Source organism: Vanellus vanellus, assembly GCF_965231255.1.
Source record: "Vanellus vanellus genome assembly, chromosome: 7".
NCBI classification, from domain to species: domain Eukaryota; kingdom Metazoa; phylum Chordata; class Aves; order Charadriiformes; family Charadriidae; genus Vanellus; species Vanellus vanellus.
Genome location: NC_138912.1, coordinates 5,706,782 through 5,915,607, shown reverse-complemented (window position 1 = coordinate 5,915,607; position 208,826 = coordinate 5,706,782). Strand labels below are relative to the sequence as shown.

Below are 208,826 nucleotides of genomic sequence, written 5' to 3'. Positions count from 1 at the left end.
TGTATAGACTATTCACTAAGCAGGGATCTGCGCTGTGGCAAATAAAGTAACAAATGTATAGTTTGAAGTGGAGTAGACTCCTAAATTAGTTAATTATGATGGGTGGCGTTGTTTATACAAAAGACAACAAAGTTAAAGCTGAGTTAAATGTAAGAATATGTATTAATAATTTACCAGGAAGAAATGTACCTTCAGTATTTTTAAATTATCCACAACCAAGCATTACAAGTCTGGAAAATTTAGCAACATTCAAATTGTCACTTCATTATGAGAATTTTATATTACAGGCTAAAAAAAAATCCTTTATTAGATAGTTTCTCCTCTCTTTCCGTTCCTCTCCCAGTGCCAGTATCATTGGAGCTGAGTTTAGTGTAATGGAGGATCTGGCTTCTAATCTTGAGCAGTGGGCCAAGTAATGTCCCTCATTGCTCTTATTTTCTTGTAGATCATCGCAAGTAGTACAGCTGTTCTATAAATATCAGTAGTTTAGGAAGTGTGCTGAATTTCTGACATCCTGATGATCCTACTTTAAGAGTTCCTTAAAGTAGACTTTTGCTCTGTTAACACACCAGTCAGATAAAACAATAATTATCAATCTCAGTTGTGAGTATAGAGTTTGCACAAGATTCTGGTGAAAAGAGAATTAAAAGAATATGTAATAATATTAAGTTGCTATAATAGCATTTTAAATAGCTGTGTATGCTAAAGGTATAATTCCCGCTTTCCTGGTTACAGCATGTAACACCCCTTAATTATGTACTTCATAATGTTACAGTAATGCAGATGCTCTCTGCTTCAGTGCACTATGTAGCGTTCAAACATAGTGACCGGATTGCCTAGAATTTTTTACGATTTCAGTAAATTGTGAAATGGGAGGCAAGAGACCAGCATCTTCACACTTTCACAGCGACTTCTTGAGGACTTCAGTAAGCTGAAAATTGTCTGGTAAAGCAGCTGGAGAGACAAAAAGAAGTCTCTTCATCATCGTTTGGATAATTTAAGCCTGATTTTGTATTGGTTCTAAAGCAAGTTCTCTTACACAGGATTCATAATAGCAAGACTACATCTTCCAGCTGATTCTTCTTTCACTGTTCATTTATATTCATATAACCAGTTAGAAAAAGAAGGCATTCTGGGTATAGTGAACACTAGCATTATAGGAGATTTTAAAATTTGGGAGTCTTTCATGTTATTGATACAGGATGAAATACACTTTTTATTAACTGAAAAGGCACTGGGATAAAGAATTCTGTAATGTTAACAGAAAATCAAAGTCATTTTATTAAGAAGGCAGATCATTAACAACAAAAACTTACTGTTACTTACATTGATGAATCCCAGATTTTTTAAAGGAGCACATACAATAGCAGGGATTTTCATCCCCCTGGAATCCCAAAACACAATCTTCATAGTGCATGTCAGTCAACTCCATGTTTTCTTATACATTCATAATTCAGTTGAGCATTAAACTAGAGGTGTGTTCGGTTCTCCTGAAAACATACTTGTGAAACTTCAGGCAAAATCTAAATACACAACTTACTGTGGGTTGGTACCATTAATACAAAACTTTTTATAAGTTTGCACAAGCTCTGATCCATGCAAAGATACTGCCCATCAAAATTAATTCCTTGTGTGAATCCATTGACTCCAACAAAAATATCCTAAAGGATGATTTTAACCAAATACATTGTCTCAAAGACAACAGATGCCACTTAATATAATTCCATATTATCAATATAAAGGTTTTATTATAATACATGATTAGAATAACTATATAGTAATTTAAAAGTTGATTGCTAGGAACTTTCCTACTGACTTTCTAAAAATCGTACCTTTTCATTGCAAAAAACCTAGGAATTTATTTTTAACTTTCTCTGCTTAATTTGCAAAATTAAAATAATCCTCCAAAATATAAATGCATAACACTTAGTACTTCATTATGTGATTAACACTATTGTGTTGTTCTAATTATTGTGGTAGTTTATTAGAGTATTTTTAGCAGGCATTCTAAAACATCTTCATAGATCAGACTGAATATATTGTCATGGATCTTCCTTGTCTTCCCCAAATCAATACTTCTGCTGGACTACAGACTGCAGCTATGCATAAACTATCTTTCAAAATATGTTTAAAATAGTTCATTTTTTTCAGTACAAAATGATTGAATTATAGTTTGGACTCTTGAACAATTTTCCGTTCTTATATTTTGTGTGACTCGTAGAGTGCTGTCAAATTTGCGTTGCAAATTCATTATGAGTAATATGCTTTTGGACCCTAACACAGAAAATCTCAAGAGAGGATCCAAACAAGACTGGGGCCCATTGTGCAATGCAGTACACAAACACATAGTAAGAAATACTCCCTATTCCAAAAACTTTGTAATGCAGTGCAAAATGCAAAATGCTGAGCTGAGTGGGAGGCAAAGCAGTAAAAGGTTCAATATGAGGTGAAAGGTTCAGTACCTTGCTGAGGAAATTGTGTTGTATCCAGACTCAAACACTAATCTTGCCTTTCTGAAGATGATGCTTGCTTTCTTGAAATCTGTGTTTGACCTTTCGTGGTGCTTAGACAAGTGGGGCCTTTTACTCGTTGAGTACAAGAGCAAAATATCCCACAGACCGCTCTTTGTCTCAAATATACAATATAGTGGCAAAAAGTGTTCTTAAAGAGGCAAGCTACATTAACCAAAAATTAAATGCTAAAAAGCACAACAGTACAACAAATATAAATTAACTTATTATTAAATTAACTTTTAACAACAATGTAGTGCACTATAAAAGGGTTTCAACAATTACTGTCACATTCCTACAGTACCTTGTATTTATATGGGAAAGACCACTCCACATAGATTAGTGGAGCTTAATCTGTATTCAGTTTTCAGTTTCATCACAAAACCTCTTTCACTGAAGCTACACGCATCACTTGGAAGTGGTAGGAATGAGATGAAAATCCCACATCTGCTCTTCGCGTGGCCCAGTGTGTCACAGCACATACCATGCAGCTATGGGTGAGACAGAAGGGGGATGCTCTCAGGACTCCTAATTCCTATTCCATCTTCTTGTTGCAGAGAGCAGACTGGCAGTTTCAGACAAGCATAACCAAGTATCACATCATCTTGGGTCGTCAGGAGAAACTGAACCTGGGAGCGTCGAGGGCAAAGGTATAACTGCATCTTTTTGCAGGGGGACAGAATTTTAGGGGTGGAAGTGGCAGCTAGCACAACCCTCAGTGTGCTGTCTCATGACTGGAGGGGGACACAGAGCCATTGTGCCCACACTGATTATCCTGCACGTAGATAGGCACATACATTCTGCAGGCCTGCCTTAGATCTACAGAGATGTATAGATTCTTGACTCCTGTTCATTTCAGTGGGAAGAAGTGCCTAAATTGTGCAGTAACTAGATCCTGTATTTCCAGTTCTTGCTATAACAGTTGTGCATTTCAGGCTATAGGAAAGGTTGTGAGGAACTCTTACCAGTCTCAGCTCTAGCAAGGCCATATTGTGCATTATGCATGAGAATTCACAGCAGTGTTCCCCTCCCACTCACAGTGATATGGCATCCCACTGACAATTATTTTCTTAGGAAAACATGAGCAGACCGATTTTCAAACATAGTTTAACAGCTGGAAGCCAGAAGCGGCACCATGCAACCGGCAGATTCTGCCTCCTATGCCACTAACTCTGTTTAAGAATTACATTATTTATCTGAAAATTAATTTACAACTCGTGCAATATCACCTCTTATGTCCCAGACTTCCCCTTCCAAAATAATGCCATTGTCTTCTGTAAGCTGACTCACAACACATGGCTTCAGAAACAGGGGAAATATAGGGGGATATTAAGAAACTACCATATATGCCCTTAATGTATGTGGACTTTCTCCTCCCAGTGAGTCCAGATGTCAGGATGCAAATATAGGCTTAACAAATGTGAGTATATGTGAGTTACAATTTTTTAATATCACCTGATTGTGCTTAATATGAACTAAACATCTTGAAATATTGCCAGACAGTCACCTGCATTTTTATTTTGAGAGGTCTGCTTGTCCAGATGGCCAGATCTCTACTTTCCTGACTATTCTTGTGCATTTATGCCAATTGTTGTCATCAACAGTGAAAACGGTAACTTAAGTAAATGGTCCATATCCAGCTGATTGTGAGATTTTGAAATTGTTTTTACTCACCAAGACTACTTTTTAATCTGATGTTCATTCAGTTCTCATAACTGCATTTATGAAAAACCTTATTCTCATTGAAATTAGAAGACTCACATAGAGGAATATTAAAATAAATATTTCAAATTTATTAGCAGAGATTCACCATGTGCGGACTTCACCAGTCTCCCTTTTTCCTCCTCTCAAAGTGCAGAAATACACATAAAGTCTCTGGCATTTAGCAGAGACTCTCCAACTGAATTCTAATTCTTAATGCTGCATACTTTGTATATACCACGATACGCAGCAGTTCAAATTGATGCTGTATTTCAGCAAGCAATAGGCAGTCTCTATTGTCAACTAATAAGAGAAATAATGGGGATTTTTTACGGTGCAGAGAAATTAATTACCAGTGGTGTTGACTGCGTATCTCGGATAGCTCAGGAGCTGCCCAGCCTGCAGGTACTCTCATCTAGAGCCAATAAACTGTGGATCTACCACCATTCGATTTAGTATCAAATCTATCATTTGTCCAGTTCTAGAAGACTGCTCTCCTGGTGTGAAGATCCCCAGTCTGCTAGCAGATGTTCCTAGGCCTTAATGGAAAAAGACATGTTTTTAAATGAGACAGTTTAGTCACTGCCCAGGCATGTTGCATATGATTTTAAAGCATAAACTTTTTGCATTTCCCTTGAATACACCAAAAAAAAAAATGCTACTGTTTGGGATGAATGGATAAAGCAAGAAATTAATTGTCTAAGAACATTGCAAGACAGGACTTGTTGCCCAGCGATGGCTGTTCTTGCCATGAAGATAATCCTGGTAATCTGAAATGGGGCCTAGACTAATTGAAAACACCAGAAACAAAAAGTCTGAGATACTCACCATTCAGCTGCCAGCTCTGCAAGCAAACACAGATGAGGGGAATTCCTTTTAATGAGTGTGGCTAACTTTAAAAAATTGTTTTAGCAATGTAGAAGTGTAAGTTCATATACTTGGTTCTTGCAGAAGCTTTTATTTTCACATTTACAGATAATCCCGTGGGAGGTAAAAATCTGGCACCAGATATTTTTTCAGCAAAGTGGATTAGGTTACAGCCCATCAAATCACAGTATACATTGTACCAGTCTAAGAAGGTATTTTCAGAGGAACATGAAAGAACAATTATTAATAGAACTCTGAAAAAAACTGGGGCCCAATCTGGTGGAATGTGTAGGGAAAAAACCCTGGCAAGATCAAACCCTTATTGGCACCAGGAACTCTTTCTTTTTAATGACTTGGAAGGTTTCATTAAGTGACACAAGGTTGCTACGACAACATGTGGAAATTGTGCTGGCGAGGACTAAAATGCTCAAAACCTTCCACTGTTTCCCTACAATCAAACAGCAATTTAGTTTAGGAAAATTAAAAAAAAAAAAAAAAACTTTGCAAGAAACAGAAGGAAATATATACATACATCAATGATGTCTCAGAGTGGAGAAGAGCCAGACAGCTGCTGCCTTGGTGGTCCATGCAGTACATTTCTAATGGAGGAACAAAGGAGTTAAAAGCAAATGCAGAACAATGTCAGATTTTTGCAAAAGAAAAAGGCAATTAGTGCTCTGTAGAGTTGTGCCCGTATTTTGCATAACCACATGGCAGTTTTTTGGACGTTGAAATTTTAGTATACCAATGATTTCTGTACTCTCAGAAAATTCATAGGAATTCACTTTTCTTTATAGCAATCTCTAGAAGTTATTGCCTATTAGACATTGCCAACACCATCCAAACAATTGACTTAAACCTAAGCACTTCTGTGACAGGTTTAATCCTATCACAGCAATCATTTCTTCATATCTTGTGCTGATGTGAATATATGTTTATTACATGTGTTTAAAGACCTGTAACTCACAACCTATTATGAAATAAATAGTTTTTTCTTTTCTGAAATAATGTATTCCAAGGGAGGATTTTCCAAAAGTACCATGTAACTGAAAACATGCTCTACTTAAAAGTCATTTCTATGATTGGTGTGGGTTTCCTGTTCCAGTGACACATGCTTTGGTGGTTTATAGTTAAGACAACGCTGTACTGAAGTGGCATGTTTTTTTTCCTGAAAGGCTCACAGATGTAACGCCCTAACTTCAACCACTACATTCAAACAAGTGGGCTGAAAGATCTATCTTACCATCATGAGAAGAGACGAGCTGCTTCCCCTCTTCTCTGACGGTGTGGGAAAGAAAAGACTGAACACAAGCAAAGGGATGAAGAATGGAACGGAGGCAGGAGACTTCTGCTTTTTCCTTCTCTCCCTCCTGCCAGGTAATCTACTAACATTCCCAGACTTTGAATGTTTATTCTGAACTCCAGCAAACCATTGCTCATGAAATATGTGGAGCAGTGCTAACTTGCAATGGTTTTCTTAAGGCAACTATCACTTTTAGCCGTGCTGTGGTTATATCTGTTTGTCACATGCTAAACTGATTCATTTTCCCAAACTTAGCTTACCAAGTTAGTCAGGTGAGAGGGACAGCCTGATACTTAGTAGTTACAGTCCTGGAGTGAAAAGCCAGAGGGTAAAATGCCAGTTACATTGGTGTATCATGGAACTTGTCTCACTGCCTTAAGCAAACAGTATACTAACAACAATGACAGCAGCCTGCACCCAGCGTACAGGACCTATCTTATGTTATTCTCATCCAGCAACTGAGAATTCCTGTGAAGAACTGATGTGTCATAGCCCGACAGCTCCCTGGGTCAGATTCCTTACACTTCATAGCTATCCAGCATAGTGTTCTCAAACAGAAGCCAATTCACATTAATAGAACACTTTCATGTGATCCAGGGAGAAAGGGGATCCATACACCAGCTAGGAGTGAAGGAGTGCAGAAGGTTATAAAAATCAGGGACAGAGTGGTACATTTTCATTTTTAGTCTAGAGGAAAATTGGGTAAGTAATTTTTTTATTAGTTCTTTAAATTTAGAAATGTCTAGACTCAAACCAGTTTGCTAATTATGTTTTAGACATTACAAAAAGGCAAAGGGAGTATCTTACAAGTAAAAGAAACTTTTCTCCTTACCAGAAAAAAACAGTGGCTCCTTTGAGGTTCTGTAGTTTCATGGTCTCTTGTATAACTTGTTTTACAATCCACATAACCTATAAAGTAGTCTACAGGATGATGTCTATTTAGTCACTATCTTTCTAAGACCAAAAGACTGATCATTAAGTGTGCATGTCCTAAAATAGCTGTTTTAAAAACATGTTACAACATTACAGACTGTAATAGCTATTTGCAAATGCTGAAGTTTTTAAATATGGCTCTCTTCCACCCTTGTTCTTTTTCAGAAGGAATTCTAAGGATTTGTTTCAGAAAGGATTGCTTGTTGATTTTAAGGTGCCATGTAACAAGAAGAATGTGTGTTTCTCATGCAGAATTTCAGAGATAAAATTAGCTGGCTTGTCACTAGAAAGATTATGCAGACATTTGACGATGTTCTTAAGTGAGAACTGACTACAGTGTTTTGTCCTTTCATGCATAATGACGTTTGCTTCAGGCTGTAAAACACAACACTGAACATCTGTAGGTAGAATATTGCCTCTGATGACCCAAACCTTTTATAGATCTTCAGGTAGTTGAAGTCACTTCTAGCCTTTCCCACTTGGAGAACTAATCAGATTAAAATAATACTTCACTAGTTTGAGATTAACAAGAATTTGATTATGTTATTATTTTGAACATTGATGACATTCTGTTGAAATACGTTGTCAACATGCAAGACCATGGCCACTCCAATTATTTTTGGATTTTTTTTAATAACAGGGTTTATATTACCACAACATTTTGGTATGTTTTGTATGCTTTGGAAACTATTTTTCAAGTAACTGCCTTTAAAAAGATAGGTTTATCTTCAGGCAGAAACTGACAGTGATATTGACAGACATGGGATGACAATGGCAGACAGACAGGCTTCTACCTGTATTATAAAGTTGGTATTTCATACAAAATCTGATCTTATCCAAAAATAGAGTGCTTATAGCTTGATTTTTTTTCTCGTGATTTAACTATTCAGGATCAAGCTGCTAATTACCTACCTAGGAGTAGACCTTTTCCACTTTACGCAGCCCAAGAGATGGGTTAGAAACCTGCTGTACATGTATGAAATAAAACAAATGCCCCCAGTTCCAACCTTATCCTTCACAGTCACAGGTATGCCAGCAGACCATTTCCCCCTTATACAAAAAATAATTTACATTGTAAATTGCTTACATGTTATTTTGTGGGGCTCAACACAAAGCAAGTATGATACAAACAGAAATAGAAGCAATAGTTTGGAGAGCTTCCATAGTAGGCAGCAGAGGGTGGGCGAGGGGGAGACATCTCTGTGAAGGTTCAGGTTGTGAAACCTCCTGCAGGCTGTGGTAGGGCCTCTGTCTTCATTGGCGACTTCCATTGAGCTGGATGGGAGGAAGTTATTTTTGAAGAATATTGCAGATATTCCTTTCTTATCACTTGAAGCTTTCTTTAAAATTCTCTTATATCTATCATCTTTCATGGCAGTATTAGAGAATGGCAGTATTTTATGATTTTATGGCAGTACTACAGAATGATTGACCTGTAACACTGGGCAGCTTTTAATCAGTGCTGTGGTTCTTCTCTCAGTGAGGGAAGTCAAACCAAGCTTTCATACCGACCACGGACCTTCTTTCTGGAAAGATGGGCCTTCATTCTGGGGGAGGTGGGAGCCACCACGCAGGCTGCAGAAAACTTTCAGATCAGCTTTGGTGTTTTCTGGAACAACGTGGAACAATGTTTATAGAAACCCCTTAAGTCCATAACAAGTCCGAAAAGAGTAAAATTCTACCCTACATCTATGATCTAGGCTTAAAGCTAAATGAATAGCTTAAATTCAGTTAATTGATTCTACATTCAGTTGCAGAAACGAATGATTTGAAAAATTGCCCTGCTGACAGTATAAGAGTACAGCCATCACAGATTATAGTTTTTATTTTTCTTGACATAATCCTCTTTAAGTACTGGCTTCCAAAAATTGCATGGTGAAACAAAGTTTGATTTAATTTTTGTATGTTTGCATTAGAAGCTCTTGAATGCAGGATACTATGAAAATATATCAGTTGGTCAAGACATATACAGAATGTACAAGCCTCAGCAAGTTTGACAAAATACTGAACTGTATATTCTTGCCAAATTAAATTTGTCATAAAAGTCTAGTTAGGACTTGACAGACTCATTTACTTCTCTGGTTTCACAGCAAGCATATGATCCAGCTAGCACTCTTGGTTCTTGGTCAAACCCAAGACTCAGCCAGCTCTGAATCCTTGCAAATGGATTAGGATAAGTTTGTTTGCTTCATGTGTAAGCAGTAGTGTGCTGCAGGGAAAATTATAGGACTGTAATAGGACTGTACATAAAAAAAGGTAAGAATTATTTATTTTGTTACCCAGATGAAATCTACTTTTCTGGGTGTAAGTAATCAGAAAAGATTAAATGGTTCATGGCAACTTGATTGGGTGTTTTCTTGCTAACAAAACATAATGTGATAGATATCGTGCTAATTTTTTTTAATTTGAACGGTTGCCATATTTGCAACAGAAATATTTTTGAAGGAAACAGGACTAGTATAATTGTAAGAAAGCAGGACCACAAGATAACCTCGCTAGAGACAATGAAAGAAAACGGGAAACTTTATTAGTGAACCAACACTTATAGCAGTTTCTGCAGAATAGATCTGACTGAGGAATTGAGCAAATTAGGCCAAATGGCATATATTTTCAAAGGAATTCTTTGGGATATATGATTTCAGAACATTTTGTCCCATTCCCAAAATGTGCTTCCTCCAGCAGACCTGTAAAAATATAACTATTTTGGGGAGATATAGACTAAAATAGAGGAGGGATATGACCCTCAGCCCTATTTTCTATGATTCTGTGAAATGTTAGCCAAACAGCACCATTTCCTTGCACTTGAGGTTCAATGTCAGGTTTTCACTTGTCCTCCAAAAGAGGCAAAGAGGATGTGTCTAGATCTTCTGGTGCAAAACCAATTTTTGATGTTAACACAATCTAACATGGTGAGCAACTCCCAGTTGAAGCCAAAAGCACAAAGATTGCTGCAGTAAGGGAAGGGAAAAAAGTACAAAAAAAGCAGTTCATGAGTATCAAATCCTAGATTTTAATGTGCTCCATTTTGTTTTTAGCATGGTATAGACTGTGAGTCATCCAATGCTTCAGAGGGATATGTGTGTGATGTATTATACATAGCTGTCTTTCACTTTTCTTACTATTATCCTAGTACGATGTGCGCTGTTGACCTATTTTTCATCCTTAGAAAAAAAGCTTTTCATTCGACTATAGAGATTTTGGTTTTATGTTTCTGTTTGTGTCTATATATTATATATACAGTCCATTGATACAATTGAATCTGTAGTAATTACTATTCACTGTTGGAATAAGTTGCATGCCTACTTGTTACATTGTCTATTACTCACAGTTTCCATACTACATCCAACTGTAAACTAAAAATTATACTTAACCACCTTCTTTATGAGAAAGAGCTGATTTTACCCACAAATTTGGAGCATTGCACAGTTTTATTAAACCCATATGAAAATTTCTGCATGATGCAAAGGGGCAGGAGGTTTAAATTCATGGTCTACATAAAGTGTTGGGGTTTTTTCTGTTTCTCTAGTAGACTCTTAACTCATTGCACTGTTCACATGAAAAGGTGATATGTGTTAGGAGCATTGAGCATGGAGATATTCTTGCATTCTAATAAACTAGCCTTAGCATTTCTTAATTGTCATATATGCAATATTTAGTCCCTGCATGAAGACTTGCAAGCCCAAAACCAATGTTCAAACCACGACACTATTAAACCATTTCTATGGGTAAAAAGATTTCAAAAGTTTTGGAAACTGTGCTTAAGCCTTTTGCTTTAATATATCCTACAGTCTCATCATATCTTTCTATGGCAAGTTCTATTCTTACATCTGAAGTTTAAAGAAGTTTGATTCAACTTATAGGCTGTCATACTTTTCAGAGAAGAATATTATTAATTTCTAGATGTACAGGACTTCACCAAGTAACCCTTAAGAGTTTGCTCATACGACAACAAAAGAATCGCATCTGGATACAAGAAGATACCAATCTTGATTCACTTTAGCCCATTTATTATGGAAGGTGGTACTGTATATACTCCAATCATACACGAACTTTAAACTGAACAAACAATTGAAAGCCTTATTTTGTACTCATTCAATTGACTTGAAAGATGGTTAGTAAGCACTTTTTCAGTACTAGTGGCTAATACTCAGTTCCCTACACTCTGTCACGGTTTCATGTTAAAAGTAGTTTTATGTTTTTCTGTTTACTAATATCTCAGAGTGCTTTGTGATTAGTTAAAAACGATGTAACTGGGTGACAAAATTGCCATCTGTGAACCTGCATATAGCATCAGCCTAGGCAGTCTTTTAAATATTAGCTCCTGCTCCAACAGGCAAAGGTGGTTTTTTGCCAGCAAGTCAAGGCACTTGAATCTTTAATATCCAAAAGAGAGAGTCATAAGGCTTGCATAAACATGTAATGTTTCTATCTGAAAGATGAAATCTCAAGAAAGATCTGTCAAGCTAAAAACTCGAGTGCTACTTTTCCCATTGCACTGTTTTTTTGCCATCATCTAAGATATCGATGCCGACTCTTGGGATTTTGCACCCCAGTGAATTACCATTTTTACTTTTGAGTCTATATGGATTAATTCAGTCACTGGATTGCGCTGGTAGTACTGTGTGCTAAGGTTATTGACATCATAGATGCTGCTGGAGGAGAACTAGAGCAATGTTGCTTATTTCCATTCACTTTATTACCTTTTGTTATTTTCTTAGGGATGAAAAGAACAGCTCAATGACAGTAGACAAATAGCTAAATAGCAGATAAATAGAAACCAACTGCAAAATCAAATTTCATCTGTTCATCTGTCAAGTTCCATCTGTTGTAATGACCAAAACCAAAATAACTATAGCCAATGATCAAAAAATATAATTATATTTTGATGTTAAAAATCTTACTGAGATGAAAGGGGAAATTCACATCTTTAAGAACCATTTTCATGTGATTTCTGAAGATTTTCTTCCCAAATTTTCATTCACTATTACAATCCCTGCTTAAAAATGTAAATATAGTGCCTAATTTTGTATAACAACAACTATTTTGTGATCTTGGTCTCCAGGGAACATTCCCCAAATCAAAACTGAGATTGAGTTAAAGTACTGCAAAGCCTGTGTCTAACATATTCACTAATGATGAAGAAATGCAAATGGAAAAATATACCTGTAAATTAAGAGTGAACTTCTGAAACCGGATATTGTTTATATTAGTGGAAAATGATAACATGAATATAAATAGTGTAGACCCAGCTGGACAGGGCAATATGTTATATGAGTTTAAATCTGTCGTTAGGAGAAGCTGATTAGGTTTACCCCTGTCAAAAGGATGAAGACTTGTGCCACCTGTAACAACAGTGAGCAGCTTAGTAACTTTATCTCCACCAACCACCACGGATCACTAGGACCACTTCCCACCAACATGACATTAGATCATCTTTTTAAAAAGCCACTACCACAAAAGCAAACATCCAGAGCTCCAATTTAGAGTAGGATAATGCAGTTTAGGCACGATTCATCGTCACCAGATCGTCCCAAAAACCTTAAGGACTGTCTTTAACGGATTTCTCAATCTTGTTTTGCATGCCTGCTTAATTGAATCAAAGGAGTCTATGGGAAAATAGGTTTATAATGTATGAGAATCTTAAACATTGATTCATTACATTCATTTTAAACATTATAACAGTGATGAAACAATGTTAATGTCAGTAAGGAAGCATTCACATTATTATGCAATTATTATCCTTTGGAAAAAAAGCACATAAAAATTATTTTAACCTTACTGTTTTCCTTTCCTTCTTTATGTATGATATCCTTAATGATACCTCTGTGATGTTACTGTGCGCAAAAATGTTCCTGGCTGGCCCTTACAAATAAGCCTAAGGAAGTATTTTGGTCCTGATTAGCCTTGACATGTGATGGGGTCTCTTTGTGGAGGGCTAAATCAGTGTAACATCCTTGAGAAAAGTGCCTCATTCAGTACATATCCCATGTAAAACATAACTTATTCTTTTTGAACAGCAATCCCAAATCAAATAAGTAATAATTTTCATTCTGTACTGATATTCTGGGGGCTGAACACTGGTCCTAGTTTCCTGCTTAGTCCAGGATTACAGAATATATTAATGGCCTAATCACTCAAACCCTCTGTGCCTCAGTTTCTTCTTTTGTAAAATGTCAGCAGTGTTATCCTGCTTTGTGAATCAGTGAAGAACTTATATACCTAAATATTTACAGTACATGAATGTAAGTGTTGTGCTTACTTAATATAACTATTTTCAAGGTGCAGAAGATTGAAGAAACAACCAGTTTAATTTCAAAGTAAGTATTTTTTCAGCCAGCTTCAGCATCTTTGTAAACAGTGATCCATGGCCTTATGAACACTATCTTGACTACAAAATTATTTCAGTGGTCAGTGACTCAGTCCCCAGAGTTAGTCCTGCAAAGATCTCGTATAATTGTTTGGACTAGAGTCTGAAACGTAACCTTGGTCTGGCTGTTATCAAGTTGTCTTGAGGTGCAAGTGTCCTGAGAGACTTGTTTTCATAGCCTGCCCTCACTACTGATAAAACACAGCACACCTGGAGTGACAATATTGCTCACTGCTAAATGTTCAGTAGATGAGTTTATAACCTAATTTATTCTCATCCAGTGATCAAACAACTGTCATGAGATTATGAAAAACAGCTCCAGGCTAAATGGTCTCTAACTGAGGATGAAGGATATAACTTGTATAGGACATATGCATTTATATATACATAGTATCTAATATATACATGTGTGTATATGTATGTGAGTGTGCGTATACGTGATTATGTACCTGTGTTGGGCCAGTACAAAAAATCAATAAGCATCCACCCCTCATCCCAAAGAAAGTCTCAGTTGGAGGCTTTATAGAAGCCGAAGAACGAGTCCTTCTCTCCTGCGATGTTTGTTTGTGTGGGCACGAGGGGTGTGTTAGCACGAAGCCCAGAAAGCAGCTGCAACCTGCCAACTCTGACATGTCAACACACACCTCAGGCCAAGAAAGCAGGAGATGAAATACTGCTGCCATCCGCAATTAGGGAGATACAGTTGCTGACAGCTGGTTCACACTCCACAGCTACAGGAGAACAAGAAGGAAGGACTCTTACCTCCTGAGCAGCTTTACGCCCTGCCTCTTCTCTGCCATTCTCCTCAGCTCTCAGAAAACCAGACCTTACGGCAACTTTTCACTCTCCCTTGTATGTCCACTGAGTATCTTGGCCAAAGGGAGGAGAAAAAAGGGAATGCATGGACAGAAGAAACTGGTAAACACTACAGAGGGGACAGCAAGGAAAACAGTTTCAAGGAGAAAGAACCTGAAAAGAGGCAAGAAATAATTCACCTTGTGATACATTCTTTCCATGCTTTTTTATATGTTAAACCAACTGGTCCCCACCTTGCTTGTCTCCTTTTCTACCTCAACATAATATGGATTTTTGTCTCTCTGAGTTGTGTCCCACCACCCCCATAGCTGTGACTGGACACCTGCTCTGTCAGACCAGCTCTGGGAGCAGAGAGCCAGCAGGTTCTGAAAATCCACCCTTCACCCCAAACCTCCCACCACTTCTTCCAAAACTTTGCTGCAAGTCAGAGTAATATTATTCCTGCCTCATCTTTGAGCTTTAGGAGCAGGGATCCTTCATTTCAAGTGGGTGAGTGTGCATTTAGAGTGTGAAAACACACATGCGCTCTGCCAAGATGGCTATGGACCTGAATTATACAGTCATGTATGTCTCATAATACACGTATGGGTGAGATATTTTTCATAAATCATAATCAACTGTTTAGAAATGGCAGGCAATAATAATAAGGAAATAATTTGCAGTCCTGCACAATGATAGGCACAGATTGACCAGGTGAGCTATGTAGGTCAGCCTCCCCTATAGGTCCCAAGCCCTGTTAGCTGGTTGTGGCGTTAGGAACTTAAATACGAAGCCTTTATCCAGCTCTCCATAACCACATACTGCATGTGGACAGAGAGAGTCAATGCCACTGCACAGGGCTGCGTGTTTCCTCTGCATCAACAGCCTTCCCACTGACTTAAGTGCTGCATATGGAATCTGGTGGAAAACGGCTGGTATAAATGTGGTTTGGAAGGAGAAATCCTCCAATACTTGGATGTGATTTTTTGGATCATTTTCATTTTATGAAATACTTTTGGCATCACTTTTAAAAGCTAGGTCCTCTGTATTACATTGACATCTGCAGTCAATGCAAAGAAAAGGGAATATACATGTGCTCAAAACATTTAATGCTCAGTGCACAAGAGAAAGATTATTCAGATCGACAGATGTAGGCATTGAGCAACATTTTAGACACCCTGAGGTGGCTGTGACATCCTCGTGGGACTGGCAGATAAAACAAAAAACTTATCTGAGACCCATGTTTTCCAGAGAGGCAGTTAAAGGACAAGCAGCATACCCTAAGGTGTCCAGTGTGACACTAGATGTATCTTTTAGGCAACAGAATCACACCTAAGATTTCCAGAATCACTTTTACTAATTATTGCATTAAACTGTATAGTATTATGAAAATTCTGTTAAAAGCTGAAATGACAGACTTCTTTTTTTCAGCTGGGAAAATATTCCTAGATAGAATGTAAAATAAAATCAGTTAGCACCCCGTGTTGCTTTAGGAAGGGCACCTCCTGATGGAGGTTTGAACAACATTAACTCAAATTCCAGCATCATCTGGCAGCTAGAGCATGCTGAGGAAGCCAGTGTGGACATCCTAGTTCTGCCACGTGGTGGGGTTTTTTTACCTTGGGCAAATCAATTAATATCCAAAGAAATATGTGTCTTTTTCTACACCTTTTGTGCCATGCATGTTTAGACCACAAGATCTGAAGGAGGGAGAAGGGGCTACGTACAGAGACTAAAATGAAAGGTAAACTGTTGCAGGTACTTGATGTCTCCCACTACTTTCTAAAATCACTTCTGATGGTACTATGTATAAATAAGGCCTTCACATTTTCTTTAATTGTTACCACTGCCGTAACTAAGTACTTCATTACTGTGAGAGCAAATAGGACTTTTCCAAATACCTTAGCTATAGGAAGACGTTGAACCCCATCAGAAGCCAAAACACTTTTGGATGACTAAGTTTTTTTCCAGGTTACACACTGTAGCAAAATAATTCCCTTTCCCTTCTTCCCTGATCATTGTGATTTTGCAGCCTGACCACCTCTGGTGCCCCAGTTGGACCTCCACGGTGCGCTGGCATCTGTGGCACAGCAGTGCCCCAAAGTGCTGCGCTGGCGTCATTAGAAGCAATGGGAGCATGCCATAGATCAGATTTTTCCAGGCCAGGTTGTTATACTGATTGAAAATTAGCCAGAAATGGGAAGAATAATTTTTAACTTTCTTAATCTGTTTTGTAAAGAAAAATCTTTTTTCTCAGTAGCAGATACTTAGCAGATACCCAGCCAAGGATGGGCTGCATCAAAGAGCTGTCTCATTCACCGTCCTTTAAATCCTCGGTCCTACCCTATATCAGTGGTGTGGTCCCAGTAGGCAATTTCTGGTTATCTTGGGGGAAGGGCAGCAAAATACCATTTCTCAACTTGCACAAAAGGCCAGCTCAGCTTTTTGTTGCCAAGCAACATCATGATTTTACAGCAGATCCAGCTGCTGATGTTGCTAAGCAACATTTTTCCCATCAAGTTGTGCACTTTTAAGTTGTTACGTGTTTACTAATTCTCATTATAGGATTATGTTTTCCCTCCCAGAACTTGATATTTGCTGTGTTAGGACTTGTGAGAAAATAAGGGCTGAAGAACTATCATAGGTTGTTCTTGCAGATCTCTACGATATTGTTCATATTAATGCAGAAACTAAGAATGATTTTGCATTAGTTACATCAAGATCAGAGAAGAGCGAAATTCTGAACACCTCCCCTTTCTTCTCTTACCTACAAGAATAGCTGGTGCATAATGGTATGCTCAGTGCTTCAGCAGAGCTTTGCAATGCTTTATGTGTAGTATCAATCATGTGAAAGTAAGGAACTTAAAGCCATTTTGTCATATTTTGGTAGTATTTATATCATAAAGTAAAATGAGCTCAAACTAAATTGTCTTATACAAATACCTAAGGTAGCATGTATGCTGTATACAAGAAGCTAACGCATCTGAGTAGAGTGTGGTTGGTAAGTTTACCAAATACTGTATATACTAGGATTAAATTTGATCACTCATGACAAATTACTTGGACCTTAATGAAATGCCTAACTCATTAACCCACTGCATAGCTTACCTTTAAGTCTGAGCTGTGTTTTCCCCTAGTGTGAGTCGTCCAGTCCTCCTGGGTTAGATCCTCTTTTGATCAAGAAAAGGCAGTCTCCCTGGATGAGCATGAAGCGTGGATGAGGAACCACAGGGGAATTCCAGCAAATAACAGTAAAGCAGCCCATGTGAGTACATCTTCTCCCACCAGTTCTATCATAAAATCAAAGAGAATAAATCGAGACATCAGAGGATGAGGAATGCTCTCACAGTTAGTGGCTTACGCAAACTGATTTGACTTCATACTGGAACGGAACAGAAGAGCAGCATGTGCATAGGTGGGAACAACTTGCAGTGAATAAGTGTTGCTTGGGATAGCTGGGAGAGGACCTGAGTATATCCAAATTTAGACATGAGAGCAGGTCAGAAAACTGACCCAAAGATAGAATGTCAGTGTTGTCAGAGTTGTTCTAGGTCCAGAGATCAGAGATCGTGGTTGCTGTCTGTTAGCACGTATGTCTCTCCCCTCATTTCACATGACTCATGGTTCTGGCAGTAGTGAAGTTGTCTGCGTGGCTTTGCAAACTTTACACAAGGTTGGCCAAACAGAGGGATTCTCCTTTGCATATGTGTTGATAAAAGTATACAATCAGGAATCATGTTCAACTATCAGCAGATTGTTTTCCCTAAAGTTTGTGCCAGATGATTTTTTTGCAAGGCAGCATCTTCACTTTCGCTTTGTGGCATTTTCTGGCCTTAGCTTTAGAAATGGAATAGCACCAAATATGAGTTCAGTTTCTGTTTATGATGAAATAATGCAGCTAGCAGAAGTGAGGATATACTACCAGGCTTGTATTTTCCTGAGCTCCCACAGGATCCCTGTTCTTAAATTCATGGCAGAGAGCCTAAACAAAAGCATTGCATAATTTGTTGTCTATAGGCAATGAATTTGTAAAATTCAATTATTCATTGTAAATGGCCCTATTTTGTTTTCTAAGGAAGAGCACACTAAAACTTCGGTTTGATTAATTTCAGCTTTTCTGGATTCTGAAGTAGGCTGGGGAGACCAGTGACAACCACTTTCACATCTTTTATTTTTTAAGCTTTACTATGGATCTTTTCCATCTTGAACTCTTAGAGTTAGCACAGATTTATTTGACATATTGTATTACCCACATGCCACCGAACCCACTCATATGTACTTTATAACCTGAAAAAGCTCAGAGAATACTGGTAATTTATTTCTGATCTGTGGAATTCCTCTTTGATCAGTAACAGCGGCTTAAGGTGGTATAATAATGCTGGAGGCTTGGATTGCTGGATCAACAACTTCATAAAAAAAAAGAAAGTTTAAAAAGGCAGGGCTACTCATACAGTCCTTGATCTTGCAACTGTTCATTCCAGCTCTTCACACGCCCGATGTTTTCAAGCAGATGTTTGTAGATCGAGTGCCTCTGTGGAACAGGGAACAACCCCAGGAAGCCAGCAGCCAGCATGTAGCTACTCTCTGAAACCCTGCCTCTTCTCAGGTAGGAATTTTCCATGCTAGAGTCAGAAAGGCTGCCTAGCAGCTCTTCAAGGTGCAGTAAACAGTTGACAATTCCTTTGTGTGGCACTAAGAAGCACCACCGGTGTTTACAGAAACTTGTTAATCACTTGGAGTTGCCACTAATGAAAAATACACTGTGTTTTGTTATCAGCTGTCTTTCTGAGCACCCCTTTGTGGAATCATTGCTGGAACGGACAATGAGCATTCATAATAACAATTAGCTCACCCATAAACCAGAACTTCTTGCAACATCACATTTCAAAGGGTTTTTGTCATGTCTCCACCCTTCAGGATGATTAAATGGGAAATGATTTTAGCCTAACCTGAATAGGAACATCAACATTTGTTAGCAGGTATTTCTGAGAGCTTTTAAGAATAATATGAGAAAATGAAAGACAAACTTAAACACATAAACAAACTTGAAAGCAAAATGCTGAATAGATATTCCCCCCAAACTATTTTTTCCTTGAACACACCTGCGTGACTTCAGTGTATTTCTGATACTGTTTCACTGAACAATTTTTGTGGTGCTAGAAGCACTGCTTGCACCATAAGCCAAGAAACACTGGAAGTGAAGTATGTTTTAACCAAAATCCATTTTCTCTGGGGTCGCTTTTCTGAAAAACATTAGTACTTAAATTTACAACACGCAGAGCCATAGCTGTCTCCCAGGAGCAGGGGGAGGCCCGGGTGGAGGAAGTATAACTTGTTTTCTTTTTCGCCTGGGGTGGAGGCAAGTTGGTTGTTCAGCAGGTTATGAAGGTGGGTCCCCGAAAGAAAGCCTACATTTCATGTCAGTCTGAGGAGAGGTAGGAGGAAAATAAGGTGAAAACTTGTGAGGTGAAGATGGAAGGAATGGTTTGAAGATATGCTCTAAAAGGGTCGGTGAATCCAAACCTGCCAGATTAATCCTGGAATGTAAGTGTAACGTTAAACATTCTCTTGCTTGTTCGCTTTCAGGAAAGCCATTGTTTTACTGTACATGTACAAAAGTTTCTAAAAGCTGATCAGACCAATTTGGTACCAGTGAACAATTTTTGAGATATGTAGCGTTAAAATAATTGTAATAATGACATGTAAATTGCAAAAGATAGTACAGAAAGACAAGATTATCTTTTGGTTAACCTATGTTTATTTAATGAATGGATTTTTTAGCATGTTTTTAATGTTCATTTGAAATTCTATACATATGATAAAGCGCTTGTAGTTTGCAACCTAAGTAATGCTTGTGCATTGAGAAAATGTTTTAGAAATAATGTATGTAAAAAGGATTACAATAACATTGTAATCTGAAAAATTATCTTAGTTACTCTGCAATGTAATTCACGCATTATTATTATCACTTGTCTCATTATTAGAGACTCTAAAATTACTTTATTCCCTATTTATGACATTTATCTTCATTATTAAGCAGATGGTAATGTGACAATTGTGTGACAATTGCGAAATTTCATAGTCTAGGGAAAGAAAAGAGTAAGTAGACAGCACGATATGATATGTTAGTAGAGATGTGTGATAGCTAGCGCTTTTGCTGTGCTTTTGTAATTTTCTATTTTGATTCCTGTACATTTGAATAAAAAGCTGTAAATAAAGTATTTTTTCTTTCAACTGAATATTACAAATTTGTCCTCTATTAGCAATTGCTGTTCTTAACAGTATTGCTGAGCTGGTGCAGAAGCATTGAGGGTATATTATGCACTGGAGTGAATTTACTCTAAAATAGAGCAACATTATATCATATACTAGCTAATCTATTAAGAATTCGATGAGCAAAATTTGCATTTTCCACAACTGATATACAAGACCCCACACCAATAAACCAAACAACTCCATGGGGACTCGGAGAGTTTCATTCATTCCCCATGTATGTTATTAGTGGAAGTGCTCGTGAGGGGACAGTTTTGAGAGCTTTAAATTTCCTGGTGTTTGTGGAAACAGAAAAAGCGCTGGGAAGATAAAAGCTCGTTAGGTCAGTGGCACAGAAATGCCAATATATTCAGTCCTAGGAAATGTGCTGGCTGTTGAGGGAAGCATATTGCTATAGCAGAATTATTATTTCTCTCCTGTCCATTGAAACCTTAGTTAGCTGCTGTAACAGTGTGACAATGTTTTCTTATATCAATACATACTTAGAATACTATTATCTTAACTTGTCTTGGAACATTTCACTGAGCCGGGCTTGAAAAAATTAGGTTGTGCACACTAGTTTATGATGGAGTACTTCATATTGGGGAACAGTGATTTTGAAACTATTACCTACAGTCTTTAATTTAGTTCAGTGCTATTTTAAAACAGTATAGGATTTGGCAGTAATCTCAGCAGATGATAAAACATAGTGTTGCTAATTAATCACTAAAAGTGCAGTCCTGGTCCCCGGGATTTCAACAGGAGCAAGTTCAAGCACCAATATATCCCCTGAAGACACTCAGGTTTAAACAGAGCATAGCTTAAAAGCATAATACTGAACTTCTCTCTCTCTCCAAGCCTCCTGTGAGGAAAAATAATCTTTCAAGTTTAAAAAAGTGTACTGCAGTAATAAGTAATAACATTCCTTAAGAGCTTATATGGTTTCCTTGGCTAACAAACTGTAATCTTTCTTTTACAGCTTGACTTTAATGGAGCTTTTCTTGACATATACCACAGACCAATCTCACGTTCTTTGGAAAAAAAAAAATTGAAGAGGGTGTGTAATTATCACCTATCCAATAATACAGTAAATACAGTGAATTTAAATTCTTGTGCTCCAAAATAAAATCTCTAGAGCAAGACGTAAATATCTATAAGTGAATCTCTACTGTGTACATTTACTATTGAGTATCCTTTTCAAAAAAATACAGAAATGAATGATGCCTGGAGAGACACTAATTCCAGAGCTGCCGGTTAGAGTTCTAATGCTCAGGATTTTTTTGAAATTAAATTATTGCAGTTGAACTTGTATAAAAACAATAGTAATTAAGGCAGGCAGATCCTGTTAAGTGTAAAGAAGATGTGGTTAGATCATAAAATTGTAAGCAGAATAATGCCTAAGAAAAGCAGGGTATGACTCCGGTGATAAGGATAAGAAATCCACTTACTCTTTATTAAAGCTGAATGCATATATGGAAAATTGTTTCTGTGACGGTAATGGTCAGGTTTAACATTGTGGTTCCGACAGCGTGAGCGTGCAGATCAGTCCAGGATCTCCAAGACATACATGTGTTTTGAATACAGTTAAAACAATAAGGCTTTCGAATGGGCTGTCCATCCAACGTAACTTTGGCAAGGAAAATGCCCTTCTGCTCAGATGACATGGAATAATCCAGAAACAGAGTAATAAAGCTGAGTTTCAAGGAGCGTCTTTCAGCGTTAAGTGGAGCCAGTGGAGGCAAGACAGCAGAGAGACATTATGAAATAAAAGCATTAGAGGTTCTTGTCCCCTGATTTATGACTTAAAATCATTTTAAATCTTTTTTAAAAAGACTGAATATCAGGTGGTGCAGCTGATAGGGTGCCTGAGGTGACGTTCCTCCAAAATTTCCTTTTTACTTATTTTTTTTAATGGAAGGCTTAGAGCTTTTTCTTTTCTTCCAGTGATCTGTCTTTAATTGCTGTGTGATACTGGACGTCAGCATCAAAATGGGCAATGAGAACAGTAGTGCAGAAAATCAGGTGAGTCTGACAGCGTGATTGCATTTCCCTTCCCTACTAGCCTGGAGCAAACCTTACAGAAATTGTTTTCACGGGCTGTTTACCCCACATTTATCTTCTGCTCCCAGTTACACTCATATTTAAGTGTCATTAATAGTAATTGAAGGCACCTTTGTGTTTGTTTAGTTTTTTCTTTGCTACATAGCATGAGGTCACTGAGTGGGTGATTGCTCCCTGGGGGACGGGAGCTGCAGAGGATCCCCACGGGGTGAGCAGGTCTGGCTCATCCCACCTCCCCAGCCAGGGACCAGGGCAGCCAGGGGGCAACCAGGGACAGCCCCAGCCCCGGGCATCAGGCACGTCCCTGAGGAGAGGGACGGGCGACGACAGGTCCAGCATGTCAGTCCGTGGGTCAGGCCAGCTCAGCATGGCAGATGGCTGTGGTGGAGCAGGAGACCAACATCCTATGGCATCGCTGGAGATGAGGTTCCTGGGGGAACTGAAACGGGGTCCCGGGCCACGGGAGAGGCACTGGGAGCCAGGCAATGCCTATGGTGCCCTCAGAGCCCTGACACACGGTAGCTCCTCCTTGTTCAGAAATGCCCTTGCAACATGTGTGTGCTGATCCAGAAATTTACACCCATTTTAGAAGGGTGCTGTGCTAATGCATGTTCGTGTTTGGTGATTTATTTTTAAGTTCTTGGAAGTGAAGAAAACCCATATGGTATGGCTAGTTGCGTACAATTACATTAGAAGTTAGTATGTTGATATTAGTTTGAATAAAAGTTGTAACTTATTAATTTCAACATTTAAAATACCAGGACATGTTTCATCCTCTCTTCTTCCTTGTGTTATGGCAGATGATAAAATGCATTAGGGTTCATTTTCCTTCCACCTCAGGTGGTATTGGGTATTTACTTTACTATTACCCAGTACAGTAAATACCCAATAGAGATCTGCTCTATCTTGTGCATTGCAAAGTGGCCACTCTCAAGGGAATCACTATCACAAGTTAGCCAGATGTTTTCATAAAGATTTTTTTAGAAGAAAAATCTTCTATAATTCTTGGTTGTTCAGGACAGGTTGTATTGTTAGCCCCAGAATTGGTCACAACTCTTCATGGGTTGGGAAGAGGGGAACGTATTAATTCCTACAACTAAGTAATGAGAATTTCTTAGCCGATGTGTACAACTTTGACTTAGGAAGTTTTTGAAAGTCAAATACATTTCTTCAGGAGTCCTCCTGAGGCTGAGAAGACTTTACTTAAAAGTTATTGAATTTGTTAAGAAATGCAAAAAGCTCTTATTTTCTAATAAGGAAAGTGAGCTTCTGGTCTCCTTTTCAGACTGTACAAAACCAAACCAAACCAAACCACCCTTCAACCCCCCCAAAAAAACCCAAAGCAAAACAAAATAAATGCTAGAAAACCAAATTCCTTTAAAAGTCACTTTTAACAGAGAAATAACAAGAAGTAGTAATAAAAATTTAAAAGCCGCTTTATCTGCTGAACAGCTATTGAAAAAGCATTGCTTAATGAATCCTGAAAATTCATATAGCCACTGAAACATTTAAATATGTTCATTTTTAGTCAGAAGTTCCCAATGCAAATAAAGTCATCCTTATACCACCAAGCCAAGGAACACAGCAGGTAGTGGATGATGAAACTGGTTTGCATGGTTTGCATTTCAAAATGTTAGCATCAAGCTTGGCTGCTCTTTTTCTTACACATCTGCTTCTGGCTTTTGTTTTTTTGACACTGACTGCAAATTCACAAGGCAGCTACATTTAAGTTTTCAGCAAGTCGTAAAAAAAAATCTGTTTTTTTTTAACTTTTTTCTTTGGTAGCAATCTCTGCTTTAGAGAAACGGCCTGTATTTGACCCTCTTTGCGTGCTGCCTTTCCTTCCAACTCTAACACAATTAAAATAGCTCAGTGGGTGTTGTTCTTATACTCGGTACCAATTGACATGAGTTGTTGTTTTTGTTTATGTATTTATCAGAGAACACCATTGCCCAGTTCTATCTCTCAGCTGAGTCATCTGGATCCTGTACGCATGGTTTGCATTAAACATAGGAGAGCCTGTGCTAAGTTTAGAACTCATTTAATAAAAGGGAAGATCTGTGGAATAAATGTGCTACTATGCGCTTAGAGAAAAAGTAAATACCCAATACGTCTTGTAAAGACCTCTGAGGAAAATATGATCGAAATTTAGTAGAAATGAGTGAAGATAATAATTAAATAAAATGAGGCTTGGGCCAGCAGTATATTTAACCATGTGATTTTATATATACTAACCACATTCTGTCTTGCTCTAACAGTGCACAAAGTCCAAACTGCTGAGAAATTTTAGGTTTGTGCCCTGCCCTAGTAGAATGGCAAAGCTTGCTTCAAACAAGGGTCTCTGTCAGTGGCACAGCTTGTTGGGCTTATGCTGAATTAAATAGAAGCTATTTTTAAGATGCATTTTCCTTGAAAAGCAAAACTCCACATGAAGCAAAATGTGTTTAAATTGAAAAAGAAACAATCTAGAAGAACAGATATTTTGACCCACTTTGGCCCTTGAGATCCAGCCTTTAGCAGGGAAAATACAGGGGAAGTCAAGGAGTATTCTTTAATGGGAAGCTATGAAAAGTACTACCATTTATGGAACTCTAGAAGGCCTCAGCCATCGTGCTGCCCTAATAGACACATCTTTCTTCATCCATCCAAACGCACTGGGTAGTATAGAGGAATGGCAAGGACTGCCCTTAGGCTTTTCCCTGACTTTTCTGGACAGCCAAATGTTTAATCATCATCTACATGGCTGCAATAAAAAGTAAATCATATAGAATCATAGAATGGTTTGGGTTGGAAGGGACCTTAAAGACCATCTAGTTCCACCCCCCCTGCCCTGGGCAGGGACACCTCCCACCAGACATGGTTGCTCCAAGCCCCGTCCAACCTGGCCTTCAACACTTCCAGGGATGGTGCAGCCACAGCTTCTCTGTTGTGTGAGACCTGTTCCAGTGTTTCACCACCCTCAGAGTCAAGAATTTCTTCCAAATATCTAATCTAAATCTCCCCTCTTTCAGTTTAAAACTGTTTCCCCTCGTCTTATTGCTCCAGTCCCTGATCAAGAGTCCCTCCCCAGCTCTCCTGTAGCCCCTTTAGGTACTGGAAGGGGCTCTAAGGTCTCCTCGGAGCCTTCTCTTCTCCAGGCTGAACACCCCCAACTCCCTCAGCCTGTCCTCATAGGAGAGGTGCTCCAGCCCTCTGATCATTTTTGTGGCCCTCCTCTGGACCTGCTCCAACAGGTCCATGTCTTTCCTATGTTGGTGGCCACAGAGCTGGACACAGTACTCCAGGTGGGGTCTCACGAGAGCAGAGCAGAGGGGCAGAATCCCCTTGCCCTGCTGGCCACGCTGCTTTTGATGCGGCCCAGACTCATAGTTTCATAGAGACTGAGGTATCTGTGTGCTTCCTCAGCCCTTGATAGGGCTGATAGTCTGGGCTGAGATGTCAGCTTATAAAGCCCCACTTATAAAGGGAACCAAGCTGACCAGGACCAACAAAGCTATCTGCTATCTCAAACATTTGGCAGCGTGAGGCAGGCAGTCGGTGTGAAGGGGTGTGAGCGCACCCAGCGTTCCAGCTCTGCAGCCCAGCCTCGTCCATGCTGCTCTGGGGGTTTGTACGGTTAACTGGGAGACCAGCTCCCAAAGTGACTTTACATTACAAGATTATTATTAACTGTCATGACTGTTTTTTATCACGGTCTTCCATCTACTAGAATTATGCTACTTACCAGGACATATTTGCTTTCTTTTTTTTTCATTAAAGGGGTGGGTGGAGGAAGTGAAAAAAGGAGTTTTCTATGATAGGAAACACGAGCACAACATTTTCTAAAGCTAGAATAGGCTGCATTTTCTAATATGTAATGATTTTAACTTGGGGTTTTAATTCTCTGAAGTTCTGAAGGGGAGAGCTGTCATCTTTCACAGCCTTTCTCATGATTACAGAAAAGTCAAAGTTACCAAGTAATTGTAAAGCTCTTTGAAGGTGAAAGCTGCTGCTGAATTGAAATTCTAGCAGTGTGTGTTTTGCCCCACAGTTGAAGAGGGAATTTCAAAGTCAGTTACCGCCTAAGTTGTTTCTATATATTTTGCTTTATCCTTTCTTCTTCTTTGTTATCTGAATAAGTAAGTAGCCAAACAAAGCTGGTTATTCCACATCTATATTACTGTCTGTTTCTCTTTAAACATAAATCTAATGTGTGATTATCTTTTTTGTTCTTATTTCTTTTCCACCGTGAAATGTGTAAGATAGGCAGTGCACGCATACTTGCCAGAGGGGCCGTAACTTCTGAGGAGCCTGTTTGTCTGAAGCGTCATGCTACATTCCTGCTAGGGTTTCTCCATTTCATTGTTATGAGCGAATCTGACTGCTGCACATTCTGCAGTTAATATTCTGCATTATTACTTTCCCCATATTTCACCTTCCGTATGCCTATGCGAAATGATGGATCTAGCTAATTGGCATGGTTCTTCTTTCAGATCCCAGTGTTATGGGGATTAGCAGAGAACGCACTGGGCACATGAGCAGCTTCCCAGCCTTCAGTCTCCATTCCCATAGCTGATAACTGGGCAGATTCCTTTGAGCTCTGGTGCTCATACTGTGTGTTTACATACTTTTTGAATAATGCAATAACAGCTGTATACATTTCGTTGTTTATATTCAATTAGGGACAAAAATACATTCCCAATTTTCTGCATAATAATTGTGCCTATGGCGTTTTAATGAGGTACACTGTTACCCTACATGGGCTATTCTTTGAGTTTGTTTTGTCCACGTGATTCACCACTTCTACTCTCCAAATTATTATTCTCTTTCATTTTTTCCTTCCATTTCATCCATTGCACATCAGCAGTGCACAGGGCAGCAGAACGGTTCCGCATCCTTTCAGTCAACATCTGCCCACAACAGGGTGTCGATGGCAGCTGGCTACAGGCCAGCATGCCCATTACCGATGCTTACAGGTTCTAGCGTACCTCCAGTCACCGTATTCGTTAATGCTTACTTCCAATTATAATTACCACCAGTCCAATATTCTGTGGTGAGTAATGCCAAGTATTTGTTCGAGTTTATACAAAAAGAACATTGTCTGTTTGCAGAGAATTATACGTCCATTTATGCAAATGCAGCAAATTCTGGGACACTTCTCACTGCAATGAATAATTATTATACTTGTTTTTATCTTCCCTGTGAATGAAGGAAGGGGGATGAAAGAAGAATAAAGATTCAAAGTTGTGACAGGGTTTTTAATTTGAAGGAATTGTGAAAATGAAGTTGGAAGACTATTCCTTCGCTTCTGAATTAATGGTTAAAGCTTCCTTCACATCTGTAAAGCCACCACCATTTTTAATGGGAAATGTACATTTTATGGAGACAGATGAAAAGGAAAAATATTTTATATTTATAAAGAACCTCTATAATTATTTACTACATTTCTTCATTTAGAAATAGTGTGAAAATGTTGTACCTACATTTTCCACAGGTACGGGTAGTTAGAAATTGCTAGGCAAACAAACACTGTCAGCTGGGGAGTACAGCAGAGTTTAGAACTCAGCTTGGAGACGATTTTCCCAATAGTACTTCATATGAATCTAGCTAAAATGATACTGGCTGGAAATTGCAAGTTATGCGATAAAGGGTTTTTTTCCCAACATCATTGACTTTATTCTCTCTCCTGTATCTCATACACCCGCCATCCTTAAGAAAATAATCCGGGTACTTATCAGGCCTTCATCCAACTGTCAGGAAAGGGACAAAGGAAAATTAGAAGCTGCAGCAGGACTAGTGGAGTTGCAAGGATAACTATGACTTTTCCTTTGCCTACTGAACACGGATCACATAAACAGATGGAAAGATTAGGTTAAGAAGAGCTGTGAAGCCAGTTCTGTATCTATGCTTCATTTAGCCCAGCGCAGACTCATGCTACGTACGTTTGAAGAGACTAAGGCTTAAACAGAGCAGCAAGTTGTTGAGAAGACACTTATGTTGACGTTACAAGGATCTGAAGATAAACAGTTTAATGCCCTCGGTGGATCGGAAGGGCTATAAACAGGAACAATGAAGCCCGAAGGTTTGAATTGCTCTCGCTGTAGCCAAGAGGAAGTTGTGTACTCTGTGAAGCATGCTAAACTAAGGATAAGATGGTGACTATATATAAATATATATGCACACACACCAGTGTTTATTGTTACGGTCGCAGCCAGAGTCATTTCAGTAGGTATTTCTCAGGAGAGAAAGCAACCCTTTATCTCTAAGAAAAGGTCGTAGGTACTTACAATAGAATGTTGTAACCAGAATTTTTCAAATACCTTTGTTACTGTATCACACTTTGCTTTGCTTCTTGTATTTGTAAGAAGCAGATAAAATGAGACTTCCACCAAATGCCAATTTCTGCATTCCTATCCCTTTGAGGATTTTAATTAGAAAAGGCATGAACTTAAAATTCTACTCCTGCAAGAGACAAACAACCCAAGCCAGAAGCAACAGCAAATTACACCATTACTGATTAAAAAAAAAAAAAAAAATCTACTGTAATTGCAAAATTCTATATGCAATCTCCCATAAGGAAAGAGACAGCTTTTCGCCTCTGATCATGTCATAATTACATCCAGCTAATTAAATAGTCGTGATGTTTGGGCAAAAAACTGAGAAGAGGCCGTGACAGTCATTCCCCTCTCTAAACCGCTGTACTCCAGCCACTCTCAGCAAGGGGTGGGTGCTGCATAATGCAAATTGCTGCACAAGGTGTTTATTAAAATCGGAATTTAGCTCTCTTGTGATGGGACAGAACTAAGTTTTAGTATAATTCTTGAGATCCTAACTGTTACATGGTGTTCAAGCTTGGCCCAATATGTTGGGTACCAATTTGTTACTGTCCCGTGATCAGTAGTTTTGCTGACCAATGTTTGCTGATTTGATTGAAAAGTTCCAGTTCTTAAAGCAATACCCACTCGTTATCTAATTTTTATCTATTTTGGTACCGTTTCTCCAAACAATGGAGAAATAATGGTTCTCCAAGGATATAAAGATTGAAAAATCTAATTTACTACTTAGTTACTGTACCTGCAGAACAGCAGGGAAAAAAAAAGACAGAAGAGCAAAAAGGCAGCTCCTAAAACCAGCTCTGTCTTAAAAAAGTACAACAGCCATTTCAAAAATATGATTTTCCAACCATGTGACCTGTGCGATTCTGGTACTAGAAAAAATGTAGCCTTGAAAACTTTTCTTCTGTCCCTTTTCTGACATAGACTGGGTCATTCCTATTCCATTGGTAGTGATTTCTAGTAGGTATCAGGCAGACTCATTCAGGAACTGTTGAGTTAACTTCACAGAATCACAGAATCAGTCTTCAGAGTTGGAAGGGACCTCTAGAGATCATCTAGTCCCACTCCCCTGCTAAAGCAGGATTGCCCAGAGCACATTACTCAGGACTGCATCCAGGCGGGTCTTGAAAATCTCCAGAGAAGGGGACTCCACCCCCTCCCTGGGCAGCCTGTGCCAGTGCTCTGTCACCCTCACCGTAAAGAACTGTTTCCGTGTATTTGAACGGAACTTCCTGTGTTCTAACTTGTGCCCATTGCCCCTCGTCCTGTCACTGGGAACCATTGAAAAGAGCCTGGCTCCATCCTCCTTCAGCCCACCCTTTAGATACTTGTACGCCATAATAAGGTCTCCCCTCAGCCTTCTCTTCTCCAGGCTAAAGAGTCCCAGCGCTCTCAGCCTTTCCTCATAAGGGAGATGCTCCAAGCCCTTAATCATCTGAGTTGCTCTTCGCTGGACTCGCTCCAGCAGTTCCCTGTCCCTCTTGAACTGGGGAGCCCAGAACTGGACACAGTATTCCAGTTGTGGCCTCACCAGTGCAGAGTAGAGTGGGAGAATGACCTCCCTCGACCTACTGGCCACACTCTTCCCTATGCAGCCCAGGATTCCATTGGCCTTTTTGGCAACAAGGGCACATTGCTGGGCCATGGATAATTTACTGTCTACCACGACCCCCAGATCCTTCTCCTCAGAGCTACTTCCCAGCAGGTCCGCCCCTAACCTATACTGGTGCCTAGCATTCTTCCTCCCCAGGTGCAGGACCTTGCACTTGCTTTTGTTGAACCTCATTAGGTTCTTCTCTGCCCAGCTCTCCAGCCTGTCCAGGTCACGCTGGATGGCAGCACGGCCCTCTGGGGTGTCAGCCACCCCACCCTTGATTGTTTTAAGAATGTCAGCAAGCCATTTTCTTGCGTCTCAGTTGCGTTTTCAAGGAATGGATTTAAAGGTGAATTGCAATAAAAATAACGAGGAGCGGCCTATTGATTAAGGCTGTGGATGAACAACTTTTCACTCCCTTTCTCTGCAGCCAAATGAGCAATTGCTGCAGCCTGCGGCAGTGAAACCTTTCCCAAGAGCGCCATGCGCACGCTTTTCACTTGATGCTAGCCTGCGCTGCCACACACGCGTCAGCCCTTTGGCTGAGGAGGTGAGTGGCCCTAACGGGGACTGCGTATCCGTCCTCCCGATGCAGTCAGCTTGGCGGGTTGATCCTGAAAGCAGAGCCTGGGCGCTGCGGGGCCGACCTTTGCTCTGTGTCGCGGTGTTCACCTGCGCCGCCGTTGCCCGCTCCCGTCCCCGTGGAGGAGGTGGTGGCTGGGAGCGAACAACCACCACTTCCAGCAGGCAGATTTAAAAAAAAACAAACAACTATTAAAAAAAAAAAAAACCAAAACCAACTTGTAATGGAATACATGGAGAAAAATAGAAGGTAAGTTCTGGTTTATTGATTGAGACTTGTAAAGGCTTGTTTCAGCTCCCCCCCCCCCCCCCAATAACCAGAGGGAGTTAGTGGGAATGGAAACTTAATGTAACTCTTCAAAGATTACTTTCAGCTAGTCAGAGCTATGGCATGTTCCAGCAACTGCTATAAAAGGATGTGTGTATAATGGAGGAATGTTGCAGAGGGCAGATGTAAGAGGAAGCAACTTTTATTGACAGAAAGGGGAATTAAGGGAAGTTCACTTATTTGGAGGGGTTTGAGTGTGAACGCTCGGTTTTAAAACCGGACCTGTTTTGTGCTCTGTGAGCAGGAGGCTGGTGGCTTGTTGAGAAACAGGAGGCTTCTTGAACGGCTGTAGCACAAGGCTGTGCGGTGCCGAATGCTGTTGCTGCGGCTCTGAACTGGGAGGGGAGAGTTTTGGGAGCAGAGCTGTGAACAGGCTCCCATCTAGCATTAAAGGAATTTCTTTCTGGTATGATAACTTTAGCCAGAGTACAGCAGCGCACATAATCCTTTTGGCTACAGTGTTAATGGAATTCTCTCTTTTTTTTTTTTTTTTCTTTTTTAACTCCTGTTCAAAGTCATCAGGAAAATAAAGTGATCCTGTAGATTTACTTTGTGTTCTTGCAGACTCCAATGCTTGTGGAAAGGTTTAATGCAAATTACATTGCATATTTCAGGAGAATCAGTTTTAGTCAATTAATAGTATGCTGGTTTAAAGGAAAATAATATAGGCTGTTTACTTTTCCTTCTGTTGTTTGTATACTCTCTGTGACAAAATTGGTTTGTTTGTTCTTGGGTCTTTTTAATTATTGTAGACTTAAAGAAAAAAACTGCTTAGAACCTCTGTATTCTGATTTTTAATATAATTATTTCTTTAAGTCTTTCAATTAAGTAACTTTTTATAATAACTCCTCTTCAAAAATGTATGCTACATTTGAAACGAACATAGAGCAAATTTAGCTGCAAGCTTCTGTAGTAAATCACTTCAGAGGCTGTATGTGTTGAAACCTCAAAAGTAATTTATTTAACAGCAGCTTTCTGATGATACTTTTGAACAAAACGTGGTCTTTCTAATTGTTTTCACAGATGTTAATTCAAAATAAAAAAGCATGCTCTGCAAAGCTAGTTCAGCACCTGATTTGCATAACTAGCTTAAATTTGAAAAACTTGAGAAATTGAATTATGTTTTTCTGCTGGCTGGCATAGATTCACAGAGCCTGTTCTTTTGTGATGATTAAATTAATACATTAAATGTAGAAGACCAATATATAAAGCTTTCCTATATCGTGAAATATTAGTAGTCCCTTTTATATTTAAATATCTACATTAAGATTTATTTTAGATCATTGCAAAAATCCTCCTTTGAGCTTCTTTTGAAAATATACTTTCCTGGCCATGTGTGCTCCTGCCCTACTAGGTAAAAGGGCAACTTTGCTTTTTGATCATTCAAACACCTGACAACCTGGAAAGAAAGAAAGAAAGAAAAAAAGAAAGAAAGAAAGAAAGAAAGAAAGAAAGAAAGAAAGAAAGAAAGAAGAGTGCCAAAAAGTCAAACTCCTCTGCTCCAACAGGAGCTATGTTGCAAAGATTGTTTTAATATATGTTAAGTTTGGTCATGTTTGGAACAGAAGAACAAGAGTCAGATTTTTTCTGGCCAATAACAGTTGCTTAGGGGATAGCTAGGGGATGAACTATAACTTCTTAAACATTAGATCCCCGAAAGCCCAAAACTATTTAAAAATAAAGAAGTCAACTAACCAAACAGAAAAAAACACCAGCCTCCCCCCCCTCAACAACAACCTATGGAAAACATTAAAAGGAGTCTTCAAAATAGTGCGCGTAACTAACCTGTTTTGTTGTGATAGTTCTCCTCGCCTTCTCAGTCTGCCCCTCCCAGCCTGTTTTTGCTTAGAAATTAAGATGTGGTGTAACAGCTGATAAAATCACCGGGACGTGGGCCCTTCTCTGTGTCTAATATGGAAACGTCCTAGTTGTGATGAGATGAGGTGTTCGGGTATAGCAGCCGCACAACTGTCTATATTGTGTAGTTAACTTGTGAATTATGGAGATGAATAGTAAAAGTAGAATCCAGCAAACTTCTACCAAAATGATTCTGGTCCCAAAGTGTTCTGTGAAGTGTCAAGACTCAGGGAGTCAATGACAAATTAGCCTGACTCCATGTTACGGTTTCAAACTGCCATGAAATAATTGCACTGCTGGCTCGTACCTGGCAGATGTAACCGCTCAGTTAGGTCTCCTTGTACTTGTTACTGCTATTGGAGCTTTGGTAGCCATGTGCTATTGGGTTTGTTATCTGACAGGCTGATGAGCACTGTTTCTAATGCTGTAACTGAGCCCGTGTTGCTGATTGACTGTCGGGTATTGTGTGGCTCGTGGGATTCGTGGCTCTGGAGGGCAATCCAAAGGACGCTGGCTCTCTGCACAGAAAGGAGTTTTACTTTAGAGATTTGTGTGCAAGAGGCATCCCTGTTACACTGCGGCTCCAAAAGTGGGATGACTGCAGGTCAGTAAAACAGAGGACCGTAACCTAAAGGAGCCCTTTGAGTTAAATGGCTGACCTTGTGAAAGAGAGATTAATTAGAAGCAACATGTGGGTACTAAGAGTGCAATAGGTTAATGACCTAATTTTTCATTGTATTCCTTTCTGCCATGGAAGATGCAGAGGCTTTAGAAGAAGGAGACAAAACATGCACCTCTTCATCTTCTGAAGAGATCTGTGAGGTATTACTCCTGCCTAGCACCCAAATCAGCTGGAGAAGATTTGAGACGGTGGTAGAAGAAATGAGGAAAAATAAAGAATTAGGTCTCAGTGCTCTTGCCAACTGCTGGAGGCCTCTGGACAAATTTGTAAATTGGCCTAATTTCTTGGGGTTCTTCTTGTGGTTCTCCCTACCCTCCCTGCCCTGCTGGGAAAAGAAAGCAGATCATTTTTGTCTGCATGTGGCCTGAAAATTAGTCTTCATTTGGCTGCTACTGCGAGGCATTTGTTTGTGGCCCACCTCCCAGACTGACCCAACTGCAGCTCTCGCAGTAAGACGTGATACATTGACTAAGTAAGAGCGTGGCACCATGGCCGCCTCACGTGGTTGGTGTGAGTCTACCATCCCGCTGCCTTCTTCTTGTCCTCCCTCCATGGTAGGTCAAGGCCAGTGCACGCTGTGAAGACTGACTCTCTGTGGGTTTGGGCCCATCTAGTTGAAGGAGTTCCTCTTCTGCCGAGATATAAATACCCTCACCTTTGGCTTGCCGCGTTTTCTAAACGCTCACTGGCAAGTGGGGCAGGCTCTGGGGTGTGGTGGTCTGTGAGTGGCGGCTGGGCCATGGACGTGCTCCAGCATAATCACATATGGCCCCAGAAGTCACTGTTTTGGTTGGTTGGGATTTTTTTCTTGATAATTAATTTAATAACGCATTTTTTCATAGTTCTTTCTCTCTGCACGCATGTATGCATGCTGAATTAAATTCTCCACGCAAACCTTCTCATGCAAACAAAAGCAAGGCTGCTCAAAACATAGCACCAAAAGCAAAACAGAGCCCTGTAAGTTAACTCAGCTCTATTTTTATAATTTTTTTCTGGCTGGAAGAAACAAATTTCCTTGTATAAATCCTGATGTTCTAGGTTGGGTTTTTTTTCTACACACTGTGGTTTTGGGGCCAACATATATATTTAGATAAATATTCCAAATGCCAGATGTCAGCACATGCTGGGTAAGTGCTTAATAATCATGAAACCAAGAGCCCTTGGTCTATCCCAGCGGAAAGCGGTGTGATAAAGGAGACTTCTACAAACAAAGCGGTAGTGAAGGCGTTCCTCCAGGGAAAGGGAGAGGATATGAGAGTTAATCAAATTTGCCTTAAGTCGAAAGGAAGTCTTTTTATATTTTCAGTACGCCCTGACCTTTTCAATTGCTCATTACATGGGCTTTTCTTGTCCACTGGGTGTCTCTCATTCCTGGCTCTGATCACAAGCTGCCTTTGGTTGTGTGAGAGCACACCGTGTTCACACAGAGAAGTGTAATTTTGTAAACAATAGCTTTCTTCTCAATTTATTGGCTATTTCTAGAAAAAAATAAACCTAAAAATTGAGAGTAAAAAAACCCCAGAGTTTGTTTGGAATTGTGTACTGTGCTTTTCCTCTATGACATTATTCTGAAGTGGTTCTCCTGTTGTCAGTCTATATCCTTATGTGTCTCTGTGTTAATTGTGTCTTAGTCTTTTTACAGTTACAGTTAGAATTAAAACGGCAGTGACTGTACGTTGAGGGTCATCCGGTGACGCAGTTTTCCTTCTCTTTCACTATTGCTTGACGTGCCAGAGGATTTGAAATAGAGCATATTCATTCAGATGTCATTTTGCTTTACACTTAATTGTTTCCCTCCAGTTCTTTTGTTGTACTTGAAGAACATCGTCAGCCACTGTTCAAAGCAGCTCTTACCAGCTCTTTGCCTTCTAAAGATACTTCTGCCCCCCCCAAAAAATCAGCAGGAAGGTGTCACTGCCTGTTGCAAGCAGCCCCATAGGGGTGTTGTAGAACCCCAGGGATTTGCAGGCACACCACGGGTCACAGCCCTGGAGCTTCCACAGGACTCTTTTCCTCCCTGGAGCACAAACAATAGTTTGCAATAGAAACAAAACAAACCCAGAAAACCCACACATGTAAAGCCATGTCTCCATGGACTAAGATCCCAGGTAAATATTTACTTTTGCGAAGAGGTGATGCAGCATTACCACAGTTGTGTAATAGCATTTTTGTAGTTATTACTATAGAAACTGCAGCATTGTTATAGAAAGGCAGCACGGTGAAGAATCAGGCCCTCCATTTCAGCTCGGAGGCATTCTGAACTTTGTTGAAATGGGAGGGAAAGAATCTGGACTTGGATTCAAGTGCTGGGTCTTGATTGACGTTGGCTTTATCTCTAGCTTGACTCCAAAGATACTGCTAATATTCTGAGTGTCAAAGTTTATAGCTTGTTTCCATCCTTTCTCATTTTAAACTTGCTTAAGCAAGGAAGCATTTGCCAGGCTTGGAAAAAGAGAAGATGATACCCTCCTTGGGTCAGTAAAGGCCCTGGCTGCTTCAGAACAATTGTTGCATTCTTCTCTCCCTGTTCTTTTCCTAGTATTTATTTTTGGCTCAACCACTTCCTTCTGGTTTTCTGTCGTTAAGAAAAAAATGGCTTGGCTTTGGAACCTGCAAGTTCCATCAAAGTAGTGAACGACAGAAGTTGTCCGTCAGTGGGCAGAACAAAACTCCTTAAGCTTATGTATTATCCAAAATAGCAGTAGCTCCCTAAATTGTTCTTTTTTCATTTTAGAGCTCTCTACAAGATTCAGAATTAGGCCAACCTCCTGGTAACAGGCACGGTTTAAAAAGGAGCCAACATGAAAACAGCATAGAAAGTTCTGGAGGTCAGGACGTCTCCGATCTTCTTCCTGCTGCTGTGCAACTGGCTGAGAACATATCCCCATCAATTCCAGGACCTACAAGGTAAGAAGTGAAGTTTCTTCCTGTGGGTAGAATTGAAGCCCTGCTGCTGCTGATGGTTGGGGGCTGTTTGTTAAGTTTGTCTTCTTGTGTTTTTCAAAATCTATCTTGTGTGATTTTCAAAATCTATCATCCTGATGGATGATGATGATGATGATGCAGTCTTCAAAATAGCCTGACAAAACAAGAGTACTTACTGTTTACCAAACTGACTTTCTCGCCTTACTGCATAACTATAAACAAGACTCCAGCTGTTGTAGTAACCTTTGACCTAAACTTCCTATGCTTTCTGCTCATACTAATAAACTTTCTGCTGAGACAGAGAAACACTGAAGAGTCTTTTGTAGGCATATATGATTGTGAAGTAAGATGTAATTGTAAACAATTGCAAAACGCCATGCTCAGCTCTATAACAATCCTACTAAAGAGTACCCAGCTAATATTTATTAGCATTGCACTCTTCTAAAGATCTTAAAATTCACCTGATAAAATAAATAGGGCCACTTTCAGAGTTAAGGTATTCTTCAGTGCTATTAAGGATGGCAGAAGGTAATGTAATCTGGATTTTATTAAATATCCCAAAGGCAATATTTTGTCTGAAGCATTAATATTTTTTTTAATACTTGAATTTTCCCATGCTACTAGGGTTTTCTGCTGCCGCAATGAAGAAATTATCTAATACCAGCATGATTTTAACATAGGGCTGAATACTTTCCAGATCATCAACTCTACCTGGGATAGAATGATAATACAACTTAGAAGGAGTAGCAGTAACTTGCTGAGAAATGTGTAGGATTTTTAGGCTGTGGGCACCTTTTTAAGTGTTTTCAAGAATTTTCTTTAAGATGGGAGAATTCACAGCAGAAACATCTGCCGCGTGCTTTTCAAGTGGAGTATGTGTGATTTGGGGCTTTTTCTGTTTCCACCAACCCTGGCTACCATTTGTGATTGCCACAGTCTTTGAAAGATTTAAACTTGAGAGATGAAAAACAAGAACAAACAGTAATCAAGTAAAATATTTCAAAAGCTGTTAAATTGATGCTATCCCAGGCAATAAACTCTTCTTTTCCCTTTTTTTTTATAAGAAATTATGAAGATTAAGCATTTCTTTACAGAGAGGGTGGTCAAACACTGGAACAGGCTTCCTAGAGAGGTGGTCGATGCCCCAAGCCTGTCAGTGTTTGAGAGGCATTTGGACAATGCCCTTAATAACATGCTTAACTTTTGGTCAGTCCTGAAGTGGTCAGGCTAGATGATCATGGTAGGTCTCTTCCAATGTTCTGTTCTGTTCTGTTCTAGTTTATCCTGCTCTAAAATTATTGATATCATGCAACAGTTTGTGGCAGTTGAAGTCCAAATGCAGGTAGTAAGTAAGATCATAATAGACCACATCAGGGAAATTTCAAGGAAACTTAAAGACGTGACATAATCTAAAAAGACTTACCAAGGAAAAGCAGCTTACTTTCTGGAAGGGAGAGCTTGGCTGTGCTATGGAGCCCTTACAGTCCAGTAGGTTGTCATACTTAAGTACACACACAGTAAGATATTTACAATTAATTCCATTTCTTCTGATTGCTACTAGCACGTCTTAATTATCTACTGGAAATAAGTCTGGGCAAGACTATGACTGCAAAGTCAATTTACAGTGATAAAGGTATTTAGGCTTGGAAGTTTAAAGTGATGAAAGGTTGCACTTCTGTCCCAGAGATTACAACTATTTCTTCTCTAATGTAGCATCACTTTACCATGTAACACCAGGTCTACACTGAAACAGCTCTTCCTTGGATGAGTTCCTCATGTCTGTGAGAGGGTCTCTCTGTTTTCATGTCAAATGAGGAAAGCTACAGGTGTCACTCATACTAGTTAGAAAAAATTGAGTTTGGAGTTGTGATGTAAACTTGGTCAGGGTGAGAATTTTAGCTGCATATTTTGTTCATTTGTTATTTCAGTTAACAAATACTACATGTATCCTCTAGCTTCTAGTTTCTCTTGACAGTATTGTGCGTAATCACTATATAGTATGTGTGTGTAATGGTGAGTAACCATGCTGCCCTAGCTGAAGAAAATACAAATTTCTTGTAAGCTACTTAAAATGTGATGTGTTCTGATTTGTGACAGTAAAATAGTCATTTTCTGCAATTCTTATCAGTATGCTGGTTATATTATGGGAAGGGGGGAAAAATTGGAGAGGAAATTATGAGTATTACTAACTGCCGAATTTTGTGTAGGCCTATCGTGACTAACATTCCTGCAAATTAGAGTTGTCTGTGAAACTGCAGAATGACAGGTATTAGACTGTGTACTTAGAACTGCAACACCCGTACACCCTCTGACTGGCAGCATTTGTATCAGCATCCACCACATACAACTGCTAAGACCTGCCTCATGCACTGCCTCTATCCTGTGAATGAAGCAGTGGCAGAACTCACCTCAGAGGGCTTAAGTGGTGTCTTTTCTTCTTGTTTCTCAGAAGGCATCTCCATACAATTACTTTCTTGTCCACATTTTAAGGAAGATGTATACACAGACTCTCTAACTAGCTACCAGGAAACTGGTAGGGACAGTACCACTGTGAAACACTCAAGATGGAAAATGTGCTTTCAGCTCCCCGCCCGAACACTAACTCCCACGAGTGAACCTTAGCAAAGCAACAAATCTCTCTGAATTTAATTTTCTGCACCAGCAAAATGGGTACTGAATATGGACGGGGCTGTACATTAAAGAGTAAGAGGCTCTCAGATGTTGCCAGAAAGCAGCAAAAAGTATGCAGAGAAACTTTCTTGACATTCTTGCTCCATTCATTTGTGGCAACGTAAGGAACTCGGTTACATGAAATCAGCAAGGTCCCACCTAAGAACTCTGAGGAAACAGCTCTCCATCACTTTTGTGTTGTTTGGTTCATTTTTAAAGTTCAAAATATATAAAATTGAGGAGGAGACTTTGGGAGAGGACAATTTGTTTTACTCTGGTCAGCAATATCTTCCTCTACTTCTGTCTCCAAGAAAAAAATAGTGGGTGGCAAAATTATATCAAGCAGCCAGGAATGAAGCTGTATTCATCCATGCAGCAGGATTTTGTCACTCTCACCCAGTGATCTGGTGAAGACCGTTCTTGATTAAACACGTGTGCAGGCACAGCTAGGAAAGAAAAAGGGTGGAAATTTTGGGGGGGGGTTGTTAGCATGAAGAAGAAAGTGTCAGCTTCAGGTTTCTCTAGTCACTCTGATGTGGGAGACCATTGAATATGGCCCACAGACAGATCTGCATCATTGTTGGTACTGGAAGGACATGGTAGACCTCTCTGAGCCTCGTCACCTGAATATTTGACCTGAGACTTGTAGAATTTCTTATCGGTCTTGTGTCTTCATATGGGTGGACCTTTCTCTCTTCATTCTGTGGGCAAGGTCGGGCAGTCCCGCCATCCAAAATGGCCTCTGTGGGAAACAAAGCTACAAGGCCTTGGCTGAAGACCTCACCATGGCTTTTAATGCAACAACGAATTACCTGTTTTACTGATGGACTCTCCTTTGAGAATGCAGGCATCTACTAAACGTGTTGCAAAACTTATAAGCAAGTTCCCTTCTTTTGTTTGTTTGGTGACTTTGGTGTCACAGAATTTAACCCTCAAGTTACTGTATCCATGCTATTCTTTTTCAAAACCTGCTGTTCTTCGTGCTGATGCTTTAGCATACTGTAGGACTCAGAACAGCAGCTTTTTACAATATTTATTTTTTTAGTCTCAAAGTAGCAAGTATCTCTCTTCTTCCCATGGCAGTGATGGTAGAGATAACTGGTTAAGAGAGTCTAATCTGAAGCCAGAAGTTGTCCGACAACGAAGTGGGCCGGATGATTTTCTCTCTATGGGTCTGGATTTTAGTGGAGGCACAATTTCAGGCTGCAGCTATAAGCAGGTATAGGACCATTAAGCATGAATGGAAAAATAACAAACGCTGGCGCTGAGGTGTGGTGTGTGACGGTTTACATTAGCGTCAGCAATTCTTGCATGGGGCCTTTTGGAAGACTGTGTTAGCTGAAGAAGCAAGTAGTTAGTTACACACTGGTGTGGTTTGAAACAATGGACTGAGTACAGCTAATTAACACAAGGCTACGCTGTCACCCACCCAACACGTTAAGCTGTCCAAACTGCTGTTAGAATGGGCCAGCGCTAGTAACGGAGACTGCGGGGTAGGGTCTCTTATCTTGGGGTTTGAATATTTGTGGTTTGGCTGCAGCAAGTGCAGTCTTGCGCTTTTTTTTTTTTTTTTAATATTAGCATAGGCATCATATACTGTTGGGTGACCGATTTGCATTTTTTAAAATGCATTGCTCAAAAATGTCATAGCTGCAGTTCTTCAGGGGTTCCTTTTTAAAATGCGAATACCGAGAACAGGGATTTATATTCTAAGCTAAAAGAGCTTTACATTTCAGCATGCAAAATTATGACTCTGGTGCAATGAATGTTACATGGATGAGTCAGCTTGAAGGGATTCATAAGATTATTGTTTCAGGAAACATATTAGATGGGCGGGAGCTCAGGCAATTACTTTTTATTTAGCCTTACTCCTGAAACTGCTGGCACATGCCTGTTTTGGGTGGCTTCTAAGTTATATCCTGCCAAAATAGAAACAAAGACAATAAACGGAAAATCTTTGAAGTTTCAGATTCCAGCCTGTTTATTTTTAACTCACTCCCGTATGCTGCTTTGAACGCATCTTTTCCAGCCTGAAGTGAACTCTTACAATCTTAAGAGCATATGACCTTCCATCTTCAGATGGAGTATCTGTGTGGAAAACTACCACATTTGCTTTTTTCTGGTCTATGGGTGGCTTTCTTCCATCCTCCACAAATACTCAGAAATTGTTTCAGTTACTTTTAAATTCTTAAGCTTTGGAATTCAAAACGTTTGTGACTCTTATTTTAAAATACTCTGTTTCAGTCCAATTTTTTTTTTTTACCTGTTTCTCACTAGTCCTGTATGCTGAAACGTAACACTGTCAGCAATTAATCTGTAAACTTTCTGTGTGAAATAAAAATGCTGAAGAACCAGGAGAGTTAGCAAGCCTCGGGCTTTGCCTGGGTGCCTGCGCAAGATGTAACCATGCCTTTCGCCTGGGGCACACACCGAGGAAAACGCCTGGGGAATCCTTAGCTGGACAACTCTACCCCAGAGAGGCATTTTTTCCAGAAGGTTTAGGAAGAAGCAGATACAACAATAGAAAAGGTACACACCCAGAAGTAGTTCAGGGGAATAAGCACTAGATGAACTTGGCCACTCTCCCAGCTGGAGCGCTGCGCACAGATGCAGTGGGACCCACAGAGCCACCCCAGAGTGACAAGCTGAAGCTGCCACACATCCTGCGGGACCGTCCGTTCGGTGCCATGCTTCCTGCTGACTCTCCGGACAGCTCGGATGGAGACCAGGAGCTGGTTGTGGAACTGGAACTCAAAATCTGGCCACGTTTGCTTGCTGCAGCGGTAGTACAGCTTACTTTTTTAATGTTAGAATAATTCAGTTTGGTCATACTTAAAATATTGCAGGCCCTGCATTTTATTCTGCGTATGAAACGAGGAGGTGAAAAGTGATTGGGGGTGTGGGGAGAAAAGGAAGACAGTTCCCAGGAGGATCATATAGATCATTATTCCTGCTTCACTTTTTCCTGAAAGCTTAGATGTACAGGGAGGGTGGGGGAAGCTGGCTGCTGTTAGCAGCCCTTTAGCGATGATGGATTTCTCATGTGTTTGTTTACACTGAAAAGTTCAAATAGTGACTTGCTCTGCCTCTAAAAGTCTGACTTTTTTTTTTTTTTAAGGGGATGTGGAAATTATTTCCCTGTTCCTAATTAACTTTCAGTACCTCTTAGAGACAGATTAAAGTGCAGGATTCTTTAAGTTAAGTCAAGTCCTCCAGTACAGTGTGTCCAAATGTGTAAACTCAAAATGTAGACGCTGATCTCTCGCGTGTCAGGGGAAACAGAACAGAAACATTTGAGAAGCAGCTATACGTGTGCCATGGTTGCAGAGCTGGCTGTGCATCTGTCCCCTTCAGTGCTTTCTAAATTCATCCTCAGATTTCAGTCTCTTATACGCCTGGGAATGTAATCACTCGGGCTCAGAGTTACATCACTATGGATGGCAACCGTATGTGACCTCTGCATTTCGTAGGCTTCAGCATTTGGTGTTTTTCCCTCACAAGTGTGACTGGGTTGGAAAGGCTGCCTGTCCTTTCAACAACTACTGCATGTTTTAGAAGGAAAGCAAAGGAATAAGAAAAGGAAGTTTTAAATTATCTATGAATTTCTGTTGTTGGATCATCATTTTTTGTTGCATCGAGTAGGCTTAACACCTTTGGGCATCTCTACCCGCCAGGCCTCCACACACACCCCCTCAGATAGTAAACCCCACAGAGCTTTTGTCTGGTTTTATCTTCTGTCCCCCTGCATTTGCTGTGGATGGCAAAACAGAGTAATGGAAGTTGCGACTTCAAGTGTTAATGGCTGGTAGATTGGGTATGGCTCTTAATCCAGAAGTATTTATGGGAGATGCACCATAAGTCATTGATTTCTTAAGATCCTTTATAGCTTCACACCCTAAACACAAACCGGGCAGTGCTGTCCTAATAAACATCTTAGTAACTGAGCAGTACTCTTAAATTGTTTCAGGATAATTCAGACTTGCCACAATATATTCTGAAGGTGGAAGAGGTTAACTACAGGTATTAAAAATTAATTGGTAAATTTGCAATGTGCTTCCAAACAAGCAAACTCCCAGTAATTATTTATACAAAACAAACACTTCAGACATATAAAGATTTAACTGATTGTTATTTGATGATGTAACTGGAAGGGGAGCTTTCATACGGTCAGCATGTTAAGGCCCTGAACTTGCGAATCCTTAATTGTGTGCTTAACTTCTAAGACAAAGGAAAAGTTCCCTTTGATAACTCTTGAGTTCGGTGGGACACTTTCAGAATCATAGAATCACAGAATGGTTTAGGTTGGAAAGGACCTTGAAGATCACCGAGTTCCAACCCCACTGCCATAGGCAGGGACACCTCCCACCAGCCCAGGTTGCCCAAGGCCACGTCCAGCCTGGCCTTGAACACCTCCAGGGATGGGGCCTGAACAGCCTCTCTGGGCAACCTGTGCCAGTGCCTCACCACCCTCAAAGTGAAAAGCTTCTTCCTAATGTTCAATCTGAACCTGCCCTCTTCCAGTTTAAAGCCATTTCCCCTCACCCTATCGCTACATGCCCCAGTAAAAAGCCCTTCCCCAGCTCTCCTGTAGGCCCCCTTTAGGGACTGGAAGGCCGCAATAAGATCTCCCCGGAGCCTTCTCTTCTCCAGGCTGAACAGCCCCAACTCTTTCAGCCTTGCATATTTCGTTACGTGTGCACCTAGGTCTTTGTGTGGCTGCATTTTCTTTTTTTTTTAACATATCATCAGTTACATGCAGCAGTTTTCCTAGCAAAATGACTCTTTCTGCCCTAAGTGCTACACGAACTACAAGGAACTTGAATGTTCTTTCATGCCTTGTCATTTGCATGTTTTGTTTTAAATGCTACCCCACAGTATGAATTTTTTCCTTAATAATATCAAACTAGTTCAGATTACAAACAAAAGAGATGAAGTAATCACAAAAGAGAACACATTTTATTTTCCTGTATTTAAAAAAACCCCAACTTTTAGGGACATAGCTTTATGTTGATCATATTGAATGGGTTGTCTGAAAATACATGCTCCCTGCAGGTAATTATTGATTGCTAATAGATTTTCATGTAGATTGGGTTTTACTCAGGGGAATTACCTTCAGCATGTGGTGTCATTTCCCTGTAGTGCTATTGCCTTTAAAAAGAGTGGAAGATAATGGGACTAGGTGTGACCTTAAGAGGTCATCTAGTCCATCCTCCTGCCCTAAAGCAGGATCAGCTGTGCTTAAGTCATTCCCAACAGATGTTTGTTTAACCTCAGCAGTGTCTTGCAGACAGAAAAGCAAGATTACAAAAAATGAAAAGGAAGATGCAGGATACGGTCCCTATATAGTTTTCCTTGTTACCTACAGCAGAAGGAGAAACATAGATTGAGATATCCAAACAAGTCAGTCTGGACGTATCTTATTGTGATTGTGAACTCGAACCCCTCAGTTCTCTGTTATGTCCTGAATAAAACATTGAAGCAAGCTGAAGCAGCACGGATGATGAATGTGTACTACTTCATTCCAGAAGTGATGGTTTAAGTTGCTGTCACAGCACGTGCCAGCACTATCATTTTAATTCTGTTCAGCATGCATTAATTACAAAGTTGTCCCTATTCCTTCATCTACTCCTGAGTAAAATGAACAAGTTTCAGCATTGTTGAACACCAGAAAAATTGTTCTAGTTGATTCATAATGCTGAATAGCCTGGCTGGTGGGATTGGCATCTGCCCCTGAGCCTGCTTAGTCACAGGTTTACTACTGTGACTCTTCACAAAGTTGCTACCAGCGTGGCAGTAGATAGTTCATGATTTTAGTGATTGTATTCAAAAAAACTTAACCACTTCAGACATGTTTGGGACTGTTTCATATTTAATAGCTGCAAATAGAAGTCTAATGTAACAAAGAAGTCATATCTGTAAGGATCTTGGAGAAATTTCAGTCAGCTGAAATCTGTAAAATGCAAATACGTATTGATGTCTGTATGATGAATATTACCAATGCTTCAATCCCTGATTGAAAAACATTGCTTTTCCTAACTCAGTTGACAAATGGAATTAACGAGGAGTAAAGAATCAGAGGTTAAAGATAAGCGATAAGGAGAAACTGTAATTGTAGGTGGTGTTTTCTACTTTTTCCAACACTCAGTTTCACAAAGGTTAGAGGACTTCACACACACACCCACCTTTGTTTCTCCCCTGAACACCATATCTCTGACAGGAGCATGCTTCCAGGTTGAAGACCCTGAGCATGCAGCCGCTAATGAGCAATTTAATCAGTAAGAAGATAAACCTGCAACAGGAACAAAAAGCTGGAATGGCAATTGACTCCTACTTTTCCATCACCAATTCAACATTGTGGTTTCTGCCCCTCCTTTTCCAATTAAGAGTCCCTGAATACAAAATTAATGTCAAATGATAGTCTATCCCTTCCTTAGGGAAAGCCTCCTGGCCTCTCCTGGCTGTTTGTTCATGTCCCATCCTGCCCCATGTTGTCAGCGATCCAACAAATACCCGATATTGCATTGCCACCTGTGTTGTTCCCAGTGGCACTAAGTTTTATATGGATAGGTGTTTTCCATGTGTTTGGAAAAGAAGAACCTGGGGGCAAAAGAATTTGTAAAAGTTTAAATAAAATGTATTGGTGTTATAAATTAAATGTACAAACTGATGCCAAGCATTGCTGAAACTTTGTTAAACTATAAATTAATTGTATGGTATAGATATTTTACCTTAGATTTGAGGCTTACCCTAAATATAGGCAAATTTCAATAGCTCTTCAAAGATCAGTTCATTTTCCATTGTAATGACTCTGAAGAAGGATTTTAGGGTCTAAGACAGACTCACATTCAGTTTACATGCAGCCTTCTCATAAAGAAACTGTCGCATTGGGCAGTCCTCAGTATAAGGAGGGGTTTTGACCCCACCGGGAAGTGCATTTTCTGTACTGTAGCACAGCCCAAGAGCACAGGGCTTCAGTGCTGCTTCACGGATTGCTGAAGGGGAAGTGTTTGTATAAACACAGACCTAAACTGCAGGGACCTGAGAGCTGGTCACTGACTCACTTTTCGGTCAAGTATTTTGCGTGGGCAGAGAAAGGGAGAGAGGCTTCTCAGATTTCTGGAGATTACTTAAAATCCAATCTATGCTCGGCCTTACAGAAGGTGGTTTAAGCATCTTTTATAACTCCAGTTTGCAGGGCACTTTGAATTTCTGACCTGTAGGCTGTTACTGCTAAGCTGTGGCAAAGTTCCAGTGATGGGCTCACCATGAGGTACCTCTCTCTGTGCAGCTGTGGAACTAGAGTGCACTGCTGTCACACTGACCTCCGAGCATTTGACAGCGTGTTGTCTGTATATCTTGCTTCGGATGGGGGTGGGAGGAGAGATTTATTATTTCAGGTTAAGTAAATGATGCCCCTTGCTCCTAGGTACAATTCCATGTTCAGTTTTGAACTGGTATTTCACTCCATGTTCCCTAGGGCAATGAAAATATGCCCGCGCTTCCCAGGGCAGGTGAGGGAGACAAAAAGGTTAACCTCTTCCATCACCTACAAACCTCAGTACAGAAACAGAGGTCCACACAGTCTGGGTGAAAAACATTGAAAATAACTTCTCTGCATTTAGTGCACCCACATCATCTCTGTTTCCATTTTTTTCGATCTTATCTTTAATGGGTGGGGAGAGAGATCATACAAACAGTTATGGCGTATATGGACTGAAATCAAACACTGCAATAAAGTGACCTAATAGGGCGTGTATTATGGTATGGCAGGGTGAGACCTTTGACCTTTTGGTGAGACTCAACTGTGCTGATTAGTTGGAGAAAACATTCAGCAGATGGGCCCTTCTTAATCTGCTACATAATAAAAGTATAGCCAGGTAACAGCAGTTACTGGGGATTGCGCAGCCCTCAAGTTTGTGCAAAGTAGTCTCATAGAAGCAGAAATGAAAAACCTTTCTTTGAGGTACTGGTGGGTTTTCCAGTTTTTTTGTCACTTTTTCCCATGTTGCTGCCTTAGTCTGTTAGATGTGTGTCCCCTCTCCCCACACTAAACCAAGACAGATTGGGGAATGGTTAAAATGCATGCCATGAGCATGGTGCCAGTCAGGTAAGACCAGGGACATATTTTCCAGAGTAATGAGCATTTGAATCACTGGGATGTGTGGCTGATGGTTTTGTCTGATGGTCTGAAAGCAGATTATCAGCTTCTCAGTGCATGTACTGCATGGCTTTGCAACATCAGTGGCACAAATTGTTTTTCTTCTTTGCTTCATATTCTTTGCTTCTTTACTGACATGAAACAAATAAACGTTTCCATTGTTGGCAGCATCGGTAATGAAGGCATCAGTAGCTACAGTGCTGAAGATTTATCCAATCCAAATCCAAGCATGGTGTCTTCAGAGGTGACAGGACAGAACATTCTCTTGCAAGAGCAAGGAGGACAAACAGACTCTAATTTTTTAAAGCAGGCTGCAGAAGCAAAAGAGAGAAGTCTGCCTATCTCAGTGCCTTTTGCAGACTATGCCAAAGAACATGCCACAGCAGATCTTACAAGCAGCAATGACAAGTTACCAGCCTCAAATCCCAATGATGCGGTGCCATCACCAGGTCCAGTGAATGACACAGAAGAGGGAATAGCACATGCGGAATCTGTGGACAGAGGCCCACAATGTGACAATACTGCCGCCGCTTCTATGAAAAACAGTGAGGATGACCCCATAGCCCCAAGCCTGGAGCCCAGCGCTCCTGCAGCAATCGCAGAAATGCAAGGAGTCACACAAATGAGTCTGAGTGAATTAGGATGGCTCTGGCAGAGGGAACAGCTGGGTGGCATGAGGGAACCACATGTCAGCATGTTTCCCCAGGGTAAAGATGCAGGAGATAATTTTACTGCTCAGGAGGCCAAGCAGGAGCGAGGAGTTTTGGAAGTAGGTCAGCCGCAGACTGTAATGCAGCAAGGTAGACAGAACACAGATGGTGGAGAGGGTCTGCTAATGAAAAAGGAAACCTTAATCCTAAATTATCCAGCAACAGGAGGCTCAGACAGTGAAAAATTTGGAGCAATTGTGAATGCTCAGGGCTTCACTCAGATGAGTGAAGTCTGTAATCTACAGACGGGGGCTGTAACAACAGCTAAAGGGGATGATGCAAATCTATCTGGATGCAAAGGGGAGCGATCAGGAGCCTGTACTTTAATGTCAGAGTTACCTTCTAACTCTCCAAATCTCTTCCTGGTACCAAAACCTGAAGAGCCTTCGAGGGAATACGTGCCTGGAAATGACTCTCAAGATACAGTGAGGAGTGAAGCGGTGAAAACAGCCTCTGAAAAAAACCAACCAATTTTTCAAAGAGAGCTTCAAAAGGAGAATGAGCTTGTTAGTGTCGAGCATTTCACTGTGCCTTTATCACTTAAGCAAGAGGAAGAACAAAAATCAGCTGTCACAACTGAAAGCCCAAAAGATGAAGCCAGTAGCAATGAAATCATAAAAGCTGATGATGTGTCTAAAGAAAGCACCACACTTTCTGAGACTGAAAGTATTATCAATCCCACCAAGGAAAATTCCCTGGTAGAGAAAAGATTATTACTGGAAGAATATGCATTAACTACTTCTCTGAGCAGATCCACAGAGCTGAATCAAAAAGAAACCGAGGTGAGTCTAACGGGAGAAAAAAACGAAATCAGAACAGAGGAGGCACAAGTGACAGAAATCAGTGAGTTACCTGAGGGGTCAAGTGGGGCAGAAAGACAACTATTGAACTCTGTTAGTAGCCACCACCTGGACACAGAAGAAACCCACTTGGCACACACTCCCAAAGAATTCAATCTTTGTGAAAAGACTTCAACAGGTGACCTGAGGGAAGAAGCTGGGGGAAAGCCTCTGAATTTAGATAGGAACTTTAAATTGCCTGGAGACAATTCACAGTCTTTTGGTTGTAAACCTGAACAACAAACGAGTAAAGAGAAAACAGCTGCCACAAATGACCTGCTGAATAAGCTGGTGGCTTCCCCACAGTTTCCAAGGGAAGCGTGCCCACAGAGTTTTGATTGCTTTAACACTGAGGCAGAAGACAAAACTCCGGGCCAGCCAGGCTGTAACGGGACTGAAAAGGTTTGTTTAGCCGGTGCACACAGTTCACCGCTCCTCCACTCTGAGAACAATAATATTAAGCAGAGTAAGCAGGATGAATCCTGGGAAAAGGCTTTTGCTAGAGAAACTGTGGTAGAATCTGAATGCAAAACTGAGAGTCAAGAAAAGCCTGAGAGCTCTAGCAAGCCAGAAGAAAGTGCAAAAATGTCCAAATCAAAACTCGAGCTCCAGGGCTTAAACGAGTTGGTGGGGACCGTACAAACTGAGGAGGCCTCACGGGTTTTGGAAACTGAAGAACAGATCGGTCACATCGCTGACGAGCCTTGCAGCGATCCAGAGCAAGGACCTGCAGCTGCACAAAGCAGAGCTGTGGATGGTGAGGAAAATGAGGGTATTCGACAGGAGAAGCACCATACTGGCGTGAAATGTTTCGTGGGGGACACAGATTTAGCACTGAAAAGTGAATGCGTATCGGATGTGCTGGTGCAAGCTCAGGAGCAAGTGGCTGCAGAAAGTCACAGAAATATGCAGATGGCTTGTTCAGAAACCTCCCAAGCTGTACTCAGTACTTCAGGACTCCCTCCTCAGCAAGTTCACATGGAGGAAGGGGGTGACAGCCCCTTCAGTGAAAACAGCTGCCCCTCTGAGAGTGACACGTGCTGCTCTTTGGAGGCCCGGGAGTGCGGTATCAGAGAATTGCAGGAAAATGCAGATGTTCCAGCTACTCTTCCCCAAGCAGAGAAAGTGGAGGGGTCAGTGTCTGTTGCTGGTGACGGTGACTGGATTTCAAATACAGGACTCGAACAACAGGAGCAGCAAAGCAGTCTGACAACTGTCACAAGAGCAGATGATCAGGAACACAAAGAAAGGGCTCTCAAACCTGAGCAGCCATTGGACCTAAATAATCACAGCAACATACCAGAAATACCTCTAAACATTTCAAACAACCTTAATAAAGAATTTTCGGTGCTAGGTCCAGCACCGATCCAAGGCGACTCTGACACAGCAAAAGAAAAGAATGAGGATAAAAGCAGTGCTGCGGTGTCAGAGGATATGTACAGCAGCAAACACGGGCAAAATATTTCTGGTGTGACCATGCTTAATTTGCAAGATTGCAACGAGCAAAACAAAACTGATCTCAAGGCAGACGAAGAAAACTGCTGCAGTCAGCAAAACTCAAACAAGCCCGAGCAGGATAATAATTCTTTGATCTCAGCTAGTCAGCATGCAGCAGCATGTCATACCGATACATTTTCTAAAGAATCTGACAAGAATGAACAGCCAGGCAGCGTATGCAGGATAAAGGGTAATGCTGGTGAAAGCCGCGCTGCTGCTATAAACCCTCTTCCAGGGACACAGAATTCAGCAAGTGCCACTAACATATCACAGGCTTTGCCAAGTGATACAGAAATAGCGCATACTTCTGATAATTCTGAGAAAAACGATCCTCAAATATCTCATCCAGAAACTCAAGGGGAAAGGCCATTAATGGCAAAAAACTCGGAAAAGATTGAAGGTCTGACTGCTAATGGGGAAATCATCCGGAAAGATGGAAACATGGAGATAAGTTGTGAGGACAGCACTTCTGCCACAGAAACAAGCAATATGAAAAGTGATAAAAGTCCAGGGGCACAAGGATCCCCTTCACCATTACGGGCACACGGGGATGTATTTCCCACTGATAAATCATATAAACCCAGCTGCATTCAAAAGACTCCAGAGGAGCCTGGTTATTGTCGAGCAGATTTTACAGCCCTCTCTACACAGACCTCCGCACTCAGCCATCCCAGCCAGCAACCTGGAAACAATACGAACAACGGTACTGGGGGGGAACTACTAAATAATGAGCTGGAAGTTGTAGCATGCCAAAATGCCTTAGATGGTAACTCTGATTCGCAGATCGCTGCAGGTTCTCAGGTGTCTGTGCACTCAGGTCCTTCACCCGGGGTAAGCACAGGTAAACCAGCAAATTCAGAACACAGCTCTGCGGGAAGTATGTGTGTGAATGAAAAAGATGCTCCGGACCAAAGTTTTCAGGGTGATGGAGACAGAAGTTTAGCCCTGCCAGAGACTCTAAATGTGGGGCAAAGTACTGGAAACTTATCACGGTTCAATTCTGAGAAGCTGAAGGAAGAGATACCTGCAATTAAATCCAAAGAAACAAAAAGTGAGGCAAACTTCAAAGAACAGCAAAGTGACAGTTCAGCAGAGTGTGTTTTAGCTCTCCCTACTCTAGAAGGGAAGCTGCTGAGCCTTTCATCTGTTGGTAAACAAGAAGGCTGTAATGAGAAAATTGCAACCAATATCTGCGTAGATGACAAGCACGGTAAGATCTTAGAGAAACCTGGGAATTCAGAAAAAATGGAAGAGCTTTCAAAAGAGAATAGTAACGTAACCAGGGCAGAGATCCGTATTTCCGAACAGTCTGCAGAGAACTCTGGAAGGGAGCATGAGGCTCTGACTTGCAGCTCTCTGGACATTGGCTCCAGCCTCCCAGACTTTAGGGAGCATATCAGCCAGATATTTAAAAAAAACGTCCACAGCACACTGAGTGCTGAATTACCCCAACTTTTGTCTGAAAACCATGCAGCCTTCAAGCAGAGTCCAGTGGGCAAGGGTACAGCAGAACCGTGTGGTGCTGAGAACTTTTCAGAGTCAAACCAGGTGGGCAAAGGAGCTCCTGGGGGCACCTCAGAAGCAGAGGGGCAAGAGTTGTCTTTAGCTACTGAGACTTCCTGCAAAGCTGCCGAAGGCGAATCTCTGCAACAAGAAAACATAGCGGCAGAGCTGCCACCAGCAAGTCTCCAGGACGCTGAGAAAAACAGGCAGCCCGGTAGCTGTTTAGAAGTGGTCCCTAGGTTGGATGGTGCTACGCCTGCTGAATGCGCTCGGGAAAATCTGCAAAAACCAGAAAAAAACACTGAGCATCCAGAGAGCAGTGAGATGGAAAGAAAGGAAGGCATGTGTGCGAGTGGCGTTGATCCTGAATCGCTAATAAGCTTAGAGATAAAGAAGCAAGGACCGGCTTCGTTTGATGGGGCGGCAGCTGAGAACTTCCCTGCATATTCCGCCAGCAAGCAGCAACCCACTGTAGCTGTTATAGGCGATGTACAGAAGACCGGCTTAGAAGATGCTGCTACCACAGAGGGAAATAACTTAATTACAGAGTGTAATGCAGAACCGGTTTCATCTGAAGAGGATGTAAGTCTTCCTACTGAACAGTGCCGGGATCCTAAGCCAAATGAACAGGAGAAAAGTGAATGCAGTGATCCAGACGCTGCCAAGAGCTTCTCTGACATGGCAGCTTCAACATTTGTCCTGGGAGGATCTTACAATCATGAAAAATCGCCAGAAAATTTTAACGTGTCACCTGGGGAAAATCAGGAGACGCACATTTGCAGCAATTTTATGTATGACATTAAGTCTCAGAGTGACATGCAGAGGATGCAGGATGATCCAGTAACTAGGAAATGCTCGGAAACATTGGAAAATTCACAAGATGCGCAGCAAGAAAAGAAAGTGACCATGCATGGGTTAATAGATTATTTAAAAAATGAAGTAAGCCAGGATGATTGCTTGCAAACTGACTCTAAACTAGAATCTAGCAATATGACTGAGGGAGATGTAGAAGAGAACAGTGACACAGTGTCAAGCACAGCAAAAACAGGTAATGAAAAAACTGGAGACAACCCTGAAACAGGTACTGCAAGGATGTTAGTCACTGGTGAAGGTGATTTAGCTGTAAACACGAGCACTGAAGAGCAGGAGATGGACCTGTACAAAAATCACTCTCCGAGCATTCCTGTGATGGAGCGGGGCGAGCATTCTGCGTGTACAGATCTCCCTGTTGCTGAAAATCAGCCGAGCAAGATGAATACAGAACATGGAAGCTCACTTCAGGATGCCAAAGGAAAGCTATCACCACTTGCATTAACTGAGCCTGAGAACCTTGACCTCAATGAACTCCAAGACGGGGTTGTGGCAGGATTACCTACTGAAAGGTATTTACTTTAAATTACTCTGAAATGGTTGTCAGGACCCTGGGGCTTGATGGGGATACAGTTTTCAAGGCGGAGACCCATTGTCTGGGCAGTTTGGGAGGGCATGGCGCTTACTCTGCTCTTAAATGTCTATTAAATTTCTGTTGCTTCTAAATGTGGAGTATGTGGAAGAAAATGGAAAGAATTTGTAAGGGCTGAGGGGTCCTAAAAGCTGAGGAGCACAATTCTTACCTGTTCCGTCTGCTGGTCCAGATTCCTGCCTTTAACTCTGCGTGGATTTGCTTATGCTTCCCAGTGTTCACATATCATAGCCTAAAGTTAGGCAAACAAATAGCACTTCCTAGCCTTAAGTTAGCAGGCTTTTGCCTAAGTTTTGGTGACCCAGTTAAATGAGACCTGCAGCATTCACTTGGTGGATTGCAGTATTTAAAAACAAGCCTAGAGTATAACCCAATTACTCACAGTTAGTTGTCTCGGCCTCCCTCTTATCCTCCCGTATAATGTAATTGTATTGACAGTGCCTTTGATCACTGTGTTATTCAGTGTTTCTAATGACATGGAGTTGTTTCAGATGTGAATTCTTCTTAGCTGGGATTTGTGGAGCCTAAGTGTTGGGTTTTTTATTTTCCAAACATAGCAGCAACTGCTTTAATAAAGTTAAGACTTTTTTTGTGAGTTTCTACTTTGCTGTCTGAATTCTCAGTTTGATGTGCAGTTAATTCAACAGAATTACGATCCCAGGACAGGTGCTTTCCCTTTATCTAGTCATGTCACTGCTTCCTCTGTAACCTCAACAACTTTCTTGCACACTGTCCCTCTCCTTTTCGGACCGGAGGAGGCAGCTAGAGCTGTACCCGCTAAGGCAAGAGATGACAGCAGAGCAGAAGGGTACATTGAAGAGCTGAAGTATTTCAGACAACATCAACGTATAGTCTGCATAGATGGAATCTTTCTAAGTATTACCAAAAAATTAGATGATACTAACTGAATAAGGAAGGAAAATATTTCAGTGCCACATTCCTTAAAGGTTAAAATGATAAATCCATACCGTAAGTGAAAATAGCTGAAGTGTTTCTGTTGAGAAAACGTGGGGGAGTTCTTCCTGTCGTATGTCAGTCTGGGACGGAGACTCTGATCTAATTGTGTAAGCCACACGCACATTAGAAGAATATTACAAGTGTTGGAAGCCTGAACAGCTATATGACTTTCTCTTTAAGGATCTGTCTATAAAATGACAAGGAAATTAGACCCTGTTATTTCTCTCTAGTTCCTTTCCTTCCTTTTTGTTTCCCTTTATATGATGGGAAGCTTCACAGTGGGTCGCTTTGAAATTACCAAACAAATTGCTGGCGTGGCCGGGTCCAGAAGCCTTAAGGGACTACGGGGCAGTACACGCATGTGTTTACGCATGTGTTTTATATCAGGGCGGGTATCATACTTTAAATAAATACCTGTGGCAAGCAGGGCAGGGTTCTTGAAACAGCTGCTGGCAATTCATGGAGTAGTTGCTTAATACTTGCATATGCTTTAAGAATTCATTATCACCTGTTTTTCCAGCGTGAGGGTTTGTATCACCAGGCAGCTGCTACTTTTGGACTGCAGCTGTACGTGGTGTTACACATACCAAGTGTGCACATGCACGCGGGAGATACTGCGTGCAGAGCCGTGCACGGTTGCGGCGTTGTAGACTCAAACGGTGGGGACTCTCAGAGGTAGAGAGGAGTCTCTGCTTTTGATCAGGATTGTTTCTTAGAGGAATATGCACTTATAATACAAAGGGAAATATAAGCCATTAGTTGAGCTGGCTCGTCTGTCTTCAGACAGTCCAACACACTGACCAGCCCAGTTTTCCAGCTTAAAACTGGTTTTGTATAGTTGAATTTCAAGCTGTATTCTATGCCCTGTGTATTCCGGTCACAACACTTGTTGCTGCAGAGTGGTTTCCAGTTGTTTATTGCCCTCTTATCATTACAGAGGATAAACTATTATAGCCGTGCAAAAAAAGGTGCACATTTCTAAGAGGTGGCTGTGGGGATCTGGGCCTGATGGAAAGAACTCCAGGGAGAAAGAATCCCCCCATGTCTCAAAATAAATAGTAGTAAGAAGTATATTTTATTTAGGAGAAGGAAATGGCATGTTCTGAATTATTTCAGCATTGTTTTCTCCCCCCTCCACTGCTTCTCCACTCCTCCATCTCTTACAACATCTCTTATGTTGAAACCCCACTGAACTGTGGGTGAGGGGGGAAAGTTGCGTGATCTGACTCTTAAATCCTTGTTAGGATTTCTCTCTGCAGAGGAAATAGAGGAATTTCTTTCCTTCGTGGCTGTGGCACTGGGAGGAGGATGGTCTTGTGATGAACAGCAGATCCAAGAACTGTCTGCAGCCACTCCTGCCCCCACCTCCTTTAGGAGTGGGACAGTGGTCAACTAATAAGAAGAGCCTTTGTGTCTGAAGGCAATAGTACAACACCAATAACTTCCCTTCAGATATTCAGCAAAAAGGACAATTATTTTTGGAACAGAGCTTGTGGGTGAAACATTAGCCCCACTTTCTTGTGGAAATACAGCTGTGCTATTAGCAGAAGTAGGGAAGGGTTGAATTTTGGCAAACCTGTCTGTCAGCACTGAAAAGGACTAAAAAATAACCCTTTCTTTGATGTTTTTGACATTTCTATCTCTCTACCAAATCTGTGACTGAAAACCTGTGTTCATGATAGCTGCATCTGGGCATCAAAATGCCCTCCTTCCCACGTACTGCTGGGCATCCAGCCGCTCCATTTCACTGTCTGTCTGGGTTTTACTTGGAAAGGAAGATCAGGACTCGAGGTTTTTTTTTCCCCTCCTTTTGTAATGTCTATACCTATATATCTTTATTCTTTTATGGAGAGAGAGAGGAGGTTCACGTATGTACAGGGAGTCCTTATACCTTATGCCACTGAAATGCTCCTGTTTGCATCATGGGCTGTGACAGATGTTGAGCAGAGCAGAGAACAAAATTGTAAGTGATGGCAAAATTTTAGGGAAGTTTAGAGGTGGCGTGGAGTTTTTTGATAACTTCCTGTAATTCAACTGGCTGGTACGTGCAAACTGCCATTGCCTCTCGGAAAAAGTGCCAAGGGAGCTTTTTGAAGTGAAGACTGTGAAGTCATTCCCAGATGTGCATCTGTAAGGTACGGAGAACAGATTGCATCATTCGCCGATTTGTTGGTTTGGCAAAACGCTCAGCTTGTTAACAGGCCTTTGGGTGTTCCAGGGTTGCGGAGATGCTCACATACTCAGCTTGGGGCTGGGTGTGCTGGTGAGGGAAGAGGACAAGGAGCTGTAAGCATGCTGCAAGCAATGACACTTGTTTTGCACTAAGGTGAGGTTCTGCTCTGCCCCGCTCAGCAGAACCGGTTTGCTGCGCAGAGCAGGATGGGCTGTGCTCCCACAGCGCCCAGCAATACGCCCGGTGCCTTCACCTGCCTCCAATGCAGGAGGACACTGTGCGGGCTTGGGGCTCACAGAGCTTCTGGTGCTACTGCAGATTGAGTTGACTTCTTCTGGAGCGTATGCTGCAGAAGCGATCCTTATTCCAGCCTGTCTATGCAAATCAATAGACAAGATGCAGCGCTTCCATAGCTGTAGTCATGCAGGTGCTCGTTCATCCCTTTTGGTGCCTGAACCTTCCTTGCTGGCTGTACTTCAACCTGCTCCTCCCTCTGAGCGGCACAAAAAGCTAGCCGTAAGGGGCGAGGAGGCTGGGGCACAGTGCCGCTTTGGGGACAAGGGTTTCCTAACAGTTCTGACCCTGCAAGAAACTCTGCCGGGAGGGCTCTTACCCCGCTATGGCACCATATTGTAGGCACTCTCTTATTGCTGCCGTTGGTTTTTAGAGAATAGAGAGTTCTGTTGCATTGACTCGCATCACTTATAAATCTAAACAATATTCTTATATGGGAGGTACGTTGCAGCAGTTGGCATCAGCAGAAATACTTGAAAAACATTCTTTATGTCCGAGGCATGGGTCAGAGAAGACCTCTAAAGCTGGTCCAGACATACTTTTGGATTTGCTTCATGCTTTGTTCTTGCCATCAAAAATTGGCAGGTTCAATAAGTCAGAAAAGAATGTTCACTCCTTAGTAAATACTGACTTGGTCTTTTTTGTCTGCATAACAAATACAGTATTAAATATTTTAACAGTGTTGCTGGATGAGGTATGGAATGTAGAACTGCTTTTTAGATCAGTCAAGTGGGTTTTGAGCACTAAGGCTATGTGTTGTTAGCATCTGAAGAATTTGGAGTTAAGAGGAAACTTATCAAAACAGTGATTATGCAGCTTGCTTTGTTTCCCTATTTTTTTAACTTCAAAATTAACTCAGGTGTGCAGCATCTCAGGATCACAAAGCAAAGGGAAAAACAGCTGAACGTGATTTGCACATAAATGAAATGTACAAAATTAATCAGGCTATTTGTCTCCCCTGGCCTTCTCCCTTTGCACCTGAATTCTTTCTCTTTATTTCCCTGCCATCTTACTGTCACTGTTATCCTCTGTAGGTGTAACTTTCAGTACAGTTGTGCTTTTGGAGATGCAAACACTCAGTCTGCCGTCCTTAACTAAATTAACCGGATGGGGAGTTCTGTGGGAATTTTGTCTGTGTGAAGTCTGTGATACTTAATTTTGGTATTTTTCTATTCATGGAAGAGTAAAATTAAGGTAACTTCACTCTTACCCAACAGACGTCTTGTATGCTTTCTAAGAAGTGAAAGGGAGTTTTGCCATCTACTCTAATGGATGCCATTGACCGAACTGACTGTGGTTTTAGGCAAAGTATTTATGCAATGCCGATTTGATAGTATGCCCTGTTGTACTCAAAGCACATACCAACAGAAAACTAGGTATGTGATAGCATGCTGGTTGGTTTTTTTATTTTATTTTCATATGCCTCTGCTATGCAATAGTACAGAAGTAAATAATCTCTAGTCCTGCCAAATTGCTGGTACTTCTTGCTGTATTCAAAACATGCTGTAACACTCTTGAGAACCTTAGCCACGTATTCGGAAGGTAGGTATTCACAGAGATGGAATTTTTTCACACAGCCTTCTATGTTTTTCAAGAAATTACATTTATACAATCAAATATAGGCATTTGCTAAAGAAATTCAGCAAGGACACTTTGATACTTAGTCCAGCGTCTGGGCAGGCAGTTTAACATCAATTTTTGTCTTATTTTCTTATGAAGTTCAAAATTACTTTCACATTACTTTTTTTTTCTGATTCGCTTTCCCCAGATGTATTTTTCAACCTTGCTTCTTCCAAGTAAGCTGCCTATTTTCCCAAAATTGTTTTTGCATATCCTACAGATCCCCATAATTTTTCTGTTCCAACTCTGTGTCTCCTGGCTTCCTGCAAAATTAGATACTATGGAGCTAGTTCCACTGTCCCTGTTTCTAATAGAATATGCAAAGCAGGATTAGCCCCAGCTTTGAACCCTGCCGAGGGCAGCTCTAAGAGCAGCAATTACAGACGCAGGCATATTCTCCATGACTTGGATGTGGCTTCTTTCCAGTTTTTCTGTGTTTTGGCATGCTTGCGTTGCACTAGTGCTTCTAAACAGAGATTCCTCTGGAGAGATGTCTGAAGAACCAAAACTCCATGGTACTGGCCTTGTTCTTCGCTTTTTGTTTTTCTCCCTGTTAACTTTTACGTTGATGTCCTTGGAGCCTGTATTATCAATATTGTTCCAGGTATATGGAAGCTCAGATGTGTATCGCTGATAGCAGGTCGGGCTTAATTAAATATTGCTATTCCTTGACATTTGGGTACTCTGGAAAAGTCAGAAATTGTTACATGGATCTGTTTGAGCTCCGTTCATCGACACTCCCCTTGACCAGTATCTGATAGGTTAAGTCTGATAGAAGAGTCTCTTTGGCCTGTGAGAATCTCTGCATCTCAAATCGTAGTAAGTGTAGAAATGTTAATTGCTGCAATCAAAGGCTTAATTGTTCTGGATTCTAAGGTCCCTGTGAAATGCGGAGTGCCACCATTCTGTGCTGTTGTCAAGAACCAGCCTTAGTATGTTATGGTAATCTTGTTCTCCTTGCTGAAATGCGCTTGGGATCTCCTCCCAGACTAAGCATTTCCTGATGAACTCTCCTTTGTTCACCCGGGCTTAATCCTTCCTCTTCCCTGCTCTCCCTGCGCGGTACCTGCCCCATTCATCCACGGTCCTCAGTAAAATAACCAGCAGCCCGAAAGGGCCCCAAAACTCTGCAAGGTTGTTTAAATTCACTAATTTACTTTCTTTACCTCTTGGTACATTCCTTTCAAGGCAGCTGCGTGAGAAAAGGCTATGGCTGCAGCCTACTCTTAAAGTCAGTAGATGTTGGGCCAAAATCTCTGCTTCGGTGGAGCGGTATCAGCAGAGAATTTGGCCCCGAGCCTCAAATGGATCAGCCATGGAGAATGCGGCACCATCCTGTGATCCTTTTCCACCCAGACCATCCACCCAAGCGCTATACTCCCAGTTATCCTGCTTTGCTTTAATAAGGGGGGTGTCTAGTTGTTTCAACTGATTAAAAAAAATCAAATTAGGAAAATAGGCGGTATGTAGACAAGTAGGATTTAAATGATTCGTTGGCCTGAACTACCTGGTGTTTTCCAACCTCAGACCTGTAAAGCTTGGCTTCTCTTTCTAAATGGTGCTCTGAAAAACACAGAAGAGCACTTGCTTCGTGAAACTGAAACTCATCAAACTGCTTTTTTATCCTTTGTCAGCCTGTTTTTCCTAGCTCCTTTGGCTAACTAAACACAAACAATGTAATCAATAAAGCCTTTTCTTTCTTTTTTTTTAAGGCACTCAAGAGCTTATGTAAAATCTTTGGAATTTGTTAGCATGATAACATTGTTATGCTCTCCTAGCTGATAGAAATATCAAAGCCAGCTAAGAATAACTCTGCAGCAGACAGAGATTGGATTTGTTTCCTGGAATGAAAGCAAAAAGCCTGTATGCATTGCTCCGTTTCTAATAACTAAGGAAAAAAACTTAGATGTCATGAAAATAAATGGACACTTAAAACTTCCAGCTCCCCTTCTTAACAGTGCCATTAAATAAGTCAAAATATAGTTAGTTTGTGCTGAATATTTGAAAAACTCCAAGATTTTCCACATCTTCCCCCTTTTTTTGGGGGGGGCTGTGTACTGTGATGGTACATGAAACGTTTATTTCATGCAGCATTCTTCAAACCTTATTCTTCTGGTAGAATGCCCAAATAAAATTGGTTTGCTAGAGAAGTTATCACTGGAATTTGTGAGGCTTTGAGTCTAGCCTACGGTTTTCTAAAGATTGATCTTATTTATTTGGAAATTTGCAAAATGGCAGTTTCCCATCACTTTGATCCGCTGAAATGTAATGGGTTTAACATTAAACTTTCCTTTATTTCAAAGCAGAAGGTTAAGGTAAAAGCCTGGGAACTTAAAGACATGCCCATCCCAAAGCCTCACCAATAAAAATTGCTAGGAATTGCACAACCTAATTTTCAGCCACCACAAACAATGGTTGTGGGCAATTTCTATGTGGAAAATAGTGGAAATGCAAAGTTCAGGTGTTTGTTACCAAAGCAGGTTGGATATCTCAGCCAAGCTGCTCTGCAGCTCATTGGGTCTGTGGTTTTGCAGTGTATGGCCATGAACCTCTGATTATGCAAAAGAGAAACGCCTCTTTAATTTTAAACAAAATGAAGTCTATTTATATGGTTTTCTTTGTTGCAAATGGCCTTAGAAAGGGCACTAAGTTTTCAGAAAGAACAATTGGAAATCACACACGCACCTTTTCTTAAAGATTTAGTTGTGGAGGTCCCTGTTCAAGGCCAGGTTGGACAGGGCTGGGAGCAACCTGGGCTGGGGGGAGGTGTCCCTGCCCAGGGCAGGGGGGTTGGAACGCGATGGTCTTTAAGGTCCCTTCCAACCCAAACCATTCTATGATTAGTCGCATGGTGCAGCCTTATTGTTCAGAACAAACATAGGCATTGCTGTTTTGCTGTTTTTTTTGCAAGTTTATCACAAATATGGTAGTATTTGTATTTGCTTATAGACTAGTGATAATCTTAATGTCAATTTAGAGCTGGAGAAGAGCGAGCCTTGTTTTCGTGCTTACAGGGACAAACTTGACAATCTGAACTGTGTTCATCCTGTATTCTCCAAAACCAGAATGCAAATTGAAAGGAAAACTGGAGGGGGAGGTGGTTTTTTTTTTTTTTACATTTATTTAATGTAACATTCTTTGCAAGCCAATTTCATGGGTTGAGGACTGGCTTACAGCCCCCACCCCACTCCCCCCAAGTTGTTTGGTTTGGCAAAAGTGACATAGTTTATAGGAAAAACCCTCCAATCAAATTCACAGGAACCGGGCAGAGTGGGTCAGCACTAGCTGTATGGTGTCCAACGGAGGCTTTCACCAGGTGTCCACCCGCAGTCTAAGAGCACCCTGGCCATGGAGCATGGCTGGAGTAATGGGGTCTCTGATGACATTTCTCAAGTCATAGTCCAGACCTGAAAATACAACCTAAACTGGTGCCCTGGAATCCAACACTTCTGAAGGTACTGAACTTGAGCACCTTTAATTTTTCTGTAATTCGATTTCCCATCTTCCTGAGTGTAGGGTAAAAAGCTTGTATGCCTGAGGAGAATATTCATGGATTGGTCCCACAGTTAGGAGTGGTGTGCGACACGGAAGCTGGGATGAAGTGTGTATGTGTATATATATATGCGCTGCACCTTCCAGCATCATGTTACCTGACATTACATAGACACTATAGTGTCACCACAGGAACATTGATGTACCGGTGTTGTGAACTACTTAGCATTGCCAAACTAAAAAGATTATTATTTCTTTTGGGGCTTCCTCCACCCCTAAGATTGCAACCTAACATCTCACACATAGCTTAGTTATTATTATCTTCTTGGGTACATGTGGAAAAGGAAAAAGTGGGGATCTAGCAGAGATAAAATCCTTCACCCAAATGCAAAATACTAGTGTTCTTGAAAAATGTTTGGGATCTACATTTAAAAAACCAAACAGGATTCCCCCCCTGCCCTCCAGTATAAGCTATCCCGATGCTTTCTGGCCTTTCCTTGAGGCTAACTCTTCCCTGGGAGCTAGGGAAGGGCCCAGATGCCAGCGGGGCCATGCTGCGGGATGTCTCCTGCCACTGAGTCCCTCTCATCAGCACGTTCACTGCTCCTATCCAGCTTTGGCCCTCCGGAGAAATCTTTTGCAACACTTTCTTTTGCGGCTCTTTGATCTGCGGGCTCCCAGCCCCAGCCAGACAGGCTGTCACTGCCGGCTGCAGCCTGAGAGTCAGCCCCTGTCCTGTCATTGTCTCCCCAGCCTTGCTGGGAGGTTGCGTGTCTCTTGTTTTCCTGTTGCTCTTCAGCTTGTTTCCTCTCTCCTCCCCCAAGCCTTCTATTAATGCAGATCAATTAATTCCTGCAGGAAAATCAGATAATCAAGCACACCTTAGCACCACGTTCCTGGAGTTCCTGCCTATCAGTTTTCGTATGTTTAAGTAGCAGAGGGCACTAGGAGGAAAGTGGAAATGTTTTTGTAACAAAGGTGGGATGAGGTCGCTTAACAGTAGGTGAAAGGGGTTTGGTACAGCAAAAGGCTAATGAATAAACAGGGAGAGGCATGTTATTTGAGCAAAACTACAATTCCATTCCAAAAATGCTGAATTTGGGTCTGTTAGCAGGAACATAGTTAGTCTGTGTCTACGGCTTTGTGCCAGACTGAAGTGCTGCTTGCAAAGAAAATCACAATTTATTTTAATGAATCTTATTCTCTCCGGGGTCTCCCTCCTCCTCAGGGCTGTTATACCTGCAGAAGCTATTTGTGAAATGGCTTCCAGATGACAAAAGAGTTTAATTCCCTCCCTCGCCCCCAAATGAGAGGGTGGCTGAATGCTTGTACCTGTATCAGAAATCACGGTAACTTTTTCCATGCCTGGTTTCCTACTGCTTGGGAGGCAGGATATGAGAGAGCTGCTCTCCCCAGAAACTTTAACTCTCTGCCTGATCTTAGTCCTTGCTGTCAGAGTGGATGCTACCGACTGCCGGTCCTGCAGCTAAGTGAACTCTCCACAGCGTATGGTACTGTACGTGGTGTTTACCCCTCGGTGAGCCATACCTTGCAGCCCAGGTGATGTTGGCAGTCAACATGTTTTTCAGCATTTTCACCCATTACAGTATCTGATTTGGTGTCCAGGGGTCTTTTGGTAGATTCTTCTATTTCCTGTACAGGTAACTGGATTGTTAGAAGCAGCAATAAGCACATCTAGGGGAAACCCCTGTCATCTGCTTTCGGACTAGCTGTGAAAGTTTTTCTGTAACACAATATTTACCTGGGCAAAAATATGTTCCCTCCTTTTGCTCATGAAAATCAAACAAATGCTAGAAGGAGAAACAGTTCAAGAGTCAAAAAAAAAATAAATTAATACCTTTTTCCACCTGAGGTTCAGTTCTGAATTGATGCTTTGAGAGGTCCAACTGGTGTCATTACTGTACCCTAACATGAAAAGGAGATGCACAGTCCTGCTAAGAGCTGGACTGAGGTCTGAAGATGATGAAAAGTTAGTTTTGTCACCCAAGCAGGCATAGCTGGCACCACAAGTTGAATGTCCCGAGTCTGGGCAGACTGCACATGGAGTCATCTGGGAAACTCCGACTCTGCTAAGCTAAGTCTCTGTAGCTCCAGTATTTTATCTGAAATATCTCGATTGGATGTTTGGTAAGCAATGAATCTACCTTGGTGTGGTATAGATATTGTAGACATTTAGTCTATAGTTATTGTATGACATGTTATAAACATGATAAAGATCTCCCTGGGTAGAGAGTCACTTAATTCCTTTGGTGCTGGCAGCTTGTATATGCAATTTGGTGTACCTCAATGCAAAGCCTTAATTACCTGTGAAGCCATTCTTTTGTGTTGTAATAAACCCATAGGAAACCTAAGGGGCATGCAAGTAATTAAGGCTGCTCCATTTTCTTATGGATAATAAAACCTGTAAGAAAACCCATGTGACTTTAGGAGCCGGAATCACAGAATCATGGAATGGTTTGCGTTGGAAGGGACCTTAAAGATCATCTCATTCCAAACCCCTGCCATGGGCAGGGACATGTCCCACCAGCCCAGGTTGCTCCAAGACCCGTCCAGCTTGGCCTTGAACACCTCCAGGGATGGGGCAGCCACAGCTTCTCAGGGGCGACCTGCGCCAGGGGCTCACCACCCTCACAGGAAAGAATTTCTTCCTGATATCTAATCTAAATCTCCCCTCTTCCAATTTAAAACCATTCCCCCTTATCCTATTGCTCCACTCCCTGATCAGGAGTCCCTCCCCAGCTTTCCTGTAGCCCCTTTAAGGGCTGGAAGGGGCTATAAGGTCTCCCCAGAGCCTTCTCTTCTCCAGGCTGAACAGCCCCAACTCTCTCAGCCTGTCCTCACAGGTGAGGTGCTCCAACCCTCTGATCACCTTCCTGACTCTCCTTAACTTGATACAAAAATTAGAGCACGAATAAAAAGGTTTGGTTCAGATTTACATCTCCAAACAAACCCGAAGTTTCAGAGGAAGCGGTGAAAAACTTTTTTTTTCCCCTGCATCTCGAAACTTTGGAAAAAGTTGCCAAACACCGTCAATTAGGCAAGGCTCAGCTGAAATGGGGTTTCATATATTAGGAGGTATTTGTGTCCGGGTCCTGTGTGTGTGTCCCACCCTCCATCTCTGCGCTTACCGCAAGCGCTCCGGGATGCGCCCCGCGTCCTCCCCCGCCGCGGTCGGGTCCCTCCGGGGCGGCTGTGCCGCCCCGGAGGGACCCGACCGCGGCGGGGGAGGACGCGGGGCGAGGCAGGCTTGATCGTTGTGGCCTTTCCTCGGGGAAACTCATGGGAGGAGCCTCCGAGAAGCAGCTCCAAAAGCTCCTACTCCTTTTGTACGCTCCAGCGTTCGCCCGAAGCTGCGGCGGTCGGGGCCGGGCTTGGCGTGCGGGGGGGGGTGTGTGTGGGGGGGAAGCTCTCTGCTCCCGACCCCCGGGAATGGGGGAAGCGGCGGGAATTCGTGTTAAAGGAAGTCTACCCAGTTGCGGGCTGTTGTGTTGGAAGCGAGGATGACCGAGAAGAGCGAAGCTGGTGATTATTTCCTGGCTTTGGTAAGTAGACACTTGCGAGGGGGAAGTTAGCCAAGGGAATAACAAAAGCAATGTGCAGTTACGGGCTGTATCAGAAATTAAAAGTTAGCTGTTGTTTACCACTCCTTTTCTCTCTTTCTCAAAAGATTATTGCATCTTTTTCCCTCCCTCCTTTTTCTTTCTTTTTTCTTTTTCCTTCTTTGAACAACCTTTTGTAAAGTAACACTTCTACCGAGTAAGACGCCCTCCTGCTCGCACAGCGCTGCCTCCGGCTCCGGGAGAGGATTAACTCTCCTTAACTCCAAGAAAGAGCCTGGATGGTTTTGTGGCTCCTGCCATGGCTTGTGGTTGGGGTTTCTGCTCGGCCGGAGTGGCAGCGGGTGAGCAGACTTTTTTTGGGGGGGCGGGGGGTGTTGTTTTGATCGCACTGAGAAACTTCTGGTTCAGGTTTACTAGCTGGAATTTGGAAACTTTTAAATTCTGCAGCAATGACATCAGGACGTGACTGAGAGCCCTTCAGAGGCTCTAAAAGCTGCACGGTGGTGACGTTATGGGCTTTTTATAATGGTTGACAGTTATTACGGCAGATATGCTTATTCATCCTGTGCAGGCGTGATTTATACTTCTAACGCTTTTATGTGGCTTTCTGTTGTCCCTCTTTTAGCTTGCGAAGGAAGTAATCCTGTAACGCGTGTTTCAGTCCCCTTAAGTCTTTTAATCTTAAGTAGCTGTATTTGTTTATTTAATGTAATAACTCACTGTAACTTTTAGGGTTTGACGTGACCACAGTAATATAGAATACTCAGGAAAAAAAAATTTCTTTTTCTTTTTTTATGGTTGTGACTAATCACATCAACGATCAATGTGCATCCACATTACAAAAATTAAGGGACTTCTAAGCAAGAAGGGTTGGGTGAGAGGGGAAGTCCAGGCCCTCAGGTAACGTGTGACTAAACACCGTCCCCTGCCAAGATAATTTCTCTATCTTGTCAGGATTTCCACCAGCACTGCCAGAAAAGTGTCGCTTCTGAGAATGACTCTCCATCGTCACGTGCGCGGATTGCCTGACAGCGATAGCACCGTCGTCCCGCTCGGCCTCGCCGTTTGGCGTTCCCAGGATTGCCGGCTGCTGTGCATCTGGCTTTCTGGGGTTGCTTTTCATAGGTGGGGTATTGCCTTCAGGAAGTCTTTGAAAAGATACTTTCCTTTCTCCAGAATGCAGTTTCTGCGTTTGTTTTCCTTTCTTGCTTTCGCAGTAGGGAAATTTGCAGTCAGAGGAGGGACTCCCTCGTTGCTGGAAGCACAGCCTTCTCTCCGGAGCTGGGCAGTCGCGTGTTCCCGCATGGACTGCGGGCAGCCCCGCAGCCTTTGGGAGATGCAGCGGGTTCCTGCTGCTCAGCAGTGCCCTTCCTTGCGTCACACATGTGACTCGGGTGCTGCCCAAGCCGCGGTGGGCTGGGCTGGCTCTCCCTGCGCGCCCTGAGCAGGGTCACCCCACATCCAGACCTGTTCTGCTGATTGCTCCAGTTCGGCTCAGAGGAAGAGCGTGTAAATCTCAGACACTGGAATAATTCCCTCAGGAGGCAGTTCTGGTATCTTGGTGGCAATGTCTTTCTTCCGTAAATGTAGAAACGCTGCCATGCACAGTACTGTATATCAATCTTATGTGTCTTCTGCATGACAGTGATTTTATTTGTTTAATTAACGCATGCCAGTTCATCTCTTGGATACCTTTATTACTGTGTTTGTTCAGCACCCAGCTTAGCAGGACTCAGCCTGGCTGAGGCATGCAGACGGTCCTGCAGTGTAAATACAAAGTGCTGATGTGAGGCACTTAAGGCATAGTTTCTCCTTCCGACTACAGAAGGAATTTGAGATATTTTTCCAAAATGACATATTTAAATGCGTAAGTCTTTGTTGGGTTTACAAAAGGCAGCGTATTTCCTGAAACTTGAACTTTTGACTGTGAGTGTGTGTTCGGCTGGTGAAAGTAAAGCCTTGGTGATATCTGTGCAGTGAAAGTAAAGCCTTGGTGATATCTATACGTAGTGACCAGCAAAAGTAACCATCGACCCCCAGTCATTGCTGTGTCTGAGCTTTTAAAGGTATTGCTGGTGTATGGACTTGCCCTGGGGGAACATAATTTGGTTGTATGGATGTCCCCTTGATTCATTGGGTAATAAAGCCAGACTTTCCATTTCAGTCTTAGCATCTCATATTTTTCTGAAGATTCTATTAATATTTAAATGAATCTTAAATTACCTCACAAGAAGTAGTATGGGGTGGGGGGGAGTGGGGGGGGAAAGAGAGGTTTGTTTTTAGTCCTGAGCTGTTTCCTGAACAAGATTAGTTTTAGCTTCTGATATCAGTAATGTTGATTTCTAATCTGAGAAGTAGCTTCTTACCTCCTACTTTGCTAAATTATATTGACAGGAGTCCCAATAATCGTGAAAACACTTTTAAAGAACAGAAATACCAAAGGTGCATAGAGTTACCATAGCAGGTTATTGTTGGATTTTCTACACGTGAAGTTTATTTCAATGAATGTGGCTGATGTATGAGACAAGCTACAAAATCAAGTGTGAGAAGGTACAAATTAATATTATGAAGGAATTAATTAAATGGATGAAATTTGGTGAGGTACAATGTGTTTGAATGAATGAATTTGAACTGATGTAGATGCTGCTAGATCTCTCTCTTGCAAAGAATTGCAGCGTAAGAACTTATCAGAAATGGCAAATCCTCTCAATGTTTTCCTGTGATTAATTAACATTTTTTCTTATGCGTGTGTAAACTGAGGCTCAAAAAGTTGACTCTTTGGCCAGAGTTGTTACAAAGCCAAGTATGAAATCTAGAGGATTTTGGCCATCAGCCTTGCTGTACCCAGTGAGCAACATCTCGTTTCTTGAAGAAAACTAACTGGCGGGTGATGGGGGTGCTGAGAACCAGTCCTGCCTTGCGGTCGTTGGTGCTGTTTTCCAGAGATTTCTGGAGTAAGAGCAGGATCTATAAATCTTACCGTTATCTCATTAAAAGCAACCAAATGTTTGGGACTAGGAGATAGCAGGGCTTGAAATGCTTATTGGTTCCCCCTGGAGTAAACTTGGAGCTGTTGTTGACTGTTCAAAGGGAGCCACATCCAGAGCTCCTGATTGGAAAAACATGGACAAGGAGAAAATGCCAAGACCCGTAGCTGCCTTCTGTCTCCAGCACCAGTGTCAAAACATTTTAAAACTTGAATATGAAATTGGGGCTTTAAGGTTTGCGTCTCGCTGCTGTCAATAGGAGAGCAACAAATGGACTCACCAGAGCACGTAGAGAGCTGGTGCTGAGGAGCTGACCCCGCTCGCCTCTGTGTCCATGTGTGTAAAGCTGTGCTTTTTTACATATTTTAAGTACATCTCCTGCCTTGGTTCAAAAGCTTCTTACACAAACAGTGCTCAGACCTCCTATGTTTAAACAGAAGAAGTTACATAGGTTTGTGCAGTTACTTCTCATCCATTCATGGATATTTAATGACAAGTATGGGTCAGGCTTTGTCTGAAACTTGCTATTTGTGTACCTGCCTTCTAACAGTGACTTGGAAAATCTCTTTTCAAGGACACGTAGAGGCTTTAAAAGTGAAGTTAGGAAACTGAAAAGCCTAAGGATGCTTGATGGGCAACCTCTTTCGCTTGTGACGCACTTAATAGCAGAGTGAAGCCCTCGGTCTTTGGGCTGAATTTAGTGTGCGCGCCACAGCTGTTAGTAAGCAACTGCTTGTTAAACTGTGAGGTATTTTCCTTTGAAAAGTATTTCAGTCATGCTTGTCATAAGTAGAATTTGGAAGTCACTTTAAGTAGATCCTCTTCCAGACTTCACCCAGAACTTGGGCAGTGGAATGGGAAAAGCTCACGGCCTTTTTACAGAGCTTGATTCTTGGAACAAATTGGCCTAAAAGGCCAGTTCTGGAGAGGACTTACAGCAGGGACCCGGTGGCAGGCGCCTGCGAGGCGAAGGCAGTTGCGATGCCCAGGAATGTCAGTTGTGGAACTAGTTTGAGCAGCTTTTGGGTAGCTTCATTGTTTGTGCCGCACGGAGCCGGGTGGCTTGGCAATGAGCAGCTCTGCCATCGCCTCCCCAAGCCCGAGTTTCAAGTTACCTTGTCCATAGCTGGTATGAAAAGCGCTGTCTGGGAGATGTGAGTGGCAGCAGGCAAGCGCTTCGCTTCTCACCGGCTTGGGGCGCACCAGTACAACAGCTTCAATTGCAATTTTGGCTGTACGTTCTATATGTTCACAGGAAAGACCCTTGGTGCTCTGTCGGTAGCCAGAACAGGACCTGCCCATCTGCCTTTCGCTCCTTATGTGTATCAGAAAGAAGTGGCAAAGTCCTGTTGTCAAGGCTTACTTTCTGAATGCTCATTTTAAGGCAAAGCAGAGGGGGCACCCCAGTTTGAGCTGTAAGTATATGCACCTCTTAGCGATGAGTGAAAAACGGTCCTTTTATACTGATAAGCTAGGGGACTTCAGAACTTGTAAACATGTTAGCTCAATGCTTCCTGCAACAGGCTGAGCCCTCAGGTGTGGTTAAACCAGAGAACATGCGGACAGTTAATTGTTTAGTATTGTAATTAGGTAAAAAGTAATATTGTAAACTTAAACAGTCACATGTTCGAGGCCATCATCTGAGAACTGCAGTCGGTCCAGTGGCTTAACCCTACTCTTGTTAGTGTTGGTGTAACGGAGGGGAGAATGCCACTTGGCTTGGCAGGGATGCCACGGGCAAATGAACTGGACCGAGTGCAGAATGATGCTGTGAAAATACTGGAAATGAAAAGCAGAAGCGCTGGCTTACATAGGATCACAGGTGTAAGAAATTAAAAATAAAGTAAAAATATTAGAAATCAAGCTTGACAAATCATTTTTCTCATAGAAACGTGTTACTTTACAGAATCCTTTAGATAAAAGATGTGAAATGTGAGTATATTCAGATAGTAGCCGTCAGTCATTACTGGAATGACACTGACATTGTTACAGTGCAGTTTAACTCCTTGTTATGTTCTTTGAACCAAAATTAAACTACAGTAGAGAATCATACTAAACTGCTGGATTTGCAGTTAGGTAAGGAAGTAATCATCTGGTGTTAAAGCTGAGTTCCATGATTTGGGGATTTTTATTTTTAAGCTGAAATTCCAAATGCTGAGTGACAGTTTTAAGTTTATACACTTCTGCTCAAATCCATCTGTGTACGGTACCATCTGTCTGCGTACAGGGTTGTATTCACTTGGTGGTATGGGAAACAACATGGAGAAAAGGGTATTCAAGGAAGGCGGCACTCAGAACTGAGCCAGTTGGGTGAGTCCACAGATGTGAAACTGGAACCCCAATTAAAGGTCACATTTTATGTTTTACAAAAACCTGAGGATTTTGCTGAGTTTTCGGGAAAACTGACACTTCCACGACCCTTGTCTCTGGGTGGCCACATAGGAAAGTCAGGTAGAAGCAGGCAACAACAGCATTATTTTCAGGGGGTGTCTGTTAAAAACAAACCAACCCCCTTCTTCAGCAAGGCTCCTTTCCCTACTGATTCGAGGGTGTGTTTCCAAATTGTTTTCTTTTAGCCAGGTGGTGCTGGTGCTGGGCTGCACCCTGCTTTCCCGGGTGTGTGGGACAATGCTGGGTGTCTCCCGGCGTGTGCTCCCTGCAACACCCGCTGCATCTTCGTCTGGCTCGGGGCTCCCATGGATGAGCCCCCCCGCAGCTCCGTGGCAGGTGAAAGCCCCACTCGAGCTCCTTGTGTGTTACGGGGTTTCTGGGCAAGGAAGTCTTGCCGTTTCTCTTATTCAAGCAGTAACTGGTTTTCTCATTGGCTTTTTAAAATCAGAATCAAAATGGGGCTCGTTTGCTGTCGGATTGTACCGTCTCATTGCTCCTGCAGTTGTAACACATAAATCCAGCGACTTCAGGCTGGTGGGAACAGTAGAGCTGTGCACAAAAGCAACTTATATTAAAAACACCAAGTTTCCCCTGCGTTCCCAAACACACAAATTGGCATACGCCCAGAGAGGTGGTGGATTCACCATCCCTGGAGGTGTTTAAGAAAAGGGTAGATGAGGTGCTTAGGGACATGGTTTAGAAGTGGTGGTGTTTTTATCAGGGTAGGTTAACGGTTGGACTTGATGATCTTAAAGGTCCCTTCCAACCTCACTGATTCTATGATTCTATGTTAAACAGTGGGGGCTTCAGACAGCCACGTGACAACAGTTCCGCAATAATTCAGACCTCTAAGGCTGCCTTTTTCCATGTCTTTTCTCTCCGCAGCCCTCCTGGGCCAGGTGATGATATACGGTTGGCTTCTCCCCTTGATCCTCCCGAGCAACCCTTAGCTGTTTCTGCGACGTGTGGAAATGTTGACCCCGTGGATGCTGCGGAGCTGACCTCAGCAAGGTATTGTGCAGAGGCGTTGCAGCTGGAGCGATATGGGCGGGTGGAGGACCACAGAGGTCAGTTCTAGCTAAAAAATTGCTGTCGCTCGTCTTGGATGGATACATGCCCGGTATTGCTAGTTGCTGATGGGTTTGCTGAGTCTGTCTGTAGTCAGTGGAAATCTTTACCAGCATTTAAATTTCCTTCTACCAAAACCTTCAAAGGAAGATGCCATTTACCTCTCATTTGGATTGAATCACTTTGGCATATAGGAGGTTCATGCCATGTGAAGGTACAATATATGCCTTATATTTTTTAGGTGCTTAAACTTTTTTTTTTTTATTAGTAGAAGGTAACTGATCCTTTGGCATTTTGTTTAATTTTGAGAAGTTGCTTAACAGTATAATGTTGATTATAAAGCATTCGGGTATTTCATCTCTGTTGGACACAGGAGTTTTTGTCTGCTTTTACCTGCATTCAGAAGGGAAACAGTTGCTTTATTTGTGCTGGTGGCAGTTGGGTTGTCAAGGTCTTAGGGGGTATAAGCTTGTCTTAACTGCCAACAGTAGAGGAAGCCTTGTAGGCTGTGTTTACCCGTCAATCATTGTGAATTCAGTGGAGTGTAACCATACACAATATATTTAAGCTAGCATTAAATTGGATAGCTAAAGTAGCAATAATATGCTATCAAAGGCAGAAAGGAGCTTGTGTTTGCTCAATCCACCTTAAAAGCTGGGTGACTTTGCTGTTTAGCCTGTACTGGTCCTCGCTCAGTCCCCAAGCTGGTTAGTCGCTAATGCTGGCTGAGTGAATCTGTGAGAAACAAACTTTTTCCTACAATCCGGGTAAGATGATCTAGAGAAGCTTACAGTGGGAAGCGAATGATGTGGATTTCTTCCAGTTCTTGTAAGTTTGTACTCAAAAGTGTTGTGTTCCTTTGTTTTTAACAAATGTAATTGGGTTACTGATTGGGTTTTTGTGAATTTTGTTTTTTCTTGCTAATGGATTGTTGGCCATAGTAGCAAGGCAGTTAGAAAAGAATGAGCAGCAATTGAGGTGGAGCTATGAGCTACTTTCTGAACGTGAAGGAGTGAAAAAAGGCTAACACCAAAAGTGCCGGAGTGAAAAAAGGCTAACACCAAAAGTGCCGGGAAGATTTATATATGGTCTCTGGACTACAGTCCAGAGTAGAAGACTGTGTTGCCCTTGGGGTGATGGTTTGCTGTTTGTAGGGAAAAAGGCACGCAAGCTGCCTATGATTAAACATCACCTTAGGAAACATTTAGGAAGAGCAGTCTTAAGAGTGTTTTAATGTATTGCTTCTTGTAAACCTCATGAATTCACACTGTTCAGATTATCATCTGGATCTGGAATTTTGAGTTAATTATATTATACCTTTTCTTTTGATCTACTTGATAACTTCTGTCTTTAAAACATTTTCATTGTTAATGTCCGAAAGTTTGTCTCGGGGTTCCTTGCTTCATCCCAGTTGCGCAGGCTGTGGGTGCTGGTGCTGAGCTGTAGTTAGCCCGTACAGGGTGGCTGAGCCCAGTAGGGGTGAGGGCACACAGACGGTGCAGCAGCCGAAAGATCTGGCTCTTGTTTCCATATCCTGACCTTAAAGAAGGTGCAAGGATTTTTTGCAAGGGTTCAGTGTTAAAAAGTTGCAAACCAGGAGTATTCAGCGTGGAAGTAGGTAGTTTTTGAGCTCCTGGAACAGAGGAAAGTGAGAGAGAAATACCGTGTGGTCAGCTGGGGTGAATCTGGCTGCAGGCAGTTCGCCTATGTTTGTTGGTTTAAAATTTTGTTGTTTATTTTTTAAAAAAGCTGCGCAAGTTAACACTTGTCAGTATTGTTTGTTTTTTCTTTCTCCTTTATTTTGCATCCTTGTTCAGTCAGCTTTAGACAGAAAAGCCCGCCTGTTCTTGCACCTGCCTTTCCTGTGCAGGCTGTTGTTGGTTGCCGGCTTCTCTGTGAGCCGTGCAGAGGTGTTCCCTGGTGTCCCGGCAGGAGAAATGCCGTAGCTCCCGTATCTGCCCACCTGCAGATGCAGCTGATCAGCAGAAGGGGGGTTAATATCAGCACAGCTGGACTCCTGCTTTGGCTCCTGTCTGAAACGAGCATGGCACAACTCTCTTCCAGCAGTAACGCTGCTGGTCAGACCTAAACTGATAACAGCATAAAGTTAATAGGAAATGAAAGTAGTACTTCTAAAATGATTGGGATTATGCTCACAGTGAGGATCAGTAATAGCAGGACTGGGCTTTTCTTATCCAAGGGAAGATTTTTTGCGATTGTTGTTTCATGTCGTTGCCTTATCCCTCATCTTCACCTGTGACATGGAGCAGGTTCTTGCCTGTGTAAGCAAGTTGATCATATTAAAGCTACCACTTTTTTTTGGCATTTTGTATAGAAATATTGCGCCACTGCTTTTCTATGTCTGGAAAAAAATTCTCTAGTGCACACATGTGTCATGTCTCTGTGTCGATGCTTTCTGGTTATACCTGTGCAGTGTACTTTTGAAATGTTACCAGGGTTATTAGATGGCATGATGCTATTCCAGTCTGTAGCATGGATGCTATTCCAGTAAATTGCAATTATGAAGTGTTTTTCCCCAAATATATTTAGTTATTTACTAATAAGTTCCTTTTGTTTCCGTGTATTTCCCCATCAAGGGTGTCATATAATGCAGATGGTGTGCACTTTGATGGGAAAAATAATGGTGCATATAAGGCAGGGGTCAGTTTGTGCTCAATGTCTTCCAGATGGCAGTGCATAATAAGAGATCAGGTTGTCTCCCCATCTGTCCAGTCAAGAAACTGTATCTTTGTTTTGCTTCTTGAGGGTGACTGCCTCTCTCTTCCCCTGCTGGTAACATATTGATCAGGGAGAACGTGGTATCATCTGCTCAATAAGTAGGTTTTATTTACTATATCTACAGAGGACTGCCCTGAAAAGAATTGGGTAAAAAGTTTGCTGGCTGTTCTGCCAGGCATTTTTGTTCAGCAGCGAAGCTGAGCAAGGCCAAGTTCACTCTGATTTGCCAGTACACATTGCACTGGGAGAAATTTTGGCTAGACACATCTTTCTCGTTATGCTGCAGGTGCAGAGCTCTGCAACAGGACTTGTGTTTTATGAGAGAAACGTTTGGATTGGAAAGGCAGAGAAGTGCCCCGGCTGTATCAGACCACAGCTTAGCTTGGCTCCGTGGTTAGAGGTGTTAAACATTTCTGAGCCATCTCTACCTGTTCCTTTGCAACTTGCTGCCCGTCCTGTGGGCAGAAAACCAGCAGGTGCCTGGGAAAAAGTGGCAGCTTGGAAAGCACTTGCTGCACGCGCTGTCTTTAAGGTCAGGCCATGGATAACAAGCAGGGCAACCCAATCTGGTCCCTTCCACGTGCTGAGGAAAGCTTCTGCTCTTGCATTTAATCTCCAGCTGAGGTTGCAGAGCTGTAGCGTGACGTTTAGTCCGGACCAGAGCTGGCACAGCTCTATCGTGGATACTGGGGAATGAAAGGTGTTCAGAACCTGAGTTGGCATTGGAAAATGTTGTGTTCCCCTGCGTCAGCCGCTCTCCCGGCTGCTGCCATGCAGAGGGTGCATTAGGCTGCCGTGAGGGAATTTGTGAGCGGTGATGTCAGATGCACTAAAAGCTGTGTTGCTTTATCTGCAGATGGAGCTTTCCCGGTGGCACAGTTCACAGCCTGGGGAACTGCGGTGCTCAGGGTGTGCTCCCCGGTGTCAGCAGGACACAGGCAGGAATACCCAGGGGCCTCTGTTTGAACAGAGGGTCGGAACGTGACTTTGGAGAATTACTTAAAAATTATTGCTAATTGAAAAATAAGTTTAACGGCAAATACTGTTTTAGTAAGAGCTGTGAAGAAGAGGTTTTAATGTAGCCACTTCACGTCTGAGCTGATACAAGTAACATGAGTTGATAGAGGTACCAGAGTTGATGTAGACTTGGGCTGGATTGTTTAAAGTGGACAGAAAGTCTGTATTTTGGACAGAGATGCTGTGCTGCGCTACCCTGCCTCAGTTTGTGCAGTCTGTACCATCTGCGAGCTGCTCTGCTTCTGCCTTGTCCCTTGTGAGCTTATTATGCCACCAGTGGGCAGCACCCATCTGCAGGCAATGCCCATCTGGTGATGAGCAATAACCAGTAGCGCTCCGCTGTTGCGATTCTACCTGCAAACCACGCTGACCAGTGCCAAAATCCTTACGTGGCGATATTAGCCCTTGTCAGAGTGACAGCAGTGGGGGAAAAGGAGTGAAGGCAGCCCATGGTACCCTGTCCTGCAGTCCCGGCACGCGGGGGGATGCCTGCAGGTACTCCTCTTGGTGCAAGATGTCAGAGAAGATGCCCGTACCGACTGCATCTCCGCCGTGTTCCTTTACAAGCCCACTTGCACAAGGAAGGCGGCTGATGTTTGGCAAACGTGGTCTTTATGGGAATCCAGTATTTATGGGTTTAGATGAAGCTTGGAAAGCTTAGGGGAAATTATTTGTGAGTTTTAACGTATACAGATACTGTAGCTCATTAAAAGTAAGCCCTGTGCTTTGTGAAGGCCAGGGAGCAGAGCTCTTCTAAAAACGCTGTTTGGATAGCTAGTTTTGCTTTGCAGAGAGCATTAGAAGTTATACTAGTCAAAGTATATCACTGAAAAAGGTTTCCTTTTATGTGGAAAGACTTAAAGGGGGGGGCTGAAGGGCTGGAGATGGGCAGTGGTGCCTGCGCGCAGGGTGCGGGTGAGCGGGGAGCAGGTGCTACTGTAGGCGATTGAGGGGAAGGGTTTACGTGTGCATAACGTAAGGTCCATAATTTTGTGTGCGTTTGGTATTCTTGCTTGGCTGGGCCCTCTTGTGAATTGTTTGGGTTTTGCAATCCTTTTGTTTACTCTCCAAACAGATGTTCAGCATTCACTTATTTTTAGCCGTTTACTTTTTGCTTTAAAATCTTACTTTCTCTAATCTCCGTGTGACCCTATATAGTCACATCGCCTTTGTATATATTTGATGCTATTGCTATATTAGGACAAAGACATTTTTAGCAAAGGGAAAAGTCCTTTGCATGAAAAAGGAAACAGCTTGGGGGTTTTTTATTTATTTATTTTAACTTGATGCGACTGAAAATTTAGGAAGTCTATGTCAGTGTCAGACCAGTCTGGACAAACTGAGGAAAGGGAAGAAGGAAGGACAGAGGGAAGGAAGGAAGGAAAGCATAAAGCAGAGAAAATTTCTTAGAGATAACCGAGTAGTTATCCTGTATGGCACAAAGCAACTTCATGGGTGAGAGCTAATCAAGGTAAACCGCTCTCAGAAAGAGCTTTCGGGATCTTTTTAAGTGGATAAACACTTTGGGGAATAACTGTTATTCTGCTCCTATGTATTGTAACGAAAGTTAGGGTTGTGATTTGCGTTTGTCCTCTGTTTGTATACACGTTTCTAAAGTGAGGAACAATCTGTCCCTGAACTTTACCAACTCTTATTCAGTAACACGACTTAATCTACCTTCTACGATTACAGTGTAATTACTGGGGGGAGGGGAGAGGAAATTTTAAAAAGAATGTCTAAGATAACTGGTTATATTTAGTTCAGGAAACCTAAAAGAAACTTCTCAGTCAAAGCCTGGTTCCACCAATGTTTCCTTAAACGTTTGTGTCTGGATCTCTGGAAGCAGGAGCTGGCACGAGGCGGTGTGGCTGCTACCCCAGGACATCTGTGTCCCTCCACTATGTCGGAGGTGCCCTGGAGAGGACAACATGGTGTGACAAGACCCTACGCTGCTCCTGCTTTTGAGACATCAAGTCGTTGGTTATTTAGTTCCTTCCATTAGTTTAATGAGTGTGGCTGAGAGCAGGAGGAGTAGTATGGTTACCAGTGTGCTTAAAGTGAGGGGGGATGCAAGTGGGCTTCTTGTGGGCTGATCTTTTGTATACACAGGTGATCTATCCTCTTAAAGAGCAGTAGGCACTCAGAAGTGTTTTATTTGTGGTGGTGTTGAGGTTTTTTTCTAATTTGGGTTTTGCTTAAGAAAACAGAAAGGTAATGGAGCTGTCATTGTGCGTTCTGCTCCGGTCTGCCTTGAGGAGAGGGAAGGGCCCGACTACCCTCCCCTGCGTGCCGGGGACTGGGGCTGATGGCCGTTCCCTCCTGTATGGTGTCTGTGTGCGAGAGCTCCTTTTCTGCGGGGAGCAGGAGCGGGCACAGCACCCCACAGTGCCTTCCCTCGCTGTGAAGAAACTCGCTCTTTCCAATCTGTGTTTACGTGCTCTGGAAATCTTTCCATGGCTGTCGTGCTTCTGAGCTCGGGTCTTGTGGGGCTTTGCTGAGCAGAGGGACTTGCAGGAATTAGCAAATACAGCAGTATTACAGTCCTGTAATCTTAACATTCATGTCATGAGTTCAGGGATTATTGGGCTTTCAGGTTTATGGTACAGGGAGAGCTTTTAAAGTAAGGGAATTTTTTAGTCCTGGGTTTTAGTTTTTTTCTAAAAGACAAGTCACTCAAGTCACTTAATTGAATGTTTGCATTGTAGGCTGCGGAGAAAGGGCTCTATGAGAACTGCAAAGTAGGCATTAGGGATTTATTTTATTATTTTCATATACAGTTAAATTCCTCTGGCAGTTAATGTTTTGGTGTGTAAGAGCTGTTAAAACTTTGCGATATTACTGGTTATGTGGTCATCCGAGAGATTAAGTGAAATAGGGTTTGTAGGAAGAAGTAATTTGTGGGAGGTGGGAGAGAGACAGCGTTGGGGAGGGGATGTGCTCCTTAGAGCTCCTTGGTGCTCCTTAGTTTAGATCCAGCCAAAGTTTGCCTTTTAAGAAGACTTCAGTAAAGCTTCATGGGCACTTCTGAAATTTGTCAGTTTATTATATTTAATAATTGTTTTGCAGCACTTCCAAGCCCGATAGCTGCAAGGAAGCTGATAACCTCATTCCTGGAGATGTACCCTTGGCTGTGGCCCCTGGTGATGGTGTAGAACTGCCCGCTCAAGAAACGGAAAGTTTCACAAGGGAAAAAAAGAGGTATTGTGCAATATTATTCCACACATTACAATAAATTCCCAAGTCTGTACATCCTTTGCTTAAGAAAACATAACTACTGTGAAAGAGGCTGAATAACTTTTAACAAATGTTTTGTCTAAGTTATATGAACACTTTGTTGCTAGATTTTGAAAACAAATGCTAGACTGTCAAGACCTGCTTACTCATGTATATTTACTGCAAAAGACCAGAAGAGGGAGCTTGGACTACACTGGTTATTACCATGCTGATCTTCCCTACTATTTTTATAGTAATACATTTTTAGTTTTTTTTCCCCCCAAGTATTTTCCTTGCCTGAAGTTCAAGAAAAATTCCTGGGGCTGAAACTGTGCAAGATCAGGTCATACTCCAGAGGACTGTTCTACTCATTCTCCTTCAGATGCTGTCAGCATCTTCCCCACCCCACAGTAGTGATTTGCGTTGTAGTTGTCAGTTCTGAAGGAAGAAGTTCTTGGTTTTGTTCTTGCTGAAGAAATGTTAAATTATCTTCAACACCTGTTTCAAAGTTGCTATTTCCCTCCTTCAGATTTGCATTGATTGGTGCCATAGTGTTTGATAGATGGCCTAGGTAACTTTTGCTTGGAAAACCCCCACGCTGAATCCTCCCATCTCGAATATAGTCAAAACGAGACACGTGCTTGGATATTCGTGTCAGAGCTTCAGATGACGCCTGTCTTGCGGGTGATTAACTGGTATGCTGTTGTGGCTCGGCAATAAAGGCATGTCCTTATTGTGACATCTATTAATGGAAAAGGTCACAGCACAGCTGAGAATATTAAATGGGCACTCCCTGGAGAATAGTGTTCTCCACCCCACAAATACAGGCCAGCGGCTTGTGACAAGTGCGATACAAGACAAGAGACACCATGGGAAATACAGCTATTCCACTGATCTCTGTTCAGAAATGTCAAAAGATGCCGCTGTCAGCGGGAGGATACTCTGAATCACAAATGAAAACGTACTCAGTAGACTGTTCTGCTGTGGAACAGTGAATAAATAGCTATCAGCAAATGCTATTAAAAAAACCATCCACAGTATAATGTCTAGTCTAGGCTGACTATTTGTTCTAAAGTTCTGATTATTTTGATCAGATAATGCCTTCTGCTCTAGTGTACGTGCTTTCTGTAACACAGCTAAGCCAAGTCTTCTGCGTAATGTTCCTCCATGATACTGTACTGGATCCACACTTTTTAACCTGTGTCTAGTTGGTGAGGAACTGAAGTGCTTGAAGGTTTGTTTTGCACCAGTATGCAAGTTTTGTAATCTGGAGAAATTTTCTGAATGAAAGGTAGATACCATGGTCATTCTCTAAAAATGGTGAGAAACGGTCAGGTGAGGTTGTGAGTTAGGAAATATTCACCCCAAGATGTTGAATCTTTCCAGAGAATTACCCAAAATTGTTTGAACTCTATAGATACCTTGGACTGAATTTCACATTCTGTGAGTGCTTTACTGTAGTCGCAGATGCCTATCGTTTACAAATCCAAGTTGAAACCACCAAAACACATGGTGGATTTTTTTTCTCCTTTTCACCAGAATTCAGCATCAAAGAGAGGAGAAATAATTTTAGAACTCTGCAGACAAGCAGAGCCGCTGTGCTCGCATATTTAGATTGGCTGATGCCCCTGACGTTTCTGTTTGGTTTTGATAATGATGTAGTGTGTTTAGTAATGTAAACACCTATGTGTGCATAAGAGTCTCTTGGATGAGGTAAACAACAGTGTAATTAAGTAATATTAGTAGAACTGCTTAATGCAAAATTAAAATCCAGCCTAGAAGGTCAGTAACCAAAATGTACACTGTACATCTTCGTTATGCCTCGAGAATAGCAGTCATATCACAGTCGTCTTTCTCTAAAGCTGAACCTGCTTGTTTGTTCTTTTTGTAACATGAACACCAACTTTCACAGATCTTAATGGAAATTAAGATGCGTACAGAAGTGAGAATTAGAGATACCTGTGGGACGAAAGATAATTCTTGAATCCTCTTGAAAAGCAAATATATTACCGGCCAAATAGCTCTTTGCTGTTATAATCAGCCCCTTATGTAAATAATTCTTGGACTATCTTGCATTTTCATGTGATTCATGTGTATCAAGTCAAATCAGCCATGGAAAATAATAGCATGCAAATTGGGTTATGTGTCACTTTGTCACATTTATGGCAACCTCCTGGACGGCAAGGTGCTAAACTTCTGCAGATGCTGTGCCACTGCACAATTTTCTGCAAAATGGATCCTTGGGGCATTTCAGTCTCCTCTGTGATTATGATGGTCACATTATGAACTGTGTCACAGACACTTCATAATTTGGGAGAAGTGCTGAAATACTGCCAGTGAGTGTAACTTGCCCTTTATGGAAGCCGTGCGGATAGAGCTGGAAAGGCTCTGGAGAGCTGATCCATCCCCCTGGTTGTCCTGTGAGGAAGAGAGATGGATATAATCCATTCTGTAGAGCAAAAAGCAGATGCCGTCTTTGTGCATGTCCTCACCTGTAGCCTCACTACCTGCACCTGTGATGTTAAATGTGACAGGTGGGATTGGAGAGGTGGGTCCTCCGTGTTGTCAGATACAGGCTCAGTTTTCTTTCAAAAGCTAAACCAGACTGGAGTTGGATCATTTTGGGAGGCTGGATGGATAGCAAACTTCCGCCGATCTCTGAAATTAAATACATGTCTCTCTTACCCAATTTTCCTGAAATGAGCCTGAAACCAATTGGAAGCACAGCAACCAATCTTTCTATCTGAAAGCAAAAAGTCACAGCAGACTTTACAGAAAGCCCTGCTTTCTGCGTTGTTGGTTTCCAAAAGGTGGTTTCACAATACTTCCCTGGGAGGAAGCAAAGCTGAATTATTGGTGTCGCACAGAAAAAGCTTTATGACTTCTGGGTTTTATTTGCGTGATCACGTGTTGAAAACAAATGTTCTCCTTTTGCCCACCTTTGGAGAGGCTTGGTGTAAAACTAAGTAAATAACAATTATTGTATTGCCTTCATTTATGACCAATACTGAAAGTCCTAGACTGAGGAATGATGTAATGAAAACCAAGAAGGGATTAAATGGGATTCAAAAACACAAGAACTTTTTCCTTGAGTGAATTTAACCCTTTTGAAAGGGATGAGTCATTCCACTAAGTTTACAAGTGCATTGAGCAAGGAAGAGATGGGAAATACAAGTGAGAGATACAAATGCAATCTCAAGATCCTCTTGTTTCCAAAGTGTGGGATTTTGAGTATTTTTATTTTTGGGAGGAGTGGCGGGGGGTGGGTTTTTTACATGTATTATCTGAACTGGATGGTACCTCTAACGTGTCTGGACTGTTTGGTACGCAAATGAACTGATGTTTTTACTATAATAGCCCCAGAACGAAGGCATTGAAATGAAGTTACTTAGGTCTTGGAAACTAAATCCCAAGGGTTTTTCTTGAGGCTTTGTGGCCGGTATCCCGAAAAGTGTTCACCATCTTCTGAAACACAAGATAAAACATAGATCCATTGCACATAATCGGCCAGTCTGTAACAAATGGACAGGAATGAGCCACAGTCATGCTCTTCATTCATTTCCTCCATTCCAGGTTTTTAAAAGAGATTGTGTCTCCTGAGTGATGTGTTCAGAATTGCTCAGCTCCAGGCAGGAGGATGCTTTGTGTTGCTCAGTGGAGATCTCTTCAGCCCATTACTGAGTAATAGCATCAAATCCTGGGATATCTGAGATATTTAAAGCCCCAAATGTTGTGGACTAAGTGCGGTTTTTTGTAGCTGATTATGGGACTGCTATGGTGGGGTCCCCAGATGAGGGACTGGGTCCTGCAGGCTTCTTTGGGTGAACCCATGGCTGGTGGGGGGAGAATGGTCCCGTGTGTGATGGGCAGTGTGCCTGGGGACCCTGATGTTGTGTGGTGGCAGAGGACAGCTTCCATAAAACAGCAGCAATGCAACAAATAGCTTCCAGTAACTGCATTTTTAAAAGGCAAAGCATTAATGGATGCTTGACAGAAGTGGGAAATTTCACTGGTTTTCTAACCATATCTTTGTTCCGAGTCTGGGCTCTCTGGGGTCCGTTCTGCCTGCACGTTTGTGCTCAAAGAGAGCAATTATTTGTGTGTGTTGTAAAGCTTCTCTCTGTATGTGGCAGTGGACAGAAGGGCGATGGTGGCCCTCTGTTTGCTTGTTATTCCTGTGTATTTTACAGGTTCCCTCAGGCGCTGTATGGTAATTTTCTTGCTGCCAGAACAGGTTCAGCAGCATGAAAATGAATATGTCATTACGCTAATTAATCCATCCACAAGGAGTTTTCGAATGGCGTTAATCATCTCGCATCAGCCCTGCAAAGCTGGCAGTACAGATTCAAAGCGGCGATTGTACACCTGGACTGGGTGTCTGTTCCCTGGCGCTGTGGGACATGCGGCGACAGCTCCGAGGGCACCAGAGGAGCCTGGCACTGCCACGAGGGTGGAGGACTTGCAGGGACTCACCTCTTGTCCTAGAGCAGGTAGTGCATGGGTTAAAACAGTCGAGTCAGGTGTATTTTGTATTTCTCAATAATAAATGTCATGCTTAAACATGGCCTGTGCTTTTAGGGCACCTTATGCCTAACGCTAAATCTTTTAAAAACAAAAGCAAAAAGACAGCCCTGAAAACCACCGGAAATACTTCAAACCAATTTTCTGTTAACTCTTTTGAAATCGAATTGAAGCTGTAAGCTAAATTCTTTAAGAAGTTACCCAGTCGTCATTTGACCGCTCATCCTCAGCAGTCACAGCAAAGACGTGCACCAGGCGGGAATACTCTTCGTTTCTGATTTCTTCATCCTGCGTTTTCATAATCTAATTCTGCACGTAGGCCCTGAGGGCAAGAGACCTTTGGATTCTGCCTCCTCAAATCTCCCGCAACAAGGTGCCCCTGGAGAGTGTTATCTGCGCTGATCTCGTCGGCTGAGGGCAGGTGCGTGACAGCCCTTAAAAATGTCAGTCGCCTCCCGGCGTTACACAGCTCCTTTCCTAACAGGCCCGGCTCCACATGTCTGAGGGATCCAACGCCTCGGGATGTTTCGAGGCTTAGAAAGAAGCATGGAAGCAAGAAAAGACCCCATGGTCTGTGATGGCGATTTTGCAACTCCAGTGCGTGGAAGCATCAGCATTTGGGCATTTAGCTCATGGACATGGTCTGCAGAGGCATATTCAGCAGTAAAACAAACTCCCTCCTTTGGTGTGGTTCTGCTTGTGATCCCAGTCTGATGGCGGGGCCAGAAATTTGGAAAACAGGGGTTTAAAGTTTTGTTTGTGAGCCAGTGAATTTGGGCCTGGTTCCTACAGGAGTAGCATGGTACAAATGGTGTCCAAAATTGAAGTGTCTGTGTCTCAGCAGGAGGGGAAAGCAGAGGAGCAAAGGACAGGCCAAAGGCCGTGTGGAACAGTGATGGAAAATCAGCTTTCCACAGGGGTTTGGCTGCCCCGGAGCCTTACCTTGGGCCTCCTCTGTCTGTCCACGTGACAGACAGACCCCCTGGTTCCTGCGGTGGAGTCCCTGCATGGCCACCGTGGAGGCTTCCACACTTAAGGGAGCGCTCAGCTCTGGGAACCTCATCTCCCCATTTGTATGGCTTCTTAATTTCATAAAGTGCTCTTGTACGTGGAATCTTCTGGTGTGTTTAGTTCTCACGTTACTGACCGTAATTCACTGCTGACCTCGGAGGGGCTGTAGCCCCCCTGGCATCCTGAATAGCGCCGTGCAGAGGCCCCTTTTGTTATCTTTGCAGTGGGTTTCCCATGCAGGAAATTTCAATAACTAAGCAGGCATCTTGGTTATTCATAACTCTTAATGCCATTAATCTCACTTGCAATTTAGATTAAGCAGTGACCTTAGCAACCAAGCAGTGATCAATGGGGGTGAGGGGCACAGTTTGGTTTTGTTGTTTTGTTTTTTCTTTTTTTCTTTTTTTCTTTAGAACCCATTCCAGTGTTTGTTTCCTCTGAGTTGCAGTGTCCATCCTGAGTGCATCATCACTGGTTACTCCACCTTTCTGTGACTTGTCAGATGGAAATATTCTGTCAGTGTGCTCAGGTTTAAAATTCTGAGGCAGTGGGTGTTTTTCATGAACTATCAATGCAAATAAAGCACTCGCACTGTGTTAATCTGGATAAGTGGTGAAGCAGACTGTGTTTATCAAAGTATTTATAAGAGTAAGTTAAATCTCTGCTGCTTTACACCTAGTATCTCCTGGTGTTATTTTGTGGTAGATTATTTTATATCATGGTAACACAGACAGGGTGGTGTTATGTGCCAGGTATTGTACAGAGGCAATTGCCTGAATTGCTTTTATTTTTCTTGAAGAGAATATTGACAAATATCCCACTGATTTAACACTCTAATTTTTTTACTGCTCAGATTTCATTTACACTCTCTGGTTATGGATTAGTACCTCCCTCTAAGCCCATTTGAAACAAACAAACAAAAAAACCCCACCCCAAACACAAACCCCCCAAAAACAGCTGCAAAAAAAACCAAAACCCAACAAGATTGTGGTTTCAGCCTGAAGGTCTGTCATTCTTACTTTAGGTCTGAATTTCTGATTTGTCTGTACTGGAGTGGGATTAAATTAGGGATAACTGGATCTTTGAAGGATGGTGATGAATGTGCCTTTAAATTGCTAATTATAGACTATAATCATATCTTAATTATACTGTGAACATGAACTGCACTAAATGCCTATGTATTAGGTACTACTAAAGCATAGGTGTTATAATTTATGTTAACAATTTACTGGTTTTTGCCAGTAAACCAAAATGGGATGAATTTGTTGCATATTTGAGGTAACTTTTCATACTTACTCTTTCATTTGGAGCACAAAGTTGCCCCATAAACTTAAGGGACAGAAAGGAAAAAATCTGCTTTTCTTCCACTGCTCTTTGCTACCTGATAACAAGAGGTCATTCCTCTGTTTGACAATTTGCGCGGCTCTCCAGGAGGTGGCGTTTGCTTAGGTTCTCTTTTGGGGATATCATCTTTCAATATAAAAAACATATGGTGGTCTATTCACATGCAATACTGTGGTTATTCCTGAAAGTTAAAAAAAAAAAAAAAAAAAAAAAAAAAATAGAATTTCACCTCTGGGGGGAGAGAGAGATTGGAGGGGTTAGGGTTGTTTTCTGTGCTTAGGTGTGACTTTCTGAAGGATTTGATGACAGTGCGAGCGTTAAATATTGCCACTGTCCCTGTCCCACGCGAGTGCAGGCAGCGAGAAGGATTGCAGAATGACCTGGCTGGAAAAACAAATGGAAAATCAACGTGGTCTCGCAAAGACTCCTGCTGGCACCTCTCTGGGCGTGACGTAAAAGTAGAGTTAACTGGATAAAGCGAAGAACCGAAGTGAAGGGTAGCAAATGCCTTGTAGCATTCAACCCTCCGCAGCTCCTGGCTTGCAGAGGTCTTTTAAGTGACTCTCCTCAAGGCAAGTGGAAATTATAAGGTAGATCCTCTCTTGGTCACTTTAGACAGGGAAGTAAGAGCGAAAATCTGTCTGCAGGAGTAAGAGAGATCAATTTGGAGAATAAACAACAACAACAAAAAGAAATCCTAAGTGTCCGAGCACTGAAAAAATGCATGGTGTGCAAATTAGCACAAGAATATGAGTATCGTGTCTAGAGCCACGTATTTTTGCACAGCCTATAGTGAAGAATGCTTGAATTCTTTAAAAGCCTGTAAAACTGCTCACTGTATAACCTTCAGAAAGATGAACTCCAAATCTCGAGTGCCCACGTGGTTGAAAACAGGCTGCTTGACCTTCTCTGTAACACAAGGATCAACACTGGTCCTGGGAGACTTGTATTTCTGGGAAGGACTTAGCAGATGGAGCCTGTGCTTAGATGGAGTATCAGCAAAGGCCAAGGAGGGCTGGTGCTCCTGGAAGGCTTTTAGAGTACAGGAGTCTCCAGCCTTGGGTGTCCTAAAAAGGCTGTCACCCCTGCACTTCAAAAGATGTCAAAGCTTTTATGTGCTAATGTGTTCTCAAAAGTACAGCCAGCCTCCCAGAGGCACTGGTTTGCCTTGCAACTGTGTCTATACAGAATAGTGTTGATATTTTTTTGAGCGGTTTGGTCTTTTTAGTCCTTTAGGAAAGACGTTGTTGTTTCTTAGTCGTCTGATGTTGTGGATGCCCGAGCCATGAGCCCTTTGATACCTGGCAGCCTAATAATAAGGGGGTCCTTGGGGTGAAAACTTCTTCTCAGGCTGCACTCAAGGCTTTGGGATCTGAGAGCAATATCATCTAAATAATAAAAAAAAAAAATATTGGGGGGAGAGGGCGAGGATTCTATTTAAACAATAATCTAGCCTTTGTTAACATTTCCTTTTTTTTTTTTATTATTTTGTAGACAGTACTGTTCCTCAGAGCTTTGGCAGCAACCTTCAGGATACCAGAGAAACCCCTTTTTTGTTACTGGGATGTTGGCTTTTGCTCTGTCCTATGCAGTTTGCTTTATATGGTGCTCATTTCTGCGCGGGACCTCAATAATGCATTGTAGCTAGGAGGTATAGCTTAACATTCACCCACCCCTTCCCAAGGGGGGTAGATGTGTGAGGGAGGGTTCTCTTCAGAATGCTCTTTGATGTTTCCATGTGTGTATGTGAGGTCATGTTTATAAGTAGCATAAATGCCTGGAACCACGGGCAGGGAAGCCGAAAGCAAAGAAACAGAACATAAATTTCAGTGTATCATAAACCTTACGACGGTCCTGTCCAGCACTGTTTTTTGATGGAAGTCAAAAATTTCAAATTGGGTGCAAGTGACTGAAGTCTGAATTTATATATAAACATGAAATGTAATAAGACCAAATATTTAGGGGCCTGTACAGCATTTTAAATGACTTACCAATAGACATCAGGTTTCAATAAAACATTAATTTACTATAGGCCAAAATACGGCTCTTGCTTAAATGGATGAAACAGGCAGGAAGAGAAAACGATAAATTTTAAAGGATGGTACCGAATACTTAAATAGTCTTTTTCAGCAGTGGGCTCACAATAAGTTGTTCTGTGGCTGTTCATCCCAAGGCTGAAATGCCTGGGGCATCTTTAAGTCCTTTGAAGCCACAGTGGGATTTTTTTTTTTTTTTTTTTGGCTACATCTGTATGGTTTTTTAGGTTCTTGATCAGTTCTCACAAAATGTACTTATCATGTCAACACAGTTCATATATTTTTAAAAGCCAGTACTAAATTTAGTACTAAATTGATGCTTCTTGGCGGGCCCAGAGGATGGACTGGGGCCAGGCAGGAGAGAGAGAGCTCCCCTCTCATCTGAGGTCTTCCTTACCAACCAGGACAGGCTGCGGGGAAAACCTTCCGGCGCTGCTGATCGCACCACGGCTGTGTTCAGGCTTGAGGTCTCTCAGGCTCTGGGCTTCTGCCCCACAGAGAAATCAAAGGCCAGCGCCAGCTTTGCAAGCCTACTGCTGGAGTTGCATGATGCTTAATTACACGTCCCCTCTCTCTGGAGCACAAGTGATACGAGTGACATGATCCTCTGAGCACGTAGAGTAGTTTAAAGAATACGTGGGTTTAGGTGAATGTAGACACAAGCAAAATGACAGACCCTCTCCGAACCTCAGCCTGGGGTTGGTCCACAGACGGCTCTGCAGTGGAACAGATTTTATGGCCAGATCAGAAGGAAACCTACAGTCTGGCTTCTTGCACAGCGTTGGCCAGAGACTGCAGTCTATTATTTGTTACACTTGCATCCCTTAGTCAGCAAACACTTTCAAGTCCAAGGCTCAGTTACAGCACGTCTTTTTATTTTGAAAGACCATCGGACTCTGGAGTTTGGGAATTATTAAATGTGTTCCCTCCCTAGGAGGTAACTGTACTCTTTATTAGGAGTTTGCACGTGAAGGTTGATTTGATTTTGTTTTCCTAATTTTAGTTTCTCTCATTGGATCTTGTTGATGTAGTACTTGGTCAGGGCCACTGCTGCTTTCGGGCAGGTAACTTTTTGTGCAGGTGCTGTTGGGTGTAATGGACTGAGCTCCTTCATGGTCTGAAACGTTTCCCTAAGGCTCCAAGCAGCTCTCTTCTGGCCAGTCAATGAAGTATCGACGCTAAACTGACAGAAGCACATCCATCAAGGTCTCACTAGTGTTGCAGCCCACGTTCTTGTTTTACTGGTGCTCCAGTTCACACTGCTGGAATTGAGCAGTGGATGGTTATTTCTCAAAGCGAGGAGTTAAATCCTCTATAAGCAGAGCGGCATAGAGGCGGTGAGCTGTCCTGGTGAATCCCTGAGCCATGCCGTGAGCTGTGCACACAAACTGGGGTGAGAGGGAGGGCAGGAGGAGGCAGTTCCTTGTCTGTGACACCCTCACGGTAGACCAGAGCCCCCTGCTAACCTGGACACTACATGCAAAGGGGCCAGGGGCGTAGCTGGGCTCAAATGCTGAAGCCCTCGATCCCACAGAGTGTCAGCGAAGGTGTTAGCCGAGACCTGCGATTTCTAGTGGAACTCGAATGTCTGATGCACAGAAGTGTGTGGGAGCGGGATCAAACTTTCCTCCACTGTACAGCTCCTGAAAGGATCATGCTGCCTCAGGACAGGATTCAATCCAAGCCTTTGTTTATTGGGCCTTTGTTTATTTAATAGATGTAACCATGAAACTTGAGGGAGTTGACACAGGCTTTCTAAGTGTATTCTTTACACTTGTGAGGAAGATGCCACAATATTCCTGTTTTTCCCACTAGCAGGACAAATAGCGCCTGTGTTATCCCTGTTGGCTTCCAGGGACCTGCGAGGGCTTTACTTTCTCAGTATGGTGTTTGCCTTTCTAAGGAAATTTTTTTCCTCAATGCCTTCCCTTTCTCTGTAACAAATGAAATGCAGTAGGGAGCTCTTACGATATTCAAAAGACCGGTCCTCTGTAGTTCCATAGAGCTGCCACATGCAAAACTGGAGATAAGCTGTAACCTCAACCTAATAGGGGCTCTGAATACAGCTGTGTAATTTTAGTCTGCTGGCTGGTGCCATTGGTTTCCCATATTGGATGGAAATACTGGAGTTATTAACCATTTCAAATCTACTGCCAGAGTATACATGGGGCTTTCCATACAATTCCTTCAAATTCTGCGTTTTACTTACTTAGGAATGCCCCTGACAAGTGTATACCTGTGTAGCAAAATTTTGCACACTGAGTTGTGTTTGTGTTTGGCTCTGCTGATTTGCTGTCATTAACAAAATTCTCCAGTTCATGGCATTTTATGCTTATCCTAGTAAACGTCTGGTGAAATAAATATTGCTGTAAAAGAGCGTAAGAGCGGCCTGTATCCTCTAGCACAGAAGAGGTGCAAACCTGTCAAGTGACGCTGTCCTGTGTTTTCAACGCTTACCCTGAGAGTTGTGGGGTTGTGAGGGCACCTGGGACAAGACCGGTTCCTCCTCATCTCTTGCGATGACTGGAAGTGGCTGTTCGGGCAGGTGGGGCTGCCCAAGCGGTGAGACCTTTCCCCGGGGAGTCCGCAAGCACAGAAGGCGCAGGGAGCTGCCACCACCTCCCCAAGGGAGCGTCGGAGCCGGCTCTGCTGCAGAGCCTGGGGGTAACGGTGGCTCAGGCACCCAGCCGGGCACCGGGAATTCTGAAGCTCCGTCCCCAAGTGAGGCGGTACAGCTGCTTCTGTGGGGGACTCCGGGTGAGTGTTGTGCAATGGGACACTAGAAATGAGGGTTTGGCTTTCACCAGAACTGAAACAACCCCAGAATTGTAGCTTGCTTGGAAGTTTGTGGCTAAACAAAGTGCTGACTCGTTAGCTTTTCCTCTTAGCTTTAAAAAAGAAAAAGAGTGACAATAGGCATATTTATTTTGATGCTGGTCACAAAACAGAATTTAATTTTAGGCAGTCTCTGGAAATGAAATGTGCTTTGTGTTCACTAAGCATCTTTGTTTCCTCTTATCCCAAGAACAATTTATTGTGAGTGCACTCAGAGAGGCAGAACCTTGCACGTGTATACAGCGGTCCTTGTTTCTGTAAAGTAAGCAAACCCGACTGGATTTCCCTTTTTTGCAGTTTAAGGTGTGAGCCTAGTGAGGCCTGCAACATGAAAGCCGTGCTGTGGTAGGTGCTTGAAAGTTAGTATGTTTTAATATTTCTGTTAAATTTATCTGATCCTTTCGACCTCTCTGCCCTATCACGTATCCAGAATTGTTACATAGCTTCGAGCCATTTGTGTCTCTAGAGTTTAATTCCTAGTATAGACAGTAGCACAACCGATTTTTTTTTTTTTTTTTTCCCCTCCTTTCATGATGCAAAACATAAAATACACGGAGCATCTGTTATTTGCTGAAGGCAGTGATGTGGAGAGTGATGGTGCCCAGCCCTTTCAGCTTGTTATACACATGAATTCCTAATACCCTGGTACCTCCGCAGTGGCAAAAGGATGAGCTTCTTCGTAGGGTTTGGACTGCTGTTTGCTTGGGCTTACAGATACTTTCTGGGCTTACAGATCCTCACCAGGAATCACCGCCGTGTTATATGATGAGCGTCCCCGTGGTTCTCCACCTCGTGGTGGTCCAGCAAGGGGGTCTGTGGAGGCAGAAGCACAGCAGTTAAGTGCACCGATCTGTGGGATGGAGCTGCGCAGGGCATGGTCTGCTCCCACATTGGCTTGTTTACCTTGGCTGCTCGTGATATTCTCCCTACGTTCCTCATGGAAGATTCCATTTTTTGCAAGAGGGATGAGCTCATTTGTTTAACTGCAAAAAAAAAAAAAAAAAAAAAGCCGCCGTTCTGCTTATTAATCCTCTGTGCAATCATCCCGATGTGCACAACTTGCCTGTTATTAGAGGGAAATGTATGCGTGGCATCCAGCGCACACACGTGCATTTGCATTTCAAATCAGCTGAGTCAACACAATATAATGGTCCTGCCTGTAGGTCCTTAGGGAGCCACAGTAGCTGACAATGTGTGCTTAAAGGGAGGGTCTGCTTTTCTTCTTTCTTTTTTTTTTTTTTTTTTTTTTTAAAGCCAGTTTCAATAGCCAATAGTCCTGTGTTAGAGGCGCTTGCATCGTCGCTGCTTGGACCACTGATGTTTAGCAGATGATTAGCCCATCACAGTGGCTGGGATTTGATTTGATTTTATAAATAGTGTTCATCTGGACAAAAAAAAAAAAAAAAAAAAAAAAAAGAAAGAAAACCCCCAAAAACTGGCAACAGTTCAGAGAAGAGAAGCTGCCGCTGAAGTGTTTCTGCTTGTGCTGCCACTGATGCAAGCAGCTGTTTCCATCTGCACTGCAGTATTGCAGCCTCTCCACAGTCAGAGCTCGCAGGGCTCCTTGCTGGTGGGATTACGGAGGAAGCTGGCCTTGCTCGCCTCTAGCTGCAACCCAAGGGCGCGCTGAGGATGGGAGGGTCGCAGTCTCTGCAGCAGGCACAGACAGGTAGCCTGAACCGGGAACCGTCAGAGGCCATGTAAGTGTGGATTCCCTTTGCTCTCCTCTTCTTTTTTTTTTTTCCCTCTGTACTGCTGGGCCCGCAGCCTTTCCGCACTTAACCTGTGCGGCGCGTTAAGGAGCTGACTTTTGTGTCTGAGGCCTTTGTTTAATGCTAATTGCATTCGGCTGGAGACGTAGTTAAGGTTTTGCTGAATATTGTGAGTTATATTTTATAATGCTTCCCTAGCATGGAGGCACCTCGCTTGGACTGACCACCTCGATTCATTTGTGTCGAGCAATAGCTGTGTACCATATGTTTTGTCTTTTTATGTTTTGGATGCATAATCAATCAAACACAATGACCATTTCCAGAGAACAAAAAACCAACCCCTTCCCCCCTCCCAAATCCACCACCTCTCTGTTTTCTCTTCAAAATGCACAGCATGGAGCTGCATTTCACTGGTTTTTTTCAGAGCTTCTTTTTGCTTTTCTGTATAGAATACTGTTTTTCAGGTCACATCACCCTTGTCAGCATCCGTCCCTGTCACGTTATTATATCCTCTGATGAATCATAAGCAAGGTGTCCTTAGATCTCTTGTCGCTGAAGACCAGCTCTGAAAGATTCATTGAGGGGAGGAAGGAAAAAGCAAACAATTATTCCTTATTCAGAACAAGTTATCACTTTTGCAGATGGCTAAATCATACACGAAGGTGCACCAATATGTGCGTGCATGCAGAAATAGCAGAGTCATTTCCCATTTGTAAATAGGATTTTGTCATTTATTGGTTGAGGATTTATTGGTTTACTTAGCCAACAGTCTTTTCTCCCTAACCCTCCACCCCAAACTACTAAGCTGGCATGCTAGAGCATGGACCTTCCCTCTGAATGGATTTTAGAAGAATTGCCTTGTCTGCTATTGTCATTTCAGTTACATAAATCACATTTATCTAACACGTCTGAACACCGAGGTCATTTCTGATCAGATATTTTGGTAAGTTCTGGGCGTGTATCCACCAGGGCTAGTCTATAAACTAGCCTCCTGTAGGTCTCTTACATTTTCTTTTTTAATGTAACGTCTGCTTATTAAGGTAGATCTGATTAGAGTTGAGACATCATTTGTATGTTTGAGACAAGTGCTTCCGAGTCATTGGGGAATGATAGAGCAGTAGTGGATAGTTTTGCCTCTATAATAGGCCATACGAGTAGGTATATGCTCCCTATTGTCATATCCCAGTATATCGGCAGCTAGCTTTGCCTGATGCTGTCTTGTTATACTTGTAAGATGCAGGCCCAGCAGCGTTTCTGCATCCTTTGTTCCTTTGATGTATAGCTTCACCAATTGAGATTTTTTTCTGTATAGTTCCATTTTACACAGTGCTGACATTCCTATACACAGTGTCTATTTTAGTGATATGGTGGAAAAAAATGATGCTTCACTGTCCTTAAAGTAGTGTGAATTACATTTTCATCTGCACAAACTGGTGTTGATTTTTAGCAGTGATCCAAGGACTGGGCAATAAAAGAGATGTAGCTAAAGCAGGGTTTCAGTGCTCTTTATCTACAGTTTTCACAGCCTTTTAAGAATGCATTCTGCTGAAGAACATATTGGTCAGGGTATATATGTGCGTATATTTTAGGGGCACACTAGTAAAGAGATGACGATATCATTTCAGTGACTCCTTTTATGTAGAAATTTCCTCATCTTTTGCAGTTAGTCATTCCTGTGGGGTTTCAATATGATCTTTTAAGGCCTGACATAATCAACAAAAACACTTTTAGCACAGGCGTCATTCAATAACTGTCGGTGTCCTTGGGAAGAGTTTGTGAAAGATATTACTCATCTTGTATTAAATAAGCCACTAAGAGTGTGCCATTTTCTTCATTCCAACTGCACAGCCTTTAAAATAAGGTAAGTGTGGAGACATTTCTTTATCCTTGAGAAAATAAGGGCCTGTTTTCCCAAAACAAGAACCTCCTCATAGTATGTCATGGTAATCAGTTCTGGTCTGAGGTTTTGACTTTGTACCCTAATAACTAAAACTTTTACCAACGCTTTTGAAATGAGGTTGCGTTTAACTTACTTTGCACACACAAGCAAATTCCTTAGTGGCAGTGATAGTTCAGAAGCAAAACCATCTGGCTGTGTCCCAGGCACGTTGGGTAACTGCCCATACAGTTACAGCATCCCTGAAGTCATCACTGTAGCCATCAGCAGAGGCTGGCTGCTTAATGGAGACAGATTCTCAACAAAGGCAAAACCGCGTTGGATTTGGCTGCCCTGAGTTCATTAGATTAGAGCGGTGTAAATCAGAAATCGTTACTGGAATAGATTTATGTTAGCATTAAAAAAGTACAGAGAAAAACAAATTCCTTAAGTAGCTGCTGGTTTAGGAGTTCCTCCAAAGTGTCCTATGATGGACTTCTTCGCCAAACACTAGTGAAAGTCATAGAAAGAAATTGATGATAGAATCAATGCTGAAAAGGGGTCTAGGTTAAGATTTTAGAGTGTATCCATGATTAAATATGCTCTTTTTGCATGTGTATGCCAATTTCCCAATTTTAATGTAAATTTCTTTCAGCCAAGATAAAAGTATTTGTAATAAATCCACTATTGATCCTGACAGCCTAGAGTATTCAGTTGTTCGTTGTCGATTGTTAGTGACTCAGTCACTGGCAGTAGACAATTGTCCTTTTATTTAAAGAAAAAAAAAAAAGTCAATTTTGGATGGTGAAAAAGGGAAAGCCCAAGGGAAGCCTGTGACAATAAAAGTTAACTGCAGATAAAAGTGGTGTGGTTCAGACCCCGCTATTGACATGAGAAGCGCTGTCATGTGCTTTGCAAATTGCAGCAGGCACCCTGGTGGTCACAGATTTAGCTAAATCGAGGGCATGTTTCAATCAGATAATAGGAATGGACTCGGTTGAAATAAAAGCAAGTGGCAGTATGATGATGTTTAGTGTGCGTGAATTTATTCAGGCGTGCGCACCATCTAGCGCACTTGTGGCGGTACCCTCGTGTGCGCTGTTTGTGCTACGCTGAGACACCCGTTCCGTCCCGCTCAGGATGCGAATAGTATCCAGCTTGCCAAGTGCTATCACCTGTATATCAGGGGGGTTCTTTTTAATACCAATACGTTTCTATCTCTCGGTAATACTTCTGGAGTATCAGAAAACAGGAAACGTTGGTAGGCTTTGAAATGTTGGTAGCCCTTAGCCGGTCGTCACCTCTGAATAATTTTTTTTTTCTCCGACAGAAAGAATTCCTTTCTCCTGAGCACGAACCACACCTTCCTTTTGTGGGGCATTATGGTGGTTGTCCTTGCAGCAACTGGACAGGTTTTACATTCAGTGCCCATTTCTTGACCAGCCAAAGGGCTGATGATGTGTTATTTCCTCCCATCAGGAGCTCTCCATGCTGCGTCTCTAACATTTCCATCCCTTGCCAATCCGAGAGGAAAATGAGGGAAGGCTGAGCCAGCTCCCACTGAAGTTGATGGTGAAATGCCCACTGACTTCAGTGGGAGCTGGATCAGGCTCCAAGAAAGAAATTGAATGTTACTGATCATTGGTAGCAGGCCAAGATGTTGGTGCCCTTGTGGGTTCGTTTTCAATATTTCTTCTGCTGCCTGGTCTTTTAATTTGTTTGTTGGTTGCTGGAAAGACTCAGAAAAATTTAAACTGGATTGACTCAGCTTTGTGCATAAGAGACGGGAGCAGCGGTTCTCTGTGTACATGTGTATACACACATGTATATATAAAAGTTATCTGTGCATACGTAGAAAAATGCAGCCACATTTTTTATTTTCTGTCTCCCAAACTTAAAAGAGTCTACTGTATGCTTCTTAAAAGTTTGAAGGAAACTAGTCTGGTAAAATATTTGCAGTTTTATATGCTCATACATAGGAAAACCATCTTAATGAATATATACATGGAAGAGTGGGACCTCTGTAAATATTAGAGGTATTGGAAAGAATTTGGCTCTTGGGGGGAGGGGAGGCTTCTGTTACTGAATTAGTATTTAGCCTGAGTTAGTCCCTTGACAGATAGTTCTGCCTATTGTCAGCATTCTCTGTAAATTAGTTTTCTTCTTCCTGTTAGTGACAGTCATCAGTAAGCATCCCCGTCAATAAGTAGAGCATACTCTACTAGATTTGCCTGCTAAATAGGGTGAATTGCTGGAAGACATGGGGGTGTCTTACCGGAGAGAAAATGGACCAGAAGTAACAAGCAGATTCTTCTGTCAAGCTTCCCTGTGTTTTATTCCAGCCTCCCTTATTTGAGTCCAAAGGATCTCATCTCTGAAGTCAATGACAGCGCTTCCTTTGATATGAGAGGTTATTACATCAACTGCTACATCTGTCACTAGAAGTAGGCAGGTCACGTTTAGAGTTGAAAACAAAATAAAAAGACCCCAGAATCACTCGCCCTTCTATTAGCAAGGCATGCCACACATCTGGCAAATCCCGGTATACTATAAAGCTCTCGATACTGAATGGTGTGCCCTGTGCCATGCATAATGGAGCCGCTGTCATCTATTATGTATTATGACATACGGGCAAATTGGAAAATACAAACTGATGTGAGGTAGTAAAACCATGAATGAAAAGGCATTCCTGCACGTGCGTTGTGGCTGTCACTTGCAGGCAGAACTGTTTCCCTCTCTGCTTCTGCTTTTTGCTTTGCTTGACCCAGCAGTCAAAGTAACTGCTTGTTAAATTTAAATCAAAGGTGCTCTTCAGTCCTGTGTGTTTCAAGAGGTGCTTTTAATGTTTCTCTAACGTGATTATAGTACATAGAAAAGCGGCTCTGTCTATTATAAACGCATTTCCTTTGTTTTAAGACCTTACACCTATTGAGAGTTTTTGTATTTGCTAATGTCTTAGATACCATTTCCTCACCCATCTCTGATGCCTCGAAAGGATTTAGCTATGTAACAAACGTATTTAGTCCAGGTAAGCCGGCTTTTCAGTGGCAAAAGGCTGAGTTTTAATTGTAGGTAGAATTTCAACGCAGTTTGCATTTTCTTTGAGAAAGTGGGCGTGTTTGCTGTAAGAAACAAACAAACAAACAAATATATTTTTTGCTATGGAAAAACTTCTAAGGAAAAAAAGGTGTCATTTCCCTTCAGATCCTGAAGTGCTCTGAAGCAGCAACTGTGTGAATATAGTAGCTGGCTGTGGACATCACGTTTTGTACTCCCATTAGCACCAGAGAGGCAGCTTAATGGGAAAAAAAAAAATTGAGTTCGTTTCCTTTTCCCACCACAGTCTGAGGTTTTGAAGATTTCTTTTAAGGCACGTTTTGGCCTGAGAGCCGTCGTGGCTGGTGATACTAGGCAAGATAGTAAGATCCCTCCTTAGCTCTAGAAACCAAAGTGCAGCTTGCAATGTAGACTGTCTAAACCTATAGCGTGTGAACTGAGTTTTGGTTTAAGCAACCGTAGATATCTCTGAGACAGACCTCAGGGTGACTGTAGAGCTCTGTTCATTGTGTTTGTTGCTCTCCCGCAGTACGGTTTGCTACGGCTCCTCGGCCTCTGCTGCGAGGACCGATCAAGGAGATGACTGGGTGCTTGGGAAGCTTCTTGCTTTCCAGAGGAAGGACTGAGCCTGTTGGTTCCTTTGGGATGAAAAGTAAACTTTGGGAAAATCTGGGCCTTTCCATTTCAAGTTTATTTGATTTTGATTAAACAGAATCTTTAGAATTATGTTCAAATTTACAAAATGGGGTTTTCCTAAACAAAAGAAGCTTGTTTCCAGGGCTAAATATAGACCAGATTGTACCTGTAACCTAGTAGTAGTTAGAATCACGTAAACTCCTGCTTTTGAGTTTTGATTTCCGTCAGCACAGGAACCTGCATTTATCGGTCTTGTTAGTAACAGCTCATTGCTCTCATTAGAAATGGGTCCAGTGCAGTGCTGGGAAAAGGGGTTGGTTCCTAAAGGAGGGGGAGGATGAGCAAGGAATTTGAATCCCTTTGTTCAACTTCCCAAGTGGAGGATTGTCCCCTTCCGAAGCTGGAGCCTGGGAAGAGAAGGTTTGGGGCCGTTGCTCCTCGCCTAGCGCAGCGGTGGGCAGGACAGCTGGGTGCCAGCTGGTGAGGTGCCACCGCAAAGCGGGGGTCGCTTTCTTCCAGCGTGCTGTTGGTTGTGCTGGGTCGGCGCTATCCCCGCGCTGGGCATTCACAGCACCTGCCGAAAGGGACGGTTTCGTTCTGTTGAGAGCTGGAGCAGCACAAGCGCGCCCGTGGGAGGGCTAAAGCTGCGGCTCTGCTGAAGCCAACGAGAAATCTCCCAGAGCCGCACCGGGCTGGAGCGGCAGCAGAAGGATCACACCCACCCCTCAGTCATCAGAACATGAAATGATTATAGCCCCGTGGGAGATTTTTCTGTTGTTGTAAGAGGTTGAGATGGTTTTTTTGTTCTTTGCTCCTATTGCTTCCTGGCGGTGTTTCTGTCCATGCAGCTGCTTCACGTGGTGAAGTAGAGGAGTAAGTGTCAGCGAGGATCTGTGCGAAGCCCCACGCAGCTTTATGGGGGCTGAGCAGGGGTAAAATAGGTGGAAAATGGAGCAGGTTGGGGGCAGAGGGACTCTTTTCTCCCCTCCTTCCCTTTTAGCAAAGGGACTCCCCACCTCCCTTCTTCTCCACCCTCCGTGTAGTCCTTATCTCCTTTCTGAAAGGAAGGACTGTGAGCATTGCAGGAACGCAGTCTTGTTTCCGCATCTCGCTGTTTTCACGAATCTCCATGCCTTTCACGATAAACTGGTCCCCTGGGGATTACGGGTGTCATATATATATATATATATATATATGAATGACATATATATACCTTGCTCTTCACAGTTGCTCTTTTGTCCCCAGGTCCCGCTTTTGAGCGGGGTGGCAGAGCGGAGATGTGGCTCTGGAAAGCGTTGTTGCATTTAAAAGGTAGTTCCAATAAGGAAAGCAATTTCAGACCTATGGCTCTGGCTCCCAATGAATTATTGATTATTCTCCCCTGAAATGATGCTGTATAGCAGTGAGCACAGGGCTCGTGGATGCTTTCCGAGGAGACGGTTAACAGGATGTCATTTCCTGCATTAAAACTTTAGAGCTTGTTGCCAAAGGCAGAGGAAAGATACTTGCCATGGGTATGAAATACTTAACCATCAACTACGGATTGAAACACCAATCCCATACCTGGTAGGGTAAACACAGCGCAGCACTGACTGAGATTAGTATGTATTGACTGATTATAGCTGTATATGTGGTATTTTCTACCTTGGATATGGCGTATCCTGCATCTTTCCTGTTTCTTCTCGTCTCTTAAGAGATCTATGTGTTTGGATATTTAGCAGCCTCTGGTGATTTAGGGACATACGAGTATATTTGCTGTTGTGATGTCTGAAGATGAGTGCCTTTAATTAAACGGTATTTTCCTGTTGCTCCTCTGAGAATGAAGCATCTGCCTGAAAAGAGCATAGGGATTAAAAAATTCTTCGATCCCGAGTCCTGTTTCTGTAACGTAGATGTTTTCATTATTCAGACCGAAGCCAGTAAAAGGGAAAGCAGACTGGCCAGAAAGGATGGGGATTCGTTTCATTATTCATTTATATCGGTAGTGTTGAAAAACATACCCTGTTAGATCTCAGGAAAAGCAATAAAAAGGAAAAAATTAACATGATTTAAGGCAATATGGGGAACTTCTCGCTAATCGGTTAGAAAAATGATTTAAGTAGTTTGAACTGCTGTTGTAAGTATGCCATGTTGTACGTCTCAGTCTTTTTTCCTTCAGATGTGGCTTCCCACAGCTTGAGACGTTTTTTTTCTGGTTGCTGTGTGAAAGCAGGAAATGGCTTTTGTTGGGGGAGTGTGAATTTGGCTTCTGCACAAAATGCTCTCAAAATCGCTGAATAAACAAGCAGAAAAAGCAGGGAAAAATAATTCCTTCTTCCCATATTAGTTATGGTAGGAAGATTACCTATTATACAATAGGTTAAAAAACAAAAATCAACATTATTTTAAAGGTGATTATGCCCTCTTAATTCTCCTTCACTGCAGTTCTAATCCTGTTCTCTAAATATAAGCATACTGTGAGGAAAAATTGGCCCTTTTATAGTACATGATTAATGTTTAAGGGTTGCATAAGTTTCTTTTTGTGATCTATTCTAGATAACGCTTTTCTCAACTGACCCGTGTGGTTTGGGTAGCACGCAAGGTATTATTTTCCATTGCTGAAGTCCCACATAATGATCTGAAAAAGGGAGCCAGAGCATTTTATTTCTGTTATCTCACCTAAAAGAAAACCCGGAGTCTCGTATCTCAGCTCAGACACTAAGTTGTCTGAGGGCTTGACGTTGGGAGGTTGAATGTTACTGGAAGAGCAGCGAAGCCGCTCAGTAGTTTTACATCAGTAGCAGTACATATCTGTGCCATATTTACCCTTTCACACCAAATTTACAGTGGTGTAAATCACGAACGCTTCGGCTGAACTGCCTGAGGTGCGCTGGGGCAGCAGAGGACGTGACACCCCTGGGCTTGCGGCGTGGAGGAGAAGCAGAAAGCTGCCCAAAGCAGGGGAACCGCTCTGGCTGCTTCTGCGCACGATGCGGAGTCATCTTCCTCCCCCGTGTCCCTGAACTGAACCTTGTGCCTGTCGTGACACATCACTTGTGGGCCGGGGAGTATCACCTTCGATGTAATAGCAATTATTTTTCTGGGGAGCATTGTTGTCCCTGGGTCTTGTAGGAATATTTATGCTGAAATAATATTAAAATCCTTCTCTGCAGAGGAGCGAGTGCCTGCCCTGCTTTCTGCACACATCTGTGTTGATATGAGTTCTTGTGTAATGGTGTTGCACTAAAGTAGGTCTTTGTCATTTCAGTGGAATGGGATTTATTCGATAAAAGCTTTATTCTCAAGTGAGAACTGCAAAGGATGCTTCTCTGCCGCGTCGTAGCTCAGGCCAGAAAATGAACACGTGACATTTATCCTGCTCTTATGTTGGGCAAAATACCTCTGCTGAGAGAGGTGATTTTGTGGAATATGACTTTTGCTGCAGAAACACATGAATGCAAAACGTAATTCCTATTTAAACCTCCCAACTTTGATTGCAATACGTTCTTCCAAAAAACCTTTAAAAAAAAAGGCTCTCTGTTTTTCTGTCACACAGTATTGTACTTTTTAGGCTTTTAACGCATCAGAAAGATAGCAGGATAAAGAATGAAGATACCTAGGAAATTACCTTCATCCCAGTTTGGGGATTTCTTCTATAAATTTATATTAAGTTACCATGATTAAAGAAGCTGGACTTGTACCTGTTTTTTACTCAGCCATACCCAGTTTCAAAGTAAAAATAAAGAGAGATCTATAGGCCAGCAATGGTGGGTGTTATGAAGTAAGATTAAAATTATTCTCCAGCATTATAGTCTAAGATGAAATATCCTGTGATGAAATGGTTGTTTTGTTTTGATGATCAGACTTTGCAAGTCAGAAACTATAACATATGGCGCCAGTGTTGCGATGCAGGTGAGTAGCACGAGGTGTAAGTGCCTTTTCTGGTATGCATATGATACGTATTCTGTACATATGCCATACATGTCAGATAGCAGACAACAGGATTCCCCCGTAAGGCGATGTACTTGCTTAGTACAGGCTCAGCGCTAGAAAGCCATGAATTCCCACTGACTTCTGGTGTAGTCTGGGGCATTTTTTGTCCCAGAGTCCAATACATGCTGGTTTTCCTGTGGCTACCTTAAGGCTACCAAACTTTATTTTATTTTATTTTATTTTATTTTATTTTATTTTATTTTATTTTATTTTATTTTATTTTATTTTATTTTATTTTATTTTATTTTATTTTATTTTATTTTATTTTATTTTATTTTATTTTCAAGGCTTGATTCACACCTTGCGTGTGCAAATCAGTAGTAACGTTCCAGCGGGACAATGGTATGATGCCAGTAGGAGCAGGAGGTGAGCTGAAGACAAGGTTGGCGATCTGACTGTTTCCATCTCAGCATCCTCTTCTTGTGACCCGTTTTGCAGTTTGTCTCCTCACAGTATAGGTTTGTTGTGGATTTATTTAATCATAGGATGGATGATCTTGTCCCTGAATACCCTTACAACAGCGTAAGAGAAGTCCATTAATAGTTAATGGTCAGAAACGTGTCCGTCCCTAAAGGAACTGTCTTGTAAATGGAGTCTGGTGACATGTAAGTGACATGTTTGTACCTCCCCTGGCTCCTGACTCAATATGAGCGTCAGACCCAGCACTGAGAACATTCCCCGGGGGGGAGAAGGCAGCAAGGCAGATGGCTTTCAGTGGGCCCTCCGAAGTCAGCAGCCCTTCGGCTTGGCGAGGCCGGGCTAAGGCTGCTGGGCTTGCTCCGGGCAACGTGTTTTCAGAGCTGTCTGCGCTGTTCAATCCTTTTGAGAAGTCCTATCGTTTTAATGGTATATTATATGTGAGAGAAGGGAAACGTTGTTTGTGAGGTTCACGTCTATCACCATTTGCGTTGTTTTTCAATACATTGCGTTTAACGGATCCTTGGATGCTAGGGTTGACAGGCAGACTCATTCCAATAGCAAATATTAGTATCTAATACCTAAAATAACCAGATGAATATGCCATTATATGTGTGTTTTCTATATGTTGCCAATGCATACAAATTGAATATTAAAATTTAAAATCTGTAATGATGTTTCATATTCAAAACATGTAGGTGAACAATGACATAGCTAACAATTACCATGTTAAAAGAAGCTAATTAATGCGGAATGTCATGTTAGCTGGAAGTCACTGGGTACACAAATACTGTACAAAAATGATGGCATACAAAGCTGACATGTCTTTGATATTATCCTAACCTAGTGCTGGGATGAAAAAATGACCTTTTGTTGTAACTATAGCATATTCTTGGTCTTTGTGAGTAGGCCCTTAGGTCAGCTAATGGCTGCTGGCCTAAATTGGTAACTTGATCTCCAGGAAAGGAATTACCATTTGGGCTCTCTTGGTGATTTTGGATTATGATCCGGGGTTGCATTTGTAAGAGTCTGAAGAAAAAAAAAAAAAAGAAAAGGAAAAAGGAAAAAAAAATTATATGTATCTCTGCATTGCAGAGTTGTGTAACTGCAATATGAGTGATACCATCAGATGAATTGTAAGCGATTGTCTGTTACTGAATTTTATTTAAACAGAAAAAAAACCTCCTCAAATGTAATGTGTACTGAGTGATTTTTCTTCCCCTCTGGACTGTGTATGCACCCACAGCAAGGTGTTCGTGCCGGGAAGAGAGCCCAGCCTGAGTGGGTAAGGCAGATTTGGGGTGGATGCAGGAGTGAACTGGTCAAGACCGTGTACGTGCAGCAGTTCAGTGGCAGAGTTGACAATAGAATTGACCTTCCATCTGGGGACATCTGTTGCTGAAACATCCTGCCTCAGTGTTCTTCTCTTTGTTTGTTTGGTCAGTTCAGTGGTTTTAGTTGGTTTGTTTGTTGTTTTTTTGTTTGTTTGTTTGGTTTGTTTTTTTTTTTTTTTTTTTAAGACCTGTACTGAACAATCAGTTAAACCAAGAAATTTGGAAAGGTTTTTATCAGGCTGTTTACAGTGGAAGAGCTTTGACTGAAATGACTGTGCATCCCTGAACTCCTTGCCTCTGTGGCTTTAGAGACTTCAAGTTACCGAGTGTCTTCTCAAATCTGTCAGCCTGTGTGGCTCTTGCCGGTGCAGTGTATGTGCCCGCTTAAGTAACCTGCAAGACAGATTGACCTCAGAAGGATACAGCCAGACCTGCGTCCTTGGTTCTGATCTCATCAGTAAACCAGACCTGAATTATTCATGCAGGGTTTATGAGGATCATCACTGAAAATGATCGATGGAGGTGAGACTGTGGGGCTCACTCCTCATTTTTATTTCCAGCTCATCTCCCAGTGGGACTTAGAGCAATGAAAACCAAAATTCATTTTCAGTACTAAATTGAACATTGTAAGAAGTTGCCTTTTTTTTTTTTTTTTTTCCCCCTGATTTAGATTCTTCTCACGGTTCATAAATAGTTCAGTAAATACTCCTGTGCAATTTATACCTTTGCTTTATGATATAACAGTTACTGATGCTTTGGAGGGCCAGGTCTGATGGAGTCTGTGCGTTGCCTTTAGGTGTTGCCACAGGGAGTGTTATGTACCAGCGCTGCAGCGTTTGCTTGTTTGGGTCCTTCCATCCCTGTTCGTCTCAGCCCTGCTGGTACCTCTGGTGCACAGAAATCTCAGTACGGGAACTGAGCGTTGCGCGATGTCCTTCTGGTAACAGATGCACGTGCCTTCTGTGCTCCTATTTGTCATTTGATTCTTAAGGCCCAGGGAAACAGATCTGCAGACAACTCAACTGTCATTTTATGTGGCCCGGAGGTGATGGGCAGCCATTTTCCCCTTGAACTGCAGCTCTGGCCAGTTGTAAAGAACATGCGGATCTAAAGGTGAGATGGAAGAAAAGGCAAAATATCCCTTTCTGTCTCCTTCCCCTCAGGGAGTACAGCTGTATCTCATGGCAAGACTACAGAAGCTATTGCCAGTTAAAATTGATCAGCTGGGAATTGCTCATCGTCTGAGATAGTCCTCAATTTCTCTATATGTTTCCAAATGTCCCCCACACTACAATTAGAGGGTGACGTTTAAACCACAGCTCCCCAGTAAACCCTTGGAGTCCTTGCTTTTGTTTCATTACCCTCCAAGCTCTCGGATGGCACTGGAGCACAGTTTGATGGTGGTGTTACGTGCGTGTTGTAAGATTACCTGACTTTTTCCCGCTGATATGTCGTATTTCCAAATAGACCATGAGAATGAAATTGTCGCCTCTGGCCTGACATTGATAAAACAAAGGTACATAGAGACAAACAATTACTGGATAGAGGGGTTTTTGTCAGTACCAACAAGATGGATCAGTTTTTGGAGTGCTAGCTGGGCATCAGTGATATCGCTGATGGGTATGAGAGACCTCAATTAATGTGGGACGTGTTCCACTAATAAACAAATTTAACGTACTTTTTCCTAAATGCCAAGTTTGGAAGAAAATACACCAATTTAAATGCAGGTGAACAAAAGCTGTTCACTTTAGCTCTGATGGAGTAGATAGCCCTGAAGCCGGTCTTGATGTTGTTGGTTGTGATTTCACAACCTCAGCTGGTGGAGAGCAGCTCCTTTGGCTCCGACCTCCTCTCCCCGCTCCCAGCACCGGCAGTGCCTCTCGATGATGCAACTCCAGCCTCTGGCTTCAAAACTTCAAAATATCACCTACCCATTGCTCTCCAGACTGTCCATATTGCACACCAGTAGATCAGTGCTCCAGAAAGTAGGTAGGCATGGTTGGCTTTTTATTTCTCAAGCGGGCTACACTCTAAATAAAAAGTCTATATAGACTTGACTTGAAGTGAAGTAACTACAAACCCCCCGGAGCTCCCTTGGCACATACCGGGTCCAGATTTGCTGTGCCCCTCTGTAGGAAGTGATGCTGCTGACCTCAGTCCTTGTGTCAGAGCCCTGATTTAAGTTTCTTTTATATATCAGACATCCCTTTCGTTGCTGTGGAATAAAACCACAGCGCAGACTTGCATTGGTTATACTGCTGTAGCGTAAATATTAGAAGAACCCGAGGCAGATGGCAGGGTTCCCCACGCAGCTGAAGGTCACGGCTCTGTTGCAAACTACTTTTGAATGAATTGAGTTTCCAAGTGACGACTGGGATGACCTGACTTCAGTGGTTGTCGTGCCTGAAGAGGGCAAACAGTGAGGAAAGGCAGTGGAACGAAGAAATCTCATTCTTGCTTACCGAGAGCTTTCCAGCTACGGTGACAAAAAGGCATTTTTTCATTCTGAAATGGGGGAGGATTTAAAATTTTAAGCATCCGTGGTTTACAAAAAAAGGTAATGTAGCTTATGAGGCTGGATTTCTGCAAGGCCAAAGGTGAAGAAGAGAAGTCAACCCTAGTGACTCCCTTCGGTATTTCCTCCGGGGATCTGTGTAGCAGGCTGGGCAAGACCTCAGAGTTTCCCAAGGAGGGCGGGAGTGCTCCTGCTCCACAGGCTGATGCAGTGTTGCCGGAGTTGTATTGGTCTAGTATCGTTCTTGGATTTCTCAGTTCTCCCCTGCTTTGTGACCCCATCTGTATGTGTCACATTTACTGTTTAGTGGCAATCTTTCAAGAAGGGAGATGAAAGAGATGACCTGAAAGAATATTTCTAGTCATTTTGTACTCTATTACCTCACCTAGTCATTTTGTAGCTACAATCTATACCTTTTTTGCCTGTTATATACAAAACCTAAGGGATATGATGGAAAGATAGGAAATACACTACCAAGGCAAGGTCCCGCTAATTTCTTAAGCTGCCTAAAAGGACACGTGAACGTATGCTCCTTCCTGGAGCCTTTACTTGCCCGCTGCCCCACAAACTAGTCCTGCAGGCTCAGACTCCGCACTTGCGTGCCCCATCTCCGCAGCGTTATGAGCTGGGGCCAGCAAATGAGTTCTCCAGCTCCAAGAGCCACGCGTCCCATCTCACCTTGCTTCTTCCTTGGCTGGAGCTTGAGAATAATACTCCAGATGATGCAAGGGCTCTTCCTTTCGTGAGAGCCTGCCTGCAGCTGGATCCGTGGTGGCTGCTCCTTGCGCAGCTTTGAACTGGTGCCGATTCTCACGGCATATCACAATTTGGCAATCTGTTTTACACCATGAACTTCACGGCAGCATTATTTTCTTTCTGTGTGTTCCATGTATTTCTCGGAGAAAAGGCATTATGAATAGAACTGGCTGAAATATGTAATTTCCTTTTCACAGGAAATCCTGTTGTTCTGGGAAAATCTTTTCTTACAGTTTGAAAGTAGGACTGCAGTCTTAAAAATATTGTGTGCAAGAGAGACCATCCGTATTTTCACTGAGAAAAACTGAGCACAGGATCTAATTTTTCCAGGTTATAAGTAATGTAGACCTTGGATCGTTGTCCTGGTATGCGCTTCCAGGCTTTATGCTCTCTCCCGGATCCCAGGCTATGGCAAAGAACGTTATTCTGGTATTCAGCTTCGTATTTCATTGTTAAATACTGTATTTTGCCAGCATGATTGCTTCTCATAACAAACTCGGTAGCATTTGGATTACAGTTAAGACAGTTCTTACTTGATTACACTGCTGCTTATGGAGGGGTGCAGCTGAAAATTAGGAGTATTGCATGAGAATCTTTGGGGGATTATTAAATATTAGCAAAACAAAGCCTTGTCCTGGAACTTGGGCACCACAACTCTGTCCACAGGCTCGGGAGGTTCTCCGATGTGAAAGCTCATATACGGAACAAAAAAAGAGCAGTCATTTAAAGAAGGAGAAGACAGAGGTGCTCCATCAAGCCAGTTTTTACAGAGCAGTTACAAATATAAATAGGACATGAACACAGAGATCTTTAGCAATTTCAGTTTTATTAGGTATGTCTATTTATTTACTGCATATGTAACGTGCAATACAGACAGTTGGGAAAAAAGGGGTCTAAACATGTGTAACCATTATTGTTTCAGTATTACAGAGCAACACTTTGGGTTCAAAATGAAGAGCGTAAAGCATTAATAAAGTACAGCGCAGTGTATAAGTATGTGAAAGCCTGAGAGATATGAATTACCTTCCATTTTGTTGGTTTAGATGATAACTTTCTAGGTTTATTTTTATGACACAAGAAACATTTCTCTGCTGGGAAAATATCATGCTTCCCTGTTTCTCTTTGATTCTTCAACTTAAAAGGTTCCTGAACCAACTCTGTGAAAGGAAGAGAAAGCATTATTTTGTTTAGTACCTATTGTGCAGCTTTATTTACAGAAGCTCTTTGTTTGGAGGTGTTCTTAGGCTTAAAATATTTTGAACTTAAAACATGGCGCATCTTTGAAGGGCTATAATTTAAAATGCTGTAGCCTACCTTTTCCGGTGTGACTGGTCTGTGGCCTGATGAGTGAGTATGGTTTAAGGAATGACACAAAGAAGGTATTTTGAGGAGCCGCAGCAATGGATATAATCGAAAGCCAGGCACGCTGGTTTTGAGCGGTTCCCCAGGCAGTGACATAAGTTTGGGGAGGAAAAAAAGAAAAAAATCTCAAAAAATCCCCGAGTAAGGCAAACATCCAAAGCTATTAGTAGAACCCCTCTTTCTTTGCCCTGGAGTAGAGGTGATGAGACGGGAGAGACAGGGCTGCGAGGAGGTGGGAGCTCTCATTGGGATTCTGCAGGGACAGCCGGGGAGAATCGGGTCCGCTATGCTCCTCAGACTGTCAGGGGTGACATCGAGGTCTTTTCTTCCCCAGCTTGCCAAAGGCTTCATGCTGTGATGGATTTAGGCAAATGTAATCGAATGCAAATCCCGTACTTGTACTTCTCCTGACATCGAGCTGCTTAGAATAATCACGAGCTTTGAGAGTCCAAACCGAATCTGGCAGTTCACAGTTATCTTTTAACTTGAACAAAATGAGAAGAGCGCTCTATTCAGGACGGCTTGCAGAGCGCTTCTGGGGGATGAAATGGCTTTTCATTTCATGGCAAATTTTGTCCCTGTTGCACTGGGGTGTGTGCAGCCACGAGGGGCAGTGGAGACTCCGGCCGTGCAAGGAGTCGCTGGAAATAAGAACGTCAGCCCTGTCCTTTAGGAAGGGGTCGTATTCAATGCACTTTATTACAGACCAGCAGTAAAAATCTGCATCTGAGCAACAGAAATGCTTATTGAGTGTATACTGAACATATGATCGGTGCATATTGAATATGATACCATTGTTACTGCATTCCTTGCTCCCAAAAAAGACTTCAAGAAGAAATTTTTTAAAGCTAAAATTTAGTCTCAGTTTGGCTTAAGGACAAGTAAGATCTGTAGTTTTCAGATCCGGAAGGACACTATCCTAAGCCTGTACTGCTGTAAGAGCAAATGGTGTGTCCCTGTGTGGTTTAGGTCTTCGCTTAATGTTTAGGCTACCCATCATTTTGTCCAGTTGCTGCCTTTCAAGCTTGCATTTCATTTGGCTGGCTCCATTTTGGGTGCCGCTGTTCCTTTGCTGGGCCGGCACCGGCCCGTTATGGACCTTACAGTTTTTGTGTCTGTGTGAGCACACGGTGCTAGAAAAGCATTATTGACAATACCAGGACTCTGGTGCATTTTACAGGCCCTCTTACCCTGTGTAACAAACCCCTACACTTACCGTTCAAAAAGGGCTGTGGTAAAATTCTGCTAAAAGCAGAACGCAGTATTTCTGCGGGAGCAGGATGCACAGGGACTTGCTGTACCTCAGGTGTCTCCGTGTCTGCTCTCTCACCTGTAGGAGCACACACAGAAATTCCATGCTATTTTAGGTGGGGTTTTCGATGAAGCCGTGAAATTCTCTTGAGAAGATCCTTTTTATTTGTTTTTTAGTTGATCTAACTACACTTGTGCCAAGTGCAGTTTCTGAGACTGATACAGATGTCGGTGGTGGCGCCTGGGTGGTTGAGCCACCTTCACACTGGAAAGCCGGATCTGCAGGACAGATTTATTTCCAAGTGTGTGTTTGCTTTTGTAACACAAAGAAGTCTTAAGTGACATAAAGACTTACAAATGGAGAAGACCACAGCCGTCATCTTCTGCTCTGGAAACCATACCGCAATGTAAAATGTCCTTTGGGAAATGCAGAGGTAGCCTGGTCGCTGAGGTCGATGCCATCAGCTGAGAAAGCCCTGCATTTCCAAGCAGACCTGCAAACATGAATCTTTGCTCACTACTCTCTCTCGTTTTATTTTCCCCAGGAGCTCTGACTCTGAAGAAGCATTTGAGACCCCAGAGTCCACCACACCGGTAAAGGCACCACCTTCACCTCCGCAGCCACCCCCTGAAGCGGCGGCAGCAGTTGTAGCAGACATAGCAGAACAAGAAATAAAACCGCAGCTGCCCTTGGAAGACACAGGTAACAAGCACGTAATGAGTAGGACAGGTTACTGGGGAAGGTAAAGCTGCAGGGAGGTGTTTGTGTAAGCACAGGCAAGGAATTGATGCTAATAAAACGTCTTCTGGAAGATTAGTTAGTGTATGCTGGGCATTGTCCATGCTGGGAGGAAAAACCCTGTCGCCTCCTGGAATAAGGTGTTGGAGAATCTGTCCATAACATCTGATAAATAATATAGAAAAGAGGAGTTTTCTGCAAAAAAGATTCTTCCTTTTGAATCAAACTTCATTCCCTCTTCTCAGAATTGTAGAATCTTTACAGTCAGATGAGTAGAGAAAGGCGGTATGAGATACGGGTGCAGGTACCTGGGTGACCACCCTTAACTGTGACAATTAACAAAATGTTATTTTCAAATGTATTATCGCCTGAAACAGAAGGTGAACAAAAACCCCATTTAAACAATAGAAATATTTCTATTAGCTGTATAGGAGGAACATGGGAGTATGCATGAACGTATGTATGATATACATACATAAAAATTGGTACATACTAGGAAAATAATCTTTAAAAAGGGCATAGTGGTGTTTAAAAAACCAAGAAATCCTTTCCCCCCAAAACCTGTTCTTTGTTCTCCAAATTGAGTAATGGAATATGAGGGAGTAGAAAGCACTCTATTAGCCCAAAATAGCTTTGTTTGGGCTGTCAGCTGACAGCTCAACAGTTTAAGATTGAATTCCCCATTATGCTGTCTTTTTTCCCATCTGAAAGTCAAGGTGTCTTGATCGCCTGGCTAAACTGTATAAAGGTAATTTTACTCGAAGCAGACTGAAGTTCACTTGTTCATTCAGAAGGACGTATGGCATTGCCAGGCAGTGTTTTAAAGCTTCCGTTTCCACCGTAGAAGGGGGTGTGTTTAGCAGCGGGCACAGGCAAAGTCCATGGCTGACGTGTGTATGATAAAGGCTGTCGAGCTTTGATTTAAACCTTTGGGAAGGTGACAAATAAGTCTTGCAAATATCTCGAGCCACCTAACACAGTTCTGGGACAACTTATGCATTAAGGAATGCTCTTCAAGACCATGATTTATGATACGAGTTTGTAAGAATCTAGAAAGATGTTCAATAAACTAATTCCAGAAAATAAAAATGAAATACTGAGACATCCTGACACTTACCTTTCTGCTGTTACAGTTCTGTCTTCATCGTAGCAAAGAACGTTACTCATTCTCCATCTTCTTTCCTTCGTCTAATCTTTTGCAATCTAACGATTACAAAATAAGTGCTGAGAGAACAAAAGAGCGCATATGCTAAACAGGATCGGAGTGTGGTTTTAATTACTGCAGTAGATTATCTTCAAACCCTTGATTACACATGTGCTTCCCTAGCACACGTGACTCTTGTCTCCCTACATCCCGCATCTCCCCCTCCTTCCTTTCAGATATTTCTGAAGAAAGGTGGGGAACTGAATGTACCTATTCATAGCCACTGTGAACTATGTGGAAGGCCATTGGATGGCAGAGATGAAAACGTTTCATTTGCAAATAAGATTTGTCCATGGGAGGCGAGTGACCACAAACTACCCGAGCTCTGTTCAGCATTCCAAAATTATGCAAAATGCAGTTATACAACCGGGTAATTTATGTGAGGGAAGGAAGATGTGTAATGCAGAAGAAATGCAACTGTAGGAGGGCAACACAAAGCATTCATTTGTTTTGGAAATCTTTAGAAGAGATTAATAATACTAAGGCTATAGCTTAGGTGTTTGCATGCTTCTTCAGAAATGCGAACAGTTAAATGTTTTGTGCTTTACAAACCTCTTGAGTAACAGTTATCTTGTAGTTTACTTACCTCATAGGTTCTGCGTGTGGCTGCACACAAAGAGAACGCATCCCTTCCTGGGGGGTTATGGGCAGCTGAAGCAGAGTTCCTCCTTGGTACCGTACAGCTAAATAAATAGGTTTCAGTAAAAGAGGAGCAAGGGCTACGGGCAGGCGCGCACACGGGGAGAGGCAGCGACGTCCAGCTGGGTCTCTGGTTCACCAGCTGCAGGGCTTTGTCTTCTGCATGAGGTTGGTGACGGAGCGCGTGCTTGGGTGGAAGGAGGAAGCGTAGTAAGTTTTTTCAAGGATTATTTCATCTATATCTGACAATAATTACTTACGCAGACGGTTGCAGTTATGCTGCATGATATCATTAGCGCAACAGCTGGACCCCACTGCTGGAAAGCCAAGAGGAGAGTTTTTAATTAGGTTGACTTCAACGCTCGCTTAATAAATATGATGAAAGTGAAATATAGCTAGACTCATCCTGGGTTTGGGCCAGCTCCTGGTGGGCTAAAACCTGCTGCATGGCTCCAGTCCATCAGCAGCAGAGCAGAAGAGGGGGGTCAGTCTGCGGGCGAGTCTGGAGGGGAAGAGGTGTAACAGAGCATGTATGGGAACTGCCTCTGAGCCCCAGAAAGGGTCACTAATGAGCCCTTCCATTCCTCCATAAATGCTTCATGTGTTGTGGGGGAACACGGGTTATACTCTTGAGGCAAATGACTTTGAGGGTGCTTTTTATTTATTTATTTATTTATTTATTATTACTTTGGTAGTATTTTAAATGACTGCTGCCTGTCTCATCAGCTTCTCGCAGCAGTGTCCTATCGTCCCTCGTTCCAGCCGTCTGCACATCAGAAAGTACCCCAAACCCTTTCTCCCAAATACCCCCCGTTTCTGGCCAGGAATTCTTGCTTAGGCAGGGACATTTCTTCTGCGCCCTGCCGCCTTCCCCAGTTAATTAATGAATTCATATTTTATACACAGGGGAGATGCGAGAGCTGGAGTCCCCTCTGTGCATCGCAGCCTCTGCCGATCAGGATATGGGAGACCTATATTGAGGTCCTTCTTGTGCCAGGGAAATTGAGGTCAGGCTTTTCGGTAGAGAGATGATGACCCAGACAAAAACAAACGGATTTTTTGGGGGATGGAAAACATTCTTCAGCGTTTTTCCTCTTGAAGCCTGCCACAGGAAAATTGAAAATAAACTTCATATCCAAAGTTTTCTGAGAATAAATGGCAAAACTATTTTAATAGTAATTTTAAAAATAGCATTACTAATTGATTTCATAATTTCAAAGGCTTCTTGTAACAAGCAGGAACTTGAAACAAACTGTGTTTTAATACTTCTAGTATTAGGTAATTCCAATTCCTATATGCTCTAGGTGAAGTGTACTTGTCTCCTCAGTTATTCCATTATAATGGAGAACACGAGTGTATGCTGTATGCATTTTCCAAAGGTTTCTCTTTGTTTTGCTCTAGAAAACAGAATTAGAATTTCTTTTTTTCCATATTTTATTTATTAGATCTGGTTAAATTTTGTTTCTAAGCCTTTCAAAATGGTGTATCATTTTGTTTCCAGCTCAGCAGTGTTAAGGCTTTCTATTTTCAGCCTGTTGGATTTCCCCCTATTTTAGAGATACTTCAACAAAGAAGAAAATGCTCAACTGTCCTAGCCCACAGTGCAGCTCCACTGCTAGGAGAATTGAATGTCATTTAAAGGGAAAAAATTATTTTAAAATAGCTAGAAGTACTTCATATGTTTTAACCCCTTAATATTTTTTCATTATTCATAAAGAAATAGTTCCTATTTAGATTCAATAAGCTCATAGCCGGTGCAGATATTTCTTTTTCTTCTTTACAATATCTTTAAAACAAATTTAAAGTTGCCTGCAAAGTTTTTGGAAACGCGTCTTTTTGCGAACGCGTCCCGGGAGAGCACACCACCTGCGCTGCGGTACGGGATGCTCCGGGGTGCCGCATCCTGTCCCGCTGGGACCACAGTGCTCCGGGCGGGGAAGGCACAGAGAGCTCCGCAGGTGAGGGAGAAATCTGGGATACCGCACCAAAATGAAACAAGTCTGCCCTTGCTTTGGCTCCTTCTCTAGCTCCTTGTGCAACTGCTGCCACCGAGTTTCGGCTTTTCTTTGCTACGGCTGTAAAAAGAGGCTGGCTGATGTAAATCCTAATACCAGTCCTGCTCTAAACCTACGAGTTCCTCCTGCCCTCTCGTATTCAGTATAAAGCGGTGGTAGCAACGTAGCGAAAATTCTGCATCCTCATCAGTGGACTGTTCGGAGCCCATGTGTGGGATTTGGTACTGTTCAGATCACTTACGGGTCTTTATTTAAAGAAGGCTGAGTTAGGTGAGGTACGTGGCTGCCTCGCTGCTCTTGTGGGGCACTGAAGCTTTACTGGCATCTGAAGTGCTATCAAAATCTACTTATTTTATAACGCGCAAGAAACAGATTTCTGTAGTTGACGAGAAAAGGTTTTTTTATTATTTTTTTGGTTCCTTTTTGTTGATAGTAACAACAGAAATTTGTTTTGGTTATTAATGCAAACGGTCTTGTAATATCTTCCTAGCAACTTTTGCTTCTGCCATAATAGGTGACAGGTGACAATGCCAAGCGTTAAACGTGTTGTGCAGCTCTCACTGAGAGGTCTCATCACCTGCATCCAAGAAGTCTGGGCTCTTTTGTTGATGTTTTTGGTTTGGGATTGTTCCTGTTTTTCATACCAGATCCAGGTGAAAATTCTCTGAAATCAGAGAAATTTCCTTGTGGAAGGAGCAGAACTCGGACCTTCTGTTTTAATGAATGAAATGGGAGTTTTTTTCAAGGATTGCCTGTTTTTTATGGCAATGTAAGTTTTTATGGCAATGCTGTATAAAAATATCTCCTTGTGGGCAGCTCCTAGCAGTATAAATTGTGGGTGACTGGTCAGTGCCAATAAAAGGCGTAAACCTTATTTAAAACCTTGTGCCAGCCTCTCTCGAGGGCAAGTCCTGCCTTAATTTTCATAGCTCCTGTTGTAGTATGTTCCTTTGTGATCAAATGACATTTTAATAAAATACTGTAATTAGTAATACTGAGTTGCTTAATTCTGTGGTGTAAAAGGCCAAATGGCACTGCTCTCTGAATAGGCTGTTAACGTCAGGAGAGAATGGTCTTCAGATCTCTTTGTAGTAGTAAAGTAGTGGTAAAGCCGTGTTGGTTTGTACCGTTCATATCTTCCTCTCCAGCATTTCTGCTCTTACTCAGCCGATTCTGTTGCAACGTTGGAAGAGTCTGACAGCAGCAGTTCAGTTCTACCAAAAGCCATGTTTTCTGAGGCAGTTTCACATCTTGTTTCGCGAAGAAACAAATGAACATGACACAGCAGCGAGTCGAGCGACGTTCTGCAGAAATCTATGCTCTTAAGTAAAGGATTTGATGAGCAGGAAGTTGAGGAATGAGCAATTAAGGAAGATTAAAGCTCTGCACTATGTGGAGCACACCAAATTTGAATGCTGTTTTGCTTGGAGCAGCTGGAAGGCCTCGTACTCCCTCTTTGCTGCTGTGATGCGTCCCGAACCTCAGCTCTACCACGCCTCTTGTTTACACTCCAAGTCCTGCAGGGCATTGGGGTTTGGGGTTGTTTTTTGGTTTTGATTTTTTTTTTTTTATATGTATTTTTTTTAAATGCATGTTTGTACTGACTTTGAACAAGGGGCCTCAATCCTGTTGAGGCCTTTGGCGCACGCTGGAATGAAAACAACACATAATTGCAGACCCTTTCTTGTTCAGATCTCCCTTTTATTTCATTCTGACCTACATTTGTACTCTGCTGACATACTCGAGCCCCGCCAGTGTTTGCTGTAACGTATTCCTGATGAGCATCTGCCCTTCCTGGTTCAGTGTAAAATGCACAGATCATCTGATGCTGGAGGTTTATGGCACTCTCTGAGGCCCCTTAACAGAAGTCCCGGTGAAGTGAGCACCAGCTCAGCTGGCAAATCAAGTCTAATTAATGACCACTCCGCTAGGCTGAAACCAAGCCCAACCCGGTGGAGATTAAGGAGAAAAATAAACTGTCCTGAAGTACTGCTGTGTTATTAGCATTCGTTTAGCAGAAGAACACAGAAAAATATTATTTTAATTGATGTAACTTAGTAAACTTCCACAGTCATAAAAAAGAAACTGTGTAGCTGTCGTTCCTTTGACCACCCCTGGAAATAGGTGGTGCCAGTCTAAGGTACTGCTTTGGGAAATGTGTCCAATTTCCTTACATCCTTTCTGTCCTCTACATCCATAAATAATTATTCTTTTAATCTCTGTGCAGACATATGATTTCCTTTGAAACAACGGAAAAATGTGGGTTTTTTTCTGTTCTTAATCCGTTCATAGCTTCTGACTAAAAGTAATTATTGATTGTCTGTACTGCTCTTATGAACAACAGTAATGAACGTAGCTGGGCAAAATGGGAGTTACTTTGCAAAACATGTCAAGATAGGAATGAAAAAGATGTGTAGAAAATTCTCTGAAGTCATTTAAGGATGACAAAAGCATTAATTTCAGTTTGACTGGTTTTCTTTATAATTGCATAATTAAAAAAAAATAAATTGACAACATGAATAATGCTGCGTTGCTTCAATAGGAACCGCTGGGGCGTTTTGCTGCCGTACGTATCAGGGGGAGCTCCGAGCAGCTGGCTTACCCCAGCCTGAGCTGTGAGCCGGAGAGAGATTTCCCAGGTCTCCGGTACCCTGACTGGGACACGCACACATAGGCAGAGGTGACTATGTTACATTTAGGTAGGGAGCAGTACAATGACAGCAGGAGCAAACCATATTCAGAATTTGTAAAACATTCTAGGAATGAACTTCTATGAACTGGAAGGCATCATCTTAATCCTTTCCTGCCTATATATATAATTTTTTTTTTTTTTTATATGCACTGTGTATTTTTCTACTTTGTCCAATATAGTTGTTATATTCCAAGTGAAGAGACTTCTAGAAATCTTTTTAGGATTCCATTCAATAAGCAAATGTTTAGTTACACTGAAAAGCTGCTCGGTTTAACAGTTTTAGCATATAATTCTCTGTAAATTTTCTGTACATCGACGAGTTAGAACTACACTTTGAGAAATCTCATTTAAGTAATTTGTAGGGAGCTTCTAGTGGTCTTTTTTTTAAGGAAGATTTTCAACTAAGTGTATTTGCACAGTACTCTGACTAATTTTCTTACCTTTACCATAATTTATTTCATATGAAATTCTCAGTGATTCATGTCTCATTATAAACTTGGAATTATGAGGTCAAAGTGGAGTGTATTGACTGCTTGGGGCAGAGAGTGGAGCAGCATTGATGGGTTGGGGAGAGGAAGCCATGTTCCTCTGGGAAATTGGTAAAAATAGCTCATGGGAAGCAAAACTTAAGATTAACGTGTAATTGCTGAAGCACCAGTCAATTTACAGGGAATTTACTGCAATAAGAGCTCTGACACAATTCTGTGAACTCTTTATAATAGTAGAAAACGGGAGTAATAAAGTGCTCAATGCTGAGTTTTTCTGGTATTTGGCATAGTTAGCATGTTATGGTAATATCTGTTTTTTTAACTAAGTGATAATTAGTTTGGAAGATATGCTCCAGAGGCTTGCAAATACGTATTTTGTGTTTTCATGAAACTTGCCTTGAATCCTTTTCTGGGGAGAACAGAACTACTTTTTGCCCCTAATCTAGTTCATGTATTGGAAATGTCACTTTGGTTTGTATGTCCTTTAATCATTGCTTAGTCCATTTGTATGATTTTAACCCTTTTTTTTTTACTTGTAGTAATATTAGATTGTAGTAAAATTTATTAAGTTCCAGTTTTAAAAATGTTTTTAAAATTCACAGAGTTTTCTGTTTGTTCCCACAGGATTATGTTCAGAAACTGTACCTGTAACTGATGTGTCACAGAGTGAACCAGTTGAAGAAAGCCCTTTCCGTCCCCCTTCGCATTCTTTTTCCACCGTCTTTGATGAGGACAAGCCAATAGCCAGCAGTGGAACGTACAACTTGGACTTCGATAACATTGAGTTGGTTGATTCTCTCCATGCCTTAGGACCGAGCTCTCCAGAGTCGAAGAATCGTGACCCCAAAGCGAATGTTCGAAGAAAATCTACCGATTCAGTCCCAGTTTCTAAATCTACATTGTCTCGATCTCTTAGCTTGCAAGCAAGTGATTTTGATGGAGCATCTTATCTTGGGAATAGTGAGACATTAGCACCGGCAGCAGATGTGTACGGTACTGGTTCAAGTAGTGCTTCTAGTACCCTTAAGAGAACAAAGAAATCCAGACCAGCTTCCTTAAAAAAGAAGCAGTCAGCAAAAAAACCTCTGGATGCTCCACCAGTGAAGGAAACACCACAAGAACCATCTGACCTTGGCCAAGCACCTTGTGCCCCAGGTGAGGATAAACCAGTATCTGAGGCAAAGGCTGACTCAGTAAAGCCCGAATGTACTGAACCTTCTAAAATCTCTGCTGAGAAACAGGAGGCCCCGCCTGTGCCTGAAGGATCCTGCCCTTTGGATCCAGACAGTTTGGAAGGGATTAGTGCATTTAGCACAGGAGGCAGCAAAGTACAAAGCTCTCCCCCTGCCAATAAGAAAACACTACCTCTTACGACGGCACCAGAGGCTGTGGAGGTGACTCCACCTGACACTGGAGGACAAGAAGACCCTCCGGTCAAAGGCATTGCAGTGAGGCTGGAGTTTGATTATTCTGAAGAAAAGGGGGTGAGTGAAGACCAGCAGGAGAGTACTCCTCCTCCCAAAAAAGCAGGTAAAAAGCCTGGTGCTAAAATGCCACTACGGAGGCCAAAGACTAAAAAGTCAGTGGAAAAGCTTGACAATGCTCCAACCACACCAACCAAGTCACCCGCTGATCCAAACGAAATCCCTATCACAAAAGGCTCTTACACTTTTGATATTGACAAGTGGGATGATCCCAATTTTAACCCCTTCTCATCTAGTACAAAAATGCAAGAATCGCCCAAACTGCCTCAACAAACATATAGTTTTGAGCCAGACGTGTGTGAGGACTCTATTGACCCATTCAAGTCTTCTTCTAAGATAGCCAGCTCACCCTCGAAATCTCCAGCTTCCTTTGAGATACCAGCCAGTGCCAATGAAACAAACGGAACTGAAGGAGACAGCTTGAATAAACCTGCAAAAAAGAAGAAGACGCCACTAAAAACGTAAGTTAAAGGGCACAGACGTTTCTAGATTAGAAGCAGCGCATTCCTACCCCTTAGCGCAGTTACACCCGGTTTATATTTGAGTAGAGAAAGGAAGATGCCGTTGAGTGTTGGTAGCCGCACAGCTGGACTCATGCCGGGTGTTTGTACATGCTCTCCCTCAACCTGTTTCCTCAACAGCTGGAGGAAACTCCCCTCCAGACTGAAGGAAAGAACCAGGGCTAAATCGAGCCAGATTAGGCCACTGGACTGGCAACAGGATTTTTGAAGTTTTGGGGCTCAGTGTAGCTTTAAATCTGATTAAGTCCAAATTTTATCAAGTTTGTGCCAAATTTTCTGTGACCTCATCCTGGGAATTTGATGCTGTTCAAGCTGATTGAAGTACTCACATCAGTAAAGAGTACTTTGTGAATCATCGGTTTTGAGAGTGGGACGTGAAATAGTAAGGCTGCGACAAATCTCCTATTGCACACAGCAGGAAGATGGTTTTATCTAGTGACTCACAGTATTTAAAAGAAAATAACCTGAAACAGAAGAGTGCGGTATTGAAATATATATTTTTACATACAAGACTAAAAAATGCGAAAAGTTTCCTTCCTGTGAAAGAGCTTCCAGTTCTGCAGAAGGGTTGAAATCTCCTAGCCTGCCGCGTGTTAAGGGCATACCCAGCTTTTAGACACAGCTGAGAAATTGGAGGATAAATTTTCTAGCTTGTTGGGTTTAGATATTTGATTAATGATTTCGATGGCTAGTTGCATTGATTCCGTGGTTAACTTGCTGGTGTGCATGTTCTCTTGCCTGTTCAGACAGGGTTATTTTCAGGTGGTAATCAGTAAGTTTATATCCCGTTTATCTGAAATGGATATGCTGTGTGTATCTATCAGAAAACATCGCACTGCTTGTCCCTTTATGATTTAAATGTTTCAGCTAACTAACGAAACCGTGGCTTAAAATTACAAAAGCCCGACAATTTGAAGATAACATGGTTAATGTAAAGCAGTACAAAAAAATGACCTCCTTTATGGAGTGAGGTGGAGATTGTTCAGTTTTTTCTGAGCAGCCTGCTACCCTCTAGACATCTAATTCATGTCCCTGGCCAGATTTTAGGAAGCTTGTGCCATTTTTTCTTTTCAGGGGCATTTCTGACTTAGGAAAATTATAGACCACTGTATAGTTGAGTTTGAGTTGTTCTGATGTTGCTTCTTTTTGAGGTATGCCTGAAATTTTGGGAAAATTGAGGTGGGAGATAAGATGCCTGCTAAGCTGACACATTTTCCGAGCCTCCAGTCCAAACTGGATTTGTCCAAAACAGGAAGACTTAAAAGTCTGACTGCAGGAGAGGAATAATTTGAATCTTTCTGGGGAAGTGCAGAGAGAAAGAGGGGAAATTTATTATTACCAAATTCTTAAGTCTGACGTTTGCAGCCAGCCGGAGTCTCCTTGAGTGTTCCAGTAGCTGCAGTGGAGTTGACAGACCCCCACTATAAACCTCTTGGGTCTGCCCATCTGCTGCGAATGTTAGAATCAATTTCAAAGTTGTTCATTTAGGGGCAACGCGATTTACAAAGAGTTTGCCATACCCCATGAATCCTTGGGAAAATCCATCACGGGAAGGCCCCGTCCTACAATCACAAAGTTCACTGCTGCTCTTTGTGGTGGTGGAAGAGGTGAAACTACCCTAGAGCGGGGCTTCAGGTTCTTAGCTCAGGAGGTTTGCAGGAATTCCCAGCCCTCGCCTGGGACTGCTTTCACTTCGTTCTGTTATGCGTCTGCTCGCTGCAGCCCCATAACCTACTTTAGCAAGTGGTTTCTAACAAAGCAGAGAATCTGCAGCCCGGAGCCATAATGCTTTCTAGGAGAAAATTAGCCTAAGGCTTGTTGGGGGGTGGCAGGGGAGCAGTGGCCTGGCTCTCGTCTCTCTTCTCCATGAAATGGGCCCTCGGCATGGCTCCTCCATGGGGTCCGGTGCAGGAGAACCCCTGGCCGGGCAAGGAGGTGGGGTGTAGGACCCTCCTTGGCAATGTTCCCATGGTGGGACAGGAGAGAGAAGCCACTGCAAAGTGCTTCAGCTCCAAGGGGCAGAAAGGAGGGTGTTTGAATTAGGAAATGACACTGTAACGACCAGGGCTTCCAATTAACGGACAATTGTGCAAAGCCAGGAGTTTTTATTAGCGCTATTGAGGGGTGCAGAAATACATCTGTGCGGACCAGTTTGAAAATGTGTTCCTCATATGGAAAGAGAGTGATTTCTAGATGAGACCTATGGGAGGTGGAGAAGCCAGGCATGAGTTTAAGCCATTGCTAAGTTTGTACTGCTTTGAATCTGTGCCATGTGCTAGGTCTTACCTGTGCTAAATCAATAAAAATAATCAGTTTTTATTCGGGAATGAAACTTGCAGCAGTCTGAGCGCTGACCTCCTTGTGGAAAGATGAGATTTTTAGAAGAGTTGTCAGCTCGACACAAATTACTCTCTGGTCATACACCTAAGCGCTGAGCTGATTTGAGGTACATCATCTTGCTCAGATGATACTGACCAAAGAGCAGCCGATGCCTCCCGAGTGCGTGCCTATAGTGATGAATAAAAATAGGTGGCTTATACAGACGTTGCTCTCCAAACGGTTGGATGATTGGAGGCAGTGTTTCGAAACGCGCGGTGCCAGCTCCCCAGAGCATCGCAGGTGAGAAGAGCTGAGCAGAAGCCGCCAAGCTTATAAGTAAATGAAAACTTTTCCTAGCCTTCGTTGTTTGGCAAGGTTTCCTCCTGGTTTTGAGGCAATCGGTTTGTTCTGTCAAAACACAAAGATAGGTTTCAGCGAGAGCTGAAATAGAGGAGGTTTAAAGAAATGTCATTTTCTTTCTTGACTTAGGTAAATGATTTGAAATGGTCAAGTCGCTTTTGCTGTACTGTCGTAACAAATCGGCAGACGTGAAAACTCCTTGCATAACTGTGCTCCTTCCTTAAGCTTAGCTGCCATTCAAGAACAGTTTTACATCCCATATAATCACAAATACGGTGTTTTGAAAAGAAAGCAGGTGGCTACTGTCAGGGAAGGCGAGGATGCTTAGTCTGTTGATAGGAACTTAACTCGGAGGCCTCAGCTTTGAAAAATATGTTTTGTAAAATGGAAGTGTGTCAAAAATATAATATTGAATTTGAAAACATTAAAGGACGATGAATGTTTTTTTTCCTCCCCTTGTATTTCACAATAAAAAGTAGGTGTTAAGATTATACAGGTAGAAAATATGCATGATCAGATTGCCTTAACACATTAACATTAACAGAGTATTTGCAGGTTTATCTTTTTTGTCAGTTCCTTCTGTCTGTCTCTCTTTTCTTTGTCTTATTTGTCTTAGGATGGTAGAAGATGTGATGTCTGTATGTTCTCTGTTGTAAGTAATTCTAAGCTAACAATTCGAATTTCTTCTTTGATTTATGGGCTTTTTAATTTTACTCATTTATTTTGCAGCATGATCAGTTATTATTCGGCATGAAGCTTTTGTCTTAACTGTTTCACTTCACTGGTACATATGAAAGCTATTTTAAGTCAGATGCCTTGCTCTGAATGGGTTTGAGGAAACTATTGCCTCGTTATCTGTTTCCCTATCAAAAACTATATAGATTTTGTATCCTGGAGCTAAAATACAAATGTTTTATTTCTACCATTGTACAACAATACTTGTACAATCAGTTTTTCATAAATACTGCATAAAGTGTGTCTCCTTCTTAAAGGAATAAGTTACCCTAATTACTTCTAGCATCAGAACTAGATAATTAGTAGCATCGAACACACCAATATTCAGCTGTCCAATTTATTTTCCCCTCTAGATGTGGTATTGATTTACCCTCTACCGACTGAAACCCACCATTATAATTTCTCCTGCTGATCGTGCCATTCATTGATCAGGGATGAGCTGGTGGGCACTAATTTTTGCTACCCCATCTCAGTTCAAACACTAAGTCTTTATCAGCGAGTTTGGCATGAATTTTTTCTCCCTCTTCTAGTTAGTAGCACAAATGTGTTTGAATAACTCTGGCAATACGCATCAAGAGAACAGGTGGATAATCGGTTTATTTCCTCCTTAGAAAATATTTTTAACCAATTGGGAATAAACGTAAAGGCAACATTCATAATTATACACCAAGACATAATGTTTATTCTTTGTTTCCTTCTTAGAAAATATTTTTAACCTATTATGAATAAACATAAAGGCAACATTCATAATTATACCCCAAGACATAATGTTTATTCTTCATTCCTTTTGCCTGATTGAAACCTATGGGATTTGGAAGGGCTACAGTGTCCGTGCTCCCAGTCTGCACTGTGAGCTGTCAGGGGAACTGGAAGCAGAATTGCCATATTTGCTGTTATATTTGTTTTAACGAGGGAGGGAGTGTGTTGCGCACATTTGCAACGATAGAGCTTTGTTCTGGCGTCTTGGGAACAGCATCTGCCTCTGCTGTTTTTATGTAGTTCAGCCAAAGCATACCATTTTTTTGGTGATGATTTCTGGGGTCATGGGAGCTTACTGCCCAAGATTAGCACCGTTTTAATTCTCATTTAAAGATATGGTTTAGACTTAATTTTCAGGCGGGAAACTGAAGCAGACAGAAGCTAAAATAATTTGCTGAAGGCCACTGAGGATGTCTGTGGTGGAGCAGGGATTTGCATTGCAGTCGAGCAGCAGCTCCGTTCTGTACATGTGTCAGTAGTTGGCGCGAAAAATATGGCAGTCCTGCTTTTCTCAGCTTTTGGGGAATTGAGGCCTGTTCCAAGTGCATGACAAGAATATGTACCGATGGCATGTTTCTCTGTGGTGCTGCTGCCTAATGGATGGGATTTTCAAGCAGAAGGGCTTACAGAGGTTGCATTGTCTGTGGCTGTCTCTTGCTAAGTGTGAAATGACCCGATTCTTGCTGGTATTACCATATTAACTGCTTTAACTTTGTTTTCAGTGATACATTTAGGGTGAAAAAATCACCAAAAAGATCCCCGCTATCTGATCCTCCTTCTCAGGTAAAGTACTGCCTTATTTTGATGCATTTAATTAGTGTTCTTGTAGGAGCAAAAAAAAAAGGAAATTTGATTTATTTAATTGTAGACTTGTACATGTAATAATAGAAGAGGTTTTTGTAAAGATTATAAGCATATTGGTGTTCAAGTATAGCACACTGGGCGATAGTCATAAGGTATTAAACTTTTGGTCTCTTGAAGCACGTGTACAACTTATATTAGATCTTGTATTTGCTCTGGGAATTCCAGTCAGACTATTAGTGCGTGTACTTTGGAAAGTCCTATGTTACAATGGACAGACAGCATCAATAAATATCTTCAGTTAGTTGTCTGAAAAATTAGATGTAACTGTCCCCCCTGGAATTTTTAGATTAGAAAGTAAGAAGCTGAATGCATCAAGCTGGTGGGCTGGAAGGGAAATAGAAATCAACCAAGTGGGCTGACCTACCAGGAGCATGTGCTTGGATGGTTTTATTTCTTCTTGTAAACTGCTGGCAGGTGGTTTTCTTGGAAGAGAAGTTAACAAAGGCTGTTCTGCCTACGAAGGCCGAAGTGCTTTGATGTGGCACAGCTCCTTCCACGCTGCTGTTCGTCTTCCTGTTATCCATCCTACCCTTTTATTTATGCTGCACGACTGCCTAGAAGTGAAGAAAGGGTTCGTGACCTCGCAGACCTACGAAGGCTTGCTCCCATGAGGGAAGCCTAAAAAGTCAGTTTTGGTAGTCAAAGGCTTCAGTCATGGGTGATGTGTGCCGCTTATGTCAAGCGCCTAACAGATTTAAACGGCTCTGGAATTCCTTTCTTCCTTGTTATCAGGGCAGCTTTGCAATGTGAGTGTTTATCATCAAAGAGTTTAGTTATACCGAGAAAACTTGCTGCTAGTAAAGTTCTAAATGAATTACTCTCATATTTTTCATTAAGTATTTTATACAGAGCTGCGGTAAAGAGTACGGAATTAAAAGGATGACTGTGGTCATGGAGAGGAATTTGGGGAGTTGACTATTCAACGTCATAATGAAAGATAATAGAATTAATTGGCACTTGTTTTCTGCAGGATCCCACTCCACTGCCTACTCCAGAAACACCACCCGTCATATCCACGGTGGTTCATGCGACAGATGAGGAGAAACTGGCGTCTTCGGTGACCAGTCAGAAATGGACCTGCATGACTGTGGACCTGAACACAGATAAACAGGATTACCCGGAACCATCTGATCTGTCTACATTTGTTAATGAGACTAAATTCAGCTCTCCTACAGAAGGTATGGTTTGTAATGGACTGTCTGCATCCAGCTAATGTTCTGTTTCTTGAGAGAGGTGTTTTGGTTCGTTCGAGAATATTGGCGTATACTTTGCTGAATGCACACTGTACTATTTGGGAACCCTAAAAAATGATGCTCTTTGGACCAGTGTGGGGAAGTGGCAATTATGGGAAGTTCAATGTATGACCCCCATAGTCCCACCTTGAGTTTTCAAGAAAGAGAGAGGAAGCTTAAAGGAAAACGGAAGGGAAAAAGGAAAAAAAGCCTTCAGAGAAAGGCTTTTGCTTCCTTTGTATGGTAAATTGTAGACAAGCTCTGGTCTTCTGTGCGTGCTGCCTGTTCTCTCTGTGCCTTCACGGGAGACTGGGGTCTCATGCCGCTCTCAGTTAGTGCTCTTGGATCCACAGTCACTGAACTACTCATTTTGCCCGAGCCTGTTCCTCTAACCGGAATGGGAGAAGGTCCCACCTTAAAATTCTGCTCAAAGTTCGTGTATTGCATCGAGACCCATAACGTGCCATCTCTCCTTGGGGTTCCGAGGATCCAGGTATCTTTATGCATAAAAATGTCCAGGATATTCCCTGTGTAAGGTAGTTGCCATTCACATACCAGATAAAATTGCCTTCTAGATAAGCTTCTTAAGATTTTTCCTGTCGTACCTTCCTATAAGCCGTTGTGAGCTAAAGCTGGAAGGTTCTGTCAAGAGAACTGTCGTTCCAGATCTGTGAAATGTGGAACAGACAGAATTTAGAAAATTTGTGTGTGGCCTTCCTTGGGGTTACCAGAGGGGATACTGCTTTGCAACATCTGCTCCAAGGGCCGATCTTCAGCTTTGTGGGTGGGAAGAACGTATGAGTTTAACTTGGCTTAAACTTTTTCTTCTTGATCAGAATTTATTTTTTTTTCCCTAACCTTTCAACCCATGTCCCGATCTACCATTAAAGCTACTTTATGCCCTTTTAGACTGGGTCTGAGGAGTTTTTGCCTATTTAAGAACTGCTAAGCTTTTAGGTCAAATGTGTTTGACATTGAAAGGCATGAATAATCAGAGTGGTTTTAATGGGACTGCACATGTTCATATGCACGTGTTTGTATGTTTGCGTGGCCTGGGCTTTTCGGAAATCTGTAGAGTCTTTTGTACAGATAAGTATTTCAGTCTGGGTAAATCCATTTGGCTTTAATGTCAAATTATAAATTTTAGACATGGGCTTCACTTAATTTGTATTAAAAAAGTAATTTAAAGAAATATTTTTTAGAAAATAAGCCCCCCAAATCCGGGAAAATGGAAATTATACGGAAGGAAATGAACAAAAGAATAGTGAGAGATACTCTAAGGCAATCATTTTAGCTATCAAAGTGGAGAGCAGAAAGTGAGCAAAGCGTCTAATTAAATGCTAATTGTCTTGTCTCATGTATGCTGCATCGTATAGTCGGGGTTTCAGATTACATGCTAATTGTAATCAACAATGCTTCCGCTTTTCAGATCTCTTAAAAATAATAATTTTTTTCCCTTGACAGTCTTGCTCCTGTGGCACTGAGAAACTCACGAGTAATTCCAGGGCTACTTCTCAGTGCGAATGTTTTTACCCCTCCCAGACACGGGTATGAGTGTTATCCTGTAACCTAACACGGCTTTTGTACAGATACAGCCCAACTACTGAGTCAGCCGATACATCCAGCTCTCATCTGTTGCACGCGCTGCTTCTAACTGCTGCCATTTTCGTGTTGCACAGACCAGAAATAAGCAGTAATTATTAGCAGAAAATTCTGATGTAATCTCGCAGCTATTTGTGGGAGGAGTTGGAGGACATCACTTAGTAAGTCTGTTGTATGTATTTATAAAAGGTAATTATCTTACTTCATGGGATATCCCGGACATTGGTAATTTTGACTGTCTAGAGGTAACCGGAGCCTAAGATTTTGGAGGGGAGATGGTGCCTTAGGGGAGGTACCTAGGAGAGGAGACAGTGTCTGATAGTGCTGGAAACTTCTGAGAGCAATGAGACGGAACAAACTGCGTTTAGCGAGCCATGTTATTCCTTTTGCTTCTAGTTGAAGTGTTTCCATCTGTGTTCTGCCTTTTCTAAATCGGTAAAGTTAAATACGTGTTGTCCCAAACGTCAGTTTGGATTGCCAGTGCAAGCCGCTACCAGCCCCGCAGGCAGATGGAGGATGACCGCCGGCTGTGCCAGCAGAGGACAGCGCCGGTGCGTCTCCTGCCCGCGCTTGTACGCTCCCTCACCCATTGCTCTCTGGGGTCCTTAGTCACTGGGGATGCGCCTCGCTGGGCTACCTGTAGGTAAATGAAACGCAGAAAGGCAGCGACTAAACGCTGGGCGCTGTTATCTGGTATTTCGTGCTTTCTCCGGCAGCGCTGCGTCTAGGAGGTGGTTTGAGTCTCGTCGTTTCAGTTTTGATTCCGCTTTCACTAGGTGGAAGCTTGTGTCCGATACCAGGAGGTTGTCCATCTTGCCTGGCTCCCTGTTACCATTAAAACACATGCTGCTAGGCATTTAAATGCGCGGAGCCTGCTCGTGCAGCAGTCTCGTCACTTAGATGTTTTACTGTTAATATCTCCCACATGTCAGGTACTGAGAGTTTGTGGCTGTTCCTCTGCAGTGGTTGTTTGACAAAATACAGACTTGTGGCATTGCAGCGTTTGTCCTCTGCGGTGCTTTTTATTATAAAAACGTTTTGAGCATTGTAAACGCACACTGCACCCTTTGAAACCTTTTTTTTTTTTTTTTTTTTTTTTTAACAAAGCAGTAAGATGTTATCTTTAAGGGTGGTTTGTTTTTAAAGAACAAACCTTTTAACGAGGGTTACCATCTTCCTGATACAAGCCCTACTTTTCGGAAGCTGCCCGAAGCTAGAAGAATTTTAGCACATACTTTTATCTTAATGTAAATGCTAATGTGCCATTCGTTAGAATTTATCTGTACTAGAAATGAAATTATACAAGTGGTTTATTGAATTAACTGATGGAAACAGAGTAAAATACAGCATTAGGACAACTTAATGATGTTTTTAATTTTTAAATTAAGGTGTCATTGAACAAAGTCTCGTTTTTTATTGGGATGCTGGAAGATATGCTCTCTTTTTTCCATTTCGCTGTATTTCATCTGTCTGCCTCTATATCAGCCCACTACTGGCTGACCACGGATTGGAAGGAAATGCTGGTTATTCCTTCCAGTGTAATTAGGAGATTAGAAGTAGAGAAGCAGTGAAGATTTGCATTTTTATTAGGGTTTAGATTTAGGGGTCTTTGTAAATCTTCCCGCCTTAGGCTTTTCCTCTGTAAGTAAAATGTGAAAACAGCCCAGTGAGCTGGGTTGTTGGGTCACCCCTCGTTCAGTAAGCGTACGGGTATTTTACGTGTCTTTTTATCTTAAGTAATAACATAGTAGTCCTTTTTAATTAAGAACTGTGTGATAAACATCAAGAAATAGAAATTGCTTCATTTCTCAACAGCTTTTAAAATCTTTTTGCGTACATTAAAGGAAACTGGTATCAGCATTACCAATTATTGAAAAATGTGTTTTCTATGATAACGTGATAGAGGAAAGTTATCTGTGGGCTGAAAGTGCCCTGAAACTTTGTTAACGTTCTGGCCCCTGGGGCAGAATTTTCAGCAAATTGATAAAGCTGAAATGTTTCAGGCAAATGAATTTGCCTGAAATGTGTCATAGTTCATTTTTGAAAATCAGTGCACCTTCTGCTTTCTCTCTGTATATTCTATTTTTAATACCTCATAGAAAAGTATTGAGCAGAATGGGAGTGGCCCTTGTAAATGAGAAGAGATCTCATTTACTTCTGCAAAAATCATTTCATGGCAGGTATTTAATGGCTCTTTTTTGTTTCTATTGCAGAACTGGAATATGGCAACTCATATGAAATAGAATATATGGAGAAAATAGGCTCCTCTGTGCCTGTAAGTTCTCACTTCCATTCCCATTCATTTGCATTCCCTTGTCGTAATATACTATCCTGCTAATGCCGTCAGCCTCACTACCCCTTAAATTAATTATAATGTGCCTGCAGCAGATTTGCAAAACCAGTTCCTTTAAATTGGCATAACTGGGATAAATTGCATGTGCTTTGTTGTCCTATATCCTGTAGAGCTTGTTCCATTTTATTATTTTATTTGTAAGCTAGCATCATAGTAGTCCTTTCTGGAGATTAAAAGCAAATCAGTATTTCCAGCAGTGCAGAGGACAGAGCTGTCTACACCAGCTATTGAACTATTTTAAGAAACTGAGAGTAAAACTTCTAAGAAGGTGGAGGGAATCAGGAAATAATACATAGAATGATTGTGAAATACGGAATGCGATATTATACGTTATCAGTTCTTTTACCTTGCTTCTCTTTAGTTCATGGATTTGATAGCTTGACTAGATCCAATGGGGGTATATCCATAGGGAAAGTTAGCAAAATCAAGCATGTGTGTCAGGTGTTTAAACTGATGAGAATTTTCAATGAATATTTCAGTAGAACTTTCAGTCAAGGGATGCCTCCTGCCTGACAGGACCAGAAATCTGATTAACCCCAGAGTGGGAGAAGAAGAGCCATTGCAAATACTGAACTGTTTGGGTTTTGTTCTTTAATGATTTCTTCCTTAAAGGGATCCTCTCAGTATCAGTTAGCACAGACTATATTACAGTCCTATATTATTAGTTCTCTGTCAAGTCATTTGGTCACTTAAGGCTTCAGTGACCCGAATTAGCTTTAATGGAGAACGGTTGAGTTGCTTAATGAGTCTGTCTTTTCCTGTTGCCAGCAGGATGATAGCACCCCGAAGAAACAATCTTTATACCTAATGTTTGATGCACAGCAGGAGAGCCCAGTCAAATCACCTCCCATCAGACTGTCTGATTCCACCACACCGTGCTCAGGGTATGTCACTGCATGCAAATTCAGCAGTGGAAAAGGATGTCAGGGAACTGGGTTACCGTCATAGCACGTACACAGGCAATTCTTCCCCCCACTGCCTCCGTGTTGCCAAGTTGTTTGTTTAAAAATAGATTCCCATCTGTGTACACATACGATAGAGAATAGAGGGCAAAGATACAGAAGTTTTATAATGGGAAGGAAGAAGGACATATTTCTCTTTCGTATTCTTACTAAATAGAATCACAGTCGCAACTGTTTCACTAGACAATGGTTTCGTACTTACAGTTTTTTTCTCAGATGCTGAGGTCATTTTCATATCAATCTAGAAATCTCCTAATTGCCACTTTTCACTTGGCCTTTCCTAGATATATTTTCAGAACAAGGAGTCTAGTTCGTAAGAACAGGATGTGGGGGTTGTATTTACTTCCAAAAATTTTGCTTGTTGAGAACATCTGATCTTGTTAGCAAAAGTTGTTTGTTGGAAGAGATGTAGGTCATAATGAGAAAGGGGTAAAAAGGCAAGTGAGAAATATTTAAGGAATGTGCATAACAATTCTGATGGAACTGGCTTTATTTAGATTACTTCGGTGCATTGCTTTGAAAAGATACTGCAAAGTGTTATGAGATATAACGATATAAAGTTGAGTAGAAACAATGTGAGGATATAAAAATATATACACATGAAAGTAACGAAGAGGACTTGCTTAGTTGTTACCAGAAGCATAATTGTGTGGACCTTGCGCTCTACCCTGAAAGCACGTACACAATCTTTTTCCAGGTCAAGTTTTGAAGACCCTGAAGCCCAGCAATCCTCTGGAATGAAAGTACAACATCCAGCTTCCCGAGTCCTAGCTGCCAGCCAAGAGGCGCTTTTACAGTCACCTGACAAGTCAAAGCAGAAAGACCTGGAGCCCATGACCCTAGGAACAACTCCAGAGGCTATTGAAATAGTAAGTAATTTATGATAAGAGTTTGTTGTATGATAAGATGTTTCCCTGCAAAAATTTTTCATGTCATATAAGAGGTAGCAAAGGTGGATCTCTCAAGTAGAGTGAAACTCAGGCTGATAGTTAAAGGTCTTGGTAGCAGCGTGTGGTAGGACACAAATGAGGGAGGGAGGTAGATGGAACTGACGGAATTCAGAAGAATTTTCTGAATTCTTACTGTGGCTTAACATGTTTTTGTGCTAACTTATTCCAAGTTGATACTTTGAAGTGCATTTTTCTCACACAGGCCTTTTTTACACTGTGTTATAACCCAATATTTAAAGAAATATTATATATATAAAATAAGGGGGTTTATATTAACATAGGAACATACTTTGTTCTGTTGCATGTGCTGTGAAATTCCGAAATTTTGGTGGTGCCCTTTCACATTTTTGCAAAAATTGTTGACTGTATTGTTGTCATCTGATACTGGTAATGTAAAATTCACTTTTTTGATCATTAGAACTCATTCCAGCTTCCAGTTAAATCACTGTTTTCAGTGGTTTCTCCAGGTTGGATTTGAATTAGTGGTGAGCCCCTCCTTGCTTCCGACCTGCGCTGCATAGACTTTAGAGCATTGGTTCTCAAATTCATGATGGTTCCCTCAAGGCCTCCACTTTTCCAGGCAAACTTGTTTCACAAATGCCTACAGCTCTAGGCATGTTAAGCTATATGACAGTATATTTACTGAGGAGTCAAAATAAGAAGCAACTCACTTTATTACTATGCTTAATTTATATTAACGATGCTGTTGATACCATCTCACAAAATATTTTTCACGAGCTTCAATACTTTTCTCACTGTAGGGAGTCTTGCGTACTCAAATCCCAGAGGTCTTGTTTTTGTTGTTCTAATTCTGTCCACCCCCATATTATGCTGTTATAATTGTGAACATAACTCAGTTTATTCCCAGTCAGCGGCAAAAGACTTTGCAAAGGCAGCAAAGAATCTTGCTGAGGTTCCCCCCAGTTTTGATGGTCTTCAAAGCTTTTGGACTGCCTTAGAAATGCCTGAACTGAATATAAGCTACTGTATGAACAAAACCTATGGTGATGGTTTGAAAACTGTCATAGGAGAATTGAGAGCGGGCTGTGGTCCGTTGTTTGAGAGCCATTGCTTTAGAGGTCCTAGTATTACTTACTTCATGTTAGTCTTGGCAAGTTGACTCAGCTTTTAAATTAGGAAGAATTGTTCTTGATGTTTGTCCGTTACACCTGTGGATCATGTATTCAAAAGTAATCTTCAGGGGGGCAAGAAATTACTAGGAATCAAAGATCTGCAGACACGTGTGTTGCTTTTGGCCTGAACTACTTTGACAAAATCTCTATTGCTTACTCTATGTCCTCCTTACCCTTCAGACATCTCCTGAAGACTCCTTTGTCTCTGCCGATGCTCTTCTCAATAGGATATCTAAGAAAACCTCAATATGTGATCAGCCTGAATATCTGGATCCTGACTTAGCAGAAAAGAACCCCCCAGTATTTGCTCAGAAACTTCAGGTTTGTAGCAGAAATATAAATGTCACTTTTCTGTATGTTTGTCTATACACAGGTAGAGGAATGCTTTGCCTCATCTGAAAGGGGTGGGGAGAGGATTGGTGGGCAGATGGGAAAGAAGCAAAATAATGATTTGATTGTTTCCAAAGTATCTTTGGCCTTTCGGGAACTTAAGGAACAGAGATATTTTAATTTAATTCATATAATACATAAATTTAAATTTCATCAACGCTTGCAGCTATCGTGTACCACCGATGCATATATTTTGCAGAAGTCTTTATAAAACAAATCTTTTAAGCTTGAACACAGGACTTGGTGTGTTCACCAAGAGTTGTCTTGACACCTGGCCTTAGTAGGTCTGTATGCACAGATTCATTTTCAGAGATTTAGGCCCTAATTCAGCATGGCTTCTTCTAGGAAAAGCGAGTAGATCTGCAGACCAGTTCTGTAGGTCAGGATGTATCTTCTAGAATATTTGTAGGGAAACTTTAAAACAGCAAAGTTTGAGTTGAGAATGGCAGCTGGCATAAATTCACATAAAATGAAAACAAAAGGAGAGGAGCATTGTTCATACTGACCTCCTAATAAAAATTATTTGTCTATACAGCTACCTCAAAACTAACCATAACCTGGAGTTTTGTATCAATGTTTTAGTCGTGAGAGGAATACGGGATGTGTTTGTCACCCAGGAATTGTCAGAATTATACGTTAAAATATAACATTCCATTTTTGAATGTGTTAAACATTTTTGCTGTGATCTTAATACATTTTTTTTTCTGTGGATTGCTCACAACCGAACACTTGACAGGAGGAGTTAGAGTTTGCTGCAATGAGGATAGAAGCGCTGAAGTTAGCCAGGCAGATTACCCTGTCTTCTTTCCGCTGCGAGGTATCTGTTTTGTGCCTGCCACGTGTGTGTGAGTGTGCACAGACTAAGAAACCGAGTGCTGCTTTTTCTTTAACAAGGTAACTAAGGCTCTCGGGGTGCAGTGCCAAGCTGCGCGCGCCTCAGTGTGACACCAAAGAGCATGCCGAAAGCAGTACTGCACACGGAAATGCTCTCACCTGCTCCGCTTACAGAGTTCTGCTACATCCAAATTAACAAAAGGCAGATTTGAAGGCAAGAAGCAGGCAGGCACAGACCTTTCGCAGGAGACAGATCCTGCAATCAGGCAGCCATTTGCCTTCTGTCTGCAGCAGGATTCGTCCTAAAATGTTTGATGGCAAAACAATACCAAACCTACTTCTTATCGAGACGCTATAGATTTTGACTGTAGGGGCATTTTGCCTTTTGTTGGCATTTTCAGCTTGAAATCAGACACTTTGACCCTCAAAGTTCAGAAGTGAGAAGTTCAATCAACCCTGCCTTCAGGCTGCTGAAGAAAGGGACTACAGCAGGCTTGGAAGGGCTGTAGAGCTCCCAAGGAAAAAAGGCCTCCCGACACAATGTGTCTTTATTCACGAAGATCTAAAGCTTTTTTTATTTTAGTGTTACTTCTCTGTGGTGCTGGTTAGTGCCTTCTCAGAGTGATGCTCTGCGTGGCTCGAGGGATGCACGGGGTCCTCGCTGTGTTTGGAACAGGACAGAAAAGCTCACTCTGGTGCACTGGGTTGGGTGGTTAGCCGGTTGTGCGGTCAGTTTATGATGCCCTTCATGCTGCTTTTAATAAAAAACTCCAGCCAGAAATGTTAGTGGCTTTCTTGGGAGGTGGTATCAGATGAATGGGACGCGGATGGGATGGCAGTGTCCTGCTGCAGCGGGACATTTTATTCCAAATGATGAGAATGTGCTTCTGATGTGTTCTTCTCCGTGATCTTTCTCTTCTTATACTGGCCATTAATAACTCAGTGGGGAGTCTTTTGCCCGGTTCTATATCATCTCAAGTTCGTTACAACATAACAACATTTGGGCTGGTTATAGGGTAGAATTGCTTGGTGCTCTAAAGATCAGTAATAAAGTAGCTAGTTCATAAAAGTAAAGATTTTTTTTTTTTCAGCTTAACTGTACTTTTATGAGAAAATAATGATCTTATTTGATTTATTTTGCGTACCTTAAATAGCCGACGAGCCAGCTGTTTCCATGGTGCACGTGTACTTACCGAAGTAAACTCATTCCGTGCAGATTTATGGGTCTTTTAAAGTATGTGGCTATAATCTTTTATTTAATCAAGAAAAATGTGCCATTGTCTTCATTAGTAACCAAGATTAACCTTCTCCTTAAAGGAGTGAAAAAATAAATACCATTTTCCTGTTGGAGTGCCAGCCTGTGTGTGACTGCCTCCCCTTGCTCCGTTGCCCCGAGTGGCGGGTGTCAGGAGAGGGTGAGGTGGGACCCTCTCTAGATCCTCTCTACCTCCTTATTCTCTCTCCACCTCCTCGTCCTCCCAGCGCTTTGCTGCAACACGCAGCTTTCAGGCTCTCCATCACCAGGAAACACTCAAGATCAAACACATAATAATACCTAGATCCTCTTCACAAGTTATACAAAAGAATTCTGTTAGACCTCTGCGTTTTTCCTGCTGCAATTCAGAAACTCACAAATTGTACTATTTTAGACTGAAGAGAATAGGTTCGTGCGTTTGTGAATTCTTTTGTGTTACCCAGGCAAGATTCTGAGCTGCAAAAATGTTATAGGATGTATTTGATTATGTGGAGTGTTATTTTAAAGGTGCCTTTTAACATCATTACAGCATTCTCTTTTATATAGAACAAGTTTATGAAGTCCTTGGAACTTGGAAACGGGGAATGGATTTCATGTGAATTTTACAAAATGCCATTAATCTGTAAGATAAAGATAGCAAAACCGATGAGATGAGGAGAGAAAAATAAGCAAAAGTCTGCCCTCGGACAGAGAATCGGCAGCAATTTGGCGTTCGCAAAGCCCCATGATGGTCCAGTCACAGGAATGCTTCTGGCTGGATCCTGTGGGTGTCGTGTTAGGCTGGGAAGGACTTGTGTCCTTACGTAACTTCACTGTTTCAGTGGGAGGTTGCTAATGTAAAATTAGCCTGTGATGACAGCCCTCGTGACCTACAGTGACTGACGGCCTGGATTAAGGATAATAGGATCCACCAGACGACCTGCAGTGACTTAAATTCGGATGCTAACTGGCACAACTCCTTTCTGGTTGGCTGGCCTCCGTTGTTTCCTTAGTGTTGTATAATTACATTTACCATTTGCTAAACCATTACAGGATGGGGCAACAAGACCAGGATGCTAAATAAAGACACAAGCACTTGTTATGGCAAGTTACCTAAAATAAAGATTAAATACAAGCATTTTCTGCTAGCGCTAGGGCCGAGAATAAGGACGTGCAGTTTGTTGTTCTCAGACAGAGGGAAGTTATTTGGCCGCTCCCAAACTTCTTGTCAGACACTTCAACAACAGCAGGACTAGTCGTCTGGTTTTGCATTGCCAAAGATTTTTATCTCCCAGCGTTGAGATGAATTAACGCTTCTCTGTGAAACAGTCTCCATTAGGATGTCCTGTGGCCACTTTTTTCCAGGTGCAACTTGAACGGAAAGACGATAGGGTTTGTGTCCACCACCCCACAGATGCTGAGGAGATGTAGAGTTGGGTGTTGAAGTAAGATCCAAGGAAAGGAGAGAAACTGAAGGGAAAGGCTTGGGAACAAACGGGATTAGTGCGTCACGGCTTTGGGGGGCTCTCATGGTAGTGAAGGAGGAATATTGCCTTCAAACGCGGATACCGTTTTTTCTAGTAAAACTTTACAAGCAGGGAACTTGTGCTTGGATTTTAATTTTCAATGTATTTGCACGCATAAATAGGTCTTGTTTTGCCTCCGTTGACCTATCTGCGTGCACCTCAATTAGCTAAAAGAGTAGATTGTTTGATGCGCACCCAAGCAGTATCTGAGCGCTTGTAAAGCCAAGCTGGTTTTCAGCAGGGCTCGATACATATTCCTCTAAACAGTAGGATAAAAACTAGTTTTCATTTTCATTGCAGCGCCTTTCTCTATTTTCTTTCGCTTTGACCTTCTCGAAGTGAGGTGACTGCAGCTGGATAATCCATGTGCGTTTATTGCCTTTCTGTCAGACCTCTGGTTTCTGTGAAGGATGACGGGAAGAGAAGAGGGAGGTGCATCAGGCTCTCAAATATTTACACTAAGATTGCGGTGACCTACATTTAGTAGTAATTCCCCTGCAGACTGCAATCTTTCTGTGCGAGGTTCAGTGACTTACAAATCCCTACGCTTATTATTACCCCAATTAACTGCTTACCTTCTCCAGCAATTAGGTGTGGAACTTGTAGCGCTGGCGGACTTACTTTGGGTAATACCGTCATCCTGTTGGTCAGGTTATATTATTGTCTCAAAATAGGAATGTTTGGAGGCAGGAAATAGCAGTTACTGCTTGTGCATCAGTTTGGAGCTCTGTAAAATTGACTTTTGAAGTAAAAGCACGAGGACTTTCACTGGTTGGTCCTGCCAAAGAGCCCGGCTGTGGCTCGTGTGGAGTGTTTCCAGAGTTAGGACGATATTGGTCAGACCACTACCGCAAGTTCACTGGTTAAATTCCAAGTATTTTTACAGTCATCTTTGGAAATTTTAAGCTGTTTTTACTATTTACTATTTTTTACTATTTACTATTTAAGCTGTTATTACTATTCTTTTGTACAATTTACTCAAATGTGAGAGAGAACTAGAGAAAGAATAACTATATTAGTGAGGTGTTATGGCTATATAAAAATATGCATAAGAATGTATTAAATGCTTTAAATGTTCTTTTTTCTTTAAGAGCTTTTATCATCCTGGCAGTTACTTTGACACGTTTTTATATGAGCTTGAAGAAATTTGTGTTTCTTTTGCCGCAATTAATATTTTCCAGCAATCTCTTTATGAGATCCAGCAAATTAAGCTGCAGGAGGCTTTTGAAATACGATACACACAGTTCAACAGATTGATCTTCAGGATGGCCTTTCTTTTGAGGGCAGCTTTGATGATCTAATGGCTCTTTTTTATCTCTCGTTTTTTCTTGCCTTGTCTTTGAGGAGGAACTAAAGTACATTTTTCTGAAGTTAGGGTACCGAGTTGAGCCAGCAGTAGTCTTATTTATCGGCTCTTTTACCTTTACTCAGATCTGTGGACAGCACCATGTGGTTTGTGTTTATGCACTTAGAGAGATGTCTGAGCTTGTGGCCCAGATGTATTTTTTCCTGCGTAGTTGTTGTATATTGGGACATACCTTCAAGCATACGGGTTATGTAGTTTTGATACATCTTGTGATGCTTTTTGCTCAGGTAGGAGAATCCACTGGATTTGAGGCTGCACGTCCTAATTATGTTGGAATTGATCATTATTTTGTGTGTTTGTGGTTAAATGTGGCAAAAAAGAGAAGGAATGGCTTGCTCCATAAATACTACAAGTAATAGTCAATTGACTCCCATGTTTGAAAATGAACAAAAAATACAGAGCAAATTAGCGAGAGTCTCTTCTATAAATAAAGATGCAGCATGGTGTTTTCTAAGTGCTGTTTAGCTTATTCTTGCTCTAATTAAATTTTCTTGCCTAGACTTTTATTGTTGCTGGTTTCTTCGTGTTGTCTACAGATGTGATATCAGGAGCGTCTAGTCCTGTGTTTATCTCGAGTGAGCATTGTATGATGTAATTTTTAACACAGCTTCTTCAATAAGGTGTGATGTGAGAACTCAGAAGGGATTGCAACAAAATTCACAGTGGGTTTGGATCCTTTCTATTATTCTAGGCTATGCGAGAAGAACTGTGAGCGAGTGGATGACTTGTGGAATAGTGTCTGACAAAATTTCTTTTAACTGTGTCGGAACAGCAGCATGTGGTGTTGAAATTAATGAGGTCTATTTGTGTGCACATTGTGGAGAGGAGGACTGAACCTCGGTTCAGACATTATCTACTCACTTTCACATTCCTGTGCTGTAAGAAGTAGATTATGGCTCTGCTATTTTATTTAAAAAAAAAAAACAACAACAAAAAAACAACAAACCAACAAAACCAACCAAACAAGAAAACCCAACTAAAAAACCCCAACCCTCTTTTAAAATAAAAGAAAACCTTTTTCTCTCTTTTACGTAAAAAAAATCTTTAAAAACATCTTGATTACTACTCTTAATTATTGCAGGTAAAACCTAAAGACTAAGGTACTTCATTAGTGAACTTGAAGGAATAGAATATGTTGCTTTATGCACAAAGGTAACAGGTAAACTGGAAAAATATGTTATCCCATTTCAGCAGCAAGCAGGTGCTGTACCAGAAAAGCCGTATGTGAATATCCATTTCCATCAGTGGATGGAAAAAGGCGTCGATCGACCTGACTTCCCTCCCCACCTGCACAAACTGGGGGCCACGGTCCGGCCCTCTCCGTGGCTACACGCAGCATTGTCATAGAGACAATTCTAATTGTCAGAGAGCCCCAAAATTCTGCTACTGAATCTACAGGTTAAATTGAAAAAATAATAACAAAATTACTCCATATTTTAAAATGCAGTTTTGACACTGGCTTAGCAAGTGACGTGTGCATACGTACACAGTGAGAGAGGGATTTCTGTGTGTCCTTCCTGCTGGAGAACGTGAGTTGGAATGTTCTGTAGCACGTGAAGTATCTTCTTAGGTCACAGAAAATCAAGGGATTTCAGCCATACTCAGATACAAGATCTTTCCTATGACATGTCTTTTGGTGGAAGGATTTCATATAAAAAGAAAGAGAAAGGAAAATCCTTAACAAGTGCAAGAGCACGTCCCTGGCCAGGGCTAAGCCCACCTTCTCCCCTGGGGCTGCCCTGGGACTGCTCTGGGCAATGCGGGGACCAGAGCGGGTCCTCAGCCCGGGAAGCGGAGGTGCTCTGGCTCTGTTTCGCAGAATTATCCCGGAGATGATGTAGCCTGTGCCTGTGCGGTGTAGTTGTGGGGGTCCCAGCACTGCACGGGCGGAGGGGGTCCCCCTTCCCTGCTCTGGAGCCTGGAAACACAACACAGCTCATAGAGATGCCTCTTGCCATTAACTCGCTGCCCCGTTTGGTTTCTGTGAGGGTTTCCTCTTTTAAAAAAAAAAAAAAAAAGTTAATTTTTCTTTTTTGTGCCATTTTGATTCTCCAGCTTGTTTTAGTGCAGTGTTGTAAGGAAGCCAAGTTTTGGGGATTGCCATGGCGTCTGTACTGTCTTCCCCGTCCCCAGTAACCCTGATTCCTTCAGCCAGTTTCTGGCATATTTAACAGAGGAGTGAAACGTTAAACACCAGCAATAGGGATATGGTCACATCCGCTCCCAAAATAATTTTGTGACTCGCCAGCAGCTGAGAGAAAGAACATTTTGTTTCCCAGACGGCCAGAGGCAATACGCAGCCGGACAGTCAGCGCGGGCACGTTAGCTGGTTGATGGCGAGATGCAAAGCATAGGTAGGGGACACAGGGACGTATAGCTGTGGCGGTGCGTCTGCTGCAGGGGGGGGGTCTGCTCTCAGGGGGCTGCTGCGGGGGAAGAAGTGCGGGGGAGAGGTGCTATGGTATAGTGGAATGAGTGTGGTGTTGCTCGAGCATAGAAATCCAGACCGTAGATCTGCTATGGGTGGTGTCTAAAAATGTGTGTGTGGGGGAGGTTGTTTAGCATCTTCCTTGCTGCCTTTTGTAATCCTCTTGGGTTTACTGCGCTGTAACTTGGATTGTTGGTACCCAGAGTGTCGTTTGCAAGACACTGCATCTCAGTGTCCCGTACCTCTGTTTTGCTCTCTTCCTCATTTCACCCGCTGCTCTCCTCCCAAGTTAGTGTGGGCCGCTGACATGAGCAAAATTGGCAGCTGCAAATTAAACCTCATTTAACTTACTAATTGCATGCTAAATACCAGTGGGGCAGCAACGTCACCTGTGTATTCTATGATGCCATGAGTCTATATGATATTCACGCTTTTTATGGAATACTCTTGATGATAGATACAGTGTGTCGGTAGATCAGACCTAAGAAAGCGAGCTGTCCTCTTGCTTCTGGTTTCTTAATCTATTTTTATGGAAGCAGAATTCCCCTTAACAAGCTCTGTGCCTCCGATTCTAGTTTCCTCTGCTGAGGTGCATTTCTTGTGGATGTTTTGATGAAATTTCTGCATCAGAAAGCAGTACATTTTCTAATATAGGACCTTAAAATATTGGTGGCAAAGTGCTGTCTTTATTTTCTCTATATAAGGGTAATATGGCTCTCTTGGTGCTTACTGTGGATCTTAAATGTATATTTTAAGATTGCTAAATTAAAAAGTTCCTTGTTAGTGTTATCGCTGTTATAATTTAGTAGCGCACAGGATTCTAGTCCTAGCTCAGGACCCTGGTGCCTAGCACTACACCCAGAAAACACATTAGCTAAACACATATTTAATGGTTCGTTTCTTTGTATTTAAAAAAAAAACAAACACACAGAGAGAACCTGCTATCCCAGCAGATGTTTCCATCTCTAAAAGTGCACTGTACTCCCGGATCGGCACCTCGGATGCAGAAAGCACCGCGGGTCTTCTCTACCCCCAGCAAGACTTAGACTCTGCGCTACGACTCGCCAGAGCAGAGGTAATTTTCTTCAGAATTTGGAAAAGGAAATACGTGACCCTTGTGGTTTATTTCTTTCCTGTTTTCTTCCAAATGATTCATATTGTGAACTCTTGTTCTATTCTTGGAACTATCCTCAGCCGTGCTAAAACCACCACCAAAGCAAAAGGCGCTATGGTGTAAGTTTTACTTTTTTTGACATAAGTGAAAAGCAGACATTACATGAAAATAATTTTTTTTGGTTTTAGCCTTGACGGTACTAAGTGCATCTTGACATTGCTATATAATTCTATAAAAATTGTAAGATGCTAGAAATAGGAATAAAATTATGTATTTTACAAAGCTACAGATAAGATTAGTCTGGCTAAAAATAATAAAACATGGGTACCATCTAGTGTTAGAGTATTCCAAACTTTATGGTGGATTGTGTGAACGAAAGGAGCACAAAAGGAACCCAGTCCTTTGGGTATGAAATTTCATGGACAGTCGACCCTAATATTCATGCCAAAGCAGTAGAACCCCCTTAGAGGACAAATCATGGGACCATGTACAGAAGTATTTCAGATTTGGCACCAGGTCAAATCAAAGTGTAGTGTAACATAGTATTTCCTGAAAAGTGTCCTTGTTATAATCAGAAATGAAATATGAAACAAGAACATTGCGTGTACTCTCCTAAATTAGTTTTTTTAAAAACTTGAGTACGATTTCACATCCGAACTTTTTTAATTGCACCTTACAGTCTGAAAAAGAAAAAAAATAATCACTGGGGATGCTTGTATTTGAAACCATTGTGCATTTGGAAACTATACCCCTGTTAATTAGGATTTGATATTAAAGCAAATATTGTACACTTATTTAATTTCCTCTTTAATGGATCACTTGGTTGAACTTTTTTTTTCCCCCTTTTCTTTCTTCATTTCAGATTGTGGCCAAGGAAAGAGAAGTATCTGAGTGGAAAGAGAAATATGAAGAAAGCAGAAGGGAAGTGATGGAAATGAGGTGTGCTATTAACTTGTCACTAATCACACTGACAGAGAGTCTCATTTCAGCTGTGGATGGTATGCAGAGTTACGGTGATTGCACAACTGGTTTGGTTAGCGGAATTTGTTTAGTTATTTTTAACTGCAGGCTTTGGATTGATCCAAAAGGGATACTTTGTCTTTGCTCTGCACGGTGGACACCCCTGTTCAGGGTAATCATTGAAAACTTCTATGTTGCTAACCTCATTTACATCCACAAAATACTGAGCTAAGAGGGCTCTTAATGTAGGTTAGTGTAAGGGAAGAATTTCCTCCAGTTTGTGCTGTGAATTCACACACGGAATGTGCAGTTTCTGTTGCCTGAGTGAATGAGTCTGCCCGCAGAGCTGGCAGAGGGGTGCATGTGCTAATTTAAAATTCACTCTCCCCAAAGACTTTTGCCAACAGAAAAAAGAATGCGAAGGTTTGCAGATAGGTATGAGCAGTACAGGCTTTCTCCAGGAGATTGTTGTAAAAAGCTTCTTTAACAATAGAATACAAAACCCCATCTGCCCGTAGGAAAACATTTCTTGCAAAGGAACTGCTCTGGCCTCTGAGTGTTGACTTTCAAAGAGATTCTACACCCTTTTCTTTAAACTGAACTAATTTTTTAAATTATTACACACACTAAGCTTGATTTCAGTTAAGCAATTTGGATTTTGAGAGCTGATAGAAGGACCCTGACCTTTTCGGTTTCTTCTAGTTGTATCTGTTGTTCTAATATATTCTGTTTCTCCTTGCAAACCTGCCTCTATTCCATTAAATATCTGTATACTGGGACATAACCGGTTTGACCTTTCTTCCCAGTCCAGGTCCTACCACTTGCAAGGGTGACAACAAAATCACTGTAGTGGATGAGTTGAGGGGTGTTGCTCAAAGAATCACTATTGCTTTCCATTCAGTGAGTTGAAAGTTTCAGCCTTTTTTTTGCACAGTGGTAGTACCATAAGAACCACTTACCGGTGAGCTTGACCTGCTTCATGATCGGAGTCTGAGAAAGTCATCAGTTGCAAAAGAGATTGTATAAAAATATTTCGTGGAGTCTTTAAAACCTATTATTTTCTACCTTCAAACAGACAGAAAAAACATCTCCCTTAACGCATAAATAAAAGGAAACTGTCTGATTATTTTAGCATCCTTCTTTTAAGTAATAGTTTCTGCTATTGCTTCTGAGACTGAATTTTCTTCAAAATCACTTCTGTTCTAGCGCCCACTTCATCCCAGAATTAAACGTCTCGGTGGTTTAAAGCTAAAGCCAATGAGCTGTGTCACATGGTGACCTGTGTATGCGATACCTGCTTACATCCTGGAAAACCGTACTTAGGGAGTAAGGGCGAAAGGGAACTTCAGTGCAGAAGTCGGCAAACGCTGGCACGGGTGCCAGGAGTCCCACATGGCAGATCGGAATAGCGGCAGCACGGGGCTTTGAGCCAAAGCATCTTCAGAGAGGCGTCTGCAAAAGGCAAGGGCGGCCGCTTCATGCCTTTCACAAAGCCATCTCCCAGTGCCCAGCTGAGTTCTCTCACCTCTTGTGCTCTGCTCGGGAAAGGAAACAAAACCCTGGCATAGCCCTCAAATGCATAATGAGCCAAAACAGAAAGGAGCTGCTGCAAGCGGTCAAACCTGGGAAGCAAACCAAGGGATGAACAGAATGAGGAATTGTGTAAGGAACGTCTCAGCCTCCGGCACATGCTCCAGTGCGGCACTTGGTCTGTTCTCCAGGAGCTGCCTGGGTGCACGCGCCTGCCGGCTGCAAACGGGCACGGACGGAGGTTGCTTATTCCTTAATGAGAAGAGAGCAGGGAGTGACACAGAGCAGCTGGCACACTGTAGATCTCTACCTTCGTCTTCCTCGCAGTAATTTGCTTGTGGGTCTACACCCTCAGTAAAACGTGATTTGAAAAAAGCACATCATCTGAGCCAAATTTCCCACAGGCACATCCCCCGAACACATGGGTGAAAAAAAAATAAAATCTGATTGATATTGTCACAAAATGATAAAATATGCATGTGTGCACAAAGAAAGACTTCTCTTGGAAGATTAAATGTTCAAACAGTCCATGTGTGGTAAATTAGAGATGCAGCAATTAGATATGACATAACGATAAGCAAGGAGTTGAAGGGATTCTCTAGAGTTGCAAGCACAAAAGCATCACTGTCCATAGAAGGAGAAGCAATGATCCTTTACCCAAGTCCTGCATAGTCTACTTGGAATATCCTGAGTTCAGCAGAGTTGCCCGAAAAATGTCAAAGTGGAGGAAATTCCACTCCAGAGAACAGTAGCCAAGATAAGAAGTTGTAATAATGTAATAACTATCGAAGAGCTAAACCGGGGTGAGCTATACCATTAATCCAATGGTACAACCAGCGGCAGGCAAGAAATATTTAAATATGGCTATTTGCTGGTCTAATTGATTATTCCTGTGTAAAGGAAGTCAAGCAGATGACCTCTGAGGTCCTTTGTAGCCCTGGATTTTGGTGTTTTTATGACTTACGAAATAATTGGAGGAAGTCGATAAATAGACTGAATGTCTAATACACCAAAAGTTAAGCCTCCACAGCGTGCCAAGCTGGGGTTGAGATGTGCCATCACAGAGAGGAATGATGTGGCCAGCGTCCTTTGGTTCCCCAGCCATAATGACCCCTGTTTAGGCTGCTTGACGGAAGGAGGCCTTTGACATGAATCTGGAACAAGACTTCACTTGCCTGCCTTGCTTTCCAAATCGAATATTATTAAAATCAATGTGCCATTGCAGTATCCACTTCTATTGAACAGCCGCCACATGATTCATAGGGCTGGATACTGCAGAGAAAGCGGTACCTACTCGAACTAGTCTAAGATGGTAAAAATAAGAAATGGATGAAGTTATTTCACTTCTCTGCCGACTTCAGTGGTGCAGCCTCGGCTGGGAAGTGCTGTAGTGTTGTAGCAGTGTTTAATGTCGTGTTTGTTGCCCTGAGCCCTTGGCTTCATTTTCTAGGATGATAAAACTTCCTAAAGGTGTCTGGTGTTACAAGGATATGACATGGCTTTAAAATCCTTATTGCTTACAGCAGGCTTTTGCGGTAATCTTCTTTGGACATGAAACCAATCCCTTCCCTTTAGGGGAAAATCCTTGCGGCTATCTTTGCTCTCAAAAGTGTCATTTATGGTTAAAAAAAAAAAAAGAAAAAGAAAAAAGCCAGTTAAAACAACAGGACTGTCAGCAGGGAAAGCAGCATCCGAGCAGATCCCAGTGGCGGCGGCGGCTGGGGGCACGGCGAGCCGTGCAGGGACGGGCTCTCGCCCCAGTACCAAAAACCGTTGCCTGAAGCCTGAGCGAGGTCAGCAGGGAGCCCGGGCTCTGCCGAGCGCTCTGCAGGAGCAGGGCACGTGAGATGCTACTGACCTTTGGGGCAAGCGGCCTTCTCGGGGGTTTCTGGGCTCTGTTTGTGATTCAGATTTGAGACAAGTGGTCCTGGAGTTACTCCACTGGGGTTTTTGGGGAGCTCCACAAGTTTCTCCTGTCCTTACTGACTTTTGCCTCAGGATTTTCCCCATCCTTTCTGTAACCTTACCAACTGCAGCAGACTTCTCTAAAAAGGAGCAAGTGAAAGCGAGCTAACACTTCAAAAGAGACGCATTCAAATACCACTGAGCTATCTTGAATATCCACTTCAGATGAAGTGTGGGGTAATTTTGTTTTCCATAGACAGTCCTACGTGGCTCACGAATCAAAGCACAGATCAGGCTAGTCTCGTTTCATTAGCTTTATTTGGCTCTGGGAAGGGACGGATCATCTTTCTAAATCACATTTAATCTGCTTATTTTGGCTAACCTCTTTTCAAGAAGGAAATTCAAAGCCTACCGTGAGTATATGAAATGAAATAGTCTTAAAAGTAACATTTTGCCACCTCTGTTTCAAAAATAGATTTGGGAAATAGGACGCAATGGATTTTGTGCTACATAATTGAATAGTTTGGTCTTGTTCTCTTAAGTGCTAATGGATCATTTAGTCACCTTTGGAGAGTGGAAGATTAAATATATTTTGGATGAGGGCCAGCTATGCTCCTGTTAAGTTTATTTGCTACCAGTTATAACTTTACATAACTTTTACATTAAAAATAAGCAAACACAAACATGGAGAAGAGGGGAGAAAGTAATGGAAAAATAAGACTCTCTAACTCTTAGACCAGTGTGATTACATTTATATTTAAATAATGATTGGTAATGTACTTTGGGCATGTTTCAAGTAACAGAATTTGTTCAAAGCAATCCCTTTTCCCTCCCCCCACCTATACCGATTTACGTGGAGAATTAAAAATCAAGTGCAATGTTTAAACTGCCAGTTTTATTTGTTACTCATGTAATATGCAGCATATAAAAGTGCAAAGGGGTTCTGTATCTCTGTGTAAATACCATAGTTCAGTTATTGAGTAGCATTATTTGCTAAGTAAGCATTAGCAATTACGATGTTTGCCAAAAGCTTTTCTTTTTTTTTTTTTTTTTCCCCTCTTATAGGAAAATAGTTTCAGAATACGAGAAGACGATTGCTCAGATGATAGGTAGGTGTTTCTACTCTGACAGATGCTATCCTCTGATTTTCTGAAGAGAGCCTGGAAACGTAGTTGAAGTCTCTGGGCTTCATTTTGATGCTAGCTACGGCTGCTGGTGCTGCTGGGAATTGTGAATGCACCTGAGGACACCAGTGTGTGCTGCCAGGTTGTGATGAAAAGCCAGAAAGTAGCTCCCGAGGCAGTCCAGGTAATACGGAAAGGTCAGGGCTTTTTCTTCTGCATCAAAGCAAACTGTCCCATAGGAAACGTGTTTAAATGCTTTGCCCACAATTCGTGGGTATCTCCAGGAGAGACTTTCAAGGACCTAAACCCTCTTTAGTCATCTGCTCCCAACTGTTAAATGGGAGATACCAAACTTAGCTCTTTACACCAACAGGGATTATCCGTGCTAAGTGCATTGGTCGGACCAAAACCTAGATTAACTCCAATCCCAGCTGAGAGATTATGAGTGGCCCAGTCCACCTCCCCAGTTATTTACTGACACAGGAGTCTCCTTTAAAGTCTAAATTATGGCATGTTTTGCCTCACAATGATTAGAAAACGCCTTTGTTAACAGCACACCCCACAAATGAAAAATGCCCTGTGCAGTAGTATTTCGAATCGGATGTTGCGGGATTCATGCGCTTCCTTGGCATGGGGGGTCTGGCCCCTGGGATGTGATTGTAAAGCCTCCTCGTAAGATTTCCAAAGCTCTTTTTCTTAGTCTGGCTGTAGAAAGCGGCAGTGCCTTGTGCTGCCCTGTACTGCTTTGGCTCGAGCTGTCTCCCAGAAGGGCGAACGGCTGAGCGGGGTCGTGGGTTCTCCATGGCCAGAATTGCTGGGAAGAGCAGGAAAAGAAGCAGTGAAAAAGCAGGACCGAGCTCATCTGGCCAAGCTCAAGTAAAGCAGCAGAGAACTGTGAAATACCGTTAAAAGCCATTAGGAGTGGCCTCGGAGTTCAATCTGGGCTGCGAGACGCAGGAGAAAGGCTAGCCTGGCCAGTGGTGTCTGCGAGCGGGGAGCGGTGTGAATCCAGCCTGTTTGCGCTGGGTTTATTGAAAAATAAAAAGAAAGAAATTATTCCGCTTACTTCCCTTGAGAGAACTGTCACAGAGAGTGTGCTGTGTGCCAGGAATACCACCGGCATACCAGCGTCTGTCTAACCGGTTTGCAACAGAGAAGGATTTTTTTACAGCTATTATATAGTATATATATATTATATTTTATATATATATATATATATATAGTTTTGTCCCTTTTAAAATGAGCAGTCCCCTCATATACGGTCAATATCGTGTGATCCCCAAAATTTTGGTTTCTTTTAAATTTTTTTTTTTTTTTTAAATTAATGCTTGAGTTATGTTTACATACATTTGCAGTGAATTTGCTTATTTTTGCCCAAAGAGGGTAGGGGAAAGTAGTTCAACGTCTGGTGCTTTTGCTGCCTTCCTGCATTTCTCAGCCACTGGGAGACAGCCCAGCCTCCTTTCAAGCGAAGGGGAAAATGAACCTATAAATAAACAAACAAATGTTACTATAAAAAAACCCCAAATATATATAATAAAATATAGACTAACGAACAATATATGATAATAATATGCCTGGCTTCATTCTCTATGGTGTTATGCCTCTGTTGCCTTTTGTATGTACAACTGAGCAAATTTGCCTGTCTCCTGACATTACGTCTGTCATTCTCATCATGCAAGTGTTAAAATAGGAGTGAGCAGAGTATGCAAAGAACTTAATTCATTTTGGTTTACACGAAACGTACTGTGGTATGGCTTCATCCCTGAACCTGGCCATTCATATGTGCAAACACAGGACCTGTCCTTTTTTCCCCAAACATGTGCATATAGTTAGCAACAGAAGTTTCCTTTTGATGACAAATCCAAATCCTTTTTTTGAGAAACAGATTTAAAAAAAAATAAAAATAATCAAATTGTGAGACCGCAGTGCAACAGGAAGGTATAGAATAAGGGTCCCAAGGCAAAGGCACAGCCATAGCGTACATAGTAAATTCTACAATTGCCATTTCCTCTTGTTGCAAAGAAATCAAGGATAATTAAAGCATCAGGCCATTGACCACCCAGGAAATAGAAAGATCTTTAAACTTCAAATTCAGAGTATCAGGCAGAGTCTTTCAAATGAGCAAGTTTTTAAGAGCTATGGTATAGATAATGTAATTTGCTGTCCATTTGCAAAGGAACTGAACCAACAACAATGACACAGAAAGCATGTGCTAATTAGAGCAATATGCAAATTCTATGGTAATGCGTTAAATGCGAGGCTGCTTCTCCCTGCATTTAATGTAAATTTTTGACCTAATTGTCCCACTTTCTCCTGTCATTTGTTGTAAATTACTGTCCCTTCTGATAAAGGAATTCACTCATCCAAATGCTGTGTTGTGGAGGAAAGTGACTGTCTGTGTGCTATTTGCATATACTTCACTGAACTATTATCACAATAATGTCTTACTGCTTAAGCAAAACATGCATTGTAACCAAAGAAGTGCCTGTGCTGTTTCTATTTATGATTTAACCCTTCTGAGCTATTTATACAGCCCTGTTAGAAGGGCATTACAAGTGGACCCATTTCACAAATCCCTTTAACGAATATTCACTGTGGTTGATGGGTCCTGCTCAGCTTTTTATAGGTTGTCATGTGTATATATATATATAATGAATATTGAAAGTATTCCATTTTAACAATATATGATCGTATATGTTTGCCTGTAAAGGCACTGAAAACATGCATTGCAAGCAGTAATTGCCTTTGATTTCAAGGAGAGGTCTAGTATTTCCTGTCATATACGTATGGAACCCAATATTACCCAACTTAGCTTATGCAATTAGTTTCATGCCATACTCCGTACAGCCAGAGCTTGCAAGCTGTCAGTGCATACATCCCTCTTAGGGTCTCTTTGCATATCTTTTTTTTACCGGTGCTTTTAACTCTTTTTCCTTTTTTTCTTACACTTGCCTCAGCCCCTAACACATTCTCGTTCGTATTGAGGAAGGGGGCAGAAAAAAGAACAGGCTTTTCCAGGCTCGCCTGCTGCTTGCGCGCTGTGGCTTTGCTGCCCAGGTTGTGCAGCTCAGGGCTGCGTGGCACCCACAGCCCTGCGGGACGGAGCCGGCGTAACCCCGATGCTCACTGCACCCCCCACCCCGCACGCACCTCGCTCACGGCCATCCACAGTTCCCTTCCAAAATCCCTGTCGTGGATTCCCTTTTTTATTGATGGATTTGTAATGTTGGGGTTTTTTCCTGTTAAAAATGTATCCTTATACTTGGACGTTTAAATACGTAATTAAATTCTCATTATGAAGAACAAACAGATGTTATGCTTTGTGCATTACAGGTTGTTGCATTACTTACTTTCTGCTTTCCTAACAATTCCTGATTTTCTGTTTTGCTTCCGTTTTTGTTGCTTCTTGCTATTTGCTTGCAAAAACAAAACAGGCAAGCCTGGTAAGTAAAGCTTTTCACCAACTTTCACACCAGCATTTTGCATTTTTAGTTTCTTTTGCTTTTGTTCTCCGTTTGCTGCATTCCCATTAAGTAATGTAATACTGAGCTGAGCCTGAAAGCGGATCTGCTGTGGTGGTGCTCTGATTCTGTCAATTTGGATAGCGTTAGTCCTGGGCGTACTGTTGTTATTGTTGGTGAGCTGTGGACAGTGTGTGTTGCAGACATGCGAGCCATTTAATTAAAATATTTTAGTAACATAACCTCATAAATATCTTTAGAAATAAGTGTCTGTAACTGCTCAACTAAGACTCGACTGGCAGGCTATGATCAGCACAGTTGCACTAAGCAGCTTCTTCATTAAAGTTAAATCATAGTTTTCAAAAATATCACATAGATCTTCCGGTCCCCCTCCAGCCATATGCCAGTTTCTGTTTTCTGTAGTATTTAACCACTTTGGTTTTAACGGTATCTCAGCTGTTAGCAGAGATCATCAGATGCCCCTTTCCTAAAGCTCACATAAGCCTTTCCCTCTTTTCAATTTATATGTCACTCCCCCAATATAAATTCCCGTTTTCCCCTTGGAGCCTAATGAAGGCCCCATCTCGCTCCCTGGTCCACGGACACCTCTAGCGTGTCATGGACAGGAGAGGAGAAAGGGAGTATCAGCCATCACTTGCCCCTAATTCCCGTGTGCCGGTTGCAGTGGGGCTGGCGATGTGCGGAGCTGGTCCAGCTGAGGGCGGGGGGGGAACGGGGAGAGCTCGGTAGCTGGGAGGGAGGGAGGCAGGAATTACTAACTTTCTGGATTGCCCTAGAAACAAATAAGAAGGAAGTTGCTAAAATACAGCAGGCAGCAGCCTCAGAAAAAGTAAAGTGGTGACATTAAATACATTTAAGTACATTATGTGATCATGCAAACGGATCCCTTCCCCTGTGTGGAGTTATGACAACAGAGGTTTTGCCAAAGAATGGGATCCTGCCAGTAAGGGGTTGGGATTGAGCTAGAGAGTGTGTAATCTCCAGTGTGATTAAACAAGTCTTGCGCTGGAACACAAGGTGACAACTTCTAAAATTTAGAAAAATAAACAAAGGATGACAAATGGTTTTCTCATTTTACATGAGAATACATTCCTTTTGACATTACGGATTATCACAGAGTGTCTTTAGGAAGGCAAAAGGGAAAAGAATGTTTATTTTTTATGAAATGTTAAATGTGATCAGACTGATGTGTCATTACAGGGCTCTGGGTTTCTCCCTTCTGCCATATCAAAGGTGTTTGTTCAGCGGTAAAATAAGGTGTTATAACTTCCAGTGCTGCAAGATCAGTGCAGGTCCTGAGAGCTTCTCTGGCTCTTTTGGTCTTCTCCATCACATAGAGCAAAATAACCTCAGGTCAGGCTCTGCCCCAGCAAGACGCTGTCAGGGGGTGGGCAGAGGAGCACAGAACACCGCCGGGGTGAGCTGACGCACCGCGTGGCATCGTCCCTGCTCTGGGTTTGCTTAGGCTAGCAAAAAAGCGCATAAAAGGATTGAATATGCAAAAGGAGGAGATTAGTCTCAGTTTGGGAATGGACAGTATCAACTTTGACATTTCAGAGCTGACCAGCACTATGAAATACGTAGTTCAGATGAAGGATTCTATTCAAATAAAAAAAAATAAATAAATAAACCCTTGTTTACTTCTTTATATTTCAAAATATAGAGGCCCGAATGCACAGGTGTAGATTCTGAAACGCCTTGTGCTTTTTACATGGGAGACCTTACCTTAGTTTAGTTTCTATCGTAGACAGAGGAGAATGGTAATATAAAACTGCTAATTTTTGCGGGTTGGTTTTCATTTCAGTATCATTCAAAGTAGCCCTTAAAACATGAACACGCAACCATATTTTAGGATACGAAACAAACAATGAAGCGTTTTGGAAGACAATGCCAGACCTCTTCTCGCAGTGTTGTATGGGTATTCCTAGTTATTAGTAGGTCAGTTCCTTTGAAAAGGCCTCTTCCATATGGATTTGGATTCTGATTGTGTTCTTCCCACCATTCCTGCCTCAAATTTAACTATACCCAGAAATTTGGAAGATATTTTCTGCAGACCAGAACTTAGAAAGTCGATCTGATGTTAAATTTCTTTTCTGGCACTTGCTACAATAATCCTAAGAATGAGAGTTTGCAAAACACTTTTTCCAAGGGAAGAATTTGACTTGAATTCCATTAAACAAAGTCCCTCGTTTGTACAGGGTTAGAAGAGAGGCCAGGGGATGACAAGCATATATCAGCAATGGCAAATAATTTATTGCCTGTGCTGGTGATATGCATAAATGTCCTTTCCTTCAGCTAGTGCATCTTCAGGCAAAGAAGGGAAATCCAGCACCTGCCTTTTTCATGGGAACAGCTGAGTTGAAAGTGAAATAAATCATCAGTACAGATATATTCACATTTTTTCCCCAACATAAAAGTATTTAAATATCCCTGTATTTAGCAACCTTTTTCCAAAGCAGGATTGTGTCTTTATATAAAAAGGACTTTTGTGGATCCTGCAAACTTACTAATACACAATGCAGAGCACAGTATAGCAGAAACTATAGATTATAGTAAAATCAGTGTTCTTACTACAACGACCCTTCTGAAAATTGCTTTTTTTCCCTCCCCCTCTCTTCTTTCTAACAGAGGATGAACAGAGAGAGAAATCTGTCTCCCATCACACCGTTCAGCAGCTGATAGTGGAGAAGGAACAAGCTTTGGCAGATCTGAACTCAGTGGAGAAGTCACTGGCAGATCTTTTCAGGAGATACGAAAAAATGAAAGAAGTATTAGAGGGGTTTCGGAAGGTGAGTCATGTTAAAGTCCCTTTCTTGGAAGAGCAAAGCTGAGCAGGCTCTCGTGTACCAGTGCCGCTTAACAGAGCGCGCAACTGGTTCCAGTTGAATCTGATGTACTACATTGGAGGGCAGTGTGCTGTGGGGAGGGAGAACACGAATGCTCATTTCTGCTTTCTTTTTGGCTCAAAAAGATGAAGATTTTGCACAAGAGTAACTTGCTCCCATGTGGGACACTGCGATTTCAATAGATGTCACGTAACTGTGGGAGTTGAGCACACGTCAGGGCTGGCTTCTGGACTGAGCGTTCTGTTCAAACCTTGGAGGTGAATTCCTCGGGTCAGAGGCGATGTCTAAAGTGCGTGATGTAACGTAATCCTCAGATGAAGGAGTGCAGCCACGCATCAAACGCAAACAGAAGAATTGTAAAGCTCTTTGCATTGTGTAATACTGCTTCAGATGGCCTCTGGGGGGGGCTGTCTGTGTTAGGCTGCAGCCCTTAAAATATCTGAATGTGACTCCCGCAAATAGGTGCCCATCCTCCCAGGTTGGACGGGGCTTGGAGCAACCTGGGCTGGTGGGAGGTGTCCCTGCCCATGGCAGGGGGGTTGGAACTGGATGAGCTTTAAGGTCCCTTCCAACCCAAACCGTTCTGTGATTCCACATTTCAGCCTCTTTGATTAACTTTAGTGTAATCTTCTCATTTAAGAATGAAGAAGTGTTAAAGAAATGTGCGCAGGAATATTTGTCACGAGTAAAGAAGGAAGAGCAGAGGTATCAAGCACTCAAAATTCACGCTGAGGAAAAACTGGACAGGTAATGGATTGTGCACGTCTCTTAACGGGAGTTCATGCTGTGGGAGGGTTCCTGGGGCTGGACCTTGCACCCCAAACCTGCTCCTTCCATACGCAGAGCCCAGGCTGCTCTGCGCTGGAGGGTGGAATGAAATGCCCTGATGAGAACTTCTGTAATGAGCTGGTGTTTCTTCCAGCTCCTGTCACATAGAACACCTCAAATTCTATCTTTATCAAATATCTTCATGTTTCTTTAACGTATTTTCCAGGAAAGATCAAGCGAGAAGCCATTAGCTAGGTTTATGCAGCTGTGGAGGGCTGTGCTCAGATATTTGCGCCCACATCCACTCTTTCTGCCCCCAGAGGTTTGCTCTTGCCCCTGGGCTGGATCACTGCCCCTGCCTCAGTCAGCAGAACAGAACATGCGGGTGCCGCTCAGCTGTTTCAGTGCAGAATCAGCGAGGCCGCCTCTCCCTAGTAACGCCGGTTATCTGCGCTGGAGCAGCCCAACTTGTGCCGGGGGCGACGAGGAACAGTGGCACAAAAGACCGTGCCAGATGTGCAGGGATAGTAACTCCTTAAGCCACCGTTAAGGAGCGAACATCTGATTGTGGCTTAAGACAGGCAGCTCCGGTTGATTTTCTTTTAATTTTTTTTTGCCTTGCTTCCATGAAACAACCAAGTAAGCATTTCTAGGGATTACCTTCAGGACTCGTATTACAGTCCCCTAGACCCAAGAGATGTCTCTAAAACGTCGCTAGGATTGATCAGTGCCTAAAACCAAGTGAGACTTGGATTTGCTTTCCAGCTGTTGGCCCAGCTGCGAGTCTAGTCTGTAGGAACTGGAGATCAGATTTGGAAGCTTCCATAAAACACCACCGCCTAAGTGATATTTATGAGCCCAGCACAGATGTCTGAGAGAATCAGGGAGGGAATGACACGGACGTTAAGAAGAGACTTTGCAGCCTCTGCTGAGCAAGACAGGGAGTCATGAAAAGTCTCCAGGGACAAGTCTCAGAATACTTTGTAAGATGCGCAGAAAGTAGCCCTGCCCTCACCACCCATCTGTTAAGATGCAGTCCATCCTTCGGTACCCGCTGTCCTTTCCTGTAGAGAACCTGACATCTGTGTTTTTCTAGAGCCAATGCTGAAATTGCACAAGTGAGAGGCAAGGCTCAGCAAGAGCAAGCAGCGTACCAGGCCAGCCTTCGTAAAGAGCAGCTGAAAGTGGACGCGTTGGAAAGAACACTGGAACAAAAGGTAAATAGCGATCCAGCTTTTTTAACGCAGAAGTCAACGGGATGACCAAAGTTAGGTGAAACTTCCCCAGGGTGGCTGCGTCCAGCTCTCCCCTGGAGCTCAGACCATGGCCAGGGTCTGCCCGAGGACCTCTCCAGCTCCTCAGGTCCGGCTGGCCCGGCAGCTCCCCGGCCCCAGGGAGAGCAGCGCTGCCCAACCCTTGTAACCAGATCAGCCGCCTGCACGGGGCGGTTCGGGCGGGTGGACCCATGTGCCAGGCTGGGAGCTCAGCCACCGGCCGGGCCCTGGGGCGGACTCAGGCTCGGCCAAAGCTCCCCGCGCACCGGTGTGCCAGGCAGGGCCCCTGGTTTGCTTTGGCTCTCGGGTTTAAGATCTTCTTGGTTTAGTTCTTCCTTCGGTTTCTGTTTCCGTTTTTTGTTTTAGCTGTACGCGAGCGTATGTGCCTCTGCCGGTGTCGGAGACAAAATGATCAGATACAGATCTGTGCGGCTTAGGGCAAAAGCGACTGTAGGAAATCCCTATTTATATCTCGTGTTCTGTGGCTCAGCAAAGGAGTTGCCTTTCGGTGTAATCCAACTCGTCCTTGCTTAGAGCCCCCGGAAGAAGAGGGTGAAAATAATGCTGTAGAGGTGCAGCCTAGAAACAAGTTTAAACTATGTGTTATTGTCGTGTGCTCGGAATGACTGCTGTAAAGCTCTCTGCTTTAGTGCTAAATTGTACTGATGGAAGTCAGAGGAGCTGTATGTGGAAATAAGTAAGCAGATTGAATGCACTACACGTAGCTCTACTATGTGTGCATATATGTACCTATATATCTCTCTCTATATAGAGATGTTACGTTCTCAGTATTGGAGAAAACTTAGTTGTGCCACACTTCTCCTAAATGCTCGATAATTAAAAAAAAAACCCTCACCTTAATGCAACAGTATTTTTCATAATACTTAATATTGCCTTTTATTTTCCAGAATAAAGAGATAGAAGAATTAACAAAGATTTGTGATGAACTGATTGCCAAAATGGGGAAAAGCTAACTTTTAACCAAATTTCTGGACTTCGATATTGAGTGCAATATGACCATTGGCACACTGATGTCCATACATTTATGTGGACAGGTTATATTTTCACTTTTTCGTATGCACTACTGTATTTTCTTTCTAAATAAAGTTGATTTAATTGTATGCAGTACTAAGATGACTATCAGAATTTCTTGCTATTGTTTGCATTTTCATAGTATAATTCATAGCAAGTTGATCTCAAAGTTCCTGTATCAGGGAGATTGTCAAGTTCTCTAAGAAATTACAAATTGCTGATCCTAGCCTTCCCTTTGTACATGAGTTCCCATGTTGGATGTCTTTTGGATTTAATATAAACATGTATTACTTGCATGGGGACTCTTGCCTTAAGGAGTGTAAACTTTATCTGCATTTGCTGATTTGTAAAATAAAATTAAAAATGGAAAAAAAAAAAAAACAAAACGAAAATGCATGTGACTTAAATGAAATTCTATTGTAAATAAATTTTTTCGTTGAAAGTTGAAGATAAGTATGGCTCTATTTTATGTACTTGCTTTCTTCATGTGCAGCGCCAGACAGAGCATTATTGAATTAATTCACAGAAAGCGCTTTGTGGGTCACTGCTTGGAGCTCTCCGTGGGTCACAAGAATATGTGCACAGTGCACATGTGCACTATGTCTATGTCTTGCGCTCTCTATAAATATATATATGCACTAGATTTGGACCAGTCAGGTCTCAAGCATGGGCTTAGCCCTCCAAAACGTTTAATACGCTGACCCTGATCCAGCAAATCCCATAGGCAAATGGAACGAGACTGTTTGCGCGAGTTGGTGGCTGTGGCATGCGATGATGGGGTGGTGGTTTTTAAGCATATCTGTCACTGAGAGGGGAATGCATTTTCTTTTTCCTGCTGCTAGAAGAATTTGTATGCAGGGTTTGTGGAGATGAAGTGCCTGTGATTAGAAGTACAACCAGAATAAGCTAGATAAGTAGCATTCTCGCACACCTCTTTATCCCATAAGTTATCCTCTGCAGGGGATTAGGTATGGAAGATAAGCGTTAAGGCTTTAACAGCAAACAAACTGCTTTCTTTGGCTAATGGTACATCTCTTGTATCTCCGTGATGTGGACAGTCTTCAGCCTCGTTCTTGTCAGCTCCCTTTTTGTACTCAAAAGTAAGTCGACTCTCTTTTCTTTCCTTTTTAATTTCTTTTTCCTTTCCTCCGTCAGGCGTGGCTGAGGCTCTCTGCTGTTCTGGGCTTCTCTCCTGGCTTGGGTTGGTTTCAGATGATTTTCTGTATGTGGTCAGCGGCGCAGAATTTCACCTCCGCTAAGTAATGTAAACACGAATAGCACGCTGACAAATTTAAATGCAGCTGTCCCTTTGGACTGCAAGTGTGCCTTCTGCTCTGCAAGTTTGGAGTATGGTATTTTAAATATATTTCAAATTGATGCTTGCCTTTGAAAAGTAGTGTGCACCAAGGAAAAGAAAGAGGATCGAGTTATGGTTGTAATGTTTAAACAAAAGTAAAACTCTATAAAATATGCTGCTGTGCCTTCCGGCTGAATTGATACTTTGGGAGAAGATTAAGTATGGATCATAGTAAGATTTTATGTGTTTACAATGTATTTTTTCATGGTACTGTTGACCAAAGACCATGCTGGAGGGGGAAAATTAAATGGTACTCCAAATTGTTACAGTGGACCCTGCTCTGAAAATGTTAGAGGAACATGTGGATGCAATTACAGAACATCAGATATTCTTGGATTATCTTAAGGGCAAATTGTAACATAAATGGCCTTTAAAAATATCTTTAAAATCAGTATCTGGACCACTTCTAAAAAAGAAAAATTGATGAGATTTGCAGAGCCTGTAGATATTTTTTAAACCTTTTTGCAAGTTTTGCGTGCGCTTCAAACAAAATGAGGAGGAGTGCGTAGCTGATATTTTTAAATGTTTTTTGTGAACTCTGAACACTACTGCTACATATTATTTTTCCCTTAATGCCAGGCGAAGCACTGCAGTGTTACACCTGCGTAGGTTCTAGTGATGAAGACTGTAACAGACAAGGAACTCAGCAATGTCCAGGGCATTCAGATGCGTGCGCGGTCATTAGAGGACAAGCGAGTAAGTAGTCACAACCAGTTCAGACTTGGCAGTGTGCCGTGATGATCAGCCGCGTCCCCACTATCTGAAAGCTGTAAAAAAAAAAGCATTTTTCGGTATTGCCACTTCTTACTTATATCTGTCATTTTTAAGTTAAATGTCTTACGTGGAAATTAAGAAGGAAAAGAAGCTAACGAGGCACTGCACTTGAGCACTTTCAGAGGTATTTAAGCAGCGTTGGCTCCATCTAAGATAAATTACAGTTATTTAACTTAAGTGGCAGCTTGTTAGTGTGCTGTAATCTGGTGCGACTGTATTCATTTACTTGTACGGAACAGCCAAGCCTAACGCTGTTGTTCAGCGTTGGATGGTCATGTTCCTGCTGAGGGGGCGCAGGCAGGACCGGGTGACCGTGGACATTTTGGCTTCAATGTGGCTCTGTTCTAGGTGGCATTATGAAGTCCTGTTCGTTCAGGTCCTTCTGCGAGCGGGCAAGGAGGGATGGATCCAGAGCGCCCGGAGTGAGCGTTCACTGCTGCTACTCGAACAACTGCAATGCGAAGAGCCTGGCTTCCCGAGTCGCCACCTCCGCCGGCTACTTCTCTCTCCTCCTCTTTACCTTGCTGTGGCACCCGCTGTTGAAGCTGACATGAGGTGGGGGGAGAAAAAAAAAGAGTCTCCTGAAGCAACAAGTCTGCCTTCTTAGCAAGGGATGGTTATATTTCCTAATCGTATTGCTCCATGTACCATATTCCTCGGTAGGCAAAAAGCGGTAGGCAGACGTGACATGTTCAGCTAAAAGTTGTTCCATCTGCTAAATGTCTTGACCTACGTGTAAGAAACGCTGCCCTCTTCTTGTTTATCGCAAGGGGTTGGTTGTGCGAATATGTAACGTTTTCCTACAGTTTAGGTAGTCTGTATAAAGAGACGGAGAAATCTTAGCTGCAAGTAGCCTTGTAGTAGGGTAAAGGACCGGTATCTTCCAAATGCTGGCAGCCATTCCAAAGCAAGCTCAAATCTACAAGCACAAAGCAACTGAAAATTCTAGCAAGCAAATTAGTCTTTTAGAGAACATTTGCAAACTGGACAAAGCCAGAAAACTTGAAATAAAGATGGTTTTGTATTAACACAAACTGGCAAGAGAAGGGCATTCAGAGAACATGCCTGGAGATATGTTATATTATGTATATTTACTGGAAAAATATCCCCTTCCAGTCTTCTCTTTACTGATCCTTTGAGAATCTCACCACAACATTGGAAGAAGAAGAAAAAAAGAAAAAAGAAAAAAAGAGCTTGGAAGTTTGGAAGTTGTTTTGAATTGGTAAACTCCTTCCAAAGATCAGCTTGTTCTATCTCTCCCGGTGGTTTTGAGAACAAGTGGTTAATCCCTGTCTTGTAGGCAAATTATAACTTGAGTAATAATATATTTCTTTATCCAAATTCTTCTTGCGGTTTGAACTAGGTAGTTAATTCTTCACTTCCAAACTTCATTCTTTGAGAGTAAGAGTGTGTATCTCCCCCTTCAATGATGTGATTGAGTTGATCTGTGGTGGATGATGTATTCTTTTTGTTTTGCAAAGTGAATGAAATTACTTGGACATCTTTAGACATGTGAGGAACTAAATCAGTATTTTTAATAATCCCATTCATTGCAGTCTTACCAAGGAAATGATGCAGAATGGGCCGCGTCACAGCAGGCACTGTGCATCACTCGGGAGTAGGCAGACGGTCCTTTGAAGTGGTTGTGTTGAAACTAGGCAAGACGAGAAGTGGCGCAACGCCCGAAGCGATAGCACTAAGCAGCCTCTTGGGTCTAGGATATTGGAAAGCAGGGTGGTACCTCCTTTGATTCAAAACTCGGACGAGCAGATGAGTGATATTTGTAGATTTTAACGCCCAACTGTGATGAACTGGTCTAATCTCTGGCACACAACATGCATGGCTTAAAGTCCAGCCGGTGTCATTGAAGTAGAGGTGGTCTTTCGAGTTCTAGTTTTAGTTGCCCCATTTAGAAAAAGATTTGGTGGTGGTTTATGGAACTCACAAAATATGTGGCAAAGTAGCTTTTCCACTAGCTTTGTGTTGTGACCTTTTTGTTCAGTATTATTCTTTGAAAAATCAATTTCCGGCAGTGCGTCATAGAATTCTGCACTTTCACAAAAATTTTATTAAGGTTGCAAACTCTAGAGAGCTTCTTCAAGGGAAATTATCACCGAAACCTCCACGTAGAGTATAACCCTAACCTGCCGTATATAGTATAGCTGTTACCTGTCAGGTGGACCAAACTGTCTCCTTGTTTCATTGTACTCTTTTCCTCTGCCGGGGTCCTTTCATCGTCTCGTGTAGATTGTGGCTTCAGACTGGGACTATTCTTCTGGGGTTTTGTTGGAATGGGCTCTCGGACAAGGCGGTTCTGCTCTATGCTTATTGCTAGGCACAAATCTGGTAACGCTGTTGAATATAAAGATTGCAACAATGCAGTGGATCTTGGCTGAGAATGTTAATTTAGACTTAAATATCTCATCTGTCTAAAAATCACTTAAGTTGGTTTAAGTATTTTTCATTTCATTCTCAGCGTGAATCAGTTCCTTCAATCTGTTCTGCTGCAGGGAATATGTATTGATTGTATCTTTATTTTCTGATTGCTCTGTAATGATAAATCTGTATGGAATGTAATCTCTGTATATGCCCGGTGCATTTCCTTAATGAGAAAATAAAACGCATGCAATGGCTTACAATGGCTCTTGATAAACAAAACCACATCTTTTAATTGGGATTTCCAGCTGCATCCGGCAGTGTGTTTTCCAGCAGGAATTCTGCCTTTTTTTTCTGTAGGGTATATTTCTTAAATCCGTTAGAGAAAATAGTGAATGTTGATAGTTTTCTCCACTGTGATATTTCCACGATAAAATAAGAAGGTGAGGCTCTATCCTCTTGACAAACACCATCTGTCGTTCCTGACTGCAGCCAGGACTCCCATCTTCAGGCAGCTCACAGCCTCCCACCCCCTCCGTTTGATTCTGCCACCCAGCACGGAACGGAACGGGCTGCGTTTGGCTTTTTACGGGTCTGACATTTTGCCTGCCTAATTACGAACCTGAAGCATGCACGCGTGTGTATCTCTAGAAATTATACCCCGTATTTATGGACTGATGCTACCAGGAGGGGGTTCACAATGGTTCTTGGCATAAACATGAACAGGAAGACGAGCACAGAAAGAATGGAACGAATTAGAAGGAATCTTTTTTTAAACTCCATTAAAAATACAGAAAATATTTTGAAGTTTCCATTGCTGCGACTGTGCAGAGCTATTCCCAGTCTTATGTTAAATAGAAAGTGATTGTCTTTAGTTTGGTTGTTCTGAAGTCGAATCGTTCCCGGCGCGGTGGCGTACTCTCTCTTCCTTAATGTTGACAGACAGTTGGGACAAAAGGAGCAGAAAGTGATAATGAAATGCATTCTGCTGCAACTAAAAATGATAGGACTCCTTTTCCTCTGTGGTGTTATTTGGATCTCGGTAGTGGATCAGCTGGGTAAGTACTGGGCTTGTGTTTAACGCCAGCTCTCGCCTTCTAGAAAGGGTCTCCAAAGAGATTCGTAATTTCTGATTTATAAGCGAGAGAAACTCTCAATTACAACTACAGCTTCTAGGACTTACAGACAGCCCTAAATCAGAATTACCATTCTTTCTTTATATCCCCTTGGTTTTGGCAGTACAGACAGCGTTTCCTTATTTTCCCAGTCTTCTGGCAGACAGCGGGAGCCTCTGGGGGCGTACCGGGGGGGGCACATCTGAGCAAAGTGCCCCTGCGCTGCCCAAAGGGCACGCGAGCAAATGGACGACTTAATTTGTGTCAATACTCATCCGCACTTGAGTTTTCCCGCAGTGAGAGCAAGGTTCCAAGCTGCCGTTGTTCTTGGTAGGGAAGAAGCAATTCTGGAAGCTTGTGAGCTCTAAAACCTGAATCAGAGAAGAGTGCCTCAATAGCGGCTGTGCTATTTAATGAAAGAAGTTTTTAGTACATCTTGGTGTCACAGAGCACAGTTTCTTTTTTAACCTTTTTTTTCATGCGAAATGGTAGTCCTGTGGGATTAAAATGCAGAGACTCAGTTTTAATTCAGTTTTTTTAATCCCGTTCAGTAGGGGTTAAAACGAAGAACACCCTTGTACCTTGTGCTATCAGGTCTTTGCGTGCAACGAAAGCCCAACTGACAGATTTCGCTGTGAGCATCACTCCAAAGGGTCTCAACCTTTCCAGACCCTATAGATGTTTAGGACATCGGTGACGGCCCTCGGGGAGGAGTTTTATGCTTTTGAAATCAGAAGTCCTGACTGCAATTCATGGAGCTCGAGGTTATTATCACTCTGCAAACACATCCACTCCCTCTTATCATCCAAAGCCAGCAGCACGCGGGGTATTTTTAATTGGTAAATTTATGACGTGCTTAGATGTAGCACATTTGCTCCCGACCGAGTGGGAGAAAATGTTATCAGTGTAAGTCCAAGTATGTATAAAGAGTGTAGCTAGAAGTTCCTCATGCTGGTGTAGGTACGAGTGAACTTTGCCGGCAGCTGAACCGAACGAGGGAAGAGCCAACGTGGGATTCAGTTCAGAAAGAGCCGCAGAGGCAGCACGTGATGCTCGGCAGCGTGGCTTTACAAAAAGTAGGTCTTGTCAAAAACATCTCGTTTGAGGTTACAGATTTTTGCTGATAAAGGCAAATACATACATGTTTTGCAACGCATTTCAGATAAAATTGCAGTCGTGAGAGTTCAAGAGCTGGAAGAGTGAAAGACTGCAAAGAAACGAGTTCTCAGTAGAAAATCATCCAAATGGTGTCTTGGACACAGGCGATCTGACATCACCTTCCTGACAATCTCAGGATGTTACCAGAAGAAGTGTCGCGAAAAGGACGGGCTGCCAAAGCGCTAGCGCGTCTGCATCGAGATAGTCCTCTGTGTTGCCATAGGGACATGTTTCCATGGGAGAGAGGTAACAGTCTTTTCCTGAACAAAACAAAGCAGAGGATCGAGAGCGGGAGGAGATGCTGAGCTCCAACCCTCCTCTGCCCCGCGCTTCGCACCAGCGAGCTGTGAAGGAGTACACGATTACTGGAGTTGTTACACCCGTTCTAGCGACCCGACCCAGCCCCGCAGGCAGTAGTCCTTTCAAGAACGACCCTTCCAGCTGCCAGCTCAAAAGACTTGTAAGTATGAGATAACATTTGAAAGGCGAAGGAGAATTAATTTCTCACTTGAAGTCGTTTCCCTTTTCTAAAGGCTCCCTGCCCTTCATCCGCACCACGATGTTTTTCCTTTTTTGCTTTAAACTCTCGAGGGGGGAGATGTTTGACCACCGGGCAGAGACTGAGCCAAAAAAACTAAGGCTGGCGTTCACGTGCGGTCACCGATTCCTGCCACTTTAATTCGAGACATCTGGAATCTTGTTTTAAGCAACGCCAGTCACCCTCAGTTTCTGATTTTCAGTGCAAAAAGGTCAGCAGAAGGGGCCCTGAGCCCAGACGGCCCGGCCGGCCTCTCTTCAGCCAGGTCAGAGCCCGGTTTTGCTCAAAGACCAATTTTGGGGTTTGCTCCTGTACTCTCCCAACCTCCACAGAGCTTTTGAGGTGCGTTCATCAGACCCTGAGGATGTTCATCTCCCTTTAGCAACTTGTTCTTTACCCCTTCTGCAGCTTTTGGAGGACTTTCATCAAATGAAAAGAAAATATCCCCGAAGTGTCTATTTATTAATGTCAAGTTCTTATATAGGTGTGTCATTGGAATGACATTTCTAATAGCATCTTTGTCTATAAACTGCATCTCCCAACTCTGTGGCGATCACTGCTTTCAGCCTTTATCAGCGTGATAGGTTTTGCTGTATTTTATTTTGCGCTGAGCGTACGCAGACTCAACGGCCCGGGCGTATATAACCCAGCTCCGGGGAAAAAGCTCCCGCCCCACTGGCAGGCACGCCAGAAACCCGGGAGCCGCGTTTAAAGCAGGATCCAGTTAAATGACGGTCAGTCGTGAGCGCTGAGCCCTGCTGGGGCTGCGGGGCCGGGGGTTAAGACACGCTTTTAAAGCAATCCACTGCCGTGGAAGAGAAATAAGCACCTTTGCAGCATCGGTGCTTTTTTCGGTCTCCCCTCTGTGAAAGCTGCCACCACCAGCTGTCCCTGGGCAGGAAAGCGCAGCTAGTGACAAGCCCTGTCTCCATCCCTCCCCTCGTTTAGTCCTTCTAAGGGTTAAGCTTTACTTTTGGGAGCTGCCTTTTTGGACGTTTCTCTTGCACTGTACCGTTAACAGCGCTTATGAGTATTTGGCAGCCCCCGTCGCTTCAGTTTCCACATTCTCCCGGCCAGCTATGACTCCTCGTATTGGATAAACACGTCTGGTTTCGTTAAATATTCTGTTTCAGTCAATATGACTCTGGAAAGAGCAAATCGGTCACCGGGGTGAAGCAAATCCGTCAGCAGGGCAGCGAGCTTGAGCCAGGAAAAATGTTCGTCGGGCATTCGTCCGGGCAGGGCTGCGCCCGTGGGGCACTGGCAGCGGCTTTAGTGGCGTTCCTCTCATTGAGTGGAGGAGGAGCTGCTGGAGAGGAGAGGTCTCCCAGGCCGCTTTGCAGTCGGCGACGGTTGTGCAGCAGATGATGAAAACGAGTGGTTTGTGCCCGGGTTGGGTTGGATAACGCTCCCCACGGTTTAGGACAGGGAGGAGCTGCTGCTACAGCATCTTCCCCGCGCAGCGCTGCTCCGATGATTTTTTTTTTCGGGATTTAGTAGATTTTCTTTCCGAATCCCAGCGCAGCCACGGGGTCAAAAGGCCGTCCCCGAGGTGGAGGTGTGCGTGAAAAAAAACAACCTGTGTGCGTGCGGCGCTGTGGGAACCGGGATGGTTTGGCGGTCAAGAGGGTTTCACCAATTGCTGGCGATTTCAGCTGCGGTGTTTTAAGCCAAGGCGGCTTTCAGAGCTGGCCCCGAGGAGACTCTGCTGAGGACGGTGACAGGTAGCGGGGGAAAAAAGAGAAAAATTCGATTTGACACCTCCTGTTAACGTTAGAGAGAAGCGGTCCCTGAAAAAGCCATCAAAAAGCAGGATCCCCGGTGGAGACTGAAAATAATACTTTGCTCATAAATGATCGGCACTGTGGTGATCTCATCCGACCTTTGCTTTAACGTGGCTTATCCAAAGCTTTTTACGCTTATCCAAACTTTGGCTCCAGGCTGCACTGCGAACCCGAGCTATTTGGGGCAAATCCTGGTGACCTCCCTCTCAGCCTGCTCTCATCAGGAGGATGAAGAGAAGATTATTAGCCCACGGCCGGCGTGTCCGGAGCCAGCGAATGAAACAGTCCTCCCCGTCTTGGAGCTGATTTCTAAGTCATGGTGTGCTTGAGCATCTTTCTGTGCCCATTCTCAGAGACCAGTTCTCCAGGAGACAGATGGCCTGCGGGCTGCTTTGGTCTCGAGAAATACAGAGTCAACCACAGCACTTAAAATAGTTATTAAAATAGTTTTTTCCTTTTTTTTTCTTTTTTTTTCTTTTTTTTTAACCAATTTTGCTCTAGATTTTCCCAGCAACTACAGAAGTGTTTTCATTCATGTCGCTTTCATAACTGGGAAACTGAGGTCAAGGTGGCCACCAGCCCCAGTCAGGCAGAAGAAATGGGATTGGAGCCGGTGGCTGAAATTAGGACAAGGTTTAGCGATGCTGCTGCCGTTGGAAGTTTGCCCTGGTCGAGGCGAGGCGCCTGCAGACTGACAGCCACCCTCAGGCATCTCAGCCCTGTCCCAGCTCCAGGTCCCCCTCCCAGAGCTGGCCGTCGGGATGTCAGCTTTGTCCCTCTTTCCTGCCAGTTGCTGCTGGGAGTTTGGATGCATTTTAAATCGGATTAGGCTCTTCCAGTTCTGCGTGAAAAGTCTAAAGAGGCTGCGGTGCCCAAACGGGGGCTCACTGACGGAGTTTTTGCTGAGTGTCGGTGTGCTCATCCTTAACCGCTTGTTCTGCAGTAAAATCCCCTTCGTTGCTTTGCTGCAGAATTTACAAGAGAAACTCCTCGGGGTGTCGCCTAATCAATGTAATTCCACTCAGCCCACAGAAAACCTGTCTTCAGCCCCTCGGCTGAGGCACTCCGGTGTCTCCGGGCGGCACCACAGGTCCGGCGTCTGAGCTGGGACATACAGGATGAGCCCCTCAGATGTACGTGGCCTCCAAAAAAAGGGTGTGAGGCCGGATGGGTAGCGCAAACATGTCTAATGGTGTTGCTATTTGTGTCAAAATAGAAAAGTTACATAGAAATAATAGAAATTTACAATTAAAAAAAATGGTACAAGTATGTTTAGTTTTGGATCGTGCTCTTGCAGCGGTGACAGACTGAAGGCAGAGGTGAGGGAAGGTTTGGGGGGAGGTGGGAGTCATTACTGAGGTCAGCTAAGAAAATTGGAAAGAGGAACAGGCACATAAGTCCTTCTGCAGATCTGAAAAGTCTTAATATTTGAGTTTTCCTCCTCTTATTTTTTTCTCTAAGATGACATTACCCAGAAACCCCATCCAAAGGAACTCTTTTGCCCACATGCAGAAGATTGCAGAAGATTACAGAAGATACTCATCCAAGTCAGAAACAGTGACCTGAGAGAAGCCGTTCCTTGGAAATTGCACTTTATTTTCCCTGATCTGAGTAGCAGGACTTTAGGGCGAGTTTTTCCTTTTTCTTTATAAGTGGTCTTGAAGTGTTGGGCTTCCTGTGGGATCTATTTATTTAAATCCAGAAACTGCCTAAGCTTGTAGCATCGCTTGTAGATGTGCTCCTGAAAGCTTGATGTCAGTCTCAGCTTGTTAGGGCAGTGACAGGAGTGGATGGGGACCGTGGGACACTGCAGACCAAGGGACCCAACGGCTGGCCGCTGCCAACCTCCCTCTGCCACCACCAGCTGCTGCTCTACTTCTGCTCTTCTACAGTGGGACAATAACACGTCAGAAGACCAACTCCTGCAAAGTGGAAAAAAAATCCAGCAGCTTAATTTCCTGAAGCAGTTCAAGGGGGACTAAAGCAGGTCTGGGACAAGAGAGAGAGAAGGACCAGCCATAAAAGCCATACCTCCACAGGCTTGCCTGAACTATTTTATTTGCCCTATGACCACAGGTGTCCATACGAAGGAATCGTCATGTGTTTTGTCTAACAAAGCTCATCGTGGTCTGGGAAGGCCCATTCAAGCGTGGTTTTGGTGGAGGTTCAGCTGCGGTGGGTCGTGAGGTGCCTTATCCTGGAACGTTGGCTGCAAGTCCTGGCCAAGACCTGCCGTTGCCCACCGTACTGCGTTATCTTCAGGTGAGATGGGAGCAGCCCTGCTTCTCACGCCTACGGAAGGACAAGGGTACATTAAAAAAAAAAAAAAAGGCGATCTTAGCTGCACGTTTGATTTGCTAATCCTCAACACTGGGCTGTGATAAACCCCAGGAGAAATAGGGCTGGGAAGGAGCGGGAGTGGTACGGAAGCCACAGCCCTTACAGATCATGGTCTGGGCTTCAAGGCAGGACAAGATGAAAACAGCTTTCGGCCCCGCGGGCTCTGGTGGACGGAGGTAGTTCTCGGGAAGAGCTATTTGCTTTGTAGTATTTTTTAACCGTAAAATACAGTTCAAATACGCTTACTTGAACTGGAATTGCGTATCTCAGTGGCACCAAAAACGCTACAGTTAGCTGAAGGTAACCACCTCGATCAGTAGAGACGCACGGGAGCCGCTCTGCGATATCGCTTAGCTTTTTAATTGCTTTTAAAAATAGCAGTATGCACAAAGCAATGTGTTAACCCACGAAAAGCCAAATGATCTCGCTGATGGCAAGGGAATGGCACACACACAAGAAATGCCACGGAGGGACTTCTATGGCAGCAATAACCGGTTTCCACTTACCCATGACGGCAACGGGGCTGGCAGGCGGCAGGGGCTGTGCTAGGTACTCATTTGCTGCTCAGCATCCGTGAAACACTTTTTGGCTGGACCCGTTCCCCAGCAACAGCTCCAATCCCGCAGCCGAGCTGTTCTCTCAGGTTAGCTGAAGTGTATCATTTTATGCATGCGATGATATAGCGTAGCTCCATTACGTTGGTAAAGCTCTCCCAAGAACGAAAGCGGTCTGCCAAACTGCATCCCGGGCAGGAAAAGTAATCCCTGACACAGTGTGTGCTCCTCTCAGCATCCCATGCCCTGAACAGCAGGGAGCATAGAATCACAGGATGGTTTAGGTTGGAAGGGACCTTGAAGACCATCTGGTTCCAACCCCCCTGCCCTGGGCAGGGACACCTCCCACCAGCCCAGGTTTCTCCCAGCCCCGTCCAACCTGGCCTTGAACACCTCCAGGGATGGGGCACCCACAGCTTCTCTGGGCACCCTGCGCCAGGGGCTCACCACCCTCAGAGTGAAAAATTTCTTCCTCATATCTAATCTAAATCTCCCCTCTTCCAGTTTAAAACCATTCCCCCTCATCCTATCGCTCCCCTCCCTGATCAAGAGTCCCTCCCCAGCTTTCCTGTAGGCCTCCTGCAATTTCTTTCTTCTGAAAGCTTCTGAAAAGGATCTTTTGACTTAAAAATAAATAAATAATCAGCAGCAGAAGGAAAATCTGCATGTTGCCAAACTCTCTCGATCTACAGTAATTGTCTCACTACAAGGAAGGGGATGAGCTGATCTATAGTGTGAAGGGATCAGTGGAAACACTCCTGTGTACTCTGAATCCACTGATCAGATTCAGGTAAAGCTTCAAACTTTCATCTTATCGTAATGTTTGAATTATTCTGAGAACGAGCCTGGTTTTGCATAGCTTGATATTAGAGTGTCCACGAAATTTCTTGCTGGGACGACGAAGAGTTAGGCCGTTCCACAGCGCTGCTGTCGAGGAAGGAGGTGTCTATCGCACGTGGGTGGGCATCCTTCTGCCAGGGAGCACCCTTCCACAAACCCACGCTGCATCCCGGTGAGTATGAACATCGTTTATATAGTATTGGAGTCGACACGGCTCTTCCAACTGAAATGCAGCCAGGAGGCTGCAAATTTGGTCGCCGTCACTCACGTGGTACTTTTTAGACGTTGCTATCCCAAAGATGCACGTTAGGCTGCTGCTACACCAACTGTGCTACCACCAGGTTACTGCTGTTTACTCCCAGTGGTAACCTTGATGACCCGATGGCGTTCTGACCCACTGCCTAAATTTTACTTTACTTCCCTTTTCAGGGTGTTATTTTCTGTGTCTTTCGGTGGGAGTCTGTGTCTCTCACCCACAGCATCTCCAGAGTGAGAGAACGGCAAGAAATTATTGTCTGTCACCTTGCTGCAGCACATGAAAGCACATATTGATCACAGGCATGAAACGAACCCTCTTGGGTTTGTATTTAAACTGGAAATAATGCATAAATATTTAAAATTTTAGTATTTTTCTTGAATTATCAGAGTACAAAAGCCTCCTGGCAAGCAGCAACCAGATAAACTTCTTTTACAGACAGCAACTATTACTGTCTCTCTCTTTCACACATACCTGTATTTGCCTTATTTGATTTATTCAGCTCTCTGGTTTGGAAACCTCATTTTTGCACATCCAAAATAATGACATCGATGACAACAATTGACAGGAATTTTGAAAATTAAGAATTAAAGCCACTGCAATTTCATCTGCGGTCCCATTCTATTAATATTTAAGTGTCCTTAAATCACACTTAATTTGCACATTCACGATTTGTTCCTTCGATGGAGCGAGATATCAAACAGCTGTAGAGAACTGACTGATTAGGATCATCGGTAATCACTTCTTTTCAATTCATTAAATTACTTCACAGCTGCCTGATGTTCTCCAAACCAGAGGAATATCAGAGGAGCTTTCATGCTCAAGTCAAGTAAAAAGAAATCAGTCCTTCTGGAGGAATTTATCTAAATGCAAGGAATATATGTACAAATATAGGTACCCACTGACACCACCCAACAGGCTGAAGAAACGGAGAACATGTGTTACCTTGTCATACTGATGAAAATTAAATTGAGGAAATAAATCCTGATGATATCAAAATCAGACAGACTTTTTACAAGGGGACATCCCTCTGGTCCTGGGAGCGTAATATTATTTTTAAGAAACAAGGTTTTACACCACTTAAAGCACCTTTCATCTCAGGATTTGGAAACCCTTCAAACAACCACCCAGCTCAGACCTTCTCAAACCCCGTCTCTTCCCTCTTTCTCTCTTTTCCCTAAATTATGGAGAGTTTTAGCAGCCGTCTCGCTCTGGAGTGCTGCATCTCAGCACCTCTCTTCTCACTCTGGTCTCTTCAGAATCACCAAAATGTTTTTTCCCCTTTTCTGTTTCCTCCGTATACTAAACCAACGGAGCCATCACTCATTCATTCTCCTCTCACCCCAACTCATCTTCAGATCCCTTCCGAAAACTCCCCTTTTCTCAGGAATTCCTTCTTTCTTCCAATTGGCACCAGTGCTTGGTCACTTCTCCACTGCTCCTCAGCTGCGGGTGCTGGCCTGCCCTCCGGCTCCCACGCAGGGTGTCACGCTTCCCAGGCTTTGCTTACAATGATAGGAAACTTAACACCCATTCTGGAGACGGTTAATGTGAAAAAGATCTTTTGAGGTTTCCGCAAAGAAAATGCCAGAGAATGTTTTATGGGCAAACAGCTGTTAGTAGCAGAGTCCTCACCCCATTCCAATTTAACTATTAAAATTACCTTTTTAACTCACATCTCTTGACTTCTGAATACAAACCAGAAACATTTCTTTTTACAGGCTTTAAAAAGACTTTTTTTCCTCTGTATCGCAGGCGTCAGTCCATCACGAAGTGTGGAGTTTGCTCAGCTACGTGTGCGCTGCTGGCCAGGTGAGGCAGAGACGGCGCTGAGGTCTGGGAACACTCCCTGGGGTGAGAGGTCTCAAGGTGACAAAACGGGGGACCGGCTCGGGAACCTTCAAACTGCTGTTAAGACACCTCGAAGCTCTTGGGGAAATCCTTTCGCGTGCATTGGCATGAGTATAACACCACTGCGCGCATCTTTGTATTGTGCTACTTGACAAAAATCGGGCTTGAAATCTGCTTAACTGTGGCATCCACCCAAATTTAAGATGCTGAATAATTCGCCCATCCGTTTATGTTTGTCTGGGGTGAGGTCTTTTCAGTCGCTGAATCTCTTTTCGGTGGAGTTCGAATTTTACGAGCATGAACAATATGTGATGAAATCAACTTGACAATAACGTCATACTCATTAAGCTTCTCCTTCCCGGCCGGCGGGAGGAGGTTTGGGGCCGCAGACTGGCAGGAGGCAGAGCATCCCCGGCGGCTCTCCCCGCGCCCACCACCAGATGGTACCCGGGATTCACAAATACGTGTCCTCCCAAGGGCTCGGGCTCTCCGCTAGTTATTTAACCAGCAAACAAACACAGCAGACCTCCAAAGACAGCTCGAAGTCACCCTTATTCCTCAGCTGCCCTGCCAGACCCAACCACGGAAACCGCCCCAATATTTAGCACCTCGCGTGCTCCATGCCCCAGCTCAGACCGGCTTGTGGGTCCCCCTTCTTTCGGTGTGACGTTATTTTACTGTCCTCAAAAGTAACGCTTCCTGCTAAGTACACGGGGCGTGGGCCGATCCTACTGCACCCCACAAACGCAGTCGTTTGCTGAACGCACATCTCGCGTCGCGATGCCGCGTTGAGCCCAGCCAGGCGCAGCCGCGCCTCCGCGTGCTCGGCGCTGTACAAATGCAAAGGGTGGGGCTGAGTCTCCACCACGAACCCGGGCTGAGCTCGGGAGCTAGCTCCCCACGTCAGTTGCATTTCTACACAAAAATCCCCAAATACATTTGTAGGTGTCGACGCTTTTTTAGGAGGATGATAACAATGCGCTATACCACACATTGACCCATTTCTTTCGGTCCTTGGGTGACCTTGCAAGCACTCTTGCAAAAGTTAAATCAGAAGAAGACCTGTTTCCTAAACAGGTCTCTTGCAGGATCTCCCTGTGCTCAAATACTAGATCTGCTCTAGACGTTCATTCCCCCTTCAGCTCCCCATCCCAGGACAGAGAGGATGGCGTTTCCCTGGGGCTGCAGTTGGGCACGCCAACGTACGCCTGACTGTCCCCCCGGGGTGGGCTCGGGCTTGTGGGCTTTGTTCTGCTCCTTTTCAGAAATTTTGCTTTCTGCACAGACGCCAGGCTGGTGTCTGGACCAGTTCCGCTCTAGTTTTTCACTTACACAGAACGGCTCGGTCTTTATGCCAGTGCGATAAAGTAGAATCAGGCAAATACACAGTTGATTGGCCAAAAAAAAAAAAAATAATCAATCTGTAAGACAGGTGTAATGGCTTGGGCTCGTAGCAAGAACTCTTACATGGCACTGATTGTAATATCTTACCTAAAAAAATGTTAGAAACCTCTTTCTGTTCAGCTATTTTATCCACATCTGTTTCAAACTCCTGCAACTATTCTATGTGATATTGGCATCGTTAAGAGTTTACTTGTTGTGAAGGCTCTGAAGTTCATGGTCATGTCTTCCAGCTACAGGAGCAACCATAAAAAAACAGTTGCAGGTCTAATCCGTAAACATGCCCACAGTGACCCAGAGCAGAGGGAAGGCTGATGGGATGAGGCTCTGAACTGAACATCAGTCTTTTACACCCAGATACATAAATAGCCTATTTTTAAAAGATAGCTAAATGTTTCCCCACAGATTTATAAACATTCTTCCATGTCTGGAAACACTGTGTTGTAACATAGCATACCATGGCCACTACTGGAGTGGAGCATTTTAAAACAAACAAACAGCAAAGAAATGACGATGGGCATGAAAACATGAAAGCAAATTTTCTGGAAGATTTGTTGTTGCTGCCCTTTTAAAATGAAACAGTCTGTAGATTTGTGAGAAGGTTCAAAATATTGACAGTCTAACCTCACCACCTTTTGTTTCTACGGTCTTCCACCTTCAACTGCGCTGCAATTTTTTTGGTATTAAGTGTAGTTTCTCTCTAACAAAACTCCATCTGGTTAGTTCTGTTCTAAGAAGAAACAAACTCAAATTTAATGCAAGTTAGCAACGATTACAGTGCCGCAACCTACCCCTCGCAAACCCTGACTTAGAATAAATGTGATGAAGGGCTTTCTTCCTCCAGATTCCTGGTTTTAATATCTAATGAGGATCTGAAAGTCAGTAAAATGAGAGTAGTCTCGATAGATAAACATAGTCGACACTCTGGTAAACAGGAGCCACCCCTTATTCCATGTGAAATTCTCATTAACGTTAATTATCTTGAAATGAAAGAGTAGGCTGTAAAACTTCATAAAAAATGTAATACCGCGTCCTCATTGATCTCTCAGCGATACCCAAGTGAAGACTGATGCTAAGGCAAAGTTAGCTCCTTTACTCATTCCCATTCGTCATTCACCATTTACGTTCCTTCGCTGTAATTAGGGGTCTCCTGCAGTCCCGCGCTCCACCGGAGGCAACAACCCTAAGTTCTATAATCGCGGGCAAACACAGTACAGATGTTTAATTCAGAAGAACCTGACATCGGTACTGCTACCTATAACTCGCTGTGCAGCACCCGATCCTTCCTTTGCAGAGGTTACCATTTCTTTGGGACTTTTAAGGTGTCAGTTACCAGTTATACTAATTGTCTTTTCCTTCCCAAACCAAATTTTCCAATTTCAATGTCAAGCGTTAAGCAAAAACAGAAATACATGGCTGTTCCTGTCAGGCTCCTCCACTACAAAGCGTGCTTTTCCGACTTCTGATGTAACTCATCCTGACGTCGTCTTTTCCACTGGAAAATCAGTACTTTTTCCTTGACACCAGCTGTCACCACAAACACTGGTGGCCACTGGATTCCTCCACACATGCACTCACCTTTCGAGCGGTCTCCTTGACACGTACGTTTTCTCTGGCGCGGCTTGGTTTCCTTACGCCCAGCCAGGGAGACTTTCTGTCTTCTTCTGGCTTGAAACTCCTCACTCAGAAAATCTGCTCGCGAAGGCTCAGATGAGTTCCCCAGTTTCTGCCTCTCGAGTTAGTGCCAGATATGGACCACAGGGCTCCTAGGATTTCCCCTCCTGCAGCCTGAGCTTGTTTCAGGACCCCTCTTCTGCTGTTCCCTGTATCCCTCTGGTGCCAAAATGCATCACCGGTAGTCTCCACTCTTCCTCCAGGCTGTCAGTGCTCTCCGGCTGATCTAAAGTCCTCACGCCCTATGGCAAGTCATGGTGTAGTTCTCACTTAATTTATTTTCCTTTGTCTTCTAACGTGTAAATCATCTACCACTCTTCTCCCTATTAAACACGCGGCCACTATCTAAATAGAAACTGTTTCTTATGTTGAAGGAAAACACAATTTAATAATCTAGGAAAGCCAGTACGTCTCTAGTACTTACAAAGTTACAGTAAAAATCTATTGTATTTATAATTTTGATACAGACATTTGACGAAATAGGCTCCTGGACTCAAGACTCAAGTATTTTTAGAATTTTTTAAAAGGGAAAAAAGGAAGGCTGTTTAACACCTTTATTGGAGACATGGGCAGCGGGACTGAGTGCACCCTCAGCAAGTTTGCCAACAATACCAAGCTGTGTGGCGCGGTTGACACACTGGAGGGGAGGGATGCCATCCAGAGGGACCTGGACAGGCTGGAGGGGTGGGCCTGGGCAAACCTCATGAAGTTCAACAAAGCCAAGCGCAAGGTCCTGCACGTGGGTCGGAGCAATCCCAATCCCAAATGCAGGCTGGGCAGAGAATGGATGGAGAACAGCCCTGAGGAGAAGGACTTGGAGTTGTTGGTGGATGAGAAGCTCAAGATGAGCCGGCAATGTGCACTCACAGCCCAGAAAGCCACCCGCATCCCGGGCTGCATCCCCAGCAGCGTGGCCAGCAGGGCGAGGGGGGGGATTCTGCCCCTCTGCTCTGCTCTCGTGAGAGCCCACCTGCAGTGCTGTCTTCAGCTCTGGGGCCCTCAGCACAGGAAAGACATGGACCTGTTGGAGCGAGTCCAGAGGAGGGTCACAAAGATGATCAGGGGGCTGGAGCACCTCTGCTGTGAGGACAGGCTGAGAGAGTTGGGGGTGTTCAGTCTGGAGAAAAGAAGGCACTGGGGAGAACTTATAGCCCCTTCCAGTACCTAAAGAGGCTACAGGAAAGCTGGGGAGGGACTCTTGATCAGGGACTGGAGTAATAGGATGAGGGGTAACAGTTTTAAACTGGAAGAGGGGAGATTTAGATGGTTGCCCAGAGAAGCTGTGGCTGCCCCATCCCTGGAGGTGTTCAAGGCCAGGTTGGACAGGGCTTGGAACAGGATGATCTTTAAGGTCCCTTCCAACTCTAACCATTCTACGATTCTATGATTCTATTTTACCCCCCTATAAGCTGTAATTCGGGAGAGCAGTCAGTGAGTTGCCAGTGCTGCCATGGGCACCAAGGGGGTGGTAGGAGTGACACTGCTGCAGTGCTTTCTGAAGTGACAGGTTCCTTCTTGCTCTTTCAGTGTCTTCTAGAAGGTAATTCTCACCCCTGAAGCCAAGTGAAAAGAAGACAACCCAAAACTTGGCTCTCCCCTGTGGTCTGCAAGAAGCTCCTTGGGGCTAGAGAGCTTTGAATTTTCAATGGTTTAGCCCGTACCTTGGAACCTTCACCAGCAGACATGCGGTGAGAGATCAGTCCTCTGATCTGTATTACATCTTTCCGGGCAAGAGTCACTCTGGATACGCAATCTTACAATTTCCCAAATACTTGTAGAAGTCCAGTCTGTGACTCCCCTTCTAGTGTTTCCGAATGGATCATGGTTGGAAACGGTGGCTTAGGGCTGATCTCTCCCTGGCATGGTAATATGGAATAAATAATTTATGGCAATCTGTTATTAACCAATCTTTTCTTCCTGCAGGTTATTAACACTCCATGAAGCTCACCTACTGGAAACGGCTCTCTGGTGGATCTTCCTAGGGTTAAATCCAACTGTCCAGAAAATTCCAGCTCATGAAACAGTTCTACTATATTTTAGCAGGTAAGGAAGTGAATTTGAGTGGAAAGAAATTAAATCAACTCCAAGTCAAGCTTTTTTTGAAATGCAAATTTTAATTTTGTAATGTATTTTCCGATATCATCAGGAATAAACTCTTAAATAAGAAACTCTTCCAAAGTGCACATTTTTGTTTCATCTTTCAAGTGTTCATGGAGAACTGGAGCAATCTGTTTTATTTATTATAGCAATCATAGTATAAAAACGTCGTGATCGTTTGCTGTAGCATCCCTGTGAAGGGATCTGCTGAACAGGAGATTACCCCGAGGCCCCAAGTTATATCTTGCTGGAACCTGTATTGCGTTTTTTTGAAAGCTCCTAAAATGCGTGGGCGACAGTAATGATCTGTACTGAGATAATACAAATAATTTTCTTAGTCTTCACAGACTGAAATTAATTGGTCCTGAGCACAGCCTTAAATGTGTGACATTAAAGAAGCACGTAGTTACCCTACAGGAATAAGCCACCCTACAACATTTTAATGTTGCAACCTTGTCTAGTTTTGTATTCCTGGCCACGTGATATTGACGCTGGAACAGGAGGCAAGATGTTTTAATTACTCATAAATAATAATGTAAATGCACATAGCAATGTTTGTTGACATTAATCATCCATTAGCACTCTGGGGGAAAAAAAAAGAAAAGAAATGGAAATCAGATGAGATATTGCTGCTGAAAGCTGAGTTGAAATTCTGATTCATGAAATATTCCTGATGAATATCGATTTGTCCCGCTGAATAAATCTGCCTGAGGGAGGAGACACTTTCCAGAGAGGGCAGGTAGTATTTGTGATCATTAAAGGCCCATCAAGAGATCTCAAAGCAGGTTGTGGAGGAGGGTAAGCTGTTTTTATTCGCATTTGTGAATAAGGAAAGAGCAATGCAAAAGAGACAATTAAGTAAAGTCACTAATAAGGTACTGGACATTAAAAAAAACAACCAAGAATAGGGGCTATCTGCTGACTGTGTACCCACTGTACCTCCCCCCCCGGATCACTGCCGCGTCACGTGCAGGGTCAGCTCACGGGACAGGGGACGTGGAGGCTTCATTCACTCCGGGGGCAACCTATGGGCACGCGTTGAGAAGGGAACATCTACTCCCAGCGCCTTGTAAGACGGCGTGAAATTCATTCGTAATTCTGATTTTGGCTTCTTTATCCAGTCGATGGGCTCAGGCTGGCCCTTGAGCTGCCCCACGGGGCCACTCAGCTTTCCCTCTGGGTGCTGCCCCCTCTGATACCCCCTCTGCCGCAGCAGTTGCCTATGGGACCTCCCGGGGAAGAGCCACAGCATTTCAGGGGCAGAGGATCTGGAGGACATAGTGAAGACCACAGGAGACACGCAAAAAAGCCTGAGGGCCTTTTCTGACCTTTTGACCCTTACTTGATGGCCTGTTTCTTTAAAGCGGATTTACTTACGGTTTGGTTTTGGTTTTTTTTTTTTTTTAGTTAGTTTTTTCTCCTGCTATCCCCATGAGGCATTCTTTCCTATGAGTCATACACACCATAAAGAAATTACTGTTTGGCTCAAAGTTCTGCTCCCATGCCTGGAATCAACATTTTTTCAGTGAGAGATAGGAAATGAGCTGAATTTGTGGGTGATTCATTATTTACTATTTTGACCTGAGATGTGTTTTTACCGCTAGCTTTAAAAGAAAAGAAAATCATACAATAAAATCCCTAAAACACAAGGCCAAAGCTACATGTGACTCGACACTAAACATGCTCTTTAATGGTTTCTTTACATCATATATAGCAATAATCCCATGTATCTTTTGATGTTGATTTTACATTGTATCAGGATTATTAATGTGATTAACTTTATTCCAGAATGGTGTCTTAATTACTTAAAATACTCTTCAGGAGTATATTTTCTCATATGGCTCAGAACCGTGGTGTTGTTTATACATTTATAGTCTTTTATGTGTGTATGATACAACGTAATAAGACACTTTTTAAACACCTATACAGCCCGGATGTAAAAATCATATAGATACATATAAAGAGAGCAGTCCTGGGCACTAATACCCATCTAAGCTCAGAAACCCCAATTTGGAATAACACTGAATTCCAGGCGACAAAAGAGCAAATCAGACCAAAACCTGGCAACCAAAAGCTGACGCACTAGCCAGAAGCAGAGCCCCAGAAGCTGCTTCCATCGGGGGCAGTTGGAAAGAATCGTGGAAAAAACGCAGGGCTCCAGCAAAAAGGTAAAGAATTGGAGGAACATGTGGAGGACTTCACGTTTTTAAGGGTATTTTAGTATTAACTCCAGGTGGATTATAACCGTTTCCAGTTGCCAGAGAATTCCAGCAGGGCTATTTGCCTGAGCTCCAGCCAAACAGGCAGACCCCAGAGGTGCCCAAGCCACCAAAATCCTCTTGGAAGGCAAGAAGGTGAAAGCTAACCGCTGCTGCCTGTAGTGGGGATATTTGCAATGCACCTGGAAAGGTGGGTCCTGGGATCAAAGGCAATCACAGACTGCCCAGAGACGGGATTTCCTGAACCATCCAACTGCCGAAGGTTTGCTAAAGACCAAGGTTTGCCCATTTTTCTCCAACGCTGCCAGGTGGGACACTGACACATATTCTCTCTTCCTACAGGTTTGCCTCCCGGTATGTCAAACCGTTTGTGGCTTTGAGGGGTTGAACCTCCTCCATCTCCATCGCAAAGAGCGCTGATGGGCTGCTCTGAACACGTAGGGGTCTTGCCCCATGCACGATGGCGTGTGGGCCACAGCTCTGCTCGGCTTAGGACCCCACCACGGGTCCGTCAAACAACAGCGACCGCATAAACACCATGAATCAGCTCTTCGCTTAAAGGAGTGAAAATAAAATCTGGACCAAGCTCTGAAAGCCTTGCTTGAACCCTTTCTAAAATTAGATTTAGACATTTAGGTCATTATAAAGCAGATGCTGCCACCAAATGTGTTTGGATGTAACTCACTGCGGCACTTTTGCCAGTAGAAACAAATTAGAAAACGCTGGCTAGCTCGTCGAATCCTACTGATTTATTCATTTCGAACTAAAGCAGTTGCAGAAAGTTCTTAAGTAGTGCATCTCCATCCTTGGCAGATACTTATGAAAGAGGCAATGATTTTAATTTTTACTGCAGGAAATGGAAAACATCTGGGATCAAGAAGTCCCTTTTATGGTGGCCATCACTTCAGGTGGGAGGGGAAGAAGAGGAAGAGGAGACGAGGAAATTAGTTTCCCAGAAAAGGCCACAATATATTTAAAAAACCCCAAAACATATAAAATAAAATGTTGTTCAGAATGATTTCTCTTGGTTGAAGTGAACATTATCCGTTTTGTTCTCCCAGGACAGCTTCTGGATTTGAAGATGGGTTTTTACAGTGCAGCTGGCGTTTCTGATTTGACTAATATTCTTGCAACCACGCAGTGATAAGATTGCATGGCACTGAGATTGCCTTTCTAGGCTCCATGCAAGCAGACGGAGAAAAGCAGAAGCTATCGATGATCTCTTCTCCCAGAAAAGCCACCCAATATATGCACAGTGTTGCCAACTTGCCATTTTTTTCACAAGATTTTTATTTGGTGGGAAGAATGGGTTTAAAAGCCCCACGCCCTGGAAACAGCTAAATCAGCATGTATCACCCTAAAATATCTTGAATTGCAGAAAGCCAGAGTTAAACAAGCAGAGGCCCCAAACTACAATTTACAAACGACAACGTTTTAAGCCATCCCACAATTTTTGGAGTCTGATTAATGAGTCTGAATGGCGGCGTGTACAACCAGCACACAAACAGCTTCTAACATTTTCCTATTTCTGCTTGGCTGCAACTACTTTAAACAATTACTTCAGAAGGGTTTGACGTCCAACTGGGCATATGCTGTGCTGCTGGTGGCGAGGAGACCAGCGGCCTGTTGACCAGCATTGGACACGTCAGGGACAATCTCTTAATTACCAGACACGCTGAGGGTGTTCTAGCTGCAGGGATGTCCTGAGGTTTCTCTCCCGCTCTTCATCAGGAGTAGAGATGAAGGGATCTCTGCTCCCCCTTCAAAGGGACTGGCCTTAGCTCGATCTGGTCGAGCTGTTAGGGTCCTCCAAATTAAAAGCAGGCCCATTTTGGGGCTTTTTCATCTCGAATGAGTGATTTTGGGAAGATGTAGCAGATCTTGCAAACCATGACACTACTCAAAACCCAATGTAGGACTGCAGCGACTGAAGCTCTCGCAAGGGCCTGCACAGGAAACGAGATCTCAATGGCATTTCTGTCTCATTTCTGAAGGAGCCCAGCCCCGTTCCTCTTCCTTTTCAGACCACAAACAATGTGTAAAACGGTCTATACATTGCTGCTGCGAGCTGGGGTTTTGTTCATTGTTAATGCAGTGAAAAATACAGACTTTTCACACAGTTCTCTTTGTAAAGCCAACGGTTGGCTACAAGCAAACGCTCTGTAAGGACAGGATGCACATTACAGGGAAGAATGCTACTGGACTGGTGGTCAGGTCCACAAAAACAATGAAATGACATGATTAAAACTTCCTATGCAATCTTAATTCAGGGCCCTTTTGCATAAACCTTATAATAGAGCCTTGTAATAAATAAAGAGCCAATTTTGTCATCGCATCCCTGTTTCAGAGTGGAAAAGCATTCCAAAAATGAGGTGTCTGCATGTTCTGTCTTCTTGATGCGTACTGCATCTTGCAATACGCTGGTCAAACATTTTTTTGAAATCATGATACTTCATGTCACCATCAGCTTTCTGATGGTTCTCATCTCAGCCTTGGCCAGTGAACATCACAGATGGTGATTAATAATGTACTTTCATACCAATCTGAGGTGTGAAGATTCAGCTCCTCTAAATTCCTTCCTTGGGGAACAAGGGCAGAGATAGATGAACATCAGAGGTGTCCACCTGCTCTGCTCAGCTGCTGCCACGGACTTGGGGTTCTTTCCGAGGACTTAGTGGTATGCAGCATTCCGTTTATTTGACATGCAGCTTTAGCTGACCCCAGTTACGAGTTGTTGACAGCTCTGGATCAGAGGTCTCCAGAAAATAAACTATGAATAACTGGTGACTATGTGGGGAATTGATAAAGGCACCAGGTATTACAGGCAACCCAGCCTCTTTTCCTAAACAAGCCTGATTCATGCCCAGAACAGGTCCGTCCTCTGCAGGGAAACGCTCAGGTGTCCCGCAGGGAAAAGAAAAAGTAGTATCATGGGACTGCTGTTCATTGGGCTGATTCACGTGAGGCTGATCTCTGGCTGAACGAGTGCTCTTTTGGGGTATTCTTAACTCATTTTAATGTTTTAATGTGCCTTTGTGTATAACTTCCCTCACGTCTAGTCGTGATAACCACAGGAGGAGAGGCGATGCTACCCAGAGGGACTGGGTCGTCCGTACCACGTGTGCCATTACCCACTGTCAGAGGTACGAGAGTGCACGTTCTGGGTTGAAAAGAGTAAATATGGGAAAGACTCGTCAAAAGCACAGCTGTTCTATAGAATTTCATGCTGAGGAGACAGAACGGATTTGTGTTTGGGTATGAGCCCTGGAGTGAAATTTAGCAGTACGGTTTGGAGGGGCTGGTTCAGAACAAAAGAGAAAGAGGATCTGGGGCTTTTCCAGCGACACCCTTGCTGTTGCAATATTTTAAAAAGTCATAGTGCAAAATCCATTTGCTGGACACTCGTCTGGGTTTCCACCACGACTCACTGGATGAGCGAGCCCACATAATGTAATTAATTTGTGCCTTGGAATTCACGTCTGCTCGGGAGACTGGATTTCAGAGCCCTTCAGTGCATTTCTTACTTGTTTTTCTTCGGCTGAGATTTTCCAGCGTGGCTGCATCTTTCAGGTGTGGCACATTATTTGTGTTAGACCTGAGGTGGGATTCAATAAAAACCAGCCAAGCCAGGGACACGGCGCGCCTCAAAGAGAAAAGGTGCTGCGAAGCATTAATGCTTATTTACCCTGGAAAGAAGCAATTCAAACAACATGTTTTCTTCCAGACTTAAGATGAACTTGTTGTTTAACTCCTTTATTACCAAAGGCTGCTGAATTCCCAGGCAACAGCATGGCTGAGACAAGTCACCATTTCCTTTTCAGAAAATGGAAGTGGTGCACAATTGTTCTTTTTTCTTCCTTTTTTTTTTTTTTTTTTTTTTTTTGGTGGGAAAAACAACTGCGGAGTTCCTTTACCACTTTCTGAGCTGAGCTACAATGGGGCCAACCGTGACCTTTCACAAGGTGGGGGAGGAGGTACCAGGGAGTTGCAGCTCGTTTCTCATTTGGAGTGATCCCTTTGCAAAATAGTACCTGTGTTTCCAGGACCCGCGAATCCACAGGTACTCAGAGAAGCAAACGATTAATCTTTCTCTTTCATTTCCTTCAGAAGCTGCGGCAGTGGCAGTGTCCAGCCGACCAGTAAATATAGAGAGAGATATATATTCTTTGCAATACGAGCATTTACGTAGCCTTAAAACGCATCAGCAAAGGGCAGCATATGGAAAAGTGTGATTGAAAACATATGGGAAGTTGCATCAGAAACAGAGACTTTTTTCTCTTGCCTTCTGCGGATGTTGATTTGCTCCACTCACGACTATTTGGGGAAATAGCAGGGAAAATACATTTCCTTTTTTGCTGAGCGCCGTCTAAGCCCCGTGGATTGATAACTTCACTGTTACTGTGATCTCTACCACGTTCTGGCAGCCGAGAGACTTCTTTATCTCGAATCGCGTGTTTCCTATTAATAATTACTCGACAAAAGTTTAGTTATGTATTATACATAGCTCTTTTTTTTTTGAAGTCGTTGACACCACCTGCACTTAACTCTGAAAACCAGTCCTGAATCAGCTTTCACAGATCTCCGCCAGATTTGGGTGTCACCAGATGAAAAATATAACTATTACAGTAAAACAATCTTTTACTTTTTTTTTTCCTTCCTAGAGCTAATTGTTTTAATTACTTACCGCTTCATTTCCTACTAGTAACCAGCTGCTTCTTGCCCTGCCTGTAATTGCTTTTATTTGTTAATGCCAGAGATGATAGAATGAGAAGGTACCACTGTAAGAGTGAAAACAATCTTAAATCACCTTCAGCCCTGGCACAGCCCCAGTCGTCTAAGAGAGGCTATAGGGGTTTGGAAATGAGGCAGGGCCCTGCGTTTTCACACCACACCACCACAAAAATCAAAGTGAATCAACTATGGACTTAGGAAAGAGTGTTAATGATTACAGAAGGCTAAATTGCCGGCGTTACGTGTAGCGCAGCTTGCTTTTCATTTACATCCCGGGCTGCTACAACTCATCGGGGGTTGGACTAGATGATCTCCAGAGGTCCCTTCCATCCCTGACCGTTCTGTGATCCTGTGATTCGCATGAATAGCAGAATCTTGAATGTACCTTTCAGTTCATAAAGAAAATAAAGGTCTGGTTTAACAAGGGTGATTTATGCCATTTAATGTTAGTTTGGTTTTGGTGGGTTTTTTTCTGCCCCAAACCAAGAAAAACCCCAAGAAAAAAAGACCGATCTGGCCAGAGCAGGACGCCCGGTATCGCGGCGCCTGTGCCGGGGGCTGCTCCCTCCAGCACGACAGAAAAAGGCGGCTGCAGCCTGCACCGCTGGGTTTATAAGCGCACAAAGCTTTTTATTTCATTTCAAGCGTTCAAATGCTGGTTTGTAAGAAAATCGGGACCTTGGAGGCTGGGCTGGGAAGCCAAGCAGCCGCAGAAGCTGCCGGCGCGGCAGGGCTGAGCGCGGGCAGGGGGCTGCGGCAGAGGGGGGCTGAGGGTCTCGGGGGGGGGACGATGACGACGGACGTGGTGCAGTAACGGCTCCTGAAATGACCTTTTCTGGCCAGTCTGCCCATGCGTCTGTCACTCCCTTTCAATCATTTTACTTGCACGGGATGGCAGACCCCGTCTCACAGGGTTTGTTCTCCCTAACGGTAACTTCAAGCAGTACGTTAATAAAGGTGTAGTTTTTCACATGTTCGAATTGCTTAGATTTTTAACAAAATCGCTGGCTTGAAAATTGTTTCTTTTCTTCACTTCCTCTTCTTCCTCCAGTATCACTGGACTGAGGTGAGCAGCAGACAGTACTTAGTCATAGGTTCGGTGATAGATTGGTAAACTGATATCTCCTTACCCTGGAAAGACTCACACCACGAAGACGGTGTGATTCTCAGTTAGGTATGAGAAGCAGCACTTTGTTGTGGTCTCCAACTTCCCCAAATCCTTACATCCAGAAGAACTGCTTGCTCTCAATTTTAGAGAGCTTCTAAATGTACTTGTTACTCTTTTGTGCTCCTTCCAGAATTTATACACCTTGAGCTGACAGCAGTACAAATAATTGCTGGCATTAAAATTAAAGGTTTAAGAAAGGCAGAGACAGACGGAATGAATAAAGTTTTAAAAACTTTCCAAACCATTTGTCAGCTCGTTTTTTTCTGTAGCAGGAGGCTGGCAGCAGTGACCTGTGCTGGGAAATGCTTAGTGCACCAGCGTGGCCTCGGTATTTGTAGGCCAATTTTTGTTTTGAGTATAACTCTTGACTCATGGAAAAATAATCTAAGTGTTTTGGGCTGGTCCCTGACTTGATCTTCCTTGAATTAATGACTGTCTGTTTCAAAATAAGCGTGGAGAAGCTTTTATGATAATGTTTTTATCCTCTTGCTCGCTCCCTCGCCCGCTCTTTGAGAGGCAGAAGTCGCTGGAAGTCTGTTCCCAGCAGCTGTTCGCGATGTGGGTGGTTGGGCTTTTCCAGCGAGCAAAATCCAGCCATCAGCTCTACCAGACTCCGGCTGCCACTCCGGCACTGCCGTCTCCCCACATAAAGTGACGTTTCCCGTTAAAAATTAATGGTAAGATGCGAAATTAAATCAGCCAGTTTTAACCAGAGCGCTACAACAGTCGCTTTAGGCAAATGGCAAACAAACCTCTGAAAGTCAGTGCGTTGGGAGGCACATACACCTAAAAAAATCTAAACAGCTAAATTTAGTCTGGATAGGAAATTAGCTGGAGGTTAAGTAAAGTTTTCTGCTACTTTGTTTTGTTTTTAGATTACCCAAGAGATGTTCCTTCCTGGAAAGGGAAATAGGACAGAGATACATAGCTGTTTTTCAATCCCCTCGTTTACATGGACTCAGTTCAAGTCTGTTTTATCGTGTGTTTGTGATTTAAACCTTGCCGGCTCCTATTTTCAGAATGAAAGATTTGAAGTGCCAGTACCGGGTCTGCGTGCAGCCCAGCTCCTATCGGTACCTCTGGCCTGGGCAGGGGGGCACCTTCCTTCCAAACTCTTACCTACGCCCAACACAGGAGGACAATGTAAAAGTTTATTTGAAAAAAAAAAAAAAAAATCCTTCACACCTACTAGTTAGAATTGGTAGTTATTGCAAAACCACATTCCAGAAGAGATAAAAAATTACGAGCTCTGCTGTGTAACGTCTAAGCCAGAGGAGACAGAGCTCCTCAATCCAGCAACTCCAGCCAAAGCTCAGTAAAATCTAACCCACAGACTTTCTGGATTCATATTTTATCGTCTACCCTAACATTTTTGCTTGGACATCATTTTGCTTAGAGAAACGCCTCGGAACCTAAATCCCGGCGCTAAGCAGCCATAACTGGGTGTGTGTCTGCACACAGCAAACCGGATATAAAACTTCGGATATTTTTCATTAAAGGTATGAGGTGAGATGCTATAGCTTTCTTTTTATATATACACATGAAAATTTTTCCTATTTGTTTTGTTTTATATTGCAATAATCAGGGTAGAAGTAGCCATAGGAAAGCATACAGTTACAGGTTTATTTACCGATCCAGGATATAAATCTAGTTGCTTAAGCAAACACAAACTGTTTAAACAGGTATTTAAGCAAACATGAGAGATGAGGTACACTGGAAAGGATTCTACAAATGCTCTGAAAGTTGGGGGCTTGGTGGTTTTGGTTTTTTTTTTTTTTGTTTAACAAGGCTATACCATCCCTTCTTATAACTGCTGTGGAGGCGATGGGAAAGGAAGAGGACCCTCAGCACCTGTTTAATGAGGTTTTTTTGCTGGTGAGCCTGCTACCTGCACTGCTGGGGAGCCCTCCCAGGGAACTTGGACTCCTAAAGCCTCCTGCACACCCGGGGGGGGGCACAAAAAAGTGTGTACAGGGGGAAACTAGCCCTGGCTGGGGCTCCCCCGGTTCCCCTTGACTGGAAGCACAGCAGGGTGGGGATCCGTAGGGAAAACTGGCGAGAAACTGCATTGGTGGCACTGAGTCCTCGGGGACTTCCAGAGCTGCGGCCAGCCAGGTTAAACAGCAACGCAGTGGAATCTCCCTTTGAAGGCTTCTATTTACTTATGCCAAAGTTATTCTTTCAGAGGAAGCGATCGGAATGTAGAGTTTCAGAGCAGGAAATACCACTCGCATAATAACGCCGTGCATAGGAACCCGGGGCCTCGGCGCGGCATCGAGCTGGAACGGCGGCTGCTGAGGCCAAACTCTCCCCATGGCACTCGTGCAGCGGGAGAGGGTGCGGGAGATCGACTCCTTCCCAGTGCCTCGGCTGGGGGGACCCTGGCCAAGCATCGCCGCGCACCCAGGGAACTGCTGGAGAGGGTCCAGCAAAGGGCTACGAAGATGATGAGGGGAGTGGAGCATCTTTCTTACGAGGACAGACTGAGGGACGTGGGGCTTTTTAGTCTGGGGAAAAGAAGAGTGAGGGGGGATCTTATCAATACTTATAAATCCTTAAAGGGAGGATGGGAACAGGCTTTTTTCAGTGGTGCCCAGTGACAGGACAAGAGGGAACGGGCACAAACTTGAACATAGGAAGTTCCAATGAAACATGAGGAGGAACTTCTCTCCTGTGCGGGCGGCAGAGCACTGGCACAGCTGCCCAGAGAGGGGGGGGAGTCTCCCACTCTGGAGCCATTCCAAATCCGCCTGGACGTGTCCTGTGCCACTGCTGGAGGTGCCCCTGCTCTGGCGGAGGGGTTGGACTGGATGATCTCCGGAGGTCCCTTCCAACCCTGACCACTCTGTGATTCTGTGATTATGTGAGATGGAAAAATCCTTTATGGAACAGGAATAGAAAATGGTGGAGGTTATTCCTTGAAACTCAGGGTACTGCTTTTTGTATCACATCCTTACAAAGTGCCTTGAGGTCCTGGTCAGGTTTGGGCCAGAAGAAGGCGTGTCAGAAACAACCTCTGAACTGCAAAGCTTTTACTTCCCTGTTGCATGTATAAAATAGCTTTGGTGGTACACCTTGGGGTATCAGGTGCCCTGCAAATGATGCTAAAAAGTAGATGAGGACAGAAAGACAGACATTTTTAGCTTAGTGGATAGACTACTGTTATCCTTACATGCACTTCATAAATAATTTTTTGACTTTCTGGAGGTTTCTGAAGAGTGCATTATTCAAAACATCCAGCTAGTCCTTCTGAGACTGAGTGTGTTCGCTGGCATCTTATGAAACGCTCAATGTATTTAATTATTAATCTTTTTTCAAGTATCTATGAGGTTTTTTCCACTCTGTACAACATGTGCAAGTTCACCTCTCAAAATTGTAAGAAGGAGGATGCAGCTGAGGGTCATCGTGGCCATGACACCTTTCCATTGCCTTTCTTGCCCACCTCCCTCAGGATCTTTGTCATGACAGTCTGGTTTCATCACAGCATTTTACCCCGTGGCTCCCGATGAGGTGAGCTGAGGATGCTGCTTTTAAAAAGGAAACATTAAAAAAAAAAATAAAACAGAAAGTGATTACTGAAATTAACCACTGAACCAAAATTGCATTATGAATTTCTTTTGCATGTTCTGGCTTAGCTAAAAGGTCTCTCCTACAGCTCCTGAGACTCCATCTCCTTTGATGTTCCACAGTCCCCTGTGCTGCTGGAAAATGCCATTAAAAATGGCACCATTTTGAATCATTTACTTCATAAGGTGCAGCCGCTTTCCTTGCGGCTGGAATTCCCTTTTCAGGGAATGGCGATGGCGAGAGAGACCACGGAGATTTTCCCTTGCGAGCTGTGAGATTTGATGTGGTGTTTGAACAGGTACGTAAAGCAGAGAAACAGAATCGATATGGTACAAGTTTCAAGTTTTAGCGTGTTTTTCAGAAGGTGCCAATATGCTACATGTGTAATGTGCATATTTCTGGAAAATTATGAATCACATACTTTTTTCCTGTAAAAATTACAGCTGTTTTCTAGGATGTCAAATCTGTACCTCCTTCCAAATAGCAAAACAAATTAAGTAAGACTAGCTAAACTGGTAGGGAGAATATTTTGAAGAATGGGAAGTAGAGCAGATTGCGTCCCATTTTGCAGCACATCTGTGACGGGGAAGGGAAGAGGGGGCGGCTCCGCGCCAGCGCCGTGCGGATAACATGGCCCGTGCACGGGACTGATGCATGGTAACATAAATGGTTTATCTTATCATGCACCGGTTCGTTCCGGTGGTGACTGAAAGGGGATTTTACTAAGTCTGCGGGCTGCTTTAATGCACAATACAGTTAATACATCTTCCTGTTAACTTTCCTCCTGTATGCGTTGGATTAAGGCTGCAATAGATCGAGCGTCTACAGCAAACCAGGTGAGACACCAGCTCCAAGTTGGCAGCTCCTTCCAGCAAACACTGGCCGTCTCCTTGAGCATGAAAGGAGCCAAACGCCAACAGTCCCAAAGAGCACGTGTTGTACAGACAGGAATAAACTCGTATATACTTGAAAATGCCTTCATGGCTTTTGCAGCACTACAAAAACGTGTTACGTGTAGTGTCTTTGTGATATTTGTCCTTATTATTGAGATTATCTGGTACCAGTGTTTTCCTTCTTTGACCGTCTTTTAGGAGCCAAATCACCACAAAGGGATAATTCCCATTCGTGAACTCTTCTTTGAGGTAGAAGCAGTTATACATGAAGCTTCATCATGCAGATTTTACGCTGGAGCAAGAATTCTCATAGCAAAAATGGTGTTTCTGCCTGTTTGTGAAATTACCTTCACTTAAAGTAGTAATTTGATGTTGAGAAGAAAGGCAAGCAATTACAGCAATCGCTCTCTGCGGCACAAGTACATTCATGCTTTTTCTGCCTTCTGACTGCAAAGACAATATTTACATATGCATACAAATCCTATCACCTATTGAACCAGTGCTAGAACTGCAAATATTAAAACTGCAATGATATTTTGTTGATATTTTAAACATTTGATGAGCAGAAAATGCCAAAGCACCGCTAAGACAGCTGGTTGTCCGGCGTTTTGCAAGGCCGATCGTCAGGAAGTCGCTTTTTGAGCATCTGCAGACATGAAGTGTCAGGAAATTTGTTTCCTCGGCCCTTTCTAACGAAGCCCCGTATCACTCAGAAGAGACCCATCCTGGTACTCAATGTATTTTCTAACTCTCTTCTTCCTGAGGAGCAGGTAATGCTCCGGGAACGTAAAGAGCAGCATGAAAAGTCCCCCTGCCTTCGGTAGCAAGTTGCATGTTGAGATGCCGGTGGAGAAGATAATCACAGTGCACATGTTGTTGCAGTTTAATTATTCCCTTTCCTGTAAAGAGCCTGGCTTTAATTAAATGGCAAAACAAAGTGAGAACTTTTCTCCAAGCCATTTTAAAGCGCTCACTTCCTCCTCTGTGTTCTGCGGTTTATTAGATTTGAATGAGTAATGGGGTGGTTTCATTTGTTTAGTAAAATTAAAGTGGTCAGTAACAATTTCCTGTCTGAGCAAACCGTGGGCCGATTAATAATATTGGTGATGGTGGTAAATAGGGGTGGGTTTTTGGGTTGTTTTTTTTTTTTTTTTTTGCAGCGTGCAGGTTGTGCAGCCAGGCTGCTGCTGCTCGGGGCTTTCCAGAGCTGCCGGTACTTACCAGGCTCAGTCTCAACCCTCGCCCAGACAAACGTTGTGCTTGCAGGGCTGGGCTGGCACAGGAGGAGTTCGAAAGGTGCCTTCAGAACTGAGCACCAAAGCAGTGTCGAAGAGATAACGTTTTGAACTAAATCGATCTTTCTTTCTACCCAAACATTTAGTAATTCGCATTTGCAGGTCTAAGTCTGGGTGCGGTACGAGCACTGGAAGCACCGGCGGGGTGTCCAGGTTTGGAACATGCATCAGTCATTCGGGATGGCAGAGAAAGAGTTTGCCTGGTCCTCTCCGCCGTGTTTCCCAGTGTTGCTGGCAGGGACGGCCATCCCTACCAGGGAATCCCTTTACCTTGCACAGATAAACACTCTTCCTTGACTGGCACGTAGCAATTTTGCAGAACCCCATGATCCTGGGTCAAAACTGTACAGCATCCCATGAATTTGAACTCACAGCAAAACCAGTAGGGAAATCAAGCGCATTGTGCAAGCCTTGGCATGGGATTCAGTGTTTTCACTCCCACTGAAAACGCCTTGGAGAACTTTATCTCTATTTGTACCTGAAAAAAGGTGCATGTAACCAGGGGCTACAGTCTCCCAACCTAAATTGCAATCACCAGTTGACACAAACTATATTTAGCAGTCAGTTTTCCCCTACACATTACAGATTTTTGCCTGAGTTTTATTTATTGCCTCTTCGGAGAGTCAGACACACAGACCGGTACTGATCAGCTCATCCGAAGTATGGAGTGACGCAGTGCTCTTGCAAAAGGCATTTGGAAAAGGATGAACCCTACCGCAGTTAATCTCCCTATGTCTAAACACTGATGTAGTATTTGTGGCAAGTAAATGCTTACTGCATGTAAAAGAGCTTGGACTCCGATATGATGTATAATAAACAATTTAAAAAAAGGCATAGTCCATGAATTTTAAAATGTGGTGGCAGACACAGAGTATGAGACAAACATCAGGCTTGTTGCAACACCTACGGAGTCAATGACAAAAATGTTGTCTCCAGTTATTGCTGTTCAGTTGATGATAAATACGATGCCTTTGCCATTAGTAGGCAAATACAAGGGCCTGCCAGCGCGTAAGACTTCAAAACCCGACATTACATCCAGCAGTTTGCTTAAAGAGCCGATTCAACAGGCTGCCGGCGTGGTTTTTTTGCTGGACTTACTTCTTCAGCCTTTGCCCATTGATCCTCACATCTACACGTGACCATTAACTAACTTGGTGCTCTCCAGAAGCTGCAGAGCGTTTCAAGGGTCACGGTTAGCTGGAGGGTTGATAAGCACAGCTTCTGTAAATAAAATACTTTGTGCATCAACATCAGTGCTTTCTACAAGGGATGCCCGAGCATGTACAGCCTCCACAAGAATCGTTCCACCCCAGCTTGAATTCCGGAGCGTTTGAGTACCCTTAATTTTTACTGACATTGGTGTCAAAAGGAGATGCTTAGCACTTCAGAGAAAGTGTTGGCGGCATGTGGACTCAAGCCCTCATGGAAAATTCTAGCTGGTTATCTCAGGAACGCAACTCACCGAAGCAAGCTTTTCGGCTTAGAAAAAAGTAAAATTACTTCTGTGAAAGGAAAAGCACGTGCTAAGTAGATATATCTAAAAAAACTTTAAAAAGAAGCATACTTCTTTCCTTAATCATAATTCATAACACAGATAACACCAAGCCTCTGCACAGAAAGGAAGTCAGAGAAATGACGCTGTTCCACACGAACAAGCAGGTTGCGTGGGCGTAACTGAAATCAGAAATTAGCTTAATAAATAATGTCTCTCCTCTGACACCCCGGAGTGCTCTGCAAATGTTATTTCAGTTGAGCAATAGAGTTGGGCAAATATTTTATAGTTTTAGAGCTGGAGGTTCAGAGAAATGTAACGATGTAAGTGTCTTGCTTGAGGTGAGACACAAGGCTAACGAAGAGCAGGAACGGTACCCCTGTGTTATGACTTGTAGACCTGTGGTCTAACCACCAGACAAGAAAGGGCTTATTAAAATTAACAGCATTAGAAAAGATTATGCTCCCCAGCAAAATACCAAGTTCCTGTGAAGACCTGTGAATCGCTTGTGAAGCTTTTACAAAAAGCTATTTAAGAGACATCGTCTGTGGTTCTTCTGTGTGCATCTGTGTCAGGACTTCTGAATAGTTACTCAGAAGTCAAACGTGTTTCTTTTCACCTTGTCTGCAAAACTCAGATTTCAGGTATAGATTACACCCTGTCTGCTTCACGGCAGGAAAACAAAGTGCCTAGAAATACCCCTCCCTCATTTAGAAAGAAACTGTCTTTTTTGCTAAAAGTTCAAAGCAATGAGATTGCATCTACCTCGCCAAACCAAACACGTGCCCAGAAGTCATCTTAAAATTTTAAATTACTAATCAATTAGATCAATTCCACCAATATGGATCCGGGTTTGGATGTAGGTGGTGAAGCATGGCCACCATCCGTTCCAAGCCATGAGACACATGCTCGTCTTCTTTCACCTCCTTGAGTCAGTCAGTCCTAGTGTTACCTCACTTGAAGAACTGATTCTAGCACCTTCTGCGGTTGGTGAAGCAGGAGCGATCAGTTTAACCCACTAATCATATTTGTCGCAGAGTGAAAATACGCAACTGCAGCCTCTCCTCATGTCACGCTCATTTGAAGGTTAAATTCGATCAACAGCCTGTTTCCGTTACCCGGAGGTTCTTGCTGAAAATTGGCAGTTTTCTCTGTATTAAGGGATGGCCTTGGATGACAGACTTGGATCTGGTCCAGATTATAGGAAGAGAAAGTTTGGGGGTGTTCACATCTCAGCTTTCCCGCAGTTCCACACGTGTTTTGAGTAATATTTTCCAAGTGGTCTCTAACTTTACAAAAGCCACGAATGAGCCTAATCTAGATCACTTTTGCAACTGGTTTTGTTAAGTCCTTATGAGTCTACATGCTACTCTGTGCCTTCTCTGACCCTCCAGCCTATGGCTCTTCCTCTTACCCCACTTCTACACTTTGAATTTTAGTGCCCGACTCTCGGCAGCCTCTGGTCCCTGCAGCTCTGACTTCTTCTGCAGCCACCCACGCAACCCTGCTGCCTCCAGAGGGGACAAAATACAGCCGGTTTCAGAGCAAAGGATCTCATTTAATGCCATTAGATCCACACCGTGGGTATAAATTGTTCTTTCCAGGGTGACTATTCCAAAATTGCTGTGTTACCGCTGACATATTGTGCAACACTGATATACAGGGAGGCAGGCTCAGGCCAGCACGGGTGCAGCAGTGCCATCCCGTACCTGGGTTATGATTAATTCTGCCTTTCAGCACGCGAAACATCGGCTATCAATCTCTTTCCCCGCTTCTTCTACTGTAATCACAGCAGAGACGCTACGTGAAACATTACAGTGCCGTAAAGAATGCTGATTATTTATTTAGAATAAATGAAATGCGGTTTACTGGAGCGCGTGTTGGGCTCCAAGCCAGTGAGGGGGTTCTGCTGTTCTGGCCTTCAGTGTAGACACTCTATAATCAGGGTTTTTAAATGAAAATCAGTGTCAACCCATGAGCACTTTAAAAGCCCGTCTTGGCTCTACTGCAGCTCCACTGTTGGTTGAATTGCAGCCTTTTCCCTGACTCTCCCATCACTTGAGATGGGAGAAAAACGTGCTCCAGCTCTAGATGAGCTCTTTACTCCTGCTGGACTCCAGACAGAGGGCTCGCAAAATTGCATGTCCAGACAGGCGAAGCCTTGCCCGTGGGAGCCGGGGCTGCCTTCTGAGCAAGCGTTTCCCACGCACAGGGAGGTGGCACCCATGAGGGCACTGATGGATACGTCAGAATAATGTTTGACCTTGCCGAAAATCTGGGGGGGGCGGGGGGGGGGGCAGCAATCTCCCCCATGCTGGCCATCACGCAGGTTCCCGGGGCAGGTTTTGCTTGGCACTGGACATCCCTCCCGTGAATACGGATTGGGATGTCTTAAGGGATTTAAGTTTAAACTTCAGTTTCCCGTGTCTCGCCAAGTTCTCACTGTGCTCTCCAGCAATCCCACCACCAAGGGGATGGTGCAATGGTCAGAGATGAAAAGGAGCACGCATCAAAATGAAGCCACGCCACCGGGGAATAAAGTCACGTAGCTATGGGAAAAACATGTGTCTTTGAAGACTTCCCTTGACTCTAGCACACACATTCGGCTTGTTATAAACTGTCTTTTTATATAACTTGAATAACAACATCTGCAAAACTCTTGCCTTTTTGAAACGGCTATGAATAGGTCACTGTTTATTTCTGATTAAGCCTGATTCATTTATCATTCTGGTCAGACTTTCATTCTTGTAAATACATTTACTCTCAAGATTCTCAGTATTTAAAATACATGTTTCATAGTAATTCTGAGGTCAGGAAAACAGTCTGCCAAAGACCACGCACACATTTCTACAGCATAAAGTTTATTTTCTGCTTGCTAAAAAAAAAAGGCAGCATGCTTGCACTAAATCACAATTTTGAAAGGAAATTTAAGACAATTTCTGTAAAAGCTTTAGCAGTTAACAGTTGGCTGAGTATCTAAGTGTAAGCTGTTCCTAGAGACGGTTCAATAAATCCTCTGTTCAATTAGTTGTGCAATTAGAACATTGATATATTGTAGGAAATGTAAAACATTTAGGGATACCTGTTAGTAGATAAATTGTATAGGTAGTAAGCTTCCAAGCTCACACACATCATTTTTCATGTGTTCTTACACAGAAGCCAATTTTAAAGCAGAATTAAGGCTGAGATACACTTCGTCAGAATTCAGAACCTGCTGGCTAGTTGAAATCAGATTTGCAAGAGCCTAACAAATCCCGAAGATAATGACATCCCTGCACACATGATAAAAATTGGCAGGGGGCAGGGAGGAGAGCTGTGTGTCGAGATGCTGGCGGAGGGGACACGTGGTCCTTGGCTGTGGTCCTGCCCTCTAGGCAACTGCCCACAGCCCCGGCCTACCCTAGGGGACGGCCAGGAGGGCATGGGAAGGAGCTCAGAGCCTTGCGGCGTGGGGATAAGGGTCAGACACAAATCCGTAAGGTGATTACTTGGCTGCGCAGAGAAGAACTTGTTTCTTCGCAAAATTTCCGCTTGAGGCTTTGACCTTGTGGTTTCCGTGTATTTCCCAACTTACTTTTTTTTTCCTGCAGTGGCACCAGGTAACCCCAAGAGCTGCCCCAGGAGGTGAGCTGCAGTTGACCCTGCCACGGGATGCACATGGGGATGAGCCAGGAGCTGCTCCAAGGGCTCAAGGGACCCGTTCATACCCAGCTCCAGCCCCAGCTTGTGGCCATTTCACAGGTTTCTGCTCTAGCTGCTGTAAAGCCAAGCGACCACATCACTTCTCCAACCGGTGTTGGGTTAATTTTGGCCTGCCGATGGAAGTGAAAAATGAGCTGCCTCTTCTCTGCACAGCTGCACTCTGATCTCGTTATGATTTCATCTGTATTTCTAGAAATCTAGACGTTTCCAGAAATATCCGACTATGCAACCTCTTCATGGCTCTTCAGCATCCCTACCGGTTCCTACCACTCAACCTGTTTGTTAAAATTAGCAAAACATTACATAAAGGCTAAGACAGTTTTCATCTGTTGCAATTTTGTCATTTTGGTGTTGTGTTAAGTGAGTTCAGCTAAAGGGTGTTTTAACGAACACAAACTAAATTAACCTTCCAAGAAAGGTCCACGGGCAAGGATGGGAAGTTGCAAGAACCATGAGGTAGCTGCTAGGAGAATGCAGACAGATGTTGGAGACATTTCTCTATTTGTAAACAAACAAACAGCCCGACACCCAAATTGGGCCAGTCTGGTGGAAAATATCAAAGTCATGACCTCCATCAAATGAAAGAAAACAGATTACACAGCAGCGGTACTCGGCATTTTCCGTATCTTTGGGTACATGGTGCTGGTATTACGAGGCTCTCCAGGGGAGCTGAACTGAAGTGACTGCTTTAGGTTCCAGTGAGCTTTTTTTTATTTCACCATCACCATCTGGAAGGGGACAACCCAGTCTCCATTTGGGTTTATTTTCTTCCTGATAATCCCCTCTGTTTTTATGTCTGCTCCATAATTTCCTTTCTTTTTTTACTTCTCCCTGTTCTCTGCCTTTCCTCTCCTATTTTCCATTTACTTTTTCCCTTTTCAGCTCTAACTCCTTTAGAGCTCTACATTTTTACTCCTTAAAACTAAGTCCTTAATCTACCACTGTTATTTTACAAACATTTGTCCAAGCAGCTGAGTTTAATATGCCACTTCTCATTCACTGAATCATATTCCCCAGCTGCAAACAGGCCCACAGCCTATTGCGAATATAAAAAATATAGATATTTTAAGGTAGACTTTCATGTGGTTGAACTTATTAGGCATGATAACTCAAACAGTTGCAATTGCCTTTAGTTCTACTGAGGAATAATCCCATTACGCTCCAGCCCCATTCACGTCAGCCAGGCATAGACTGTAAGTGCCACATGGCTTTGGCTGCAGCATTTGAAGAAATAACTGTTTATAAGAACATACTTCTAATTTTGATTTCGGAAGCCTCTTTTCCTTCCAAGTGATGGTGTTCAGAGGTGAGCTTCAGGAGTGGGATATTTTAAAATTTTGCAAACAGAAACCCTTTTCGCACATCTGACCTTTTGTGCGTCTGGATTTATCACGGTGATTTAACAAAGTCAGTGTGTTGGTGAACAAGCGTGCAGCCAGGGCATCTCTGTTTACCTACTCTACACGCCTAAAAGTGGTGACTTGGAATTATGTTGTAGCTCTTTCACAGTCTCACCATGGCCCCAGACCTTCCTGGGTACCTGACTGCTGCACCGCTGCTCAGACAGCACTGGAGATGCTCAAAGGGTTAGAGCACCTCTGCTATGAGGACAGGCTGAGAGAGCTGGGGTTGTTCAGCCTGGAGAAGAGAAGAATCCATGGAGACCTTATAGCCCCTTCCAGTAGTTGAAGGGCACCTATAAGAAAGCTGGAGAGGGACTTTTTATAAGGGCATGTAGTGATAAGACAAGGCGGAATGGCTTCAAACTAGAAGAGGGGAGATTTAGATTAGATATTAGGAAGAAATTCTTTACTCTGAGGGCGGTGAGCCCCTGGCCCAGGTTGCCCCGAGAAGCTGTGGCTGCCCCATCCCTGGAGGTGTTCAAGGCCAGGCTGGATGGGGCTTGGAGCAACCTGGGCTGGTGGGAGATGTCCCTGCCCAGGGCAGGGGGGGTGGAACTAGATGGTCTTCAAGATCCCTTCCAACGCAAACCATTCTATGATTCTATGCTCCAGTGAGAAAGTCTCCATGTCAGCAACTGGGGACTTTCAATCCCCTTTCTCCAGCTGCCCCCAGACACGTGCCTCTGGGATAACACCACCTCAGAGTCTTCCCTGCCAGTAATCCATCCCCTACCCTCCTTGCAGTGACTCATTGGTGTCCATAGGAAAAAAATGAATCACGATCTCAGCAGTTTCTGCTGACCCCATTCAGAGCCTACAACACAAACACAGGCGGCAGACCAAAGCGGAGGTGGAAAGCCGAGCTTTTCGTTAAGCAAGCGCATCGTAGGACCCTGGAAAAGAAGATTTGTTTGCGTGTGCTTGCTCCAGCATGCCTGTACGTGCTCGTGTTGCATTCCCGAGGGAAGCTGGGTTTCTGCGAGGACGGGAGCCGGAGCCGGGTCGGGAGCTGCGTGGGAAGGCAGCTGCTACGCTCCTTTCTTTGATAATGTGGCGGCTGAGTCCACCTATGAGAGAACCACTTCTGCGGTCTTTGTTTTGGCTCTATAAAAGTAAATTCAGTTCCTTGCTTTGTAATCTGGGATGACTTTAAATCCCTTTCTGCTTTTTGAAGTTAGTCAGAATAATTAAAGTTGTGCTGGCAAACAGGGGAGACGATAAGTAGCAAAAGCCAAATTTCAGGCTACAGGCAATCTGCATGTGCCTGGGACCTGCCCGATGAATAAAATGAAGACAAAAGAGGACAAGCCAGTGGGGTTATAACACCTAAGGAGAGGTAAACCCAAATTATTCCTTCGTAGGAAAAAAAAAAAGAGGTACCATTTTGCCTCTTAGAACCCATGCAGATAAGGTGGAGCCCTTTGCTCTGCAGAGGGACAGAGCCTACGGCAGCCTGCTGCATCTATAGGGATGGTGTGGGAGCTACAGGCACAGCATGCTCAGCACCCCAAGCTGAGGCCAGCCCGGCCAGAGACACCCCCATTACAGAGACCCCCCGTTACAGACAGCACTTCCAGAGCGGAGGGGAGCTCGGTGGAGGATGCAGCTCTGCTCATCCCTCAAGTTCAGACCTCGCTACAAAGACAAAGCCTTGGGGGAATTCAGAGGATTTTTTTTTTGTTGTTTACTTAGCTTGTGGGAGTTTAATGTTTAATCGTTGCAGAGGAGTGAGTGGGTTAGTCATGTAATTGTTAGCCACGATTTCTGCCTTTTTTTTCCTTTTGTCCTTTGTTCTTCCTTATCGCGGCTTTTGCATTTTGCAGACTAAATTGGCTTCCTATCACAGCCCCCTAGTCCTTGGTTTCTCAGTAATCTGCAGTTTTATAGCATTCACAAGAGTCTCTTCATTTAAACAACTCCAATTAAAGGCATGGGAGCCAGGGGCGGTTGGCGCTTAGATGGCTCCCTACCCTCAAAGGCAGGGGATGCTCCCCCAGCAGGCGGGCACTGGTCCGGGCTGGAGCCCAACGCTGTGAGTACCGCCACTCCCACGGACCAAAGAGCCAGCTCCATCCCCTGCTCCCAGCCTTTGCCCAGGAGAAGCAACACCGAAATTCCCCAGTCTCCAGCGGCAATGGTTGCTGATTCCTCACATGAAAGAAGCACAAAATGAGTAAGTGAGAGTATAACTCCAAACAAGGGAACCGTTTGCCATTTAGTGGATCGGACACTTTTTTATCCACTAGCCTCAAACTCTTAAAACAATGTAAGGACGCAGAGGTTGGTAGATAAGCATGCCATTACTTGCAGCCCCATAAGGCAACCCTGCGGGGCTGTGCCCTAAGGGGCAGGTTTGTGGCCCAGCGTGGCTGAGGGCTGCCCCCCACCATGGGTTCAGCTCTGCCCTCTCCCAGCATGTGCCACAAAAGCCAGCTGCTCGATTTTGCCTGTCCTTTTTTCCCCGGCCACGGTCTGCCACTGAGAACCACGCTGCTACGCTTTTAACGGACAGAGCCCGATTTCTGTAATGATTTTGATTACTCTTGTCGGTTGATAATTAATTCAAAATGAGACCACAAGATACTTCTGTTCGGTTCTTACTGCTTTTAACAAAACTGAAAGATGCTTCTAACAAAACTGTAACTCAATTAATCTCTGTGGAAAGAAGGATATGCATCTTAATTGCCACTGAATATGTATTTTATCTTTTTTCCTCTACATCAGCTCTACCTTACTCCTTTCTAACCTTAATTCATCCTTGTGTTAGAGGTTCCTAAGACATTATTTAATACCTGCAGAGGTATTTTCATAGTACCGAGGTCATTCCCAGTCAGACACACGGCCCATGCCATTACAGTTGCTTTTAAATCTTTCTAAGGTGTGACAAGCCTACCAAATGATCCAAAGACTAAGTCATTCCTCTTTTCATTTCCCCAAGACAAAACAGGACTGACAGAACCGGTCATCTTTCCATCATTAATATCAGAATCGCACTTAGTCATGAAGAAAGATTGACGCATTTCATAGCCCAGCTGTCTACAGAACAATAATAAAAAATCCTAAGCTGCCACAGAGCAGCCCAATACACCTTCTGGAAATGTTGCCTTTCCAGACACCAGGGGAAACAAAAATCCAATCCACAGAAATAGGCTCTCTACCTTAGAAATATAAAGCCACCTGGCTAATTTAGATAAATTATGGCTGGATGAGCACGGTAGCTTGATGGCAAAGGTAGCGTTCAGCATAAGAACAGATGTCAACATCTGTCTACTTGAGGATGACAGATTGCAGGGAGCAGAGACGCCAGCGTTGTCACCGGCTGAGCAGAGGCGCAGATGACCTGGCAATGCTGCTGTTTACACAACCCCTTGCAGCTATTGCCACAACCTGTGGAGCTGGTTTCAGCAAGAGTGGAAAATCTGTGGAGAGAAAGGAAATGCTGAAAAGCCCAATGAGCTCGAGCAAGATCTGGAGCAGCACTGGCTGCATTGTCAGGCAGATGATTTTCAGCAGCAGTTCAATTTCATCCATGTTCAGCCCTGGGTATACTTGTTGATGGCAACAGGACTTAGAAAAAAGGCTCCAGAGAAAAAACGTTATCTTCTAAAGCATCTCTGGGAGCTGGCCTCTGGCTATCTCCCCCACCAGCAGTTATCAGTTCAGGGTGGCTTCTGGATAGGTGTTGTTGGCAACGGAGGATTTTATAGACAATGTCATAACTGCATCTGTTACCATAAAAGCATATTAAAAAAGCCTTATGCTTGCACTGACTTCAATAAAAGACTTTGGCTTCCTATATTAAAAATTAGAGCAGTTGGAAGTCACAAACACTGAAATTTGGTTGAGTTCAGGACCTAATTTCTAGCTAGTTTAATCCCCATGGTCAATTTTAATCTTTCCTCCAATGTAAATGAAAAGCAACATTACTGAAGGCAGCAGAGTTTGCCGGGTGACACAAAGGGAGGTATAAAAAGCAAATCATGCTGGGAGATACTGGGAGCTCCTCAGAAGGAATGAGGTAGGAGAAATGGGGATTGTCCTTGAAGGATGATGGGCATTTCACCCAAGTAAGTCACAGGAGTGATTTGGGCTGAAGTGAGCTCAATTCTTGTGCTCAGAAACCAACCTAAGACATAGAATCATAGAATCATAGAATGGTTTAGGTTGGAAGGGACCTTGAAGAACATCGAGTTCCAACCCCCCTGCCATAGGCAGGGACACCTCCCACTAGGCCAGGTTGCCCAAGGCCACGTCCAGCCTGGCCTTGAACACCTCCAGGGATGGGGCCTCAACAACTTCTCTGGGCAATTACATTACAAAACATTTTTTCTGAAGGAGATGTAAAACAGCATTCAAGGAACAACCTGGGAAGGGGACACCAATGGGCTAAAAAGCTGGAATTTGGGAATGTCATCAGAACCCCAGAACGTCACACGTTTTCTAAACCTGTACATTGAAAGGTTTTTGCGTTCCTTCTAGATATTCTGAAATGGTAACCAATGTTTCTATTTTCCTTTTTAAATGTAAGCACGGGATTGTAGTTTTTGTTCTGTATTTGAAGTTGTGGAATGTAATAAGGTGGATTGTATAGAGATATCCTTATCTTTTAATAAACCTTTAATAATTGCTTCTTGCATTTTATTTTATGAGCTCAAAAGTTACAATGTTAGTTGTTTATCAGGGTCCCCATACACTACAATTCTTGTGCATTTTCTAATGGCCACCTATACCAGTTGCTTGCCAGCCCTGCATATTGTTCCCTGCCTATACAGACAGCAAGACAGCTCTTTGCTTTTACGAAGTAAAACACATTTTGAGCGTATATCCTTAAGGCTTACGCCACTGGCCCATCAGTCCCAGGCCACCAAGGGCTGTTTCCTCTGCGCTGAAGGCAATGCTGAATTTTGCTCCCGAAGGAGAATGGCTCCTGTGGTGCCTTGACCTGCCCCGGCACGAGAAGCCAAACCAGCCTTTCTTTGACACTCACTGGTTCCTGAGCAGGGCTAAGGTTTATTTGGGTGGGTGCAGACATGACCCACATCCCCGGTCCAGCCCCAGGGTGTCAGAGGGTGGCTCTGAGAGCAGGACGGAGCCCTGATGAAGAGGTGGTCCTCAGGCTGAGCTCCCTATCCCCCACCAGCACAGACTGGGTCAGGATTAGGCTGTGTGGGCACAGAGCCACATTGCAGCTGAATGAGCCACAGCGTGTGCTCTGGAGTTCACACCAGCTTTCGGCTTTAATGCCGCCTCCATGCCAGCTGCAGGGTGCCAGGTCATACCTGATGTGGCACGGCACTTGCCAGGGCAAAAAGTAAGCTGAGAAAAATGTTGACCTCCATTTGAAATCATCAAATGAGCTTGTGCTGGTGCTGTGCTCTGTGTCACGGGGCTGAAGCACTTTTGACCTTGTAACGAGGGCCCCTGTAATTACTTGTCTAAAGTTAAACTGGACATTTTTAGATGCTGCTGCTCGGCTCTCCACCTGCAGAGCTGTTCTTCCCATTAAAAACCTTGGTCGAAGGCTCTGCCACTTATGTGGGCATCCCAGTGGGGGCTGCTCCATGCTGGAGGAGCACATCCATCAGTGGGTACTGATGAGAGGGGTGGAGGGCTGGTGGCACCAGCAGTGGGACTCTTGCCACCTGGCACAGCCTCATGGAGAAACCCGGAGTGCCATCACTGAGAGATTCCCCAGAATGGGAAATATTAGCCACAGCTAAGGCAGAAGGGCATGCCAGGGGCAGGGCATTGCAACGTATTTTGGGATCTTGTTATAACTGAATGAAAGCTTTCTTACTTCCACCCATTGTGGACTGTGACTTAGACTGTCACTCCAAGGCTCTGAGTTGTTATAGTGAGGTATAATGTTGCGGTTCCAGGCAAAAGTACAAATGGCAGCAGCTTCAAACATCTGTTTTGCTCTGCACTGTGCTACCTAATACAAATTTAAATGATCTCTAGAATATAGTGCTTAGTGAAAAATTAAATAAGTAAAATAGTGTATCTCATTACCTCCATCTCACATTCTCTGTGCTCCAATAGAGTATCACTTTTTCTAGTACTAAATCATGTTTACACTATTGTATACCTTCATATGTAGCCCTCAAAGCCTTCACAAGAGAAGGTGTATATCACTAACCAGCACCTGGTGAAGGATTATCTGCTGACGGCAAGGCGCAGAGAGGCTGTGAGCAGCCCAGCATCACATCTGTGACACTGCCAGAAAGCCAACTCATGCATCTCGACCTCCTATCATCATCCCAAGAGCATTACAGCACTGTGTGCCGGCTTTCTCTAGGGTACGCCGCCGCTGAGCCCAATGCCAGTAAGAAGCACCGTCCTGAGCTGACTAAATGACTGCAACAACCATGCAAGCTGAAAGCCCTCCGGGCAGTTTGCATATATTTCAGTGCAGAATACGCCCTTTTCTGAAGATGATTAAGCTCTTGTCTTTTAAGCTTTGGAATGAAAGAGATGATAGTCCCCAACTGTGAAAAGAAAAAACCCAACATTTCAAACTTTTTGTTACAGAGACACTATATTTTAAAGGTCATTCACTTGGTAAGTACAAGGGCTCTGGGCTAAAACAGAATAAGGAGGAAAGAAGAGCTTTTAGTTTTTCAGTAGTAAACTTTATTATCTAAAAACAATGGAAGAAAATTAGAAATGCACTGTTTGATAGAAATTGACAAATCATCGTATAATATATTTTAGTGTAATACTAGGCACATAGGAATGAGGAAAACAACTGCAACATAAGAATATTTAACTAGTGCTAATGAGCTCAAAGTGTTTAAATATGACTTTCAGGGAAATTGAGTTCTTAACTCAAAAGGCTGAGAAATTACTTCATCACTGTGTATCAGCACTCATACACAGCTGTTACATCAGGGTGCTTTTCTACCTCAATATCAAATTAATGACTGGCAGCTGAAGCTGAATGAATTCAGCCTCCACATGAGATTAAATTTCCAAGCTCTGTCAATATAATTTCATCAGAAGAGATGAAGTTTTGGCTCTCACTTAGAGGCTTTAAAATGCATATTGTAAATATGATTTAAAGCAGCTTCTGAATTAAACTGTCTGCTTATACGTGCAGGGGTTTTAATGCTTCTGCTCCTTTCCTCCCCTTGGGAGGCACGACGGCATGAGGCTTCTCTGTGTTGCCCTCAAGGTGCCCATCACACACAGGGTTTTGCTGTAAGGCAATGATTGTAGGGAAACCTCAGTCTTCAGTGCTTTAGCTAATTGCCTGCAACGATCCAGGGGACGTTTTTCCTTCACTACCCATTAGCTAGTGATAGCTCGGGGATCAGTGTTGTTATCTTGTCTAGCTTCAGAAACTGTCCATAACTGGGGAACAAGGGTGTACTGCCGAGGTGAAGAAGACAACCTTGTGTCTTAGAGTCCATCTTGTTCATGTGTTTGAAGTCACAGCAATTGGCAACCCTGAGGTACAAAGTGAGGTTCTTCCCCAGTTCATACTGACAGGAACCTTGGAGAACTTTTGTCTGTCTCTACATTATGGTAAAAAAATTAAGTAGGTAATAAATATGACCTAATCAGTCCCATGTCATTGCAGAAAACTCAGAGGCTCATCCTCTGGGATAAAGTTTAATGATGGAAAATCTTTCCTTGGCTGCTGAGACTGAAGGTGTCAACAGAGTAACGACCTCACCTGATCATAGCCTCTAAGAACAGCAGTCCCGCTGAGTTCAGTAACACCCATCTTAAAATAGCGCACAGGAGGTATACTGCATGTGGATGGAATTTGCAATATTGAACCCATAAAAAAAAGAATATAGTGAGAGCATTTTGCTCCATACTTAGCAATTCACAGGCCAGGCTTTTTCCTGTTTTTCACTGTAGCATAACTGTTAGTTTTAACAAAACCGTTTTGTCTAAAGCAGAATTAATTTCTTTAGAGCAATGAAGTGAGGGTTTGTTCATAGTGCTTTATTTCTGTGTATGTATAAAGTTGCTGAACTTCCTCTGCTGGCTTAAATTATCCATCACAAAAATACAATCAGAAAAGTTAAGTATTGGGATATTTTGGAATTGTTGAATATTTCTCCTTCACTGCCAGGACATGCAAGATGTGTATTTGTATATACAGGGTATATATGTGATATGTGTATTTATATCTGTATATACATATATAGAGAGATTCATATTACTGCTCTGGTATTACTGTTATACACTTATGTTCTACTGGGAGTTTCCATACCTTGTGAAATAAACACGTGCTCTTAAAGGTGCATATTGCCACAGGTCACCCACCAAATGTTATTTATTATAGACTGTACTTTGAGTAACTGGAATCCCAGCAGGAATTGATGTCTGAACTCTCTTACCTGTTTCAGTGATGAGACTCACAAGCAGCTCATGAGTAAAGGATCGGTACAGAAGGGGCCTGCCAATATTTTTTCCCAGGCATGAAGACTGTTGTGAGAATACCTGCCAGCTTTTGAAAACTATGAATAGAGACAACTGGAGAGGAAATAAGTGCCTGTCTCATAATTCTGCTAGAATATACTGGGCTGCGAGCCAATTTCTAAATTGAAGTCAGTGGCATTGCACGGGGCAGGAGCCAGTGCAGACTTTATTCTTGAACATTTTTAGACATTACAGGGTAGCTAAAAAATAGATTCTGTCCTTCGTAATCTTTGCTCATCTATTTTGTATTGCAGAAGAGTGGGAAAGTATCCGCGTGTATCTAATCACTTCAGATCTGAAGTTTACCTGTTTGTCACCACAATTTCTTTCAACTGTTACATTTGCACACTCCATAGAAAGGAATACTGAAAATATTGAATTGCTTTGAAGTCAGCGAGCTCAGCTGAGCTTTAAGTAGTCAGCATACCAGGACAGTATCATAACACTAGAACTATGAACAGCCTCCTATGGAAAGCAAATTTTGCTTTAAATTGAGGCATTAGAGATGACTATATTTATGTTTCTATACACATAAGGTTGTCTTGGACATCAAAGATTGATACCTAAGTGGAGACATATGCTGCCGTTAACATGGAGACATATGCTGTTGGGCTCACCTACACTGTCTGTGTAATTCATGGGGGAAAGGCTGCGTCGGTGGCAGCTGACTTCTCCGTCTTACACTGGGCAACAGCTGAGCTCTTCATCTTTTGGTTGCCCACATGCATATTTCCTGAATATACTTTTGTGAACAGTGCAACTTACAGAATATAGCTATTTTAAAAAGCTTGTACCTCAACTTAAGCAAAGATAGTTCTTTATATACTCAGTTGTCTCCTCACTAAATTGCAAACATGGGAAGAATTAGGCCATCTCAAAAGGAAGGTTGCAGTAGTCTTCCATGATGGAAACTGTGGTAAACCACAATATGAGGTTTGCTACCTGATTCCAATAAAATATATTAAATGTAATCATCTTCTTTTTTTCCTTTCCCAAGTCCTTTTATCACAACATATGGTTATTCAAACCTTGTTTGGAAGGCTGGAGAATACGTTTGAAAGTTAAGGCATATCAGCCTGCAGACTGCCTCGGTTTTCATTCTGCCACCTTCTGCATGCGTGTTACGGAACGGCTTTTGATCACATGGATTTTTGGTTGCAAAAAGGGCATATCGCTTCTACAAAGGGGTCCTCCACATGCAGTGCAACGGCAGGCCACGTCCTGCAGTCCTTTAATGAGCTGCCACAGCGTCAGCACGAGAAATGTCAAATCGGGACCTAAGCAGGGGAGGGAGGTGGTGCTGGCTACTGTTAATTGTCTTACGTTAACTCCAGCAAAACACTGTTAAGTGAAAATCATCAAAAAAAAAAAAAAAAAGAGTCCAAATAATTGTGAATGGAGCCCAGACTGAAAAGCTTCTGGCTCGCACAGCTGCAGAGTGTGACCCAGCCGGGGTCTGGTAGGGAAAAGTTGCCATGGGAATGGTACGGCATTGTTTGCGGCTGACTTCAGCCTTTATTGTTGTGCGCTGATTACAGCTTCTGTTTCGCTGTGAAGTACGGTTGTTACATGCTAGCTTGAAACAAAGATGTATTTACGTGCAACGGCAGAGTTCAAATGATTTCTGGTTTTAGAGCTGTCACTGATTTAAGCTGGGGAAAAAAACACTCTGTTACTATTTCGGAAAACACAAAGCATTTTAGTATAAGTATAGTATATGCTTAAAGATAATTCCCATTAAAATCGGTTAAATATCATTGCTGGAAATTGCTGTTCGCCGCTAGCGACTGGTGGCTTCAGACAGCACCTGAGGCGACAAGCCCTCTGTCAGGGGTGCGGGGGAAGAGCCCCCACTCGTCCAAACTGTTAATTCCTTTTCAGCGGGTCCCTCTCCGTTACATTTAACATTAAAATCAAAATAATTGCACGTCCAGAAAATAAAGCTGCAGAAAACACGCGGTGTAAGCCATTTGTGTAACGGCTGACAGCTTCCTTAACCCCCGGCGCCGCCTCAGCGCCACCAGGCCCCGCCGCCGGCGAACTACGACTCCCGTCAACCATTGCGCGTCCGCGCAGCGCTGAACTACAAATCCCAGGATGCCCCGCGGCGCAGGGGCCGCCCGGGAGGTGGTGCCGCGGCGCATGCGCACGGCGGGGCGGGGCGGGGGCCTCGGCGGTGTCGCCGCGGTCGGTGGCGGTGGGAGGCGGTGAAGTTTCTTCGGAGGGAGAAGGGGGCGGGAAGAGAACGGGCCGGGCCGGGCCGGGAGGGGAGGGCGGCAGGAGGAGGCGGAGGCGGCGGCGGGTTCCCGGACGGCCCGGCTCTCCTCTCACGGGGGCTCCCGGACTGCCCTGGACTCCAGTAAGTGGCTGGGCCCGGGGCGGGGGCGCTGAGGCGGGGCCGGGGGGGGGCTGAGGTGGCGGGGCGGCCCGGCGGGGCTGATGCTCTTCCTTCCGTGCTTGCCCGGTTTTTGGCCGGGCAGGGCACTGTCCTGTGGCCTCGACGCCTCTGCCTTTGTGTAGCTCCTCGATCGTAACCGCTTCGTGCCCGTCCCTTCCCTCCTCCCTCTCCTTTTTCTTCATTCTGCTTTTCCCTCGAAGCCGCCGCCTTGGCGTGGGGGCTCTCCCCGTGTCTCACCTCGGGGGCAGTGTATAGGAGGCCGCGGCATAATTGCCCTGGTAAAGCCGTCAAGGCTCTGTCACATCCCCAGAGGTAAGAGGATGATCTCATTACCCGTAATTTTTTTTTTTTTTTTTTTGGTCTTCTCCTCTCTCTTCTTCTCAACTTCGGTCTTTGAGCATGATGGGAAGGAGCGATCTTATCTGGGCAGAGCCCTGCAGTGATGGTGCTTGGGAGGGTGTGG

At 43.0% G+C, this 208,826-nt stretch overlaps 1 protein-coding gene across 5 annotated transcripts; it reads left to right on the top strand.

Moving 5' to 3' along the window:
• Positions 1-7,000: 7,000 nt before the first annotated feature.
• Positions 7,001-157,577, top strand: TACC2 (transforming acidic coiled-coil containing protein 2). 5 transcript variants are annotated; one of them, XM_082486492.1, is made up of 25 exons: positions 7,001-7,083; positions 17,614-17,741; positions 18,958-19,082; positions 22,673-22,750; positions 24,318-24,377; positions 36,881-37,053; positions 48,068-53,830; positions 72,291-72,416; positions 79,296-79,427; positions 110,623-110,780; positions 118,479-119,799; positions 124,755-124,815; positions 125,867-126,074; positions 129,944-130,005; positions 130,852-130,967; positions 131,743-131,914; positions 133,309-133,449; positions 134,255-134,335; positions 141,838-141,981; positions 142,883-142,959; positions 147,481-147,524; positions 153,653-153,813; positions 154,511-154,617; positions 155,735-155,855; positions 156,821-157,577. In XM_082486492.1, the coding sequence occupies exons 4-25, from the start codon at positions 22,718-22,720 to the stop codon at positions 156,884-156,886; spliced, it is 9,327 nt and encodes a 3,108-aa protein (XP_082342618.1). In that variant the 5' UTR covers positions 7,001-7,083; positions 17,614-17,741; positions 18,958-19,082; positions 22,673-22,717; the 3' UTR covers positions 156,887-157,577. The 5 variants fall into 5 exon arrangements, with proteins under 5 accessions (XP_082342618.1, XP_082342619.1, XP_082342620.1 ...); XM_082486493.1 differs by lacking the exons at positions 18,958-19,082; positions 24,318-24,377; XM_082486494.1 differs by lacking the exons at positions 7,001-7,083; positions 17,614-17,741; positions 18,958-19,082; ... (2 more) ...; positions 36,881-37,053; positions 72,291-72,416 and having other exon boundaries at positions 52,651-53,830.
• Positions 157,578-208,826: the final 51,249 nt, after the last annotated feature.

Excerpts from the sequence above, each read along its gene's own strand:
- TACC2 (XM_082486492.1), top strand. The coding sequence starts at position 22,718 with ATGGGCAATGAGAACAGTAGTGCAGAAAATCAG. Across the intron at positions 72,417-79,295 it reads GCGGAGCTGACCTCAGCAAG|CACTTCCAAGCCCGATAGCT; the intron begins GTATTGTGCAGA and ends ATTGTTTTGCAG. Across the intron at positions 131,915-133,308 it reads CTCCAGAGGCTATTGAAATA|ACATCTCCTGAAGACTCCTT; the intron begins GTAAGTAATTTA and ends CTTACCCTTCAG.